We start from the raw sequence: 288,358 nt of genomic DNA on the forward strand, positions 1-288,358 counted from the left end.
TTCAAGGAAAAAATTGAATGCACATTTCCAAAATATAAGTAAAACAATAAATAAAGTAAAATCTACATATAGCAACAGTGCTTCGTTTGTGTAGGCCCCTGTGATGTAAGTAGTAATGGGGTCCCTTCTGTTAGCCTGCTTCCTAAAATATCACTGGTTTCTTCATTTCTGTATATAGGGTCCTACGTTCATCTGGACACGTATTAAAGGGTCCCATTATCTTCAGTAGCTTAGGGCCCCACTAAACCTAAATCCTGCTCTGTTTTCGGGGCCCCTAAGTTGATTGTTGACACTGTCTATACCATTTAAGTCTCTAGGCTTAGCTTCCATTAGTACCCTGGGTTGGTGGGAACGGTTGACATGTAAAAACAATAAGAGGCGACTGATATTAGTGTCGAATCCATAGTTCTTAATATCGCAGAGATTAATAATTACAATGTCAATAGTGTTAAAGTACAAGATCAACTCTCATCGGTAAGGGGGACAAGAAGGGTTGAGAAATAAAATGTCTCAAATGACTGTGATTAGTGTCGAATTCATAGTTTGGATTCGTTAAACTATTAAATTACAATCGCATTGACATTTAATGCCACATTTAGGATTTTAGCTGGATTGGGAATTTATACGGCAGCATCGAAGGTGTTGGTTGGACAGCTATAGATATTTGGATGTATTTATATAAAGATCCAGTGTAACTCCGGAATGCCTGGAAAAACTTCGACCAAATTTGATACACATGGCACTTTCAAACTGGGAAAAAATGCTGTGGTAGTAAGATATACCTAGGGATGAGACTTGGAAGGAATGACATGTAAAAATAATGCATAACGATTGATACTAGTGTGCAATCCATAGTTCTCTCGGTCGCTGAAATTAATAGTGGCGCTTTCAATGCTATTTCAGTCCTAGTTTATTCTCATCGCCATATGATGAGGGGATGGAGAGCTGAAAAATAAAACGTAAAAAATTACTGATTTTTTTGTCGAATTCAGTTTTTTTTTTTTTTGGTCGGGAAAAGGTTTGACGTGTTTCTAATAACTTTTGGACGGTAGCTTGTACCATTTGAATCTGAGCTTTTAGGTTGAATCAATTTCTTAAAGGCGTATTTTTTGGCTGTGTAGGATCTTTCAATTTTTATGTCAAAGGTAGAGTATCTTTTTTCAATAAACTCTTATTGAAATCAATATTCTAACAGGAAGAAGAGTCAAATATTTCCCATAAACGTTTTCTCACCGTGGCAAAACCTGTCATTTCACCTATCATACAGGGTGTTTCTAAACAACACCGACAACATTTGGAAGGTGATTCCTGACACCAAGATAAGGGGAAAAGTATAAACCAACCTGGTTGTATAAATGCCTCTTTTCGGAGTTAAAGGCTCCCGAAAACATGAAAAAATGAACTTATAAAGATCCATAGGTCCTAAACTATGGGACCTACCGTAGTCGAATCAAGACCACTAAGGAACTAATATGTGCGCTATCCAAAAATGCATGTTTCAGAATCCTAAGGTGCTCACGCAACAATTTTTGTAGAGGCTGTTTGCCTACGGGCATACAGTTTGAAGTAATCACCAACTAAATCTAAAAATTGTAGCGAAAGTACCACGGATTATGAAACATGGATGTTGAATAGGGCACAAACTAGTTCTTAAATAAAGTCTTTGACGCGACTACGCTATCTCTCATAGTATTAGAGCTATGGACCTTTAAAGTTCATTATTTCACGTTTTCGGCAACCTATAACTCCGAAAGGAAGCATTTATGCACTCAGGTTGGTCTATACTTTTCGTCTTATCTTGGTGTCAGGATTCATCTCCCAAACGCTGTCGGTGTTGTTTTGAAACACATTGTATATGCGAAAGTTTATTCAAGAATGCAAGTGTTTATTGATGGTTGTGGGGACTATTTTGATAAATATTATGAAAGGTATTATGTAAGATCTAGTTTTTTAAGGAGTCTGTAAAAACTTTTGGCATGTCCCTCGCATATAGTTATGTCGGTATTATCACCAATGTCCTTTCATGCTGATTAATTAATGATTGACTCTTTAGCGTATCTGTGAGTTCCTGACGATGATTGCTATAGATTGTGGTAAACTAACTCCGAACCATTATGTTAAAATTAAGACTCCTACGAACTTTGAATGTGGGCCCACGCTCATTGTAAAAGAGCGCAAGAACTATTTAATTTGGTTTACCTAGAGCCCTTCTCCGCTGTTTCAATGTTATTTATTTATGTATGTCATCGTGAGTGTCACAAGAGCTAGAACTTAACAATAAATGGAGTCACTGAAACAATATCTGAAATAGTTTCTAACTAACTACTTTCACTGAGATGTAACAGCGTGATCGTGAGTCCTTAATGAATAAATAGAACTCTATTCAGCTTTAGCGTCGCTAAATTTTAATCGATAATCAAGGTCACTGAACTGAATTCTTATTTTTTTCTTTGTCTTTCAGTTAGGTGCTATGATAAATTCTTGAACTGGAGAAAACTAACCAAACGGAAAAGACCTGCTAGTACCAGAGTGATCATATTAAAAGTGAAGTCACGAATTAAGGTAGTGAGACAGTCATGTCTCACACTAAACCAAAACACAGAAAACACCATCTGTAGTGTTCCTCATTATCCATTTTCTAACGAGTGTTGGGCTTGATATCTGGTAGGGATACAAGTGTTTCCAAGTTAAACTGATTATCCCAAACGTAGAAGTTCAAAACCTCTTCTGAACAGAACACCCGTCAACATCTAATTATTCGCACAGTAAATTCCTATGCTAAGCATTGCGTTGTTTCCTTAATTCAAATTTTCGAGCACCCGTATTGGTTATTTTCTCTTACACGGTAGAAGTGCATATACTTCAGTAATTATCAACCAGAATGCGATCATACATTAGTGAGTCTCGATGACTGATCAAAGCCACGAATCTAAAGAAATCGTAGGTAGTCTATTGATCTCACATGAGCACACCCTTGAGAATTCTCGATGTGCAGTAAACGTTTCTACCATGCAAATGGTTCTTACAACTATTGGCAAAATCTGGGAGATCTTGACCATTATACTGCTTTTGAGACTACTTCTTTCTTACAAGTTGCGGTAATTCCCCTCAGGATTACTTTTGAGAGTGAAAGGTAAGGGTGTTTCCTAGAATATTATGTGATATGTGCATATATATCATCATATAAAATATCAGTCAAGGTGACAGGCAGCGGATAATACCTATTCCGAGACGTTAGCTACTAGACTGCATGATCAGGATAATATGGTTTCACGTTTTAATGTATATACGATTTATTCCAGTTTCAACATTTCTGTAAATGTGAGATTTTTCTAGTGGGTGGCTGTAACTTTGTTACATACTTGTTTCAGTGACACAGAATCATGCAATTTTAAGACTGTTGAACTATTTACACTTAACCGGAATCGTAGAATTTGCATTTAATTTGTAAGTCCTTTAGGCAAGTTTGGCTCAGGCCGGACGGATAGTGAAGAAATGAATCAGTGGAATGAAGAGAGTTGGCGAGAACGGAAAGACCGCGAGAAAAGCAACCCAGGCGCTGTCCAGAAGCCCAATGAAAATGCGCTTGGACCAACAGTTTGTCTTTCTCGATGTTATGTAGAGAGTACACATCTGGTCGTGACTATCAACTACTTCCTTGTCCTTGTTGTAGAACTGGTTGATTTCTTCTTTCCCACTTTTATAATTTCTTTCACTATCTGGATGCATCGTAGACAAAAAGATTACCTTTTTGTTTCGCTTTGGTGTAATTGGCAGAAGCATAAAACCATTTGCATTATCAAATGCGTACTGCACTTTCCCTTCTTCTGACCTTTCGAGAAAGGATAGCAGTATGCATCTCTTGTTTTCTTCCATGTTTACAACTAGTATGAGGCCTCTGACTTGAGTTTTTTGCCACAGGGATTGACATGTATTAATTGTCTGTTATAATGTTCCGATTTGATTCCGCAACTACTCCTATCAACTCGAATATAGAGAGCTCCTTTGTGGCTAAGCGGTTAGCGTACGCGCCTTTGGCGTGGGAGACCCGGGTTCGATTCCCGGCGGGAGCTCATGTGGTTCGGATTCCACGTTAATCAGTAGGTCCACGTCTCACATAGCCTCGCTGCTGAACGGGACGCTAAACTAAAATCAACTCAACTCAACTCAACTCGAATATAGCTTGAGTACGAACTGGCAAGTCAGGATCTTGAGTACCTTTACCGATGTATACTTTGGAATACAACGAATAGAAAGTCGTGCTGTCAGCTACCACGTAAACTTTTATCTTGTATTTACGAGACTTCTTTGGAATATACAATCTTCATACCAATGTAAAGTGAAAGTTTCAAAGTTTTTTGCAATACATTATAAATGTTCAACGTGTTCACCGTCTGCTGCACGGCAAACATCTATGCGGGAGCTGAACTCGTCCCACACACGTGCAAATGTATCCACTGTTACTGAGTGCACGGCAGCTGGGATACGGTTCCTCTGATCGTCCAGTTATTGGTAGAGGTGGAACGTAAACACCTTCCTTAACATAACTCTATAAGAACTAGTCACATGGGGTGAGATCAGGAGATCTCGGTGGCAGAAAACCTTGTGCTCCACGGTAGCTATCTCACTCACAACTGATAGGGAAACGAATGGGGGCCAATTGCCGCGCGAACTCTACCAGCCGCTTCGGGAACCATCATTGCCTACCAAAACTTTCAACCTTCCTCTTTCCATTGGTATAAAGATTGTTCATTTTGGATTTGTACTTTAATTACTACGAATTTTTAAAAATGGGTCCATCATTTATAATAGCCCTGTATTGTTTGAAGCTGAATCTGCCACAGAACTCCAACACAGTACACCCATTCCCAGGCTTGTAGTTCACCTGGCAGACTCCCACAAATATCTCAAAAACTTCTCTGATTGGTGACAATTTATCGGCAGCTCTGTGCTGGTCTCGCGTGGTTCTGTTATGCACTCTCAAGCAATAGAGGAGAAACAAAAACCACTTCTGTCTCATGACAGCAAAGCAGAGCTATTTTCCAGTGCCGTCCATTGTCCAAATGCTTGGTGCACTTTACTTTGAACTTTTGGTTACACCAAGAAAGAGCCAAAAGAGCTTTCCGTTCTTCCTCGTTTGTGTCGTAGGTGAATCCACATTTACCCTTGTACTTGCTTCTCACTCATTTCGAAATCACAGACATCATTGGGAAAGACATGAATACTTCATATGCTTTAAGGGAATATCAGCTTCACTTCCAGCTCCTATAGGACCTGTTTTTCCACTTGCCAAGTTTCTCGCTGGTCTTCTCGATCATTTTAATTTTGCTGCCCTCACGTATCTATCCTTTAAAAGTACCTTCCCATTACCGTTTTCTTCCTCTGACTCAGACCTGCTTGCACTTTTCTCATCCTCAGAATCAACCACTTCGTTAACATTATCGTCATTCTCATCCTAGCTCAAAGTGTCCTGATATATTGTCTTCCTTGTCATTGTTTAGCTCGTTCAGTATGCTAGCATTTCCTGTATAGATAACGTATCGCAACTAGCCATTATTTCTATTTCTTGACAACTGCTTGGAAACAATGTGTCTTCTGCTACTAGCGTCACCAACCCTAGAGATTGAAATGTTACCAACCCTGGCGAAAAATTCTCTCATATTCCACGAAAATATATTATACACAAGTGAGTATAACATAATAAATAATAAATTATTATTATCTCTATGATATACTTCAGTATAAGTATGTGATACACAAAGCATACCTATGAATATTAATTTAATAGGTAACATTGAACAGGAAAGTACCATGGAACCTATCGTAGGCAGGTCAAGACATCACTGAGGGACTGGTATGTGAACTATCCAAATATCCATCTTTCAGAACCTACGGTATTTGCACAATCATTTTTAGAGAGGCTGTTTGGGAGTACTTGATCACTCTTCACCTACCTCTCTAAAAATTGGTGTGCAAGTACTGAAGGCATTCTTAAACATGGATATTTGGATAGTTCACATACCAGTTTCTCAATGATATTTTGACCTGACTACGATAGGTTCATAGTAGTAGAGCTATGGACTTTTAAAGTTCGTCTAGTATTTTAAGTTTCCGGGACCCTATAACTTCGAAACTATCCACTTTTGAGCACATGCTTATTGTGAACTTCTTTTCTTATTTTGATATGATGAATCTGTTCCCAAAATATTGTGACCCATATATGTAACACCCTGTATATTTTCATAAAGAAAAACTCTAGCAAAATTTAAGATAGTCCAAATTTTTTAACTTGTCTTACTCTGCTAACAAATTGGTCTTAGCTTTTTTTTTGCAATATTTATTTCTTTGTCATGTTATGATTTAGCAGGCTGTAGATATGCTCAATAGTAGCGACAATTTTCACCTAATATTAGTGACTCATAATGGTCGTTTCTCACGTCAATTGATATTGACTGTCTTGAAATGTGTAAGAATCAGTTCTATAAAAATCGTGCAAACTCAGCTCTGTGCATAATATAATATATAAAAGGATAAGAAAGTAAACACGTTTTTACATAGTTTATACATTTATAAACAAAAACAATTCGACAACATTCATCACACTAGTTCACAAGCATGACTCTGTACTTTTTGAATTTTACGTTTATTTCCAAAGTTACTGCAACATTGTCCCGCATTTGTACTCTGCTTTCGCTCACTGTTTGCCTTCACGACCACCGACAAAGTAGTGGTTGTAGTTCTTGACTGAGACACAGCACCATCAACTGCCGCGATGGTAGTGGTGGTTGAATTAGAGACGTCACTTGCATCAACAGCTTTAGTTGTCGGGGATAAAGCGTTCGAAAAAGTAGGTGTAGAATTTTCTTTGGAATTGTTGCAGTAGTCCTCAGTTCTGGCTTGCTCGTTTCCAAATTTACGATCCCAAATGGGTGCCCGATCACACAGCTGGATTGGAGGTGTTGGTGCCCGCATCGGTAGCTCCTCACGTTGTTCCTTGGTCTTTCGTTGGGTCTGTTTTGAGGGGGCACCACCAGTAAAGTAGGTTATGTTCCGATTACCATCAACAGAGTTTGATCTTGAATCTGCAAGAGATCATAGTTATTGGCAAAATGTCAAAAATACAAAATAATTTGACATAGAGACATACAGAGCGCTAATCTTCCGATAAAATTTCTTGTACCAAGAACATTTGAAACGATGAAATGATAGTAGTATGTTAAGTGAGAAAAAAATGCATGTCTAACAGTGTGGAGTCTCTCATCTGTAAAGTACTTAGAACGCAGAAGAAGTAAATGGAAATAGTTGCCGTGCTAAAAATGATGTACCTGAAGGCAAAAGTTAACCGCACGTTGAGGTCTGAGCTACAAATATTTATTAACAAATGCTTATCACTCATGTTAAAAAATGTACCTTGTTCATTACAAGGTAATACCTCACACGATCCTGCTAATCATTATATTTATGTAATCTTTCAATCTTTCCATTTAAACTACTCCTTTGTCACGGTTGTTTTGTGGGTGTTTTTCAGGCAAGAAGATAGACTTTGTTATGGTTGAATTTTCCTCAACTCCGAACAGTTTTGTTGCAACATTAAAAGAACCCACAATATGACGCCGCTAGTATTTATGTAACAATAAAGTTCAGTCTGAAGATATTGTGAAGACTGGTCAAGAATTTGACTTAATATTTACAAAGATCTCATGAAACAACACATTGAAATTTCGTAATAGTCATCAATTGCTACCACGCGATTGGCTTAGAAGTATATACATTCTCGCTTGTATATTGTTGGTAAGGTATGATAACTGGTTAAGGTGCACTTGAATAGTGCTGGATAGAAGTGTTTTATATACAGGATGTTCCAATATGATCTTTCCCACTTTGAACTCGTATAAGTCAGAAAAGGGGATAGATAGAAAGGTAAACTTTGTGACTTAATGTTCACACAGTCTTAAAGGTTTGTTCTATAGCAACAGGTCCAACAAATCTTTCTTCTCTAATTTCTTTTGTATTTGTCCTTGCAAATGAGGCGTTCCAGGAGATGACCTTCCAGGAGATGGCATAGCATATGAAATAGTTGATAGAGATCAAATCTGCCACCCAGGTCCAGCAGAACTGCCGGACGCGTTACAGACGCACAGCCTCATTACGTCCAACCATCGATAATGATAAACAAGGTTTAAAGAAACCGGCAGTGTCATCATGAAGAGGATGAGTTCTGGACGTCCGATCACGAATGAAGTAGATGTGGAACGGCTGCACTAGACATATCTCCGGAGTCCAACTAAATCAGTCCGTCAAGCGTCTCGATAGTTGCAGCTACCATTGACCACGGTGCACAGGGTGCTACACAACGGACTGAAGATGCATGCCTATAGGGTACAGCTGCTGTATTCGCTTCAACCTGATGATAGGCCATCGTTTCCAATTTAGATGCTGAATCGCATCGACTAGAACCCAGATTTTTAAAGGTGAAGTTTTCGGACGAAGCGTGCTTTTGTGTGTCCTGGAAGGTAAACCAAAACATTGTCCGGACAAGAACTCCCGCGTAAGCATGGAAATCGTCGTGGGGTGTGTTTCAGGAAAATTTGGTGGGACCTTTTTTCTTTGCAGAGGCGTCAATCCCTCGACTGTTTACCTGGACATGTTGGAACAGTTTCCATTTCCACAGGTCGAACACCTGCAACCTGTCATTCTGCTGCTGCAGAACAATGCCCCTCCTCACTGGGCTTCGATCATTAGGAGAGCTTTGGACGACATATTTTCAGGTTGTTGGATTGGTAGAAGAGAACTCATTGCCTGGCCCCCAGATTTCTGGACACCCCACTAGACTTTTTCTTTGGAACTTTGTGAAGGATATGGTCTAAAAGATCCCAGTGCAGGACCAGCAGGAACTGCGAGCTCGTATCGGCTCAGCACTTGAACACGTTACGGAGAACGTACAAGGCCGGACTGGGTGGAACTGGAATATCGCTTATATATCTTGCATACTATAGGAGGCATATACGTTGAACTCTGTTAAACAAAGAGTAAAACTTTAGGTATGTGTAAACATTATGCCCGTTTCTGACTTATACCTAATCAAATTTAGAAAGATCATTTTGGAACACCCTGTATATCACTAATTTACTTTCGTTCTTATGTGACCATTCAGCGTGTGCTTTTAGATTTTTGTTGCCAGTAAGTATGTTGTAGGGATTTGAATATGCGTTCCAGAAACGAACTTTGAAGTTTAGAATAAATAGATTATATAACATTATTTGAACGTCAGTAAGACTTACGTATTTTGGTGAAAATGCGTCTATAGTCCAGATTATTGATTGGTAAACCTAAACTAGCTGTATGTTGTTCTTATACATTAGTCAGACATTTTCATTAATATTTTGGTTGTTTTATTGTGCAATATGTTGATGATAGAGTTATGATGTTAAGACTTAAAGAAAAAAAAGAAGGATCTAGTAGTGATGCAGACATATGCATCGACTGAGAAAAAAGAAGAAATTATAGACAGAGAGAAGAGAAGTGCATGTGATGGTAATGGATGATTTCAGTGCAGTTGTGGGAGAAAATCAAGAAGGAAATGTAGGCAAATACGGTTTAGGTGAAAGAAATGAAAAAGGATAGGGACTGGTCAATTTCTGTAGACAAAATTCACTAGTAATTGAGAACACTTGGTTCAATCAGCACAAGAGAAGAAAATATACATGGAAATCCCCAATAAACGGCGGAAAATATCAGTTATACTATGTTATGAGTCAAGACAGCTATGGAATGGCATGAGAACGCGAAGACCCTTCCTGGGCCCGACATTTTGTGTGATCATAACATTGTGCTGGCTGGAAGTGGATATTCAACTGAAAAATGTAGGCGAAAGAAAAGTATGCAACAAGATGCGGAATACTGAAAAGTTGTAAAACGAGGAAGTTAGAAATGTTTTTGTATTGACCTGCCAATACTGACAGAATACCTATGATGATGATGATGATGATATTCTGCAATTGAGAATTTCAAAACATATTTTTAACTATTTACATAGAAATAAAAATTCCCAATACTCCAAGAGGAATACACCTAAGGAAATACAACCCCATTTCGCATTACTTTCAATGAGTTGTATATATATTGTATATTTATACCAGCGTTCCTCTCATAATTCTTAAATTCTACCAGAATGCGTTTCTTAATACTAATTTATGGTAATTGGATCTAAGATTTTTTATAAGTAACTGTTAAAGTTTAACATTATCTTTTTCTTTCAAGCTTATATCTGACAAGGAACGGACATGAACGTGTCATCCGGACATCAGAAACGAACCTAATCCATTCGATAAACATAACAAAGATATGTTCATGCACAAAAAATTAGGTGCCATGGACAACAGAGTAAGTCCCTGGGGCCCATTAACTCTGTTAGTAAAAAGAAAATCATAGACTCGCAGTGAAATAGCTATTGCATCAACACTGTTCATGGGAAGCTCATGGTTTATAGTTCATTCTCTTCAGCATGAAACAAACTTTCAAGAGATGCTATGTGTTGGGGCCCATAACGTACTTGAGCAGGGAAAACTGACAGGATGTCCTCTTACCAATACACGCTTTCCCCTCATACCTATTCTGTCTATCAATACAAAACTTGGTACACACATTTCTTATCCTCTATAGTATTTTTCGAGATACGTTTGCATTGTGTCCGAGGCCACTCCACAGGGGTCCAAAGTTGATGGGAGAGATTTATGGAGGGAATTTCCCCGACATTCTCCCAATTTTCCCTGTTTATGTATGTTTTTGGCCCCAATACGTAGTACCTCTGGAAAGCTTGTTTCATGCTGAAGAGAATGAACTGTAAATCATGACTTTTCAATGAACAGTGTTGATGCAATAGCAATTTCATTGCGAGTCTACGATTTTCTTTTTACTAACAGGGTCAATGGGCTCCAGGAACTTACTCCGTTGTCCATGGTACCTAATTTTTTGTGCATGAACATATCTTTGTTATGTTTATCGAATGGACTAAAGAGTGACAAACATCTTGGCATTTCAGCTAAACGAATAAAACGCAAGCTCTGAAGCGACGTTGCCGAGTGAGAAAGGGGCGTGGCTAAGCAGCCGAACTACAGCGCAATCAGGTGGCAGGGGATGAATGTATACAAAATAAACGTGACAATACTGCAGCTCTCTCATTTGCTAGCAGCATTTAAAGGGAACTTGGAGCTCCGCCTTCAAATGCCAAGATGTTTGTCACGCCGTCATAGGTTTGATTCGGATGTCCGGATGACACGTTCAGGTCCGTTTCTTGTGAGAACGAAGATAGTTCTTTATTTGTAAGGGCGGACTTTCATGCAAGCGTCCGTTGCCTTCGTTGCTTGCGATTTCTACGTGTAGCCAATAGAAAGTTCTGTTACATGTAAAACCGTACTTAAACAACTTTCTCAATTGTCTATTGAGCCACATCGCAAGCAAAGAACGCAATGGACGCTTGCGTGAAAATCCGCCTTAATTGTGAAAGGCAAACTCTTTAAGTTGATCAATATTTACATTCGCTCGAATTGACAATTTAGAAGAGTTTATGTATTATGGTAGAAGAGGTAGTGTGCTTTATTTTCTTGTGACCACATAACAAAACGCAATATTGAAATGTAAAGAGTAGCTTCATACAACACAGAAAACCTATTGTAAAACACTAATATTTTTTTTTAGATGAGTTACTTTTAAGCTGAGAAAGCTACACCATATTTCTCAAATGAAAAATATCATGTCAAGAAATTTTACCTTTCTATCATATTTCACTGAATTTCCTATTTTCCCAATATTAATCTTGCGTTTTTAGGAATTACACGTACGATAATTCTTAGCAAAAACTGTATGTCAAATCATAACATTGCTACATGAATATTATCTATTTTACATATTTTGATTATCTAATTTAGTGATGCTGTTTTACATAAACTTAATTATTACAGTGTGTACTGAAACAGTTAGATGTGAGTTGTTAAGGGCTCTTGATGTGTATAATAACACAAGCCTAGCTAATAAAGCAAGTTTCAAAATCAACACAAGTAAACAGCACAAAAACTATAGCAACATTATAACGATTTAGATGTAAGTTTATTCAATGTCTGTTTGTTTGCCGCTAAGTAGTATAGCACGTACTTCTCACGAACTTGTTCCGAAAATCTCACGAAAAACGCCCTAAAATCCGCCATTTTGTACCAAAATTTACCCATGTTCCCAAAATCTCACGAAAAACGCCCTAAAATCCGCCATTTTCTACCAAAATTTATCCATGTTCCCAAAATCTCACGAAAATGAGGGTAAAATCCGCCATTTTGTACCAAAAAATTTACCCATGTTCCCAAAATCTCACGAAAATGGATGCAAATTTCCTCTTGAATGTTTTATCATATATTTTAATACAATTTTATATTAATTTATACAATTTATGCTGATTACTTACCGTTTTTCCCCAAGCCTTTAAGAAACTTGTTTCTTCCTTGCTTATTCATCCCTCAAGTGCCCAGAAATAACTGAAGAAGCTTCAAAGCATGTCCACACAAGTCTTTTTTGTTAATCTTGAACGCAGTTGGTCTTGGTATTCAAGAAACTAATTCTAAAGAAAGAAGGCACCTATAATAAAAGAATGGGATGTTCTAAGGTGACGTAACTAAAGGAGAAAGGCAGAAAACAAAAGGATAAAAAAGTAGTTGTTGGACCTGAATCTATCCAACGTGTGAGGTCTTTGTTCATTGGATTGCCGACAAACACCATTGTAATCGTAGCAGATGCTTCTTTTGGAGCTGTCTCGTAATTTCATCATTGTGTCAATTAAGGAAATAAGAAAGTGTCAATTTAACGTGACATATGGAAGCCAGAAAATAGTGTAACAGCAGGAAGTGAGAAAGACATGTACGTTAAGAATGGCGGGGGTAGGGAGCCCTTTGATGGAGTATCGAACGTAACATAGACACAGGTGTGCTGTAATTTTTGGGTGGTCCAGGGTTTTTTGAAGGTGGAGGGAGCGAACTGTGTTCTGGACATTGCTTAATGGGGGGACTGTGATTTCTACTGCATGGAAACTGAAAAATATGTGAAAAAAGAAAGAAATAAAAATTATTATTCTAACGACAGAGAATTTAAGAATGAGATAGGTACGTGTCACTTTTTAAAAGCTAATGTATTGCCCCATATTGAGGGAACCGCACATAAGATGGAGGGGTGAAGTGTGTTTTTTGTTTTGTGAGCAAAGGACCACTTTAAACCGGCGTGCGACTTGTTACGCATTTTCTTAAGACCTTGCCACATACGTAGAGGGAAAAAAAAAGAGGGAGCGTTCCTACCTGAGTTTCAAAGAGGAAAAAAAGAGTGAATGAATTGTGTACGCAAGACAACTTTCATTATTGTGCTTTTTGGAAGAAGTGTTGAAACAAGATTTCTTTAGGTATTTTCACATAAATGATTTTATCCTTTTAAAAACTAGAGTAATGAATTAATTATTTATGAATATTAATGAAATGATAATGAATATTAATGAGATGGTAATGAATATTAATGAGGGGGTATTTTATGTAATGATATTGTATTTTCAGTAGCTGATATGGGATTTTAGCATAGAATATCATCTTTTGGATACTGTATGGGTCTAATGGTGTACGAAGCTTAGACGAATGACAAATTGCATGTATATGTGATTAGTTTGTAAGTGGGTACATCTATGTGTAGGTGATATGGGATTTTAGCATAGAATATCATGTTTTGGATACTGTATGGGTCTAATGGTGTACGAAGCTTAGACGAATGACAAATTGCATGTATATGTGATTAGTTTGTAAGTGGGTACATGTATGTGTAGGTGATATGGGATTTTAGCATAGAATATCATGTTTTGGATACTGTATGGGTCTAATGGTGTACGAAGCTTAGACGAATGACAAATTGCATGTATATATGATTAGTTTGTAAGTAGGTAGATGTATGTATGTAAGTATATTGGTTTTTGATATCGGGACAGGAATATATGTATCATATTGTAGACATATTATCTTTCGTTTGCATGTAAGTGTTTTAAGCATGTGTTGTTGGTTGCGTAGCTTTAGGGGCTATACTAGGCTGGATGCAAACACCTGAAGTGTTTCTATTGTAGGGTTATATATATTGTAGAGTTGTATATGTTGTTGTGATGATATGTTATGTGAATGCAAACACATGAACTGATTATATTGTAGCCTTATAATTTGATTGCTTATGTATATAGATTACCTTGAATACCATGTTAGAATGTATATATTGTGGTTTTTTACGTACGCAGATACTTGTTAGACATGTTCTAGTGGTATTTGAAGCACAAAGGATATCACTGTGTTATAACCCATTTACATATAGATATCTTTTCACTACAGTATTCTAATGTCTTATATTGATACCTTTACTTACTTCTAAGATACTTGTTCACCTTATAGAAGACATTATGCCATCAACATGGTTTCGAACTTGGGATAATTTATTGTATGAACATAAAATTTGTATAAATAACCTTATATGAAGCATAGGTATTCTTCCTTTATCTTATATAGAATACAGATACTTCGTATGATATCAATATTTGTTTGGAGAAATAAAACATAGTATTGTAAATTGTAACGCTTTATTCTATTTATATACTCTATAATATTGTATTTTGCAATATTGGCATATTGATATACATATATAGATATATTTAAATAAGATATTTACTATACTTAGAATATTCTTAATAACTTATTGACATATTTACATTGTATATACGTACAAGTACCAACAGATAGCAAAACTTATGGACATATTTGATGATATTATGACCATGTTATGACATTATAGTACCTTTAGACAGTTTACTATTTACATATATACAGAATACCATTCATTTCACGCACTTAATACTTTGATAACCATATGGCAATGTTCTATAGTCAGTAATACTGTTATGATTTAATCGTCGTCTTTTATTTTGAACTTTTTGATGTGTTTTAGTTTCAGACTTGGATACGATGACAAACCCAGGCTTACGAACAATTCTTCCTGGATTGTGTAACTGTTTTTTGTCAGCTTTATCTTGAACTAGTTGATAAAAATGATCAAAGTTAATTTCTTGTCGTGTACGATGATTTAAAGTAATTCCTCTAATTTTAAATACATAATCTACTTTCCCTGTTTGAACTTCTTTCATTCTATAGGCATAATTTTTTGGTCCTAAGCCTATAAAGGCATCAATTTCCCAGCCATCAGGAACTTCATTAGTTAACTGACCTAAATAGGGACCCAAAGAAAGTGGAGGCTTTTCATTACGTTGCTGCACAAACATAATACTATCAGTGTCGCAGTACAATACACGCTCAGGATCTATAGCTGTTAGTAACTCATAAAGTTTTAGACGCGCCCAAGAGGTGATGAAGGCTGCAAGGACAACATTGGAAAATTTCCATGGTTTGTTTTTGTTTTCAATGTTTTTATATGATACAATGAGATGCCGCTCTCCAATAGGCAATACAGTTTGTACCTCATATTGTGGTGCCCATAGATAACTTAAAAATTTTTCTGGAGTATCTACAATTACAGATTGAGATAAATCTGTTCTTTGTCCCCATTTCCCATACAAGGAATTGAGAAATATTTTGGAAATATATCTTAAACCAGGATTTGATTCAATGTTATTTTCCGTTAACTGAATGCATTCATGTTCATAATAGTTTGCAATATATTTTTCTTGATCTTGTTTACTTTTGCACCAGCTAGGAAATCCTGAAGACTCCTGTTTCATTTTTAAGAAGGAATTGACATAATCTTTAAACAAATTATTTTCTGATCCGGATAATTTGAATTCCCAAATTTCGATAATTTGTAAAATTTTGTATCCGAGATTTAAAGCTACATGAAGTTCAGGAGTACAGTATGTACCAGTAAGGACACGCTCGGCCTCATTATGGATGCAATTGTTTTCACTTTGTTCCATACACGTACGACATAACCCAAACAAAAGGCGATCATTACATGTATATGGTAAAATTGGAAAATATAAGTCTTTGGGAGGCAAGATACTACATTTCACTAATCCATGAATACTTTGCACTTGTGGAAAGTCAGGCCCCTTGTATATTATAGGTTTACCTATAGGCAATGGCTTACGTGCCATTACCCACGGATAAAGACTGGTAATATCATAATATGCCACAAACTCTTCGCTGGTACATTCGTACAAGGCATTAAAACATTCTGTACGTCCCCCATGAAAACTATCTTTAGGTACCAGATGGTTGACAAGATCATGACACTGTGTTTGAATAAACTGTTGTAATTTTTTATCATTTTTTACCATGAGGTCCCATTCACATTCCCACATTTCAATGACATTAAGATTTAATTTTTTAAGAAATGCTATTTTTGTGGTGGTGTTTTCATACCGATCTTGTACTGATGTACCTTGCTTAGAGGATGAATCTAGGGACACGTGTCGTAGTGTAGGATAACAGTTTAAACACCCGTGATAGTAACATCCATGAAATTCGTAAACTGTATTTGTTTCAGTTTCAAATCCATCAACCTTATACCTCCCAAATCGTTTTTCCAAACCATTTCCAGAATGAAGAATGTTATTACCAGTAGTACGTTCTAAGTATCGCAGCCAGTACATTGCCTTCAGACTTTGACGATCACGATGGTCAAACCCATAAGGTGGAATAATTGGAATAATTTCTTTGGGTAAATATAAGGTACGATATGTTAGTATTGCCAAACTAGCAATAGTTGGTGCAGCGATAAAACATTGGATACCATTTGTTTTGTCTTCAATTAAGTTTGAAAATTTAATGACAGCCTCTGCTAAAATTTTAACATCATTCCGACAATATTCAATCATTTCCTTTTGGAGATTATACTCCTCATTACTTGCAACACGTTCTTTGTGCCATATGATAAGTTGCTCTCGATCTTCAGTGCTTCTTGAATCAGCATCAAAATATTTTAGATCAGGAATTTTGCCTATATAATTTTGGTTTTCTAATGTATTAAACAAGTACGGAAAATCTCCCTTTCGTAAATTTGCAGAAAGACCTAACGTCTTAGGTAATTTAGATAATTTAACTCCCATATACAAATATGTGTCACGAAAGTAAATCTTTTGTCCTAAACGCATTTCAATAATTTTTTGCCCTGACATTATTACTTCAGGTGTAAAATGATGGTTTATGATCAAAGTTTTAGCACAGAATTGCATATCATAATTACTGCCATTATGGGAAAGCACAATGATTTTTTTAAACATTGGTCGAGTTATTAATACATGATTAACAAATTCTTCAATGTTGTGAAAATCAAACGAACGGAATCCATTTTTATCGCCGCATACAAAGCATGTATCATCAAGCTTCATGTCCTTACACTTGTAACAAGCATGAATACAATTTACGAAATTTACGCGATGTTCTTGTTCTCCTTGTTCATTTTTAGGAAGCAACATTGTTTCTACATCAAAGATAATGTACAAAAAGGTATCTACATGTTGCATCATAGCCGTTTGAACAAAACAAATATGGTCATCTATTACATATGAGTAACATGTTTTACAATAACGTTCACCACATTCATGTTGAGACCTGCGTGAACGCATGTCAATCATATCACCACATTGGACACAAATTTTCTTTGTTTCGCATAAACTTTTTCCGGAAACATTTATTGTTTTATGATTAGCAAAACATTCTTCTGAAGAAAACAGTCTATGACAATTAATGCATTCACGTTTAATATTATTATCATTATTACAAACATTGTGATACTTTTCACACATTGGGCATTTGAAGTTACGCTTATGATTTTCTGTACGATGATAACCTTCCAAACAATACTGACAATAATTTTTCTTGTTTAATAGTGTTGTAATACTAGTAATTAATTCATAGTGTCCCTCAGTATACAAAATTAAAATTTTCTTTGATGCATATATTCCAGGATAAATTACATTGTAGTTTCGAGTTAAAGGATTTTTTTCGTAAACAACAATTTGATAATGAGGTGCTAGCTTATTTTGAAACTTTTTTACATCATCAATAGTACATCCATCATGGATTTCAATGTCAACTTTAGCACTAACACACAAATCCTTTGCTTGTTTCATCAATCGTTCAGAATGATTTTTCAATTCATATACGTAATTATAACGATGATCAGCTCTACCCATTCCAAGAATAATACTCTTGGGAAGACAATACACATCCTTTTGTACAGGAATAGTACATTGATGCATGTGTGTTACAAGATCAACATATTTTGATGAACCCATAGTTCGTCCCCTACCTTTACGTAAATCAACAATATGAATTTTGAAATTTACTTTATCACCTAATAAATAATTTTCATTACTATTTAAAACATTTTCAATTTTACGAAATAAAATGTCGGAGCTTAAATTTGACTTTTGACGCCACGAAATGTATATTGGTTTATTAATTGTGGAAGCAGAACTTTCTATTGTTATACCAACATACATATCATCATCGGCATCATTTAAAACATGATCCTTTACAAATTCAAATAACAACTGAATATATTTTTCAGGATCATCTATTCCGCTAGTGTGCATACGTTCAATTGTAACGTCCTTTCCCGTAAGTCCAAAATAAGTATAATGTTTGGTTCTATTATTAACAATACGAAAATATTCATTTGTTTTACCACACCCATACATGGTAGGTTGTGATAGATTATTAGTATTAGGACTTGGAAAGTTTATAAAATTTTCCATGAAAACGCTAAAATCATTTGTAGTTAAACTATTAGCTTTTCCTTCAGACACAAGTTCCATAAACTTCTCACGAGCTAAATTCTTTATATTATCTTGACGAAAGAAGCCTACATGATATAAATCAATAATATCTTTTGCAGACTTACATTTTTCAAAACAACATGAGGATCACAACCAAAATGCATAAACAACGCCTGCAATAACTTGGAATAAGCTTCATTGCTTACCCTTGCACCCGTAGCATGACATTGTGTTATCACTTCCCATGTAAATAAAACTTCGTTTGGATTTTCATATCCACGTGCTTCTTGTGCCGCCAACATGGTACAGATGACAGACTGTTCTTCCATTGTGTGATTGACACACTAAATATGTAATTGCAATTTGAATTTTTGTCTTATACAATAAATATTTTACACAATGATGTACACAGAACTTTGATATTTCTTTCACAGTTTTTAAATGATAAGGTTTCGTAAGTAGACTTTTATGATATAATTCACAATGTGTTGACTAAAGATACACTTTTAAGAATTTTTTTTTACACTTACCAGTAAGTATAATAATAAAACTTTCCCGAACTTGTTTCAGTTCACAACAGATTTAGTTGTAAGTTTACCGACACTACACTTAAAAGGTTGTCGGCAATTGCACTAACACTTGCCGTTAACCACAATGATAAAACTTCCCGTAACTATTTTCAGTTTAGTATCGATGCACTACCACTTGTCACTCACTAAGTATATTTTAGTTTACCGAAGATATACTTTTAAGTTTATCGGTTAATCCTTTAGCACTTTCCGATAATTGTAATTTACAAACTGCCGTAATAAAATTGATTTAGACTAATTACAGCACGCAAAGTACAAATAGGAAGTGTGTTTACTTTTTATTGATTGTTTATTATCAACACTAATAAATGGAAATTCCAAGAACTCCACACGAAGATTCCCGAAGATTGCCGAAGGTTCCCGAAGTTTCCCGAACATGGCCGAACCTAATCGAAGATGAACATGAGAGTTTATCCACAATTCCTGTACATGTTGGTTAATGTATCACACGAATGGTTCCGAAAATTACCGAACTTAACCGAAGATGGACATAAGAATGTATGAACAATTCCTGTACACGTTTAGTAAATGTAACTTCCAAAAGACTTGTAACTTTAAGATATATTTCAAAGTTTATTATTATTAGATGTAACTTTGTAACAAAATCGGTATTTTAAAATAAATGATTTAACAACAGAGAGTATACCAATAATTGGCTTTACTTTAACACTAGTAATTCTATAGTGCGCGGCGCGGCTTGCTGCGCGGGATTTATAGTTTAAAATTTAATCTCGTACCCAAACACACTTAGTTTTTGTAATCTCGTACCCAAACGCAGTTAGCTTTGTAATCTCGTACACAGGTGCTTTAACATATTTTAAATTAGTAACAGTAATATTACATAATGTGATATAATTTGTAAATGCACTATTAAAGTTTGCAACACTTCAAATAATTATAGCTACTTGTTTTGTATGCTTTTCCACTGTGTTATTGGCCTTTAAAAATTCCTTTGTTAGTAGTGCTAAAAATTTGTTTTGTCTACATTGCTACAGGTGTTTAAATTGGTTTAAACCGGTTTAAACTAGTTTATTGTTTTTTCTTAACAGAACACTCATAGAGTGTGATCGTATTTAAATTGCTGTGCAAGCTCATTATTTATTTAACCTTTCGTAATATTCATTGGATCGTTTGTTACTCAAACTCTTTATTTATTTAACCTCTCGTAATAAATTACTCGAACACTTCGTGTGAGCATACCAAAGATGTTCCGAAAAATACTAAAATGTGTCAGCATACGAAAGATAATTTGAAAATAATTAAAAATGAAGTAAACTTAGAATTAATTCCGATAGAAACACAAAGTAACATAGTTACAAATATTTTATTCGTTCGCTTGATTAGCAGCTCAGAGGAATTACATTCCGAAAATATTAAAATTAACAAAACATAAATATAAAAAAGTTATTTTAGCATGACACAAGATGATTAAACTTAAAATTTATTACATGAAGCTCTTTGATTGTTAAATGGAGAAGTAAAATTTAAGTCAGTGTTGCAATTGAATACAGAAACTATCAGTAAAAGTACAAGTTCCCAAAAGTAAAATGTAGAAACAAAACTTAAAACACAATGTTGCAATCTAAATTGGAAAGAAAATTAAAAATACAACTTACAAACAAAATGTAGAAACCGAAAATAAAATTGCAGAAGCAAAATTAATACTACAAGTTTTAAAAAAAAATTGAAACTGACATGAAAATACATAAACAAAATTAAAACAACGCTACAATTTAAATTTAAAGTACAAGTTCCCAAAAGTAAAGTGCAGAAACAAAACTTAAAACACAATGTTGCAATCTAAATTGGAAAGAAAATTAAAAATACAACTTACAAACAAAGTGTAGAAACCGAAAATAAAATTGCAGAAGCAAAATTAATACTACAAGTTTAAAAAAAATTGAAACTGACATGAAAATACATAAACAAAATTAAAACAACGCTACAAATTAAATTTAAAGTACAAGTTCCCAAAAGTAAAGTGCAGAAACAAAACTTAAAACACAATGTTGCAATCCAAAATGTAAAAGAAAAAATTAAAAGTACAAGTTTAAAAAATTAAAACATGCAAACTAAAAAATAAAAAATACAGAAACAAAACTTAAAACACAATGTTGCAATCCAAATTGCAAAAGAAAATTAAAAGTATAACTTTAAAACACAATGTTACATTACAAATTCCAAAACAAAATAAAAATTACAACTAAAGAAATCAAAATGTAAACTGAAAAACTAAAAATGCAGGAATAAAAAATTTTAAAGTACACAATGTTGCAATCTAAATTGCAAAATGAAAATAACAAGGAGGAAACAAATTTAAAAAAATGCAAAACTGAAAACAAAAAATACAAAATAAGATTAAAACATTGTTGCAATCGAAAATACAGAAAGAAAATAAAAATACAAACATAAAACATATACGAAACATTATGTAGTAGTATAGCACGTAGATCTCACCAACTTTGTCCGAAAATCTCACCAAAGCTGGTGCAAACTCATGTTATTAAAATAATGACGTGCTATACTACTACATAATGTTTCGTATATGTTTTATGTTTGTATTTTTATTTTCTTTCTGTATTTTCGATTGCAACATTGTTTTAATCTTATTTTGTATTTTTTGTTTTCAGTTTTGCATTTTTTAAAATTTGTTTCCTCCTTGTTATTTTCATTTTGCAATTTAGATTGCAACATTGTGTACTTTAAAATTTTTTATTCCTGCATTTTTAGTTTTTCAGTTTACATTTTGATTTCTTTAGTTGTAATTTTTATTTTGTTTTGGAATTTGTAATGTAACATTGTGTTTTAAAGTTATACTTTTAATTTTCTTTTGCAATTTGGATTGCAACATTGTGTTTTAAGTTTTGTTTCTGTATTTTTTATTTTTTAGTTTGCATGTTTTAATTTTTTAAACTTGTACTTTTAATTTTTTCTTTTACATTTTGGATTGCAACATTGTGTTTTAAGTTTTGTTTCTGCACTTTACTTTTGGGAACTTGTACTTTAAATTTAATTTGTAGCGTTGTTTTAATTTTGTTTATGTATTTTCATGTCAGTTTCAATTTTTTTTAAACTTGTAGTATTAATTTTGCTTCTGCAATTTTATTTTCGGTTTCTACACTTTGTTTGTAAGTTGTATTTTTAATTTTCTTTCCAATTTAGATTGCAACATTGTGTTTTAAGTTTTGTTTCTGCACTTTACTTTTGGGAACTTGTACTTTAAATTTAAATTGTAGCGTTGTTTTAATTTTGTTTATATATTTTCATGTCAGTTTCAATTTTTTTTAAAACTTGTAGTATTAATTTTGCTTCTGCAATTTTATTTTCGGTTTCTACATTTTGTTTGTAAGTTGTATTTTTAATTTTCTTTCCAATTTAAATTGCAACATTGTGTTTTAAGTTTTGTTTCTACATTTTACTTTTGGGAACTTGTACTTTTACTGATAGTTTCTGTATTCAATTGCAGCACTGACTTAAATTTTACTTCTCCATTTAACAATCAAAGAGCTTCATGTAATAAATTTTAAGTTTAATCATCTTGTGTCATGCTAAAATAACTTTTTTATATTTATGTTTTGTTAATTTTAATATTTTCGGAATGTAATTCCTCTGAGCTGCTAATCAAGCGAACGAATAAAATATTTGTAACTATGTTATTTTGTGTTTCTATCGGAATTAATTCTAAGTTTACTTCATTTTTAATTATTTTCAAATTATCTTTCGTATGCTGACACATTTTAGTATTTTTCGGAACATCTTTGGTATGCTCACACGAAGTGTTCGAGTAATTTATTACGAGAGGTTAAATAAATAAAGAGTTTGAGTAACAAACGATCCAATGAATATTACGAAAGGTTAAATAAATAATGAGCTTGCACAGCAATTTAAATACGATCACACTCTATGAGTGTTCTGTTAAGAAAAAACAATAAACTAGTTTAAACCGGTTTAAACCAATTTAAACACCTGTAGCAATGTAGACAAAACAAATTTTTAGCACTACTAACAAAGGAATTTTTTAAAGGCCAATAACACAGTGGAAAAGCATACAAAACAAGTAGCTATAATTATTTGAAGTGTTGCAAACTTTAATAGTGCATTTACAAATTATATCACATTATGTAATATTACTGTTACTAATTTAAAATATGTTAAAGCACCTGTGTACGAGATTACAAAGCTAACTGCGTTTGGGTACGAGATTACAAAAACTAAGTGTGTTTGGGTACGAGATTAAATTTTAAACTATAAATCCCGCGCAGCAAGCCGCGCCGCGCACTATAGAATTACTAGTGTTAAAGTAAAGCCAATTATTGGTATACTCTCTGTTGTTAAATCATTTATTTTAAAATACCGATTTTGTTACAAAGTTACATCTAATAATAATAAACTTTGAAATATATCTTAAAGTTACAAGTCTTTTGGAAGTTACATTTACTAAACGTGTACAGGAATTGTTCATACATTCTTATGTCCATCTTCGGTTAAGTTCGGTAATTTTCGGAACCATTCGTGTGATACATTAACCAACATGTACAGGAATTGTGGATAAACTCTCATGTTCATCTTCGATTAGGTTCGGCCATGTTCGGGAAACTTCGGGAACCTTCGGCAATCTTCGGGAATCTTCGTGTGGAGTTCTTGGAATTTCCATTTATTAGTGTTGATAATAAACAATCAATAAAAAGTAAACACACTTCCTATTTGTACTTTGCGTGCTGTAATTAGTCTAAATCAATTTTATTACGGCAGTTTGTAAATTACAATTATCGGAAAGTGCTAAAGGATTAACCGATAAACTTAAAAGTATATCTTCGGTAAACTAAAATATACTTAGTGAGTGACAAGTGGTAGTGCATCGATACTAAACTGAAAAAAGTTACGGGAAGTTTTATCATTGTGGTTAACGGCAAGTGTTAGTGCAATTGCCGACAACCTTTTAAGTGTAGTGTCGGTAAACTTACAACTAAATCTGTTGTGAACTGAAACAAGTTCGGGAAAGTTTTATTATACTTACTGGTAAGTGTAAAAAAAAAATTCTTAAAAAGTGTATCTTTAGTCAACACATTGTGAATTATATCATAAAAGTCTACTTACGAAACCTTATCATTTAAAAACTGTGAAAGAAATATCAAAGTTCTGTGTACATCATTGTGTAAAATATTTATTGTATAAGATAAAAATTCAAATTGCAATTACATATTTAGTGTGTCAATCACACAATGGAAGAACAGTCTGTCATCTGTACCATGTTGGCGGCACAAGAAGCACGTGGATATGAAAATCCAAACGAAGTTTTATTTACATGGGAAGTGATAACACAATGTCATGCTACTGGTGCAAGGGTAAGCAATGAAGCTTATTCCAAGTTATTGCAGGCGTTGTTTATGCATTTTGGTTGTGATCCTCATGTTGTTTTGAAAAAATGTAAGTCTGCAAAAGATATTATTGATTTATATCATGTAGGCTTCTTTCGTCAAGATAATATAAAGAATTTAGCTCGTGAGAAGTTTATGGAACTTGTGTCTGAAGGAAAAGCTAATAGTTTAACTACAAATGATTTTAGCGTTTTCATGGAAAATTTTATAAACTTTCCAAGTCCTAATACTAATAATCTATCACAACCTACCATGTATGGGTGTGGTAAAACAAATGAATATTTTCGTATTGTTAATAATAGAACCAAACATTATACTTATTTTGGACTTACGGGAAAGGAAGTTACAATTGAACGTATGCGCACTAGCGGAATAGATGATCCTGAAAAATATATTCAGTTGTTATTTGAATTTGTAAAGGATCATGTTTTAAATGATGCCGATGATGATATGTATGTTGGTATAACAATAGAAAGTTCTGCTTCCACAATTAATAAACCAATATACATTTCGTGGCGTCAAAAGCCAAATTTAAGCTCCGACATTTTATTTCGTAAAATTGAAAATGTTTTAAATAGTAATGAAAATTATTTATTAGGTGATAAAGTAAATTTCAAAATTCATATTGTTGATTTACGTAAAGGTAGGGGACGAACTATGGGTTCATCAAAATATGTTGATCTTGTAACACACATGCATCAATGTACTATTCCTGTACAAAAGGATGTGTATTGTCTTCCCAAGAGTATTATTCTTGGAATGGGTAGAGCTGATCATCGTTATAATTACGTATATGAATTGAAAAATCATTCTGAACGATTGATGAAACAAGCAAAGGATTTGTGTGTTAGTGCTAAAGTTGACATTGAAATCCATGATGGATGTACTATTGATGATGTAAAAAAGTTTCAAAATAAGCTAGCACCTCATTATCAAATTGTTGTTTACGAAAAAAATCCTTTAACTCGAAACTACAATGTAATTTATCCTGGAATATATGCATCAAAGAAAATTTTAATTTTGTATACTGAGGGACACTATGAATTAATTACGAGTATTACAACACTATTAAACAAGAAAAATTATTGTCAGTATTGTTTGGAAGGTTATCATCGTACAGAAAATCATAAGTGTAACTTCCAATGCCCAATGTGTGAAAAGTATCACAATGTTTGTAATAATGATAATAATATTAAACGTGAATGCATTAATTGTCATAGACTGTTTTCTTCAGAAGAATGTTTTGCTAATCATAAAACAATAAATGTTTCCGGAAAAAGTTTATGCGAAACAAAGAAAATTTGTGTCCAATGTGGTGATATGATTGACATGCGTTCACGCAGGTCTCAACATGAATGTGGTGAACGTTATTGTAAAACATGTTACTCATATGTAATAGATGACCATATTTGTTTTGTTCAAACGGCTATGATGCAACATGTAGATACCTTTTTGTACATTATCTTTGATGTAGAAACAATGTTGCTTCCTAAAAATGAACAAGGAGAACAAGAACATCGCGTAAATTTCGTAAATTGTATTCATGCTTGTTACAAGTGTAAGGACATGAAGCTTGATGATACATGCTTTGTATGCGGCGATAAAAATGGATTCCGTTCGTTTGATTTTCACAACATTGAAGAATTTGTTAATCATGTATTAATAACTCGACCAATGTTTAAAAAAATCATTGTGCTTTCCCATAATGGCAGTAATTATGATATGCAATTCTGTGCTAAAACTTTGATCATAAACCATCATTTTACACCTGAAGTAATAATGTCAGGGCAAAAAATTATTGAAATGCGTTTAGGACAAAAGATTTACTTTCGTGACACATATTTGTATATGGGAGTTAAATTATCTAAATTACCTAAGACGTTAGGTCTTTCTGCAAATTTACGAAAGGGAGATTTTCCGTACTTGTTTAATACATTAGAAAACCAAAATTATATAGGCAAAATTCCTGATCTAAAATATTTTGATGCTGATTCAAGGAGCACTGAAGATCGAGAGCAACTTATCATATGGCACAAAGAACGTGTTGCAAGTAATGAGGAGTATAATCTCCAAAAGGAAATGATTGAATATTGTCGGAATGATGTTAAAATTTTAGCAGAGGCTGTCATTAAATTTTCAAACTTAATTGAAGACAAAACAAATGGTATCCAATGTTTTATCGCTGCACCAACTATTGCTAGTTTGGCAATACTAACATATCGTACCTTATATTTACCCAAAGAAATTATTCCAATTATTCCACCTTATGGGTTTGACCATCGTGATCGTCAAAGTCTGAAGGCAATGTACTGGCTGCGATACTTAGAACGTACTACTGGTAATAACATTCTTCATTCTGGAAATGGTTTGGAAAAACGATTTGGGAGGTATAAGGTTGATGGATTTGAAACTGAAACAAATACAGTTTACGAATTTCATGGATGTTACTATCACGGGTGTTTAAACTGTTATCCTACACTACGACACGTGTCCCTAGATTCATCCTCTAAGCAAGGTACATCAGTACAAGATCGGTATGAAAACACCACCACAAAAATAGCATTTCTTAAAAAATTAAATCTTAATGTCATTGAAATGTGGGAATGTGAATGGGACCTCATGGTAAAAAATGATAAAAAATTACAACAGTTTATTCAAACACAGTGTCATGATCTTGTCAACCATCTGGTACCTAAAGATAGTTTTCATGGGGGACGTACAGAATGTTTTAATGCCTTGTACGAATGTACCAGCGAAGAGTTTGTGGCATATTATGATATTACCAGTCTTTATCCGTGGGTAATGGCACGTAAGCCATTGCCTATAGGTAAACCTATAATATACAAGGGGCCTGACTTTCCACAAGTGCAAAGTATTCATGGATTAGTGAAATGTAGTATCTTGCCTCCCAAAGACTTATATTTTCCAATTTTACCATATACATGTAATGATCGCCTTTTGTTTGGGTTATGTCGTACGTGTATGGAACAAAGTGAAAACAATTGCATCCATAATGAGGCCGAGCGTGTCCTTACTGGTACATACTGTACTCCTGAACTTCATGTAGCTTTAAATCTCGGATACAAAATTTTACAAATTATCGAAATTTGGGAATTCAAATTATCCGGATCAGAAAATAATTTGTTTAAAGATTATGTCAATTCCTTCTTAAAAATGAAACAGGAGTCTTCAGGATTTCCTAGCTGGTGCAAAAGTAAACAAGATCAAGAAAAATATATTGCAAACTATTATGAACATGAATGCATTCAGTTAACGGAAAATAACATTGAATCAAATCCTGGTTTAAGATATATTTCCAAAATATTTCTCAATTCCTTGTATGGGAAATGGGGACAAAGAACAGATTTATCTCAATCTGTAATTGTAGATACTCCAGAAAAATTTTTAAGTTATCTATGGGCACCACAATATGAGGTACAAACTGTATTGCCTATTGGAGAGCGGCATCTCATTGTATCATATAAAAACATTGAAAACAAAAACAAACCATGGAAATTTTCCAATGTTGTCCTTGCAGCCTTCATCACCTCTTGGGCGCGTCTAAAACTTTATGAGTTACTAACAGCTATAGATCCTGAGCGTGTATTGTACTGCGACACTGATAGTATTATGTTTGTGCAGCAACGTAATGAAAAGCCTCCACTTTCTTTGGGTCCCTATTTAGGTCAGTTAACTAATGAAGTTCCTGATGGCTGGGAAATTGATGCCTTTATAGGCTTAGGACCAAAAAATTATGCCTATAGAATGAAAGAAGTTCAAACAGGGAAAGTAGATTATGTATTTAAAATTAGAGGAATTACTTTAAATCATCGTACACGACAAGAAATTAACTTTGATCATTTTTATCAACTAGTTCAAGATAAAGCTGACAAAAAACAGTTACACAATCCAGGAAGAATTGTTCGTAAGCCTGGGTTTGTCATCGTATCCAAGTCTGAAACTAAAACACATCAAAAAGTTCAAAATAAAAGACGACGATTAAATCATAACAGTATTACTGACTATAGAACATTGCCATATGGTTATCAAAGTATTAAGTGCGTGAAATGAATGGTATTCTGTATATATGTAAATAGTAAACTGTCTAAAGGTACTATAATGTCATAACATGGTCATAATATCATCAAATATGTCCATAAGTTTTGCTATCTGTTGGTACTTGTACGTATATACAATGTAAATATGTCAATAAGTTATTAAGAATATTCTAAGTATAGTAAATATCTTATTTAAATATATCTATATATGTATATCAATATGCCAATATTGCAAAATACAATATTATAGAGTATATAAATAGAATAAAGCGTTACAATTTACAATACTATGTTTTATTTCTCCAAACAAATATTGATATCATACGAAGTATCTGTATTCTATATAAGATAAAGGAAGAATACCTATGCTTCATATAAGGTTATTTATACAAATTTTATGTTCATACAATAAATTATCCCAAGTTCGAAACCATGTTGATGGCATAATGTCTTCTATAAGGTGAACAAGTATCTTAGAAGTAAGTAAAGGTATCAATATAAGACATTAGAATACTGTAGTGAAAAGATATCTATATGTAAATGGGTTATAACACAGTGATATCCTTTGTGCTTCAAATACCACTAGGACATGTCTAACAAGTATCTGCGTACGTAAAAAACCACAATATATACATTCTAACATGGTATTCAAGGTAATCTATATACATAAGCAATCAAATTATAAGGCTACAATATAATCAGTTCATGTGTTTGCATTCACATAACATATCATCATAACAACATATACAACTCTACAATATATATAACCCTACAATAGAAACACTTCAGGTGTTTGCATCCAGCCTAGTATAGCCCCTAAAGCTACGCAACCAACAACACATGCTTAAAACACTTACATGCAAACGAAAGATAATATGTCTACAATATGATACATATATTCCTGTCCCGATATCAAAAACCAATATACTTACATACATACATCTACCTACTTACAAACTAATCATATATACATGCAATTTGTCATTCGTCTAAGCTTCGTACACCATTAGACCCATACAGTATCCAAAACATGATATTCTATGCTAAAATCCCATATCACCTACACATACATGTACCCACTTACAAACTAATCACATATACATGCAATTTGTCATTCGTCTAAGCTTCGTACACCATTAGACCCATACAGTATCCAAAACATGATATTCTATGCTAAAATCCCATATCACCTACACATAGATGTACCCACTTACAAACTAATCACATATACATGCAATTTGTCATTCGTCTAAGCTTCGTACACCATTAGACCCATACAGTATCCAAAAGATGATATTCTATGCTAAAATCCCATATCAGCTACTGAAAATACAATATCATTACATAAAATACCCCCTCATTAATATTCATTACCATCTCATTAATATTCATTATCATTTCATTAATATTCATAAATAATTAATTCATTACTCTAGTTTTTAAAAGGATAAAATCATTTATGTGAAAATACCTAAAGAAATCTTGTTTCAACACTTCTTCCAAAAAGCACAATAGTGAAAGTTGTCTTGCGTACACAATTCATTCACTCTTTTTTTCCTCTTTGAAACTCAGGTAGGAACGCTCCCTCTTTTTTTCCCCTCTACGTATGTGGCAAGGTCTTAAGAAAATGCGTAACAAGTCGCACGCCGGTTTAAAGTGGTCCTTTGCTCACAAAACAAAAAACACACTTCACCCCTCCATCTTATGTGCGGTTCCCTCAATATGGGGCAATACATTAGCTTTTAAAAAGTGACACGTACCTATCTCATTCTTAAATTCTCTGTCGTTAGAATAATAATTTTTATTTCTTTCTTTTTTCACATATTTTTCAGTTTCCATGCAGTAGAAATCACAGTCCCCCCATTAAGCAATGTCCAGAACACAGTTCGCTCCCTCCACCTTCAAAAAACCCTGGACCACCCAAAAATTACAGCACACCTGTGTCTATGTTACGTTCGATACTCCATCAAAGGGCTCCCTACCCCCGCCATTCTTAACGTACATGTCTTTCTCACTTCCTGCTGTTACACTATTTTCTGGCTTCCATATGTCACGTTAAATTGACACTTTCTTATTTCCTTAATTGACACAATGATGAAATTACGAGACAGCTCCAAAAGAAGCATCTGCTACGATTACAATGGTGTTTGTCGGCAATCCAATGAACAAAGACCTCACACGTTGGATAGATTCAGGTCCAACAACTACTTTTTTATCCTTTTGTTTTCTGCCTTTCTCCTTTAGTTACGTCACCTTAGAACATCCCATTCTTTTATTATAGGTGCCTTCTTTCTTTAGAATTAGTTTCTTGAATACCAAGACCAACTGCGTTCAAGATTAACAAAAAAGACTTGTGTGGACATGCTTTGAAGCTTCTTCAGTTATTTCTGGGCACTTGAGGGATGAATAAGCAAGGAAGAAACAAGTTTCTTAAAGGCTTGGGGAAAAACGGTAAGTAATCAGCATAAATTGTATAAATTAATATAAAATTGTATTAAAATATATGATAAAACATTCAAGAGGAAATTTGCATCCATTTTCGTGAGATTTTGGGAACATGGGTAAATTTTTTGGTACAAAATGGCGGATTTTACCCTCATTTTCGTGAGATTTTGGGAACATGGATAAATTTTGGTAGAAAATGGCGGATTTTAGGGCGTTTTTCGTGAGATTTTGGGAACATGGGTAAATTTTGGTACAAAATGGCGGATTTTAGGGCGTTTTTCGTGAGATTTTCGGAACAAGTTCGTGAGAAGTACGTGCTATACTACTCCGCTAATTTCTACATTTCTGATCTAAATGATATTGAAATACATTTGAATAAAATATCAGTAACATGAAAACATTAAAATTCTAGTTGGTTTGAAAGAAAGTAGAAAGAATAATTCCCTTTAAAAGGTTAGAGAAGATGAATGTATGAAGACAAAATGTTTTACCTTTCCTGATGGGAGAATTTCCAATCGATCGTCGTGCTACGTCGTGGAATGTGACTGGCGAGTAGACCCTGCGACTGAGGGCGTCCACTCCTTCCTCGTTGTGCCTGGGAGAAATTGCCTTCAGAGGAAGCATATTGGTCAGCGGTGTCCTGTTCTCCCGAGACAAAAGCCAGTAAGTCTTCACAGCACCTATGCAAATAGAATAAGATATTTATAATCGAATGTATAAGAATTTTTAAAAAGAGTCTTGAAATTAAGGTTTTGGAGTTCCTTTAATTGTATTTCTCACACCCTTCTACATGTGTATACCGTTATATAGCCTAAAAGATTAAAAATGACCTACTTATCAATTGCTAAGAAATACCACCGTAGCGTTCGCCGAATTTAAGCAGAGAGCGGGATTCAAGTAGTTAATCTCGTATTCCTTGACGTCAAACACAGCCTATATATGCCGAGTTTCATTTTCCTTTTCAGCTTGGAGGATTTGTAAGATACTCTGCTACTGGTAAAAGATAAGACTGTCTTCCTTTGAGAAAGGTATTTTTTTTAAAAAAAATCCTTTCCTACCCTCTGAGTTCGTGACAAAGAGAACATTCTTTTCTAGTTATAGTGGTCTACACAAAACGAGGATTAGGCTAGGCCGATTTTTAGCAATTTTGGAATTTCGATTTGGAATTGTCGGGAAGAAGTTTCCTTTCGGTAAGACAACTAAAAATATTTATTTTAAATTTTTTCATAAAATTTCATCTACCACTCTCTACTGGGGCTTGAAAGTTTCAAAATTTGGGAAATATTTTATTTTGGAAATTTCATTTGGAATGGGGTGGATGGATTTTCTTTTGCTGAGACAAAGAAAATATTTATTTTCAAATTTTTCTTGGGGTTTCAACTTCCACTCTCTACTGGAGGTTGAAATTTTCAAAAATCCCGAAATATTAAAATGTTGGAACTTTCATCTGGAATAGGATGGAAAAGCTTCCACCTAGTGAGACAAAGAAAACATTCATTCTCAAGCCCCCTGTAGAATCCCATCCCCCACCCCCACCTGGGCTGAAAACTTCGAAAGCCTCAAAAAATCCAAACCATGGAACCCCGATATGCAATAGGGTGGAAATGTTTCCTTTTAGTGACAAAAATTATTTATAGTCAATTTCTCCACAGAATCTCATCTTCCATCTTCCACCGGGGGTTGACAATTTCAAGTTTTTGAAAAATTTAAATTTTCGATTTTTGAATAGAATTGAGTGTTTCTTTTTAGTGAGACAATGAAAATATTTATTTTTAATTTTTTTCATAAAAATGCATCTTTTAACATTCAAGGATTTAGCAAAATCTGAAGGTTTTTAAGCAATAAGGAAACGATTTACAATTTTACATTAATGTTTAAAAAATCATCACAATGCATTTGTGTTCGTTCAGGTACTGTAGTATTGGAGAAGAAATAATGTTTTCTTGCCAGTTGATCAAATCGATGTATTCATCAGCGTCAAAGTTAAGTTTTGGTACTTTGAATAGACGAATATGATTGTGATCTTTAGTTTTAGCGTTCAAAATCCGTCCAAGAGCAAGTGAATTGTGTTAGATTACAGGATCTATGATACTTTTTAACTCTTCATTTAAGTACCGAGTCAAATTGATAGTTTGAAGATCCAACGCAATTCATTTTTGTACACGCAGATAGGGATGGTACCGAGACCGAGACGGACTTTTATATACCGAGACGAGACCGAGACCGAGACGGACTTTTACATACCGAGACGAGACCGAGACAGAACTCTATAAATCGAGACGAGACCGAAACGAGACCATGGTCAGTCTCGAAAGCCTCGGTCTCGTCTTGAATATTGATAGTTATTTTGCCTTTACTCAAAATTTGTTTATGAGATGTGTATGAGATAATATGGGAACAGTTGACTCTTGTACCTGTACAGTGGCATATTTAGGGGATAGGTATCAGGCTCAAGCCCCTCCCGAAATAAATTTGTAATCATTTTTTTGCATTGCACGTACAACGCAAATGTTTGTTACCCGTTCCTGAAGCCTCTCTCGAAACAAAATTCACTGCTGTTGCATATAATCTATCTATCTATCTATCTATTTATTTATTTATCTATTTATTTATCTATCTATCTATCTATCTATCTATCTATTTATCTATCTATCTATCTATCTATCTATCTATCTATCTATATATATATATATATATATATATATATATATATATATATATATATATATATATATATATATATATATATATATTCAGTGGTAGAGCGTTCACCTCTGGTGCTTGGGGTCCCGGGTTCGACCCCAGCCCCCTCCAAGTGAATTTTGTGGTGGACAAACACCGTGTGCGTGGGTTTTCTCGGGTTCTCCCGTTTTCTCCCACTTTCTTCATTCCACCATTTCATTCATTACTCATCATCACCGTCTCCTTTAGCCTAACCGGCATAACCGTTGGACGTAAAACTCAAAGATTTCATTTTTGATTCCATTTTCATATATATATATATATATATATATATATATATATATATATATATATATATAGGCCTATATATATACAGGGTTGCCCATTTTAATCTTTCCACGGAAATATCTCAAAAACGATTGAACATAAATGAACTGAACAAAAACTAAATTAAGAAATACCATGGGGCAGATCGAATGGCGATGTTATGGTGCCCCTCAGGGTCGCTCTTCAAGGGGGCCCGGGGCCCAACTTTAAAATCTTAAATGAAAACATGGGGTGAGTACCATCTCGTTCGATAGGTCTTTAAAAACTAAAAAGCGATGTGGCAAAAGATTTTTCATATGGGTCACCGTATTCAAAATAGCCCCCAAGATATGTTACCTGCATCAGATGAACGTGCAGTAGCACTTATATGAAAACGGTTGAACATAATTGAACCAAACAAAAATTCAAATATTAAATCCACGGAGCAAATCGAATGATGTTGTCCCGGTGCTCTCCAGGGCCGGCTTTCATGGGGGCCCAGGCCCAACTTAGAAATTTTAAACGAAAATATGGGTCAAGTGATACCTCGTTCGATAGATCTTCATTCACTAAACAGCGTTGTGGCAAAAGATTGTTCATATGGGTCACCGTTTTCAAAATGGCCGCCAAGACATGGTGCTTGTACAATCCGCGGCAAAAAACCTGCAACATGAGCATATAAGTTTATTGTGAAATGACGAAGTCTTTTGCTCCAAAATAAGTGTGCACGGGAGGAGGCCGAGGTTTATCCTGGCGTGATTCGTTCCACTTAGACGTTATGTTCATTCCGTGTGCTGTTAGGCGTAGTTTCACAATAAACTTACATCCTCATGTTGCAGGTTTTTTGCCGCGGATTGTACAAGATAATACATCCAGTACCAATAATATGAAAACGGTTGAAGATAATAACGGATGAACAGAATAAAACTCCTGTAGGAAATCACAGAGAATATTTATCACTTCACGGCTCGAAAATGTTGCAACAGAGGAGAAGATGATTAGAGTAAAAGTGCCATAATGTAAAGGAGGAAATCTAATTCCTAGAAAATTATCATTCCAACGTCTTCCGTAAGTGGGTGAAGCGGGGCGGGAAGGAACTGTGAAATTGCAAATGAGAACTACTTCATTCGCAAATTGTATCTACAAAACAAAATTACCTGAAATGTGTTTTTATAACAGATAGGTGTCTGTAATAGATAAAAGTAGGTAAAATTCTTGTTAAATAATACTTTCCATTTTGATTGCAGGCAATGATTTGTGCAAAAATGAATCAACTGAAATGCGAAACCAATTTGTCGAACAATGCAATTTTAGAACAACGTGTACAAAAGTTGGTTTTGTTCAAAAGTCGTCTGCACAATATTGGTTCATTACTTCATTATAGTACCAATCACTTGTACACCCAAGTGTTTCAGACAAACCATACCTATTGCAAGTAAAAGTGGGGTTCTCATTTGAGAATTTACCATTCATTTCCGCTTCACTTACTTGCGGAGGGAGATCGGAAAGATAATTTTCTAAGAATTAGATTTCCTCTTTAGCATTATCTCACTTATACTTTAATAATCTTTTTCTCCGTTGGATTATTCTCGAGGCGTGGAATGAAAAATACCTTCTGCGATTTCCAATACGAGTTTTATCCTGTTCATTTATCTCCAACTGTTTTCATATTAGTGGTACTGGACGTTTTATCTAATACAGGCACCATGTCTTGGCACCCATTTTGAATACGGTAACCGATATGAAAAATCTTTTACCACAACACTTTTTAGTTTTTAAAGATCTATCGAACGAGATATCACTTGACCTATGTTAGGTTTTTTGACAATTTTGAAGTTGGGCCCTGGGCCCCATGAAAGGCGGCCCTGGGGGTCACCACGACATCATCCGACGTGTTTTATGTCATTTTCCTGTTTCAATTTCTGTTCTGTTCATTGTCACAACTCTGTTTAGTGTTTGAAGATCTATCGAACGAGGTATCACTTGCCCCATGTTTCCACTTAAAATTTTAAAGTTGGACCCTGAGCCCACATGAAGGACGGTCCTTGGGGACACCACGACAACACCATTCGATGTGCCCCCATGGCTTTGCTATTTGAACTTTTGTTTGGTTCATTTATGTTCAACCGTTTTGATATTAGTGCTACTGGACAATTAACTGATATAAGTAACATAATTATCTTGGCTGCCATTTTAAAAACGGTGACCGATATAAAATATCCTTTGCCACATTCCTTTTCAGTTTTTAAAGATCTATCGAACGAGGTGTCATTCGCCTCATGTTTTCATTTAAAATTTTAAAGTTGGGCGCCGGGCGCCCTTAAAGAGTGGCCCTCGGGGACACCATGACATCACCATTCGATTTGCCCCATAGAATTTCCTATTTGAGTTTTTGCTCAGTTTATTTACGTTCAACCGTTTCCGAGATATTTCCGTGGAAAGATTAAAATGGGTAACCCTATATATATATATATATATATATATATATATATATATATATATATATATATATATATATATGTGTGTGTGTGTGTGTGTGTGTGTGTGTGTGGCGTGGATCCAGGATATGATCAAGGGATGGGCTAAACCATACTTTGTCTCTTTATCCAGTATAAAGCAGGATTGAAGCTAATTTAATTCAGTGTATACCTGAGCGCGTTAAGGGGGGGGATATAGCCCTATAGCCCTTCCCTTGGATCCGTGCCTATATATAAACAAGCAGTGTTACCAACGCAAAATAAATTATATTTTCTCAAATTGCACTATGTAAGGTATTACCTAATTCTACTTTTGATATTAAATAAAACCACAATACCACATACATTATTCAGTGTAACAAAGGACAATACAGTATCACTAACCAGGGTTGGCAAAAAACATGGTTTTTATTGAAAAAACAAAAGAACGTTTTTTTTTTGTTTAAACCCGTGTTTTTTTTGTTTATTTAAACCGGGTTTTTTTGTTTAAATAATTTGCTCTGTGTATTTATATCACATATGGACAGAAATAAGTTTGTTTCGCCTTGGTGTTATTATGCAACAACCGGGTTATATTGGAAGGGGTCACATAAGCTTAAAGCGGAATCCAACCGCTTCTCGGCTTACATCCGAGGGAAATTGTCCTTCATTTGGACTCGAAACCGGGACTAATTGGTCACAACTGCAATACGTCTGCCGACTCACTCACGAAGGAGTCCTGATAAAAATACGTTGTGCTGACCTTTACATACTTGTTAATATAATTGTCAAGAGTCATTTCAGAAGGACAAAAAGATAAATAGTTGAACAAGTGAAACCATTATGCTGAATTACATATGGACAATTTGAAAATACTGCAGAGTACAGAAGAACTAATTTAGTCCAAGTTAGTTCACTATGACTTTTATGAGTCCAAGTTAAAGACATACAACGACTTAATTGGGGTATCAGTACGAAAAGTGAATAAAGATACGAATTATTTGAGCCCACTTTGACTCATTTATACATAAATAGATATCAAAGATACTTTTGATTTCAATAAATATCTCTCGTGGAGTTTGTATGACACCCCCCCCCCCCAAAGTACGGCATTTCGATGTATTTTATCAGTAGTAAACATTATTAGAACGCAACAATATTTTGAATTTTTCTTTGATTGCAACTGCATAATAATAATAATAAACTATAAAAAAAAATCACATAAGAAACATTCATAAACTTATGCAACACACAAAAGTTGTTTTTGTATTATAATCCCTTTGAGTAATGAATGAGGAATTTAGGTCTGAATATAATACGAATAATTCAAGGGAGTGAATTGTGATAACCCACAAAGTGCGTCCATCAAGATTTTACGAACACACTCTTTTACTAACATTTTTCGCTTTTTGGTTTAAACCAGAAAATAAAAACAGCTGGTTTAAACCACCTGGGTTTAAACCAGCCAACCCTGTCACTAACATCAACATTTTGGAGATCTCTAATATGGTAATTCAAATAGCATAGACGGTGCAATGCCCATCATTTGTATCTTAGCGTCAAATACTATGATCATGGTATAATGTATTTTATTTCGAATGAATGAAGGAACAAAGTTACAAGAAATGAAAAATTTAACTTTTTCTAAAGACTTTACTTCGAAAACATGCTGACCTATCACGTCTCATCATGTAGATGCTTCCAAAAGACTTAAGTGATCATAATGCCATTTACAAGAATTATTTCAAACCGTTTCAGAAATACCAAACATATGGATAGTGATTGTTTTATTGCTTAAAATAACGCATTTGTGTTAAGTTTTTATAATGGTTGTTGTTTTAGTTTGCTTCTATAACATTACAACAATAGTTTTTGGTTGTTTTAATTACAACAAGCTCCAGTTCCATTATTTTAAGTAGTGCTGCCAATTTAAATAAATTGCTAAATATTATTCTAAATATAGTGCAAACAACTAAGCTGCAAAATATTTTAATAACTCCTAATTTGCTTTATGGTGCAAGAATGGTTTCAAAAGACGTTTTTCATAGTCTTTGGGCTATTTATAATGTTAATGTCAAAGTTTTCGTTCCAGCAATACATGTAAATGCAAATTGTAACTGAAATTAAATGTAACTGATAACGCTAGTTGTTCACCTAACCCTTAGGCCTGATGTACACAAAACCATGCACCATGCTTAATTAAAAGTTCTAACATCATTTCACTTGTTTTAGTTTGACCACCGACCACCTCAAACTCGATCCATACCATATAGCTATATGCAAGGACTGACAATTAGTAATACACATTGTGTTGATTTTTGGATTGATTTGGTTTAGTTTAACGTTCCATGATTATACTAGGGCGTCTTATGAAGACGTGGAGTTAATGGTTACAATGGAAACCGAACCATTTCGGTCGTTCAACTGTACCCCCACCGGAAATCGAATTCGGAACCACGCGAACCGAAGTCAAGCGTGCTAGCCGCTAGACCAAATGGAGGTCCTCACATTGTGTTGATTTAAATCATTGAGTCAGTGTTGCCAGATTCGAAGATCAAAAAGTAGCGTATCTGTGCTCCAAAAGTAGCGGATTTGAACTATTTGTAGGTCAAATAGGCCTATACAGTAGAAATGAATTATTTGGCAACTAATGATTGGTACTAATTGAATAATTTTTAACATCGGCTGGAAAATGTGCTGGGCATATTGCAAGAAATTATGATCGATGAACAAAAACAATTCTAGACAGAATACCACGAGACAAAAACAGCCTATGAAACGTCCTTATAAAGAAGGTTTGACGAAATCAAGAACAACTGGGGAGTAACCTGAAAAAGAATTGCTCAAGATAGATAGTTGTGGAGAAGACTTGGAAAGACCTTCATCCAGCAGTGGATTGACAATGGTTGATTATGATTATGGCTATAATTTTATTATATCTCGACCTCAGAGTAATAATTTCGTTATTTTACTAGAGAACCGAAAAACCAGTTCCTTAAGTAAGATCTATAGTACTGTTTTCAAACAATACTAAGTAGTTACAAAGTAATAGGATGCTTTTAGACTTACATTATTACACCACTAGAAAGAACATAGTCTATTAAAAATGTAGCCTTAACTCAATTTCGACCTATATATATATATATATATATATATATATATATATATATATATATATATATATATATATATATATATATATATATATATATATATATAACTTTTACTAGGTAAGGTAGGGTAAAAATAGATCCAAAATTAAACGAAATTCGTACAGCGAAAAACAAATTTGATCCTTCATATTGCAGCAAAACTACGAAAATTAATACAAAGGAAAACTAGAAAGTTAAGAATCACTTATATGCCGGGACAGAAAAAAGATACATATATCTCGAATTACCTATATACTTACATAATATGTATGTCCATGTTTTGCAAGTAATTTTTAAGCAATATAAAATTTCAGCGTAATCAAGGCATGATTAGTTTTCTTGAATAAAGATCACATGCACCACTGAGAGAAATGAAATGAAATCTTTAAGTTTTACGTCCCATGATTTTGCCGGTTAGGTTAAAGGAGACGGTGATGATGAGTAATGAATGAAATGGTGGAATGAAGAAAGTGGGAGGAAACGGGAAATCCCCAAGGAAACACACGCACACGGTGTTTGTCCACCACAAAGTTCACTTGGCGGGGATTGGGATCGAACCCGAGACCCCAAGCACCAGAGGAGAACGCTCTACCACTGAGCCACCGCGGCCATATGCACCGCTGAGAACTCAGGAATAAGCTTAATCTACGTTACGGCACTGGATATATGCTTATAAAATACATTACCCCCTTATAAACTTGTATAAGAAACAGAATGTACTTAAAGTGAGACGCGAACTATACGAAACATAAGACTGAATCTAATTTGTTTGGTGATCGAACCCGAAACCACATAGCAAAGATGAGTGCCGTAGCTCCCACCATAAGGTTAAGGAAGTGCCTGTTTTAAAGCGTCAATTAAACACTGAGATTTGAAACGGTAATAAAACAATTGATCAATTTGAAACAAAATATATGGTAGTAATAATTTACTCTATTTGTTAAGATAATGAACGTTATATTCTGTTTTTAAAATGACAATCAAAGCGGAGTGTTTTGGATAATAACTGAGAAATTGTAAAATTTCAATTTCGGTACGATTAAATACATCTGGAGTATAGTGCTGGAGTTAGAGTTTAATTGTATAGGCAGTACTGAGGCTATTTGAGACAAAGTTTCTTGCTGAAAGTGAAATATGTGTTACTATTAGGGTTTTATCCCAGGTATGTTATACCCACTGAAGATTGAACCCGGAACACACGCATGGAAAGCATTAGCGCTAGCAAATTAGCTACAAAGAAGTACATCATACCATAATTCTGTCAAGAATGAAGGCAACATGTAAGAACCGGAAACGACAAACTCTACGATAATAATACTTTCACAATTTTAATTTCATACTATTTATTTCAAGACTTTCGAGACGAGACCCGAGACGAGACCGAGACTTGCCCTTCGAAACCGAGATCGAGATCGAGACAAGCATCTGTTGACCGAGACGGCGATTTTTGACACGAGACGAGATCGAGACCGCTACTTATCAACCGAGACGAGACCGAGACTGTACAAAGTCTCGTCTCGTCTCGTCTCGATACCATCCCTACACACAGAGAAAATTCTGTTGTACATGTTAGTATGTGATAATCGTCTTTTCGTTAGAGAACTTGCTCTCAGACGAATTTTGAACGCTAAAACGAAAGATCACGAATATATTCAGCTATTCAAAGTACCAAAACTTTGACGCTGATGATTCTGTTCATTGTGACCACGTCGAGAAAAGAGATGCAAATCAACATGTTCCTTTCTTATCAAATGAAACAAGTATGTATTGTGCAGTAATTATATGAATAAAAACGTTTCTTAGAAGTAGCAAGATTGCTCATAATCTTTTTTATCCTTGGAAAGTCCAGGCAAACGACAGATAAATATGACCCCCCCCCAAAAAAAAAAAAAAAAATCATCCGGCGCAGGTAGAAATCAATCACCTTTTTCCTGTTAATATTAAAACTGCGTGTTTTACTTTTTCCATCTTTCGATGATGGTTTGCCTTATTACGTAGTTATACAATTTTCATTCAATAGTTATGAAAGTATTTATTGTTTCTTCAAAGTATTTACTATATTTGTATTGTATTTGTACTTGTATTTGTATTTGTATTTGTACTGTATTTGTATTTACTGTACTGTATTTTACTGTGTTTGTATCATTGTGTGTAGCCAGCCTGATTGCTTAGGGCGGGCAATGATGAATACTGAGGGGGCAATGGCTGGGACCTCAAGAAACACAAAAACTCTTTCTCTCTATTATATATATATATATATATATATATATATATATATATATATATATATATATATATATATGTGTGTGTGTGTGTGTGTGTGTGTATATATATATAGTTTTTGTTCCTTGAGGCGCTTGTCGTTGTCAATATCTATGTTCATTTATATATTTATTTATTATTTATGGAATCTATGAGAGAGTTGAAACACTTTATTATGCTGATAAATATTACAGTACCAAATCCACGACTATCAAATATCATCATTAACATTTTTTTGTTAAAATGATGGTATATAATTCAATATATATTTTAATACAGTAAGCAGTACTAAAAGTAAAAAAAAATAATTTGTTTTAGGAACATTTATTAACTGTTATCTAAATTATAGTATTTTGGAACTACAATACTTTTATTACAAGTACATTATGGAATATTTTTATGTATAAAAATTAAGAAACAACCCTGACATAATTCAAATAAATATTTTTTTTTACAGTCCTCATGTAAGTAATTACATCAAAAGGAGTTTACGTGAGCACTTCGCAAATTCAATTACAAGCTGGTCTAGATCTAGTGCTTGCAGAATATCTTTGTTGTAAGCCAGGAGAACAAGGTCCGATTTTCTTTCATGTCTCATAGACAGACGTTGAGGTCAAAGGAGAGCTGTCATATGTGAGAAGCAGTTTTCGACCGTGGACGTAGAAGACGGAATAATTAGAGCAGCTTCTGTAAGCATCTTTAGGCCCGGGAAAGCCTCGCCATATTTTCTAATTTGTTTTGTGAGCTCTTCCAGAGATGATGTCTTGTTGATCAGTCGATTTGCTAGATCTATTTCCTGCTTCAAATTCTGAAGCACTTTGCAATGCAGGTCTTTGTACTTTACAACATCATACAGAGGTTTCAAATTTTCTTCACTTCTTTTCTCGCTCAGTAAGTGGTGAATGGTACCAATCACAGCTGTCCCTGTCTCACTGAGTTGAGTTGATTGAGTTGATTTTGAGTTTAACGTCCCGTTCAGCAGCGAGGCTATATGAGACGTGGACCTACTGATTAACGTGGAATCCGAACCACATGAGCTCCCGCCGGGAATCGAACCCGGGCCTCCCACGCCAAAGGCGCGTACGCTAACCGCTTAGCCACGGAGGAGCTCCCCTGTCTCACTGAATCTGCTCCGAATTTCTTCGACGGAGATATAGAGAACTTCGCAGAATAATCTTTTCAGCTCCTTCTCGTCTTCCTTTCCCTTCTCTAAATTTATGCCTTCCAAATCAACAACCGAATCAGCTAAGCGACTGGAGAGTGTGCATTTGCGTTTCAATGGTTTCTGAATCGAAGTGTTTAAGGCATATGCCTTCATTGCATCGTGAAGGATATTTTCAAATATTCCTTCGCCTTGCCGGCAAGACCTGAGCTGTTCCGTTACCGACCCTATTAACTTCACAGCTGCATTAATGTCCAAATCTCTTCTTTGTAGCATTGCGATTGTCGGTTTTAGATATCCAAGAATCCTGAACATGAGCTCAGTAAGGAAACAGAAAGTCTTAGTGAAGATCTGATGTAGTAAACCGGTAGCTTCAACCTTCATTGAGGCGTGTTCTTCACGGGAAGTTTGAATTGCCATCAGTGCACTTAATATGTGAAACCTGTCGTCACGAATTACAGTCACAGTGTCAAGATGTCCAGCCCAACGTTGTTCCAACAATCGCTTTAAGCTCCTTCCTGCGTAATCTGCTGCAACGCGTCCTTTTCTGGAAAAGTAATATAGTTGTTGACAAATATCAAAGAACTCTTTCAGTTCAGGAATTGTGTCAATGGCTCTACAAATAACTAAATGTAATTGGTGATTGAAACAGTGAACAAACAAAATGTTCCTCTTCAAATCCTCAGACAAAAGAGCTTGCACTCCATTTTTCTGTCCACTCATGACAGGTGCTCCATCGTAGCACTCTGCTATTATCGTGTCGGTTTTGAATTCTACTTTTCTTAAACAATCTAAAATGGCATTCTTAATGCTGGCAGCGTCTTATTCGTCCAACTTCAGTATAGCTACGCATCTTCTTGCACTTTAAAAATTCACAAGGTACCTAATTGCGACAGACAAATCTTCGGTTCGTTGCTTGTCTCTGGTTTCAACTGCAAGTAATGAACAAAATGTACTTTCGTTTGCTTCATTTACTATTTTCCTCTTAACAGATTCTGCCATGAAACGAATTATCTCATTCTGAATATCCGGACTAGTGTATGTTGCATTGGCAGGGATAGTTTTGACAATTTCTGCTAATGTCGGATCTTTAGGAATACTAAATTCAAACAAATTTGAAAACAAACCACTTGATTGTTTTCCGAGTTGGTCTCACCAAGAATCTCCCCTAAAAGGACAACTGATTCACAGCCAAGAATTGAATAACTTCCATCACACTTTTCACACAGTACCTATTATTCATAATTACATCACTACACACCTTCTTCACGACCGTTTCGCCCGAGTCCTCACGTTTCCGTTGCTCCAAGTAGAAGCCACAGCGTGCCTATGGGTTTCAGAATCGGCGTGACGAGAAAATCCCTTATTTTTCTCGGTTGCATGCTTCCAGTCTCTGAAACCATTCTGCACAAATGAGAGATCACTGTTTCTTGACGGATATTTCCGGCATAGGAAGCAAAAGGCAGCATCTAACATAACAGAATACTGGAGCCAATCCCACGTTTTGTACCATATTGGACGAAATCGTCGAATTCAACCAGAAATGCTGGAACCTGGAAAATTTGCAAGATGCGGCTGAGCGGGTTTTGTATCGCCAAGATCTGATACATGGTGGAAATCAACACCAATATGGTGGAAATCAGATGTTTGACGTTTAGTTTCTTCTTGACCTTCTACACATGTTGATACAGATGATCCTGCTTCTAAATTAGTTTCATTTTCGATAACTTTTGCACCAAAAAATGACTTGATAGATGCCTGCTTCATATTTATGGCGTATAATAGTCAGTAGAGTAATTGAAAACGTCTGGCGAGGTACATTTGCCTGTAGTTCATTTTCTACTGTTTTTGTTTCCTTCTGGAAATTCGCTAAGCACTCTGCTACTCATTATTGCGCGCAATTATAATGGTGTGTGACAAAATCTTTTTAAAATAATAGATTCGGTGTTCTGCCGCCGTCTTGATCTTTTTCTCTGAATGCATATAAGGAATTAACGTTCTCTTCATTCCGTATATTTGTAAACAAATCGTGAAACAAATGGTTAGGGGCCACTCAGAAAACACAAAGTGAGCAGATGCAAACTGCTATTTAGAAACATTTTAGAATCATTTATTTATTTTCGTAGGTGCTCCCCGCAAAGACTCAAATCACGTGAAAAACAGCATTGTTGCCGCTTTTACAATAAACAAAACTTCCGAATTTCCCATTAATTTTTTGTATCTGACTATTCTAGAGGCACATGTACGTTTTCTCCAGACATCACAGTTTCGGTACCAGTTTCATATTATGAGGCATGCGTTTTCCTTGCACTGTAAGGAATATGGACATGTTGCATGTTTTACACGTTAATTACAGGCACACGTGGGACATGTACTGTCAAGTCGGCAAAACAAATGTTTTTTTACCTGCAATGTTACACATGCACAAGCCAGGCACTCCCATTCATGTAACATAGACTGTTTTCGGGTCAATTTTCACATGGGTATTCTTTGGAAGGGCATCTTGTCCAACGTCCTGAATGCTTGTCGTGTTTGTGATTCTTCAAACTCTTGAAATGAGGAAAAGTAATACATGGGAGATTATTGAGTATATCTAGCAATAAGAATAACTGTTGTTTTTCGTAGAAATATACGCCACGCTCAATTTCATTTGTTAGTAGTAGTAAATGCGCGCTAAGTTCAATTTTATTTAGTAAATAAAATCACAAGATTTTCCTATTTGGGATTTGCTGAAACAATTTGAAACTTCTGGACAATGTCCTTTTTAGAGCGGATAAAATATTTTAGAGCGGGCAATGCCCGCTCTAGCCCCTCCCTGACTACGGGCCTGTGTGTAGAAAACAAAAGAAAACGTGCAATGTCCTTTTTCTTCTTTTTTTTATCGAAAGGATAATGTCTTCTGTAATCTGACTCCAGTAAACTTCTTTTGTATAAATCTCTTTCGATAGCACACTGTAATAAATGCTCGCATGGACAGGTCAATTCGATTTGTATGTTAAATTAGTGCTCATTAATATATTATATAATTATATTTTGGCGTTAGATATTACAATTGTTACAATGTCGCGTGGACGTCTTAACACTAGGATCGTACCTCTCCAACTAACTTATTGAACTAATTTTTCACACTCAGTGTATCCAACTACAATATAATACCACTAATTCAATTCTTTTCCCTTTTTTATGCATACAAAATAATTCAACTGATCTTTACAAAATATTAAACACTACAAACGGATATAATAATAAGACACTCTGTAAACATGTTAATGCATAGATTCGTACTAGAGACAACATAAATAAGTTCTAGATACATGTGTAGTTTATTGTATATAATACGGTATGAAACATTCTTCTATATTTTTGTATTTTACTCATTTTCAATTGAAATAACAATAACTATAGTAAATAAATAGTAAAACACAACGTTATGAATAATTATAGTTTAAAATGATATATAACATATGAGCATATCATATAAACATATTGAAGTCTATTATACCTAGGTAGTGTGTCGTATATCTATAGTCTTTGGATTAGTATTGCTTTTCTAGATGGTGATGCATAATCGGTGTGCCATGGAACTTTCGAGACAATGCAAAGTTGAAGGTGGAAAATAAACAAAAGTAATATAATTCAATGTAAATCTGAAAAAAAAAAATGAACAAGAAAAATATTCCAAGGGCCTGAATATTTTCCATTTATATTCAAGAATGGATATTAGTTATTAATGAGAATTTGCCGCAGTGCTGCCAACACGTACGGTAGTAAGCTGCAGGTACATTCAAGAAAGGAGACTGTGCCGTGACCAACAAAATGTAAAGAATCACTGTTCTAGGATAAATATATTACATTTCTGTGCTTCTTAATGTGTCATACAGCAATGGATAGTTGTAGGTAGTGGACACTGAAACTAAATACATCAGTGCAAATAGTATAGGATGTTCGCGGGGCTCACAAGAATCATCTTGTAGTTTATATAGTGCTTTTGGACAACGAGTCACGTATGCGAGTCCTTTGTAGTCACTCCAGTAGAAAAGATTCATCAGTGAAAGTCAAATCATGTGTTTTGAGCGGAATAATGGGGCGTATATCCCTACTTCAAAATATGGCAGTACGCAGGGGCGCGTCTAGTAGGTGCATCAGTGTCAAAAAATGCAACACTTTAAGATGTCTTATGAGCTACAGTATGCAGGGTGACGTGTACATATGAACAGGAAACGGACTACATCCACGAGGAGCAACAGCTGGTGAAAACGGAACTTGTCTGAAAGGACATTATTTGGATTGTTGCACGAAAACGAAAAACCACTGCATTCGCATGAAAACGGTCCTTCGATAATTGCGTAAGGTCAACATCTATGGCAGGGTTGCTATACCGAAGCCTTTCATGAAGAGCACAAATGCCGCAAAGAATGTTCAGTTGTCCCAGGAGCATTAAACCTGGACTTTTGTGACCTAAAACGTGTCATATTTTTGGATAAGTCCAGCTACATTGTCTTCTAAACAAAAGGGACTGTGTTCGTCTGGAAAAGTTCCTCTGATGCATACAACCCAGACTGCTTTGTACCCACAGTCAAACATGAAGGCAAATCCGTGATGTTTTGCCGTGCAATATCCTGAAAGACTTTTGGGCCATTAATTGATCTAGAGGGCCGTCACTGCCAAGGACTATAGGATCATAATTCTGGAGGACCATTTAGACCCTACGGTTGGAACACTCGGACAAAGTGCACTTTGTGCAGAACAATTGATTTTGTCACATTGTTGACATGACGCAAAGTAAGAATAAATCGGATAGGGTCAGGTTAGCTTAGGGTTAGGGAAATTTGGACCCATTTTGTTAACATTAATAGAGTGTAATTGCTCGTATTGCTATTTATTCTATCGGTTCCTATGAATATTCTGCATAAAGTGCACTCTTACTGAACACTCTTCCAGAAAGGTAGTAAAGTGTTTCAGGGAAATAACTGACCCATTCACACTGCTAAACTTGTCACAGAGTAGCTCGATGAGAATGAAAGTAAGGTTGAACATCTGCCATGGCCCGCTCAATCGACGGATCTCAACATTATTGAGCCTGTATTGTATTTGTTAAAGAATCGAGTGAGGAAACGTTTCCCTCCACCATGTGCATATGCTGAACTTGCCACCGTGCTTCAAGAAGAATGGCTGAAAATCCCTCTGCAAACGGCGCAGGACACCTATCAATTCTTCCCAAGTCGTGTTGGTGCTGAACTGACCATCAAAAGCGCCCCAACACTCTTCTAAATACAAATTATGGCTTCCTATCAAGGGTTTCAGTTTCAATGTCCACTATCTGTATGTTATCTTATACATAACTTGCAAAGGTTACAACTACCCTAAACAAAACGTTGGAGATTATAACCTTAACAAGTGTCTTCCGGTACTTACTTTTTATTAAACAAAATAAAATGACTCATTTACTTACCTTTGCCTTTGAGTTCAATTTGTGCTCTTTCCATCACATGATAAGAAGGCGGAAGAAGATCCCTTGTAGATTGAGAGATGTGGATTTTATTTGCCTCACTTGTCGACTCCATACGTGAAGCTACAATCATATTAAAGTAATGTATTTACGAATACGATTTTAAAAGTCAGTAACGAAGTGTAATATTATTATTAACTTACATTTCAGTCCTTACCAACCACAGCAAATAATACATAACACTTTACCGAAGTGTTTTTCTTTGTACATCATCACATCATTGTAAACGTTAAAGCGAACAGTGCTACTTACTGTTTACATATCAATTATTTCTGTTTTCACTTAGACAGATTAAAACTAAACATGTGTGTATTGTTGTAAAATATGTATCAGTTAAATATTTCCAAGATTCAACCAAGATCTTTAAAGGTAAGTCTTTATTTTAGGCAAGGCAGTGACAGGAACTGATTCATCTAACCCGGTTCCTAAGCAGTTTAGGAATCAGATTGAAGTTACTCGACATGATCGCGATGTAGTCACCAAGGGCGCCGATTTCTCTGTAAATTTGGGAGGGCCCATCCAGATGCAGAAGGAATATATGAGGATTTTGAGACAAATTGCATTCAAATTATACCAAATATCGTATATTCGTAAATACAAGGTGAGGGGGCCCACATGAACTTTGGGGGATCCGGGCCCCCTTGGCCCCTCAGGATCGGCACCCTTGAATGTCACGTCGTATTATCGTGGGGATAAAGGTGGAACAAAGCTTGCGGCACTTCTAACACCCTTCGCTCGCTGACGCTCGCTCAGCTATGTTTCGTAACGTAAGTAAATCACTTTTTTTTTTTAATCAATAAATGTTGAGTTGAGTTTAACGTCCCGCTCAGCAGCGAGGCTATATGAGACGTGGACCTACTGATTAACGTGGAATCCGAACCACATGAGCTCCCGCCGGGAATTTAATCAATAAAGTTGCGTGTGAAAAGTGGATTATATACCACCTAAACGGACAGCACTAAAGGCATAAACAGTTCCAGAGTAAATTAGGAACAGCAAGGAACCAGTGACAATCTGTGAATAATACTAACAGTGACAGGATATCACCGCCTTGCCCAAAGTAAAGAGTTACCTCTTTCAATGATATTGCACATACTCATCTCATGTTTTAACGGATGAAAAAGGGGGTAATAGCGGTCCGATCTTACCGATTGTCCGAAGTTTCGATAAATCTCCCGTGGCTAATACAACACAATTACGTTAAGAAAGAGAGCTATAGTGATCACAAGGAGTCCTGAAGCTTGACCTGGATCTACTAATTTCAGCATCCAATAGAACACGAAGGTGTGTTCCACTCGTCAACCCCCATCCATACAATTGTGCCAGTTTCGTCTTTCGCTCTTTATGGAAAACATCTGAGAGTACAGTGTTGTCGGATTGGCGCTAAGTTCCGTTTTGTTTATTTTGTTGTTGTTGTTGTTGTTTTTGTTGTTCTATATTTTTGCTATTATTATTGTTACAGTTTAAGACGAACACTAAAAATTATTTAAGTTACAGTTATCTTAGTGCTGCTTTCTTTTGTCGCTCGTTCGCCATGTCTTCTAAGTTTGCGACATTATTGGTGCACTTCTGCTATTTCACGTTTTCTCAGGCTTTACGAGTTGTGCGGTCACCATTATACAGTGTTGTGTTTTTAAATCAAGCACAATATCCGATCATGTCCACTATGATATAGAAAATTTAATTTTTAAAATTTAATCCTTAACTACTTTGGTGGTGAAAATAAGTTACAGCTTCACTTTGCTGGGCTCTGATTATTTCTTTGTTTCACGAATATTAAATTTTATCGTTCATCTTTTTTTTTTACATTCCAATGCTGAGCAATCTCTTTTTTCTTTGGTCCTTATGTTAGCAGTTTTAAGTAAGTCGTAATCTCACGTACTCCAACATATATTTGTAAAGTTGCATGTATATACTCAAACAAAATGTAATATATCATCCCTGTTTGAAGATGGGCTAGCCGCAGAAAGTAACGAATTCTCTAGGGCCAGTGGCATCTGTTATGTCGGTTTGAGAGCTCTATGTATAAAACATCAAATTTATAATTGCGGTGTGAATATATAAGTCAAGTTTATCTTTCACGACGTATAATCAAAATAGTATCTTTACTTTCTGGTGAGATGTATCAGACCCTAAGTAATTGATATTGCAAAAAGTCAGAGTACTTGGTTTCTATTAATAGAATGGTAGTTCACGACGAATCATGAGAATAGAGAAGATCTAATAACTATCTCTAAATTTTTAGAGGAGCAAAGAACGACTAGGATCTGTGAGACACCCCCAGAGTATTAAAAATTAAAATCAGAAGTTAAATCGATGTCAGTAAAACCAAGGGATGAGTGTATTCGAAGTTTCCCTTTTGTCTCTAAACAAACGAATCCTAGTTTCATGTAAGAAATATATTGTATCTCCCCTATTGAAATTTCAGTGGACGACAAAAAAATATAATGATTTCCTGCTAAATGGATCGTTTTTATCCTGTTCAGTATGTTAGCAAATTTTAATTTTACGTTAGATACGGAGGCTAGAGATATAAATTTCTTTTACAAAACGGTTTAATCAGACGTTCGTGTAGTTACTAAGACACTTTAAACCAATGGATAAGTGAGAAAATTTTTATAATATCGTAACTTTACCCGGATCAGACAGATCGAACAACAGATAAAAGCAAGTAAGTGCATAATGTTCTCTTACCTGTGTTAACAGTATCCCCAAATAAACAATATCGTGGCATTTTCAAGCCAACAACACCTGCTACGACAGTTCCTGAGTGAATCCCCACCCGAATTTGAAGAGGACTTCCTGAAATAATAGTAAAAATTATGATAAATTTATATCTAACATACGATTTATGGGGGTATGATAGCCCATCCGGAAAATACAATAAGAAGAGCAGTTTTTTCTGCAATTTTCGATAAAACTAAAGTGAGACATGAAACACCTAATAGACTTTTCATTTCCATAAAACTGCTGATTTACAGTCATCGTCAAAGCTTTGAGGTTTTGATTTTTTAGAATTTTATACATAAAAGACACTGAGTCCACACAAAACAATCTTTATTAGATTGGCTTCTTAAAATAAATAACTTTGTCCATATAAGAATACGAGAATTTATTATCTTGTTGACATCGAGACAAAGTTATTGAGGAAAGCTCTTGGTAATAAACAGATAACTAATGAACAGACAACTAACATCACGTTTGTAGTGTGTGTATGAACCCTTGTCAGAAGTTGTCTCTTTACTTCGACGAGCAATTTTGTATGGGCAATTCAATCGTGTAATAATATGAGCAAAATTTGATGTAAATCTGCAACATACTATCTTACTTTTTTCATTTGCGTGAACCAATGTTGAATAGTATGAAGAACACGCAAACACTATAGAATGAGGAAAAGAAACTGTTAACTAAGAGTCGAAGCACTTGCTCAAGTGGTCATTTTGGAAGAAATCACTCAACTATCGTGTGGAGCAGGCGTCGGAAAAGATAGCCATAAGTGATATAAATATTACAGAGAAAAGCACTGATCGTTCCAAAGGTACAACTTCTCTTAAGGACAAGTTCAATGGAAAAACAAACAAGCGGAATAAACATTAACCTCTCTAGAAGAAGAGATAGAAATTTGGAAGAGCCATTTTTAATCGGTATCAAATAGGACAGTGGCCCAGTACCTTCAGACCCATGATCTTAGGGATAGGATTACGGTAAAGAAACTATTCCTTCAAGCAGGAAATACTAACATACAAAAAACATACTCCTGAGCCCATAAAATAAAATAAGAACTGGAACGATGAACAAAGGAAGAGTGCACTCTAGACAGACAAATCTAAATTACAACTTTTCACCTTCCAATGACAGAAGTTTGTGCGTCATCTTCCCGAAGAGCGCTTTCAACTAAACCATGTAATACTGTAACCGTGTAATAATGGCAAGGCGCGGAGAAGGTAGGGTCACTGGAAATGCTTTACATAATACAAAGTTGTTAGTTCGAATTAATGGAATAATGGACAAAAACAGGCCCACAACATTTAAGTAAAACATGGTTTTGTATCAGAAATGGGGATTTTGGGCAATAATTTTGTATTACAACAGTGACGCTACCCAAACGTTCTTTCAAGCTATGCAGTAATTATCGGCAATGCAAAAAAGACACTTACATCTCCAACAAATAGAATTGTCGCCAGTCATCGAATTTGTTAGCTATTGAGCTCTTGTAAGATGATATTAACAGAACAGTCTATAAATAAATGCTAACGAATGCTGAAGGCCTTTGCAAGGCTCTTCAGAGATACTGGAAAAATGAAATGAAATCGTTGAGTTTTACGTCCCATGGTTATGCCGGTTAGGCTAAAGGAGACGGTGATGATGAGTGATGAATGAAAATGGTGGAATGAAGAAAGTGGGAGGAAACGGGAGAACCCCGAGAAAACCCACGCACACGGTTTTTGTCCACCACAAAGTTCACTTGGCGGGGGCTGGGATCGAACCCGGGACCCCAAGCACCAGAGGTGAACGCTCTACCACTGAGCTCTACCATTTTTTGTATGAAATTGATGTGTATGTGTATAAGTATGGAAACACTGTTACAGCTTCTACCTAGGTATATAGGAGTATTTCCTTCCTAATAAGATCATTAGGCGTAACGGAAATTAGGCCAAATGGGAACTGGCATTCCACCTAAATGGCGGATGTGTGTGATTTTTATCTGTGATTGACGGCTGATAAAGCGTTAGGCAAAATGGGAATTAGGCAAAGTGGGATGACACCGGGAAGCAGAAGAACGGCAATGTGCAGTGAAGCGAGCATGGCTGCATTAACCAATAAGCAAAATGACCACATGCGCAGAATATCAAGGAAAAGGTGCACCACAGAAATTTCCATAGCCCAATATACCAAGATCTATGAGCCTTATGGTGCAATACTGTAAATGGTGCAGCTAAATAATGATCCACAAAAGCGGCCCCAACATTAATTGAAAAAGATACATATAGATATTTACAGTAATAACAAAAACATTCAGAGAGTGTAGACCTCCGCCAAGGATCATGAAATCGAAGGACCATATAGCCTAATTAAAAGTAGGGAAAACTGTGCGCAGTCTGTGAAATTTCTATACTTTTTGTACAGTGTCAGTGGGGGAGGGGCACACATACACTTTGTCAATAACAACCTCCTTGGCGGAAGTAAAACATAATAATAAGAGTGATGATAGAAATAATTGTTGATAATAATACTAATGAATGAAGATCTACTCAAAAACTGCAATTAAAAAATAGTAAAAAACTTTTCAGATATAAATAAAGTGAAAGTATACAAAAATAAACATTATTTTCAATCCTAGTGTGAGTTTTGTTTAATTTCGATAAATAAAATTTTATTTTATGGTTATATTATTGCTCGCACACATATATGGGGACAGTAAAATCTTATAAGTGCTCTGAGCCTCTAAGGGCCTTAATCTGGCATCGATGTTAGTGTATAATGGATGGCTTCTTCGATCTGCAAATAGGGTAAATTGTTGGCCCTCGGTTATGTGCTGTGAGAGTGACAAAAGTGGCAAGTATATTGTGTGTGTACCGAGAAACAGTGTCCGAGGAGATCAAGGCCTACAAAACTCGCGGCAAATTCACATCGGCGAAGAGGAATAGTGATCGGGAGAAAACAATCAGCCGTAGTGTGACTGCGGTACAAATGTTAGAGAAACTCAGTCAACATGTCAAACAGCTTGTGTTGATAATCACAGCCGCCGAACAACCCCTATTCCAACTATCGCCGCCAATTCCTATGCACCTCTGACAGACGAAACAGATGGTAAAATGGAAACTACTAGAACGTATTCCAGTATCTCAATCTATATTTATGATTATCCGCTCATAAGAGGTTGTAAACTCAATAAGTTTACTAAGGGAAATGCAAAGAACTCCCTAATTTTGTGCACATGAAAGAAATGAAATGAAATGAAATTTTGAGTTTTACGTCCCACGGTTATGCCGGTTAGGCTAAAGGAGACGGTGATAATGAGTAATGAATGAAATGGTGGAATGAAGAAAGTGGGAGGAAACGGGAGAACCCCGAGAAAACCCACGCACACGGTGTTTGTCCACCACAAAGTTCACTTGGCGGGAGCAGGGTTTGAACCCGAGACCCCTAGCACCAGAGGTGAACGCTCTACCACTGAGCCACCGCGGCCCCCTGCACATGAAAGAGTTTATGAAAATAAAATGCACTCTTCAAGGTGACTACAAGGCCTTCAGAACTTTATCTTGCAAATAAATTTCAATTCCCAACAGAAATTAAGAGGAAAGATGTTGTGAAAATGGTGATAAGGAACTTTTCTGATGATACCTCGCCTTAAGATATCCGTCAAGCTCTGTTAGAACAACATTATTCGGTAAGAAAAGTAATCCAGATGACAAGAAATAACAAAAAGGCAGGGACACCCAAAATTCCGCTTTTAGTGTTTCTGATTACCTTATGCAAGTCACTATGTTGTATACTTTCGCCACCAACTCTTTCAAAATCATTAATTTTCATTAATCCTCAGTCCTTTAGCCTATAAAAGGGTATAAACATAAAACAGACGTAAAACAAAACTTTCATTTTTTCAATGATTATTCGTATTTTAATGCAATAAAATACGAGTTATGAACTGTTTTGAGTTAATTGTTTATAATACCCATGCCAATGGAGAAAGATATAATCAGTGTATACAAGGTATTATTATACTCATAGTTTGTCTGGTGTTAACGTAATGCAATTCTCTTAGTTTAAGCATACATATTTGCGATAAATCCTACAATTTTATTTTAATATCACATAAAAGCTCCATTTTGAATAGTCTCAGAATGATCTACGGAATTGCATGTCTAGTGGCATTAAGACAAAGTTTGGAGTATTTTCTCCTCAAATGATCTTATATTCAAAATAAGACATTGCATGCCAAAATCTTATTTACATGGTTCTCAGATACCATATTTTGTCTAGGTAAGTAGCATCATTTGGTCCAGCTCATCTTTTTTATCCGAAAGAAACGGATTTTGTGAAGACGTGAAACGGAAAATGCATGAACTAGGTAACTCAGCACCGAACAAGAACTATACCAAAGTGTCATTACTATTAATGCTATACATGTCTTGCCTGTTGAAGGATCTTTTAAGTCCGTAATCGCTTCCACCATATCCAAAGCCATATCACAAACTCTTTCGGCGTGATTAACTTCTTTCTCAGGAGCTCCGGACACTACCATATAAGCGTCTCCTATCGTCTCCACCTGCAATAAGAACAATTAATATGTATTACTAGCATATGCTCCATGTGGTACTGTAAACAGTATTTTGCATTTTTCCTTTTGTAGCTTTCATATGTAAGTCGTCTGAATTTGGAAGTCTAGCATGAAATTCGTGTGGCCATATTACTGAATTATCCCCAATAATTTTCCCTTCTAGGTTCAGAAAACTATGAAACATGTGATAATTATTTTAAAGAAAAATCTAAATACCAAATTTCATGTCTCTATCCTTAAGAAATTCTGAGATGTGGGCATCTTACTATAACAATTTTAACTCTTGTTCATTTTCCTTTCCACTTTTTTCCTCCTTTCTATTTTAATGACAAAAAAGGTTCAACTATGTATTTGATTATTGTAAATGGGAAGTCTACCAAATATCATGTTTCTAACCTCAACAATATGATATAATTATGCAGCTCCTATTTACCCCCTTCCCGTCGAATCTCCAAAAATCCTTCCTTAGTAGTTGTACAGTATATTACAAGTCATCTTTAGTATCCAAATTTCAAGTTTCTAGGTTAAGCAATTTGGCTTAGGCATTCATCAGTTAGTCAATCAGGAATTGTTTTTATTCATTGCTTTTATATACGTCGAAAAGGATATACACACTAGAAGAAAACGCTGAAAGTAAGTGGAAAATTATGATGGGCGATCAGCTCAATATAACATAATGGTATTCCAAATACCTATTTATGCCCTTCCCTACCTATTTATTTATCGACCTGCATATTGCACTAATAAAAACCTGCTGGAACCACTGACTTGGTCCTGCTTTACAGCTCCCTTGGAGGGGAAATAGTATGGTGATAAATGTCCTCACTGCAAGGATTAATTTAACTGCTCACCAACTGCATCGGATTGAATCTTCGAAGCGTACATACGTCAATGTTCGGAGTTATCTTGGTGGTATGTTCTGTACTTCATATCTCAGGAATGCATAAGTACGTAAAGCTCAAAAACCCACCATCATAATCAACCAGTGGAACGTATACCTTATCTTAATATCTTTGTATACTAAGTCAATTCCTGTTATCTTCCTATTAAGATATTCTGGTTGTTGTTAGGAAGTTAAAAGGTACTGTCACTTTGGACATTTACATCTGGATAAAATAAAAATAGCATGTTTAGTTCTTTCTAACTGTTTCTTTTCATACTACTCTGCTAGTTAACGTCTGATGTAGATGGCGTTAAGTTATTGAAACTGTTACGACCTATTTTAATTTTAATAAATAAGTATATACTTTAGTCAGAAAAGTATTGATTATTTAAGTCATAATTCCAGAGTGAAGATGGATGAAGTTATCCACTAAAATTGAAAAAGTAGAAATGATTTTAACTAGGACCGTAGAATGGCCCTCCATTAAAAGAATAAAGAACGAAAAAGCAACAGTAAGAAATGTTCCGTGCTAGGAGGGCTCTATTCACAGAGTTGTGTCTAAAGAATTAAAGTTGAATGGCCATGAGCGAAAAGAGTTTGCGCCTCGATCACCCCCGAGACAGAAACAACCCTATCGAAATATCCTTGGCCAAAACACTTCCATTTAGAAGGACTTGGATAAAAAGGACCACCGTGAAGACATGACCTAAATGATCTATCATCGGAGTATCTCGAGTTGAGTGTTATTTAGAAAGCTTAAGATGATTAGTGTAAAAATTATCTATAAAATTAATTGTAAATGTTTGTTTTGTATTTTTGCATCAAGCTAGAACTATTTTGCAATTTTACACAATTTCGTATTGTCATTCTCGTATATATATATCAGTAATATAATACTGTTCACCGGGTAAATGAAAAAAATATTGATACATTATTTAATAAAGACTATTGTCAGATAATATTTCGCAACTTCACAAACTGACTTTGTCCTATGTACAATCTCCAAAACATTTTTCGCAACAAATGTACTGCATATTTCTAAAATTTGCCTATTATTTTTAATTAGTTTTTAATCATAATACTTAGTTAATAACAATTTTCGAAGTACAGTACATGTAGTTTTATTAATTTTCTCATTCTACTGTAATGAAACCATGAAGTAAAAATTTAAAAAATCATCATTTTTATTCATAAAAATCATAATGGCAAAACGGTAGGTGAATATGGAACGAAGTTTTTGTAATATCTTAACTTTTGGACACCTGCATAACATTAGTTTTAAAAAGAACAGTATTTGTAACCAAGAAATCGTTGGTAGCAGAAGCAAAATAGTCAAGAATCGCCTGTAGTCAAATAACAATGTCTTTTAGCAGTAATTAACAATTCGAATAAAATCACAAAAAAAAAAAAAAAAAAGAAAGAAAGAAAATGAAAGCAAACCTCAGGGTAAATTAAAGTTCAAAAATACTTATTTTTACATCATTAGATAACAACAATATTCTTCAGAAAATGTAATTAGGACTTTCCTAAGATTTTGTAAATTTTTATAATAGCTTTTGGCAAATTAGAAAGAAAAAATAATTAAGGCAAACAAGGACACCAATCCATATATAAAAGACAAAGTTTGTAAGTGAAAGATCATTCTGCATTCCGCATTCCGCATTCTGGATTCTGCACTCTGCATTCTGGATCCTGCATCAAGCATCGAAATGGAAAATTCTTTAACAAACTACAAATATAGAAAGAGACCACTTTATGGTGAAACCTAAGCAGGATCTGCAATAAGATAAAGTATGACCACAGAGAACTTTAACTGTCTATTTGCATGTGACATAATATTAGGACCTCTCTGAAAGTGACAGGCAAAAATTTGAATGTTTAAGTATTCAGCTTATTTCTGTTATAATTGGCTTAGCATTGAGTGAATCTAAAAATTATCTGTTATACAGTTAAGCTAATATAGTATGTCTGGTTTTAAACTCAATACTCTTGGATATTCACAGTTAAATACTTATATTGCTACAAAAAACTATACACTATACTACCATTGTAAGCTAATTCGGTCATCAATAAAATATTGTCATTTATGACTATAAGAGACTGTAACCACTCGTTTAATTTCCCTCTTTTAATTTGAGATACGAATTCGCTATTCCTTTTGTAATTGGTACAATACAATTTATGATATCATCATCATCATCATCATCATCATCATCATAGGTATTCTGCCTTTATTGGCAGGTCACTTGCCGCAGCTGAGAAGCTTCCATGCTCCACGGTCCTCCGCTAACCTTTTCGTCTTCGCGTATGATCTTTCTGTTTTTATATCATCCATTAATTGCAGTCTCCTTCGCCCCCTCCCTCTCTTTCCCGCCACCATACCCTCTAGGACGTCCCTCATGATACAATATCTTCTTAGGCAATGTCCCAACCAGTTTCTCTTCCTCTTCCTAATAATATCTAAAAGTGTTCTTTTCTCACCCGCCATTTCTAACACTCTCTCATTCGTTTTCCGCTCGACCCAACTAATTCTTTCCAGTCTTCTCCACACCCACATTTCGAAGGCTTCCAGTCGATTTTCATCACCTTTACGTAATGTTCACGTTTCCGCCCCATACAGTACAACACTCCACACGAAGCATTTTGTGAGTCTTTTTCTCAACTCTTTATTCAAGGTCCCACAAAACAGACTTTTCTTCCTCCTAAAGGCTTCTGTCACCATTCCTATCCTTGCTTTTATTTCACGTTCGCATTTCATGTTATTAATAAGAATACTATCCAGATATCGAAAACTATTCACTTGTTCTATTTTCTCCCCTCCTACTTTTATATTTGACACAGATCCCTTTGTTCCAATCACCATGGCTTTTGTCTTTCTAACATTTATTTTCATCCCACATTCTTCAAAGCCCTTTCTAATTTTTTCTAACATTTTATTGATTTTCTTTTCAGATTTTGCAACAAGCGCCATATCGTCTGCAAATCTTATGCATTTAATCATTCTACCTCCTACCGAAATGCCATCATCATCATGTAGGTTCTTTTTCACTATCTCTTCTAGATAGACATTAAATAGTGTTGGCGAGAGGAAGCATCCTTATCGAACTCCCCTTCCAATTGCACTCTCTTCCGTCAGTTCTTCCTCTGTCCTAACACTTACTTGTTGGTTCATGTATAAGTTTCTTATGAGTCTTCTATCTTTCCATTCCAACCCTATCTTCGTTAGAACTCCCAACAACAATTCCCAATTCACGCGGTCAATAGCCTTTTCTAGATCAATAAATATAACATACACCTCTCTCTCCCTTTTTCTATGTGGGGGCGCGGTGGCTCAGTGGTAGAGCGTTCACCTCCGGTGCTTGGGGTCCCTGGTTCGATCCCAGCTCGCGCCGTGTGGACTTTGTGGTGGACAAACACCGTGCTCGTGGGTTTTCTCGGGGTTCTCCCGTTTCCTCCCACTTTCTTCATTCCACCATTTCACTCATTTCTCATTATCACCGTCTCCTTTAGCCTAACCGGCATATCCGTGGGACGTTAAACTTAAATATTTCATTTTCATTTTTTTTCCCTTTTTCTATATATCTTTCACCGATCGCCCTTAATAATCCAACTACATCTCTTGTGCCCTTGCCTCTTCTGAACCCGAACTTCTCCTCCTCAACTTCTTTATTTGTTCTTTCAATAACCTTCTGTTCAGTATTCGGAGCAAAATTTTAGCTGCATGAGATATGAGACTAATAGTTCTATAATCCTCACATCTCTTTGGATTCGATTTCTTAGCCATCGGTATCATGGCCGTTTTTAGAAAGTCTTTTGGCCATTCTCCTGTTTCATATATTTCATTGCATAGTCGGAACAATTCTTTCTTTCTTTTGTCTCCTATATTTTTAATGAATTCGATTGGTATGTTATCTATTTCGGTTGCCTTTCCATTCTTAATCTCGGATATAGCCTTTTCAAACTCATCCCTAGGAATACTAAATCCTTTATCATCCTCCCTACTTCATTTTCTACTTCAACATTTAGGCTACACGGTCTATCCCTACTCTCATATAAGTCTTCAACGTATTCTTTCCACCTTCCTATGACCTCATTTCTCTCGCTGACTACCTTCCCATCCTTATTTTCTACTGCCATCATAAAACCCCATTGTTTCCTCTGAAATTCCATAGATTTCACCTCCTTGTACATTTCCTCATATTTCCCAACTCTTTCTAATTCCTCTATGTCCTCGCATTTTCTTTTGTAAAACTTTTCCCTCGCTCTGTCTGTTTCTCTTCGTAATTCATTATTTAAATTTCTGTACATCTTTCTGCCCTCTTCTGTATCAACCTGTTTCCACATCTTCCTCTCCCTCATTTTCTGCAACATGTGCTCTGTATAACCCATGGTTTCTTATCAGTTTTGTGTTTGCGGTAACCTACTGCTTCTTCTGCAGTCTGCTGTACGCAACGTTTAATATCTTGCCACCGTGGGTTACTACCTGTACCTATTCTTTCCTCGTTTGAACATTTTTCTTCGAATTTTTTAACGAAAAGATTTCTTATTTCCTCGTTTTTCCACTTTTCAGTATTCAATACTTTGTTACATACTTTTCTTCTGCCTACATTTTTCAGTTGAATATCTATTTCGGCCAGCACAAGATTATGATCAGAGAAAATATCAGCCCCGGAAAGGGTCTTCGTGTTCTTTGAGCTATTCCTATACCTGTCCTGAATCATAACATAGTCTATCTGATATCTTCCGCCGTCTATTGGTGATTCCCATGTATATTTTCTTCTCTTGTGCTGATTGAACCAAGTGTTCCCAATTACTAGTGAATCCTGTCTACAGAAATTCACCACTCCCTCTCCCCTTTCATTTCTTTCGCCTAAACCATATTTGCCTGCGATACTACCTTCCTGTTTTTCTCCCACAACTGCATTGAAATCTCCCATTAGAATTATGCATGCACCCTTCTTCTCCCTATCTATAATTTCTTCTATTTTCTCATAATTTTCCTCTACTTCTTCAGTTGCATGCGAAACCGTCGGTGCATATGTCTGTATCACCACTAGATCCTTCGTTTTCCCTTTAAGTCTTAACATCATAACTCTATCATCAATAAATTCTACTTTCACTACCTTCTTCTTTAAGCGCTTTCCAAGAATTATTCCTACGCCATTATGACCGCCCTTTTCATTACCTGAATAAAACATTCTATATCCTTCGCTGTTCAATACCCTATTATCTTCCCATCTAACTTCACAAACGCCTACCAAATCTAAATTATTTTGTTTCATTTCTTCTTTAAGATTTTCTAATTTTCCTCCCTGTAACATAGTCGATGTCCCTATCCTAAACCTTTTGCTTTTCCTTGTCTTTCTTTCTCTGTCTGTTTCCCCCCCATTATTACTTTCTCGTCCAATAGTCCTTTTTTGATATATATATCATATATATATATATATTTTTGATATAACACAATTTATTTTGGTCTTTATTTCTTTAATATTTTAATTCTTTTGGTTTACGGTCCAGATTTTTTTCAGATATTGTTAAATATATAGTATAAGTGATTTACATGGGTTTTGACATGGAAAATTTTCATACAGTACCGGAATTATACAATGTAATTCGAAACATATGGTTCAACATCTTTCTACTTACACAATTAAACTATCAAAACAATGTTACACAGTTAGTGTATACGTTAAAAGTATTTACCTTATACACTCTGTTCCGTTCCGTCAATGTATCAAACATGGAGTACATGGCGTTCAGCATGGAGACAACTTCCATAGGCGTAATACGACTGCAAATCTGAGTGAATGTGACCACGTCGGAGAAAAGAATGGACACACTCTCAAACATCTGAAGTAAAGAGACAAGAAATTTCATTATACAACTTAGTTTTAAGAATCTTTCCCAGCTCGCCATTCCTATTATAAATTCAGATAAACTTTTAATATGCATAATTTGATTAATGCATACAGTCTATTACACACACAGGGCATCATTTAGCCGGTTCGCCGGAACCGTCGTTAAAATTCAATTTACTATTTTTCAGGTTCACTTAACTGGTCGTTCAAATTCTCTCCAGTTACAGTGATTACGAGAAAAGTGTCTCGTACTATTTTTGCTATTATGGTCGATATTTCTTTCCATTGTTAAAGAACAACTAAGATACACTGCGTTTGAGATATGATACGAGGGGAGACCCAAAAGAAACCGGATTGAAAGAGCACTGCCGTTCGTAGGCGTAGTAGAAAGTTCTCCTGCTAGGTGGGTCTAGTAGAGACCTTCCCAGATCAGTTGGCCAGGCGGCGTCTGCGTAGGAGGTTAACGTTTGATCGTATTATTGTTTTTCTCAACTGTCTTCGTTTGCCGCCTGCGAAATCGTTATGGCAGATTCAAAGGAACAAGGAGTGTGTTTGCTTCCTACTTGGAAAATCGGAAACGAAAACTTACCAAATGCTTCAACAGGCTTTCAAGAAGGATACTATGAACCGCACACAATTTTTGAGTGGTTTGGGTGCTTTAAGTGTGGTGAGATGAGTGTTGAAGATCATGCTCGTTCTGGGTGCTCCTCATCATTTCGAAATGACGAAAACATCGAACAAATCTGCCCCAAAATCGGCGAGGATCGTCGTTTCATGATCGATGATATTTCAAAACAGGCAGAAGTGGATCTCGTGCCAGTGTGAGGTTTTGCAAATGAGACATGTTGCCGCTAAGTTTGTTTCTCGCCTGCTCACATAGGATCAAATCATTCGTCTGAATTTGAGCCAAGACTTGAAAAATCAGATTGAAAGTGATCCAAACTTTTTGACCAACATCATGGCATTTTCCAGGAATTAAACAAAATCTAGAAGGAAAATGTTTTGATGGTGTAGAGGCTATAAAAAAGAACTTCGCAGAGCGCATTGGACGATATAAAAGTTCCAGAGGTGCTTCAAACAGTGGGAGGAATGAATCGCATTTAATGGAGAGTATTTTGAAGGGGACTGAAAGAATTTTGTAAAAAATGTAATAAATTATTTTTTTAGAACGGAAGTCCGGTTTCTTTTGGGTCCTCCCTCGTACTTTAATTTTCTATAACATCGTATCAATGAAAAGTTAATTCTGCCGATGTGAATATTTATTAAATAAAGTGTCAATACCAGACGCTGCTTGACTTATTTCTTGTCACTGTTGCTAGAATCACTAGAATAATTAATATTAATATCCAAATACATAATACACTCATATAGTAATAATATTAATACAAGATCAATATAATATGTTTAGAGCCAGTTTTTAAATAATTTGAATGGCATCACTGTACACACGTAAAAATAGATATTAGTTAAGATAGTTTGTAGATAATACAGTATTAGAATCAACAACAAACGAACGGGTAAAGTAATATTGCACTGTTAATATTCTTAGAATAGCCACTATTTCAAGCTACTGTCAATTGTATCAGTCTATTGTTTGTCAACTAATGGATTTTGAACATAAGCATCATTGATATTTTATAATGGATTGGTTTGTTAGTTTGAAGGTTATATGCACGGAGGCTATACGAGACGTGAAACTACAGATTAATGTAAAATTCAAACCACTTGAGTTTCCAGCAGGAATCAGGTCCGGATTGCTCAAGTCAAAGACGTGTATGATAACCGTATAACCATGACGAAAGTCTTGTTACTGATGTTACAGTGGTGTTACAAAGGAGTTACCCGGCGCAGTTACTTTTGATTGTTTTTAATTTTAATGATCCTTTCGTCATCGAGGCTATGATGGGAATTGATCTCGCTCTACCGCACTGACGGCACATACAGCCACGAGGGAGTTCTACTGTGAAAGTATAGAAATTTGAAAAATACATTTATCGTTGAGATATGTCATGATCATGTTATGACATCTTAATATGATAGCGTTTCTTAGTGGTTACATGATCTAAGAAAGGGTTTCCAGTATATTTAACAGTACAGTAGCTTCCATGCTATAAAACGCTACCATGTTTAAATTTTACTCCGGCTTTTGATCTTCAGCTGTTTTCTTTAATGTAATAAAATAACATGACGATATTAATATAAATCACATTTTAAACTCTGAACTGAACTATTTCTGCTTACTTGAAATTAGTTATTTCAGCTCTAAATAATGCAATGAGATATATCAAATCTATTAACACTTACCTCACATGTATCAATGGGATTTTCGCCTCTTCTTAGTCTATCAGCCACTTGTTTAGGAATCATCTGATATAAAAGTTCATCTGTTCTTCTCATTTCGTCATCCAGCTTCTTCATAGACTCCTCTAGCTTCTTAGATTTCTGTTGTTCCTGGTCCAATGCCAACCTCAGTTCAACGGATTGTTGGATGCCAGCTAGCATAAGATCTCTAAACAACAAATCATAGTCTTAAATTGTTCGGTGAATGCAATATATATACAGACCGGCAGTTATATAATGAAACTAATTTTATTGAATGAAATAGAAACAGAACAATTGAATACAGTGAAACCTCTCTAAAGCGGACAGCCGCGGGGAATCAAAAATTGTCCGCTATAGAGAGGTGTCCGCCTTCAAGAGGTTTCAGTATTTTTTATGTAAATTAGTGAACAAGATAATATATTTAATACAATTAAAAAAATTGCATGAATCACGTATTTACGAATATTACATGCATTATTCTCTGTCATCCAATACTCTATGTTCGAGGCACAACATGGAAATAACATATTATAGTTCTCTGCACTTTACACTTATCAGTACTTTCTTCGTTTTCAGTATGGCGCTTTAATTTGTGGGATGATTGGAGTCCTGAAGTGTTCTTTTTGAGACAATATACATACCTGAGGGCAAAAAGTACTAAACTTGTATTCTGGTTAGTTAGAGACTCCAACGAGACAGAAGCATAATGTGTCATCCCTAACGGCGGGCAGTTGTCAACCACTTTTGTGTCTAAAACAGCTTGGGTGTGAGTGGGATGCAAGAAAAGGACATAAGAATGTTGTTAAACAGAGACGCTTCGTTTGGGTTGCTGAGCACACAGTTGAGGGGGCAAAATGTTGTCACAATGCTTCCTTGGTGATACATGTGTGAATTGCTAAAAATGCATTTTACTACACTTTTCAAATTATTTCTAGAGAAAGTGTCCGTAATACAGAGGTAAATAATACCTATAAAAGACAGAAAAGACTGTCCGTGTCCGTACTAGAGAGTGTCCGCTTTAGAGAGGTTTGTCAATATGCTTTTTCCTATTCCAGTGTTTGGGGAATACAAAATATGTCCTTTAAGGGAGGTGTCCGCTTTATAGAGGTGTCCGTTAGTAGAGGTTTCACTGTAATACCTTTTTCAATTCAAAGTAGACATATTTTTTGAACCTATACAACGGGTAACACGATCGAGAAATGACTTGAACGACATCTGCATATAGGTTTGTGGTATATTCCCAAGAGTTAATGTCACAGTCTTTGAGTGTCTTGAACATCGTCAAAGAGTCGCCCTTTCAAGGATAACTTCAGTTTGTAAATAGAAAATAGTCACAAGGGCATAGGTCGGGCGAATGAGAAGGTTGGTTGAGCGCACATACACTTGCAATCGAGTCAAATAATTACATAACAATTTGCAGTGACGGTTTCTTCTTCTGAAAGAAATTCATGGTGAATAGTTCTTTCGCTATTGTAAAAATAGAACATATTTGTTTTCACTTTCGACGTTTGCAAATGAACTTTATTTTCTTTCGGAGATGCTGCTGACTTCCATTCAACCCTTTGGCGTTTTGTTGTTGGATTATAGAGAAAAGACCATGTTTTGTCCTCCGCAATAATGAAATTTACAAAATTCCTTCCTGAGCTGCAATTAGTGTAGATTTCAACTCGTTGCACCTACTACGCACTCGCTATTAAAAAATCACGAACTGACATACCCGCCTTACACATCAGGCAAATAACACGAGGAAGGATATATCTGGCTAAGATTAGGTTCTCTCCATGTTAACAACTGATCCGTGTAGATTTCAACTCGTTGCACCTACTACGCACTCGCTATTAAAAAATCACGAACTGACATATCCGCCTTACACATCAGGCAAAGAACACGAGGAAGGATATATCTGGCTAAAGATTAGGTTCTCTCCATGTTAACAACTGATCCGTGTAGATTTCAACTCGTTGCACCTACTACGCACTCGCTATTAAAAAATCACGAACTGACATATCCGCCTTACACATCAGGCAAAGAACACGAGGAAGGATATATCTGGCTAAAGATAAGGTTCTCTCCATGTTAACAACTGATCCGTGTAGATTTCAACTCGTTGCACCTACTACGCACTCGCTATTAAAAAATCACGAACTGACATATCCGCCTTACACATTAGGCAAAGAACACGAGGAAGGATATATCTGGCTAAAGATAAGGTTCTCTCCATGTTAACAACTGATCCTTTTCTACTACAATTCTGTCTAAGGCATAAACTAATTATAATAACAGTCACTAAGCACAGTAACAAAAGCTATTGTCTAGGAATTTGTTTCGTGAAATGGAAACTCACCGTTTGGACTCTATTCATTGCCAAGTTAATCTAGCGCAGACTATCGTTATCCACATTCATAATATTCTGTTTGTAAATTATTCTACAATAATCCTCTTGGCTTATTCAATGATCTCTTCTCCACAGTCTTTTCAACTGAAACTTTATCTCCTCGTTTAGTCATACTCTGTTTACCAAAATAATGCATCCTCCACACTCTACTGAGTTCAATGGTAGTTTTGGTCCGGTTACACTATATGTGGTTCTCCAGATATGAAGAGTAGAAGAAAATTTTTGATTGAATGAAATGTCTTTGATCAGGGGCCACAAAATTTTTGAATGGCCCCTAAATCGAGTTTTCAAATTTTTTTTAACGGAATAAGCACATTATATTGAGTTGTGATATTTTGAGTTTGGATACACTATATGTAGTTTTCCAGATATAAGGCGTAAAAGAAAATCTTTGATTTAATGAAATATAATGGATTATTTTGATTAGGGTCCACAGAATTTTTGAACGGCCCTTAAATCGAGTTTTCATATTTTACTGAGTTAAATGGTAGTTTGGGTTTGGTTACACTATTTGTAGTTCTTCAAATGTAAGGCGTACAAGAAAATGTTTGACTGAAATATATTGGATCTTTTGTTCCAAAAACTGATTTTATGGAAGAGTAGTAAGTTTTAACTGATTTATTGTGAGAACTCTTTACTGATTGTTCCAGAGTAAGATATTACACTGGTCTTTCATTATGAGCATGGTGTGTAGCACGTACCATATATCATATTATAGTATGAACAAGTTTTGTTTTCAATCCCCTATAATACAATTCCCGTTCAGTTTTCTTTAAGTTATTATTTTGTTTTTTGAAGTTTAATATGCAAAACAATAATTATCCCTGTTGTGCTTTATGGTTGCGAAACATGGTCGCTTGCTTTGTGGGACACAGACTGGAATATTTAAAAATAAAATCCTGAGGTGAATATTCGGACCAGTGGCGTAGCAATAGGGTAGGCAGGGTAGAAACTGCCTACGGGCGCAGGGAGTTTTGGCATATTAGGGGGCGCCCAAGGTTTCTAATTAATAAAAGCAAATTATATAAATAGAGTCCCAAGTTTTCGCGGTCTTCCTTTCTGAACATGGCAAGAATAAAAATTTCTGTTCACTTCACTTGCAGTTTATTACATTTACGTATCAAATTATTGCCATAACTGTAAACACTGTATGATTAAGAAATTAATCATCCTGCATTAATACGATGTCAGTCTTATATTACATGTGCTGAGTTTACTAACTTTAAATAAAATTCCCCTGTGCAACAAGTTTCAACAATAATGACAATGACCTATAAGATATGGATTAAAACGAGTTAAAAAGTGTTGCCATGATTATAAGGCAAAGTACAATTGTCACGTACCGCGGCTACACAGAACCAAGCACAAGCACTAAGAGTCGGGCAAATTGGGCAACTGTCCAGGGCGACAACGTAAGGGAGCGTCCAAACGAGCACCCCAAAATAAATTTTCGAAGGTATTCTCTAATATCACTGTAATAAAATGTAAAATATAGGCTAGGACTAGGTGGGAGGGAGCCAAAAACCACTTTGAGCGGGTGAAAATTTTGCTCATGAATTGGACAACTCTGATTTGATAAAAAGAATTTGCACAAGCAAAAGCGAGAGAGAAACACTTTTTAACCGTTTCATGAGCAAATTAACTCCTACTATTATATCCTGAGTAGCAACTAGAGGAAGAACATCGTGCTTAATGAATCTTTGTGGTCTTGCACCTTGCTGAGCACGTCCTGGTGGGGATACTCGGCCCGAAACGTGTAACACCTTTTTCAGCCCAGCCACTTTGAGTGAGATTTTTCCTGGGTTTCCCTCATTCCCTCCTTCACACCAGGATTTTGTATACAATTTGTTGCCAAAGACTGATGCAACAACTCTGATGCTCGATGCCAAAGACTGATGCTCAATACCAGGCTGAGTTTTGGTAGATAATATCGTGCCTATGACTTTTCTTTCCACACTCACACTCCACCATTTTGTTAAAGAGTCAATCATTTTCTCCAAATACCCGCCTCCTTTACTACACAAAATATAAAAAAGATTGATATTGCCTCGATATACCTGCTGAAATCATGGAGTGAAAGATCATTAATGTATAGTCCAGTTGCTATCAAGCTGTCCAAGTCAGGCATCACAGGGGTTCCTAGATACATCATCATATGCCACTCTTCCATGTACACCATCTGCCCTATAACGAAAAAAACAAAAGTAAATAATACATAGTTTTGTAGTTTAAAATTGGTATTAAAGTCAGAACGTCAAGTTATACCATTACCATAAGTATTTATATGATCATACCACCACGAACTCACATGCCCAGTTAAGTGTAAGTGTATCTAATGTCACGTAAACATTACAGTTATTTAAAATTTTCACTTCTCAAACCTTAATGAAAAGTTATGTGGGACATATTTCCAATGCTAAACCCGTAAATTTATAATCGTATAGCATATAATCAAATATATTCATAACACGTAACATAATATTACAAATAAGATGGGCACATTGAATGTATTTTACACTGACTATTATATCCTGAGTAGCAAGTAGAGGAAGAACATCGTGCTTAATGAATCTTTGTGGTCTTGCACCTTGCTGAGCACGTCCTGGTGGGGATACTCGGCCCGAAACGTGTAACACCTTTTTCAGCCCAGCCATTTTGAATGAGATTTTTCCTGGGTTTCCCTCATTCCCTCCTTCACACCAGGATAGTACGTAACATAATAGTCCCAGACCGCTTCCTTCCTTCCCTTTCATCGGATAGTGTGCTCACCGAGGGACAGCACTCCTCATTTACGTGACGAGCTAAATGGCCTTAGATGCCGACAGCCCAGAAATCTAATTCCTAATCCTAGTGCTGAGCACGTGTCAGCAGGATTCATGTCCCCATACACAGTGATTAATTTAACGTCAATCGTAGTTAATTATATTAGGACAAATTATTTTCAGAATATTCGTATGATTCTTAGGGCTATTTTCTAATATCCATTGAACCATCAGAGGAAAATCACGTGAGATGACGAAAAGGAGATAAGAGAATGATATTCATTGGATAAACTCTGGTGTTCGAACATTTGGAATAGCGAGCTTGCAAACATACGATTAAGTACAATCAAAGCGCCCTCCAAGTGTGAACTACATTATGTAATTCGATTACTTCAGGTGGAAAGACATAATACATCCGCATTTCGTCGTCGAATGAGTAGCTTTATAATAAGTGCTGGTTCTGTACAGGGCTGCTACAGAAAGTTTAGAAAAGGATTTACAGATGTATACGACGAGAGCTCGACCAAGGATGTAAAAGTATAACACCAGATGTCCTTGATGAACGCGTGAATCATGTGGTTCTTGAAAGGTGTAGATTACGATTTCTGAATTGTCTACTTAGTTCCCTGAAATTTCAACATTAGCGCCTAGAGAAATCGAATTACACAAGACAGGGGCTTAAATTACAGACAATCTGTTTTAAAGCTCGCTACTCTACAACAATTAAACGGCAAGGTCCCTTTATCAGTGTGGAGGGTTCGCAACATCCAATGAACAGTTGTGTTTGTGAGCGTTTCGCCAGTTCATGTGGTTTTCTTCTGGAGGCTATAGCGGAGGTTAAAAAATACAGCTCTCGTGTATTTACTGTTTAAAATAATACCAAAGTAATTGCGAAATATTAGTCAGCACAGAGCATTTTGGCAGATACATTAAGGAGTGAAACCATTCCAAGGAAGGCTGGAAGGAACTTTTACAAAAAGCACAAACCATATTTTTAACACGTTAAACGCCAGGTGCATATATCTTATGCACACGTCGGTATTCCTCAGCAGACCAATGCACACAGTTGGCCCCAGAATAAAACATAATTTTGAGGTTTGACGTTTAAAGTTTTAGATCATGTTAAAAATGTTTTACACATGTTTCACACATTTAGAGCAGTTTAAAACATAATTGAAAACAAGCACTTAAAATTTTAGAATAGCATAATAATTAAGACTTCACGTTCCTTATGTGTGAGTTTGGGCGGCAATTGATGCTTTGACCACGCAAGATTTAAGCCCTCTAGATTTTTGCGTGGCGAGATTTCGTTCGTACACCCCTGTTGACAAAGTACGTAAATACAAATCAATCAAACGGAGCTACTTATTCATTTCTTTTGACACGATTATAAATAAAATTTTTAAAAAATACGGTATATTACTTACCTTTCAATCGTAATGCTTTTTCTTCAATTCCTTCTGTCTTTCCATCATTAAATATAAGTTCCTCTCTATGTGAGTTTTTAATAAGAACAGGCTCTACAGTTACCAATTCGAAGATATTATTAGTTCTGTTTAGAATCTGAAATAACAAATAAATAATTCATATGTATGACAATACTAGTTACACAATACGAACATATAAAATGGTTGATCAGAAAGTAAGGTTAGAAAGCCTGCAGTTAAATGTGTATATATTATTTCATACAACCAATACAGCCAGGGCCGGATTTAGCATTTTGGCGCCCCTAGGCCCAATATTTTTTTCCGCCCCCTAGTCTGGTTAAAGTTACTTTTCTAAAAACCTTTATTAAAAAATTATATCAGGTCTATATGTTAATTGCTTAAACACCACTCCACGATGCAAATAGTTTAACTTTACCAACAATTATTTGTTCCAATGAACTTCAAAATCAGAATGCATTATTAGCCTGATATTTTAAAATCAATTCAAAAAATATGTTAAGTTATGGCTATTTATTTTTATTTCTAGATATTTTTTATTTTTTTTCTCTCGGCCGTGCGCCCCCTGGGAGCTTGCACCCATAGTCCCGGGCCTACCGGGCCTATTGGGAAATCCGGCCCTGAATACAGCCAACAGATAGTAGTAGGTTATTTTTCGACATAGTCTCCATATCGGTTGAGACACTTGTGGAATGAGTTTGAAGATTCCTTCCTGGTAAAAGTCATGTCCTTGCGTGTTCAGCCACGTTGTCAGGGAGTATTTCACCTCCTCGTCTAAAGCGAAGCGACGGCCTCCTAGGTGCTCCGTCAAGTGCGGAAACAGGTGAAAGTTGCTTGAAGCGAGGTGAGTAGCGTGATCATTTTGTTGTCCTGAATCAACTCCTCCAGGCGAGCTGTGTTAAAATCTGTAGATGCCAAGTAGGATTGGCTACTCCGCTCCTCGTCTCTACCAGCTGCAAACTTTCGACACCATTCTGCGATATGCTCACGAGACATTACAGAATCTCCGTACACCTGCCAGCTGCCTGTGAATTTCAGCTGTGGTTATATGTTTCGTCCACGGAAATCGAATAACTGAGCGATTTTCTTCGCGGGACCACTTTTCCAAACGAGTCGCCATTTGTGTTTACCTACAACTAGCGCCGTAGATGGCGGGCGGCTGAAACTGCACAGTTGCCAACTCCTTGTAGTAAAATTACTGCACACTCCTCATTCCTCTATAACAGACGGAATTCCAGTAATGTCGGCCTTGTAACCGTAGTTTTCGATCCTCCCTCGTAGTTACACAAAATAAAAAGATCATATCTCAAACGAATTCAATACGCCGAACACAAATGCTCTTTTTACGTTTTTCCTCTGGTTCTTTTAGAAAAGAAAACAAACCTTATGAAAGTGCAATAGACTTCCAAAAGATGAAGGATTAAATATTAAAACCGGAAGTGGTAGATCTGTCACTTCCGGTTGAATTATATGGATAAGATCGGAGATGGAATCTATGCTTACGACACTGAATCCATAGCAGACAACAGCTTTTCGCCATTTTCTCTTCATGGTGATTATTGTTGAAACCGAAAATCATATATATACTTGTATCTACCATTTTCGATTTGAATAGGTAGATAAGGTTCAAGATAAAATCTGTTCTTGAGATACTGAAGTGACATCAAAAGTAATTTCTCACTAGATTTTACCGTTTTCACTGTATGATGATCAAAAATTAAATAGGAACTATTAGATTTCTAATACTTCCGTATGAATAGAAGGATAGGGGTAGAGATAAAGCGCAACATCCTTTCGTATTAATAACCAATACCACGTGCTTCGACACAAGAACTAGCAAGCAGTCGATGGATGCTGTAACCAATGGAACAGGAAGAGATACGAAGAGGACCTCTTCTACCTCTCTACCGTCTCCTCCAAAAACTTGCTATAAGAACGGAAATCTCGAAGCAGAAGACATCATTGTTAACTGATCACGTTCTACCTGTCTCTCCAAGCTGCATTGGGCGGGAAAGACTCCTCTAACCTTGCCTCTGAACTCTAACGGGCAAGATGTATTCCCACCTATCATCGTGCTGCATTGGGGAGGAGATACTACCCTACCTCTGAGCTGCAACGGGAAAGAGGTCCCTTTAGACCCAGTTGCAACGGGCAGGGTCGTTCTTTGCAACGAGCAAGAGGAAAGGAAAGAACTATTAGAAAATTACATATTTGTAATCTTGTATATAGACTGTTCAGAAGGTTTTTATAATAAAAAAGCGAGGGAAAACCGGTGTACCAGTATTCTATATTACGTATTCTATTTTACCAGTATATTACAGTATTCTTGGGCAGCTGAGTCCATATCAGTAAGGTGTATCTCGCTATCTCTTACCATTGTTGATCTACTAAAATCAATACTTAAGCAGGAAATGATACCTGATTTCTACCACTTCGGGTTATAGTAGAGGGATAACGGTGGACATAATACGTATTCTTGACACGATGAATCAATTTTGAAAACATTGTTGTTCGTTAACTATTACAATTTTCGTTCTATTGGGGTCAACATTAAGACTATTAAGGATGTCCCATGAAGAACACAACTTTTGAAATGCCCAGTGTTTCTGTTCTAGTAAGTTGGCAGCACTGAATGTTACAAGATTTTCACCTGTTATTTTTGTGGTTAGTAGTCACGGAGGAGTTCGTCAGTGGCCGTTACGGCGAGTGCAACGTGTTTTGTGTGCTCTGTGAGGACGAGAGTTGAATGGGTCTTTCTATACATATACATTGCACTTACACTCTTTTTTCCATTTCCACGTTCATACATTCCCTTCTTTTTTCAACACTTTTTTCCATTCATTTTACACTCCCACTTTTCTCTACCTTTTGCCCTGTCCATCTTGACCTTCAGCCCTCTTTAACTGTTCGAACTTCTCTCCCGATTTTGACCATTACCCTATTGTGTCATACTTCTCTCCTGATTTGACTTTTTCCCGATTGTGACATTACTTTTTTTCACGTATTTTTTACTTTATCATATTTATTACTTTGTACATGTCATATACCTTTGTACTCATCTTATTACTTTTTAATCATTTTTCCACTAATCACATCATTACATTTTACACGTTTAATTACCTTTGTAAATTGCCGATAAGTCTTTTTCAAGACAGTGATAACAATCTTTTGCGCCACTTATGTGACGCTTCTACAAACAAATAGTCACGGAGCATCGAATAGCTTATGAGTTCAAAGGATGTGCAGCGTGATCATATCTACACAATATTTATCATATTTGTAATAAGTTTCACTATGGTATCACGCTGTTCCGCCTTGAAGTGCTCCATTCCCTTTCTGCACAGAAAACAAATGACGATTGTGCGCTATTTGGTGCTCCCTGACTACTAACCACAAAGACAATATATGAAAATCGTGTAACGTTCCACTTTACTTGAACAGAAAGGTGGGCATTTAAAAGTCGCGTTCTTAATTGGAGACCCTTACAAACATTGATTTCTACCACTTCTGGTTTGAATAGAGGGTTCAGATTAGAGATGCAAAAAAGCCGGCTTTTTTGAATCGATGGTTTTTTTCGCATAAAAAGCAGGCTTTTTTTTTTAAAAAAAAACGAGAATTTTGGAAATTTTGGCTTTTTTCATTTTCATGATTTTTCTATCTAAATAGCTTTCTTATAGTGTATTCTATACTTAGATAAGAATTCCATGACCTAAATGCCATATTTCGCACTAAAATTCACCATCAAGATGGATGGAGCACATGTTTTACGAATTAAAGCTAACATGAAGAATGTAGTATTTGAGGGCAATTTTAGAGGCTATTTAACTTTATTTTAACTTTTGAGTTATCGATATTTTTTCTTCTCGATATCATTTCAGTTTGTCGTCTGTTTCATTTCTAAGAGCTTAGTACTCTAGCTTCTAACGCAGAAGTTAAACTTACGTTTTTCTATATATCCGTCAAAGCGTACGTTTTTCAATATATCCGTCTAACCGTACTTCCACATTTCTGTTATACTGTAGCTGTGCAACGATTTAGCAATAATTTTCCGGATACAACCTTGAATACTAATTTATACAAATAATCAGTAGCGGATTTAGAAACGTACTTTGGGACGGGTTTCTCTGATTGTTTCGTTTTCTAAAATCTCCTAATTTTATTTGGAAGGAGCTTGAAGTTTATGAGTACAGGCATAACTAATACTGTATTTCGTTTCGTTTATATATTTAGCGATAATCTTCTGGATACAACCTTGAAGATCATTTTATACTGAGAATCAGTGGCGGATTTAGAAAAGTATTTTGGGAGGGTTTTTTTCTTACTAATGTTTAGTTTTTCTAAACATTCGTAATTTTTATTTGACGACAGCTCAAAGTTAATAAGTAAAGGCATAACTAATAGATATTTCGTTTGTTTTAGACATTCCGTAATTTTGGGGAACAGGCTTCAGTCCGAAAGACCGCCCCCCCTAACCCTCGCAAAAACCGTCACTGCTGGTAATTAGTAATAATAACGATTTAAAAACAATAAGAAATGAAGTCAGCCAACTCACAGTACACGTACTATTTCTACTTCATAGATGGAATGAAGAAAAGTTTTGTTAGAATGGTCGAATGCTGAGTTGAATTCCGGACTTCTCGATAGAAGCGCAAAAGCTCCAGTCAATCATGTTTGTTGTGCAGTTGTATTTATCTTAACTTAAATATATTCCGTAGTCCTTTTTTTGTGTGTGTTGGTGGGGTGGGGAGAGTTCCATAATGATATGAAGGGTGTGAGCCAAGAACATGGTAACTAACAAATTTTCAATTGCTGAGCTACGAAGCATCAGATAGTTAGCAACGCATACCGCTTCGTTTAATCCCTCATGTATAGACTTATGTGAAAAATCAGCTTTCCGACTTTCAAAATGGATTGTGCAGCAGAAAATTTCTAATTTCTTAAAATAGTAAAATTATGGGTTACCATGTTCTTATCTCACACCCTTCATGTTCAATCCCTCTTGTTAAAAATACAGAAAACTTGAGGACTGAATAAACCGTGATGGTGCTTATATAAAACTGTAGAATTTCAAGAATATACAAAACCAAAAGCTCTAGATGTGCAGCCTTTAAGTGTATCATATAAATCTAAGTATTTTTCTTATGTTTTATTTTAATTTTATTTTGTTCCAAAAAGAGGGTATGGAATATTTTGAAGTAAAAATACTACATAGAATTTTGCTATTTATTTGAGTATTTTTTTAAAAGAAGTATTTACTTTTAGGGTTGGCTGGTTTACACCAGCTGTTTTTCTTTTTTAAAAAAAATAAACAACTGGTTTAAACCGAAAAAAATAAAAGGTACGAAAAATGCGAATCGTGTGAACTTCATGGTGACGTTTCCATACATCAAACCATCTGCGTTAGTTTTATTTCCTTTTCACCTTTTAATCAAGGTGTCCCATGTTCAATTCTCGGTCGAACCACAACCCTTCTTTCATGCGTAAACAAAGTAGCGGTTCGGATGTCACTTTAAGCGAAAGTCTTCTCCTTGATAACCTCGGTATTACGTAAGGATGTTAAGCCTGAACATACGAAACGAAACTAAATTGTATATTTCTGCATGCCTGAATGCCTGTTGTTTTATAAAGAAGCCAAGGTTGCTTAAATATACTGATATAAATTGACAAAATTTATCGATTGCCTACATAGCTTCCAACATTAGCTTGGATTGTATTGTCAATGATTGTAATTTAATACCTCAGTTTAGTGTACTGATTATGATACGTTGACCTTTAAATTTTACATGCAAAGCAATAACAGGATTTTTTCCGTTATTGTTTTACATTTAGAGTAATGACGGGATTTTCCCGATGGCTAGGGCGGGAGTTTCTCAATTTAAGAAATTTACTGACCGGACTTCTTTAAGCTTATGTGACCTCTTTCAGCATAACCCCGTTGTTGCATAATAACACCAAGGCGAAACAAACTTATTTCTGTCAATATGTAATATAAATACATAAAGCAAAATATCTAAACCCAAAAGAACCTGGTTTAAACCAAAAGAGCCTAGTTTAAACTCCCCCCCCAAAAAAAAAACGGGTTTTTGGCATTTTCAAAAACAACCATGGCTCTTGCCAACCCTGCTTACTTTTGTATGTAGGAGGTTAAAAAAAATCTTATTATATACATTGGTTAATCCTTTGGAATTCATAATGTAAATATGTTGAGAAGTAAAACTGTTTGAAATATCTTTTCGAAATTCATAGTTTATTTTCGAGGTTTTATATTATTATCGGCATCAACCACTAATTAAATGACTTTTTGTGTTGTAGAGAAGCGAAACAAAGTCTGGTTTATCAATTTAAAGCAGAATTTTCAAAAAAGCCCAAAATTTCCCAAGCAAAAAAGCGAAGCAGAAAAAACCGAGTTTTTTTTTCAAAAAAGCCGGTTTTTTTCCGAGCCCTTGCATCTCTAGTTCAGATAGATGAAACCTATTCTTTGGGTACTGAAGTAATATTAGAAAATAATTTCTCTCTCTATTTCTTATAATTCTAGCTCTAATACCGATGGACTTACATACTCGTCCTATAAGATTTCCTATACTAATGCGTAGCACAGTTTGGAAGTCTAAATATCAATCACAACTATACGAGGTGTGTCTAAAAAGAAACGGAACTTTTGAGATAGCACACCAACCGCCAGAAGGAGCGCACTGCTGTTACTGAGTGCACCTAACGTCAGGTTTAGACAACAAACTGCCATTTGTCTCGTTCCACTATGATCGTTAGTCGTCAAGCTATATCCGCTGAAGTGAGGACGTGCACAAGCTGTTCGTCGGATTAATGATACATGCCAACATGTCTATGTCAATTTGGAATAACTTGGCAAAACATTTACAGATACTTCATTCAGGATCTCCTCGTAAGAAAATGCATGAATCGGTCAAAGAGCAAGGTGAAGTTGGTTGTGTTCGTTTGATTAGAAAGGCTTTGTCCATCATGAATTTGTATAAGATGGTAAACAAATAATTGTACCAGAACATTTAAGCGCGATTGAGGAATGTTGCAGGCAAGAAGAAGACTTGAATGGTGGGAAAACCAAATTTGGAACTCATCCGATCTTGTCCAAACATAGCATGGAGATAAACCTTGACTTACTTGATATGCATATGATAAATATTTCTGTGCAAGCTTTCAGTTTCCGAGTTATAAGGTACCGGTATCGAAGAACTAACGATCATGCCACTAGTAAAAAGTGCGCACGCTTAGATAAATTTCTAATTACACTCTTTATACTAATTTGAGAATGATGAGTTCAATGTATTTTTAAGCATATCCATGGTGTCTCGTGAAAACGATTTCAAATTGTGGTCTTTGAGATACCACTTATGACAATAGCAAACGTATTTGCGATTCGATACTTTTCTTAGTAGCGCTTTTTATATTACTCTGAGGACGCTGAATGAAATGGAATCATTTTCAAACATATCTTTCCATGATGTCACGAGAAAAAAATGGCCTCAAAATTGGAATATTTATATTTATTTCTATCTCATAATTGAGATCACTTTTCTAGGAACTCTATAGATGTGTATGTTTAAAGCGAACTCCATGGGATTCAACAACCCGAAGTTAGTATAAAAAGTGGAATTAGAAATGTATGCGAGTGTGCGAAGTTTTATTATTGGCATAAGCAGCACTTCAAAGATCTCAAATTTGAGATCATTTTTCTGGTGATCTCATGGACGGATATGCTTAAGTGTCTTTGGATTTAGTATCCTCAAATTACTGTAAAAATGTCAACATAAATTAATCCAAATGGTCCCACTTTTTACTAGTGGCATGATCTGTAATTCTTTCGGGTTTCGTTAGTTACTATCAGCGTGTTATGTGACTACCAGTAAGGAGGCGCGGTGGCTCAGTGGTAGAGCGTTCACCTTCGGTGCTTGTGGTCCCTGGTTCGATCTCAGCTCGCGCCGTGTGGACTTTGTGGTGGACAAACACCGCGCTCGTGGGTTTTCTCGGGGTTCTCCCGTTTCCTCCCACTTTCTTCATTCCACCATTTCATTCATCTCTCAATATCACCGAGACGGCATGTCTTTAGCCTAACCGGCATAACCGTGGGACGTAAAACTAAAGATTTCATTTCATTTTCATGTGACTACCAGTATAAAAGACATTTGATTAATCTGATAATTGTAGAGTTTCAGTTTTACAATATTTCTACTAGAAAGTAAAACTAGTAATAGTTTTATACATAAATTGATTGTTAATATATTGACACCTCTGTTAGGGATCAGGCTTTATGACTAGAAAATGCCACAATGTATACCATAGGAATTGACATGTGCATCTAATCATCTGGCAATGTAGGTTAAGGTCTATTTCATTCTCAATTTAGAGTAACAATGAATTTCGAATTGGACTTTCTTACAGTTATGAGAATTTATTACTTCTAAGTTTCTGTCTCAACTGCGTTTATTTATCGGAATTTACAGCAGTATAATCAAATAGGCCAACTTCGTTATGAATAAAGATACGAAAATACTAGTAGAGAGGAAAGTTGTGGGAAATATATAGTTTTTAATCTAGTTTTTAGGCTCCACACTGGTAAAGCGCTCTGTGTTAAATAGAAAAGATAGAACATCAACATTTACAGTTCCCCATGCTGTTTCAATAGGACGTAAAGGCATGTAAAAATGACTAATATGAAAAAAATAGGACAAATATGAAAAAAATAGGAGGTCAAAAGAGAGTACTCCTAAGGTCTTTTGTTTTAGTTTGTAGTCTAGTTTCCAAAAAGTAAGTTTAAGCCTTGGATATCAAGAGTTCATTGAAGTATTTTATTTGCAGATAGATTAAAGTGACAACGAGGGTATGGTCTCCATCGTCAATTCTATGGCCAGTTTTCAGTAATTTGTTTTGTAGTTCGTAGTAGATTATGTTCTTGAGAGCCTAAAAGACGTCTAAAGGAAAACATCTGGTCCCCGAGAGGATTAATCACTGAGCTTGCGCTTTATTTGTAAGAAAGATCGAAATAGAAACGTTCTATCATAAAAGAAAAAAAAACAATGACAAGATTGTATAGTGTTTTCTGTTGCAAAAATAAGGTACTTCGGTAATAAATTATGATCATAAATGTATCGAGTTTGCAATAAAATGTGTCGTTTGCATCGTATTTCTAGGATTTTGTGTAGTAAACTGCTATGGAATACCGATTAAATAAAACGCTTAAATAAATATATATGCATGCTACTATAATGTACTAGACCGAAGCTCCATCATAGCAAAGCGGTTAGTGTACAATTCTTTGGTGTTGGAGATCCGGCTTCGATTCCTGGTGGGACCTTGCTGACCATAATACAAGGTTAATTCTCACAGTACATTCCGTTTCCCTCTACACTATGTCGCCTCAAGAGAGCTGAATTGCAGGTCCATTGAATCGAAAATTCCTATTTTTGATTGTCAGTAAATCATCTTTCTTTTAAGAATTTTGGTTTACAATTTGTTCTCAACACGTGACTTCTACATGTATGCGCATACGAACAGACTGAAGCACGGATTGGCAAAAGCCACTTCTTTTGGTATGTAGAAAGTAAAAAAGTGAAAACTATTTTACATATCTGATTTATTTTCCTCACAATTAAAGATTCCTTGAACTTTATCGTCTGCAAAATCAAAATTAAGTAACTTTCAGATCAATACTAGGAAATAAGAATAATGTGTTAATTTTCAAGACATAGCGATTAGAATAAAATAATGACTTGAATGCGATACATGAGATTCTCGTGAATGCAATTCTAATAAAGCGCTAATGCTTCAGTGTGTAATTTTCTCTTTAACTTCCCTTGTTTCCATTAGCTTTTGATAGTGACAAATCGTTTCCATCTGGTTCCTGTTATCCCTTTCGTAATTGCATTCTCCAAATTTTCCTCTGGCGTATCTCACATCTACTCATTTATCTCCACGTCCAATTTTAAATCCATTAGATGTACCATTCTCTCAGAGAGATTCACCCCTGCGAACATTTCTTTCACCTTTATCTGAGAGGAAGTAGCACAAAGATTTCAACTTACATATTGGAAGCATATTTAGTCTTTTGTACTACTAATATTTTTTTGTTCTTTCTTTCTTTTTTTTTATTTCCAAACCTTTAAATCAAGTTAAATGATCATCTAGGAAAAACAAATAAAGTATTTTGCAAGCCTGTAAACAAGGAGTTATAGAAAAAGAAAGGTGTTTTTTATTTGTCAATGTGAAGCATTGTGAAACATATAAACAAACGTATGGTTAATTTGCAATACTACAAATAACCGTATTATTTATTTATTTATTGAACAAATTTCCAGATACAGCATAACTTTGCCATTTTACACAGGGAAAAGTTAATAAAAGAAAGAAAGAAACAAGACAACAATAGCAACAACAACATAGAACAGTGTCGAAAAAGAGTGTAAAAGTAATATTATTCCGTCAAAACTCGTTTAATTGCTCTATCAAACACCGGGTAGCTCGAAAAAATGTCCACATCAGTTGTATCTTGATTATAACAGTTTGGAATTCTGTAAAAATGAGACTTCTGTATAATTGCCAACGTAGGACGGGCAAGATGGAATGGGTGAGTATTCCGGGTGATGCGGGAAGGGACACGTAAGAATAGTTCTTGAAGTAATATTTCCGATCTTAAATTTCCATTAACTATTTTACGTAGATATTTCAGGTCAGAGATAATTCTACGTACTTACGGAGTCTGGATATTCAGATGTCGCAAGAGTTTCTTCTTAGATAATATTCTAAGAGCAGGAACACGGAAACGGACTATAGAGATAAAGAAGTTAAGAATAGTCAAGTCTGGAGAGATGTGTAGGTGCTTCCATGGCCCATATGGGAGAGCAGTATTCGATCTTGAGCGCTATTAAAGTTTTATAAAAAGTTGCTAATGAAGAAACAGTACGTAGTTCAGTGAATCGATAAAGAAGTCCCAACATGCGCATTGAATTCTTAAGTATGGAGGAGATGTGGTCAGAGAATGTGAGTTTTGAATCAAAGATGACACCAAGATCATTATGACTAGCAGAATGTGTGATAGGAGAATCATTGACATGGTATGTGGAGGGAACAGGAGACTTTTTTAAAGTAATAGTAATACTGTCACATTTCTTATTGTTGAGTTTCAAATGCCACTTTTCACACCAGCCTATACGGTAATTTATGTCTTCCTGTAGAGCAATTGTGTCATGGAGACACGATATTTCTCTGTATAACTTACAATCGTCAGCAAAAAGCAGAAGGCCACTAGGTTGAGCTGATAAGTGCGTGTAGAGATCATCCATAAACAGGACAAATAGCAGAGGCCCAAGTACACTTCCCTGAGGCACTCCTGAGATCACAAGTTGGGGGTTAGAAGTCGCCCCCGAAAGAACAACTTTCTGTTTACGGTCCTTCAAGTAGCTGGTGATTAAAGAGAGAAATTTACCATGTACATTAAATCTATTGGAGAGTTTATGAAGAAGATGAATGTGACTGGCAGAATCAAAGGCCTTCGAGAGATCAAAGTAGATAACATCTAATTGAGTATTGTTATTCATACATTTGACAGCACAGGAAAGAAGAATGCTTAAGCTTGTGAGATTTGAGCTTCTCGGTAGAAAGCCGTGCTGAGGAATGTGGATGTAAGGTGAGGTGAATTTAAGTAGCCTGTCTTTGATTTTTTTTCGCAGATATTTGATATTACAGAAAGAAGAGATATTGGCCTATAGGAGGATACATGATCTTTAAGTTCTTTCGTCAATTATGGTAACTTGACCATACAACTGAAATAAAACTTTATTCCATTCAAAAACTGAACATTGTACGAAAAATGTAAAAAGATTTGACTAAAGTTCCAGATTCCCAACACAAAAAGACAGCTTTCCATTTGTAAGGTCAAGTGGACAGATTCACGAAAACTTGAGACCAAAAGTCTGCAACCCAGTGGATAACATTGTGAAGCACGTTGTCTAATATTCTGCAGTTACAATCATTTTTCTCCATTTCTCTTTATCTCTTCGCATTAACTCCGTCTGGAATGCGTGGAGAAAGGTAACTTTAGAACGAATTTTCAAATCACATTTTGCAAAGAGTAATGAATTTAATTAATTATTTAAAAGGAACATGTTGAATCTGTCATTTCGGGTGCAAGACCGATTTAAATTAGTCTCAAGTATGGGAAAACTTATTAAGAGACAACTTTGGAGGGAGTCAGTGTTGTTGCTTAAAGGTTATCACCAAATCGGGTGCAGAGGCGCGCTATCAAAGTTCAGAGGCCGAGGACTAGTCTGCCTGATCTTTCCCAAACTCATTATACTCTATAGACTACATATTTTAAAGTTTTTTAAATAATATACTATACTTTAGGAAATACATTGCTTTTCCAATCATTCTTGCTTTTATTTCACGTTCGCATCCCACATCATCATTAATAATACTACCCAGGTATCGATAATTAGTCACCTATTCTACTTTCTCCCCTCCTACTTCTATGTTTGACATCGATCGCTTCGTTCCAATCACCATGAGTTTTGTCCAGTGTTTTATTTCTGGCGGTACGCAACGGTACGGTTTACCAGCACCTTTTTCATGAGAATGGAATATTTCCTCTTCTGTCTTAAAAGGGGTTGACAAAAAACTTCGAAAATACAAATAGTAAATATAGGGCTTTAAAGTTTTATTTGAAAATCAGTGTGTTTATTGTTTTCAATTTTTTTTCTAGAGAAAGAGTTGCGAATCTTTGTTCCTTCTTCAAGTCAGTTAATTGTATTCAGGGACTAGAAATATTTGGACCCTTCTGTCTCTCGCTCGCTGGCACGACCTCGCATCTCCCTTTTTCATTCCTTATTCACTGAACTTCAACTAAACTGAAAGACAGTACAAAAATTCTGTTGGCACTCCACCTCAGTACTTTCTCCGTACAGGAGCCTTTGCTCAGTCCCTATTTTAATGTATCCAAGTAATTCTGTTTATTCATAATTAGAAAGAGAATTAAGTGAAAACATCCCCTAGATTTTTTCTCAAAATTTATCCATTAGTTTAGTAGAGCTTTGTAGAACATTTTGATAGCATGATTAGTATTTTAGGGAGCATTATGTGAACAATAAACTGTAAGTGTGTTGTTATTGAAATTCAGTATTTCTCTTGAACTCTTAATGCCTTTTGACAACAAATAGCAGCTTACTTTCGCCCGTTTACAAATATAGAAAAAAAAAGGAACAAATCACTAAGAAATATTGATTATCACTACGTTTATAGTATTATAAAATTAAGGCGTAAGAATCACACATTTTAAAGCATTTATATATTTATATACATGACTTTCTAGTTACAAGACTCCAGTGATATGCTACTGGACATTATAATTATTATTGTTAATAATAATAATAATAATAATAATAATAATAATAACAATAATAATAATAATAATAATAATAATAATAATAATAATAATAATAATAATAATAATAATAATATTCTGAAATGTATGCTACATTTCAACCATTATGAACCTTCTGTAGAACTTCCAACAACAATTTCCAATTCACGCGATCAAAGGTCTTTTTTAGAACAATAAATAAAACATAAATCTCTTTTCCTTTTTCTGTAAACGTTTCACCGATCACCCTTAATAATTCAACTGCATTCCTTGTGCCCTTATCCCTCCCAAACCTGAACTATTCTTCCTCAGCGGTTTTATTTGTTCTTCCATACAACTTTCTGTTCAGAATTTGAAGCAAAATTTTTGTTGTGTAACATATGAGACAAATAGCTCTATAATCCTCACATCTATCTACCTGGATTCAATTTCTTAGCCATTGATATTATTATCGTCTTGAGGAAGTCTTTTGGAAGGCTGTTCCATAGATTTCATTGCAGAGTCGGAATAATTCTTCCTTGGTCTTGTCTCCCATATTCTTAATGAATTCGATTCGTATATTATCTATCTCGGCTGTAATCCTTCTTAAAACTGGAAGATGCAGAAATCTTTTACTTCTGGTTTTAACATTGAATTTTAATAAAATTAACCGGAAAGAAATATTCAGAATGTTTTTCCTTCATGTAGATTCAACGTCCCGATTGCAGGTTCCATCTCTTCCATTATTCACCTTTTGAAACTAAAACTGACAAATCCATCACTTCTAGTAAGAATACAGCTTGGAAGTCTATTGTAGAACAGATAAATCTATAACTTGTGGTTTGAATGTTGGACACTCATAGTTTCGAAGTCTACTGTAGCATAGGAGTGTGAGACAAAACTAACTTATTTAACTTACAATTATATAACAAAATTCGAGGTTGACTTTCCATATTTAAAGTGAATACTTCTCAAGTTTTAGATCATAAAAAAAATAACCCTATAGAATTGTTTTATTTAGTCTGAGTACTACTTTGTTTAAATATTTAACAGGAACTAATGTTTTGCGTGTCACATTATCCAAGTGATACCCTTCCATTCTAAACTTATTTTGTCATTCATGAGCTAAATGGTCACATGAATGTAGGAAAATCATTTTAAATTGAATCATTGGGAATTGATAAACTATTTTAAAGTATGTTCCCCAAAGAAAAAAAGTGATACTAATTATAATCATTAGACTGCAGATAGTTAACTGTAATAGCGCATATCGTTGCTGCGCGTCGAAGAACCACAATGTGTTAAAACCACAACTTTTCAGAAGAAAAATAAAATTCCCAACTCTTAAAATTTTGCCAAATATACACGGAAGCACTTAAAAAATATAGTAAAATTGGTTATGCGCATATTATGCACTAGACATGTTGTAGCTTGCTTTAACAATTCTATATTACTATTTTTGTGTTTACGTAGCACCTTTTGAGCCTTTATAAGCACATAGAGGATCTGTATACATTAATCAATACGTACGTGATGAGAACCTGAATCCTTTAATTTCAATCTATTATTTTTTCATTGTTGTGGCGAAACAATTGCATATTAACTTACCACGTTATAAGAGACTCTACCTGACAGCTTTCAGGTTTATTTGCGCGACATAACTAATTTTCGACAAAAATGTTAAATAGCGGTTCTTCGAGGCGCAGCGACGATATTCTTATTTATAACTATAATAGATACAAACGAGGTAAAAGGGGGTAACATTAAACTTACCGTAGTAAATTTAAATTCTATGATTGGCCTTACTAAATCAAATGTGGTTGTTATCTTGTTTCCTACTAAATTTGGGAGTATCTGCATTAATGAATTTCCTATACTTCTGATTACCATATCTGATCTGCAAAGAAAAGTAAACCATGCAAGTAAGTTTTTAGTAATCTCCCTCGGTTCTATTACAACTGATAGCATTTCTACTTGCTGTTAGTTACAATCAGTGACGGAATCATATTTTATATTACCTTTTCTACGGAGTGTGACGTTGCAGAAACATTTTTGTATAGGGGAGACCGAGGCTATTTGAGCATAGTAAGAGAAAACTCAAAATCCCCCCCAAAAAAAACGCACTTTAGAGTTTAAATAATTAGGCCATAATCTACGTACATTGTTATAGTACAACATATTAAAGAATAAAGAACTATTAAATCATGGAAATTCAGGAAACAAATTTAAAATATAAATGGCAGAATTCGAGATTAGTAAAAATCATGGGGCTATTTGTTTTTTTCTAGGAGCTATTTGGGTTTTTCTAGGGGCTATTTGGTTTTTTTATTTTATCAATATTGTTTACGTTAATTACATTGGCGTTCATGTATATTCTTAAATTATGCACTTTTCTATATAATTTGTTAAAAACGTAACCTCATAGTAAAAGAAAATAAGTGGAGCGATTCTATAGGAAAAGATGTTAAGGATAAGCTAAAATTCATTTAGCATTGTAATAATACAAGACTATTAATTTTCTTATATATTACATAATACCTTACACGAATAGGTTGTAGTTAGTTCAGTATGTATAAAACCTTTCAAGTTTATTACTTGAAACCTTTTACGTTTAGTATATATTTATAGTTTAAGATACTGTTTGTACAATTCTCTGTAAATCTCGATGTAACATCATTCTTCCAGAGAAAGGGGCTCACACACCTAAACTCAAGGACTACACATCACACGCACACGCATGCGCACACACAAAATCTTATCTTTTGCCTGGCTCCGCCCAAGGCACCTTGTTCTAGCCAATCTAGATGTTAATGGCATGGCTTGTTCCAATAGCTAGTATCTCCACCCCTCAGAGTGGAACCCTTCCGAGCACTTGTGCACCCGAAACCGTGTGCAAAAACCAATAATCTTCCTTTTCAGGATACGGGTCCCCCTCGGGCTCCGCCCTAGGTACTTTTTAGATCTCCACGCATGCTCAACCTCTGACCTTACGGTCTTGGTGCAACGTTTGCTCACGTTACTATTTTGCACACAGACCGTAAATTGGTGCCGGTTGCACCCCCGACCGAGGCCCTTAAAAACGCATGTTTTGGGCTCTCTCGTCGGACAACGTCCCTCTCCTGAACCCCTCAGAGACGTGCAGACTACGAGGAGTACGCAATTCGTTAGGTACATCTCAGTTCAGGAACTTATCACGAAGAAGTCTCTAGTTGTCCATCCCTCTGCCTTCCAACCTCTCTGCCTCTACGGAGGCCTGCCTACTCACTCTCTTGGTTACCTACCTCACTCTCTTGGTTTACCCAGTACTTGGCAATCTGTTTCTGAAAGCTCGATGGCTCAGCCAGGGTTCTCCCATACTTGCTGGTCGGCTTAGGAAACTGACGGTCAAAGTACTACCCTACCTAATCCTCACGGTAACTTGGCAATCTGTTTCTGAAAGCAAGACGGTTCAGCCAGGGTTCTCCCATAATTGCTTGTCTGCTTAGGAAACTGACGGCTAAAGTTACCTCCTTCCGAACTTGGCAATCTACTTCCGCAAGTTTCGCTTCAGCCCGGACTCGCTCCAGAAACTGCTGGCAAGCTTAGGAAGTTGACGGCTAAAGTTCTGTCGCACCCCTATTTGATGTGTGTTTTGACAGACTCTAAGTTTATTGCTTAGCTGGCCAAAACGCACGGGTAATCAAATAGTTACACCCTGTTTGATGTCTGTTCGCAGACCGGTAGATCAAACGGTAACCTTAATTCCTTCTGGTAACCAACTTTGTTTGATGTCTGCTTAGCAGACCGGTAGATCAAACGGTAACCTTTACACCTACCCAGTTTGATGTCTGTTCGCAGACCGGTAGATCAAACGGTAACCTGTTCCTAACCTCTGGTAGCCTACCCTATTTGATGTCTGTTCGCAGACCGGTAGATCAAATAGTATACCTCTTACCTACCTACCCACTAGGACTGATTCGTGCCCTCCCAGTCTAGTGCAGTTTGTTTAATTTGTGAATAGTGCTCTTTTAAACAGTGAAGTTATTTAGTGAGTTATTTTTTTTAACTATCTATTGGAACACCGCCACGTAAGTTAAACTCTTTTATAAATATACACAATACTTACACTATCGCCCCGGCTCTGGTTCTTGTAATTTGCTTAGAGCCAATAAACTGCAGGCTTACTGCAAGGAACATATTTGTCGAGTTTTGTTTCAAGAGATATCCCAAAGGATTGTTTGGTTATCAAACCTTAATCAGGATAACGATTCCATTGTTTCCACTAGAAGATAAGTCTTGGCCCAGGCCAACGCTACCGTGTAATACTAAGACTCTTCAGACTGTTTTGTTAGCTGAGTTCCTGTTTCCAGTATAACTTTGCCGCTCGAGTTATAGTTGGTGTTTTGCAGAAACTTTGGTTGACTAATTAGAAGTATTTTGGTAAATTACAACACTCTCTTGTGTGGGTGCCGGTCTACGCAAACGCATACCGCCGGCCCGCCACAAGGTTCATATTAGAGTGATTTGACTTATTCTCTTCGAAATAAACACTTGTAAAAGCAAACGAGAAAAAAAGAACTCCTGAGAATAACAAAGAAAGAAACTTCGAATAGTTTTACATTTTCTTCATAAATTTTCAGTAAACAGAAAAAAAATACACAAGAATGAACACTGTAGTTCAAATTTAACTGTTAAAATAAAAATAAACTCACAATAAGATTTGTGTTCAAAATCAATTTTATGAGTAGTCTTGTCAATCAAAATTAAATGTATAAGAAGATAAAAATCAAAACTTGTGCTGAAGACAGCAAAGTGCATTAAAGTTATTTTTTATACAAACTTATCAGAAATCACTAATTTCCGAACTTCTGAAGTACGAGACAAAGAAAGTAATCTAGAGGCATTTGCTGCATGCAAACTGTTTTTTCCCCATAAGGTCCAACACATATCTCATGGTACTACTGTTTACAATGTTGTCAGCGAATCCATTCTTCTTTGCTCACTGATTCTTTAGAGCAATATTTCACCTTACAGAATCATTGATTGATACATTGTTCTCGGATTCATTCTAATCATTATCATCATCACGTGTAGTATATGTAATACTTGAAGGTACGGGCCTATTTATTTTTGTCTTCCTGATGCTTTTCATCTTCGAGCAGGCTTTACCAGATCCACCCCGTTTATAACTTCCGTTTCGCGCGAAGCTGTTGCTCATTTTCGGGAGAAGTAAGTAGAGCTGTACTTTGCTTCTTCTTTGTGAAGATACATTTGACATTTTATGTAAGAGTGAGAATTTTTATCACTGTACAGCATACAATGAAATTATTACTCCATCATATGCCATACATTCTATGTACTCTTAAATATATTTCCCAGACTTGCATTTTTAAATTTGATCATCGCTTGAACTTCACGGCTCTGGTGGGCTGATGCCATGAAAATACACTGCTCTATCCAGTGGTTGTAATATTGTAATACATGAGTGGTGTGAGGTGGAAAGCACGAAAGTTCAATGTCAAATGCTTCTTTGCTCACAAATTTGAGAGCTTGTAGCGAGCAGTGAGAAATATGTCAGTCCAAAGTTACAAATATTTTCCCTCAGCCCAGCTTGTTTAAAAAAAACTCGACCCAGTAAACAAACAGCTCTTTATTAACGTAACCACTATCTGATAAGGAAACTTGAGAAGTCGGTGGTAGACTGTTTACAAATTCTTTATTCATACACTGATCTTTAAAATAATAAATCGTGGGATGTATTGTCCAACTGTGTTCCAAGCGACTATTACAGTGACATTTTCTCCTTTCTCAAGTAAATACCATCCATTTTCCCACCTTCTTGGCAATGACTTTGCTTCATCCACATTGTATATACGCTGTTTTTTTTTTTTTAAGTAACGTTGAAGTTATGAAACACATTATTGAAGTAACGGACTCACTGCTTCCTTATTAACGCCTTCAGTACGAGCTCTTGAAAGTCCCTCAGGCTTTCGTAATGAAAAATTCGGATGTCTTTTCATCAAACTTGAAAACCAATCTCTAACAGATGGTTTCTCAAAGGTTATGGAGTTTGAACTATTGTTACATATCGATGCACAGCTTTACGAATCGTTTCATGGTGCAGCTTAGTCCTTTTTTCGTGAGAGTCATAATTCGCAACACCAACTTCCTCCTGTTATTCTGTCAGTATTGTGGCATGTCCTTGAGTTTCGATTTGGTACTTTGAACTTTCCATTATTATCACCCAAGCTAGTTTCACCCTTTCCAACAGCACTTTCCTTCGCAAAGTGTCAAAAGGAAAATTACAGAGCTGTGAAGCTTCCCATAAACTCAAATCACTTTCTGTCACACTTTGCATGGCCTTCTCCATGTCTTCATTATTCCACTTGCTATATTTATGTTTTAATGTGTATGTTCGTACCATCTAAAAAGAAAATGAAGTGTTTTCTTCTATACACATGCATCACATAGGAGGCTAAACCATAAATACAAAACTAATATTCATAAATTAAAGATATTCACGTAAGTTTACACCTGATTAAAATAGCCCCAATTGGCTCAAATAGCCCCAATTTTTTTCGACTCAAATAACCCCGTTTTGCACATGTTTACGTAGGAACGTACTATTTTCACACGGAACAGGGAGAGCACCAAAAATGGAGGTTATAATATGCAGATGTTCTGTTTTACGCGTACTGTAATAATTTTACAAATATATGCATTTACATAGGTACAGCACATTATATTATACAGACATTATTTTATATCAGACCAAAATAGGAAGTATCGCTAGCTACCTTGCTCAGATTAGTCCCATATTTACAGCAACTGATAAGAAAGAAGCAGCTCAACGATGAAAGAAGCAGCTCAGCCCTTTCCTTTACCAATGAACTCACAAATGAACGCAAATTCAGCATACTGATGTGCATATTAAGTGCGCAGTGACATTTTTCTTAAGTTTGACTCAAATAGCCCCTCGATTCAAATAGCCCGGTCTCCCCTATAGTAATTTTAACATATGTTTTATTATATTATTATATTAAATGTTTACCTTATACATAATCTTATGTATCTTTAACTAATATTGTAATAATATAATTAGTACCATAAATAAGAAAACAATAATAGAACTTTATATGAAAATTCCCTTCAATTTAATAATAAATGCAAATAGTCTCGATTAGGTTTCTATTCTGCAATGCTAAATCTCAATGAAACCAAAGTTAAATTTAAAATGGAAAAAGCTTAACCCTTTTACACACCGTTCAACATTCTTTCTATAGTTTTAATACATATAATAAATCTTACCCAAACACAATACAGAAGGGGAAGATCTCGAATAGTACTGAGGCGCTGATTGGTAGATGTTTCTCCTCTCGAGTTAATGTGAGAGTAGTCTGAGTAAATGCCCTGTTGTCAAACCTTAGATGGAAGGTAACATGGACAGTATCGAAGAGAAATTCCTCACGCACTAAGTCAATTTGCACTTCTGTATGGTAGAAATGTCGAGCGACCTGTAGGAATAAAAAGTATACCAGCTAAATATATATGTAATTGTTAACTGTAAGGTAAAAAAAAAATCATTGCTTTGGTTTGGATATTGTAACAAAGGAAACACTGACCAAAACTTCAACACACACACTGCATTGAAAGTGAAGAAGTTATTGAAGAAAGGAGGGGTCAGAATTTATAGGAATGAAGAGAACTTATTGAGATCACTAAAGAAGAAGAATAGAAAAAGCACCTAAAAGATTAATGAAGAGGAAGAAGGAGTCATCTACAGGGTATGGTGTAGGTACTGCGATATGTCATATGTATTCACTTCTATTTGAGATTGAGAAGCATAAGATAACAATTTCTTATCATTCACTTAAACTTTGGTATTATTTCCTTTAAAAGAGTACGCCATGTTGCTGGCTTCTCATGTTCACTAAGGAGACACGTCTTCTAGTTTAGGACCACTGATTTAATCAATTCAGTACCAACATAACTAGATATATAGTCACAGAAAAATATGCATTTCAGTTTCTATTCATGTTTGACTTGATTTCACTGCCGTATTATAATCCTAGAACTAGCTCCTCAAGTCATGTTTCTCCCCTTCTCCTGAGTATTGATAACAACCTGTGATATATATATCTCACGCTTTGGAAGTGAAATGTTCCATATAGGGAAGAAATGCATCACTTAATTTTACTTTCACTCCTTTCTTTTGCATTATTTTGTGATTTAGTATGGTTTAAATCTTCTTTTGTGAAGTAAAATATGACTTCTCATGCTAAATTTTCCTAAACTCAAGGTTTAGAATAAAGATGCATATCCGGTGGTATAATTCAGCCGGTTTGTACTGGTTTGCCCGAACCAGTTCTTAAAATTTCTCAGGTTCCCGGAACCGGTTATTACAATCTTGTTTCCACTAGGGATGGCGGTTCCGGACCGGTTCCAGACCTGGATACAAAAGCCTCAAAAAGACTCGTAAAGAAGGCACAAAGTTCACCTTCAAAACACCGCAAAGAGGACCACGCGCTTTTTTCCTCCCCGCCGAGATCTGCTTGTGCCCCCCAGAAAAAATTAGGTCCGCCAGTGGGTGTTTAGCCAAATGAGTTTCCTAGTTTGTCTGTTTAGCCAATGAGTTTCCCAGTTATCCAGTTTGCTTAGCTAAATGAGACAAGCGGCCGCCTGTCGCTTCCACCATTTCATCTAGCACACTGTTCACAGCCTGCCAGCAACTCGGGTTTAGCGCATGGATGGCCACAAAGTTCCGGTTCCGGCGGAGGAACCGGTTCTTGGAGATCCGGTTTTCAAAACCGTTTCAGACTTGGATCCGAAAACCCGGTCCCAAAACCGGATCTTCTAGAACCGGATCCGTTCAAAGCCGAAAACCGGTTCCACCACGAACCGGTCCCGGCCATCCCTAGTTTCCACCGAGTATTTACGAAGGAAAATTGTAAGAGTCAAAGTGCAAAGCGTCAATGTAAGCATGAATTATCACTTAATCCTAGTCACTTTTACTAGTGTCATATAAACAAATAATACTAATATAAAATGAATGTTATAATTAATGTCCGGATTTGTATGTAATTACATATTTTTTCTTCATATGTAGGTTCGTCAAATCCTTAAATGTTTGTGATTCACACCTGTAGGGTGCTTCAACTCAAGTTTCATATTACATATTTTTACATATTTTGACCAATATTACATATTTCTATGGTTTCTACATTTTTTTTTTTACACAAAACTGTCTTAAAATTTTGCGTTTACTGAAATTTTAATTTCAAATAAAAAATAATCTCTCCAACTGTGCAAGGCTTGCATCTAGATTCAATTTTGACATGTCTATCTTTTCGTTTCTTTTCCGAAAGAGAAAATCTCTCTTTTTTTATTTGTCAAACCATGTTTCGCAGTATTTTCACCGATAACAAAAGAAATAAAAGAAGAAACAAGTAAAAATCTCCCTCCGGGGTACATTAGCAGCGCCCTTTATTTTCAACTCTGGAGGAAGACAGATCACGTGTCTGACAGGCGACTGGCCAGGAAATATTAAATGAAGTCTATTTGATTGTTATCGGAGGTCGGACGGGAAAAAAGATGAAAGCAAATCCTGCAATTCAAGTTAAAACTGTATGCTAGTCTGCTTCCAGGAATTTACTGCAAGAGTTCGTTCCAAGAAGCTGGCGACAATGGCAATATCATAGCAGATAGCCTAAGCTTTCAAAGAACTTCCCTTGTTCAACTGAATGACAGGAGGACAATACTCTAGTATTGCAGTTGCAAAACGCACATGTTCTGTATTGACCGTCGAAGTTAGAAATGGCTCCGATTGCCTCAACTTTATCCGTGAAATTGCGGTAATGGGTAACTATCGATGATGCGTTTACTACGGACGGTAAAGTGGTGTAGTGCCAAGTGTGTGATAAAAAAAATTGGATGTTCAATGAAATCTAAGTTAAAACAACATGTACGAAGTGCACTCCATGCAAGAAATAAAAATTTGTGACCCCCCCCCAAAAAAGCAAGTACTCTTGACACAAATGCATCAAAGTACTTCAGTGCGTGAGTTTTTCAAAGACTTGTGCCAAACAATGATAGCAGCAAACATTCCTTGGAACAAACTTCAAATGCCAAAATACCGTGCTTTTCTGGAGAAGTACTGCGGGCGTCGAATTCCTGACGAATCCACTCTTCGAAAGTGTTATCTCGAAGTTTGTTATAGGGAAGCTATAGATACCATTAGGGCAGAAATAGGTAGTTCATATATATTTGGATTTCTGTGAACGAAACAACAGACGTTTTGGGACGTTATGTAGCAAATTTAGAGATTGGAAAGTTAAGTGAAGATGCTTCATCTAAATCCTATCTTATTGCGAGTAAATTGCTGGAACACACGAATCATTCCACGATTGCTCGCTTTGTAAACGATGGTCTTAAAGTGTTGTGGCCGGGAGGAGTTCAGGAAGAAAACATCCTTGTTCTCTATACAGACAGTGCAGCGTACATGTTAAAAGCTGCTAGAGCACTTACAATTTTTTACCCTCACTTAATTCATTTCACCTGTATGGCCCATGCTCTTCAGCGTGTTGCTGAAGAGGTGAGAGACAACTTTTGCGAAGTAAATCAACTAGTTTTTTCCACGAAAAAATATTTGTTAAGACGCCAAAACATGTTCAAGTTTACAGAGATCAACTGCCAGACGTTCCACTTCCTCCGGAGCCTGTGCTAACGCGATGGGGCACATGGACACAAGCAGTACATTTCTACAATGAACATTTACAAAAAATAAGCCTGTTGTTCATCCATTTCCATCGGAGTCTGCTGTGTCAGTTGGTATTACTCAGAAACTGTTTAATGACTCAAAGGTAGCGTGTGATATCGCATACATAGACAGCAATTTTGGTTGGCTACGTACAAGCATTAAAAAGCTAGAGACTGTTGGGCGGTCTCTTCTGGAATCCATGGAAATTATAGAGAATGCAAAGAGACTGCTGCTAGGTGTGTGTGGAGATGTAGGAGGAAAAGTTTGAAAGAAACTAAATGCAATGTTGGAAAGAAACCTGGGTTACGACAGCCTATTGGCAGTGTGTAAGATTCTCAGTGATGAAACAAGAACCCCCTGAAGATATTTCCCCCAACTACATCCCCCTGTTGAAATACGCTCCTGTTACCTCATGTGATGTGGAGAGATCATTCTCTGCATACAAGAATATTTCATCCGATCGCCGACAAAATGTTACTTCTGATCATTTGGAAATGTACCTTGTAACCCATTGCGCAACAACACATAGTTGAAGTGCAGGCACATCTTTTATAAGTACTTTATTTCAAATTTAAAATGTTCATTAGTGGAAATATTCTTCAATCTTAGTTCAGCCTGGTATTGTTTATAAGATATAGGACTGCTTTTCCGTGCATGAAATAAATATTTATAAAACAATACATTTCGTCTTAAGTTGCTTTTAGTATTTAAATTTGTATATTACGTATAATTCATTTCAATATTGGGCCGTGGCGACGGATGCGCATTTAGTGTAAAAGGTCTAGATTTGAAACGGGACCACTCCACACCAAATGAGATTTCTGACGTACAAATGCCGTATTCTCGGGGTTTTCCTGTTTCTCTCTAACCGATTCACATCTTCCTTCATTCGCGTCTAATTTTTATTATCCTGCAATCAGTTACGTCAGTGACGTATGGCTGTCTCAGCTGTTCAAGTAATTCACTTCATTGGGGGACTTGCATTAAGCAGTATAAAATGAATGAAATGAGATGTAAGTTTTACGTCCCACGATTATGCCGATTAGGCTAAAGGAGACAGTGATGATGAGAGATGAAAGAAATGGTGGAATGAAGAACGTGGGAGGAAACGGGAGAACCTCGAGAAAACCCACGAGCCATTTTCCATTTTCTTTCATAATTCGTTTAAATATTGCATACTCATACGCGTTTTAATATTACGTTTTCATAAATATGTAACATATATAATATTACATATTCTTATGTAATATTACATATTTCTTACATTTTAAGCGAGTTTTGTTACATATTTATGTACATATTTAGGGGGTTGATATTACATAAAAATCCGGACTCTAGTTATAATCATATAATAATAATATTAATACTAAGTCAACTTACTATACTCATCATAGAACTGGTAAGTATGCATATTAAAGAACTTGTATCTTGAAACTAAATTCCTGAATGGAGCTTCTTGTATAGTAATTGCAGGTTAATTTCAAATCATAATTTAAAAGACACTCCTTCTCGAACTTTGTCTCATCCAATATTATATTCCCCAACATAGTATCTGCTTACCTCTCTAATTTGTCCCATAGTGTAGTATACGAATCCTCTTCTTTTGCTACGATAATGCAGAGTCAGTCCCTCGCTAGTTTCGTTTTCACAAATGAAAGACGGAGCACGCATTCGTGGATAGGAGAATTTGAGGTATTCATGTAGGTTGTCCAATCCTGAGAGCAAACCGAAAGAGGGTAACACAGTCACTTGTCTACAACAAACAACACAAAAAACATATGGCAATACATTATATCAACTTCTTATCTAAAATCAAAATTAGTATATTCGCAGCAATTTCTTCTAAGCTTATTTCTATAATTCAATAGAACAAATTTCGTTTCAGTTTAATATTAAAGCTCTCGAATAATAACAGGAATTAAGTGTTACATTATGTATGCAAAAATGGGTAAATTATACAACTATGTTCAAAATACTGTAATTCCAATCTTACTTAAATGTTTAGATCACTGAATTTATATACTTATTTGAAAAAAGTTATTTATATTAACCCTATGTACACCAAGGTGGGTTAAAAATTGTCCACACTTTTATTAGAGTAAGAACTTTTATGGGTGTCTCTTTAGCATCATCATAACTCGGGTTTTGTGTCAAAAAATATAAATTTTATGTTCTGTCATTTAATACTTTTAATTTCTAGAAAGTAACCCAAAATTTTAAAAAGTATTCGTGGTGGACGTAAAATACCCTCGCTTGGTAATAACGTGCATCATAATTAGCATGGGATTATTTCCAGTTAAAGTTGAAGATTCTGGCACTAGGCATTGCTACGGGCACTGCTGATGTAAAGCGTCGTACACCTAAACGAAAAATACCTGTTGGTTTCAGACTTATGATATCAAAAGTGGAATCATAATATACACCAAATGGTTAGGTGTAACACTGCACTCCAAGAGAGAGTTAAAAATGTCCTCGACATAAATCATTATTTTCTATCCCAGAAAATAATCATTTATGTGATGGACATTTTTAAACCCTGCCTTGGTGTGCGGTGCTACGCATAGCTCCTTGGTGTACATATGGTTAAGAAAGTTCCATAGATAGATGCTGATCTCTCTTTGTGACAGATTTAAAGAAAACAGTGAAAAATCGAAAGATATTCTTGGGAATGAAGTAATCTAGAGCCTATATTATTAAACATTGATTCCTTAGAGTTTGTCATTTACAGCCGAGGTTATATGGAGGGATATACCATTTAAAGTGATACCAGAACTACTGTTTGGTCTTCTATCCGAACTATGTAACACACTAGGAATCGAATCCAGAACCGCACAGAGAGAAAACACGTATTCACTAGCCACTCAGCCGCGGAGGCTATCATAGAAATGTCGTTCTAATATTTGATTCGTGGGCTGAGGGAAAAGGCATCAAAGTAGTCTAAAAGTCTGACCCCAGTATTCGAAAATGAGATTTCCCAAATTCAAAAGCAAAGACAATAATGGTTCAAATACCCTGTTTCGAAATAGATCTCTTGAATTACCAATTATTTAATTTAATCTAAATACACAATTACTTTCTTGATACTCAAACTACACAGTGGGGTCTGGTGGATACTGAAGTACATGAATAATTTTACCTAAGATTTTGAAAGTAATAGTCGTGTGAATAGAAGCAATACTATAGAAGCAATAGAAGCAATAGAAGCAATAGAAGCAGAAGCAATACTATATAGGGGGATGCGCATAGTCTTTCTTGGAAACAACAGCCCAAACATAACTTTCTCCTAACATATAAGATCAACGATCATCGTACTGTAGAAATAACTGGCATCTGTAATTGTTCCAAAACTAGCTTCCAAAAATAATTTAAAATTACTAACAAAGGAAAACACTCAGCCAAGTCACCTCCCTTGAAACAACTCCACGAAGAACCACAAATAACTGGCCGTGTTTAAGCTGCCTATGAAGTATACGGGAAAACCAATCACACAAGGAAGAAATACGAAGGTAGATTCTAAACAAGAAGCAAGCCAACATAAGAAACTACAAGTTAACAAGCAAATCTAAAAAGGAGCTTTCGAACAAACACACCAAATACCACAAACATATATTATTCACAAACTTCAAGACATAATCCATCAGAGCACGGGAGATGCCACGAAAGAGCACATGGCATAGTTTATTTGAATTATGATCCTCAGAACATACCAACAAGACAGTAATAAACTTCGAGAGATCATTGGTATAGCTTCTGAGAAGCTTCAAATTTAGGTTCACCTACTAAACATTACAATGGTGGATTTAAGTCACATACAATAAATATATTTAACAATATCATTTCACAACACTCTACCCATATACCTTGCCCATATAGTGTTTACTTACATTACAAATAACATCAACATGTGTATGACTGAAATCGTAGAAAACTTAAAAATTGAAGAAGAAACGAAGCAATTCAGCAGACTTTAAGAAATTTACAACGCCGACAATCATGTCATACTTGCAACAACTTTGCAAAACTTGAAGACAAAAGATCAAACGCCATCTTCCCACTCTGTATTAGTGCCCACTTCAACACCGGAAAATTACAATGGATAAAATCGCAACTATTGGTAGACGTTTTTCAACCCTCTACAATGGAGGAGTATAGAGTAAACTTGTATTCGTCCTGGTTCAATCGAAAACAATTATTATATAAGATAAGTTTTGATGTTTCAGAAGCATTAAACAAAAGTATGTCTTTACGAAGGAATCAATTTCAGTCTTCTGTTATATAAAATAGTGGAAAGTTAGTATGATAATTTACCTCTTCGGAACAGACCAATGGTAATTTCAATTTCACTCCTCGCCAAGTCCAGTGTAATTATAATCGTCAATGTATTTACGTTTTGTTATTGTAAGTTGTTCTCAATGTGAAAGCAATTTCGATTAAACGACGTAGACTAATTTTAAGTTCTCGGTCATTCAATCAAAGGACATTCTTTACATGCTTATTTGTTCACACTTTTACGTCCTTTTCCAACACTAATGTTAAATATACAGTTGCATATGAGAGTCAAATTATATATTTTTCTACCAAGTATCACCTTCAAATCAATCGAAAATGTACGTAAAAATGTATTTCTATAGTGCAATGATTTGACTAGATTGCATAATCTAACTGCTATGAGGAATCGTACTCTAGAAGAAATGACTATTTACTATTTACTTAATCAATGAATATTCTTGATATATTTATTACTACACTGGTGTGCAGAAATTAAGGACAAAAGTAAATTTTGCATGTTTTGTCACTACCAGGTACCTAGATTAACGAAACTTGAACCTTACATACAAAGTAAAGCTATATTAAGATGCAGGAGACTTAGTTTTGACATTCGGACAAGGTCTTACTTACAATGAATCGAACAAAATCTTGTAATTTAAGAGGAACAGTTGAAGTACGTTACTGTGGGTTTCGTTTACGTATTAAATGTTTTTAATAATGAACTAGAGTCAAGAGTGGCTTAGAGTTGCTGGCCTATAGTGTTCGTCAAAATAAACTGGTTAAAGGTTAAATATAATCAACTTTAGAGGTTACTAAAATTGATATTCGCTTATAAAGACGTATATATATATATATATATATATGTATGTATTAAAGTTTGAAAGTAATCAACGTACAGTTACTACATTTCTTGGTAGTAAAATAAATACCAAAAGTTTGTAGTAACCCATTTACTAAGACAAATAATACCAAACAGTTTGGCTCATTCACAATAATAAATCTACGTCTCCGATTAGTACAAAGACATCTTTCTCCAATTTTGAGCCTTTTGGTGTAATAACAGGTAGGATTCACATCTATACAAAGAGGTTAGAGAAGTCGATTTATCTTCGGCATTGCCAGAAGATAAGAAAGTTTCAATATTTTTATTGGTGATGGGATTACCGGCTTACGAAGAACTGTGAAATCTGGGTTTACCAAGCATGCAGCCTTATGAAGAATTAAAAACGCTCATGTTGAATCATTATGGTCAGAAAAAAGAAGATATAGCCGAAAGATATAAGTTTCACAATATCAAGTCGGAATACCAAAATTTAGCTCGTATGTAATGGCGTTTAAAATAATCGAGCCTCTTACTGAAATCTTGGATATGCTTAGAACATTCACTTAAAGATCAATATGTGTTGGGGCTAAACAACAATGTGGGAAGAAGACAAATGCTAACAGGAACTTCATTATATTTCCAACAAGCAGTGAAACCTGCCATATTATACGGAGCAGAATGTTGGATGACGAAGAAGAGAGAGAAACAGAAGTTGCATATTGCAGAGATGACGATGGTACGGTGGAAGGACAAAATTAAGAATGGAATGATCCGAGGAACAGTAAAGGTGACACCTTTAGTAGCAAAATTGTGAGAAAGTAGACTGAGATTGTGCATGTAAGAAGAATACCTTTGTAATACGTAGCTCACCGAGTGGTTGCTATAGAACTGAATGTGAAACTAGCCCAAGGCCAGCCAAAGAAGAAGCGGGTGATATTGTGTGAAGAGCGATTTGGTGGAGTGTGATGTCACAGCTGATAAAACACAAGATAAAATAGGTGGAAGACAGTGATCAGAAAAGCCGACCCCAGTTAACTGAAAAAAGGCTTAGAAGAAGTAGATAACACGACAGCAGTGAAGAATACTGAAGAACATATGGCATTGTTCAGTGGTTCAGCGGCTCAACACTAGCAAATTTGTAGAATGGAAAAAAGAGCGACCGAAGTGGAAGGGTTAAAATAAAACCAGGCTAATAATACCTTGAGTGGTCCTAGTTCGCCACGAAATATGCGTAAACGATGTTCCAATTCTTCTTTGTCATCCAATTCTATGAATTAAAGGAAGGGAAACATATTACATCTAATAAGTGTCAGCGATCACATGTAAGAGGCGAGCATCCAGCTTATGATAAGCGATGCTTCAGATGTACGGAGTTACACAATTTTGCAACATCTTGTGGTCTGCGATTGTTGGCACAGATGAATGATCTAAGCACGGAAGGCTAGGAAGAGAGAAGTGACAAGCTAACAAGATATAATGGTATGGCCTCAGATATAAATTCAGCGGTGTTAGAACCGCTGTAAGACTGAAAAAGTGTAAAAGAATATTAGCAAATATCGATTATTGACTGACTCGGAAGAAGTTCTGAACAATAGAAAGAAGTGCAGAGATAGAGTTACTAGAAGTAATATAAGATATCAAAGGAGTGACAAAGAAATTGCGGATCACATTGTTAAGAAAAGTAAAGAAAATACCAAGGAAAGAGAACGTATGTTTAACACGAAACAAGAAGTGTTACAGTGTATCTTTTCCGAATTCATGTGTAGGAATCAGAAAATCCAAGATTTCTGGAATAAGATTATAGAAATATAACAGATGTTACGAAGATTGGGAAAAGAAGGAATTAACTTCCGTCTATTAAAGAAAAACGAACTTGAGTTGTTTCTAATGTTTGGAAGTGTTAGTAGTTTGTGAAAAATTGTCTATAATTTGATTTTTGGTCAATATCCGGGAGAATATTACGGTTTGTCAGTTTGATTTGGGCAATCTGCTTTCACACCCTGCAACGTACCCAGGTATCTCTGTAGGGGGTGAACAGATCGCACATTCTTTTTTCTATATCAGCACAATTGTAATACCTTCGGACACAGAAATTTATGAGAAAAAGTTAAATTGTTTCAGTCACTTCGTGGAAACTCGCGGCTATCATCATTAACCTCTTATTGGAAATTTGTGGCAACAAAAATTTGTTACTAATTTGAATCTGGACCGTTCCACTTGTTTAAATTTGATATTAAGATATTTCACTACTGTTTCCAATAAAGTTTCAATTACATTATTCAAATTAAATTAAGTTTTACTTAAATTATTCAATTAAATAGGTGACTACTGTTTCATTGTATTTATTATACTACTCCTATATTGTACAGGAGTATACTACAGGCTGTCCCAGCTGCAACCGAAGCTGACATTTCGTTAATGATTTTGACAATAATGAAGATATTATAACAAAATTTGAGGTGTGCTTATTTAATTTTGTAGAAAAAAACATCAAAACATCTGCTGAAAGTTTATACCATTCGCTTCCAAACTACATTGAGACAGATACATAATATTTTCCAGTACGCTTACTGTAGCCAAATGAATTGCTCCATTTATGTTTGTTTTTAAGGCGTCTGTCATTCGTGGTTTATCACATAAATACGTTGTTTCAAATGTCCCATATTAAGATATTCCTCATTTTGAGGGTTTAAAAAAAACTAAAAGTATATAGTAAACAGATCACCTCCAAGTATCAAAGACAATATAGGAGAGTGAAATCATTTTAAAATAGAAGCGACAACATGTTTTGTTTATAAACGCGGAAGGTTTTAGAAAAGTGAAATCGAAAATCAGTTCACAAACAATCCTAGTTTCAACTTTCAGTTCCGCGAAAAGTAGAAATGAAAGTGCAAGGAAACTACTATATAAACCTTAGAAAATTTAGTTAAATCGTTCAAATATCTATCATCCATACGCCTCTTAGTGACTACTCGCGCTAACTCGAGACGGAGATCAGTGACTTCGGAAAGTGCTGAGCAGATTCTGTTTGCAATGGACACCATAATATTGTAAGTACGGTAACAAGAACTCTGTTGGTAACCATAGTGAAATTCACGCAAGAGAGTCTTAACATGAAAGCGAGAATGAGAACCTCATATGAATCATGATACTATTATTCATTTCATAGGCACTTTGGTGATGGTTAAAATTTATATTCACTTTGTTATGCATAATTCCAATAAATTAGTTTTCTTTATATCATGCCTTTAATGTCTAGTTACTAGCTCTATACTACCTGCCCTATGGCAATCAATCTCACTCAATCATATTTTTTTAAAATTATTTCTTAATATAAAAGGAACTGGGGTCAAACTGTGTGAACGCGGTACCTAATCTTTTCGAAATGACAGTCATTGAAAAAGAACTGAATTTCAATCATGGTGATGTGTCATGTCATTTTATTCTGCTATGAATATTGAATACTGGTGTTCTCTTGTCCAATTGATTTACAGAGATGTTCGAAATTTCTATACATATGGTTGTTGTCAACAGCAACTTACGCAAAGTGTGGTTCCGGGTTTGAAGCCTCCTTGAGTAAGATATTATGCAAAAATAAACACCATATTAAGATATGTAGACTAACACCTAAAATGATCTGAAATTCGGGGTTTTGGAGTTCTATGTATTACTGGTTGTAATTATTATATCATAACGAAGATGAAACGAATTATGAGTCGCAGTTATATCCAAAACTTAATGCCAATCATCCGGGAATGGATGGATTCTTTATGTATACCGTTTGGATTGTCGATTTTTCGTGTATTGGAAATTGGAGGATTAACTACCCTGTCAAGTGAAACTTGGGTGTTTTAGCAGGCGTGGAGTTGGTCTCGGTAGGCTTAATCTTCTCTCTACACACGTATTTCCGTCCAGTGTGGACTGCACTATAATTCTGCCAACAGCTGCATATGTAACACAGTACGGATGATGTTTTGGCTTATATCTAGGGTTACTTATTTCTGACATTCCAAACTGTGATACTGATGGTAGGTAAATCATTCAAATCTAGATACTTTGGTGGTAGAAATCATTCGAATCGGGACACTTTGCCTAAAGGTTTACTCCTACTATCGGTGAAAAGTACCTAACCAACATTAGAACTTGTTGCATGCAACAGTAATGATGGTTAGAAAAATTGCACTCATATTAGATTCAAACATTATACTATATATATGATTGTAGTACATTCCGTAACTTCCCCAGTTCCGTAAACGTCGTCAATACTTAGTGGCCCACTTGCCGGTAAATGTCGATCGTCGACGTATCGACACGTCGAAGGATTGCCGCTAGTGTGCCAGTGACGACAGGATTTCGTCGAGTCGAAACAAATATCTGGAGTTGGGGTGTTGAAGTTAGTAGCAAGGACTTCATTTTGGTCCGCGCTCTTCGATTCGTCGCTACGAATCGCGAAAGGACCAACACGAATTATAGCCAGTCATGTGCATGCGGTTATTATTATATATTATTTTGTCCTGACGAATTATTTCTAAAGTGAGCTCCGGGGGTCAAGAGCCCCTACATCATGAAGTGAAAAATATTGAGATGAATGCGTATAATTGTATGAATTTGGATGACAACTGTGTCCGATAATTAGAAAGTTAATATGGGAGACCTATGAAATAAAGTAAATAGATGCGCGTCATTTTGTTATAAAATTACATGATGAACGCACTTTATCTGATCCCAAACGGCAATCGTCGAATATACACGGTTAAAGGAGCATTATGATTAGTCCAATTAAAAAGACCTTAACGATTTATCCCTCTACATGGGAGGTTTCCTCCATCGTCTCCGTGATGAAGTCGGAAGAACCTAGTAATCATAAGGTTGGTGGTTCGCGCCCACACCAGGGCACTTTTGTTTTAGTGTTTTTAGACTCACCTTAATGTAAATAAATCACGCATATATGCGATTTAACATATCTTGCGAGAGTAATTTTGTGATTCATTGGCATTTCGTTGCGTCTCTGCCGCTGGTGGTATAATTTTCAAAACAGAAGTGGTGCCACCGCGGATCATCGCTGCGAGGAAGTCAATTTTTCCCGAGATGTCGATAGTTGCCCTTCGCTGCTTCACCGACGCTTTCGTCATGGGGTTGTTGTGCTATATTAATATTCAAGTGTACAATAGTTTACTTGTGTCGTGGTAATGTATCATTTCGTTAAGACTGCAAAATTCGCCCTTGTTTCTGGACTTTATAGTCACTCCACACTCAATATACATAGTTTGTTGTAAATTATCATTATGAAAACTAGTATAATAAATCATAAATATAGAATAGAATTCACATAAGAGAATTTACCATTGAGAAAGTCCCGCATATGACGTCCCAACACTGAGAGCACTCTGTCGTAACCATATTGTCCCACGAAGCCTACGAAGTAGACGCCCATGCCATCAAAGAATTCCTGCTCGCTAAGTCCAAGGACCTGTCAATAAATAAAATAAATAAAAAGTAATTGGCATCAAATTTCGGGTCACGTATTTTATTAACAATTTGCCAAGTTTATTTCTTAACTTTTTTTTTTTTTTACTCACTTTTACTGTTACTTGTCTACTTTGTCAGTTTTTGGGTGAGAAAAGAGAAAGTTTGGGATCAATATTACCAATCCAATTTCTTTTATGGTTTCCACGCTTGCCATCCAATACAATGTTCCATTTACTGCACCCTAGAGTTTAAAATCTAATTTCATCACTTAAAATTTCGAGTATATAATACAATGTTAAAGTAATCTATATTCACAAATGATTGTTACTTCAATAAAACTTATCTATAATTCCTCACAGCTTAAATTCAAGTACTCTTACGTGACTAACAAACGAAGATCTATGTTTTGATACTGAAAGTAGTTTTCGGACTAGTTACATAATTAAGAGGCATTTAAAAAGTATGAAATAAAGGGATATCAAACGATAAATATTTTATTTGAGAGTAATCAAGTGGCTATGGAACGCGAAAGATCATTTGCATGACGCGTTGTACTGGGTGTCTCAAAAATAACCAATTATTTATTCGAAATTGTTGGAATAATTGAATGATTTGTATGTCATTTAACAGTACATTATTCACTAAACCAGGAAACATCTACCTCATGAAATCTAACCAGTTTTAAGTCCGGTGACTGTGCTAGTCAACGTTTAGCGTTATCGCGTCCTATCGACTGGTATGAGAAACATAAGGCGAAGAAATTATGTAATATTTATTAGTTGATGTTGCGTTTCGCTAATTAAGTGAGGTTTTGACTCAGGGTTCTCATCAGGTGTGCGGATCACTGTTGAAATTGTTGACTGATCCATTTTCGAGTTGTTCATCAATCACAATATTATTCCCTGCTGGACATCACTATGTTTCTAATATACCCTACGTCATAGACAAGAGGCTATGTCAGCATGGTCACCTTATCTTCCTCTATTAGATTTTTGTGTGTGGGGATTTGGTAAAGCTTACGCCTACGATATCTCATATCATGGAGGACTGGAAAACTTCAAATTCGTCATACAGTGTCACTAATCACACCATCTCTTCAGCAAAATGGATTTCATGCAACCGTAAATAAGTAGGAGTTTTGTAGTTATTGATGGAACAAATAAAGGAAACATGTGACATCATTACACATGGCACAACAAAGATCCAAATGATGGGGTTATGATTATAATTACTATAGTTCATTAAATATATTCAAATGATATATAAATCCCTTAGTCATTCCTATGTTTTCCTAAGAATAGTTACACATTATTGAAACACATTATATAAATTTCAGACGTACGTTATTCATATCCATTCCGTGTGGAAACGGTCCAACTAAATAAATTATTTCCCAGAGCCATTATCTAGGGACCTCTAGAACTTGTATCAAACACGGTTTCTATTAGAGTAAAATGAGTTTTCAAGTGACTGTTATTATCAAAATTTGGACAAGTATATTTATAAATTGCCAAACTACGCGAGTTCAATACTCAAACTTCAAGTACTACATCCATAACTACCTGAATAGAGGAATAAAATCAGAGGTGGAACCTTTTCCTCGGACGCTGAATTCATATCAAAAAGCCATTACTCTCTATCAGTTGATGTTTTTGCTCTATGGATATTAATATTCAAACTGGAAGTGCTAATTTATGTCTATCACTTTCGGTTGCAGTAAAATAAGAGGTATACGTATTACGAACAATTATTTTGTCGAAACTATCAATCGCTGCGCCTCTGCTCGGCTATTGGAGAAACGAATACATAGTCTAGTTTATATTAATAGCTAGCCGGTAGATGTCAGTTGTCTTCTGTTTTGCTTTGTAACCGTCATACGTTTAAAATGACTCCTCCGCAGCCGAAACCATTTTATGCTCTCGAGTTTGTGAAGTGCAATTCCGTGATTACAGTGCAAAGACGTTTCAGGTTGAGGTACCAAATTGATCCTCCGAATGGGTGGAACATTCGCAGATAGTATCAACAGTTTGTAGATACAGGATGTGTATGTAAAGGAAAGAGTCCTAGCCACGCTCGTGTTCCTGAAGAAAATGTTGCACGAATTCAAACTGCTTTCCAACATAGTCCTTCAAAATCAACTCGTCGTGCCAGTCGGGAGTTACAAGTGCCGACAACAACAATTTGGCGTGTTTTGAGACGTCGGTTGGTTATGAAGCCGTACAAGTTACAGCTGTTACAAAATCTGCGTCCTAATGACAAACGCAAACGTGTGGCATTTTGTAACGAGATTCTGGATGCTATTGACAATGATAACACTTTTGCACAACGCATCGTGTTCAGTGATGAAGCGACTTTCCGTGTTAGTGGTCCGGTAAACAAACAAAATGTTCGAATTTGGGGTCTACAGAACCCACATGCAGTCATTGAACATGTACGAGATTCGCCCAAAGTCAATGTGTTTTGTGCGATATCCCGATCATCTCTTTACGGCCCATTCTTCTTTAATGGAAAATACGGTTAACAGTCAGCAGTATCTCGCTATGTTACAAAACTGGTTGTTTCCGAGGCTGCACGAAGACAACTTCATTTTTCAACAAGACGGGGCACCCCCCCCCACTAGAGTCGCCAAGTGCGTGAATATCTGAATGAAACTACCGAACCGTTGGATTGGTCGTCAAGGAGCTGTCGACTTAGCATGTCTCAGCTGGTATCCACGGTCACCGGATTTCACACCCTGTGACTTCTTCCTGTGGGGTTTCGTTAAAGACAACGTTTATGTACCACCACCACTCCCACAGAACCTGGAAGAGTTGAAGAACCGGATCCGTACTGCCATAACATCAGTGACGCAGGACATGGGAGGAATTTGAGTATCGATGTGAAATTGTTCGTGTCGCTGATAGAGGACATATTGAACATCTGTAATTTGAACTTTGAACTGTAATTTGAACTTGAGAGGTTCGTAAATATGTGTGAAAATTTCATATTCGTATGTCTTAAAGTTTAATAAATATATGCACTCGAAATACGTATATTCTTTTTGGAACAGGGTGCATATACTTGCCTTACTGTATCCATATCAAAACATTGCTTGTCGCTATCAGTAGCAGGTTATTCTCTTTATATCCGATCATTTTTGACGGGTACTCACCTTAAGAGATACCGCGTCACCACCACCAATCATTTTCTATTTGATTCCAGTATTGTGGACTATCGCAAGGCATCGCAGTTTCCATTGCAGCAAGTTCCGGCGCAGGACAGGAATGGGAATTCTGTTCCACTCCTCCCTGCATGCTTTCCGTAGACCATCCAGGAGGCGATGTTCAGACGTCGTTTCTACAGTCTAAATGCACAAAAATCCATTGGACTCCCGTCTGGGCTTTTCAAAGGAATGTCCTCAAACGAAATGAAACAAATTCCTAATTCCTCTGCCATTTTCTGATAAAAACGTAGTCATGTCCTGGCGGAATGCCTCGAAGCCTTGTCCATATGGATCATTACCTGTTTCACGTTCATTCCATACAATTGTGAAATGTCTCTTCGATAGATAGATGTCAGAATGGATTCTTGGAAGGATCTTGCATTCACCTTCATGTTTCTGTCCACCTTGTGTATCATCAACTTACCTTATGCGATCAGTTTTGTAACCAGAAATCGTAAATTTTTTACACTTCCAGTTTCAATAGACAGATAAAATTAGACAAAACTTATTCTTGGGACCTCTTTTCGATTGCTCTGTAAAAATAAGTATTAAAACCGGAAGTATTAGTAAAGTTCAACTGATCTCGTTTTGGTAGACTATTATGGATGGTATGTTCCCTTGCAGAGTTGGCGTGGGTCAATGAAAACTTGACCCACCACCCACCGTGACCCACGACCCACTGACCCACCACCCACCATGACCCACTCTGACCCACGACCCACCATGACCCACCACCCACCGTGACCCACTCTGATCCACCATGACCCACTGTGACCCACCATGACCCACCACCTACGGTGACCCACTCTGACCCAACACCCACGATGACCCACTATGACCCACCAACGACGGTGACCCACTCTGACCCACCACCCACCATGAACCACTCTCATCCACTTTGACCTACTCTGACACCAAAATCCATCGTCATCAACTCTGAACACGATCCACGGCCTCTTCTAAACTGACTAAAGAGTTTACACTTGTAATAAAACAAGACTGTGAAATTGTCACTAATCGGAGTTTGAATTTCTAGTCAATCGCTCAAGCACCACTCTGTTACAATAACAGTGGATCTGACCTTTACGATATAAAATGGTAAAGTGTTTGTCAGTGAGGAAATTGAAACAGTTCGAGGTGGGGGAAATTAGTGTGTGCCTAAAATATACTTGTACTAAGAGAGTATTCTTTCAAGTGTTAATTTCTGAACTCATTCCACAAGAAACTTCTATTCGCAAGAAAATACCCCTGTACAATATGGAAAAGGTTATGGTCTCTCAGTTCACAGTATTTTTCACACAAAAGACTTGAAAAATCAGTTGTTCATAGGGTACAAAGGTGCTCGGTTACCCTCTGTGAGAGCATCTCCATTAAGTATGCTCATAATTGTAATTTGTGTAATCACTAAAACACCATGTTAAATTTAAGTTACAAATATGCATAATTACAATTATTATGAATATTTATTCAAAGTAGTTTACCTAAAGCAAAGAAGAGACTTACTAAAAATTAGGTACAAAGTTGTATAACACAAATAAGCCATTAGTAATACAGGTATACATTTTCCGTAACACGTAATTTTCCACCTTAAACAAATCTGAAATCAGATTTATTTCCTGTTGGTAACTTTTTGGCGGTAATCATCCGCAGTGGAATGATGTCCATCCTTCAGCCAAGAAATAACTAGCTCGTCTACTTTGAGCTTGTCTAGCGGTGGGCAATTAACATTGATGAGCAATAAGTTAGACAATGTTTGAGCACTTAGTGTATTTCTAATATTAGTCATCTGTAAATTCATAAGGGGAAATTCCCGTTCGCACTCTGTCGTGGAAATTGATAATACTTCTACCAGATTTCAGCAACTCCTCATCGACAATCTGCTTGTTAGACTTAAGTCTGATAACGATTTTTCTTGGTTAGGTTTGAAATACTCAACAAGAAGTATAATCTCTCTATTACCATACAACATTTTTTCCATATCGACCATGTCAGTTGGTAATGTCGACCCATGTAGAACAGAAACTTCATCTACCACGCCTTTGATTGGGAATCTTGTGAATAAATTATCAATTAAAGCCTGATAAACTGATGATTTCTTATTTGTTTATAAATTTAATTTTTGTAATTACACATGAAGGTTTGATACCATTACCAAGTTCCCTCCCCCGTCTAGAAAGCGAAAGGGAACGAGGTTCCTGGAAAGTGTTCAGAGTTGAATGGAAATTTCCCTCCTTCTTCAACTTCAATTACCACACTGCTATTTGCCATGTGCCAAATTACGATGAATTTCAATTAAATTATCATAGTATAATTATTTCCTTGTTGAATTATCAATACTTTTCAGTGGAAAAAAGGATGAAATTTCGAAGTTCCAAATCAAAGTAAGTAGACCAACGTAAAGGGAGAAAAAGTGTAAAATTTTCCATGCAATTATGCGTACAATCCAAACTTAAAATTTCCGTGTAATTAAGCTTACAGTACAAATTGTATGCCTATTTTTCTCACAACTTTATGGGTTGATTGCCCTGTACTGTAAGCGCTCCAAATAATAAACATAAGCTTCAGCAATTATTATAACAGAAAGCAATGGATATATGAAGCCAAGCACTGTATTTTTTGTTTCTAATTATTTTTCTTAAATAACATTGATCGTTTTCGATCATTTTTACAAACCAACTCACTACCAATTTTCCATATATAGAAAGTGCCCCCCCCCACACACACACATAAAGGAGAATTTTAAAAAATGCTAGGACACACACTGTTTATTTTCAATAAAGAGTTAATACACTGAATTTCAGCTCCGTAAGTTTAACGGTTTGCAAGATACTCATTTTTTTTTCGCAAAAATTCGGATCCTCTCTATCTCCTTAGGATATTATGCATTATAATAAAAGCAACATAACATCCCAATTTGGATTAAGGCCTAACTATATACCAAAAGTAATTTCATTTGACTTTGCAATTTGACCGTGATGATCAGGTACACATAGTAACATTCAATTTTTTTATATAATAATTTATATATTACAGTGATTCAAAAATGTATTTTTTCCAGTAGTTAGCTCTAAAAACTCACAGGTCTCGAAAGCCAAGTAGTAGTATAAGTCCTATTGCTATTATTACAATTAAAAATATCTATATCCAAAATTTCCTGAAGTTTTTTTTTCACTTGGTTAGATATACTCACCTCATGTAAGTAAACAGAAACAAGTGGAAAAGGAAGGGAAATGAAGATCTTGAAAGTAAAATGAACACAAATTTACCAGTCTTTAGAAGATACTGTCTACAATGCAGTGAGCAGAGAGGGTCGGTAGATCATACTGAGTCGGTGGGTCGCAGTGGGTCATGGTGGGTGGTGGGTCACAGTGGGTCACGGTGGGTGGTGGGTCGCAGTGGGTCATGGTGGGTGGTGGGTCACAGTGGGTCACATGCTGTTGACCCACGACCCACTGACCCATCCAGAAAACTCGACCCACCGACCCACTGACCCACTCCATCTCTGTTCCCTTGAGACGTTAAATCGATTGCGAAAAACTTGTTCTCGCTATTAATTACCGATTTTGCTTTATGGTGACCAATGTGAAACCGGAAACTTTTAATTTCTACCACTTCCGGTATGAGTAGAGGATTAGCAGAGAAAACGGAACCTATTCTTGGGATCCTGAATCGATTGCAAAAAGAAACACACGCTTCTCTACATCTTCTTAAGTTTTTCTCTATGGAAATAAGTATTAAAACCGGAAGTAATACTAAATTTGAATCACTTCTAGTTTCCATATGGCACACATAGTCATGATATGTTGTCTTGAGACACTGCATCGTTTGCAGAAAACCGCTTCTTGCTATATGTTCCCATTTTTGTTCTATACAGATAAACTTTGAAACCGGAAATGGTTAATTTGAACTATTTCAGGTTTCAATAGACGGTTAATGCAGTAGACAAAGCTTGATCGTGGGACGCTGAATCGATTGGAAGAAAACAGCTTCTTGTTATATTATACTGTTTTTGTTCTATAGATATCAGTATTGAAGCTGGAAGCAAGTTTTGGTAGAGTGTTGGGGTGGTAATGATAAGTTGTCTTACGACGCTAAACCCTCTGCACGAAACCGCTTCTCGCTATCTGTTACAGTTTTCGCTCTATGGCGATAAATGTTGAAATCGGAAAGTGGTTAATTTGAACCACAAATGGTTTAAATAGAGGGTTAACAGAGTATTCCAGGGATGCTGAATCGATCGCAAGAAACCGCTTGTCGATATCTTTTACCAGTTTCGCTCTGACAACTATCGACAAGACAGACGAATATTGAGTCGTTCTGTAAGACGTCTAACATTTGTGCATAGCATAGTTTGGAAGTCTAATAAACAAAACTGATATCCAATTAGTGTTGCCCACAAGAGAAGAAGAGACGAGAAATAAAGTTTTCTCTTGCCGTCTTGTAAATTTTATAGAAGGCTCGTTTCGATTAATTCTAAATCGTAATGTCTCGATTTTTGCAAAGTTTTTCTTGTTTCATTTCGAAGTTTTTACCGTCTCGTTTTGAAAATTTGTAGATTTTTTTCTTAATTTAACCCTTTCCGGATCCTGGCTTTTTGGGCTATTTTTTAGACTTTCAGTCAAGCAGCTACTGTATCGTCACTGTTTATTCTAGGATCATGGTTCATACCTCATTCTCTTCAGAATAGAGCTGGCTTTCAAATGGTGCCACTTGCATGCTCATACCATATACCAGAAGCGGGAAAAAATGTCAAAGTGAAAGTTTTGGAGGGAAAATTTTTTCTCGAACTTTGGCCCCCCCTGGACCCCCCTGTGTGAACGTAGCCATCTAAAAAACTCTGATAAATAGTACTTGGTATACTGAACGTGTGTGCCAAATTTCAAGTTTCTATCTTGAATAGTAAGGGAGGGAGAAATTTTATCAAAATTTCCCACAATGCCCCAAATTACCACAAAACACTATGATCTCAGGGAAAAAATTCCTGAGACATCCCTAATTACCCTAGGGTCATTTGTCGCCCATATTCTCTTCTGAATAGAACTGCCTTTCAGGCGGTACCATTCACATGTCTCCATCATGTATCTAAGGCGGGAAATTGCAGAAAAAAGGGATTTTTTGGTCTAAATGTCCCTTTTTTCAACTTTTAGCCCCTCTGGACCCCCCCTGTTTTAACACAGAAATCTGAAAAAAAATCCGTGAAATACCACTCGGTGGACTGAATGTTTGTGCACAATTTCAATCTTCTAGCTGCAAAAATAGCCTCGCCAGAAAACAATATTCAGAAATTTCCCCATGTTACCCTATACAGAAGTATATTTTGAAAAAAATTCACTGAGACGTCCCTAATTACCCTAGAATAATAATTCGACCGTCATTCTCTTCAGAATGGAACTGCCTTTCAGACGGTATGACTCAAGTGTCCCCGTCATGTATGTGAGGCGGGAAAATGACGAAAAACGGGATTTTGGGGATAAAAATATCCCTTTTTCACCCCTTTGCCCCTCTGGTTCCCCCCCTGTTTTAGCACTGACATCGGAACAAAAAATCTGGTAAATACTACTCGGTGGACTGAATGTTTGTGCAAAATTTCAATCTTCTACGTAGAAAAATAAGCCCGCCAAAAAATATTGAACATACGCTTAGAAAATGAGAAAAGAAATTTTTGACTTATGACGTCATCACCTCCTATGTGTGGACGCAGGACGGTCTGAAACCATACGTAATGTCTTCTACAACGCCTCTGTACTTGAAAAAAAAACCGGACGAAAAAGCTCAAATAGAAGAGAAATAACGCAATGTACCATGAAAAATGCGTATGGTACAAATTATACCATAGGATCCGGAAGGGGTTAATCTACAATTTATCAAAATCCTTCCGCGTCACGAAAGATTTACAAAACGAGTGATATAACAACATTCAAACCATACCTATTACCAGAGTGTGTTGTAAAAAATGAAATGAAATTTTTGAGTTTTACGTTCCACGGTTATGCCGGTTAGGCTAATGGGGCGTTTACACTCAGTCGATTTAGTCGCACGACTAAATCGACTCGCTGCATTTGCCACTAAATCGAAGCAACTAGGCCGAATCAGATTGATGGATGTGTTCAATTATTTCTACCACAGAAAATAGAACGTCTTTTAATTCAGTTGCCAGTCGATTAGTCGCCTTCGATCAACAAGCGATTAAGTTGAAGTCCCGTTTACACGGTCGATTAAGTTGAAAGTGACGTCAATTCAACTGAATCGAACGCAAATCGACTAAGTGTAAACGCCCCATAAAGGAGACGGTGATGATGAGAGATGAATGAAATGGTGGAATGAAGAAAGTGGGAGGAAACGGGAGAACCCCGAGAAAACCCACGCACACGGTGTTTGTCCACCACAAAGTTCACTTGGCGGGGGCAGGGATCGAACCCGGGACCCCAAGCACCAGACGTGAACGCTCTACCACTGAGCCACCGCGGCCCCCAGAGTGTGTTGTGTATCTTTAAATGTTCACGGGGGCTCAATAGTATAGCGCTTACCTCTGGTGCATAAGGTCCCAGGTTTGATCCCCGTCCAAATAAGTGTGTGATGGACAACATTGTGCCCGTGGGTTTTCTCGGGATACCCCCGTTTTCTCGTACATTCTTATTCCACCAATTATTCCATCATCATTAATCATCCGTCCCCTGAGGGACGTAATCGTAGGACATATTCACCATTATGTTCCCAGAGTCACTTTATCAATTTATACTTATTACATTATTTATCATGTAAAGTTCGAGCCCTCAATTATTAGAATCATGCAAGTGCACTGTAATATATAATATTAGTATATATAAAGAGGTCACATTTACTGACCGATTACCATCAATTCTGGCTGCCAACCGATTACTTTAACACTAATACCGTAAAGTTTAGAGTAATCGGTCAGTAAATATGGCCGTAATTGTTTACAGTGTGAGACTTAAAAGATTTTGCTGTTAGTATATTACTCGACACGACAAATCTTGAATTCTGTTTTCTGCAATAGATAGCTAGGTCAATTATCTCTACGAGTTCGTTAATGAAGTCAATCTCGTGCAGGTGAAGAATCATCTAACACACCAGTAGGAACGGCCAAGCGATCCATCTTAAGCGTTTTTTTTTTTTATTTATTGCAAATTACAAATGTTTGCATTATTTTAATAATAATCTCGTATATACGAATGTGGAGAATGGGGAATCAGAATCATTTTAAACGGAATACAATATGACAAAATGTCGTAAAAATCTATTTTTATAAGATCACGAATTTAAGTCGAACCTTTTGAAACGTGAAATTTGAATAAAAAATGCGCCCCGCTCCTTTCTCTCTCTCTCTCTCTCGCTCTCTCTTATAAATAAATGATCTAGTTCCAATTACTAAGTAGGTCGACGCAAAGTTGCGAAAAAGACGTCAATGTTAAGATCCAGAATGACAACTCTATGTTTCAACAATGAAATGACGTCATGTATCAAGAGCAGATGCTCTTACTGTGTTCTTTCCTCTACTTACGATATTTTAACGGAATTGTATGTATGTTACTATGTCTCCTTCGGGCAAACTTACTTTCATCTGTTTCGAGTTATACTGCAACTTCTACTCTGTTTATCTGAAGGAGGATGACAATGAGATTTTTATTATTGCAAGTATTTGTGCGTAAAGAGTATATGTCACTGGCATATGCTTTTCACGCTCGACCTTAGCCATAGGAACTAAATACACGTTTCTGATTGGTTGCAGTTTGCTATTGTCCAAACGTGGTGATGAATTATGTTTTAAAGTAACAGAAGAAAATTTCACCTTGTTCAAATTGAAGAAGAAGAAAATTCAAGAAACAGCTGAGGTTAAATTTATAGCATGGGGGTCAAGGTGGAACGAAACGAGTTCTGCGGGGTTTCTAACCCGTTCCTACTACTACTACTACTACTATTCTCCTCCTCCTTCTTCTACTCCTCCCACTACTAGTCCTACTCCTACTCCTACTACTAGTAATAGTAGTACTCCTACTCCACCTCCTCCTCTTCTTCCTACTACTACTACTATTTCTACTACTTATACTATGGGTTCGTATAGCAAAACTGCACGCGTAATATAAGTAAATTACTTTTTGAGTATTATTTTTAACTTCTTTTAAGGAGAAAACACGAAAATTTAAAAAAAAATCCTTGGGCCGGGTTTGAACTCACGTCAAAATTTTCACCCATGAACCGAGGGTAGCAGTGGATTCGGTGTAATTTGCAGATTTGTGATATTTTTAATTCTATCTATTAATACCAAGGCGTTCTTCATTAAATTTAGCACGCCTGGCAAAGCGTTTCGGGGATAAATTTCATTCTTCAATTTGAAGGTGGCCACACAGGAAAGTGATATTTAAACGACAATACACTCGAATAGGGATGGGAAATACATTTTTGTCAGCCTAACATCTTTGCGTGCGAAGCGGATGTCAATTTGCAAGTTGCAGGACCAAAGTATTCTTTACCTCTTTCCCAATAAGTGCCCTTATCATGCAAAATGCGTACGTTTTGACCTCACTACTGTGTTAGACACCCAGGAAAACCTCCCAATACCAAAAATGAAGCATCTAACTAAAAATTGATTACTTCAAACTTTTCACAAAATCTGTTCAATTTTGAACTTTTAACATTCGCAATTCGAACATGCTTGCGATCTAGGATTTCTCCGATTGCCTAATTATTTAATATGTAAAAAGAAGTCGAATGAAAATAGTATCGATATGAAGTCAGAGTAACACCCCGCGACCTTCCCTAGTGAGTTGTACAGTAGAAATATGATTTTATTTCGCTTCTGATTGAGGAGGTAAGTTAATAATGAAGTGGGCTTCTTAGAAATAAGTGTATTTTCTGGATACCAACAAAATGAAGCTTAAGATTACTAGATACTTGACACATTTAAGTGAAAAGGAAAATCGTGTATTTATGAAATCATCACACATTAAGTACAATCAGCAATATAAGCGTTTAATGTAAAAAAAAAAAAAAAAAAAAAAAAGAACGAAAGAAAAAAAAGAAAAGAAAAAATTAAAGATGAAATATTTAAGAATCGATAGATTTTACCGACCTGAACGAAATTGTATTTGAATGTAAACCCTTACGGGTAGTTCTCGAGAAAATCGATAAAACAAGATTCTTTTTTCTAGCCCTAAAAATAACCAGTAGCGTAGGGCGATAACACTACCTATTAAGGAAAAACTGATCCTGAAGGAATTATACCTTCCTGTTCCTCCCAAATGACGCCTCTGGAACATTTGCTTGCAATTACTGGAAGACAAAAATGAAATTAATAATTGAATAACACTCATTTCTGTCAGTAGCTTTTAGAGCTCTGCTCAAGCATTACAGACTTTGGGAAGACGAAACCTACTGCCGTGATGACAATTTCCATAGAGTTCAAAAGGAGTATCTTCCTAGGTTGCAGTCTTTGAAGAAGAGAAAGAATGCAAATAAAAGCGTTTATGAAGACATGGGAAAATTATGTGACAATTTTTTTTATTCAGGCCCTAAAAACAATTTCAGAACAAACTAATGAAAGAGTTTTGTTTATAGATATAAAGCTTGAATTCGTGATCTTTGTTTCTCCCGTCTGAATAGAAACAGTATATTGTTTTAGACACACAGATTACTTAAGACAAGGAAAATGAGGAGGAGGGCGAGTTGGATCGAATACCAAGAGTAGTTAGTTGATCGAGACGTGTGTTTCTCTGAGTGCAAAAGTACACGGCGCAAGAGTTTGTTAGTAATTTAGACTTAAACTTTCTGTAACACTTTCATTGCCGAGTACTGTACAATATAGCTGAAAATTACAATCAACTCTTACACTTTAATTTTTCTTTTTAACTATGATATTGCTCAAAGATATGGCGTTTATTAATCGATAGATTGCGTCGGGATAAACAAAATTACATGCTTGACAGTGAATTGTCATGCGTAGTTTACGAAAACATTGAGAGAAACTATTTTTTTAAGGATGCTGAAAGGTATTTCGTATGTTGGTTATCTGATGAAGTTGATAGTTTTTACTCTTGTTCTACAAATCTTGATGTTACAATTGTTGTTACAATTTTTGTTCTATATAAAAACGTTTAGTGGCAGATTGTATCTCTTGTTGTTTGATTACTTCTAACATTGACGCTCATACTACTTTCAAACAGAGCCGGCTCTACTATATGCACGGGACGAGAAGTTTCGTGGGGCGGCAAAATCTGTCATAAATATATTATTTAAAATTAATATTTCTGGTTGGAAACAGCCTTCAAGATGATGGAAGTTAAAGACCTTCTATTTACTAAGTTTATTAAGATAACCTTCTATTTGAATACTACATTCATAAACCATATTTAAGTCGCATTAGTTTAAGGTCACATGGACAGTGCTAGAGCAAATGGTTAAACAAATCCCATTATGAATTGCTTGATTATTCTCAAATACATGAACTCAATTCTCGAACAGTAACGAATACCTGTTCCATTTATTTTATTATCATTGTTTTGATACGAAAACTAATCTTGTCTTTGTCACAAACAAGTTCCTTATCATTAAAGGCGGAAAGATTTTTATTTTTTTTAACAGATATAGAAGGAAAACCAAGAAATAAAGATAAAAGAGCTATTTGCACTGGAATTACAAACTGATATATTGAGATTGAAGCTCAGTATTGAATATAATAGATTAATTTTTAAAAAAACAGACACAACGAAATTCTATTTGTAGTGTTTAGGCCTTTCTGAGTGCGATTGCACTTTCCCTCCATTTCGTTGTTCATGATAGGGTAGCTTACTTAAAATCGTGGCTTTTGAAATTTATACTTCCTGGAGAAAGGTAGTGTCAAATGCTACTGTTCCACAGGGCGGCAAATTGCGTTGGGCCGGCCCTGCTTTTAAAGTTGAAATAATGTAGAAAATATGAAATCAAACATTGATTGATCAAAATCTCGTCGTGAATAAAAATAGAACCAAAATAATTACGGTGAGATCTCTTTAAGTGCACGCGCTATCAAAAATTGTATCACATCGATTGACCCCTATTTAAGAATTTTGACCCAAATCCAATATGGCGGCTTTCATGATAACCGCTGAAGTTTTCAAGATCTTGTTATGGTTTCTTCTCTTTATATTTTCTCCACAGTTTTAATTTAACTTATCTTTAATTGAGAGTTTCCACATTTTAGGATCACCCTGTATAATCTATTATAAAATTGAAAGTGACTATGTTTGTGACTCTTAATCTCTTGAAGCACGAGACCGATCTCGAAAAAAAATTCAACATAGATGAGGTTCGAGCCTGGGATATTATGTATGATATCACTTTGACGGTCCAATGTAGGGAAGCGAGGGGGAAGAGATAGGCTATATAAAAACTAAAAATGAGTGACTCTCTTTGTGACTTCATCACTCTTGAACCAACGGACTGATCTCGATCAATTTTCCACATAGATGAGATTCGGATCTGGGATGTTTTTTAATCATATCATGTTAACGGTGGAACTTAGGGGAGGGGGAGGAGGAGATATATAAAAATTATCAAAAATGACCGATATTAGTGTCGAATCTATAGGTTTCAGGTCGCTGAGATGAACAGTGACACTTCCGAATGCTGTTTAAATCCCAATTTAGCCCCGCAACTTTGGGAAGGAGGAGGGGGAGATACATAAAAATGATCAAAAATGACCAATATTAGTGTCGAATCCATAGTTTTTGGGATCGCTGAGATGAATTCTGAGACTTCTGATCCCATTTAAATCCAAATTGAGCCCCGCAACTTGGGGGAGGGGAAAATGATCGAAAATGACCGATACCACAAGAGCACTTTAGTAATAGTAAAAAGTGACTAACTAACGTAATATATTACTTTTCTTAATTTAAGCCAGCAAAACGGGTAATCAATGCTTATATATATATATATATATATATATATATATATATATATATATATATATATATATATATATATATATGTGTGTGTGTGTGTGTGTGTGTGTGCAAATATAATATTAGATACATCTTATATTAGTAATATAAATAGGCCTAATATTAGTATCAAAATCTTTATTATTTAACTAAACTTAAGATATAATCGTATATTTAAAACTATAAGTTTATTTTTAATATCAAAATCCATGGATTTGATTAGAAAACAATCATCTTACCGTTAAATTTCTAAGAACTTTACTATACACGCTCCACCTCACTTCTTAGAAATTGGATATCCTGCCATTTATTGCGAACAGAATTTTGTGAATTTGAATGGATTATGACGTAATTACGTTATGAATTTTCCTGGAAGTCAAGCGTTGATGCTCCAACGGAAGAATTAGTAATGAAGACAACGGACTGAAGTCTTAAAAGAGAATCGACTCATTGTAAAGATGAATGATAAATTCAGGCTTTCAATTTCATATTCATGTCAAACATCTTCTATGTATATTCTATTCATAAACATTTTAATATGTCAGAAGGTGGCCAAGATGCCATACTGTAATATATTTTAAGATTTTTGCATTCCCCTCTTCTTTTAACTTCCTTTTCAAATAAATTTAGGTTAGGGCCCATATTTATATACTGTATTATATGACCCTGAACTCAAAAAGAAAAAAAAATGCGCCCTTCTTTGTATTTGGTGTGAGCTACGAGTAACAAGGTGGTTGTAAAGAACCAAATGCACATATTTCACTGGCAACCAAAAAATCTCAGCTCCTTCATTATACCTGATTAATGCAGGTGTGTATACCTACTTTTGGGCCACCCTATATTACCTTTATACTACCAGTAGCGCCATAACAACAAAATTTATTCGTTCTGTAGTATAGTGAGTCACACATACACACACACAAAACTTGAAGCTTTGACCACTAACTCCATCAGGTCGTGTACTTTTGCTGGCATCACAAATATCTGGCTAGATTCAACTCAACTTACACGTAAAATTTCAAGCAGTTAGTAAGCCTGTAGAGCACTGAAACAGACTTTCTCAGTGCAATTAATGCACGAAGAAAGATATGCACTGTAAGATTAATCTCAATTGTTTGGAGCGTGTTGTCAAAACTCGTTGCGTGTATAATGTACGTATAGTAATACAAGTATTTCACTACATGCTGCATATAATAAGATAGAAAAAGCACTGCTCATAGCACAGGAGTTAGAAAATAGTTGAAACAAACTAAAAATACAAATATGGAACAATTGAAGAAAATACATTTGTAAATATTTATCTTCATTCATGGTCTTACTTCAATTCCAGCCATTATTCTCAATTCAAAAATCTATTTTCTTCTCTGCAGCAGATTCTCTTGGTTATTACACTGAGTATGGATTGAAATTGAAATTGAATCATGTCAGAAAGTTCAGACCTGTCGGGATTCGAACCAAGACCTTCTACTTGCAAATCCAATGAGTTAACTAAATTTTATTATCTATGTAACTGTTATTGCAATTCTATTATTGTTCTATTATTATCTCCAGTCACTGAAAGGACCATCGTTTCAGAGATACAACCTGTTTTTGATAGTTGCCTAATTAAAGATAACTTAAATTAGGAGGTACACTCATGTCCAAAATGATTGTCGCATATCTATAACTGTCTTGTTGTAAGTATATTATTTGATAATGATTTTGCAGGATATTTTTATTACTGGTACTGTGTGTACAATCAGGAAATATATATTTATGGTAAATATCATAGGAAAAGAATTATAAATACGAAAATTAGAATGAATAAAACAAAATGTAGCTAAATGGACAGAAAGTTTTATTTTAGTTTTATTGTTCTTATTTACTGCTCCTTTGACATTAAATTTGCCACATACATGTCTTTGCCGATTATACACATACTAACATTATAAGAAATACCGAGTGAATTCGTTATCAAATTATATTCCTACAACAACATATTTATAGACATGCGACAATAATTTTGGACATGAGTGTACATGCTTGAATGGGAAATTAGAGTTAAGGATACGCAAGAAAAAGAAGTTGAACAACACTTATATTTATGCAAACGCAAAATCTAAAAATGTCTCTTTGTTTTAAGTCTGTTAAATGGTAACCTTACCCAAGATTGAACAGTGAATGTAAGTAACATAAAGAATGTTGAAAACAGAAATAAACTGATATTAAAATGTGAAATTTAAGTTCTGGTGGTAGATGAAGTACTTAAAGTTATTAAAATAAGGACAGTTTATCAATGTGCTAATACAGTATTGTATTGATTCTGGACCATGTTTATAGTATACAATTTTGTATTAGTTTATCTTTCTTTCCTTTACAACGTGTATTCTATGTGTTTAATAACGTACAAATGTAAAATTTTCAGTTAATAAAATATAGATTACGACGGGAAATGATGGGGGATGAGGAGGAATTCCTCCCTTAATATCCAAAAATATACAAAAATTACTATACACAATATAACTCTTTGTGACATATTCATAAAAATACATGAGGCTCACATAAGCACTGAGGGCCCGGGCTCCTGGCCCTCTAGGAGCGGCTCCCTTGTTTTTGCAAAAAAAAAGTCCCTCACTAAAATACTTACTGAGGGGGTGGATAAAATGATACTATTGTCAGAAGCTTGCAAATTAATAGCATTATTTCATATATAGGGTTAATTAACATATATTTCACATACAGACATAATTAACAGGTAAACTAGTGATTAGCGATATCCATAATCTTATAGGGCCTTACGCAGAGTCGTTTTTAGCATTGTATTAAGAGCTTGACTAACACGTGATGCTAACTTTCATATTTAGTAACAAGTAAGTGAAGTATCAATACAAGAGAGAATAGGACTCACTTAACTTGATTTCTCCTAATGTGTTTTCATCACCCTACGAGGAAGTCATAGTTGTCCTTTTTCGATATAAATTGTTGTTAACTTCACTTATGTGTTACTAAATATGGAAGTTACCATCACGCGTCAAGTCAAGCTCTTAATACAATGCTAGAAACGACTCTGCATAAAGCCCAGAGAGCTAAGTAATTATGAATATTCAAATGTGTGAACTCTCGATGTCGAAACATTCCAGTGCAAATTACTTTCTTCCCTTTATTTTACACTTCTGTCTCTCTCCCTCTCCCCTCCCCAACCTCAACTTTTAAGATTTCGCACTCTAAAATACACTTTGGAACTATAATCCAATAGGATGAACTGAATAATCTCACTTTTACACTCACCAGGATTGATCACTTTGGTTGGTGCAATAACAGTATAATATCTTAAACATAACATTCTTAAACTCTCATTCTGATTCTGTTTGTAGTGGTAATACAAATCATTAAAGAAAGATAACAACTGTACTTTACTGTATAATCCTTTTCATTAGATTTCCCTAACAATTAATATTTAAATGTAAGATAACCTTACAAACGAAGGGGCCGAGACAAACATCAAGCGGCTACCAGCGCCAGGCTCCATCGACATAGCTACCCGAGTCTGAAAACAACAGATATCACAATGCCAAATCAAAACACCTGACATTTTAATGCAATGGTTACCTGTAGTTGCATCCTATGACAAGTACACGGTGATTTGACTTTTCTAGGAATCAAAAGGAAATAGCGTTGTACAGGCACGTAGCCAGGATTTCCTTAATTGGGGGAGAGTGTCCATGACATGAAATACTGTGGTCATCACACCAGGGGCTCGATCATTCTAAACTATTTTACTGGAACATATATTAGTTCGTTTAGCCAGGATTTTGTAATGAAGGGGGTGGTGAGGGCGTGACATGAAATACTGAAGTCCCAGGAGCTCGATCAATCTCAACTACTTTACTGGCAATGTATATTGGTTTGTTAGGATAATAAAAATGAGAATATGTTAGCAAGTATTTTACTAACAAACTATGAAGAAATCTCGAGTAAAATAATAAAAAATAGTATTGAAAAAGATTTTATAATATCTACGTTCCTTCCTCTGTTTATTCAAGTATAACAATTTTCCTTTCACTATGACCTAAACTATTATAAAAATACATATCCACTATTATCAAAAGTACATATTCAATAATGTCTTGTAAAATATTTTACAATATCAGCGTTCCTTTCTCTGTTGAATCAAATGTTAACAGAACTTTCTTTCCACATAACTTTTTGTTTTTATTATTTCGTCAACAACTGTCTGTTCCAAATGACAAGTTAAAGGAGTAGTAGAAAACTGTTTCTAAAGTAACATGTTTGATACAGCAGAGAAGCGATGACGAAATATTATAATAAAAAATGTCTTCACTATTACAGAACGGCACTATGCTTTCGAAAGCTTGAAATTTCCCTGACTAGTAGCAGAAATTCTGAGAATTCCGTAACTTTTCAAGAAATTTGAAATTCCCAGACTTTTCCAGGATATCCCGCTCATCATGTATTGCAAGTGATACAAATCTCCTCATAACAAAGAATAACCCAAAACTTGCTATAGCTTTTTATGTTCAACGCTGATTCTTCTTTTTCTATTTGGTCTAGGAATTAATTCGTGCGGTTGGTACGCACACATTGAAGCTGTAGTACAAACACAAAATACATAAATACCTTAAGAAAAATATTGTCCATCGCTAGCCACCACTTTCGCCCATCTGTCAGGCAATGTACGGATTCCGTGGCGAAAGAAGTCCTCATCCTTGGAAGTGATCCAGTCAGAGACCCATGTTTCGATATCTTCTGAAGAAGTAAACCGCTGTCCAATCAAATCGTTGTTCATGCAATCGAACAAGTAGTAGTCCGAAGGAGCAACGTCTGGTGAATACGGCGGGTGGGGTAAAACTTCCCATCCGACATTTTCTAAATAGGTTTTGACCGGTTTTGCGACATGTGGGCGAGCGTTATCATGTTGAACAATAAGTTTATCATGTCTGTTCTCCCATTCTGGTCGTGTTCTGGCCAGAGCTTGCTTCAAACGCATTAATTGTCGTCGATAACGTTCTCCATTCATAGTTTCACCCGGTTGCAGCAGCTCATAGTACACCACACCTTTCATATCCCACCATATGCACAGCATAACCTTTGCACAGTGAATATCTCGTTTTGGTTGTGATGGACCTGGTTCACCTGGTTTCACCCAGGCCTTTTTTCGTTTAGGGTTCTCGTAATGGATCCACTTCTCATCACCCGTAATATTTCGATGCAGAAACCCCTTTCTGCTCTGTCGTTGAAGCAGCAATTCGCAAATGGTTTTTCGTCTTTCAACGTCTCTGTCTTTCAATTCATGTGGAACCCAATGTGACATCTTTTGAATCATTCCCATGGCTTTCAAGCGTTTGGAGACTGTTGTTTGATCAACGCCTAATGCTGCAGCAAGTTGTTCCTGCATTTGACACGAATCCTGCTCGAGCAATGCTGTCAATTCTTCGTCTTGAAAATTTTTTGGCTGTCCAGCTCGCTCTTGGTCTGCCAAGCCGAAATCACCACTTCTAAACCGTGCAAACCACTTCTGACACGTTCGCTCAGCTAGAGCATGGTCACCATACACTTCCACCAAAATACGATGACTTTCAGTCGCACTTTTCTGCATGTTAAAGTAATGCAGCAGGACACCCCGCAAAAACACTTTATCAGGCACAAATTGCGCCATGTTCACTTAACTACAAACTGGTGTTGTTGACGCTTTAATCCACTGCCCTATACTACGAACGATACGCGATGACAGGGGTTTGCAACACATGTGTGGATACACGGAACTGTGGGACGCTCCGTTCGTTGCGCCATCTCTTGTCCACCCGCACGAATTAATTCCTAGACCAAATAGTTTATTTTTGTTTCACGCTTCCTTAATTGTTTCATTACTGGTTTCGAAGAGGGGTCCGGACCCTCCGGACCCCCCCCCCCTTGGATACGTGCCTGGGTTTGTATTTCATACACAAATAACGTAAATATGAAAGGAATTTTAAGGGCCCAAGACAGAGATCCTAAGCTAGTGAAGGTAATCGGGCCTTTCATATGTCTAACTGTAGGAAATAAGTTAGCAGGTGAGGCTCCATTACTTACATCGTAGAAGTACAATGTCGCTGTATGTAGATATTATTTATTTATTATCCTATTTCTAGAAATGTATTTCCAGCCTTTCTCATATATTTTTGGGGCCCTCAATAGAGTGGGGCCCTAAATTAGCAGGTTTTGCTTATATGTAAATCCGGCACTGGACCAAGAACAAAGCGAATGAAAAGAGATAAGTTCATCATGTAAAAATATACTGAGTTAAGCAATTCAAAGGTATACTTGTACAGTCCGCAGCAAAAAACCTGAAACATGAGCATGTAATTTATTGTGTAACTACGCCTAACAACACAGGGAATCAACATAACTTCTAAGAGCCACGAATCACGCGAGAAGAAACCTCGGCGTCCTCCCCTTCACACTTATTTTGGAGCAAAAGACTTCGTCGTTTCATAATAAACTTACATGCTCATGTTGCAGGTTTTTTTTTTTTTTTTTGCTGCGGACTGTACATACAAGCTTAAAATTTATAGATTTTATAGACAGACTGTAAATTTCATGCAGCATTTAAAAAATGAATGTTGCAAATGCTGAAGATAAAATAATAACAATAATACATAAAATATCTAAAAACAACAACATAGTTGTTAGGATGGTTCTTTAAGAAGAAATCGCGTCTTGAGTTGTGTGATAGAAGTTACAATAGAAGTAAAAAGTAGAAAAAAATTGTAGTAGTTTTAAAGAAAGTAATTCTTACTTTTAGAGTACGAGATCGTTAGAGGGCCCTAGTACATTTAAGCTTTTCTAAATTTGCAGTGATCCACTTGGAATAACTTTTAATGAGTATGAAATCTGTTTCAATTAGATGCTTTTGTATATTTCTTTTTATGTAACTTTTTTCCTTCAGTGGAAATGCTTAAAATAATGACAATATACTCTGCATCAAAAGGAATGTACAGTTTGCATATGACCTTGGTCATGTTCAACATTTGGGTGAAATCTTTCCGTCACTTTTTAACTTAATCTACGTCCATCTCGACACACCTTTGCAATCTTTGTATCCCACTATCGTGGAGGTATTTTGTGGGATATCTTCTGAAATAGCAAAATATCAATTCCGAGAGCACGGAAAATGTCTACCTAGTAATGAGCCTTTAAATACGATTGCCACTGCAGGATAGTTGTTTGGAGAAGAATTTGAAGGTCTAATTCGATGTCCTTACCCTTAAAAATATTTCTTCTTATGTAGGAGATCATCTTCTCTTTATATAGCTATCGATGGACCTAAAGTGAACCGATCTTGACAATTTCAAATGGTCTGTCATAATTCTTTCCACGAAGCAATAAGAGAATCTTGTAAAGTTACAGGATATTCTCAACGGTTTGCTTTCGCTCCTCCATAACCAGGACCTCAACATGAGTAATGTTTTCTGAGGTGGTTGCAGAAATTGGGTTTCCGTACCTGGGCAGAGCGTCAGTTGACCCCCGACCCGGTAAATTTATGCACCAACTTCCGCACAATACAGTTAGTAAGGGCAGTGTTCGCACAGACATCCTTCAACTGGATGAATACCGATAATTTTTTTCACAACATGCAGACAAAATCTTGCATCCCTATGGTGAAATACATCATTTCAGTTGAAGAAAGGTTGTTTCCGCAGTTAGAAGCTTGAAATTTTGCTCAATTTAGCCTTAAAATTTAATGTTAATTCATTTTAAATTATACTAATCTACCCTTATTAGTTGTTACATTATGGCAAAACGTGAGGTACTTTTGATACGTATCTCATATATATCTCTAAATACTGTACCTAGGGTTTACATGAGCAAAATAAGGTGTAGACGTTACTTATAACATTACTTAAAAAAAGTAGTTTATTTTTTTCTTTGTGAACTAACCTGCATAGCCTTTTTAGCTAATCGTGGAAGAAGAGTCTCGGAATAGACCTGATGAACACTGAAACTTGGCTGGTCCACACATGCCAATCTTCGCACCTCTTCCCATTTTTCTTCCCCGAACTGCACTCGGATGTATTCGGCTAGATTCTCCAGCAGGAGACCATACATCGTAACACTCTGAAATATACAAGACATATAATACTTATATGCGTTCTAGATTTTGGCACATTGTAAATATATGAATTGGAAATATACATTATTTTTAAAAAAAATCATTATTTCTTTGAAGAGTGAAGAATTTGGATTCGACCATTAAAAGCTCACACCTACATAGTAAAAAACTGGTTTGTCAATTCAACACAACGGCTTTGAGTTGCCTGAGTTGTATTAAATTTTGACACAAGCTTGATGCTATTTCAACTCCATCGCATTTTGGAGCAAAGTGTTAAAATGGTAAACGTTAAATAAATCAACTGACATAACGAGGAGTCATTTTAGTAACACATCAGTAAAGTTGTTGCTGACGGTGACGTACAGTTGTCAAACAATTACTTTTACAAAAACATTTTCTTTCTTATTAAACGGACATAATTCTTATGAGGAATAATAAAGTGCGGCATAAATTATTTACAAGTGGTCACCAGGAAAGAAATATAATTGTCAAACAAGAGGAACATTGTAGGTCTAAACATACGAACAACAGATGGCGGCTGGGTTGATATATAATAGTACCTTCAAAACTCAGAGCACATTGCAAATTTTTCAGTACCTGTATTTTCCGGACAAAATACACTGTATCCATACAAATCAATGCAAACCCTCTGTTTGTTGAACATGAGGCGTGCAAGATCTAGGTCCGATTCCCGGCGGGAGCTCATGTGGTTTGGATTCCACGGTAATCAGTAAATGAAAAAAATTAAGGAAGGATGAAACAAAATGAAATGAGAAAAAGAAGGATCAGCGTTAAAAATAAACTACAGGAAGCTTTTGGTTAGTCTTTCTTATGAGGAGATTTGTATTACTTGCAATACATGGTGGCGAGGTGAGCGAGATATCCTAGAAGAGTCAGGGAAATTGAAATTTCTAGAAAAGTTGCGGAATTCTCAGAATTTCTGCTACTTGTCAGGGAGATTTCAAGCTTTCGAAAGCATAGTGTCGTTGTGTAACAGCGTGGACATTTTTAATCATAATTTTCCGTCATCGCATCCTTGCAGTATCAAACATGTTATTTGAAAAACAATTTTCTACTGCTCCTTTAACCTGTCATTTGAAACAGACAGTAGTTGATGGAGTAACAAAAACAAAAATTTATGTGGAAAGAAAGTTCTGTTAACATTTGTTTCAACAGAGAAAGTGACGCAGACATTGCAAAATATTTTACAAGACATTATTGAGTACGTACTTTTCATAATAGTGAATATGTGCTTTTCGTAATAGTTGGTCATAATGAAAGGAAAATTGTTATATATGAATAAACAGAGGAAGGACGTAAATATTGTATAATCGTTTTCAATACTTTTTTTTTATTTTACTCGAGATTTTTTCATAGTTTGTTATTAAAATACTTACTAACATATCTTCATTCTATTGCCCTCATTTTATGTTGCCAGAAAAATAGTTTAGATTGATCGAGCTCCTTGACCTTCAGAATTTCATGTCACCCTCCCCCCATTACGAAATCCTGGCTAAATGAATCAATATATGTTCCAGCATAATAGTTTAGAATGATCGAGTCCCTGGTGTGGTGACCACAGTAATTCATGCCACGGACCCCCCCCCTTCACGAAATTCTGGCTACGTGCCTGCCTCTGGTGACTGTCATCAGCAAGAACCGTATCGCTTGTATATATATATATATTCACCTTTGCTCCGTCGTAACAGCGTGCTAATGAGCTGGTAGGCAGATCTTGTTGCCGCCGAGTTTATCGGAATCAATGAGTATGGATCAAGAATCACCTGAAATTTTTGAGTTTTACATCCTATGATTATGCCGGCTAGGCTAAAAGAAACGATGATGATGACAAATGAATGAAATGGTTTAATGAAGAAAGTGGGAGGAAACGGGAGAACTCCGAGAAAACCCACGCACACAGTAAGAATCGCCTCGAGTAAATTGAAGTGTTTTGAGCAATGACATAGCAGTCATTAATCGATTGAAGAATTGATTGTCATTACTCACATAAATTCCATTTACTCTGCTGAACGATGTTCAGTACCAACTAGCGGGTTAATAAAATACTACAAAGAAAAGTACACTTCTAATGCCTAAAACTTGGAGTGTCTTCCACAGACTAAGCAAAAGAAAAGCCTAGATCCTTATGTTCCTCGGTTCTATGATTTAGGAAATTTTATTTTCCCTCTATTCTGCCACAGGGTAACATGTGTAAGTATCTAGAATTTACAAGACAAATAAACCATCTGGATATTGCCACCAAGTCAATATCTCATTTGCACATAGAAAACGATCATACAAGCTACATGATAACAATAAAAGAAATATGTTAAAAGCTGGCATATTGCGTAATATATGATTGAAGCCTCTGGTGGGCACAGGATCTCAAAATACTAAGATACATAGACAGAAGTCTTCCCTTCGTGTCTTTGTGGCTTAGTGGTTAGCATCACGGATATGTGAATAAGCACCCATTTTAGCATGGATTCGAATCCTGTCCACGGAAAACTGGTTATTTTTATTTAGAAACTGCCTTCTATCATAAAGAACATGCATATATGGACGTAAGAAAATTAAAAATACCTGTATATCACAGCTATGTAATAAATTATAATAAACCATACACAATAAACCATTATATATTCTATTAAATTATATAATCCTCCCGTCTCTAAAGTATATTCTCGAACGGAAAGCAACGTGAAAAGATGTCCATCTTAGTTGAGTATTTCGGGTATTATTATCAAGGTGAATCATTATGTAAGAAAATAAATGGTTACTAAGTTATATCTCTATTATAGGTTATTTTAGGCACTGCAAAACTTGTCAGATACGTTTGCTAATGAAATGCTGATATTACTTGCTGTCTATTAAATGTTTGCAAACGAAAAGTAATCTTTGACCTAAGATCCGACTTCATCAAGGGCGAATTGACCTAACTTAAGCTTTAGTACAGTGATGCCAAAAATCATTCTGCTTATATGCAACATGTTCAATTTGTGATCCAAGTATTACTATATTTTTAATAGGAGCCGCGGTGGCTCAGTGGTAGAACGTTCACCTCTGGTGCATGGTGTCCTTCGTTCGATCCCATCTTTGACCTTTGTAGTGGACAAATCATGTGTGGAAGTTCTTGGGTTTCTCCCGTTTCCTCCCACTTTCTTCATTCCACTATTTCATTCATTTCTCATTATCACCATTTCCTTGAGCCTAGTCGGCATAAATGTGGCACATTTAACTTAAAAATTTCATTTTTTAACATTTTAAAAACTATTTTATCACAAAAATACAAGTATTGCACAGTCATGTACAAAAAAAAATTCAGAAGCACTATATGTATTTAATACTACACTACGTTTCAGCAAACTAGTTACATGTTGTACTCTTTATCTTTCTGAGCTGTTTTTCATTAGCATATGCTTCAAAATTCATCACCTGCAAGTGTGAATAGTGAGTATTAAGATGGAAAGCAGATGTTTCAGTTTTATTTGTTTATTATGTTAATACATAGTTTCTGCTTAGTCAAATTATCTTAACGCGCACGATTTCGATGTAGTAAGCCCTTTACCTTCTGTAAAGCAATAATTTTCGGTATTGATGCAGCATCATGAGGCAAATAAGGGGGCAACCTGAAGTAAGATGGATCGAACCTAAATCTAGAAACCTAGTAATACTAGAGTTTGAGTGACAATATTCTGATCACGTAGCACCCAATTGAACGAGCGCATTAGACCGGTCATAGCTATTTATAAGCTGCAGCGGAAACAAGTTTAGAACTTCTTTCTACCTGTTAGCTAATTTCATTATTTCAATACTGTGCAACTAAAGAAAACAATAATGGACGTATGGTTAGTGCACTGACTTCCACCAATATATTTCTGACCTTTACGAGTCAGTATATGTACAGTGCTGTGGCTCAGTGGTAAAGCGTTCACTTCTGGTTGTTGGGGTCCCTGGTTTGATCCCAGCTCGCACCAACTGAGCTTCGTGGTAGATAAACACCGTGTTTGTGGGTTTTCTCGTTATCTCCCACTTTATTAATTCCACCATTGCATTCATTTTCCCATCATCACCGTCTCCTTTAGCCTAGCCGACATAATTGTGGGACGTAAAACTGCAAGATTTTATTATTTTTTTTCCATCTTTTGTTTTTGCTGTTGTTCTCCCTGATGAATGAAAAAAAAAGCAAGGGACAACTAAAAATCTAGCATGGGTCTTGTGCGTATTAGTTGAGTACGGATCCAATTGGCCACATAACAGCACGTAGTTGTGCTGGTGTACTCTGTAAATACAGTGGCTATAAGTATTAAGTTGTGAAAGAACATGGTTGTACTTTCTTCTTGTTATTAAGTTGTTTATATACATAGCAATAGTGTCTTGTGTGAACTGCAACGAGAGAAAGATAAAGTATTTATTGATTTCGCTAAGGATTGTATCTTTAAAAGGTTTAAAATATTTAATTAAATCGCATAGTGATAGGAAGGTATGCGTACCGATTTCCTCGTCATAGTAAGGGACAAAAGATATGATTCCACGAAATAAATATACACTACTTATTGAGAAAGATAATACATGAAGACTAGGAGTTAGGTGAAGACCGTGAAGCTTCTCAGCTTGCGACAAGAAACCTGCTAATAATGACATAGTAAATATGATGACGAAGATGTTAACATACTACTACATTTTACTAATAGGAAAATCTAGAACTATCTACATTTTTAAAAAATTCTACTTCATTGACCAATTGAGAATGCTCCATAGGCATTGCCAGAACGAACCTAGAAAGAATTATTTTTTCTTATTAACTTCCACAGACTTTATACCAATTGTTCTATGTACTTTATTATTATACTCATTAAACAATTCTTGTAATATATCTATCCATTTATAATTACATTGAGTACTAAGTCTTTTCCACATGCTTTGTTTAAGAATTCTGTTAAAACGTTCTACGATATGTTATTTTACAAAGACACATGCTCAAAATTGAAAAATTCGCAAATAACAGATACTCACACAGAGACATAGAGAAATCATTAACGAACTTCTTTGTAAGTTTGTTGAAAAGACAAAGAAATATCCAAGCAGATCTAAATTTGTAATATTTTTTTCCTTTGGCTTTTAATCTACCTGACTAATAAGAAAACTAGAATTAGTTAAATGTGGATACCCTTAGTCTAATGTGAAACAACTAACGTATGCTGTCAATATGAGAGAGAACGTTGAAAAGGAACATACCAGCTTCTCCGAGCGACCACACAAGAGGGGAAACTATATGGTGATAGTGAAAAAAGAAATAAATTCGACATTTTAATGGATTCAGATATTTAATTTCTCATATATACTGAATGAAACGTACTGAACATCACATTAAATTTTCTTGCTTCTATTTTTTAAGATTGCATCCTGTCATGCTGTACTTAGTAACGAAACATTCATTTACAAAATATAAATAAATTTGTGATAGAAGTTCTCGGAAAACTTTTATTTGAAAAAGACACTTTCCGAATAGCAAAGTACCTCTTGTTGATTTTCATGAGAAATTATTTAAGCTATATTATAGAATTGTTAAATAAATATTTATTTATGAGATATCAACAAAGTCAACTGAAACATTTATGAAGAACTGCCTAGATAGAGCACAATTTCGTAGAGTAAACTACTAGTTAGGATTTTTCATTAAAAATGACCAATGCCATATCATAGGGTTGTTAATGAAATATTTATTTATGGATTAAGAATAACATCATCTGAGTCACGTTTGAGAAACTCTCCCCTCAAGAGTAAATTTTCCCTTATGCCAGTGGCGGCCGGTGGTTTGTGGTTTCGAGTGTTGCAGTACGAACGATCGGAGACAGAAGATATAAAGTTGACTCATTGACTAATCAGCATAAATTTAGATGCAAATGTTATGTGATATGTTAAATTAAATAAAAATCTGTTTTTAAAATATAAAAAAATGCAGAACATTTAATCCGATTAATCACCTTATTTAACTAGTAAGTTCATTGTTCTCTCTTTGATTGGAACAAATCTGCCTAATACATGCTGGTTGAACTCTAGTATTCTTATTGTCAGGTCTTTTTCGATGGAAAGCATAACCAATGGTGATAACCTTTCTTGGGACATTGAATTTCTTGAAAGTGTCAATTCTTTTTGATGTGAAATAAAACTTTTCGTCTTTTGCTGACACCATGTACAGTTAATATTAATTTCAGAAGCTTTGTAGATTCACTAAATATTTTTTTCTAGATTATTGCGAACGATTCATTCTAGCAAACTCAGTCCCTGACAGTGATCCGAATTCCTCTTCAGCGTTGATTGAAGAGAGTTCGAAGCAGAGATTAGTGTTATAAAAAAAGATACATTGAACAAACTTTATTAACAGTTTATCTAGGAAAACTTAAAATAAATTGAGGAAATGTATCTAGTGCAAACAACATTACTACCATAAGATATCCTGTAAATTCAAACTGGATTTTTTCGAACACTCTCCTGGATTGCCCTTTGCTTGTTTTGTCTAAGCCTTAATTGCAAATTTTTCCTCAGTTGAAAGCTGGGCATTTTTTTTTTTTTTTTTGTAAGTTATTTACAGAAGTCATGGTATACAATTCATTCAGAATTTGTAGGTTATTTACAGAAGTAAAGCACACACAATAAAATTAAATCTAATAATTAAAAACCAAAACAGCTGATACAAAAGAGGTACTGGTATATGAATTCCGAATGTCACATATTCATATATGAACACACACACATGTCCGTAAAAGAAAAACCGACATTCCAAATCATCCGTCTTCATTGTTACGCAATGCACGATGAACACAATATACTTCCACATGAGGCGAAACAATGCTTATCAATGTCATATGTTCTGGAAAGGAAACCTTGAAACCCGCCAGATGTAGGATCAGCATGTAACAAAAACCAAAAATAAAAAAACATCAAAACAAACAGCACTGCCAGTTGTACACCCGGAAATGTTAGCTGGGAGGGGTCCAAAGTATTTGAGAGAGATCCAATACGTCTACGTAATATGGAACCTGTCTTATTCTGCACCCGAAAAAACGATAAGTAATTCTCAATTACTGTCACCTATATTTTTAGAAAAATGATAGAACGATTATTTTTATAAGAAAAGAAAGAGTACATGATGTGGCGTAAAATAAAATATTTAGCCTACATCAATCGTTTCTCTGTTACACAAGTATAGTTCGTTAGGAAAGTCTACAAATGTTAGTCAAATTTCGAAATTTTGGGGAGGTCCGGACTCGGTGGATCCCCCTCGTGGCTACGCCTCTGAGCATTGCTAACTAGTCCCAAATTAAATGTGGCATTCCCCATCATACAGTTTTACGTGGAAATTATCAAAAGTATAACATATATTTATTTTATAAAAGAAATATGTATATACTAAAATACAATCCACAGAGGGGGGCGATTATTAATATTTGATTCACAAATTACTGTAGAAGAAACCTTCATTATCAATATAAGCTAAGAATTAACTTCTAAATGCGGGTATACTTTCATTTGTTTTCTGCTCTACTAGATATTTTCTTTCTTATTTTGTAATTCTGGAATCACTTCTTTAATTGCCGTTATATTGATTTGCTTCAGTATGGTCCCGTACAGGCATAAAAACAAATTCAATTTGTTAATTGCTAGTGAAATAAAATTCTGAAATCTTATTTAACGTGAAAAACCTTCTCGTTCAGTGGAAATCATGCTGTGTTGCAGAAGCACTGCAACGACCAGTCCCTTTAACTTCTGAGATAGGGGAAAGGAGACTTAACGTTCGCTCCAATCGCCGCGCTGAAGGAACCTGTTCGTTGCATGCTCGCTGCTACGCAATATAAATTAGAGACTCTGTGACGGATTATTTTTCGCTTTTTAAAACGGATTAACGGAACGGACAGTTACAGAAGTAAAAAAAAAAAAAAAAAAAAAATGTTATTTAAGGTGTATATATGGGAGTATTAGAAAGTATTTCTTTCTGTTCTTTACTACTATTGATAATAATATTCTTTTCTTGAAATACTTAATTTGGTCGTTGTGCAACGCTGCAACACTAACATTAGCCACCACTGCCTTATGCACATTTTTATGTAAAAGATTTATGCTGTTTGGAAATACTGTTAATGAAATTTTTATTTATCAAATAAGAACAAACTCAATTGAACATTTTCTGAGAAAATTGTCCAAAAAAATTTTTTTTTAACATGTTAACGATAATATTAAATATTTTAGTGATTTTGTAATAAATATCCCCTTTAAGCCCTTATAGATTCCGGCTTTTTAAAGGTAAATTATAGACTTTCAGTCAAGCAGCTACATCTTTATCGTATGATCATGGTTCATACCTCGTTTTTTTCACAATAGAGCAACCTCTCAAATGGTACCATTCACATCTCCCTATCATGTCCCTGAGGCAGGAAATTTGAGAGAAATCGGTATTTTTCTCTGATTTTTTTTTTCAAATTTTGAGCCCCTGTGTTAACGCAAAGACCTGAAAATCAACTGCAAAATATTAAGGAGTGTACTAAATTTCCAACTTCTATCTTGAATAGTAATGGCGAGAAAATATTTGTCAATAATCCCCACAGTGCCCCAGATTACCGCAAAAGACCCTGATCTCAGATTTAAAAAAAATCCTGAGACATGAGTATTTATCCTAGGATTATGATTCGCCCACCATTCTCTTCAGAATAGAACTGCCTTTCAAACGGTATCGTTCACATGTCTCCATCATGTATCTAAGGCGTGAAAATCGCGGAAAAGGGATTTTTGGTAAAAAGTATCCCGTTATTTTTAGATTTTTGCCCCTCTTCCCCCCCCCCCCCTCTGTGTTAACGGAGATATTTTAAAATAATCTAATAAATATTACCCGATGGACTTAATGTTTGTGCAAAATTTCAATCTTCTAGGTGCAAAAGTAAGCCCGCCAAAAAATAATAAAAATATGCCTAACAAAAAAATTAGTTATGACGTCATCATCTATGTCTCGACGCAGAAAGACGTGAAACCATACGTAACGTGTTCTATAATGCCTCTAGATTGAAGAAAAAACCGAAGTAAAAAAGCTTTATTGGTTCTTTTTTAATCGAATAATGAAGACACTATTTTAATACCTAAAAACAGGTATTAGAACTCCAAGGGGTTAACCCTTTCATAATCCTTGAATCACCATATTACTCGAGATTCGTTGAGTGGCTGAAGTATAGTTACAGTCCCTTCTTGTACCGAGGCTATGTGATGCATGAACCTACAGCTTCAAGTGGGATATATGATTCACATGAACTCTCAGTGTAATTATTATTAATAACTGAAATAAAATATTTTATCATTTGGGATTAAATTATTTGTTGAACAATGTCTCAAAATTTTCGGCTATTTTCATCCGACCTGTAAAAATATCAAACTTGTGTACTAGGTAGATTAATCCAAGGATGTTATAAAATAGAGGATCTGTCCATACGTATGGTCATCATATGAACTCAATGAAGCCAAAAAACAACCGAGCATCGTTTGAGCCGGCACGTCTGATTGGCTACTCTCGTTTCCGCCATGATTGTTGGCTCGAAACGTTGCGATCTTAGTGGCGCGGAGTGGGCAGAGTAGGTGTGGCGAAGCTGTGACGTATGACCTCACGATTTTGTTGTATGGGCAGATCCTCTATTTTAAAACATCCTTGGATTAATCATGCAAATAAAACAAGTGAGTATCGTTTTGCAAAGTGAAACTAAGGTAGACTTCCAAACTATGCAAACTCTACAATGAAACTGGTCGTTGTACATAGATCTATAATACATGAACACCGTCAGATATTCAACTCATTCTTGGGACGCTAAAGTGATCTCAAAAAGTCGTCATTTCTTGCTAACTTTTATTATTTTTGATATAGATTAATATTCACACCGAAAACGGTTGTAGATCTTGACAACTTCCGTTGGACTAGAGGAATAAAGCCGAAAATGGAGCATATTCTTCGGAAGCCTGATCGATTGCAGAAAACTGGTTCTCAATATCTCTTACCATTTTTGTCCTATGAAAATCCATAGTGAAACTAGAAGTAGTAGTTTATTTCTGCAATTTCTGGTTTCAGTAGTCATATGTGGCTGAAGACAGTTTATTTTGTTGAGACGCTGAATCGATTCTAGAATAAGTTTGTCTGTATCTATTGCCGTTTCTGTTCTATGGCGATCAAGTTTATACCGGAAAAAGTTAATTTGTAACATTTCTCGTTTGAATAGAGGTTATATCATACACGAAATGGAAAATATTCTTATGATGCTGAATTGATTTCAAAAGTTGCTTGTTACTACGTCTTACCGTTTTGCGCTATGAACATCATTATTGAAACCGGAAGTACTAGTGGATTTCTACCACTTCCGGTTTGGGTAGGGAGTTGCAGATGAGGATGGCTCCAAAGGTCGCTTGTCGTTATGTTTTACCGTTTATGTTATGTAGCGATGGACGTTGAAATCGGAACTGATTAATTTTTAACTCTTCCAGTTTGAATAGATGTTTAACGGAGGAGATGGAACCTATTCTTGGGACGTTGAATCGATTGCAAGAAGCCGTTTCTCCGTATCTCTTATACTACTCCGTTTTGCTCCGATTCGTATTCCGTTCACAGACAGACAGACACAGCCATTTTATACCACTTCCGATATCTATGCATGACATAGATTGAAAATCTAAAATGAATGCCCTGGTCGCTTCCGGTCCCGTATTTCAGGAAAAGTACAACATATTATCATCTGCATTAAATTAACATTGGAACTGATTTTTTTTTTTTTGAAAATCGATCCAGTACTTACTTAGATTGCTTCTTGGCGGCCCAAGCGCTTCCGGTCTGATATTCTGGAATGAAACACAGCTATCACCATATGCATTAAATCAGCTTTCCGGTGGTGAAATAATTTTTTAACATCAATATAGTAGTTTCCGACATTGCTTCTTACTTATAAGAAAACAGAAATGCGCCTTACTCTCTCCTGGTCCCACATTTCGGGATGAAATATAGTTTATTACCATATGCATTATATTACCTTTTCAATGGTGAAAGATATTTTAAAATGAGACTAGTGTTTTCTTAGATTACTTTCTTGAATAAAAAGAAAATAAAGTATGGACACCAAGCTCTCTCGCACTCGTATTCCGGAGTAAATCTAGCCTATTACCACATGCATTAAATAAGCTTTCCAACGGTGAAATAACTTTTAAAATCAGTTCAGCAGTTTCTCAGATTATTTTCATAAAGTAAGAAAAAATGTGGGTCCCAAGCTCTCCTGGGAGCTGCTGTGGCTCAGTGGTAAAGCGTTTACCTCTGGTGCAGGGGTTTCTGGTTCGATCCCCGCTCACAGTGGTGGACAGCTCGCGCCAAGTAAGTTTTGTGATGCACAAAAACCGTCTATGTGGGTTTACCGGGGTTCTCCCGCTTCCTCCCACTTTCTTCGTCCCATCATTTCATTCATTTCTCATCTTCGCCGTCTCCTTTAGCCTAGCCGGCATAACCGTGGGACGTAAAACTTAAAGATTTTCCATGCTCTCCTGGCCCATATTCCGGGATAAAATACAGTCTCTTATCATCTACATTATATACACCTTTCAATGGTCAAAGAATTTTAAAAGTCGGTTTAGTAGCTTCTGAGAGTGCCTGTTACAAATAAGAAAACTCTTGAGTCGTTTGGTTGGAAGCGCGTATCACAAAGTTGTTCACATGACTCTCTTCCCAGTACGAGGATTATTTTGCTCGTGGGGCTCGTTTCTCGTGTAGCGGACGTCACGGTATCAATGTTGTTTCTTTTCTTATTCCAGAATTTCACTCAAGAAAAAAGTGCCAGTTCTTGACCACGATTCAAACGCGGACCTTCGACCTTTGAGTTTGTTTACCATTACGCTATTTTTCCACTACTTTGCAACGTTGTCTGGTTACGGTATCTTGAAGACAGTAAAGGGAAGTGTGAAACTCTCGCATTTAGACCATATTTGACATTCTCTAATTCATATTTATGTGAATCGATGTCTAACCTACAATTGCTGGAGTGCTGTTGGTATTGTCAATAATGTCATGATAGAGAAAGACAATATAAAGTCAAAATGTTCAATTATAAGCTGCTTCTGTTTTTGTGCTGAAGTGACGAACATGATTGGCAGTTACTATCATCAAAGATTCACACAGTTGCGCAAAATTGACCAAATTTCACCTTAGAGTTATCGTACCCAATATATTTATTAAGAAGAATATAAACGTTGTATTGCATTATGTTGTGTAATATAAACAAAATATGATAGTATAGATATATCAATGTGATACATTTAAACAAATAAAAGTAGCTGTTATGTTAAAGGCAAATCCAATTGTGGATGGCTTCTGTGTGAAAGTGGTTTATCTTGGTAAAGAAAAGGAACTAGAATTGAAGGGGCAAAGTTTCTTAATTCCCAACCCTATATGTTAGAAAAATACAGGGAAAATGAGTCAGAGAATTCGTAAGCATCTAGGTTCTTCATTCCGTATCCCTTCTCAAAATTTGCGCACCACAACTCATCGCAAGCCATTTTATAATCAAAGTCTTAGCGTTGATTAGAGATAAGTGTGCCATTCAAGAGTGAGGCTATTTGAGACGCGGCCTAAAACTTAGTGAGAGAACCGAACTACATGGACTCTATTAGCACATCTCGCACCAAAGATACGCTAACCATATAGCCAGGAGGAAACTCCTTTATAAAGAATTGTAGTGGTGGGTCTGTGATGACAATTGCGGTAAATAGATTAATACAAAACGCAAAATTTGTGTTACTGGCGGAATTCGCAAGATCAGTATTTGATGTCGATTACCTCAAACTGAAAGCAAATTTTGCATTCTGTTTATGCAAGCCGCTACGAAATTAGGTTCAAAATTTGATTTTTTTCTTTTTCAGTGCTGTAGTGTGGGTTAAAAAGAAATGCTTATTTGTTTCAGGACGGGGAAACTCTTACACGAAACAATGACCCCAGCAACATATGTGGCTCTCGAGGAAAGTCAACGACGATAAAAATTAACGTTTTGTCCATAAAAATTAACAAGTTAACTGTACAGAGCAGCAACGTCCACTTTTGAAAATTAGTGCGGGTGCTTTGATTTATAGTTCACAAGCTGGAGAGCTGTGTGTATGGACTACATCCCAGGCTCATTCCAAGCTTAGCGAGAGGTCAAGAGCCTATTTTGTAAAATTTTGAAAATTGACCTCCAGAAAATGTAGTTTCATATGTGAAGACGAAGAGGTTAACGGAAGACCGTGGAACATGAAAGCTTCTCAGCTGCGGCAAGTGACTTGCCAATAATGGCACAATACCTATGATGATGATGATGATGGGAATTATTAATGGAACCGTGTGTTTGAGTACAAGGTTAGGGATAAAGATTTACCTATTCTTGGGACGCTGAATCTCTTTCAAAAAGCTGTTGCTTACTATTTCTTACATTTGTTTTGTCGAGTTCATTATTAAAACTGAAGTTATAATACCCTTCTATCACTTGGAGTCTTAGTAAAGTGATAAGGGTGAGTTCATTCCAGCGAACTTTTTTAACTATCTATTACCGAATTTACTGTATGGTAACCAACGCTGAAACTGGAAGTGGTTTATTTCTATCCCTCCTTGTTTGTATTAAGAGTCAAGGAAGGAGATAGATCCCATCCTTGGAACACTGAATTGGTATTAAAATCATTTTTCTTGTTAAATCTCACTGTTGTTCTAATACCTGTTGACAGACGAACGGATTGCCAACAATAAACATAGCCATTCTACAGACTATATACTTACGTATAGCAAAGTTTACAAGTCTAGGAATGATTCTGTCCGAAACGAGACGAAGAAAGAGTCCAAGATTGTGTTGATAATATTTACAGTAGTTCCATGTTGGAAAGGTTACAAATATATGGAAGCAAGCTCTAATAAGAATGGAAATTGAGCCATTGCTTTCGCGAAAACTCCACTAGTGTAGGTCATTGCTCCTTTTCTCTTTGATGTCTTGGATTTGTCCTTCCTTCTCCGTCTGATCTGTTTATATTAAGAGAGAAGAAACGCGGTTACCAGGTGAATCTGAAGAATATATTTAATTCTGTGGGCGAAGGACTTGTTCTTCATGTGATGTATTCCAATCGGATTCGGAAGTTGTGGAAATTTCAGCATGTGCTCCTTATAAATCTGTCACTAGACCTCTGCATATGTAGGAATATTAATAACTTCAAGTATGCAACACAAGAATTGCTTTTTTACTTTTTAAAAACACATTTATAAATTTCTCTTTTAAGAGTTCACCAAATCATTTCTAAGTAGCTTCATATATGCGAAATGTGAAATTAGGATAGTGTGGCATACCCGCGTAGCTGCTAACATTTTCAATCTTAAGTCCGATGACGAAGATGAGCTCTATATAACTAATCCTGATCTGTTCATAATTATCCGTTTAATTGGTAATAGCAAAGCTTTAACCGATTTTGTTTGCACATACGGTACTTTCTTGCAACTTCAGTAGTATATTGAACACATTGTTCCGGTATATATTTTTTTTTATAGTAACGATATAAGAAAATGGTAATCCTACAAAAAATAAATAAATAAATAAAATAAATGAATGAATGAATTACGGAATTAAACGGATTTACATATTTCATAGTTAAACGGACTCTTGGATGTATGTCTGTCCCTACATTGACTTTACTGCCATTCCCCATGATAAAGTGTGTCAAGTCCAACTTATCAAATACAACACTGCCTGCTCTGCGGTCTTCAATAAGTATTAACATATATGAAAAATGTTCAGAAATACAACATGTGATTAGATAAATATACAAATAGACTGTTACAAGGAGATTTATATCTAAAATGATTTTTTGATATTTTATTTAAATATGTTTGATGACAGTTATTTTTTATTGAAAACCTTTTTAAAGTGGAGAAAGAATATTAAGGTAAAATAAAGGTACTTACAGAAAAAAAAATACTTTAAGCTTTATAACAGTAGATGACGTTGCGAGAGAAGTAATAATTATGTAGTTGAAGAATGTTTGATTCGGTACAAAATTGCCTGTATGATTTTTAAATTGAGAATGATGATTTGATTTTAAAAGTTTAAATTTTTATATGCATCTTTGTTTTTGTATGTTTAAATATTTCTTGTTTTTCTTGAAATTTTTGACACTGTACTTTTAAATTTTAAAAGTTTAGATAATATTTTTCGAAAATATTGCAGGCCAGTAGCCAGCCCAAAAATGTAGGGGGGCCCGATCGAACCACATTATAGTTTATCACCGTATTGTAGTTCATTTGCAAGCCTACCGTTAGAATTTTAGGTGGTGGTAAAAATCTAGGGGGTCCGGCCCCATAGACCCCCTTATATACGGGCTTGTTAAACTGAAAGATTAAACATGGGTTGTTGCTGTTTCTTTATTTAGTTTAAAAAATTAATGTACTGTTTTCATTTCACAATACCATTAGATGTTTTTATATTTTTATTTTATTTTATTTTATTTTTGCATAAGTACATATTGTGGTTACTTGGATGTTATGTTTTTGATGAAAAAATTTGCCTTTTTATTTTACACAACTTTGACCATAGGGCATTGTTACTTTTGGCTGTTTTGATATATATATGTGTACGCAAATACTTACTTTAAAAAACATGATTTTAACTCTTCTACTTTAATAGAAAAAATATGCATTATTCGTGAAAATTCATTTATTATATGACAACTTATATAGGTGATTTTCTGTGTGAGCCTTTGTTCGTGATCGTGTGTTAGTCCATCTCGGATTCTCCTCTGGTGCTTGGGGCCCGGGTTCGATCCAAGCTCCCGCCAAGTGAACTTTGTGGTGGACAAACACCGTATGCGTGGGTTTTCTCGGGGTTCTCCCGTTTCCTCCCACTTTATTCATTCCACCATTTCATTCATTACTCATCATCATCGTCTCCTTTAGCCTAACCGGCATAATCGTGGGACGTAAAACTCAAAGATTCCATTTAATTTTTCCAACTCTGATTCTGTTGTGGTCGATGAAACATTTTGCAAGTTCGGTGGCCAAATTAAAAATGTTCTTCATGTTGTGTTTTGAAATTTTCGTTTCTTCAAATTTTCACTATTAAAATTATTTTGCAAGTTATGCAAAACAATTCCAGTAGTTGGCGTCTTAGTTTGGAAGAAATATAGAAAATAAGATAAGCCGGAAAATTTTTATAACTGGGGAGTGGAATCGAATGGGGTGAAATTCGAGAGTAGTTTTGGCTAAGTCATAATGAGTTACCGGGTGACATTCTGATAGTTTCATTCTGTTGCCCTAATTGTATCTACTCTTCCTAGATAGTCAAACAGCCGATCAGTTTATACTATTGTTTTCTCTTACTTGCGGATAAATCCTCAAACGACAACGCAGATTGTTTATATGCGTTTGTTTGCCTTCCTTTGTACTTATATCTTTTTTTCATTCTTGTGCTGTGGGCTTCTTTTCTCTCTTCAAACCAAGTTGTTCTGATCTTTTTCTTCGGTTGGTCTACCTGCCATTCGAGAATTTTAGAACTGAAGTTTTTCCTGTTTTTACTGCAATGTCTTCGGTGTCATTCCTGCTAACTTCAGATCACTCCTGATTTTCACGAACCATTTGTTGGTGTCTGATTGTAACTTAGTGCTATTTTTGTAGAATCCAACTATTCCTTTCATGAGCCTATCCGATTCATTCTTTTAATATGTCCGTAGAACTTTAATATGCGTCTTTTAGTGTCACTATAGATGTCTATGTGTTGTTTAGTTTTCTGTTTGGTTCTGTGCCTGTATTGTTCATCTTTGATTTTTTGGGTCTAATACTTTTTAAAATGATTTTGCGTTTATTCTCAAAGTTTTCTATATCTTCAAGATTAATGTCTCTAAACCATAGAGACATTCTGATTTGATGACTGTGTTGTGATGTCTTAATTTTTGCTTATTTGGAGATACATTTTCATTGTAGATACTTTGAATGAGTCGATATGCTGTTTCCATTATCTTTTATCTGATTTACTTTGCTTTCGTTTCGAATTGTTTCCCCGAAATATTTCAATTGTGAGACTCTTTTTGTTTTACCCTACTCTTTGTGTGCATATATTTTCGTGCTTGTTTATTGCAGGTCATGTATTCTGTTTTCTCGAGCGACATTTGAATGCCGACTTTCTCTGTTGTTTCTTGTAGAAGCTCGATCTGTTTTCTGGCTTTTGCAATATCTATTCTTCTTCTTCTTCTTCTTCTTCTTCTTCTTCTTATTATTATTATTATTATTATTATTATTATTATTATTATTATTACCACTTCTAGATCTTTGACACCATGGCTGCACATCTTTAATGGGATTTTCTTATTTTCTAGCAATAAAATATAGCCAACCACAGCAGCTATCTCTTACTCCAAGAGTGCCAAAGTGCTTTCTTCACTCTAACATTATATATTTTGGCTGGCTGAGGTCGGTAACACTAAGATCCGTTAGTCAGCCATTCATAGTGGTTCTGACATTTGGTTGTGCTACAGTATTTGAGTGCTGTTGGAAGGTTTTCAGTGACTAAGAAGGGAGATTTCCATCTTTTCTTTTTCTGATTCCAATTTATAAAGTAGTAAAGGTCATAGATCTTGTTACTTAATTTTTAGATCCTTTGGCAGGTTGAAAAGCATATCTTAAAACTTTGCTTGATTCCACTCTAACTAAGGAGTGTATTAATCTTTACTTATTTTTATTTTTATTTATTTATTGTTCTTTAGTCTTCCATCTATTATCTATTTTTGAAATGACACCTTCATCTGATAATTATTTAATATGTAATTTATTAGTATATGGAAGACAAAAGACAGTAACATGTATCTTATGTTCGAATCAAAATAATTTAACTTGTTTTGAGCAAGTTTACAATGATGAAAATAATGCTCAAATAAATGATTTTAAGTATAATATCTGTGTCTTGAAACTGAATATTGGTAAATATTATTCTCCTGAAGTAACTAGTAGTTCTACCTTGAATAAATCGACCGGTAATAATCAAGGTAATGTTCAAACGAAAGAGAACTACTTATGTTCTGGTTATAAAGGATCAGTTACAAATCTTAAGCCAATATCTATATTATTTGAAAATTGTCTAAATAGGATTAGACGAGAACTATTATGTGAATTTAACGTAGTAAAGGAAGAACTTGATTTTTTTTTTTAAAGAGAATATTTAATTAAAACAGTTGCTGTTTAAGGGGCTAGTGGACAATCGATGAACTCTAACTTCTAACATTAATACAGAACCAGATGCTGAAATTGTTCGAATAAAAGTGATAGAAGTCAGTACTTAGTTGCAAATAGTATAAATGATAAAGACGAACGTTTAGATCAGTTTTCTCAAAGTTAGTCTGTCGTAATCTTTTCTTTTTTAATTACAAAATCAAGATGAATTTGTTAAAAGTACTGATTCTCATGCTAGCCACGACGACTCTTAAAATTTAGTACCAGAATGTCCGTGGATTACCTACTGAAAGCAGTGACTTCTGTCGTCAGTTTCTTATTGTGATTATAATATAGTGGTAGTAACAGAAAATGGGTTTTGTACAATTCATAACAGTCAGTATTTCTTTCCTGGAACATATACCTATAACGAGGTAAACAGAGATTATAGTGAGGAAACTACTAATAAAGGTGTCGGTTTTTTGATAGACATTTGATTGGATCAAGGAAAGTTAGTGAATGAATCTGTATTGAAGAGCAGACTTACAAAAAAAAAAAATCTTTTTATTTCCTGTGTGTATTTTTATCCAACGTTCTCCCCTGAAAACCTCGAGAATTATCTAAATTGTATTTCTGGCAAACTTTATCTCTTGAAAAATGACGGTTTTTTGTGACTTTAATATATCCAAAATAGACTAGTTGAAAAAAGAACCGTTATCTGGAATACACTATTATTCAAAAGTTAAATTTAGTTATTATTTATAGTTTTATAACATGAATTTGAATGTGGAACAACAGTTTCAAACTTGGACCCGGTTATAACCAATCCATCTGTAGTGTGTAATAAATATAAAGTGCCTGACATACGCCATTATTCAACTGTTACTCAAGTTTTTTCTACTGAATGTTTGTAAATAGTATTAGATCATTATGTGCTGCTGTACTTTCAAATTGCAAATGCTGCCTGGTGAACATATTATTCCGCAGTGACAAATGAAGTTGCTCGTAAACTTGAGAAAGTCATTGTGCTGGTGTGAAGTAGCTATGTATCAGATGTGAAGTGACCATGTGATAATTGTGTAAACTCTTAACTTACTTCGCCAAGTTTAATTATTTTATTAAATTGCGACTATGTTCTACAGAACTATGAACACTTCAAAATCCATCGGAACAAAACTTTTATTAAGATTGTACATTTCCAGACAGCTTCTGTAATCACATATTTGTTAATAAACACAATTAGTTTCCTTATTGCCTTTCCGCATACCTTTACGCACAGCCTAGTACTTCCCCATTCATTGAACTCCATAGTCATCATTTTACAGCTAGACAAAACCCGGAGGACACATCGAAGGGGGTATTGGACACACGGTTAGGATAGGTGCAGGATCGACAAGAGAAGCGGATCGCACTATTGGAAAACAACCAGCTCCATAACTCAAGAATACCATTCTGTTGGTTTATCACCGCAGATACTTCGAGCTTAAGTTGAAACTAGTGGAATGAAGATGTAGGAGAACATCATCGTAAAGACGCATTGTCAAGAAAGAACTCGACGCCCCTTGCAGATCAACAGGATAGAGATCCAGATGTTGACTGACTCCAGTTTATCGAAACTCCTCCAAAGAAAGACATTAATCGTTCCAGATGATCAGGATGACGCCAGCCTCGTTGGAATATCAGGCTAGTGCTCATTCCTTTATCTTGGTTAAAACCTTTCTCTTTCTCTTACCTTTCCCACAACTAGTCATTTTTTTTCAAAATTAAAACATTTGAATTTCATTTAAATTCAACCATAATTTTACAGTCAAGTACCGTGTTGTGCATAAGTTTCATCCCCATTTTGTTGCGTTCATTTAATAAGTATTCTGAGCTACAACTGATGGCACAGCACCGGCACACTGCCAATGAAGAATAATATTCCGAAATCTAAGGCCAGGAAATCCCTTTACGATATTCCAAACAATTGATCTCCAAGTTAAGTACTAAAAATCAAGCTCATAAAAAAATTTTAAAAAATCCCAAAGTGTTACTGATTATATAGTTTTTCTTTCTAATTGTAGAAGGAATTAAAATACAGCTCAAAGATTATATGGAAAACTATTATAGAAGAATAGAAAGTGTCTTATACTTGTTCTTCGAAGATATGTCAACGATGCGAAAAGCAATAAATCAACTGGTATTTTAAAATTATATTTTGTTGACTGAGAGTGTATTACTGGCTGAATAGTTTGCTGAGTACTTTTCATAAATTTTTCATGGTTTTGCGCTTAATAGTCAATAATCATAGTTAATAATCAAACATCATTTACAATATTTGGTGAAAGTAAACCCACCGAAATTACAATTGAATATGTATTAGAATCAATTAAATCTCTTTAAGACTAAGTCTGTATGTGGAATTAATAGTATACCATGCTGTTGAGGGGAATGTACTTTAACTTTAGTAACTTAATAGTACCATTGGAAAGTATTAAGTTACTAAAGTAAAGTACTATTAAGGTAGAGGAACTGTACCAAAAGTGTGCCATTTTGTTTTTTTCCATATATCTAAGAAAATATAAATCAGAGAGAAATGACACTCACGTTGAAAATAATATGATATGTAAGCCCTTTGCTTATTTCTTCCCATAACAATCAGGGAAAAAATACTTTGAGAAAAAATTTTCATATGGACTGCATTCTACTGGCGTAAATAGCAAATCTAAAATTCTTTTTTTTTTTATCCGCAGCACAATTTTTCTATTAGACTAAACTTGAAAACAAACTTCTAAACTGAAATATTCTACAGGTAGAAAAAAGAAATCTAATGATCTCTCTTCCTTCGAGCTGTTCATGTGTCACAAAAAAGAACTATCAAACTTCAGAACCAGAACTTCCAAATTAAAACGTGATAAATGAAATGTTTCACGTAGTTAAGTTTGCTACTGGCAAAAGTCACAAATATAAATGTCTTTGTCAGCCCCAGCACAATCTACATGGGCCCAGTAAGAGCACATGGCACACTGGACCCAGAGTTCACCTCTCGTATCACTCAAAAAATTTTCCGTGCAGAACATGCAGGTAGCATCGTCATCTGTGGACGATGCTTTTCCCGGTGGAACGTTTAAAGTTGATGATATTGTTGATACTTCACTTATATCAGAGATTGAGTCACAATCAGAATCGTCTTCCTTGGTTCCTCCTTTCAACTTCAACGATGTATTCCTTTCCCTGGATGACGAGATGTTGATACTGCCTTAACACTACCATGCCCTCGGCCTCGACATTGTGTTGTTGTTGATTTTTTCTGTTTCACTCGTTGGCGTGTTTCCATAGCTTTCTTTAATTCAGACTTATAAGGTGACGAGGTTAGAACAGCGGCGATGCTTGACTTACGTCCTCTTCTAGATGTTCTCTTCGTGAGTCGCGGCACTGGAGAGATATGAAAAGGGCTAGTTTGGAATGGCTGAACAGTTGTTTGTTCTTCTTGTGATGTAGAACAGGAACTTGGAATTTGATTTGTCCCAGGCGTTTCTGGAGCAGAGGTTGTACATTGATGACTGGTGTGAGAAGGTGATGAAGTCGATGGTTGTATAAATGGCGAGGTATGGCGATCATTGTGATGACAGTCCTGTGTAGTAAAACTGCTCCCACCGTATTCTGCTTCTCTTTCACCCGGCAAGTCGTAGTAGGAAGGCTTGTCCTTACTTTGAGCGTTTTCTAAGAAGTCTGCATCAGTGAAGGTATCCTTATTCATTGGGTATATCCCCGTCACTTGAAACCCATTGATGGCTCGTTCAGCCGTCTGACATTTGATGTAGGTTTTTCCAAACAGCTCCATCACATCATATGCATTAACAGGTCTGTTGCTGTGTTTTAACCACTGTCTGATTTCTTCGTTGTAATACACTTTCAATGGACCCATAAACGTCCTATCTAGGGGTTGTATCTTGTGTGCAGAATGGAGTGGAAGGGAAACAATTGTGATGTGATGTTCCCTAGCCAAGTCAATGATATCAATATTGTGGGTGTGGCTGTAGTGACCATCCAAAATCAGAACTACGGGTTTCTCTTTCGTAGGTTTCACTGTATCGATGAAATGTTGGAACCATTTCGTGAATAGATCGGTTTGTATCCATCCTGATGGATGTACTGTCACAATTGTTCCTGGCGGAGCACCTCTCTTAAGCTGACTGTTCATATTTTTGCGAGAGAAGATAACCATTCGTGGAACATATGACCCTGCTGCATTCATTGCGATAACAATCGTAATAAGAAGCCCACGCTCTGCGGAGGTAAGAGATGCCACATGTCTTTTACCGCGTAAGCCAATAACTTTCGGTATCTTAGATTGGACAATTGCTATTCCACTTTCATCGACGTTGTATATTCTGTCCGGCGTACAATGTGCTTTTGCATACACATCTTCGAGAAGTTCATAAAAAATTTTTGTGTTGTTTTTGCTGAAACCCAGTGCCCTAGCATAAGATGTCCCTGTAGGTTTCCTTTCCGAAAGTGTTTTCTTGTGTCGTTTCAGGAGGAGCTTTACCCATTTTCTTCCAGCCATCTCTTTCCCAAAAGGATGTCTCAGGTTATTTCGTTCCGCTAATTGTAGAGCCATACGCGCAAGATCTTCACGAGTAAGCCCAACGTATGCAGCTTCCATGGCTAAACAGTATTTTACAAGCACTTTTTCTATTTCAGAACCAAGAATTGTTGGTCGACCTAGTTTTGTCGCAGCCGCCATCAGTGGATTTCCATATTTTTCTTTGGATAACCTTTGAAGAGTTGCTCTGGGAACTTGAAATGTTTTGCTAGCTTTCTTCCAACCCATAGTTTTATTTCGTATGGCATCTATGGCCTTGGCCATGTCATTTTGATTCCACATTCTTAGTTTCGTACTTCTTTTGGACATTTTGATCCCCTTGAAAGCTGCAAATAAATTGCATGAGTCATGAGAATTTGGTACGAAATATATTTTTTACTTGTTGCACAACATAATAGGGGGCTCGCTTTAGGAGTGACAAGGGGGCCCACTTTACGACCATACGTGTTTTTACTTTCGCTCCAAATTATTTGTCACCCCTACGTCCAAATTACTAGTTAATTACATAAAAACATACCTCTTATCATTAAGATTAAATAAATAAATAGTTGATTCACTTACCTCTTTACTAGCTTTGGAAAACAACACTTGCTCGCCGGAGCTTCAAAAATTTTAACTGCGTGAAAACTAGTCACATGCTGACTACAGAACAAAGGATTAACTTATCAACACAGGAACCAGCGCTGTATGTGGCAGTAACGATAAACTATATCTCCGCGTATTTCTAGCATTCTACGCTAATATCCGGAGCAGTAATCGAGGGGGCCCACTTTATGCACCCGGGCCCGGATTTGGTATAGTTCCTCTACTATTAAGTTGGTATTATTAAGAAAACTCATTTCAATTTCATTTCAATCATAAGTTTTTATGTGACACACAGCCTATTCTTCATGCTATCTTCAAAACCTGCAACCCATATTATAAAACTAATGAATTTGTAGGACTTTTGAGAGTTTTCATTTTATTTTTACGGGAGATAGCTTACATTTTTATCGGCGGCAAGTATCAAGTAAAAGTGTGCTATCTTTAAAAGAAAACAAAATAAAAACTGATAACTGCTCTTCTCAGTCTTTTCGATGAAATTACAAAACTTAAGTAGTTATTCTAAATTGGTTTTACTTGCGGAAAACAAAACCAATAAACAATTGCAGTAGAGCAATGTAATAAAATGATCAAATATATGTTATTCTCTAAGGCATTTTCCGTGACAACATAAAACAATTTACACTTTTGCAATTTCTATCTATAAGATTTAAAGTGTTTGAACTTGCTTGTTTCTAAGTACACAATGTATTGTTACTAATAGTCGTAATAGCATATATATTTTATCCAGCCATCTCCTTTGAAATGATGACCGAAAATCGTGGTGTTAGAATCTACGTCCCGCATTGCTTATGTGCTAAAATATGCTGTTAAACTTATGAACAAAACCACTTACTATCGATTAGAAGCATTGTGAAAGCGAACGAATATTTTATAAATTAAATATTTTCATCGCCTTATCCCTCACCAATTTGAATTCAAAGTAACAAAAGTAATTCTTAATCTTAAAAAATCAAATTTTTTTGATACAAAAATTACCCTGGAACATATACACACAGAAAGTTTTACAAAACAAGGGAGGGGAAGAATAGGAGGTTAAAGTCACTCTATTATTCTCGGCTAACTTTTAACAATGCCATGGGAACGACTAGAAAACAGTTAAAAAATACTATATATGCTATTTAATACATCAAATTCAAATATTTATTATACAGCCATACTATCCACTGGACTCTTATCGATGGTCTAATAGTCAGCAATGGTCTTGATGGATGTGGTCCCGGCTTCAATTTCAGTAGGAGATCATTGAAATTTAAACGCATGAGGGAAGTTTAGATTTCACCTTAAACTATAAATCAGCGTCTCATGTAATCCTGTCAATTCTATTGCATTCACACGCTACCGCGTTTTCCCAATAGTTTTCGCTCTGTTTTGAAAGGGAATATAGGATATACAAATCTTGTTTGTAGTAGCTACCTAACTCAGGTTGGTGCGAATTGTCACACGAGTAAGTTCCTTTTAAAACGGAAAGATGTTTTATAGTTATAAACGTGGTGCCTTCCTGCCCTCCACGCTGTTCTAGTGGCCGCGTGCGTCTTTGTTGTGCATAATACCGTGCTCGATTCCGGTGGGAGAGTACTAAAAATCACTTTTACAATTGTCCACTCTCATTAATCATCCCTTTTATCTAAAAGAGTATAACCATGGGACGTTAAACTGAAGAAAAACTCATATTATAGGTAGACATGTTGTGCCTTTCTAATGTTAACCTGCAACAAGAACTACAATCTCACCTATAGAATGATGTTTGTTGGTACTAAAAGTTGATTATGTCCAAAAGGCAGGGTGTATATAAAGGGTGTCTCAAAAGTCCCCTGACAGGGTAACTCTGTTATTATCAGAGTTACAACAAAATGTAAAAGTGGGAAATCATTTCCAAATATGATATTTTCAATTTAAAGTGAAGCTTTTTTTTTTTTTCAATCGGACCAGCCGTTTGGTCTATACACTCTTTATGCTCCCAATGTTAAATGAAAATACAACGTTGCCATTTACCGGGTCCCACAACATAAGTGAATGAAATTACTGTCTTTTACCCTAAAGTATCGATAGCCAGCCCTAATTTCAAACATGCCCCCATTATCATACTCTTACAAAATTTATCTACCTTCCGGTAAATTTGCAACGTTGCATATTCATTTAACATTGGGCGCATAAAGAGTATACAGCCCAAACAGTCCAAAATATTTCACCTTAGATTGAAAACATAATATTTGGAGACTGTTTCCCCTCTTACATTTTGTTCTAACTCTGATAATAAGAGTTATCCTATGTCAGGGGACTTTTGAGACACCCTGTATACAGTAACTGTAAATTGAAAATTTCCATCGTATTCTAATTTGTCAATAAGTATTCGAGTACATCGTGCTAAATCAGTACTAAAGAACACAAGTAATAAACGTATTACTTAATTACATCCATTATATCGGTAAATATCAATTGCGATATAGCACTTGCTTCACTGGAAACATTCATAAATAAATTTCCAGATAGTGGTGTACGCAAAGAATGTTCTGGTTTAACTCCTTTGAGCAAGATACTATGCAGAATAAACATTTACCATACACAAATACCTGAAATGTGAATTTGAAAGCTTGACCCCCCCCTCCGTACACACACACACACCTTGATAAGATTCTTTGTATATTACTGTCATAGATTAACAACAATATTTTCATTATCCCATACTTTTATGATACAAACCTTTTCCAAGCTACCAATTTAACAGTGTGTAAACTTAAACATGAGAGAATTCTACTTCCTTATTCTTGATGGATTGCAACCCGAAAAAATAGAGCTATTTCTGTAAGTGGAAGGAAAACACATACGATACGAAGTTTCATTAAAATCGGAGAAGTTGCACGAGAGTTATCGTAGAATAGATGGACAGACAAACACACAAATTCCGATTGAGTTGAATTGTACAGTCCGCAGCAAAAAAACCTGCAACATGAGCGTGTAAGTTTATTGTGAAACGACGAAGACTTTTGTTCCAAAATAAATGTGAAAGGGAGGACGCAGAGATTTTTCCAGCGTGATTCGTGCCACTTAGACGCTATGCTGATTCCCTGCGCTGTTAGGCATAGTTTCACAATATACTTACATGCTCATGTTGCAGGTTTTTTTGTTGCGGACTGTACAAGCTTGCTACGCTCACTTTAACAAGTAGTGATGCTATGTATTGTCGAAGTGAGAGATCCTTTCTCTCAATAATTTCAACTCCAAACTATAGAAGTAAGTATCTAGTGTCCGACAAAACACACACAATTTTCTATAAAATGATCTCTGTGTGTTTAAAAAAAAACATTCAGAAAAAAATTTGGAGATCTATTTCAATTCCAAGCAACTGTGATAATTTGAAACGCTCAGACAAAATATACCGTATTCAACAAAAATTATTTTCTTTTACGGAAGTCATATATAATTTTTATTTAAATCTTCAGGGTGGGTTGCGGGAGAAGCGGGTGAAATGAGTTCTGATGTCTGATTACTTCAACAGCAAAAGTGGGAATTATATGAAAAACCTCAATAAACACATACATGCATCATATTGTGTTCAAATTGAATAATACTTAGGAAAATTATAATAAAACACTTTTTTAACTTGGGAGGAGTACTATAATTACTTTCTTGTACTCCACTTATAAATGCAAGTAATGGAAATAATTGTGAAACCTCAAGAAATTTACGCGATATTCAATGAAAACTAATATTTCTACGAAAGATATCTTGAATCATATTTATATTTGTTTAACAGATGGGAGGGAAGTAGTAATTCATACTAAATTACGGAGCAAAATTATCTGTTTATGTTTGATTGTCTTCAGTCCTAAGTACAGGGAACGACAGTAAAAAGTCAAAGAAATATACATAATTTTGTATCAAAACAAAATGAGGTTTATCTAACTTATCGTGGAACTCTAGAAAATCGAGAGAGGAATAATGCCATTACTTTATTCCTTACTGGCTTCAGATTCATGTAGAGTAAATGATTGGGAAGCCTTAAACAAAACATACGACATATTACATCAAAATGGAACAGTTATAACGAAAATTATTATGAAACTCTTTCTAAATTGGGAGAGGAGGTACAGAAGAAGATAAATCCATCCCACATGAGGGAACTAAATTCGTCACTTATTCTTTCTTGACTGATTTTAATCCTAAGTGTTGGGAAAAACGTATACATTATATTGTATCAAAACCAGGTGAATTTTATAAACTTTATCGTTGAACTCTGAAAGAAATCGGGACGATGAGGGTTAGAAATGTAAATATATTTCTTTATTCTTTACTGATTTCAACCTCCTCCCGAGGAGATGATTGAGATGCCCCAAAGAAAATATCAAATATTTGCTCAATTTCTTTTAACAAAAATTATCTTAGAACATATTTTTGAAATAGAAGGTAGTGAAATTAACTTTTCATTCTTGGCAGATTTTAACCTAAGCTGCGAGAATACTCCCAATGCTACAAAGAAAATATATATTAAATTTTGTCAAAATCGATTTTTTTTACAAAGTTTATATTCAATATTCTACCCTCTTCGACTTGATGGATTCCAACCCTAAACAATAGGGTTAATTATACAAGTAGAAGAAAAGTACATACCAAGTTTCATCCAAATTGGGTAAGTTTTACGAGAGTTATCATGGAACAAATGGGCAGACGGACAGACATACAAATACTAATCAAGTCGAATAATAGAACATTTGCTCACTTCAAAAATAATTTCAAACACTTTCGATTTATATTGGTCCTTTCAAAACACATAAAAATTGGGAAACTAAATATGGAGTTTACTAATACAAGATTGAAATTGATATTATAAAATACACTGATATGGTGATTTAGAGAGATTGCGACAGCGGGAGATGTTTTCATATTTAGAATTTACCAACACTCCTCGTACGTGACGTCTCTTATCCATACCGGAAATACACATATGGAAAGCGTGTGAGTAAATTGGTGTAGTTCAGGAGAAATCAACGCAAAATCTATTCCAGTCTGTGCAGTCAGAAACCTTGAAGGTAAATATGAAAGCACGTTATATGAAAAAAACTGAATACGCGACAAAACGTACTAGCGACAAAACGTACCACCGACAAAACGTACCACTTACCCTGAGGGCTGCTTGTGAAGGGTTTTCTAAAAACACTTTAAATAATGACAAGCGACAAAACGTACCACTTGCCTGGAGGGCTACATGCGAAGAGTCTTCCAATCAGCCAATTAAATAATGTGAGGCGACAAAACGTACCACTTGATAGGACGGTATATAAGAATATATATATCGGCCAAAATAAGGTTAAAAGTTGAACAGATTGGTGCTGAGAAAAGTAACGATGCAAGACTAAGACTAAGACTAAGACCATGCCTGCAAGATTCTCGCAACACCAAGACCATACCTGCAAGATTCTCGCCAGACCAAGACCAGCAAGAATCTTGCATATGCAATATTTGAATATTTGCTGATTTCCATCACACTTTATCCAGGCTTTGGACCAGAGACGGATAGGCATTATTAGAGGGGCACGGGCGCTTTCTCCCACAATGGCCACCAGCATCTCAATGTCACAAATCAATTGCACAGTTTTCTTTCTACAGTGAGTCAATAGTATTAACAATTGACAATTAAAACCTGATATTCTTTCATCAGTATATTATTCTGAATTGTTCAAAATATTATATGAAGTTCAAGGAGAACGTATACTATATTACAAAATTAACAGATGTTTTAGTGTACTAGTTTTTGATGCTATTGTATCTATCACTTTTGCATTCGAAGTATTTTTAATAAATCTTTTTCAATAGACATCAACAAAATGTTTTCAAATGTTCCTGAGACATGGTACTCGTTAGCCTATTTTTAATGTATTTCAGTTTATTTCAATTTTGAAAAAAATCTTTCACATGTTACCTGAGTTACGGGCAAAGTCAATAAAAATTTGTATGCTGGAAACCTGGATAAGTATTACTGCACAAATTACAATTCTGCAAAATTAAAAAGCAACACATTGTACAATTTTGCAACACGTTTTGCATTCGCTTTCCTTGTAAACAAAGGTATTTTCTCCTAATTCTGAATCACTTGCACCATCAGCACAGTCATTTTTCCTCGGTTGTGCTCGTCATCAAGACTGACTTTCAAGGATATCCACGTCCTTCAAAAGTCCAAGAGAATACATTTATAGTATCCTTTGAAACTTCTTAACTGAAGTTTTTCAGAAAATATGTAAGTTTATCGATAGACACGTCTGGAAGTTCTGTTACTTGGTTGAAGTGGCTAGGGTCCAAATAATCCATAAAGTACATTGCTTCTTGAATCTTGAAGAAATACTCAAAACTACCATGTCCAATATTGTGTTGAATGCTTCGATGCAGTACCTGGTCATTGGATAGAAGCAGCTTCATCTTCATATTCACAGGAAAAATCTTTGTCCATCTCTGAAGGCGAATTGTCGACAGGTCAATAGAAAAAAAGAAATCACGTTCTAAGTCTTCAAATTTGTTACTGGCCCATTCTGCAAAGCTTAATGCTGCATTCTTAACGTATTCAAAATCATCTCTCTACTCTTTCAATTGGAACAGAGTAGTCTGCACCATCCGATAGGACTACACTAGCAGCACCCTCTATTTGGAGATAGTTTGACAGAGAGGTCGTCACTTGAAATATCTTAAGGAACATTTCTGCTATCCGAATTGTTTTGAACTTGAGAAGATATTTTATATATCCTTTCGATTTACACCTAGCTTTTGGTTTGATATTTTCAGTAGAAGCAATTTTCTTAATTGTTATGGTCAACTCTATATACAAAGCACTTTTTGGGTTCGAAAAATGACCAAACTTTTTCTAAAAAACAGTGTGTTTTCTACCATCTTGTTTCCATAATAACTGTAAGACGCCTTTGTTAAAATTTGATCTTCCAAATGTATATTCGCTGATAAGACTCACGCATAAATATGGCACAGTCATTCAGCAGAACAATGACACAGAATCAATGCAATTTTTTGTCAGATCACATACAACATGATTGAGTATATGAGCGTAACACCACACGTGTAACTGAGTTTCTTAGTAGTTAAGCGGTTAGCGTATGCGCCTTTGTCGTGGGAGACTTGGGTTCGATTCCCGGCGGGAGCTCATGTGCTTCGGATTTCCCGTAAATCAGTATGTCCCGCCTCATATAGCCTCGCTGCTAAAAGGGTCGTTAAACTCAAAATCAACCGAATCACACGTGTAACTGATCATAGGTGAATTGAAAAAATCCGAATATTGTCCTTGCATGTTACTTGAGCCATCGGTTGAATTTCAAATACACTTCTTAATATCAAGGTTCAACTTCTGCAGAATTTCCAGCAGTAAACCGCAAAGACACTGGCCTGTGGTAGATATGCATTTTACAATGACAACAATACTTTGTTTAACAACCATTTTAACAACATACCGTAAAACAACAGAGAACTGGCCTGAAACTACTATATCTTAAGTAGTATCTAATAGAACAGAAATTATTGAAGCTTGAGAGACTTCTTTCGAAATATATTCTCTGATAAGTGTACTGATAGCATTCAAAACATAATTCACCGTGTTTAGTAAAAGTTATGCGACCACTATCCTGCTTACTTCCTCGTATATGACTCTTCTCGGTGACCTTATCTAAATTACTTTTAAACGGATCAAATTTGCTTAAGAAAGGAATAATATCCAAAAAGTTTCCATGATCTATAGCTGTGTCTTTCAGTTTATAGGCTGCTACATTTCCTCTGTAAATGAGCCCTCTTTTACCAATGAGTTTCTGCACTTTGACAACTCGATACATTACCTGTCTGTTCTTCTCAACCTTATACTGCCGTTGTTTTACCTGTTCATGAGGAAGTAAATTCTTAACATGAAGTGGTACGTTTTGTCGCGGATTAAATATCCGAAATGTTTTAATTAGTCCATGACAGGTTGTAATTTATATAAGTGGTACGTTTTGTCGTGCAATAAATATCAGAAATGCTTTAATTAATCCATGATAGGTTGTCATTTATGACAGGTCGTCAAAAGTGGTACGTTTTGTCGCGAAAATTCAAGTGGTATGTTTTGCTGCTGGTACGTTTTGTCGGGACACCGAAAAAACTAGAGAAAAAACTAGTTTATATGAGTTAAATAGTTAGGATTACTAGGTACGCTCTCAGAAAATGTGATTTTAAAATGTATTAGTATATTATTTATTTCAAGATGAGTGATATAAAAGTATTTTATCAACCACTCCTCACATAATTAATCTACACAAAAGCTTTCATCGAGATACCAATATTGTGAATTGAAAGAAAAACATTAATTACACAATTCAAAGGAGGGTAGTATATACATGTGAACACTAGGCGATGTACTCGAAGAATAGGGAAGTTAAGAGTTTATGGATACCAAATACATTACGATAACTGTTGGCATTTATTCTCTTCTTGCCAATCAATTGCTAGGGTAAACACTACACAAATAACAAAACATATGATTAAATTAGGAGAATATTGTATACATGTAAATACGAGATATATACATGATTAATATTTATATATATATATTTATAGAGAACTGAAAATACAACATAAGATTTGGACTATAAAATCATGGCATCTAGAGGTGTGATTACCAAGGAACCGCTAGATAGTCCCGAAGCATCAGTAAAGACGATCTATTTGTAAATTATTCATTACAGCTTTGGAAAATTCAAGAGTGCTAACAAAATATTACATAGCCGAAACTGTAACACAGGTATCAGAGTGTTTCAAAACAACACCGACAAAGTTTGAGAAGTGATTCTTGACATCATGATAAGACGAAAAGTATAGACCAACCTGGCTGCACAAATGCTTCTTTTCGGAGTTATAGGCTGCCGAAAACATGAAAAAAAAATTAAAGGTCCACAGCTTCAATACTATGGGACCTACCGTAGTCGGGTCAAGACTTTATTTAGGAACTTGTATGCGCCCTATCCAAATATCCATGTTTCAGCATCCTGCGGTAATTCCACAACAACTTTAATAGAGGTAGTTGGTGAGTGCTTAAAATTATATGCCCGTAGTCAAACAGCCTCTATAAAAATTATTGCATGATTACCTTAGGATTCTGAAACATGCATTTTTGGATAGCAGACATATTAGTTCCTACGTGAAGTCTTGACCCGCCTATGGTAGGTCCCATAGTTTTGTATCTATGGACCTTTAAAGTTAATTTTTTCATGTTTTAGGCAGCCTGTAACTCCGAAACGAGGCATTTGTGCACCCAGGTTGGTCTATACTTTTTGTGTTATCTTGGTGTCAGGAATCACCTCTCAAACACTGTCGGTATTGCTTTGAAACACCCTGCATACTCTTAAAATATATATACTACTTTGGTCAATTGCAGTTTTATTAATGATCCATTTATAATGGAACGTATGAATGGTATAAATCAAATCCGAAACATAGTATGGACTTTTCAGAACACTATAAAACTGGAAAACAAACTTAGTGATAATTACAAGGCTTTAAGGATAACAACACTGGTGGAATAAAGGAACTTGTGATATATTACAAGCTTTCAAGAATACTATAACTAATCAAATAAAGGACCTCACCGAAAAATTACAACATTTCCTGGACATACTAACTAATAAAATAAAGGAGATAAATCCCATGCTTTCGAGGATTACATAATAATTAATGAAATAGGGGAATCTGGTGGTAAATTCCAAGGTTTCGAATACTACATAATAACTGATGAAACAGAGAAATCTAATCAGATATGGAATTAATATCATTAAAATGAATTCGTTAGTGACTTCTTGTTACTTTTAATGCATGACAAAGAATTGCTTTCTTTGGAGAATATTTATAGTGATCTTGGAAGAAAAACACTGATCAGATGATAACGAGAGGAGCTGGATCCACGGCTGAATGGAAACCTGCAAAAAATTCTTATCTGATTGCTTCCAACGACATTTTTCGGTTGAACGAGCATAGACCAGACTTTTCGCTTTCGTTTCGAATACTGAATGATATGATAAAATGTAACCCATTGAATCAGGTTATACCCGGATAGAATAAATAACGACAATCAATGCCTTCGGCGCTGCCTCTGCCACAAAGTACCGAATAGAATAAATAACAACAGATGACGCCAACTGTGTTGCCCCTGTAAATTCCTGAGCCAGCCTACCTGCGCACCCTTGCCTAAATTTTGGCTTAAATGTCATTATGATTCCTACCAACAGCTAAATAAGCCCCAAAACATAGTAATTTTAATGATAGACCTCGATGGATTCGACAGTAATCTCGATCATTTTAGATATTTTATTTTTTGCCCTTTCTCACACCCATACCGATTTGAGGGGCCGCGGTGCCTCAGTGGTAGAGCGTTCACCTCTGGTGCTTGGGGTCCCTGGTTCGATCCCAGCTCGCGCCAAGTAAACTGTGGTGTCTCCCGTTTCCCCCCACTTTCCTCATTCCACCGTTTCATTCATTTCCCATAATCACAGTCTCCTTTAGTCTAGCCTGCATAATTGTGGGACGTAAAACTCAAAGATTTCATTTCATTTCATTTATACCGATTTGAAATTAATGGTATTTGGAATGTGACTGTTCATCTCATAGACCCAGAAAGCTATGGATTTGACAGTCTTTTTCGATTATTTTACATGTCGCCCTTCCCTCCAGGGGTGATGTAGGAGCTGAATGTGAACTTAAATAACATGGAGATGGTCACGATTCACCTCAGTAACCCCAAAATTACGGATTGAACATTAATATTGATCAATTTTAATTATTGATATGTCACCCCACCCACTCTCCCTATGAGTGCTAGGGGGTCTTACCCCATTGGAAGCTGAACAGGGACTTAAAGGCCACCGGAACATCACCAATCAACTCAGGATCCCAAAAGCTATGATTCGACACCAATAGCAGTTGTTTTCGAATATTTTTCATTGTCGCAATTTCTCCCCCTCTGCAAGGTGCTAATGGAAGCTGAACTTGGACTTAAACGATATCGGGACTGCCACAAATTAACTTAGCAACACAAAAAACTATTGATTTGGTACTAATATTGTTCGTTTTCGATTTTTTCTTTTACATGTCACCATTTTTAATTCCACGGGTGCTAATGGAAAACTTAAGGCATCGAAGGTGTCACAATTCATCTCACCAATCCTGGGAACTGTGAATTCAATATTAATGTCGGTAGTTTTCGATCATTATTTTGTTACTTCTCCCATTCTCCAACTCGGGACGCCAGGGGGCGGAAATAGACCTACTGTTTTTCAGACTATATATTATATGTGTACCAAGTTTGGTTAAAATTGCTTCTGACATTCCAGATTTATGCTGGAACATACATACATATAGATATTTAGACATCCATTTTTACTTACGGGCGATGAAAGAAGAGAAGAAAGAATCTTGATCGTGAAAAAATCCAATTCGAGATTTCAGCGGATTTACACATTTCATGACTCATAAATTACATGAAGTGATTTTTTGATACTATTCCATTCGTTCGTCCTCATGTACACCCGTCTAGAGTGTATACCGTTCAATATTTCAATCGAATTTTAAACTTAAGCTTTCCGTGTGATTCTCCAGAGAGTTTCTTTTCTTTATAATTTTCTACTGAAGAGTGGAAAAAATATTTCTTTTTTTCTCGAAAACGCCTATAACGATTTTCTTTGTATTTCACAAATCAAGTTTTCAGTAACAACTGCACATTGTAGTGTAAGTAATTTCTCTGGAGAAAATCGAGAAGGGGTAGTTTACTGTTAAGGATGAGTTTTTTCGGTCGTTTTTTCTTAAAAACGTTTCAAGTCATTTTGATCATATTACACAAATAAGTATATCGTTAATAACCTATTCATTTGTCCTCAAAAATCTACGAGAAGTAATTTATTCTTGGGAATGAGATTTTTCGAACGATTTTCTTAGAAAAAACTCAGACAATTTTATTCATATTTCATAAATAATTAGTGTATTAATAAGTGGATAATATGCAATAAGTCAGTAGTTCTCAAAGTGGGGTCCGCGACGTCTAACAATTGAAATGTGTTGTAATAAAATGGAACTCACAGCTAGTTTACACGAAGTAATTTTTTCAGTTACTAAAAAGAAAGAAATTAGAAATTACTTTGTAAATTTAAATGTTTTCCTATTTTGCCAAATTTCTGCTCTGAAGTCGGTCAACTGTTATATAGGACTACTTCATGTTACAGAAGTTTCTTCTTTGTTAGAAGCAGTTGTTTTTCAAAAGCAGTTGTGTGTTAACTACATGACGCCTCGGAATTTCATGATTTCATCTTCAAGTGGCGGAAAGCTCCCACCACTACCACCAATTCGAAATATATATATATATATATATATATATATATATATATATATATATATATATATATATATATATATATATATATATATATATATATATATATATATATATTAAATATTAGTCATTCCTATGGTTATAAACATCAAAACTCCCCCCAGTTCTGAGATTTAAAGAAAAACTATGAGAAACGTTTCGCAGAATATGTTCTTAGATCCGCCATTGCCAGTAACTCTTGACTCAAATTGCGTGCAGTTAATGTGAAATTGTCTTGGAAGATAGGTCACAACAAAGAAATAACGTTGCTTTGCTTCAATCAATTTGTAAAAAGATTAAAAAAAATACCAAAATACATACACAGATAACATTGGTGACTCACACACACAATCATTTCCTTTCCAGCAAAAGTAACAACAACTGTTGAAACAATAATATATATATTTTTAAAAAAAATTCTAATTAGTACATTTTTCAGTACCATGTGAAATTTAAGATAGCATTGCAAGGGGGCCCGCAGATCACTTTCAGGACCGAATGAACAGGAGGTTCGCGTTATCTGAAAGTTTGAGAACTACTGGAATAAGTCATTTGTCCTGAAAAATTATACGAGAAGTAGTTCGTTCTTGGCGTGATATTTTCTCAAAAACAATTCAGACGATTTTTTTCCTGTTTCATTAATAGCTCTAGGAGATGTGTTTCTTTTCAGACTATATTTCAAAAACGACTCAGGCAATTTCGTTCGTATTTCATAAATAAATATTTCATTAATATTCTTGCCTATATAATATTGCGTAAATTATTTCTAATGAAAATATCGGCAAGGGTGAGTTGTTTCTTTTTTTGTTGTTTGTTTGTTTTTCAGTTTTGTAAAATAAGACCCATGAAATTTTATCATTATTTTTATAAATATATATTTCATTAATAATAAGAATATATGGCATAAAAATTCATAGGAAAAATCAACAAGGGGTAGTTTACTTGTCAGGGTGTTTTCTTTGAGCAAAGTTTTCCAAAAACGCCTTATAACTTTGTTCTTATTTTACAAGAAAACATTAATAAGTGTAGTTCAACGTGATTTAGCTTAAGAAATTGGTGCGAGAAAGTTTAGTGCGACGGCCCGTACCTTTTAATATAGCCTTTATATTTGATGAAAGTTTTTTCACTGTAGGTTTTTATATTAAAAATTAAGGTGTTAGTTTATATGATAACTATTTGATATAATGTTTACGTGTAACATTGTGCTTTTAGTTTTTACGGAATTGCAATTTTGGATTGTGAAAAGTTAAACTGTTTAAAGGCACATTTATGTGAAAGAAGGAATTTTTGTTATTATAAAGTTGTAGTGTTAGCGTTTGTGATTTTGTCTACACATATGTTACATCAGGTGCACACCCAGAAATTTTTGTTGAGAGGTGTCCAAGCTTTTGGGGGGAAGGGGACTCCAATACTATAATTCACTATATTTATGTGGTATTGAACGGATTTTATTATTCACACGGAAAGATGGTAATTACAGTAGGACGCCGATAATCGGAACGTCAAAAATCCGAACGCGGTCTCTAGAAGCTAATGACAGTACACTAATTCGATTTTCTTTGTGTGAAATCAGTCTTTCTACAAAAGCTTATTCATATGTAATTGTTTGTCATACATATTTTTATTTTTATTTTCGCTTAGGCCTATACAAGTTAAGTTTTAAGTGTGAGTTACAAGAATAGTGTAATTTAGTGTACGAGCGGGTTCTTTAGAAACATTAAATGTAAGCAGCCTTACGTACGGTATTGTAATTACTATATGTACTGTATAGCCGCTGTATCGATAAAAGAGCATACCGTACAGTATATTTAAGCGTTAATTGCCTTTTCTTGGTAATTTTCGAAAATCCGGACAATTTGAAAATCTGAACTGCCTGTGGCCCCAATTAGTTCGGATTTTCGACTTCCTACTGTAATTGTAAAATACTTCCACCAATATTTTCAGAAGAAAAGATAGACCTAAATTGTTGTCATAAGAGAAAAAGTACAAACGAAGTGTAAGATTGAATTTTCATGCTACGTTAATCATTTCCCTGTTAAACAAGTACAGTTTTATTGGAAAAGTGAACAAATGTATGTTGAATTAGGAAGTTTTGGGGGATTGGGACCTGGTGCCCCACTGTATTACATGAAAGTAAAAATTTAACAAATTTTTAGAGAAACAATAACGCTTAATTCTTATATAATAATAATAATAATAATAATAATAATAATAATAATAATAATAATAATAATAATAATAATAATAATAATAATATTGCAGAAATCAATCTAAGGTATTTTAGCCTCAAATTTGGTGTTCTAATTTCTCAAGCAGTTCAATTTTTCTCAAACCTTTTTTTCTACTCAAATATATGCATTAAAGAAAACGACTTCAGCAAAACAAAATTTAACATCTAGCTCGCTTAATATCCGCAAAACGAAGAGGAAAGAAGAAACTACTACACATTATTCAGGCTTATGCTTTTCACCTGAAAGAAACTTTCTCAAAAAGCACTTATTTTTCTTCATTTTATCAGAGAATTCACAGCAAATTATTGCAAATTTCATTTTCCAGAGCATTAGTCCCTTTATTGTTGACGTTTTCCATTAAATTTCTCAATGGTAAAAGCGCTATAGAAGTTGTTAAATAAGTTTGCGACTTGAAACTAAATTTTTCCGTCTGACCGGGACCAAACACGAAACCGGCCGGGACACCACAACGACCCTTCAAAACCGGGACTGTCCCGGTCAAACCAGATTGTCTGGCAAGTCTATGTATGCATTATATTTTCTCACTATGCCATTCAGAAATTTGTGGAATAATATTTTTTATGTGAAACCAAAATATGTCCTTTCCCTTATCGTAACTCTACTCTCATGCCCTGTCATCTCTCCGCAAACAATATTTACTCACCTGTCTACAAACTTTTATGTGTCAGAGACTTGATGACGAAACTATACACGGAGCACTTGCTGCACCCCACACGAGTCATCTTCATAGACTGAAGAGCTAAACATTATTCTTTACTCTATAGATAATCTTCTCAATGCCACTCTTTCATTCTTCTTTTTCTACATTCATTCGTGTGTACACAGTTAAGTATATGTCGCTTCCATACAGATGCCTCCAACGATTAAAGATGCTGTTATATTAATGGCTACTGGGAGTCACGCGCAACTACAGAGTTTTCTATTTTTGTCACGCACGACATTTATGCACAGCGCGCCTTTTTTGATCTCTAACACTCTTCCCCCTTCTGGTAACCTTGCTTCCGGCTTTACTCTCACCATTCCTTCGTATCTTGGTTCTGTATGAGAAAACGCTGGTATCTGTTCTGGTTTGAAATAATTTGCCTTTAGATTTGTTGGTCAGATGCGGATCTAGACGGTGAAAACTGGGGGGCAGCCGGAATCCAGACTATGGTCCAGCATGGGCGCCCAAAGGAGAGAGCAGGAGGGGCCTGAGACACCTGACCCCCGAAAATGTATTAAAGATCTTAAAGATTTCCTTAATACAAATAAAAAATACCAAACGTAATATAGCCACCAAGGATTTGAGCCCCTAGAAATTTTTCTTCGGGCGCCCATGTGGTCCAGGTATATAACGCGATTACGACAAACTTCCAAAAATATATAAATAATAGCTTAAATTATTTCGTCATTAAGAAACTGTGGGCCTAGGCCCTACGAGCCCCCGGCTAGATTCGCCACTGTTGTTGCTCATCATTCACATGAGACTGTAAGTACTAAAGTATGATCCTCAACTTCCCTTTATGTATAAGGCAGCTACACATTGATCATTAGACGTCCTGAAAAGGGGCAAGTGGGAGTCGTGGTCAGGCATTCATCCAGAAGTTTTTTCTTGGGAAGGATCCAATACTAAAATCCAGTACGTCGATGTGGTATTATTCTGCACCCAAAAAGATGATAATTGTAAAATACTTCCACTTACATTTTAAAAAAAAATACAACTAGATTGTTTTTATAAGAGAGAAAAAAGATGAAATGTAAGATCAAATTTTCATGATACATGAATCATTTCGCTGTGATACAAGTATAGTTTTATTGAGAAAGTGTACAAATGTATGTTGATTTAGAAGGTTTTAGGGGTATTCGGTATGATTGCTTTTATTATTATTGGCAATGAACGACATGCTCTCTGGTGTTATTAAAATTAATTTTTCTCGATCTTTTCGAAAACTACTCATGAGAATTCACCGTAAATCATCTCACTCTGTTCAGTTCTATGTGGATTATCGACTCATATGAATCTATGCTAGAGATGGTCACAAACTTCCGGTTCCGCGAGGATCCAGCTCTTCGAGATCGTTTTAGAACCGGTTCCAGAACAAGATCAAACACTGCAAAGAGGACCACGTGCTTGAGCCCTCCCCGTCCAGACCCACTTGTATCACGAAGAAAAAAATTTGTGGTCCACCTGTGGGTGTTTAGTCAAATGAGTTTGCCAGTTACCCAGTTTGTTTAGTCAAATGAGACAAGCGGCCGCCGACTGGCCGCCTGCCTGTCGCTTCCACCATTTTATCTAGAACACTGTTCACAGCCTGCCAGCAGCTCGGGTTTAGCGTAGGGACGGCCACAAAGTTCCGGTTCCGGCGGAGATCCGGTTTTTAGAACCGTTCCAAGCTTGGATCCGAAAACCCGGTTCCGGAACCGGATCTGTTTAGAGCCGAAAACCGGTTCCACGAGGAATCGGTTCCGGCCACCGTAGGCTATGCGTCATCTTTGGAGAATATCATATTTAAAGAGGGGTATACTCATCATTTAGACTTTGTATGATAGTCTTGCTATTGTCATAAGGAGAAGGTTGATGGAAATATACTTCACTATCAGTTTTAACTTGGTGTGGTTTCGCTTTTTTCAATTTTGTAGAAAACTACACACGAGGATATACTCCATACCTATATCATTCTGTTCAGTTTAATGAGATCTATTGATTCATACTCTCTTTGTTTGTTAGTTTGTATGGTAATAATCCGCATGCGTACATAGAACATTCTAGAGACTGTCCCAAATTGAATGTTTGGTGTGCTTTAACACATAATGCAGTTATAAGCGCCTTCTTTTTCATAGAGGAAATCATAACAGGAAATATGTTCCTAGACATGCTTCAATACTTTGCTGTTTCCCAGTCACAACATTTGCAACCTCAAGTGATATTACAATTGGATGATGCTCCACCACATTGGAGCCTACAAGTGAGGGAGTGCCGTGATACAGAATTTCCTGGCCGGATAGGCCATGATGGGACAATTAGGTGGCCTCCCCGCTCTCCTGATGTTACCCCCCTGGACTTCTTCCTGTGGGGTATGTAAAAGACCTTGTGTATTCTGGTGAAAAGGTGTGTAACCTTGATGAACTGAAGAACCGTATTAGGAATGCGATTGCTTCAGTAACACCTGAAATGTTACAGAATAAGTGGAGAGAGATTGAGTTCAGGCTAGATATTGTAAGAGTTACAAATGGAGCTCACGTGGAGTTACACTGTGTTAGAATGACTTGTAAGTGAGACCAAATAAACTTTTTGAGTGCTCCTTTAAAATGCATGTTTTTTTTTTTTTTTAATTCTGTATCTCTGACCATATTAAAACTATACCCTTTTAAAAACTGCCAGTCCCATTCCGGACACCCTGTACTGTAGAATTCTCGTTAAAAGGAGAACTTATAGACTGAATGGTTAATTAGGCATAGAAAAAATAATCATAGACATATTCGTGAGAATTTGCCGTACATAGCAAAATGTTGTTGTTAAAACAACTAGATTTTAAAAAACTAGTGATGCCAGCACGACTACTACTTTAGCGTGTTTTTTCAACACCAAGGGTCCGGTGTGACGGTTAAGACAGGCCAGTGGTTCCACATGACTACTACTTTAGCATGTTTTTTCAACACTAAGGGTCCGGTGTTGCGGTTAATACAGGTCTGATATTACCGACTTGACACAGAGAAGATATCGAGAGGTGCTACAGAACTAGAGTGATTGAATGAAGGAACGAGTAAACAAGAACAGCGCCATGAAAATCTTTCTGTATGTACCATATATTGTTAGTAACACCCCAGCTAGTATGCTGAACGCTATAGGCATTGCGATACAAATATTAATAATTGAATCCTTCGGCCACAGTCAACAGTCAAGGAAACTTTTTATTTGCTAAGAACAATGACTTAGCAAATATATCACAGCCACCTCAAATTCCTGTGTATTCGATAGATTCACCTATACCGTAATTTTAATGTGTACATTATCTTCCAAGAATATCATAACTATCTAGTAACTGATATTGCAAATTTGTACCTCTATTTTTTGCTATGATAAAAGCTTTACGCAGTGTATTGGATATTAATATCAAGTAACGTATTGCATTTACTACAATCTTTCACGAAAATACTCTTATCATTGTATGAATTTTAGGACAGTTTTACATGAGTAGAAGTGCTGTCTTCTTTGGTCATACGTTTACCATGTACCTCTTCGTTGCCGACTATATTTCATTTCTCGTAACCACCTATCAATAATTTATGCCCCGTCAGAAGGATAATGTCTGTTTAGTAGGAAATTATATATATATATATATATATATATATATATATATATATATATATATATATATATATATATATATATATATATATATAGTGGCGGATCCAAGGGGGTCTATAGGGGCTATAGCCCCCCTTGACGCTCAGGTATACACTGGATAAAATGGACTTCAATCCTGCTTTACACTGGATAAAACGGCAATATATGTTTTAGCCCTTCTCTTGATCATATCCTGGGAGGGGCTATATATATAAGTAGTTGTTTGGCAACTGTATATAAATCAACACCAAAGGTGTATTGCTAAAATTAATCCTCACCATGTTATATGGTTGATTTAGCGACTACTCTTTTAACATTGCTTTAAAGTGCGATCGAATTGACATAGCATCAGACACATGTTAAAATTTAACACAACTCGGGTTGACACAAAGCCACTGCATTGAATTATTATCATAGTTTTTACTATGTATGTTTCAACACAACCATAAGTTGCTTAATTTGATATAGTTACACATTATCATATTTCACTTTTTACGCACTATTTTCATGTTACATTTTGATATATCATGTCATTAGATTAAAAAGTAAAAGGCTAATTTTACTCAGCAACATTGTTCATATGTCGGCCTTTCCAGGTTCCTATTCATGCATTTTACGTCTCGTATTTTCAGTTACCTTTATTCAAATTTTGTGCATAGTTTTTGAGGATTAAATCTGAACTCTTGAAAAAAAAATGCACTAGTATGACAGTGTCCACTGCGTATGGCGATTGTAGAATCTGCTGCTGAGTGAGGAATTGCCAACAGATGCGGACGATAGAAGTTTGACATTTTGATGGAATTCCCAATCGATGTACATTGGAAGCCAATTTGAAAAGGGCATTCATCCGACAAAGAAGAGGAGAACAGAAGGACGCTCAATTCTCCGCCCGATTGATGCTGCGGAATCAGTTCTTTGACCGATTTTCAACATCACCAATCATGTCACTATGATATTTTCTCACCAGAGGAACTAAGGTACCAGTTAATTTGGTCACACAGATAAGTTACATGAGTAGCTATACTGAATAAAGCACAGTCAAGTTTGGAAATTTATTACGTACTATGGGAGCGAACTTATAAATGATATATAAACCTTTAAAACAGCCTTCTTCGCAGGTATAGTGATTAAGATGCGTGTTTTCGGTTCACGATATTCTGAGTTTGTTTTCCGATAAATGATCATCTTATATACTGCGGTGGTTCAGATCCCAACCTAAAATGTAAGTTGGGAACCGAATTGCAGTGGCTATGGGGTAGAGCGTTTACTTCTGGTGCGTGGGGTCCCTTGTTTGATCTCAGCACGCGCCAAGTGAACTTTGCGGTGGACAAATACCATGTGGGTGGGTTTTCTCGGGATTCTTTCGTTTCATTCTCTTACTTCATCCCACTGGTATCATACATCTCACCATCATTGTCTCTCTTAGCCTCGGTGCATAATCGCGGGAGATAAATTTAAAAAAAAATAACGAAAAGGAATGTCTTTTCGTAAACCGGGTGTAAGAAAAGTCCGGGGCTAATAGCCAACTCCGATGTAAGTAATCATCGTCATCATCATCATAGGTATTCTGCCATTACTGCCAGGTCACTTGCCACAACTAAAAAGCTTCCATGCTACATGGTCTTCCGCTAACCTCTTCGTCTTCACGTACGATTTTTTCTGTTTTGATATCGTTCATTTATTTAGTCTCCTCCTTCTCTACCTCCTTGCTGCCACCATACCCTCTAGTAGGTCCCTCATGATACAGTTCCTTCTTAGCCAACATCCCAACCAGTTTCTCTTCCTCTTCTTAATAATATTCAAAATTGTTCTTTTCTCCCCTATCATTCGCGGGAGATGTCCGCTTTGTCCGATTCGCGGGAAAACCCTCTCATTCGTTTTCCGCTCGACTCAGCTAATTTTCTTCATTCTTCTCCCCACCCGCATTTCGAATGCTTCCAGTTGATTTCGATCATTTTTGCGTAATGTCCATGTTTCTGACCCATACAGTACTTTCCACAAGAAGCACTTTATGTTTTTCTCAATTCTTTATTCCAAGTCCCACAGAATAATATTTTCTTCGTCCTAAAGGCTTCTTTCGTCATTTCTATTCTTGCTTTTATTTCACGTTCACACTTCGTATCATCACTAATAATACTACCCAGTTATTGAAAACTAGACACCTGTTCTACTTTCTCCGCTCCTACTTCTACATTTAACATCAACCGGTACATTCCTATAACCACGGCTTTTGTCTTTCTAACATTTATTTTCATCCCATATTCTTCGTCCTTCGTCAAGTTTTCTAACATTTTATTAATTTTCTTTCCAGATTCCGCAACAAGCACCATATGAGTAAAGATACAAATAAAAAATAGAGGAAAGTTATTAGAAATAGTTTGCTTTGAATCCAATGGCGATTTTTTTTCGAATCGCAATAGCTGTTTGGTCTAGACACTAATAAGGCGCCCAATATTAAATGAGAAAGAAATGTTTGTAGTACAGCACGCTGTTCGAATGGAATGTAAATGCACGCAAACGATACGGGAAACGTAAACATTGTTGTGTGAGGGAACCTAGAACACTTCGAATCCTTTTCTTAACAAGCTGTAGTGGCTTAAAGGAACAACCTTCTGAATTGACAATGCAGCGTTTACATTTAACATAGGGCACATAACCAACGTGGATCGAATCGATTTGTGCCATTGGAAAACCTCCACCACTTTAAAGTAAAACCCACCTATTTCCATCCAACAAAATTCCTCTCTTTCCATTTACAGTGAAACCTCTACTAACGGACACCTCTATAAAGCGGACACCTCCCGTAACGGACATATTTTGTAATTCCCAAACACTGTAATAGGATAAAACATATTGGCAAACCTCTCTAAAGCGAACACTCTCTAGTACGGACACGGACAGTCTTTTCTATCCTCTTTAGGTATTATTTACCTCCGTATTACGGACACTTTCTCTATAAATAAGTTGAAAAATATTGTAAAAATACATTTTTAGTAATTCATACATGTGTCACCAAGATAGCATTGTAACATTTTGTCTCCTCAACTGTCTACTCAGCAATCCAGACGAAGAATCTCTGTTTAACAACACTCTCATGTCCTTTGCTTGCATTCCACTCCCACCCAAGCTGTTTTAGACACAAAAGTGATTGACAGTTGCCCGCCGTTTGGAATAACACGTTATTCTACTGTCCTGCTGAAGTCTCTAACCAAGCAGAAGACAAGTTCGGTAGGTTTTTGCCGGCGGGTACGCATATTGTCACAAAAAAGACACTACTGGACTGCAATTAGCCCACGAATTAAAGCGACATGCTGAAAACGTAAGTGTAAAGTGCAGAGAACTATAACATTTTATTTCCATCTTGTGCCTCGAACATAGAGTACTGGACAGCAGAAGACAACACAGGTACAGTAACATTTTGGTAATATTCGTGAATACATGATTCATCCAAAAATATTGTTACTAATTGCATATCACCTTTACTAATTTACGTAAGAAAATATCAAAACCTCTCTAAGGCGGACACCTCTCTATAGCTGACAACTATTGATTCCCCACGGCTGTCCGTTTTCGAGAGGTTTCACTGTATTAGTATCTGTACTTACTTAGGTATAATGGAGTTGGCCTTGATCCCAGACTTTTGATACACCAGAAATATTATCGCTGCTGAGTCGTGAAACACAATATAGCCTTGTATACGTGGACAAGTTATTGGTAAAATTGTCACCTGAGCCATATTTTTAAAACCAAAATTTTGTTTCTCTAAATAAAAATACACATAGGATTAGTTATTCATTCAATTGATAAAATAATATATTTTGTACGTTTAGTAAAACCCACCCCTTATCTACAATTAGGGCTTCTTCTTAAAATCATCTTTTGCATAAATTTATAATGTCCTGTCTCTAAATGGTGAAGATGAACTAACTACTAAAACTTCTATGGTCTATGGAACCTGGAAGTTCAACGCAATGTTTACACAAAAGCTCTCTACTGACTTCTCTCCTTAGCCAACTGGATCCAGCTTCTACTTTGTGTTCCTACTTCTGCGAAAACCATCTTAATATCATCCTCTGATCTGTACCTAGGTCTTATTAACGGTCTTTTTCCAAACGGGTTTCCAGTTAAACTTTTGAAAGTATTTCTACTTTCATTCTGTCTACATGATCTGCGCTCCTCAGCCTTCTAGACTCAATTACAATAGCAATGTTAGAAGAAACGGTATAAATTATGCAGTTCCTCTGTGTTTTATTAATGTAGCTTTGATAGCTTTGATATTGATGGCAGTACTACCACAAAGATTAGAGAATGTACATGTCCGGACTATTTCTCGGTCGTTAGTGTTCATGTAGGAACGATATAGCTCTGTTGTTGGAGTCAAAGAAGACCTCAAAACAAGTCTCTTATAGGACCAATACATTATCAGTTTTAACTGATCAGTCTAACTTAGCTAGAAACTGAATTAACCGATCGTACGATGAACTGAACTGATAGTGTGCGGAGTACCGTCAGTTAATACTATTCAGTTTTTCAGTTCCTTCAAGTTCAGTTACTTCAGTTTCATCAGATGTTCAGTAGAGTGTAGTTCAAGTTCCTTGAAATACCAAAGCTTTGGAACGTACCGGTACACTTCCTCACCTTCAGTCCTCGATTTCTTGGATTCGTCCATTTTCCGCAGTTCCTTCCTAAATGCCTACCGTAGGTTGTTTATTTTTTAAATAACAGTATCGCGTGTCGCCTGAAGTTCCAGCTCTTTTAATTTTGTAACATATCATACACCTCCCCTCTTTTATACCTATTCGCATTATGCACATGTTGCATGTTCCAAAGTTCGGGATGCACACGGTAGGCTTCAATAAGAGCCAACAATGCCTCACTTTTACTAGCTGCCATGATGACAGGACCTGAACTGAGACAACTATATTTCCTTCAGTTAATAAGATATTTATCCTAGCAAAAGACGGTTCGTTTGTTCAGTCCAAAATAACATTTCTTTAGTCCAAATACCCGCATGAAGAACTGACTAAACAGAACGAATTCCTTTGGTTCGCACAGTTTTTCCTTCAGTTCTGACATCACGATCAGATTTTCCTTCAGTTAAACTGATAGTATATTGGTTGGTCCCTGGTTACAGATTTTGATCGACAACAAGGTGTCCTGTCTTGCATACTGGTAAATATTTCATCACCAGATGGAATCACTCATTCATTGTTGGCATCATACAGACTCTGATGATTACTTTATATATTTAAACGATTATATTTCTTTCTACAAAATCGATTTAGCCTAGTCCATACGCCAAAATAGCATTTCTAATATTCACTTTAGTAGCATATTTTACTTTGCTGCACTTACGATGCATTCTTTTAGTCAATGCTTGTGTTGAAGTTCGTCTTACACAGTATGGTTTGTTTTCTTCCGTATAAATGACAGTACTATTACTTAACACAACTTCAGAAAATATATTCTATGTATTTGGGGAATAAAACAAAAACAAAGTATTATCTGAAATACATCTCCAAAGAATAACTTCTGAATTTTTTAATTACAAAATTGTATATTAATTTTGAAATGAATGTACTATATTTGTTTACCTTCCTCCATTGTTGAATGCTCTAGTCTCGTAACGATAGGCTACTAGTAACACAATAAAGCTGTTCCCTCGTCATAGCTGGGATAAGTTTATGTTCCCTACGAGACTGCCGTGCCTTCCAGCCACCTTAAAATATCCTCCTCCGCACACTCCTTGACGTAATGTTTGCGTCATGCTCATCCACGACGCATTTTTGTTGTGTTGAAGTAAATTCCTTATTCTGAACTGCTTTTTTTTTTTTTTTTTTTTTTTTTTCAAGTCAACCAAGAACCTCTAACAAGGCTCGCTTTTGGCCACATTTCTCCTCCGTAGACCGCAATAGCTGTTTTTAACCGACTTCAAAATAAATAAGTACGTAAATAAGAAAATAAAGGAGATTCTTACTTTGACCGGTATGTTTGTATTGTGTACGTGATTATCTCGAGAACTATCGGTCATACTTCAATGCGGTTTTCGCTAATTGAATAGACTGTTCCTAAAACAAGGCTTATGCATGTAAGAAATTTTTAAAAAAGTAATAATTAATTAATTATTGTTTTAAATAGATAATTCATGTAACCCTTAAGAGTCTTCATCCAGGCGAAATTAAAATACCGCTAATTTTACGGTAATTATGTGATATCTTCAAATAGATAAAATATAATCGAAATGTGGAATAAGAGCGCCCTAGACAATATTATTTTACATAAGAAACCGTTATCACGACTCACTTATCTGCTTTCGATTTCGATGCATTTTGAAAATCGGCATTTATTTTCGCGTTTCTAAACAGCTGAAAACGGAAAGCCCCTAGGTGACTTGTGATAACGGTACCTCACGCAAAATAATATTGTCCAGGGCGCTCTTGTTCCATATTTCAATTATCTTTTATCTATTTGAAGATATCACATAATTACTGTAAAATTAGCGGTATTTTAATTTCGCCGGGATGAGGACTCTTAATGCGAATACATGGATCCTATCTTAAAATGTACTGAAACCAGAAATTCAACAAAGTGAGGCAGATTGCATACAGCCAAGGGCATAAGAGCAGTTTTCAGTGAGTTTTCTCCGAATAATTTAATACCGGTGATGCATGTTTAGGTTATTGGCGATGTCGTAACTATTTACATGCCAGTCTTGTTCAACTTTTGCTAAAATATCACGCATTTTTTTTTTTTTTTTTTTTTTTTGTGATGAGTCCCCACTGCCAGCAGCATCTTGGAAATCGAAATTTCTAGGACGAAAGCGACTTTTACTGACTTTTGTGTATATATATTTCCTGTTTAAAGTGCTAGAGGCCTAATCACTGTGCAATTAAAATACTGCTAATTTTACAGTAATTATGTGATATCTTCAAATAGATAAGAGATAATCGAAATGTGGTACAAGAGCTTCCTAGACAATATTATTTTGCATGAGGTACCGTTATCACGAGTCACCTAGTAGCTTTCTACTAGACATTTAGTAACACGAAAATAAATGCCGATTTTCTAAATGGCTGGAAATCGAAAGCAGATAAGTGAATCGTGATAACAGTATCTCAAGTAAAATAATATTATCTAGGGAGTTCTTGTTCCACATTTCGATTATCTTTTTATCTAGTTGAAGCTGACATAATTACTGTAAAATTAACGGTATTTTAATTTCTCGGTGATGGCTCCTCTTAAGAAAAACCTATAGGGAATCACGAAGGCCATAAGTAGAGGTTTACATCTGCTTTGAAGTGTCGGACGTTTGATTCTAGGCCATGTGAGTTCGTAACTGACGACATTGAGGGAGAGAGAGAGAGAGAAAGAGAGAGAGAGAGGAAGAAAGCTTCAAATATGGAGACGTATTCAAGCTTAGAATTAGAGAAACAAATGAATCCATATTCTGAGAAAAATTGTAATTTCATTATAATAAACCACCCCATTTTCTCCTTACCCGTGGAATTTCCTAAAATCCTCTTAGTGGTTTTTTATGTCACTAATCTTATATCCTGTTAAAATTTCAAGTTTCTAGCTTAAGCGGTTTCGCCTGGGGGTTGATCAGTCAGAACTTCTTCCTTTTTATATAGAGACTAGCCTTCTTCTAGAGGAAGACTTCAATCCCAAATCCTCACACCAGTGTGCGAATTAAATAACTTATATTGGGGGGGATAAAATTAGGCCAAAGGACATAGTCTGAAGGTTCAAATTTCAAAATGAGACAATAAATGCCTTACTCCCCATATATATATATATATATATATATATATATATGTGTGTGTGTGTGTGTGTGTGTGTGACATCTGTAATAAATAAGAGATTTATTAATTTAATAAATCTACCGACAATAACTATGCACATATATATTGTCTGACATACACACACCCCACTAAACCTTTCTGAACGTGTTTTAATGTTGTACTCACTCTTGTCCCCGTAGCTCTCTAAGGTTTATTTAGTTAATAATTCGGCTCGAGCGATAGCCATGATCACAAGCATATGTTAATTTTTCCACTCATATTGAAAGCTTCCACTTTGCATTAATACATACAGGTTGCAAAAAGAAACCTACTTCAATCTTGTGAAAACCACTAAAATTATCAGTTAAATCAGACATTTTTTAAAAAAGAAAATCTAGATATTAGCCTATCAAATAAGAAATGGATTGTTGCTGGTCCCGATTTCTCACATCAAGGTCAAATCGAAGGCCAAATATTTAAAATCTCTCAATTCAAATTTCGAGCTTGTGCTTCTATTTCCCGCTAAAGCTGTGCTCATCACGACTTTTTTTCTCCAAATATCGATTCCGTGATGGGCACGGAAAGTCAACACTTAAAAATTACTTTACTGTTAGGTTGAAGATGAGTTGATTCACCATGGGCTACGTTTTCAAATAAAGTAAAACATTACACTGAAGTTTTTCAGACAACATTAATTGCGTGGACAGCAAACTGTACAGCGAAAAGATGGAAAAATGAAGGGTTAACTTTAAAAAAACCCGCTCCAGTTGAAATGCTTATACAGACACGGACAATGACACGGAGAACAAGTCGTATTAACAAATACTGAAACAAATCTTGAATTATTCGCTTATTCACCTAAAAATCACCTTCATTAACATGTCTGCTCACTAGGAGCGTATCCCCCATCGTATACGTTAACATATACTTACGAGAGAATACCTATATCTCAGATTTTGAGTACAGTTTTAAAAGTTCATTTCCGTAAACTGTAAAAGCAGTGATTACTATGCTAATTATCACAAATTAAATGCAACTTTTGAGTTGCATACACACAACCTACTAGGGAATGAAGACCATGTGCTAACAAAGAGTACACTGGAAAATGAAATAACATGTTATAACAAAAATTAAAATAAGATGATAATCCATACAAATATAGAGGATGAATATGACATATCCGAACTTCGCCAAGTATGGTAGAAGAAGCTATTTGTTTACTTCTTCTTGGCCAACCACTAAGAACATTTATAAATCTATATGTGGCTTTGTTATACGCAATTAGTACATTCAAATTCACAAACGATGACGAACTGAAGGGTACGAAGGTACAGTTGCAAGTAACAACCGTAGTCATAATAATATAGTTCTACTAAACAACGTTCAAAATAGTGGGTAATTAGGTGGTAAGTAGAAATGACCAAAACTGAACAGTTTACATCGATCATTTCGAAATACAGCTAGAAGATTAAATTTACATGAAATAACAAAAATCAGTGATTGAGGGGGAAAGTGAGCATCCCCGGTGGGGATACTTCAGCTGACTTCTTTGGGGGGGGGGAACAAAATGTGATTGAGGGGGAAAATCCCCCTCATCCCCCCCGGTAATTCGCACCCTGCCTCACACCTTTCATATCCCTAACGCTCTAATCTTAGGGAGACTTCAAAAGATTTCAAGATATAGTCATATTATTACAACAGATGTAATCCTCACCTTTTTTCTTCCCTTCTAAGAGAAACATTAAAAAATGCTGAAACATCTGTTTAATTAACATGTCCCTTCTCTTAAAAGATTTCAAGATATGGCTATGTTATTTTATTAATTGCAACTCCCACTATTTTTTCGTTCCCGCCTTTTTCCCCTTCCCTTCTAAGGGAAACATCAAAAAAATGTTATAACATCTAAACACCAATTTTCATGCCTTTAGCTTTAAGGAGTTTCGAAATATAGCCATCTTATTTTAACTATTTCAATTCTGATTCTTTTCTTATTTCGTTTTTTTTCTCTCTCTCTCTCTCTTAAAACAAATATCAGAAAAAACTGAAATACGTCTTTAATTATTTTACATGAAAACTCCAAATACTAAATTTCATGTCTCTAATTATAAGAAATACATAGATATGGACATCTTATTACAATAATTGTAATGACTTCCTTTTCCAACGAACTTAAAAAGTTCGTTACTGAATTCTTTATGTATGTGTGTTTGTCTGTCTTTTATTTGCGAACTTTTCAATTTTGAGGCCTCCATTCGATAGAGCATCGAAAACTATCTAAGAAAGTGAAAATTTTCGAGTCACTCTTACCGTTCCTGAGATATTGGTCAAAAACGATCCGACTTCGGGAGATTTAGGAGCCATATCTCGGAAACAGTAAATCATAGAGAGATCATATCGATATTGATCAATACCTAAGAGGATGGTGAACATTTTGGTACCAAATAGTAACCGATGGCAACTAGTCAACTGACCACAGTTTCCCAGATATTGGCCAAAAAAGTTCGGATTTCGGGATTAAGGAGCCATATCTCGGGAACCGTAAGTCATGCGAATTTTTCAATTTTGAGCCCTCCATCTTGAGCACTATAATGATTAATTTCATTTTCTTTAAACAGCCGTTTTACAAGTTGATTATAAAATTCACTACCTAAATTTGTTTGTATGTTAAACACTGGTATTTTTTTCAATTTTTTGTTATTGCTTTTATAATTTCAGAACGTTTCTTTGCTTTTAACGGAACACAATATGCATATCGTGAAAAAATATTAATACAACATAATATATAGTTGTAATTGTTATTATACTTTGCAGTATTTTGCATATCTGCTAAATCCATTTGTAATGTTTGTTGTCTTCGTAAAACAATATCGTAGAACGTTTTAACAGACCTCTTAAACAAAACATGTGGAAAAAAATTTAGTACTCAAGGAAATTATAAATGGATAGATATATTACAAGAATTGTTTAATAAGTATAATAATAAAGTACATAGAACAATTGGTATAAAGCCTGTAGAGGTTAATAAGAAAAATTAATTGTTTTTAAGTTGGTTCTTTCAATGCTCTTGGAGCATTCTCAAATGGTTTTCTTCTCATTTCCTTTTCTTCCCTGCAAGGTCAAATATCAAACGTTGGAAGTCATATTTAATTATTTTAAATGAGAACCTCATATACCAAATTTCATGTCTGAAACATTCAGAGATTCCGTAATATTGGTATTTTAAGCTAATAATTGCCACGCGTCTTTCCCTTCTTCTCCGTTGAATTTGCAAAAATCGTTCCTAGATGGTATATTATGTCACAAATCCTATGCTTTGTTCAAATTTCAATCTTCTAGCTTATGCAGTTTTGCCTGGACTTTGATTAATCAGTCAATCAAGACTTTTCTTTGCTTTCTAGAGATTAAAGGAACAACTATGGTGTTGATTTGGTGAGACATGAACCCTCGAAAAACTCCAGTTGTGGTGGCCAGAATCACTGATCAAAAAGAGAACATGTTTCCTGGTTATTTTATATGACATTCAAATGGTATAGAAACTACAGAAATACATTGTATGACATTCAAACTTTTCAATATTATTAGACTTTTAAAATCTACATATGATAATCACTGTAGTTGTCAATTATGTAATTTATGACTTTCTTTTATTTTAGGTGCTAAGAAAGAATAAGTTGGCGAGACTCAGGGAAATATTTTCTCGAAATTGTGTTTTGGTGTCTGCATACCTATGAGGATAAGATGAAGATTTGCTAACATAAATTTTCACATAAATATCTTTCTTCCTCTTATATGGAATGAATATTTGACACATACTTCTAGAAAAGTTTCAATATGGCTGACAGTTTGTACGGGTTTTCTACTCAATAAAGACTTCCATATGACAGTTATGAGTCTTTTTATAACTCACAGATGATGGCATTCTTTCTTCTTCTTCACCTTTCTTTAAGACAGAATGGAAGTATTTTCCGAAAGCAAAATCTTCATAAGTTTCTTTTCTTTCTTTTTTTCTTTTTCAAAAGTATACGGTTCTGGAAGTCAGTTCAATGACCAAAAAGTATTTCGTTTCACCAGGTTATGGAAGATTTAAAAAAAAATTAAAAAATAGAGAATTGTTAGATTCCAAACTATAAAAAAAATTATTAGTCCCAGGACTTGCCAACAGCCATGCATAAGTACACGTATGACAAGGCTTATATTGATAGAACGCCTGTGTCTGTCCGTCTCCCCGCTTGTCCGTCTATCCGTCTGTTGACAGGAATGAAACGAAAACGGAAGGGAGCTACTGAAGCGATCTCATGAAATCGAAAGGAAATAAACAAAATGAAATAATCTTTCAGTTTTACGTCCCACAGTTATGCCGGCTAGACTAAAGGAGACGGTGATTATAAGAAATAAATACAATGATGGAGTGAATAAAGTGGGAGGAAACGGCAGAACCCCGAAAAAACCCACACACGGGGTTTGTCCACCACAAAGCATACTTGACGAGCTGGGACCGAACCAGGGACCCCACGAGCCACAGCTGAACGCTCTATCACTGAGTCACCATGCCCATGAAAGCGATTCAGAGTCCTAATATCAAATAATCCGGCCTTCAATAACTCTACATTCAAACGGGAAGTGGTAGAAATCTACCATCTCCGGTTTGAATGTTGATTACTGTAGAGCAAGAACAGCAATACATGGCTAGAAACCTTCTTTTGGAATCGATTGAGCGTATCAAAATACATTCTATCTCCACCCTTATTTTCCTACTAAAACCGAAAGTGGCAGAAATCCACTACCATTTCCGGATTCAATATTGATCTTCGTATAAAGCAAAAAGTAAAATATAGTGAGATGTGGCTTTTTGATATGAATTGAGCGTCGACTTTCTCCATTCAAACCGGAAATGGTAGAAAGTTTCGATTTTCGGTTTCAACACTGATCGGTAATAGATAGTGAGATGCTGTACTCTTCATATGGATTCAGCACCACAAGAATAGCTTATATCTTCGATTTTATTCTAATGCTATCACCGGAAATGGTAGGTTTTACTACCACTTCCGGTTTTATCCTTGATCTTCTTATAACAAAAATGAAGCTACAGTTTTTTTTCATATGCATACAAGGCCCCAAGAATATATTTAATATCTGCTTGTGTTCTATTGAAACCGGAAGTAGCAAAACTAGTACAACTTCCGGCTTCTAGATTGGTTTGTGTATACTAACACTTATAAGAGATAGCGAGAAACTATTTCTGTATGGGTTCAGCTCCGAGTAACATGTTGCATCTATTACTTTATTCCTCTAATGGAACCAGAAGTTAAACTTATTACTTCCGGTAATAGTATCGTATTAGAGTTCTACTGTAGTTTCACGATGTGAAACAAAAATCATTTATTGATTCATTACCAAATAAATATAAATAAAAGTATGGGTGGGCTCCGCACTAACTTAATCGTTTAATTGTGATTATGAGATTCTCTCGGGTAACTGTATTCACTAACTGCTTCACATGAAGTTTTCTAAGAGAAATTACTATTGCAGTTATACATATTTCAGTATCGAATATTGTAGTACGTGATATTGTACTTGAGAGAATTGTGAACGAAATTGTTAGAAAGGTTAAGAAATTCGTCCAAACAAAAATCATTTCTATCAATGGATCATACATTCTGAAATGCTTTCAAAAAATTAACCGCATTACGTACCGTAAGAATATTTACTTAATGATTTACGTATTTACTTAAGTACCTATGATATCTTTAAAGCATGACGTACTTGCGGATGACGTATTTGGCATGTCACGTTTGCTTTTGCAAATGGAAAACGCTTTCTTCAAGCTTGAACGAAAAGTTTATTGCAAGCTTAACCCCATACAAATTTGTTTTACTGGAATTAAGCTTGAATCAAGCTTGCACGATTTCCATACAAGTAGGATGCAAGCTTGCCTGATTTACAAGACAAAGGAAGCTTAATTCCAGCCTAACGCAAGCTTTCTTCGGAATTAGTATTGTGTTTTGTAGCTCATTGCTTTATTCAGAAAATTATTTTTCTCTTTCCTTTTAAATGAACTGGAATTTTAATAATGCGAATTTTACTGATTTCTTTTTTAGGTCGAGTTAAATGTTTCCTACGTTGTGACAAGTTATGTTATGCATAACTGTAATATTTGTAAATCAAATTTATTTTATAATGTTAAGATAATATACTGTACAGTTCATAGCAATATTATTATACGTACCTTGATTTTTTTTTCTTGGAAATTTTGTGCAGAATTTAAGAATGCCTTTATCTAGCTTCTTATTATTGTATGTTTTATTAGTACACGAAATATTACACTGATTACATAGTAACATTAATTACAATTACAATAATTAATGAATTAAACTAATGTGTTAACATACAATTTGGATATTTCTTTAATATTTAGTAGAACCGCGTTTGGCATTTATCAGTGCTTCGAGTCGTCTTGGCATACTATCTACGCATGCTTGTACTGTGTCCTGCAAGAGGGTGGTGACAGGGACGTAGCCAAGGGACATGTCCCCTCTGGAAATTTTGGCCAAGGACAAAAGTGAAAAAGGGGTTAAAAGAAAAATTAAGGAGAGAGAGAGATAAAGGCAAATAGAACACAAAATAATAATAAAATCAATCTAATCTACTCTCAGATTTATTATTATTACGAAAGTAATGGAATTTAATAATCATAGGACGAGTTTCTCCACACTAGATTAAGCTGTAACTCTGGAGTAAATAGATACTTAACCTCGGGAGTAGAACATAATTGTGTTTCTTGGACGTCCTTGAACTTGCTCCCTCTCCACGTGACGCACTAACGGTAAAATTAGTCTCAATCGTTAGTGCATCGTTAGTTCTTCTTAGTGCAACAATAGCCAGCGTTAGTGCTTCATTAGTGTAGACTCTAGAGTCAAAACAGTGGTAAGGGGTAAGTACACCCTGGTCCCCCACTTCAAGCACTGACGAAATAATTAGTGCCATTCGTTAGGTCATCGTTAGTGTTTCTTAGTACACCAATAGCCAGCGTTAGTGCTTCATTGGTGTATGCTCTAGAACCAAAACAATTTTGTTGTAAGTACATGCAGCCCCTGCTTCAAGCATTAACAATAAAATTAGTGTCAATGTTTAATGCAACTTGGGTTTCTTAGTGCACCAACACCCAGCATTAGTGCTTCATTAGTGTAGGTGTTAAATGCAAAGAAAAGCATGCTATCTCTCTCTCTCTCTCTTAAGATATTAATGATTAATGTAGTACGAATGATTTTTTCGAAAAGATTTTTTTTATGGAAGAACACCTATGGATAGACAATTGAGGGGGGTGCGTCATGGACATGAGGGGGGGACACCACTGCGTATAAAAATGATCAAAACATCTACCGGTCAGATCATCCAAAACTACAAACAGACAAGTAGCTAAAATTTTCGAGTTAGAACCGTTTCGTTTTATGTTGCTTTTCAGCCTTAGGATATTTAATCGAATTTTATTTATGATATTCAGATATTTTTGCCTCAGAATTGAAAGTACATTTTATATGCATACATTTTTAGATTCAAACATCAATCCAGATATGTTATAAACAGTAAAAACCTATTTTAATAAGAAATTAAAAACAAAAAATGAAAATATTTTTTAAAAATGTTATTTTGACAAACAATACGAGAGCTTTATTTGTGCATTTGTAAGATAATTTGATTATAACATCTTGCAACTTTCCAATAAATACTAGCACTCATAAAAAGTGTTACCAACAGGACAGAATTTCCATGAAAATTTACGTAAGTTTCGCTTCGACCAACGGGGAGTAAAATGAGTTCGACGGATTTTCTTATAGTAGACATTTAGCTGATAAATTACTTCTTGTAATTAAAGAAAGGCCTATATTTGGCCCTAGTATTATATGTCTATTCTATATATATATATATATATATATATATATATATATATATATATATATATATATATATATATATATATATATATATATATACGGTACAGAAATTGCAACTACATAAATTGGTTTCTTTGTTAAACCATTCCCAGGCTTCTCGACTGATTGCGGAGTGCAGAATTAAACACTGTAAGTGAAAGGATTATTACTATAATCAAAGTCTGTAAGAAAACGTACTTAGATTTGTTTTCTTCGATTTTGTATGTAAAAATACCGATTGAGATACATCTGTACTTTTTTAAATTTGGAGTTGCGAATATTGTGAATTGGCAAAACTGATAAGTTCTTCTACTGCAAGGTATTCAACAAATGGAAATTTGTGTTTTTGGATCAAAAGATCCAATATATTTCAATCAAAAATTTTCTTGTAGGCTTTATATCTGGAGAACTACATATAATGTAGCCAAACCTGAACTATCACTTAACTCAGTATGATGTGCTTATTAAGTAAAAAATACGAACATTCGATTCAGGGGCTGTTCAAAAATTTTGTGACCCCTGATTCAAAAATGCATCTAAAGATCCAATATATTTCAATCAAAAATTTTCTTGTAAAGCATTGTATCTAGAGAACTACATATAGTGTAGCCACACTCAAACTATCATTTAACTCAGTATGATGTGCTTATTCGGTACAACAATGGGTCTCAAAGTGGGGTCCGCGGAACCTAGCCAGGGGGATCACGATGCCCAAAAATTGAAATGTGTTGTAATAAAATTGACCTCACAGCTGTTATGCAAGAAGTATTTTTTAGATTAAGGAACTGCAAGTGTAGGCAGTAGAGTACACAACAATAACTATTCATCATTTCCAGTGCTCAGGGATTTCACTAATTCTTCAGGTGAAAACTCTTTGCTGAAATGCACAAAAAAAAAAAAAAAAAAAAAAAAACTTGTAGGACAGTTGAGATCATTAGCTGCAGGTTTTCGAGAATATTTCCCTGTTCCACAACCTGGTAATGGTTGGATTGAAAATCCTTTCACTAATGTAGAAATCCATGACATACAAGGTATGAATCTCTCTAACACAGAACAAGAACAGCTATTGGAACTATCCTGCGATACTTCATGAAAAAATGTTTTCAAAGAAAATGAACTTTGTATCTTTCGATTGCCTGTGGGTTGTGAGTATGAAGAGTTGTCTAAAAAGGCATTGCAACATTTGATGTTTTTTCCTACCACTTACTTATGTGAGCAGACCTTTTCTGCTCATTACAGTATTAAAACCTTCAAGCGAAATCGTCTTAATGTGGAATCGGACGAAAGATGTGGAATCGGACGATGGTAACAAAACTTATTCCAGGTTGCAATGCAATTATGAAAAAACACAAATAATTTTATTCGTCACATTAGTGATTCCTGGGGCCGCGGTGGCTCAGTGGTAGAGCGTTTACCTCTGGTGTTTGGGGTCCCGGGTTCGATCCCAGCTCCCACCAAGTGAACTTTGTGGTGGACAAACACCGTGTGCATGGGTTTCCTCGGGGTTCTCCCGTTTCCTTCCACTTTCTTCATTCCACCATTTCATTCATTACTCATCATCACCGTCTCCTTTAGCCTAACCGGCATAACCGGTGGGACGTAAAACTCAAAGATTTCATTTCATTTCATTAGTGACCCCACATTTGGGAACATTGTTCATCAAGTGGATTCCTTAAAAGAGAAAAAGACATTGATTTTCAGTCTTGAAATTTATTGTATTTTCAATTGTAATTTCGTTCATTAGGAAAGAAGCATGTATCTTTAGAATAAATTACTTATTGCATTATTTTTCTTGATCTTTTTCTTGTCAGTGGTAATTCAATTAATATATATTTTTTAAATATCATGTGAAATTTTAGATAGCATCACAAGGGAGTACGCAGATCACTTTCCGAATAAACTGGGGGTTCGCGTTATCGAAGAGTTTGGGAACCACTGCCGTAGAAAAAACGAAAACTCGATTTAGGGTAAGTTCAAAACGTTTGTGGCCCCTGATCCAGAAACTAATTATTGGCCAAGAGCGCAATCTTTTAATGCATTTTTTGAATCATTCTTAAAATTCTTGGCCAAGATCGTAATCTTTTGATCCACTTTTTGGATCATTCCTAAAATTCTTGTTTCTTTTAGATTTTATTCCAGGAACTCTTTATTAATTTACTCTATGAGAACATTTTTTTTGAAAATTATCTTAGGAAAAATATGCACTAGTCGCTGCTCTAAAACCATCAAACTTATTAACTTAAATAGAATTAATCTCATTTCATTATTTTCTAATTTGTAACACTTTCTCTCAATTTATACAAAGCCTGTGCTCCTGGGCTGATGTTCGTTTAAAAGTATACGATTAATGTATCGTATCACTGTATTTTTCAAACTAAGTAATTGTAGACCATATATTTAAGGAAGGGAAAGATTTTAGAATAAATCAATAATTCTCTTCCTCAGCTGAGGTGTCGGTTAATCCGATGGACGGTTGAACCGAGGCTGGTTAAGAGTGTATCTACTGTATTTCAAAATCTCTTCAAATATCCAAAATTGATAGTTGCACTAGGTATATTTTTTCTTGTATGGAGGCATACCCACCTCTGAATTAATAATTTTCTTCCTATACTTTACTAGATGCCTCTCAAAGCAGAAGAGGATCCCAATAAATTATGCCCAATTAATAGAAAAGAATATTAATATTATATTAGACTGAACAGGGCGTGTGCGTGGACCAACACATCAAATATGGGAGAATATTATTACAGAATATAAGCTGTTCATGGCGACAGAGGCACTTTATACATTCACGAAAAAACACAACTTGGGTATAGTATCTTCATAAAAAAACAAAACATCGATGCAGATAAAGTTCTCCTTAGTGAAGACAGCAGCGAAGAGACTGGGTGTTAAACCTCGAGCTCATCAGAAGATAAATCTTCACTATCCACTGATTCTAAGAGCTCCACAAGTCGAAACTTGGATATAAGGATTGAACAGGAACTGTAGGATTCCTAAGAAGTATAAAGGTAACTGTTATACCTGTTAAAATTGTTTATGGTGAGTGCTGCTTTATACACTTTAGCCACAACGTTCTCTTATAATGTTAGGCTTTCAAGTTAGGAATAACGACATAAATTTTGCTGTATATATAACTTCCCACTAAAACAAATCATTACCAAATTGTAAATATGAATGTATACTTTGTTACAATCTATAATTCAATTAAAAGCTGATAAAACAAAAACATATTTATAAAATACAGAACCATGAACATATACTTAGTACATCTCAGCTAAAACTATATAATCTGAATTTAAACAATCCACATAATACAGTCTCATTTTTATCTTCTTCAAATATTTTACTTTGGCATGAGTGTACTTATTGCAGCACTTCCCAACATCTTCCCCGGGTCTCCGCAAACATTTCAACACCTAACATTTTCCTCGGGTCTTCGTAAATAGCCCTTCTGCACTTCTCGTTCAACCTTTGGGATCGGCAACCTACTCACTGACATAGCTTTCCTGTTCTGAAGCATCTCGACATCCTAATGTTTCTGAGCACTAAACTCCTTTTGAGCACACAGCTCCTCCTGAGCACAAATCTCACTTTAATCTGAGCACAAGGCACCAACTGAGCACACAGCTCCTATTGAGCATATCGCTCCTCTCAAAGCTTTTCCTGAGCTTTCACTGAGCACTTCGCTCCTCTAATAGCTCCTTCTGAGCCCCAACTGAGCACATAGCTCTTACTGAGCACTTAGCTCCTCTAAAAGCTCCTTCTGAGCCTCAATTCAGCACACAAATCCTCTAAAAGCTCACCTTGAGCCACAACCGAGCACAGCTCCTACTGAGCACTTAGCTCCTCTAAAGCTCCTTTTGAGCCACAACTGAGCACAGCTCCTCTAAAAGCTCTTGCTGAGCCCAACTGAGCACACAGCTCACTTTAATATGAGCACAAAGCTCCAAACAAGCACACAGCTCCGATATCTGCATAGGATGTATGATTCTCCAGATACCACCTTTGGCTATATTCAGTCGAACTAAACTTTACTTATGCACCTTATCTGGGAGTCGTCGATCTTTTCCAAGACTGCGCCATTGTTATACCTGTTAAAACATATTTATAAAATACAGAACCATGAACATATACTTAGTACATCTCAGCTAAAACTATATAATCTGAATTTAAACAATCCACGTAGGGCGTGTCGATTTTTTCAATTTTCAAAATCCTAAAATGAGGGGTGTTAAAAAGTTGAGACCTGACATTGTATTAAGAAGCATATATTTACAAATTCGATATAATGTTGTTTTGCTAGGTAAATATCAGTCGAAAGTTTTGTCATTTTCGATCTATTTTTACAAATTTGATTTTGTTATTCATAGATGGCGCCAGCGTTGTATTTCATTTATTGTGCAGAAATACTTGCCTGTTAAGATTAGTTTTATCTATTTGCACATTGCTGAATTACAGTTTTAATATTATGTCAAATTTATATTCTACAATCATTAAAGTAGATACATTTCCAATTTTAAACGGGTACTAAAGTTTTCACATTTATTATGTAATAACTCCAAGGCTATATGATTAAGAGCTTCAAATTTGAGTATGTAAACTTTTTCAACTAGTCCTTATATTAACATCGTGGTTTCTTGATGTTTCTTTACAATGACTTTTAAGACAAAATCAAAACCTAATACTACTGTACATTTACACATAGGAGTAATTTGATTGGAACCGGCAAAGAATTGTTACCCTCTGAACTCCCCCTCATTAAGCTAAGTTGTCATGCAGAGCATTTGGTATGGTGTCGGCTTACGTGCCACGGCTGTCATACCTACTGCTGCCCTTATGGATGTTGGGTTGATGACCGACAAAGACCAAAGGCTTGTGATTGATCATACTAAAGTGAAGAGAGCACAAGAAAAAAATAATGAAATCCGTGGACTAAGAATTTGATGAGTTCTGTCAGCAAGGTATAATAGACTGCATCTTCTTCGACGGCCGTGAAGATATTATGACCGTTATGTTGGTAGCAGAAAATTCAAATTACCAGTTCCCTGGGATTATATGAGAACAACACTATTCTGTTTACAGCGAGCCAGGTGAACGCTATCTTTATCATATCACTCCTCAGAAAGATTGTGACAATAAAAAGCAAACTGAAATTTTTGCTGATAATCTTGGAGATTTTAGAAGGGCATTGATAAAAATCTTACAAGCTTTTGGAGGTGATTCTACCAACGTCAACAATGGTTGGGAAGGACGTACTATGCATTGGATAGACGTCAAACTCAGTCGTAAGCTAAATTAGTTAGTGTGTGGTCTTCACACCAGCGGGTTACCTTTGCGACAGTTAATCACAACACTGGATTGCATAATTTTGTCTAGCAATCAATGGAAAGGTACTATTGGAGATATGCTGGACGCAGTTATTGAACTTGAAATCGATCTTTCATAGCAAAACTCTTAATTCGAGAGCCTCTTATTGCACTGAGTGAAAATATCGTAAAAGATTTATCTACAGATCAAGCATACGGATATCAGATTACACAGGCCATTCTCACTGGAAAACCTTCATGGGATCTGTCACTTCTTGAAATTGGCCAAGTCAGTCATTCAAGATGGTTGACTACAGCAAATAGAATGAGTCGTTTGTGGGATGTTAAACATGAACTTAACGTCAAATATCTGATAAATCCTAGGCTGATAGTGAAATACATTGTTAGTGTATATTACCCTGCTGGTTCAACATCGAAGTCAAGCATTGCTGGGAAAAAGGACCATGCCATATATTGTTTCAACTGTATTGACTTACTATGCAGAGGAAGATTGTTGCGGATCCTGTACTTCAAGAGATACTTAACTTGAGAAGTGAGGCAGTACAAGGAAATCTCTCTGTACGTCCGAGGAAAACACCTGCTATCCACCGCAATGCCTCGCTCATGCTAGAGATGATCGACTGGTCTAAAGGTGTTTATGAACCTCCCTTGACATGCAAGCTTTCAACAGTAGTAGTAAATGAATTTGTAGACGTTCCGATGAAAGTACCACAGTGGCCAAATCATGGTCAGTTTATAGAAAGTTGTATGAAACACGTCACAGAGGCAGCAGCAAAGGTCTATACGCATGAGAAACGTGAGGGGTACATGATAGGTCAAGAAGCAAGTCCACAGATGATGTCCGAAAATTAATCAAAACAGGACATAATGAAACTTGTTTTGTGAATAACTTGTGCGTTAATAGTATTGCTTAAAAGTATAATAGTACGTGATCAAAATAATGCTTTCTGTTCTTAGTAACTGCAATGCAATAATATAAAGTCTAAATACAATATTTCAATAGTACGTCTATGTATGCAGAAATTTTATTGAGTTTTTTCTCAAAGTATTGGTTGTATACTCTTTCTTACTGTGCCTCTAGCTTTATTAATATATTTGATGATTAATAAAATGTTTCATACGAAAAAATGCTTTATTTTATAGCACTGCATGGCATTTTCGAAAGTATGAAATTTCGAAAACTGCTCTTGTGCTATATTCAAATCTTGATTTACCTAGCTAGAATTTCTTTAATCACAAAACTAAGTACGGATTTGAATTTCTCATGCCTAAAAGCATACTTTTAAAACCCCTCATCATGAAAAATTGCAAAAAGTATGTTTCACTCTCAAAAATGACACGCCCTAATAATACAGTCTCATTTTTATCTTCTTCAAATATTTTACTTTGGCATGTGTGTACTTATTGCAGCACTTCCCAACAGTAACCAAGAAAGTTCTGTCGCTTTTTGTGAAGGTTTGTGTTTAATTGGCCCTCACACCGTGAGTTCAATGCGAATAGAGATAAGGCAACGGTCAGTTGTTGGTGTGGGTATATCTCAGCTAACATAACATATTATTTTTTGTGGTATTTCAGTTACACCGTGAACTTGCGTAAGGACAGAGTGAACATGGGACCTTCTCAGAGCGTCATAAGGGCGTGTATGCTCTACGAGTCTAAACTGGGATCAAACGCCGCTGCAGCCGGGCGGAAGATATGCCTGGCCTTTGGTGAGGGTGTCCTCACTACGCGGACAGTGCAGCGGTGGTTTAACAAGTTTAAGGACGGTGACGAAACACTCGAAGACGTACCACGTGCCGGAAGACCAACACATGAACAATATGAAGATCTTCAGGTAGCAATTGAAGCGAACAGCGGTCACACATATGAAAAATTGGGACTACAATTCAGCGTGAGTGGAGAAACCATTCCGTAGTACCCCCATCAACTTGGGAAGCTCTGCAAGTTGGGTCGATAAGTCCCACATGATTTGACTCCGAGCCAGAAGGAAACGCGAGCAGACATCTGTGTTTCTTTGTTGTCTCGTCTGAGAAAGAAGCCTTTCTGAACAGGGTGTTGACATGTGATGAGATGTGGATCCTAAGTGTAGCTCCAGGACACCGTTATCATTGGTATAGCATCCCATGAACCGGTTCCAAAACAGCTGAAACCAACACTGCACCAAAAGAAGGTCCTCTTGTATGTTTGGCGGACTGCTCACGGCATCGTGCATCGGAAACTGATACCAGCTGGTCAGAGCATAAATGCAACTGTGTACTGTCAGGAGTTGAGCCGTGTTCAAGAAAAACTCATAACTCTGGAACCAGCACTTCTGAATCGCAAAGGGGTCTTTATGTTACAGGACAGCGCTAAGCCCCACGTGGCTAGGATGACTCGGGACACCATTCTATTCATTGGATGGGAAACACTATTGCGTCCGCCATACTCCCCGAACATTGCACCGTCCGATTATAACCTATTCCATACCTTGGACAATCATCTTAGAGGACATCAGTTTAAATCCCTAGTAGAGTTACAAAATGCACTTGATATCTTCTTTACTTCACGGCCCACCAAGTTCCACCGCCCTGGAATCCATGGCCTTTCAGAACGTTGGCAGAAGGTCATCGATGCTGATGAGGATTATTTTTTTTTCTTATCTTCCAGGTACATCTTAAGTTACATATCGATGTTCGAAGGTAGTGGGTGAAAAAGCGACAGACTTCTTGGTTACCTTTATAGCATATGCAAAAAAGTGTAAGAGAAGGAATATTACGTTTTAAAACATGGTGTATGAAGTAATCGCTGAAAAAATTTGGGATGCATCGAAATTTTCTTGCACGTGGAAATTTAAACGTGGTAAGCTATGACCCAATTCTATCAAAATCTGTGGGAAGTGTAAACAATGTGCAGCTGTCGTTTAAGGCGACAGTGAAAAAGTGAAGCCAAAACGAGGACAAAGTTTGAGCATAGTTTTTACAATGGAAGGATTTGTTAATGTGAATTATTCATTAAAACTCAAACGCCCGTTATCCGGAGAATGAAGACGACTTTTAGTTCAAAAGGTGATTTCAAGTGGAAAACCAGCTTGTGGCATACGCCGTGAGGAAGCTGCGTTAAAAATTACTTTATTTGATCAATGACCTAGTAATATTTTCTTCCTGGAAATTTTAAGAAGAGCCAAATCGAATGAACAGAACTAAAGGAAATTTCATACTGATCCTATGTCATATCACTTTACTTGAAATACAGTGATTCTTATAACTCCTGCATTCACTTTTTATCTGTAGATCCATTTGTATACTTTACTGTTGAAGTGATCAGTTAAGAGTTTATTCGAAGTACTCCAAGAATAGCAGAAGTAAGATTTCCTTTGATTCAACAGCTAGCTTAGTAAGAAAATTAGATCCGCAGGCCCGTAACCAGCCAAAAATGTAGAGGGGGCCCGGTAGAAGTTAGGGGTGCCCGAGCCAATTATATTATAGTTCATCAAATAGTAGCATCAGCAATTCATCATATCTGCTCTTGAATGTTTAAGTATTTTGCATCTACTTAATTCTATTATCCCCCTCTACATACACACATTAAGTTAACATTCTGCAATCTACATAAAAAAAACGTAAATTTTATTAAAAATGTATTACTAACTACAAGAATTAGAATTAAAATATATATGTTTTAATAGTCCCACATGTAATACTAACATTAAGATCAAGAACGAGAAATGATCTACTGTGAAATCAGGAAATTCAACTTTACTTACGCTCTTGTTTAGGGTTAACTTGCGAAGTTGCCCTTCCGTTTTTATCAAAATTTTGAAAATTTACCTAGAAGAAATTGATAATTTGATTGTTTGTGTGCTTGATAACATGTAAGTGAAGCGTAATTTATGTGTAATATCTTTTGATAAGCGGTTATAGACGGGACTAATTCGAAAGTAGAGGAAACTACTTGTCTCTAGGTTCAGGACGGTTGGATTGTGGATAATTTTCGAGTAAACATGCCTCAAACTGTACAGGGTCTTTGAGCTGAATGTGAATTGACAGTTCTAACATTTGTAAAACATGATGTTGATAATGAGGTTAATCTTTTGAATATTCATGGCTTAATGAATGAAAGAATAAAGACCACCATCTATCGTTCACAAGTTTCTGCTTGAGATAGGAGAGCTCTACAAACCTAAGTACGTACTAAGGTAAGTGCGAAGTAGACATAACCTAACATAAGTAACCCAGTAGTGCGTTATCCCACCTTACTTCGGCTTCTCGCTTCGCTCGTTCTTCCCTCTCAACTCCGCACTCTCCATTAACTACCCACAACCGTGCTCCGCGCGGTACGCCAGTCTCCCCTTTAGGTTAATAATGGATTTCCATATGTAATTGTGGTTCCTCCCCCGTACTCACACCCTCGAGGTAACGTAACAGAACATAAAATGAGTAAAGTTTAAGTAGAAATTGATGATTGTAGATTTTATTATGGTTTTTGTTGAAAATTAGGTGCACGGGTAACTTTCAAGTAATTCCCTTGTTTACAATTACAGTTGTATTTTTTTTATTTATACTAAGTTCTTGTTTAAAATCTTAAATTAAACTCGTTTTATATAAATGAACCACCTGCACACTATACCAAGAAGACACATACCAAAACAGCTAAAAAAAAATACTATAATGTTATTCAAAGCTACACTGAGAAAAAATGTATGCGGCATACGTAATATCGTATGTTACATTTATAAATCCTGTAGTTTTTGGACTTAACGTACAGCAAGCGTATAACTGAAAACGCATGTTTTATAATACTTTCTGTATAAGTGTTCCATCTATACAAACTTTCCGTATGATACAATATAGGCGGTCAGTATCTCACATACAAATGGACGTATATAACATATAGTTGACGAAGGTAACATAAATATATGTATGTAATATAAGGAAGATTGTTAGACAAGTGCCTATGTAGCATACGGATAACGTATGCTCCGTTCTCATTTTTGTAGTAAGCAAGAGGATTCCATATATTTGTACAATATACCACTGTCCGGAGAAGGGATTTTTCTCAATGTAAATAAAACGCTACACCCATTTAGCATGGAGTAAAAGTATCACTGCTTCTTTCATGTTGAATTACAACATTATTACGCGTACGCGACTAAGAAATAGTTCCAATTTACAACGTTTTTATATGAAAACTAGCTACTTCCACGGGATCCCGCACCCCAAGTACAATACAAAACATTTTGCTACTAAATTTCTCCTCTAAATCTTGCAAATTTTTACTAGTCCTGGCTCCACAACCCGGAATTTAATCCTTAAACTTAAACGTTAAATATGTTCACTTGCTCAGTTATTCATCTAATTAAGGTAATTTAGCTTAACTTTATTCTCCTACGGGAACAAACATATGAAAGTCTTTGCAACCATTACTTTTTCAGTGAATGTTCCACCATAGTTCTTGTTTTATACATCACATCACAATAATTTGGACCCTACTAGAATCAATTGTCTTTAACGGAACTCGGAGCTCTTAATTCAATTCACAACTAATTGTTCCACAGTTTGCTGTTGACGAGGATTTTGCAATGCATGTATGTACTACAACTACACAATAGAATAACAATAATCTAACGCCGTTACTGCAATCGACAAAAGATAAACGCTTTGTTCCTGCTCCTGATTTTATGATTTGGCTTGCAGCAAGCACTTCACACTTCGTCTCCTACCTCCCAGATCGCTATTATAACTGTGGCATGAAGTATTATGAATATATACCTTCTTTTCGTAAACACTTTCTTCAATATGTATTGTGTCATTTCATATCGAGATTCGAGAATGATAAACTTCTGATAACTCTGATAACTGATAACTCCTTTAAAATACGGTATGTTTAGAAGTGTTCGTCAAATAGTTAAAATGGAAAAAATCTTGGAATAATCTCTTTTATATTGCATTTTATTCTTAGTGTTTACACATAGAATTAATCGAGATATTTTGCAAGCCATCCATGAAAATTTTAGGGGGGCTAGAAAAATTTAGGGGGCCCGGCCCCCTTGCCCCCCGTGGATACGGGCCTGATCGTCCGGAAGGCGCGAAGAGTGCGACGATTTTCCTTTTCATCTGTACAATAAATTTACAGATTCCAGAATCTGGAGTAATTCCAGTATGTCAAATGCTTTCGGACAAACAAAATACGATCGTTATTGGCTTCCGGCTGAATGAGTGAGTTGATGCTCGGAGCAACTCCACCAAAAGAAGTTGTTTATAATATGTCACTTACTCCGTTAAACGCTGCTGTAAAGTCATTTGCAGGTATGCCTAATTTGAACTCTCATAGAGAAGTTTGCTATAAAATATTAACTGGACAAAGTATATCTGTTATTCCTTGTTGTTTCGTAAGAATTGGCATTGCGCACCTTGTAAAGTCTATTGTAACTTGGGATATACTTAGAAATTGTTTTTAAAAAGTTATAGAATTTTATATTAGATCATTATGCGTAACAGTAATAGTAACCACACTTCAGGATGTTCTTGAAACTTTACAAGATCTTATCATCTACGCCTTTTGAAACAAAAAGGAATTATGCTCAACTGGAGTATCTACACCATGTGAAGTGAGCAAAGAGAAATTGAGGGATAAAATTACCAAGACAATTCATTTTGAGGTAGTGTATATGATAAACAAAACAATAGAAATCCTATAGTAGATGCGGCTAGTGATTTTGATTTTTCCATTGATACCTCAAAACAATTGAAGAGTTAATGGAATCTATTGTAACGAGAGCAAGTTAATTGCAAAGAACATGTGATCATGAAAACAGAGATAATAATGCATTTTAAGGGTATTATTTCCAACATTACCATTTTGTTTAGGATATTTCCGATCTGGACCGGAGTCATGAAGGACCATTTTAAATCTGAAAGTAGTGCAGATTTGGAAAGTTACTTCAATGATCTGAAAAGTAGAGTTTTACGGAATTCAGAACGTCCAAGTGTAGACGAATTTGTTAAATTGCATTTACAGCATATTGATGGAAGTTTGAACATTGCTACAGGCAGTGGCGGCGATTGGACGTTAAAAGTGGGGGGGAGGGCAAGACATGATATGAATATTTGTATATCAATGTTAGTTTCCCTAGTTGCTTCTAACGTTTTGTTTGACGAAAGTTTGTATAACTAATAGAATACTACCTTTTTCAGTTAAAAAACCGTATATCGTATTTCAAATTTTATTAAGTAAATTGATAAGAGCAACGCAAGTAGGTACTAGTCCTTTATATTCTTAAACGAAGATGTAAGATTTGATTCCTTGCCCATGAACATCTTAAAATTGTCTGGAAGATTGGGATCAGATTATTTAATAACAAATTTGCAAAACAAATAAATACAAAGGATCATATTAATCATAGTAGTGAATAATGAGGATTGTTTTGAAGAAGTTATATTGAAACTGGGGATTAATAAACAACTTAATTTTTAGTTACACACATGCTATTAAATGTATGTTATTACTCTTAGAAAATGAAAGTAAATACTACAAGCGTATGCTACGACATTTGAAGAAATCTCGAAACATGTTCGTTCTCGTGCACCCCTAAACACACCACTACAAAACAATCGAAAAGGTAGAAGCTGTTTCTTAATACTCTCTTTTTAATTAATATTTCTTACTGAGCTTCTTCGTGGCTAAGCGGTTAGCGTACACGCCTTTGGCGTGGGAGACCCGGGTTCGATTCGCGGCGGGAGCTCATCGGATTCCATGTTAATCAGTAGGTCTACGTTTCCTATAGCCTCGCTGTTGAACGGCATGTTAAACTCAAAGAAAACAAATCTAATCAAAATATTCCTTACTATTAGAAAGAAGAAAAAACATTTTACGAACTGTCAATTTTTGTACAATGAAAGTTTTTTTTCCTTCGAAATGCTATCTCAATTAGTTTTAAAGGGCTGATTAACTCACATTGGACTTGAGTCCTTGTAAGAAGAAATGAAAGTATGCTCGAAATGTTGCGTTCCAAGATATTAATTCTTGGACCATTTTCGTGATAATTAAAACGCAATTCCTATAGCTTTCTTAACTCCACGGGAAGACAACCAATACGTACTCACGCAACGGCAAATATTATAGAGACTATGGAACATTTTTTCTAAATACATACAAAAAAAATTTACATTTCCAAATGGAACTATATACATTAATAGATCATTTCAGAAAAGTGGGGGGGGGGAAACTGCCCCCCTTTGCTCCCCCTAATCGCCGCCCATGACTACAGGATCTGAAACTTGGAAAATGAAATGCGACATCGCGAAAATAACACAAGGTACAACAATTGACTTGAATGCGTCCACATCATTCGAGAAACAATACATTGAAAGTGATAATGCTCCCTCAGGCATGGATTGTCCTGTGTGTCACTCATCTTCCGGCTTCAGCGCAAAAAGTGTATGAGCAAAAGCAAAAAGTGTATATTACAGAAGAGTACATTCAAACTTAAGATGTTCATTATTATTATTATTATTATTATTATTATTATTATTATTATTATTATTATTATTATTATTATTATTATTATTATTATTATTATTATTATTATTATTAAGTATTCTGCCTTTTGGCAAGCCTAGGACAAAAGAGGGTTTTTTTTTTAAATTTAGATTTATGCTTGGAAATGTTCTCCCACATTTTTCGATCTTCAGCTTCCTCTTTTAACTCCCAATATTTTCTTCTGTTTCTCAAATCATCGATCAGTTGTGTTCTTCTTTTTCATATTCCTCACTTTCCTTCCATCTTTCTTTCAATGGAGATATGAAGAAGACAGTCTCTTCAAAAGATGTGGCCAATCCAACCGTTGGCTTTCCTGAATGCTGGCTCGAAGTGGCCTCTTCTCTCCTATCCGTTTTAAAATATATTCATGTGTTGCTCTCTCTGACCATTTTGTCTTCTCCATTTTCCTCCAACACCACATTTCGAAGCTCTCCAAATATTTCTTCTATAATTTCCGTAATGTCCAAGTCTCTGAACCATATAGTCCAATGTTCCATATATAGTACATGACAACTTCTTCTTAAGTCCAGTATTGAGCCTGCTGGTTAAGAGTGATCTTTTTTGGTTGAATGTTTCTTTGGCTATGGCAATTCTTAACCTGTTCTCTTTAGTGCAGTAAGCATCTTTTCTCAAAATACTTACCAGATACTTGAAATTATCGACCTCTTCAAGTTCCTTTTGTTATACTCTGACCCGTAAAGGGTGCGTTTCCTCGGGATATTTTCATGACTTTCGACTTTTCGGTGTTGATTTCCATTCCATATAGTTTTCCATTGTCAACTATTTTGTCCATCATCTCTTGTAGTCTCTCTTCGATTCTAGCTAATAATAACCGTACCTGATCTTCTTAATGATCTGCCTTCCAATCTTGAAATCCCCAATTCTCATTAATTCTTCCTTCATGTTCATGTTCATTGTCGAATTATAATGAAAAAGAGGATTTAATTTTTGTTTGCAAATTTCATTTAGATTGTCTCTCTAAATGTAGTCAACGCAATATATATGAATTACCAGATAATAATTTTGAAAGTCAACCAGAGATGAACATAGAGAATGACATTGCAGCTGTAGAAACATTGAGAGGTATAGACAGTTCGAAATCACCTCCAAAGAAACGTCGTAAAAGCTTTTATAATAGTTCCTATCCAAAACGGTCTTATTTAATGAGGCTTCTTTTAACAAAGAGGCAAAAAATGGTGCTTTAAAGAACAGAAATAACGTAAAACTGAAATTAGTGGCTGTCGGAAGTTACAGTGTATCTCTAAACAATAGCTGATTTCCTTGTACAAGTTCTTAATTGTTGTTATCGTGACAGCATTGACTACCGAAGAAGATTTACAGTCGAACGGATTTACTTTGTACAACATTTGCAAGATGTTGGTTGAAAAAGGAACGAACTCAAAGTTTGGTCCCTCATCAACAAAAATTTCTAGGTGCGTGACTGCATAGTACGTTTAGCAAAATAAGATGCCCTGGACACAATGACAGTTCGGCTTTAAATTGTGATCTTCTCGTTTCTGGTTTTATCTTTACAGCCATTCTTCTGTCTTTTTTTTCTTTCTGTTTTAGATAGAAACCAAAGGGGATCGGAACGAGTAAGAGAAGAAAGATGATGAATTGTACTACAAAGGAATAAAGTCAATAGCCTTGCCACGTGGAGTTTGGAGACCCTACGTGACTATTGTCTAACCAAGTATAGAAGAACAAAAACAGAGAAAATAAAAATAAATTTAAAAAAATAAACAACAGAAGGACGACAACTGCTTGTTTCGAATAGACTTATATGCGTAAGATTTCATGGAAAAAAGGAGAGTCTGCCAAATCTAGATTCTAATGTTAGATATCTTCGTAACTGTTTTATCTGCGTGTTTTCCAGCAAGGCAATGTGGATCATCATCAGAATACATGTCTTCTGCTTATTTGGTGGAGTCTTCCTACGATGCAGCGAAAAATGTGCCATAATATGAGTACGCTTTCGATCTACTGTCGAATACAAGTCACTTCTCAGAACAAACGACTTTACATTAAATTTTGAGGTCTTAATCTTCATATAGCCTGCTTAATACGTACTTAAAGATTAATTATACATAAATGTATCATTAAACATTGTATAATTGAATTTTCTCTTTCCTAAATATATAGTACTAGAATTAAGTTGAAATGAAAGCTTTCAGGTTTACGTACCGTGGTTATGCCATCTGGGCAAGAGGAGACGGTGATGGTGAAAATAAATGACAGTTGAATGAAGAAAGTGGAAAGAAATTAGAGAAAACCCAGGAGAAAACCCAATCACAATGTGTTTGTCTACTACAAAGCTCACTTGGCGGAAATTGGGATTCAATCAGGAATCCAGCGCGCCACAGGTGAGCTCTCTGCCACCGAACCACAGCGGCCCAAGATAAATTAATCACCTTTCAGAATATTCATCACTAAAGACCGTATGTTTAGGCATTAAAAGCCTGGAAAATAGGCAGGCAAATAAGCACTTAAAATTTAAAAATAGGCAGTAAAATAGCACTAAATTAACTCGAAATAATGAAGATAAAAATTCAATACAATTTAAAAATAAATTTAAGTCATATAGAAACAACCTATTTGTTAATATATTTTACTGTATATAGAAAAACGAAGCTTGACATATACTCCATATACATTTGGTAAATACATTCTATACAGCACTTTATCACTGCATATAACAGTCCAAATTTTATACACTTTATCAGTACACACAGCAGTCTAAAGTTTTACAGCACTTTATCAGTACACATAGCAGTCCAAAATTTTACAGTATCTTATTACTGCAAATGCATCTTTTCTCGAAAGGGGCAGAACAATAAATTATATATTTTTTGCCAATGAAGTCTAATGCTGAAGAAAATGTATAGAATAGGTAACATTAGGCACTAAAGCAATTATTTAGGCAGGAAGGAGCGAAATAGGCAAACTAGCCAAAATAAAATTGGCTTAAATTGAAACTATAACTCCGATACTTAAATTATGATCATATCTTTAATATTAAAGAATAGGCATTTTGCCTAACATCCGGTCTCTATTCATCACTATCATTCACTTAAGCCTGAAGCCACTCAGGAATATCATTCATGCTGTTGTTGCTAGCAAGATTATTTCCACGAGCACGAAAGAGTGTTTTAGCCTAGTAACACATGTGTTTTTATTTCTTCTAATCATGTTTCTACGTCTTGGAATCTTATTCCGTATCAACTTTTGCAGAAATTGCGGAGTATAATGCAACACAAAACTTGCAAAAATCGTCTATGAATATTGTCGCAAACTAAAAGACAGACTTGCATTAAGTTCACGCAAACTGTTACGGAATGGTAGCCCTTATCATAACTTCTAGTTCATGGATTGAAGTGGGAAAGTGCTGAACAGGCAATTTTGTCAGAAACGAAGCACTGCATCAGGTGAGCCTACTTCTGGAGATACTTTCAGTTATTAGATAGTGCAGAATCTCATGTCCCCCCCCCTTTTTTTTAACAAAGTATCAGGCTGTGATGATTTTAGGGGCTTGCCTGAGGAGGAATTCCTCCGGGGCCATATCTCCTATCGTGCTTAATGAGCTTCCCACTATTTTCGCAGTAGTGTTTTTCATCCCCAGTATATTGAAATTTCCCTAGGGTTGAAATCGTCAATTATTACTGCCACGTATACCTTACTGACACACATTATTATTATTATTATTATTATTATTATTATTATTATTATTATTATTATTATTATTATTATTATTATTATTATTATTATTATTATTATTATTATTAAAGTGTTTTGTCTCTTACAAGGCAGGGTTCCCAGGTGTAACACACTGATTGTGATAAGATTGCACAGACATAAAAAAACATTAAAAAATAAGCGACACGTATTTTTTTAATATCGGGCAGCAAGCGCATTGAAAGGTTCAAATAGGGTCATAAAAATGGGGTCAAAATGAAATTATGTGGAATATAGCGAGAACGAGAGATGATATCGGAAAAGGTTAAATATACGAAATACTACCCATACTCGACGCAATTAAATGAGATAGAATGCATCCATGAGAAGAGAGCAGAACATACGGAAATGGACCAATCACGTGTACAAGATTGTCACAATATGTTACGGAAATGAGTGAAAAGGGTGATAAGGAGCAGGAAGAAAGAAGGAACGAAAACAGAAAATCGTGCTTTTGCTTTGCGTGCATACATCACCCATATGCGAAAAAAAACAAAAAAAAACAAAAAAAAAACGCAGATTTATCTCAATACACGAAGATGGGATAACACGCAGAAAGGATGCAAACGCCGTTCGTATAGGCAGCCAGCGAGACAGTACTGCGCAGTGGGTTGCATATATCGGATAATGGAACAAAAATTCATAGTACAGTAGAATGTAATAGCAGGTGGTCCACATACGTAAGATAAACAGCAACATTAATATCAGTACCACCATGGGCGGCGATTAGGGGGGGGGCAAAGGGGGGCAGTTGCCCCCACTTTTTTGAAGTAACCCATTAATGTATATAGCTTCATTTGAAAATTTTAAGTTTTATATGTATTACTGGTTCATAAAAAATAATGCCATATAATATTTTCCGTTGCGTGAGTACATATTGGTTGTCTTCTCGTGGAGTTAAGCAAGCTACAGGAATTGCATTTTAATTGCCATTCAAAGCAATTAATATTGCAATTGCGTATTTCTTTAAATTTCGTAGCATATGCTTGTAGTATTTACTGTCTTTCATTTTCTAACAAGTATACTCTCGGGATTCGTGTAAAATTGATTCAAATGCAAAGTTCTCCTCGTCACAATGTATATTGTACAAATTTTAGGAGCCCATACTGGTATTTATGTGCCTTCATATATCCAGAATTCAATCATATACTAGTATAACGCTCAGACATGAGATTGCTTTTAGTTTCTTTAGATGTAACTGGACATGAATGTGGGCATGTGCAAAACAAATTTGATCAAGTATTGCTTCTCTGACATGCTACCAACCCGAGCTGCCATCTTGGATTCAACTTTCAGTTTTTCAAAAGGGAATAGGTGCAAGTGAGACATCAAATTCATGTACAATTTTCTCGGAAACTCACTGATATAGAGGATTTTACTATAGCTTGTACCGTTTGCAAGGTACTGCATGTTAAATCCTTCCAGGCATTTCGCGAATAGACATTGCAGAGTAATATCAGTTACACATATATTTTTGATGTTGACAAATCAAAACAATTTCTAACTGGAAAAACATTGTAGGTATTAACAAACTCCTTACAACATTGGTGTCATAATCTTATTACATTTCTGTGAGTGATTGTATTAGTTCCATGATATACTACAACAAAGAAGTATTGTATAACGGTCAAAATGCTTAATGTAAATTCAGATATGACCATATTTAGGTGAAGACCATTTCCGTATTGACGTCTGTGTTTCTGTATTATGTACGTTCAGAGAATATTTCGTCAACTATAAATCACGTAAAACATTACATATACACAGCGGGCCCTGCACAACTTTCTATTTGATTCAATATTCATGAAGTGCCTGACATTTAACATGCAATAGCTACGATAAAACTCACTACATTAATGAATTTCCGAGAAATTGTACATGAATTTGATGTATCACTTGCACCTATTCCCTTTTGAAAAACCGAAAATTGAATCCAAGATGGCAGCTCGGATTGGTAACATGTGTCAGAGAAGCAGTACTTGATCAAATTTGTTTTGCACATGCCCACGTTCATGTTCAATTACATCTAAGAAACTAAAAGCAATTTTGTGTCCGAGCGTTATACTAGTGTATGATTGAATTCGGGATATATGAAGGCTCATAAATACGCAAATTACCAGTATGGGCGCTAAAATTAGTACAATACACATTGTGGCGAGGAAAACTTTGTATTTGAATCAATTTTACACGAATCTTGAGGGGACACTTCGCGAATGTACCTTGTAAGAGTAATAACATATATATAATGTCATGTGTGGAATTATAAATTAAGTTGTTAATTAATCTCCAGTTTGAACATAACTTTTGCAAAACAAGCCTCATTATTCATTACTACAATTAATATTATCCTTTCTATTTACTTGTTTTGTAAATTTTTTTATTAAATAATCTGATCACACAATTTTCCAGACAGAATTTTAAGATGTTCATGAGCAAGGAATCAAATCTCTTCTTACACCTTCGTTGTTTAAGAGTACAAAGGGCTAGTATCTACTTCCGTTGCTTTTGTCAATTTATTTAATAAAATATGAAATACGATATATGGTATTTTAACCGAAGAAGATAGTACCCTATTAGTTATACAACTTTTCGTCAAACAAAGTGTTAGAAACAACCAGATAAACTAAGATTGATATACAAATATTCAGATCATGCCTTGCCCCCCACTTTTAACGTCCAATCGCCGCCACTGAGTACCACACATGATTATCAACATTATATCACTACGAAAATACGCATACAACATAACAGTAATAGTAACAATTTTCTTTTTGTGTTACTACTGCCTACACACATTTTCGTTTCCAACATCCATCTCATCGTTGTTCTCATTACGCGATATATGCAACCCACCGTGCAGTGCTGTCTCGTTGCCTGTCTATATGAACGGCGTTTGCATCCTTCCTACGTCTTATCCCATTTTCGGGCATTGAGATAAATCTGCGTCTCTTTCGCAAACGGGCAACATATGCACCCAAAGCAAAAACATGTATTTTATGTTTTCGTTTCTTCTTTCTTCCTGCTCCGTATCACCCTTTTCGCACATTTTCGTAATACATTGTGACAATGTTGTAAACGTGATTGGTCCGTTTTCGGATATTCTCCTCTCTTCTCATGGGTGCGTTCTACCTCATTGAATTGCGTCGACTATGAGTAGTATTTCGTACATTTAAACTTTTCCGATATCTCTTCTTGTTCTCGCTATATTCCACATAATCTCATTTTGCCCCATTTTTATGCCCCTATTTGACCCTTTCAGTGCGGTTGTTGGACGATGTGAAAAAATACGTGTCGCTTCTTTTTCGATGTTCTTTATGTCTGTGAAATCTTATCACAATCGGCGTGTTACACCTGGGTACCCTGCCTTGTTAATAGATCCTGGGCTATGATTTTTTTTAAAAAAGTTAAATTCTTACCCTAAAAGAAGATAAAATCCCAGCCTACACCTCCTTGCGAGAGAAGGTGGACAACTTCTTTAGGCGGTAACATAGGTGGGCACCGACTGACTCCTGGATAAGGACTCAACCTTTATCAGGTGTCAATGGCCAGTGGAGGTCAGGATACCTTCTTGTCGTTAGGGAAGAAATTGTCCTAAAAATTGGATGAACCAGAAGGTGGAGAGAAAATGAGGATAGTACCAAATTATCTCTTTCCCAGGGAGGAATGAAGGAGGAGAATAAATATAATTATAGTTCTTCCTGAGGTAAAGTATGCGTAAATAATGTATTTCAAAACCTATATGTAAGTGGAATTTGTAAATTGCTAACTTCGTAAGAAAGTGAAATATTTATTATTGTAAAAATAAGTATATATGCATATTATTTACACAATATTGTTCTAGAATTGAAACATCATGCACCAGTGCTTACTATAAACTAGCAGAAGAGCCGGATTCGATTCCAGTCGGGAGCTCGTGTAGTTCGGATGCCACGTTAAACTGTAGATCCATGTCTCATTATAGCCTTGCTGCTGAACAGGACACTACACCCAACTCGAATATAAATTACAAAAGTATGAAAAATCTGTAAGTTGTACCTAATTGGTTGAACTGAAGTTAAGCATCCCTTTCAGAACTGAGACTATATGAGACGTTGACTTCAACTTTATTCGAAAAACGTGAGCTTCCGCCGAAAAAGATTGTACTCGTACGTATCTCGTTAACACACTATAATGGATGTCAAAAATGAAAAAGCTAAAAAATATGTGTATACGCGCTAATATTTGTAATTTACGGAATAGCGAGATTACTGTAACTAACTGTTGCGCCGGAGATTTCGACTCGTTGTATACTCGTAAGTTAAATCGTGTTGAATTAGAAGCTCTGATTATTTATACGTATTTTTTTTTTTTTTTTTTTTTAAGTTTACCCACTCACCAACATACGGTTATATCATACAAATATTAATGCTCAAATTTAAACACGGTTATGGTAATTGTCAGTAAACAAATTTTGAAATAATCAAATTGAAACAATAGTGTTTGTAAGTCGCAATTAAATCTATAAATTTCTTGCATACTAGAGACATATATTAGCGTCAGTGAAGCAGGATCGTTCAATATATGTTTCGCTAGACTGTAAAATATTTATTTTTAAAGATAAATTATACATACATGTGTAGGCTGGTCCTTCCTCACCTCTTCATATAATCCCCAGTGAGATTCAAACATTTGTCTCACCATTGCTCCAATTTGTCCAAACCCTTTGCAAAAAATCAGAGATCTGGTTGTTTAGCAGATCTTCTTCTTCCAGGACCTCCTGCCTGGAATCGAATCCTGGTCTTCCGGTAGTTCACATTCTACTTTACTTCTTCGTCTGTTTCGAAACGTTCACTTAGCAATGTAAACTTTAACACTGGAAAAAGATGGAAGAAACTCGTCGCTAAATCGAGGCTGTATATGAGGAGTAGGGTAGCCGTTCATACCCTAATTCTTCAATTTTGTTTTGTTTGTGTGCTGAGTGGCAGCGGGAGTGGGCATTATCGTCAAGAAGATAACACCAGTGGACAGAAAACTAGGTCGCTTAATGTCGAATCTGAACGCTTCTTCAGGGAAACGCAATTCGTTATAAGTGACCTGGTGTCTTCTCGACGATAACGTCCACCCCCCACTCCACGCGCAAACAAGACACAAATTAAAGACTTAAGGTGGGAACGACTGCCCCACTCCATAAAAGTGCAGCATAAATTTGGTGACAGTTGAGTGGATTGCCAGGAAGAAGACGTTCTGTTGTTTTTATCGATTCACTTATAACGTTGATTCAACAATGTGGGCAAAGTAAGGTGGCTCTTATCTCATCTATATTGTTACAGATGAGGCTATATATTACTCTATATTTCAGCATTAGTTATTTGTAATCTTACTAGCCTATATGCAGTCAACGATTAGTTTCAACTTTAATAATAAAATTGTGTCTCATTGGGAAATGCCAGACAGAATATTCGCTATTATCCCGCAGTGTTCGGGATTGCATTATGGTGTGAAATAAATTATCAAAAAGCTTTTAGTAGTTTCTTTTATTAAAAATAAGTAATAAGTTAATGAAATTGGTTTGGGAAATAGATCATATCTTGGTAATAAGCATTATTAGCTTTATTAATTAGAATAGTTCGCTATATGTATTATTTGCTTATATTTGTTAGTTATGTCTGTAATTACAATTCTTATCAAAGATTTAAATATTAAATTACGGTATATTTTAAATGTATTTTAATGCATTTAGCTTGCTTCGTAAAGGAAAGTTTAAAGTAAACAGTATGTTCGGGATTACCCCGACCACTGGGGCAATCCCGAACATAGGTACATTTTAAAAACATCTCACTGATATGTTGAAAAATGTTAATTTTGACTTTCCTCTGCACTTTGGTAAACAGGAAAATCTCCAAGTTTTCTACACAAAAAAAAATCTTAATTTTATCTTAAAAACGAAAGAGTTATTTATAATCAAAGCTTAAGTGTTCGTAAATACCCCGGTTTCCCCTATATATATATATATATATATATATATATATATATATATATATATATATATATATATATATATATATATATATATATATATATATATATATATATATGTTCTAGAGATACTTGGTTGGGTGCAAGTGAATTGTAAACCTGGGGCCCCGCGCCATCTAAGGCCGGACTTGTCATCAAAGTACGTTCTGTCAAAATATTCAGAGGAGTCGAATAGAAACCTGCTCTTTTTTAAGTGTTGAAAATTAAATATTTGGTTTAACGACGCATACTTAATGTACAGGGTGTAACAGAAGTGGTAACTCACCTTTTGAGCAATCAGTACATTTTTATTATAAAAGAATGGCATGAAACAAAATTGTAGATACAGAGGAATGATGTAAATATCAACTGCTTTACAGTATCTAATCCCTATTCTCCATTTGGAGGTATACATGGCGGCCATTAACATCGATGCATGCAGGCACCCGGAGACGCACATTTCTCCACACATCTTGACACATCTGAACGGGAGTGTTGTTGAATTCCTCGGTAATTCGCGCCGTCAATTCCGGAACACTCTTCTGGGTCTTGCATATACTTTGTCCTTCAAATGTCCCCATAGGAATAAGTCGGGAGGGGTGAGGTATGGTGACCGTGGCGACCACTCCAATGTTCTCCGATGACCAATGCCTCGATCGGGGAAGGTGTTCAAAAAGTCAAGGACAATCTGGACAAAGTGTGGTGGAGCACCGTCCTGCTGTCACCACAATGTGTCAAAATCATTCATCTCCTACAACAGACATATCACAGACTCCTCCAGTAAGTTCAAGTACGCCTCCCTTGTCACCGAAACCGCACGTAACAAGTGAGTCTCTACTTTTGGTACACCCTGTAATATTAGGTAAATGCATGGGTGTCGTTTCAGTTTTCGTTTGTGGGGGGCAAGAGCTCCACCGACATAAGACTTCCACATTTTATACTAGTACGTATATTAATATACAATCGATTAAATTATATATTTTCCTCAAAGCGTTGGGGGGCAATTGCTCCCTCCTACTCCCTAAATGACACCCCTGGCTAAATGAGATGATAATTAATGAAGTAAATAATGTGGCATTCAACTCTGTGAGGATACTAGATAACCACATGAAAACCTACGCATACAATTCAATCCACCAAAAAATCGGACATTCTAGGAATAGGACGCTCACACTTTCAGATTTTTTAAAAAAGGACACCCTATGAAAATGTACGATATGGTTACAGGTGCGGGAGGCTACAATGCTGTCGCGAACGTGGCACAAGGAGAGACGATGGTAGAACATCCTCGTTCTCGACGGATCCTGCTTCTATGTGAAGAATGATGACCGCATCTGTATCTGGTGCTACGCTGGCGCTAGGCTTGCGACGTCTGCATTTTGCATTGCCACGTCGGTCCGTCACCGGGTGCTATAATGTAGGGTGTCATTGGATACCTACTCATTGACGGGCTTAAATGATACTTGTATCCTAATTATGAAACGATTATCAGAATTAAGTGATCTTATATTGTTATCTCCAAATACTCAAATTAAGGTTAGCATGTGTAGGAAATAAAAATCTTATACTAGGGTATTAAAAAAAAAATTACTGTGAAATAAATATTATATCAACGTAAAATCATCTTCTTGCCGTTGATTTATCAAATACTATTCAGATAACTATTCGCATGACATATAGCCATTATATAAACTTCATAACCGAGAGACGAAATATCCCATATGGAAGATGTTGATATTTACATGTTAACTAGTTCCACAAGCTATTCGAGGAGGTTCGGTAAGACTGGAATGACATAAGCAGACCTGGTGAAACGTTACTTGCTATGAAGAGACCTGGTGAAAACTGGAAAGATATGAAATGAAGGTGTTTTCGCCATAATTAAACAAACTTGTATTACAAAAAAAAAAAAAAAAAAAAAAAAAAAAGGAATAAATCTAATTCATTTTTTTGGGTTAAGATTTCAAATTTTCGATGTGAAAAAATTAGACAGTTGTGGTCATCATTAACAAAAAATCTACAGAACATATCTATTGACAAGTCTTAATTAAAAACAGATCATTTCATATATTCGATATCCAAAGTTATCATCTACCTGTTGAGCTGCTTCTTATGATTTTTTAATTCTGTTTTTACACTTCAATTTAATCTAAACGTCATTTTTCAATCACTTTATTCTGCCACACTGTTTATTGTGGGAAAAAGTCCAAGACAGTTTTTTTTATTTACTTATATTTTTTTTAAGATTTCAAATATATTCGAAGACAATAATATTTATTAAGAGTAGTCAATTCAACAGAAATCGATAACGTCCATTCAAGTCTCTATCGAAAACACTTCATTTCAATTACTCGATGCCCAAGGAATCAGGAATACTGTTCTTATTCTTCTCTTTATTATAATTATTATAATTGTAATAACTATAATTGTAGTAGTATAAATATAATAAATTATTTAATGTAGTTATTGCTATTTTAAAGCAGAACGTTTAATATGGTCAAATAATAAAACATGTAAGATATCACATCGAGACTGTAGATTCTCATTCTTTGTTTGTGCGCAGATCAGCAGCAACTTCATTATGAATTTGATCATAATAGGTGAAAACGTTTGCCGTGCTATAAAGTACCAAACCAGCAGTTAAAGTAGTCTATAGATACATGATGTATGAAGGAACTAATTTGTCATTGAGCATATAATTACGTCAGATAAAAGTAGTACCAAAACCAACAGCCATTGAATTTCGTGGTAGTAATAACGAACGATTTTTTTATACTGCTCCATAAAGTAGTAAGGCACTGGATATGAGATTAATGAAAGTCTTCTTCAATTAAACATTTTTCAATACAATTTCATTTTAAAGTCGTTGTTCAAACTTAATATTTTTATATTTTAGTACTTGGAATTTCTGAGCTGAAATACATTCAGTGTAGAAGTCCAAAAAGAAATCTAATTCCGCGCTCTACCTCTGTTTACCTAGAGGGAGCTTTTAACTAAAGTTACATGAAAGTTACATTAAGCCCCAGCATCACGCAATCACCTATTAGTAGGAAGCAGCTGAATGGGTTTAGTAAGTAAATGGAAATATCTGTAATCATCTTTTTCGTTCTCTTGAAAATTGTAGGCTTAATTGGCTGGTCAACATTTATCTTTTTCAAATTTTCTGATAAATAATTTTGAATTTTCAAATGCACTTTTTCTAACTCCTTGTTCACCTTTCGTCCAATTCATTAGTTAAAATGACTTTATACTTCTCACACTGTGCTATGACTGTTTTTATACAATGGATACGCTTCTCCAGGAGGTAAAGAGTGTCTAGTTTTAATAAGACGCATCTGTCATGATGGTTATACATGTGTTTTTTCTCGAAGATTTTGGCTACTTTGTCAGTTACCTTGATTATCATATTCTTTATATTTTCTTTTTCCTTCTCCAGTTTACTTTTCATCTCTTGAGATATTAAAATCATAGATCCTATTTCCCTGTGATGCCGATCGCATTTCCCTGCGTCGCTTTCTTCAGTGCTTTCAATGGAAATATCATCCGAATCATATTGCGTTGACTTCTCTTCCATGATGCGTGATTTCCCTTTTTGGATCTTTTTATTCGCTGTTTTTGTCTTGATTTGTTTGGCTTTCTTTAATTTCAATTGAGTATTGGCTTCTTCCTCCACGAAGCTTTTCCCTTTCTGGGTCTTCATATTACGCATTTTGGGGGTATAATGAAGTTTAATATTTCGGTTTTTTTTCTCCCTTTTCTTTTCCTCAGGTAACTCATCTGATTTTGCTTCACGGTCACAGAGAATGGTCTGCGTGGAATATACTAAAACCTCATTTTTATATTCTTCTTCTCCTCTATTTGCTTGCTACTTCTTTTCATCTGGGATATTTTCCTTTATCTTCTCTTCATTTCTTGCCTCTTCTAACTGATTAGGATCATTCTATGCATTATCTTTGAATGTTGTTTCATAAACTAAAGCCGATATTTGTTCTGGTTTCATACTTCGCGTCACTTGACGGAACTGTGTCTCAGGCTCTGTAGAAACGTCCGAAAATCACTGTTCTTCCGGAACAGTAAAGATGTTCTTAAATTTATTGTAAATACATTCTACTTTAGTTCTAATAGCCGATATCTTTGCAGCAAAATTGTCCTTTTCTTCTTCTGTGAACGTTCACTCTGATGCACTCTCTATTAATATTGTCGAATTTTTCATGGTTTCAACAACTTGTGGATGCTTTTTCAAAGTGCATGGTGGGACATCAAGCTGTGAGAGTTCGTTCATGAAGTGTAAGCATCGATCGCAAACTGCATTTGGCATACTCAGACTCTTTTTGATAAGGGCATCAATCTCCTTTCCACGTGCTTCCAGTTCCAGACAACTAATTCTCTTCTCCGGTCGTTTCTCTGTTTTCGGTTGTTCTTTCAATTCTCCCTTTACCTGAGTCTTGTTGATTTCTTCATCAACATCAGCTGGAATGCACTCTTGACATAATGTCTGCCTATTTACTCCAAAGAAGATCTTGGGTGCTGCGATATTCCTACATAATCGTGCCTTTTCAGACGTAAAACTCTCAGGGTGTTCAGGTTCGTATTCATTTACAGTTTGCTGGCCAATAGAAGACGTCGCTTTTCGTGTACCAAGATGAGGGATGCTCGATTGGGATGAACTCTCGGGCTTCCATTGTGGTAAATAATCAATTGATATGCTGCGATTCATCTCTTTTCAACAACAAATTATCGTAAGCCAGTTGCTCGATGTGCATAAAATGTATTGTATTCGAATCTTGGAAACATTCGTACATGCATTGTTTAAACGTACAAAGCAATTGTTTGTTGCAAATTAGTTAAGAAGATATATAACACAAGTTATTTTCAAAACGTACAGAGAAACAATATTACAAGAAATTTAGTAGCTCTATCTATAGATAAATAAATATTCCATAACTAAGAATATAATCTGAACGTATTAGGTCCTTTTAACCTCTTCACGGATATGGCATCAAATGATGCCACATATTTATCGAAAAAATAGTCTTCTTTCTTTCTTCACGAAGAAGAGTACGAACTGAAGGTAAGTAAAAACAAGTGCTTCAGAATATTATTTTTACTTACCTTCAGTTCGCACTCTTCTTCGTGAAAAAAAATTCGGATTATTTTCCCGATAAATGTGCGGATCATTTGATGCCATATCCGTGAAGAGGTTAACTACCCTAGCTTCTTAACACTAAAACATATCGAAAACTCGATTCAATTACACACACACACACACACACACACACACACATATATATATATATATATATATATATATATATATATATATACTAGCAGCGTTCACCCCGCTTCGCTGCGGTCACCCCGGAACGCAATAAACTTTGTTACTTAGATAATTTTTACTTTTTCGCTTTCAAATTGCAGTAAATGTTAAAATTATAGCGCCTGTCATTTATGTTAACCCGCCGAGTCACATGGTCATGCGGGTTGCATATAAATACGTTTATTTTTACCTATGATGAACTAATAACAAAGGATTTGTACGTATGGACATTTGAATGGTCAATTATCTCAAGACACTGGTAATTAAAAATTAAAGTGATATGATAAAAACCATCTAGGGTCCAAATCCTAATAACCCCCCAAAAATGAAAGAAATTGGTTCAGCCGTATTAGCGTGATGAGTTCACAAAGGATTTGTGCGTTCTCTTTTATATATATATATATATATATATATATATATATATATGATGTTTCAAAACAACACCGACAAACGTTTAGGAGCTAATTCCTGACACCAAGATAAGACAAAAAGTATAGACCAACCTGGGTGCACAAATGCTTCCTTTCGGAGTTATAGGCTGATGAAAAAATGAACTTTAAAGACCCATAGCTCCAAAACTATGGAACCTGCCGTAGTCGGGTCAAGACTTCACTTACGAACTAATATGTGCACTATCCCAAAATACTTGTTTCAGAATCCTAAGGTACTCACGTAACAATTTTTACAGAGGCAGTTTGGCTACTAGCATAAAATTGGAAGTACTCACCAACTACCTCTATAAAAATGGTTGCGGAAGTATCGCAGGATTCTGAAACATGTATTTTTGGATAAGGAACATACTAGTTTCTAAGTGAAGTCTTGACCCCACTACGGTAGGTCCCATAGTTTTAGAACTATAGACCTTTAAAGTTCATTTTTTCATGTTTTTGGCAGCCTATAACTCCGAAACGAAGCATTTGTGCACCCAGGTTGGTCTATAATTTTTGCCTTATCTTAGTGTCAGGAATCACCTCCCAAACGTTGTTGGTGTTGTTTTGAAACACCCTATATATATATATATATAGGTATGGATTCAAGTGGGGCTAGCCCCCCCACCCTTGACGCTCAGGTATACACTGGGTAAAATGGGCTTCAAACCTGCTTTACATTGGATAAAGCGATAAATTGTGGTTTAGACCCTCCCTTGATCATATCCTGGATCCGCCATTATATATATATATATATACAGGGCCGGATCCAGGGTTTTCTGACGTGAGAAATTTCCCTGGTAACCTCACAATGTCTGGTCTCGGGAATCGAACCCACGACTTTCCGATCGCAAAGCCAACTTTATTATTGAGCCACGACCACTTTGTATCGGTGTAATTTTCAGTATATAATTAGCTTGATGCTTTCGATCAGGAATTTCTTTAAACATGGACACTTGGAATATGATTGATACTTGTATCGTACAGAATCCTTATGAAATTGTCCAAATGCTAGCTTTTCATTTTATATAGTGTATATTTACAACGAAGGGGGTGCACCCCCTAAATCCGGCCTTATATATAATGCATATATATAAGCATATATATATTATTTCATATATTAAGCATATATATTAAGCATATATATATATATATATATATATATATATATATATATATATATATATATATATATATATATATATATATATTATAATGCATATAAATGAATTACAAATTCTGAAATTTGCCTTCAATGAATGTCATATTTTGAGACTATATAGAAAAATAAGATAAAAAGCTGACATACTGACATACAATATGTAGAAATTATTCTCAAAGATTTATTCCATGCTTTAGAAAAAAAAATAAAAATAAAACGAAAAGGAAGTTCTGATAAGGTTTTCGTGTTCATAAACAAAACTAAAAATAAAACACAAATATGATATCTAGATCACTTCCGTTCGTAAGCACACGTGAAAAATGCAATGCATTTCCAACTTCCGAACTGCAGTTAATCTCTGCTTGCTACACACAATCAGTGGCGAAGGGTGTAGTTTGAAGAGGGTAGGCCCAACGTTCTTCTTCTATTACTACTACTACTACTACTACTACTACTACTACTACTACTACTACTACTACTACTACTACTACTAATAATAATAATAATAATAATAATAATAATATTAATAATAATAATAAATGAAACAGATTAGATAGAAATATTTTACTACAGAAACACAAGAAGACAAATTCACATAAATTTAACGTAATTGTTATCCATCGACAGCACTTATGGGATCCAGGTCTCAATTTTCATAATGAAATTCACGTATGTGACTCATAGTTGATTTTAATTCACCATAATGCAATTTAATTGTTTTAATTAGGCGTGATCGGGTGGGGAAGATGGATTATCACATTATCTTGCTTTACAAGAAATAATATATGTTGTTTAGTCTACTTATGCTGACACAAACTCTGCTTGTAAAAGTCCGTGTTTAATTATATTGTTCAAAACACATGGCAAGTATTCAATCAAGTCATTTTGTGTGTCATTTGATTCCCCCTTTAAAAACAGATTCAGACTTAAATATTTTTTCATACGCTGCTCTTTATTTCAACAACTACAAATATTTTTTTGTATCAATGCATACAGAACTCTCTTGCCCTCTGTTTGTTCTATTTTCAACACAGGAGTTGGTCTTCGTTCCTTAATAACACATTAATTTTTCACAAGACCACTGACATAGAAGATTCTTTAACAGGAATTATATTATGTTTATATTCTCCACTTACTGACATTTCCCCTAATTTACTTTTGCAAATGTAAGAATAATGTCACTCACAATATTTCAAAAACACACTCTCTACTCAATTCTAAGAAACTCAACGGGCCTTAAGCAGACTCGTTTTGAAGTATGATTAGCGTCATACTAAAAGCCTGACTACTGCAGGAAACACATGTTAGTCGAACTCTTTAGTATGTCACTAATCACGCGTCAGAACGACTCTGCATAAGGCCCAACTTGTCTGATTTCTTACAGGTTTGCGCCAACGTAACGGAATAAAGGGGCATTAATTTGCGATAATAGGCGTAGCACCTTTAGAATTGCTTGTTCCAGCTTTAGCGTTGCGTTAGAGTCCGCAAAATTAAGCAAAGTTGGTTAGAATGGGGCCCTACGTTCCCTTGCTTTTTATTTGTTTGACATATCGAATCGAAATCGAAGGTCTCGAGAGAAACGCTTTATGTAGAAATGAAAGTCGATAAGCGCTGAGGCCGGTCTCTTTCGCGGGTTACTACCAACACGTTCTCTCGCGGGATTTTCTGAATGACTTGGCGGTAGTTCTACTGCCGCCTGAGACACTGCTCGGTGAGCCTCCTAGCAGTGGTGCTAACCACGATTTCTTTATCGAACAATATTTTTCTTTTCAACTTAGAAAACTATCATACATTCTGTGCAAGGAAAATGAATTAGTTATAAATTTTAATTTCTGAAAGTAAATGGGTAGGCCAGGCCTCAGGGCCTCTTACAACCCTTCGCCACTGCACACAATCGCACCAGTTCTACTTTTTGATGAGTAAAACAAGAGTTATCAAAAGGATAAGGGTTGATACAATGTACACTCATGTCGAAAATGATTTCGCATATCTATAAATATGGTGTTAGAATATAACTTGATAATCATTTCGCCCGGTGTGTATAATCAGCATAGACATGTAGGTGGCAAATTTCATGTCAAAAGAGCAGTAAACTAGAATAATATAACAAAAAAAAAGCTTTCTTATCCATTTAGCAACATTTTGTTTTACTCTTTGTAACTTTCATAATTATAATTCTTTTTCCATGAAATTTACCACAAAAATAAATGTCCTGATTATACACATAGTAAGAGTATTAAAACTACTCTGCAAAAATCATTATCAAATTATATTCTTACAAGAAGACAGTTATAGATATGAGACAATCATTTTGGACATGAGTGTATATAACTGAAATTTTATAGGAGTCAAGAAAGAAAAATAGTTGAAACTAATTAGAAACTTTTCTTAAAGTATAGGGTGATTAAAAAAAAACAGGAAACTTGAAAATTAAATAATTTCATGAAAACAAATGTTTTATTTTAATATTTACGTACCTTATTTAATAGTAAATATAATGTCACTAGCAGCGTTCACCCCGCTTCGCTGCGGTCACCCCGGAACGCAATAAACTTTGTTAATTAGATAATTTTTACTTTTTCGCTTTCAAGTGATATGATAAAAACCATAGAAGATTGCACTAATGTTAACATTATATCGCCTTTCATTTATGTTAACCCGCCCCGCTTCGCTGCGGTCACCCCAACCCGCCCCGCTTCGCTGCGGTCATCCCGGAACGCAATAAACTTTGTTACTTAGATAATTTTTACTTTTTCGCTTTCAAGTGATTTATAGCGCCTGTCAGTTATGTTAACCCGCCGAGTCACAGGGTCATGCGGGTTGCATATAAATACGTTTATTTTTATACCTATGATGAACTAATAACAAAGGATTTTTTGTACGTATTGACACCTGATTGGTCAATTATCTCAAGACACTGGTAATTGAAAATTAAAGTGATATGATAAAAACCATCTAGGGTCCACATCCTAACAACCCCCCAAAAATGAAAGAAATCGGTTCAGCCGTATTAGCGTGATGAGCGGACAAAGGATTTTGTGCGTTCTCTTTTATATATATAGATTTTAGAATACATAGAGTACAATTTATACTTTTTTAAGATGACATTTTGCAGATGAGCTCTTTCTTATGACAGCATCTCGAATACCTTGGATACTGTCTGGTGTACGAACAGTTCGCACACGACCTGGAGGTTTCTTTTTCATTGTCATAGCCTGTGAAATTACATATTCATGTTTTAATTGCATATGCTGATGGAACACGATCGTGGCGTCCTAAATTAAAATGACAGCGGAATTCTCTACACACTGTCATTGTTCTTGTAAAACGCTTTAATCGCGAAAGCACGTTACGCACTACTCCAAGCATTCATGATAACTTAATGTCAGGGTGTCGTTGATAACCTATTCAGATTACCTACGTTATTCAGTATTACCAAACACCCACTGTTGCCAACACAACTTTCAAAATTTCCCGTTTTTTGAATCACCTTGTATAAAATATGTGTTATTTATAGAAGAACAATACTTGTTAATCAAGTCATATCCGGGGTTATAAGGGACATGGATGTTGAACGTTAGAACCAGTGATGACGGCAGAGAGGGACAAGAAGATGGCCTCCTCAGAGACTGTTCCCTCTTCCAGACATGTTTTCTTGTAATGAATACGAAATAATATGAAAGTATCCTTTTTGCTATAGAAAAAAAAAAGCTGCCCTTGAGGAAATGTCTCTGCCCCTCAGCTTCCCCTCGAAGAAAAGCTGACATCCTCACTGGTCAGAACAATTGGATAAGTATGAAAGCAAACAGGCACCTACCCAGAAATTTCTGCTGAGGAAGTTAAAGTTAAAAAAAAAATATTGGAGGAGGTCTAGACCGGGTGGACCCCATCTAACTACGCTCCTGGTGAAGCCATAACACAAACATATTACTTAAAGAGAACTACAATGTTTTTGGGGTCCGAATCTTGTAGATATCTTTCCCCCATCATATCTATGACCTCTGAAAACAGATAATGTTTTCTGAGAGGTGCGTTATGCACCAAGACGTGATAAACATCCCTGAGTAATTTATAAGTATCATAAAGAATGTACCACTGAGATGTAATTGAGAGCCTTCAACAGGTTGCCTGTTTCTAATTAACGGACGAAACCATGAGAAATCACATTTTTTAAAATTAATTTCGTAAGTGACATCATATTTTATTAATGAAGCACAATGATTTTGCTAGCTGATAAGATTTTGAATAGAATTCTGTCACAAATATTTTAATTTGCTAGGTGATAGAATTTTCAATAACATTTTGTCACAAAAATTTTACTTTGCTAGGCGATAGGATTTTCAATAAAATTCTCTCACAAATATTTTACTTTGCTAGGTGATAGAATTTTCAATAACATTGTCACAAAAATTTTACTTTGCTAGGCGATAGAATTTTCAATAAAATTCTGTCACAAATATTTTACTTTGCTAGGTGATAGCATCTTTAATAGCATTCTATCACAAATATTTTACTTTGTTAGGTGATAGGATTTTCAATAAAATTCTGTCACAAATATCTTACTTTATCTTCTGTTTCTTTAGTTATCCATTCATAAACGGTGTTCAATACATCCCCGCCATATTTGTTTCTACAGGGCTGTAAACGAATGTTCTCACATCTCACATGAGAACAGTAGTTTTTCTATAAGCTTGTTCACTATCAAAGAGACAGACGTGAGTAGAGTTTAGCTCCGAATATATTTGCGAATCTGAGTATATATATATATATATATATATATATATATATATATATATATATAACTCAATTAAGGCACCTAGCAATTCAAAGGAAACAGCCCGAACTGGTGAACAGAAAGTATGTCGTATACAACGGTGACAACACCAGACAGCATATTTTTTTAAACGACCCATGAGAAATTAAGAGAAAAAATGAAATGAAATGAAATATTTAGCTTAACGTCCCACGATTATGCACTTAAGCTAAGGAAGATGGTAAGGAGAAATGAATGAAATGATGGAATGCAAAAAGTGAGAGGAGACGGGAGAATTCCGAGAAAACCCATGCAATGATGTTTGTTCACCACAAAGCTCAGTTCGCTCGAGCTGGGATTGAACCAGAGACCCTATGTATCAGAGATGAACCCTCTAGCCAATGCAGCCCCAGAAATTAAGAGAAGTTACTAGGTTTCAATGCATCTACCATACAGCTAGATTTGGCTCTGTCAAATTATCATTTGTTTCGGCAGAACTTTCTGAATAGTGTAAAGGCAGTTTCGAAAGAGACCTGTGAAAACCGTGTGTCATTTTTTTTTAAAACTAGAAACAACGGAAGTTGTATGAGGGATCATTGGGTTGCCGAAAAAATAGAAGAATGTCATTAAATATAAGGGTACATATGTGGCATACGTTAAACAGTAGTTCCACGTCTCATAAAGCATCGTTGCTGAAAACTGAAAAACAAAGTAGGATATACAGGGTGGCCCAAAAGTAGGTATACACTCCTGTATTGATCAAGTATAACATTCTAATTTAAGGGTTTATTTGATTCAGCTGTTCCGGGTTTAAGTTATAAGTAAATAGACGTTAAGAAAGAAACTAGGTCTACCTGTTTGATAACAATAAGAAATCATATAAAATACAGTGAGCTGATCAGTACGGGATTGTCTACCTACTTTTGGGCCACCCTCACAATATTATAATGTGTCAATTATTAAGATCTACATCTAAATAAGGTTCCTAATTAGGCAGGCCCGTGTCTAGGGAGGCCGCCCCCCTAAAATTTTCACGGTAGGCTTGCAAATGAACTATAATATGGTGATGAACTATCATATAGTTCGATCGGGCCTCGTACATTTTTGGGCTGGCTACAAGCTTGTAATTAGGGGATGTTGTATAATGACTAGCGTATCCTTAAACTTTCTCAATATATTTATAATAATATCATCAAATTATAGTTTCGTAGCATGAAACATGCGGTACTAATATAATGTTTAAAACCTTAGACTTGAGTAAACTAGTGTTGCCCATGAAAGTCGTGGAATGTCTCGTTTTCGATACGAGAATAGTCATGTTTCTCGTCTCGTCTCGTCTCGAATCTCAAAATTGCCTTTCGTTTTCGAGACGAGAATAGAAAGAAATCGAGAAATTTCTCGACTCGTCTACTAACATTAGTAGTGTTCATTGAAGCTGTGGAAGGTTCGCTTCCCTTAAGTAAACAAAACAACGCATTAAAATAAATAATGGGTTAAGACTGACACAGACTATTCAGTAATATTGCCCACGAGAAAAGAAATTTCTCATCCCGTTTTCGAAACCAAGATCACCTTTTCAAGTTGAAGACGATACATGAAACATGGTAGACCTAATTCTCGTCTCATTTTCTACACGAGAATCGAGACGAGGCCATATATATTTCAAGAAGTCTCATGAGCAAAATTAGTTTACCCAAGTCGTAAATCTTAAACATCGTTCTAATGCAGGGTTTCTCAACCTGGTGGTCACGACCCCTACGGGAGTCGCGAGACGGTTTCATGGATCGCAAAGATAAGCTGAAGATATAAATATATTTCGGATCTAATACCGGAAAAAAATTTACATATTATTTTGAATTTTGTTCTGATAGACATATTTTTATAACAACAAAAAATAGGTTTACTAAAGATTTTCAAGAGGTTATTATTATATTTTTTTATCATACGACCCAAAATCTAGGGAGTTAGAAGTTTTAGAATTTCCAAACGGCCTCCAGTTTGAAACAATATGATGGATCGGATTCAATATTTGTAATATGAATGAACTGACCAAATTTCGTTTCAATCCATGAACGTTTTGATATCAGCAATCATATGTTAACGTGTGGACGTCTAGCGCTATTTGGAAACATAGCACTTTCTAGCAGATTGGCAACACTGATAACCCAATAAACCTCAAATATTGATTAGTTTCATTCTCTATGTTAGTGTAAACGTATTTCCACAGGCATAATTCCACTTGATTGTATTATTCCTAAAATGTTGAACATTTACATTCACTTTCTTATAGTAAACCATTAGAGGGACTCGACATTTGAACACCTTGTATCTTGGAAAAAGCGACATCGGACCTATGTTTATAGGAACATTTTTATTGATTTGGATGTTCGCAATCACCTCGTCACTTTTGGACATGCATTTATGTTACACCCTGTATATAAGTGAAAATGACTCTGTTTGTGGTTTCATATCTCTTGAACCACCCTATCAATCTCGATCAAATTTTTAACATAGATGAGGTTCGGTACTGGAATGTTTTTTTTATTATTTCACTTTAACGGTACAAGGTACGGAAGGGAGAGGGGAGATACATAAAAATAAAACTTAATTTCGGGAGGAGAGGAGGAGACATTTAAAAAAAAATGATCGAAAATGACCCATATTAGTGTCGAATCCATAGTTTTCGGGGTCGCTGAGATAAACATTGGCACTTCCGAGGCCATTTAAATGCAAATTCACCCCTGTATGTCTGAAATGAAACATATTCTCCGCATGCGAAAAACGAGTATTACCATACGCCTATATAGAAGTGTACAAAGTATTTTAGTCAACGCGTTCTGACTGGAGGAAAGCATTGGAAATGGAATTATACTAATTAAGCGTGAAAGCATTAGAAAATCTAAAAGTGACACTTCAAAGAGCACGGACGGAATAGTTGGACCTGTCAAAAGTATAGTAAATTCAAAATAAAGAAACAAGACAATCCAGTACTAGACGATGTACAACATTGAGAAACAAGAGATTAAAGGGATTTTTCTATGTGAAATAGCTAAAAAGCATTTCATGAAACAAAAGAAGAAACAAGTAACTATAATAATACAAACGTAAGTTTTTATACTGTAGCATGAGTATAACATCAGCGTTTGGTCTCCGAATACTACGAGTTCAGACACACAGTACATGTGTCTCTACATACAGTACTAGTAGAATGCCCGTTCTTCGCACGGGGAGAATAGTTTCATTTTGGACATAAAATATTAATGTGGTTGGATTTGGATTTAAACGGCATCAAAAGTGCTCGTCTTAGCGACCCGGAAAACTGTGGATTCAACACTAATATCAGTCATTGTCGATCACATTTTATATCTCTCCTCCCCCACCCCTAAGTTACACCGTGAAACTGAAATCATAATCATCTCAGGCCCGAACCTAATCTATGTGGCAAATCTGATCGAGATCGGTCTTGTGGTTCAAGAGTTATTAAGTATTTATTTTTTTTAATTTATATATCTCCCCGTCCTTCCCCTCCCTCACGTTGTACCGTCAAAATGAAATAATAACATTACTCCCAGGCCCAAATCTCATCTATGTTGAAAACTTGACTGAGATCGTAGGGTGGTTCAAGAATTATTAAGTCACAAACATAGTGACTTCTATTTATAAATACATAGATAGATAAAAGAGAAAATCCACTAATTCGTTCACTGTTTCACTCATGCCAGATCTCCGAAAATCTTCTCCACGGACTCTCAACAATTTCATTGGTTTTCGTGAAATCGATCAAGGGTAAAAAGAGATTAAAGTTCCGCTCACACTTCAAAGTTCCTAATTAGAAATAGTGTGATATTAACTTCGATTACCTTTACTAACATAATCTTACTCAAATTTTGATGTAATGTAGCGTATACTTTTCTTGAGGCTTTCCAATCATCCAGTGTTTCTTTCAGAAAAAGTGTTCCGGGGGGAGGCACACTGAGTATTCGGAGGGTCATTCTATTATTTTTACATTGTACTATTTTATTTATTATTATATTATAGACGTATTATTTTGGTCTCTTCCGTAGGGGAACTCTCAGAGCTCCGGGGGGGGGGCAATGCCCCCGCAAAAAGGAAGTCTGGGGAAAAACTGCATTTATCTCCACTGAGAGAAATTGAAATCTGTCAAGATTGAAGGGAAAAATTGCCCAACCCCTCAAATTAAAATCTATGTTCTGTATACGATTTTAATTTAGATGAAAATACGTTTGATTTTTAAGCAATATACTACATATTTCCTTTGAAGCTTCCTAATAATTACCGTCGCATGATAATTACCGTCCTAATAATTACCGTCGCAAAGACTGTAAATCAATGAAGAATGAAGTAGTGAGTTCTCTCCTCCTTCCTAATTAATAATTTTATTTTGAAGTTTTGTTTGTAAATAAGTCCGTACGGAGGAAGACACAAGTAATAGTCGAACATAATTGTTGTTAACGATCGGGCCACGAAATAGAACTCCTTTAGAGGAAGAAAATGGATATTACAAACAATAGTGCATCGAGAAAACATTCCCTAGAATGTAATTTGAACGTTACATTGAATCACAATCGTAACATAAAAAGTGAGTATATAAAAGAAACAAATGTAATTGTTACTTTATAAATTTTTAAATTTATTTTATTTTTTTCATCGGCAATTGCACTATGTCTCTTGAATAAAGAGATGAGAAGAAGACTCATAAAATGCTTCGTGTGGAGTGTTGTACTGTATGGGGCGGAAACGAGGACATTACTTAAAGATGATGAAAATCGACTGGAAGCCTTCGAAATGTGGGTGTGGAGAAGAATGGAAAGAATTAGTTGGGTCGAGCGGAAAACGAATGAGAGAGTGTTAGAAATGGTGGGTGAGAAAAGAACACTTTAAGATATTATTAGGAAGAGGAAGAGAAACTGGTTGGGACATTGCCTAAGAAGAGATTGTATCATGAGGGACGTCGTAGAGGGTATGGTGGCGGGAAAGAGAGGGAGGGGGCGAAGGAGACTACAATTAATGGATGATATAAAAATGGAAAGATCATACGTGAAAACGAAGAGGTTAGAGGAGGACCGTGGAGCATGGAAGCTTCTCAGCTGCGGCAAGTGACCTGCCAATAAAAGCAGAATACCTATGATGATGATGATTGCACTATGTCAACGTTAATCTTTGAGAAAATGGTCCTCTTCTTTTAAAAAAAAAAATCTTTTGTGCTTGTCTAGTCAAGTGTCTAAAAATAACTAAGAAGTGTGAATAACTGTCACTCGCAATTCTTCAGAGTGTTGTTAATGTGCAAAGTGCCTTAACTGTGTTCAAAAGTCGTTTCTGAACGTATACTCATTACAGGCGTCAGAAGATAAGGTTCATATTGACCACTCTTACTGTTCGAAAGTAATTTCCAAAAAGTGACAAAAACGTGTGAAAACACTGAATTATTTTTGCAGTGTGGTTCATAGAGGGTTAAAAAAAAAAACAAATGAGTTGACTTTGGTGCAATGTAGTGTATACTTTCTTTGAGATGACCAAATCAGTTCACTGGTAATGGTGAACTTATTTCTTATTTAAAATGGCGGAGTAACACAACCATTTACATTTTTTCTTTTACAAACGGATTTCATAATAGTTTTTTTTTTTACAACGAGAATAAAAAAGATATACACACTTAGGCACGTTAAAGAGTTACAGACATACAGAACAATACAAAGAAAATAAAACATGAAAAGTGAAACTGAAACTTATTACATATAAAATAAACATTGAAATAAACAAGCGACAATGCTGAAGGCATGTTAAACTATACAAGGAGAGAGAAACAATGAGAGAGAATCAATCTTGATTATATATAACATCTAAAATACATTCCTTTGGTTGACTATGATAGATAAAATGATGCACATACTTAGGTGATTATGTATAATATATATATACATACACATGTATCAGAAAGGAATAGAAAAGAAAATAAGAAAAAATAGGAAGAAAAAAAGTAAAACGAACAACTGCATGGTAATGCAAGGAATAGTTTCGTATGTAACTTTTTTTTTTTTTTTTTTTTAATGGAGACCTTCATTAGAAAGATATTTATTAAGCTGACTTAGTGGGTAAGTATCGCCGAGAAATTTAAATTTTGAGGATAGATAAGTAGGTTTTTTTTACAATTAACTATCTTATATAAAAGTGTTTGAGAATGAATGCGGCGGCGGGTGCTTAGATTGCACCAACCTAGTTGCTGATAACCAGGGCCCGGATCTTGTTGGCCTAAAATTTTCTAAAAAGTGACCTATAAAATGATACTAAAATTCTTGTAAAATGACCCTAAAATTCACAAAAATTGACCTTAAAATTTACGTTTTTTTAAAACGTTTAATTCGTTAAACATTGCCATTTTTTGAATATCTATTGGATTTTAATTATCATTTCTCACTCATTCTCAAAAATTTTGTTTCAGTTAGTTGCAGTCTATTGATCAGTCCATTGTACGGCATTTTACGTATTGAAAGCGTCAATTCACTCCCGAATTGAAACTAGGAGCACACTTAAAGAATAGAAGTTCGCAAGTGTAGACTGAATACATGAGAATAATAGATAAAAAAAAAAAAAAAAACGTTTAAAATCTCTGTAAGTCTTCTAATCCACTTTTAGTTATTCTCGTGATCACATCCTTTGTGGTCAATAATCAAAAGCCATCTGTTTGGACACGTACAAATCCTTACCCCTAATCAATCAGCTACAGCTTAGTGTTCATTAGCTTTTCAGAAATGCAGTTTTCCACCCCAATAGTCAGGAAGTAGGAAAATATATAACTTTGTATTTTTCAAATCCGTAAACAGTGTTCAGTTTAAGAGTTTCTTATGTAGAAGAAGAAAGATTAAAAAGACCATAAATGACCTGAAAGTTATCTTAAAATGTTAAAAAATAACCTGAAACTTCAAAAAGGCAAAAAGTGACCAAAAGTTGACCCTAAAACAATACACTTTTAGAACCTTGAGTTGACGGATAACGTTTTTATTTGAAGTTGCCTTGTCCTATGCGTAAGACAAAAAAGTTGACTTGTCAACAAGATCCGGGCCCTGCTGATAACAATGGGAGATGTGGTCGAAGCGCTTTTTACATTAAACTTCTGGCGCAAATTGAAAGAAACACTCCACCATAATTTTCGTTAAAAATATTTTGAAGAAAAAAAGATTGAGCGTTCTTCCTTCGAGGCTTTTGAATTACTTACATACGCACAAAGTGAAAAGCAATGAAGAATAAAGAAGTAGATTTATCCCTCACTCGTAAGTTAAAAACAGAACAAGTTCTCCTCGATTAACTTCCATAAAAAAATATTCTATTCTGGAGGAATATGGGGTTTACGTTTTCGGAGGCTTTCCAGTCATCACCAATGCTTGAGCACAGAAACTGTCGGTTAGGAAAGAGTGGATTATACATTTAAAAAAATATCCTCAAAAATGTTGTAAAAAATAAAACTATATATTTTTTTTTAGGGAGTTTGGATTATCAAAACTCCTGTATATATTTACTCTGTCTGTCCGTCTGCCCGGGAGACACCTCAAGAATTACTTAGTGGATCACATTCAATTTTGGCCAGGATGCACAGGGTCCCAAGTTAGAAATTAAATTCGGTAATTGAGTAGATACTCAAAAATAAAACGGTAGATATTATTCATTTCCGGTTTTAACATTGATCGGTATAGACCAGAAATAGTAATAAACAACAAGAAGCTGTTTCATGCAATCGATTAATCTACATTCTTAGCTCTCCACTGATACCGGAAGTGATAGAAATCCAGTACAACTTCCGGTTTTAATATTGATCTACATAAAGCAAAAGCGATAAGAGAGAGAGAGAGAAGCAGTTATTTTGGAATCAATTTAGCGTCTTAAGACTTGACATCATCTTCTGTCTTTACCTTCTAATCAAACCGGAAATGGCAGAGATTCGCCGTTTCCGGTTTTAACGTTGATAGCTAAAAAGTGAAAATAGTATTAGCGAAGAGCGGTTTTATGCAATCACTTGAGGGTTCCAAGAATATATTCCATGTCTGCTTGTAACCTCTGTACTAAAATAGCAATTGGCAGAAATATACTACCACTTCCGATTTCAATACTGACCAAACTCCTTCACGTGGTGTACACGTGACGCTGCTACTTGTTGTGACACACAGTTAATTTAATAAAGAATAAGGCAATGATAATCTGTAATTATGCTAGCATATATTCTAAGTATACCTGTGTGTAGATTAGATTTCTCATAGATAACACCATCACCTTATCCCATAGGTAGTTGTTTCCCTATTACTGTATAATTAAATAAGAATTGACTGAATATTTGAACTGTGGGATATGCAGATTCCACTCGGTGAAGGGTTCGATTATTTAGAAGAGTCATTTCGAATTGAACGATGCATGACGTAAGAGCAGGCTTTTACGATTTGAGGAGAGAAGCGATATCAGAAGAAACCGAGAGGAGTGGACGAGGTAGGAAAATGAAAGAAAACAAATGTTGGCAGTGTACGAACAGCCATGGAGCCAAGAAAAGGATAGGTTCTTGTTTTCCTGTTACTAATATCTTTTATCAACACTACATTTTCCTTCCGTTAGTTTTCTTTCCGTGTAGTTTGTTAAGAATGCAACACCAAATGTGACGTCACAGAATATTCATTTCGAAATGACTGCGCTTGAGTTCCCAGAATTTTATTTCTCGTCTCGTCTCATCTCGTAAATTTTGTAGAAATATACTCTCGTCTCGTATAATGTATAGAAGTATTATCACGTCTCTCGATGAATTCTTGTTTCGGTCTCGTCCCGAAAAAGGTTTTCTCATCTCGTCTTGAAGTTGTTCTAGTTTCGTTTTGCACAGTAGAGTAGAAAATTTATGCTCTGATTTATGCAGAAAATGTATGTCTTAAAATGTATTGTTGCTCGTCTAGTCTTGAATTTACAATACCAGACTACTCTAATTCAGTCATTTTAAACTGGATGCTCGATGACGTCGAAGTTTCTTGTTCATCTTTTTAATGAGAGAGCAACCAGCTGGTAGTAACTAAATATTTATAAAAGACAGTGGTAGCAGTCAAATACGGACATCGATAGCGTAGTCGATGGTTTTGCAGGCATACTACTCGTCGATGCATGAGTGGGTTTTGACTGGTAACACTTACTTTTCTACGTCATTTCTTCTCCTGCTTTCTCTGATAAGCGCCGCGGTGGTTCAGTGGTAGAGTGTTCACCTCTGATGCATGGGGTCCTTGATTCGATCCCAGCTCGCGCCAAGTGAACTTTGTGGTGGACAAACACTGTGTATGGGGGTTTTCCCGGCGGTTTCCCGTTTCCTGCCACTTTCTTCATTGCACCATTTCACTCATTTCTCATCATCACCGTCTCCTTTAGCCTAACTCGTATAACCGTGGAACATAAAAGTCAATGACCTGCTTTTTCTGATTGTAAAACTGCGATCCTACGTCAAACATGATTGGTTTAATGGACTGGTATATAACGATGTGAAGTGCCTAAGTGGACGGTAAACTTGGAGGAAAAGGGAGAAATCGATCGCTAGGGGCGAATTCTTTAATAATAATAATAATAATAATAATAATAATAATAATAATAATAATAATAATAATAATAATAATAATAATAATAGACTACTGAAAAAATTCAAAGACTATCGCTCAAGAACTCTTTAAAAGTATACTTATTTCAATAATAGGGTCTATGCATATAATTTTGTGTTTATCTATAATAAGCTACACAGTCATGAGTAGTAGTGATCTCAGATATCCCCGTAGAGACTTTCAATCCACGGAGGAGGGGGCGGGGTGAAGAAAGTTTGGGAAAATAATAATCCACGTTGAGCGTGATTGGTGATATGCTCAGGGTGGCGGTGAGCGGAGGGAATTCCCGCACCCCCACCTCAAGGTACCTCCTGAAATCATCACTCCTTATGAATATCAGATTCACTTAAGCAGCACTCAGTATTCTTTCTTCCAGTTTGATTGTTTGATTTATTGGATGATCATCTTTAAAACGCAATCAAAATAACTGTCAAATGTTATGAAATGTGAAGCACTTACCTTATCCGAAGCCGAACGGGGAAGAAAACGGTGCAATTCAACCAATAACAGTAGTAATAAAATGTTGACGGTTCTAAGTGGACAAGTCTTGAAATATAAAACGTGCCATTACCGCTGGAAGGGAATGATAAGAGAAAACGTAAGCACTCACATAGTGGCGGCTGAAATGACAATATTCGCAATTCACAAACACAAATGTATTCTATGAATGGATGACACAATGCACGGAAGCTTGATGTAACAGGGGACAGCACACAACCCAAACATATAAACCTGTTGCTTAATCTAAAGCCATTGTCAACAGCGCATGTCGCTGTCTTGTTGCTGGGAGACTAGAGATCTCGCCGTCCCCGAGGCAGGCTGCACACTGCCAGCTCTTTCCCTCGATCCAGTGTTACCTCATCTCCTGTCCTCCCGTTTCGCTGGCTGCAGATTGCGCACAAGAAAGCATTTTTTTAAAAAGAGCTTTTTTCTTCCTAGTTTGAGTATTTTTACCTCCACGCGCTTTTGAAATCGGAAAAGATTCGAGGAAAAAGGTTGAAAGTGTCGTAGTGGACGAAACATAAAATTTAAGAAATAAAGTTTGATATATAAATGCAGTTTCTCGTTTATAAATAGTTTGACCAAAAATGAGGGAAAAAGTAATGTAAGTAATTTCTGAAATTGTAATGAGGAAAAAAGTAATTTCTGATATTGTAAATGTGAACGAACTTTTATGCTTTGAAGTTTTACATTCCATGGTTATGCTCTATATTCTATAGAAGATGGATGATTATTGAAACTGAATAATTAGGGAAAAATTGTGAAATGAGAATGCCGGAGGAAACGGCATAATCTTGAGGAATGCTACGGACACAAAGTTGTCCACCATAAATTTACATGGCCTGGAATCGAACCAGGGTACCCTCATACCATTAGTGAACACTGTACCACTACACAACTATGTCCCAAGAAGGAGCTAATCTGTTAACTATCAAGTAAGAAGGTTTGTACTCCTTACCTACTTTACGTAAGTTAATTTCTCTTGGTAATCAGGAGTTCTAGCTTCGAGTCTCGTAATCACCATCAAAACCGTCATTAGGAATTAGGAATTAGATTTCTGGGCTTACGGTAACTATGACAATGTTAGCCCGTCACATACGAGAGATAACGTCCCTTGGCGATCACACTATCCGAGGAAAGGGAAGAAAGGAAGCATGTGTGTTAGGTACCATCCCGGCATTTTCCTGGTATGAATTAGTAACACCCACGAAAATCTTACTTAACCACTTCCTGGTCCACTTTATGTAAAGTAACCAGGTCCTGACTTATCAACCCGAGCGATTACGTTTTCCCATTTGTTTCAATTGAGACCAGTACGAGTAAATTCGCACCTTATTTCGTCGACCGTTCTTTCGTGGTTTATTGCGAGATATATCGTGTACAACATAGTCACGTTTGGGAAGAAAATTCGACCAGGAGTGACCTACTTAGTAAAACGAAATAAATTGGGTTAAACCGGGAAGCGGTTAAGATGACTGACCTGAAAGGGCTCTTACACTTCATCAACCGATTTTTCCCCACCCGAAATCGAACCTGGGACCTCTCTCACCAAAGCCGAGAACATTAGCAACTACGCTATGACGGGCCCCTCAAAACCGTCATCTTCAGGAGAACAATTTAGGATGATAATTATGGTCTATCCGAATTTCTATCAGAATTACTTTGTTAATATTTTGCAACCTCAAACTTATTTAACTTCTGTAACTTTAACCATAATAAGTATTAGAGTTTAGTGGCGTGGTCATATAATCCAACTTTCAGGTATTCAAGATACTGTGGTGGAGAACGACTGATCCTGATAGGTTGACTTTGGATGCGCGCAAACCTACTGCACCAAATTCAAGCTCCAGTAATGATTCGAGGTCTAAGTTTAAAGTAGTTCCCGTTGTTTATAACCACGCTGTTACAGAAGGACTCAAAACTCATTTATACAGCTGTAATAAATATTCTTCACTCAGAAGCTTTTCAATTATTGGATGCCTCACAAGTCACTTAGATCTGTCAATAAGACGTATTAAATAGCAAAAGTAAAAGCCCATATCAAGTCCACAGGATATTCAATAAATCTTCACACGACATGCCAATATTAGTAAATATAAATGTTTCGCGACCATCATTTGATTTACTTTAGATATATCGTTTGATGTGTTTAGGTTTTCTTTCGCCCATATTAAAACCTTTCTCCATACTTTTTAAAAATTAAACTATCATTATTTTATTTATTTTCCTAGTGTGATATGCATTGTGTTTTTGATGGCATGCAGTTGCATATGATATTTTTTTAAAAAATTTCTTCATATCATTATTTAAATTCTCTTGTATAATTTTTATAGTATGCATATCAATATGTAAATTCCTTCAGTACAGTTAACAAATATTTAGTATTTTACTAGCATCAATTACACATCTTCCTGGTTAAAATAAGAAAAAATAGTAATATGTTCCGTTAGTAGTGATGTGAGGTGGAAAATTTTCCAGTATATATTTTTCCGGAAATTTTTTCGTTCTAAACAAATATCAGTGATCAAGTAACAATTCCACATTAACCATAAAATTGATTGACTTCATGTATAGAAATATTATAAGATAGAAGATCGTTTAAAGAATCTGAAAATTTTCATGGCTCAGAAAATTTCCGGTGCTATGTAGGGACAAGTGAAATATTTTTTTCATGAATCGAAAAATTTTCTGTTGTGTATGGAAAAATTGAAAAACTTATTATAAGTAGGAAAATCTTCATCATTTTGAAGCAAAAAGTAAAACAACTTTTTTTATGAATCGGAAAGTTTTATTTCTCTGAAGAAACAAATGAAAGGAATTTTCATGCATCGGAAAATTTTCAAAATGATGCAGAAACAAGTGGAAAAACTTTTCATAACCCGGACAATTTTGAATATTATCCATAGTGATGTTAGGTGGAAAATTTTCCACTATATTTAACTAGCTATAAAATTGGATTCCTGTAGAGGAAAGTTAGACAGCAACAAATTATAACTTTCCAATTAGCTTTCGGGAACCGGAAAATAACTGCATAAAAGTTTCAGTTCCTTATAAAGATTATTTTTGTAACAGAAGTAAGAAGAAATTCTTTGATTTTATTGTGATTAAAGCTATGAGAAAACATCGTCTTACTCGCATTAAATTAACGAAATGTGAGATGAAAGGTGACTTTTGAGGGAAGAATACATTGAAGTTTTTGAAACATTTTTGTAGTAATAAAGAATCGTTAGATTTTCACTTCATGAAACTTTTGTCAGACAATATTTATTGCAAATAAATTTTACCACTAAACAACGATGTAGGAATAAGTGAAGTATGTTTTTATGAACCGGAAAATTTTTCAGAAATTTTCTTTAAAATTTTCAATTTCAAAATTTTTAAGAAAATTTACATCACTGTCTGTTAGTAAGTCACTTTTTATTATTATTGAATCACTGTCTGATATCGGTCATTTCCGATCACTTTTACATATCTCACTTAAGTTGCGGGGTTGAATTTGGATTTAAACTGCATCGGAAGTGTCACTGTTCATCTCAGCGACCCCGAAAACTATGCACTAATATTGGCCATTTTCGATCTATTTTAATATCTCCCCCTCTTCCAAGTTGCGGGGCTGAATTTGGATTTAAACCGTATCGGAAGTGTCACTGTTCCAACAGCAACCCCCAAAACTATGGATTCGACACTAATATCGGTCGTTTTCAATCATTTATATATATATATATATATATATATATATATATATATACCCACCTCCCCCATCCGTATGTTGCACCGTCAAAATGAAATGACACAAACCATCCCAAGACCCCGAACCTCTTATATGTTGAAAATTTTGTCGAGATCGGTTGGGTGGTTCAAGAGTTTTAAGTCACAAACATAATCAGTTTCATTTTATTTGTATAGATATCTGTAAGAATAGATTCAAGTATTTTTATGATATTCAAGAATCCATAGATATTCCATTTTATCATGAATAAATTATTATTGGAAATTGAAGAACAGACAAGTTGTCCAAAATTTCAGATCGCAGAAGTCGATGACTAAAGTGAGTATATAATTGCAAACTATATACTCTAGTAGACACTAGCAATGCAATTTTTTACTAGTTATAAGTTACGAAAACACGTTCAGATTTGAAAACACCGATCGGAAGATATTTAAAATTGCAGTTTAAGAGTTAATAAGAGTTTTAGGTAATTATATCTCAACCATAGTGTAATTATTTTCTTGATAATGCCATAATAGGAAACTAGACGAGATATGTTTTATTATCAGTTTTACGTTAATGGAAGGAGTGCTTTGAGCATTTTATTTGGTTACTTATTTTGAGTATAACATCCATTCTCAGCACCGTGGCCATGAAAGACGTGAGCCAATTGTGAGATTTCCTGCTTTGGCGCCATGAAAATTTAATCTATTCCGTAAATATACTGATATCACGAGTTATATTATGGTTACGACAGTCGTTGTGTACTAAATATTCTTGACGCTTCGTGTCTACATCTGTTGACAGTGTGCGAATTACAAAGGAGTTGAGGGGGAAATCACCTTTCCTAATACTGGATGTTGCTATAACCAAAGGAGATTTCCCCCTCATTCCCCTTGTAATTCGCACACTGTCAACAGATGTCGACAAGAAGCTTCGAGAACATTTTTACACGACTGACGTAACAATAATATTTACGGAAGGGATTAAATTTTGTTCCTAGTTAACATGGAACATTGAAAGATTTTACAAGTGATTGAAATTTTTTATTGTTTTAATACATTATAAACATATGATGAATTAATATTTTACTTATAGTTACAAATGCTACTTTATTGGTTGGAGCTAAAAACGAAAATAAAAGTTTGACTCAAATGTGAATCGAACCCGGAACCCTTTGCATGTCAGTCTCAGGTTCTTCTCACTCTGCCACGCCGTCAATTGATAATTTTGCGCGTCTTACGATATATGCGTCGAGTAGAAAACTGTAAGACGGTTTTTCTATGTTATTTTTGGCCATTGCGCTCTCTCACTTTGCACTACCACATCGTAAAAAATGCCCCGAAGTTCACTTACCAAAGTCTGCCTTCTCCTTGTTAGATGTAATGGTTTCCCTCCAGAGCTTGGACCGCCCCCAACAAACATTTCTGGGTGCGCGCCTGTCTTTAGAAGAAGTTTTTATATTGCATCCTAATATCGTAGAATTTCTAAGGGTCGTGGTAGAGCACTCACCTTTAGTGATTGAGGTCCCTGGATCTACCACCGTCCCAGTGGGCTTTTTAGTGGAAAAATATCGTATGCATGGGTTTCCTCGAAGTTTCTTCCATTTCCTACCACTTTCTTCATTCCATCATTATTTTCATTATCATGGTCTTTTAGCCTCGAAGAAACATTGAACTAAGCTGAAAAGAAAGAATAAAGTACTTCTAGATACTTGATTGCGACAAAGCTAAAAGCAGAGGCGCTAACTACACGGGTTCTCCGAGGCTCAAGCACTCATTGGAGGTTTTTAATGAATGTTGATCACCCATTGAATTTTTACTTTGGAATTTACTTCGAAATCACTCTTTCATGCCGTGGATTAAAAAAAAAAAGCTACAGTGCATATGGTCCCAGGTTAAACTTCAGATAGGAATCCCATATGGTTCAATAGTCATTTATCAAAACCTATTTTTAGACCTTTCAGGTTTACGGCATATCGAGGACCGAGCGATGATATAACTTTATAGAGATAATATGTAATAATCCTTATTCACAAGTGGGTGTAATTTTGTATGATTATTTCTTTAAACAACTTTTGTTTGATGTTATTTTATGTTGAAAAAACTTAAAATGCCTTTACATAAATTACAAGACAGTTGAATCATTTTCTATTTTTCACTCAAATTATCCTTAAATGTCCTAAAGGTTCGATTGTAATTCATCATTACTTTGGTATTTTCTTGAAATGAAATGAAATGAAAGTTTTGAGTTTTACGTGCCACGTTTTTGTCAACTATAAAGGAGACGGTGATTATGAGAAATGAATGAAATGGTGAAATGAAGAAAGTGGGAGGAAACGGGAGAACCCCGAGGAAACCCACGCATACGGCGTTTGTTCACCACAAAGTTCACTTTGTGGGAGCAGAGTTTGAACGCAAAACCCCATGCACCGTCTCTTTACTTCGGCCCATATTGGTAAACACTTTTGAAATTCTAATGCAAACTTTTAATGTTTAGGAATTTTGTTGAATGTAAAATTTAGAAAATCGTGTTAAAACAAGTTAAAATAAAATTAAAAATTATTAGGCTTAACAATTTAAAAGTACTTTCAATCTACCAGGACATTGTGAACTAAGTAAGACATTTTATTCCACTATGTCTTGATAGTCTTTCTCACCTCTCGGGAAGAATTTAGGAACCACTAGTCTATTGAATATACTAAAATAATAATAATAATAATAATAATAATAATAATAATAATAATAATAATAATAATAATAATAATAATAATAATAATAATAATAATAAATCTATCTATATATATAAAAGAGAACGTACAAATCCTTTGTCCGCTCATCACGCTAATACGGCTGAACCAATTTCTTTCATTTTTGGGGGGTTATTAGGATTTGGTCCCTAGATGGTTTTTATCATATCACTTTAATTTTTAATTACCAGTGTCTTGAGATAATTGACCATTCAAGTGTCCATAACGTACAAATCCTTTGTTAGTTCATCATAGGTAAAAATAAACGTATTTATATGCAACCCGCATGACCGTGTCACTCGGCGGGTTAACATAAATGACAGGCGATATAATGTTAACATTAGTGCAATCTACTATGGTTTTACTTGAAAGCGAAAAAGTAAAAATTATCTAAGTAACAAAGTTTATTGCGTTCCGGGATGACCGCAGCGAAGCGGGGCGGGTTAACATAAATGACAGGCGATATAATGTTAAGATTTACTGCAATCTTCTATGGTTTTACTTGAAAGCGAAAAAGTAAAAATTATCTAAGTAACAAAGTTTATTGCGTTCCGGGGTGACCGCAGCGAAGCGGGGTGAACGCTGCTAGTATAATAATAAATGAGAGATTAGTGCTGGAATCTGAGCACCCATTGTGGAACTAAATGTCAGTGCCTATGGATATTATTATTATTATTATTATTATTATTATTATTATTATTATTATTATTATTATTATTATTATTATTATTATTATTATTAAATGGAAGGATAAAGTGACGTTCCTCAAGATTTACTAAAACCGCAATAAAATGAAATGATTCCTACTTTAATTCCTTTTTTATCCGAGGTAATTACCCTACTGGAGATCGATACCAGCACCCTACTCTCAAAAGAACGTACGTTAGCCACCTGTCCAAAGAGGAAGTCTTTGTCATAATAAAAGACCAAAATAAACACATTTTATAGTCCTTTTATTTTTTTTATTTATTTATTTTTTTTAAAAAAAAAAGAGTAACTCTTTCAAAACTGTTTCGAGGTCAAACGCAGATACTTATGAACCGATAGCTATAAGTAAGTAAAGAAAAAAAAAGTTATGTAAATTACTGAAACCATGTTTGCCAAAAACAACAGCGACATGAAAAAGGGATTTGCTTCGTTCACGTTATGATGAATTGCTCGCAGCGACCCTGGCGGACAGTTGTGGCTTTAAGACGATGTTAGCGCTGCGATTTATTAGGACCGTTTGTCAGTATGAAAGGAGACTACCAAGAAAGGATGGTTACTTTCTCAAAATGGCCAATAAAGGATCTTTCTCCACCACGTTGGGAGATGCTTTGAGAAGAGGAAATATTCACTCTTTAGGTCGATAAGCTCCTTTGGGCTCTTTCAAAGCAGTGCGTGTAATCTTCAGAGAGAAGGTTATACCGTACCTGTAATCTTGATAACGTACTACTTGAGTTACAGGATTCCGTGAGCATGGGCCGTTATATGCTTAAATTATTCTCAGTTGGAAATGGGAAGCAAAGTAACTCAAATAATATAGTTTAGTTTTGTTTCATTTGATTAAGATTAGGATTAGGAACTAGATTTCTGGGTTTTCGGCATCTATGGGCATATTAGCCCGTTACGTAGGAGGGATGATGCCCCAAGGCGATCACACTATCCGAGGAAAGGGAAGGAAGAAAGCGGCCTGGGACGTGTATGTTAGGTACTATCCCGGCATTTGCCTGGTATGAATGAGAAAAACCCAGGAAAACCTCACTGAGAATGGCCAGCCTGAAAAAGCATTTACACTTTTTCGACCGAGTGTCCCCATTGGGAATCGAACCCAGGAGTGCTCGCACCATTGACTTTTGCTCAGCTACTTCGGTACTGAGAAGGCACGTTAAACTCAAATGAAACAATTTTCTTTGATTTAACATGCCTTCTCAGCACCGAAGTTGCTGGACAAAAGTCAGCTAAGCCTGGAGAGTGGAAGTATGATTGCTTGTGCATGCACTGAGTTGGAAAAGGTATCATTTCACTCACAAGGGAGGTAGAGGGAATTAAGACAGCAGAATGAAACGTTCTGGGCATAATCTGATAAGAGTTTCGTATAGGTTTCTCAGAACTATTCTTAATTTTTCTCTGTTCGATCCTATTCTAAAATTTTATCAAATCTTCCGGTTTGCCCTATTTTCCATATAAAACTGTAGTTACCGCTACCACTAGGAGAATTAGGAACACATAAAGTTGCGAAAAGTTACTGTTCTACGAAGCAGCATCAGAAGATTTTGGAAATTCGTTGCTCTTTGACCACTTGAATCCATTGAATAACAAGGGAAATCCGACAGAGTGCGTTCGATTGATACCGAGTGGGACCTACTACGGTTGAAAATATACTAAAGAATACGATTCGTTTCTGGCAACCATGAGACGTGTACGTAAATATCAGTGACACCTAATTCGTGCTTTTCTTGTAAGTTAAATGCTCACAAACAGTATAATCCAATTATAGTAACTCAAGGGTGTAACCACGGGGAAAATGGGACCCTGCCCCTCAAATGGAATTTGTCTATTAAGGGGGAAGACTACTAAAAAAATTAAGTGTTTATTTAAACATTTTATTACAGCAAATATAATAAATTGAAGTGAATGTACTTAGTATAAGAAGAATAAGATTTAATTGATATAAAACCGGAAATTTCAGTATTGAAAAAAAAAATGGCCCTCTTATTCCCTTTAGAAGTGGAATTCTCGGAAACGTTGCAACACAGTCCACCTATTTCTCATTATGAGTTTTATAGTGACCTTCATACCCAAGGTGAAGCGAATCCTCGTTAGGCATTTGATAATAGAATTTATCCCATTTCGGAGCTGAAGAATTGACTGAAACATGTTTTCGAATTATTTCAATTAGGAGTTTATATATCGGATTTCATCTCTCCAACTTCAACAAATACTCACATCGAGTTTTATCGAGTGTATAAAGAATCGGGAATTTGAATAGTATTATAGAATATCCCTTTCTCATGTTAGAAGCAGAATTGTTGAAAACGTCAAAATTTGAATTTTCTTATTTTTAATTAAGAGTTTTAATACCGAATTCTACAAAAATGCCCCTCTTTTCGCCACTTAAGAGTGGAATTTTCGAAAAGTGCTGTAACACCTGTTCAGTTACTTTTAAGGAGGAACTCTTACGCCGAGTTTCATCTTCCTAACTTGAGATACTTCACTTTCGGAAAAGAAGATTTGATCTCTCTTAGGATACATTTTTTAAAAATAAATAATAACTTATTATCACTTGTCTTTATGGCAAGAGAATTTCCTGTCCAACATTGTGTTTCTAGCTATAGTAGTATTGCCTTAATGTCAATGAGTCTATAACTTTTACATGATAGTATAAATATGAATAGGGATGCGCACAAGACAAGATTTGAGGCTGTCTCGTCTCGAAAATGTGTTGTAAAAGTGATGTCTCAACTTGAAAAATGTATTCTTCTCTATTGGAAGAGCTGTGTCTCGACTCGAATTTTGTCACGAAAATTCTGTCTCGACTCGTCTCGTGCGCATCCCTAAATATGAAAGAAAAACCTAAATCGCGTCAACACATTATAACAATTAAACTTTCCAAATGTAATAATTAGTGCAATACTTATGAGTGACATAGCGAGAAATGCATCATGGAGGGCGCTAATAATTGCCATTACGAAGAAGCGCGCTTGCACACACACTGATACATACACCCTTTATGTGACGTCACTAAGTGAAGTGTGGGCCATATGGTCGGTCAGAGCGTTTCGCTCTACTTTTCCTAACACTTTATCAACTATCAGTCGCAGCCATTTTAGGCGGTCGGGATTCCCATTTGGCCTAATTTTCATTTCGCCTAACGATCTTATTAAGTGGAAAACTTCATCTATAGAGAAGTATTGCCAGTGTTTTCATGTACTATAGCTATTTTATTCTATATCCTTACTCTCCTCTTATTGCTAGGCATAACAGTAACTCTGAGCGGTTCAATTACAACTGAATTGAATTGTCAATTATGAAAAATATCAACTACAATCATCGGTATTCCATGTACATGTTTATTTCAGTTATAAATTAGTATTTACACTTTAAAAAAGTAACAATATCTCACCCTAGTACATACTACACGTATGCTAATCACTAGGGAAACCCAAAAGCATAAAAAGCATAACAGCAGTTTACACATATGGTTGGTACCTTGAACATGGCTGTGGTTGTCCAAGGGTCTAGAAGAAACTAATTTTAAAAGCATAATTTTAGAAAATAAAGCATAAAACATAATTTAGAGTATATAGCAAAATTCTGGTAAAATTCTATTAGAACAATTCTTCGAAAATTCTGTTTAACTACAAGTTAAAGATACTTAAGTATTTAATATTTTTTAAAACCAATATTTACAATGCAAAATCATTGAGAACATTTGCAACAATGAAAAGCTTATTTTTATTTCTGTAAACTTTTCGGTTTAATCCTTTGATGTGGAGAAAAGAAAAAATAAAAGAAGAAAACTTTCCGCCAACAATGAATAGTACACATGAACTCCACAGTATATTGTCTTGTGTGCCTTTTGAACTTGAGCACTTTCTGTACTTTTTGGTGGCATCTTTTACTTTCCCTTTCTGTATATATGCACCTCTAAGGCCCACACAAATGATTAAAAAAAAAAAAAAAAAAACTGACTCGAGTAAAGCATATCTTTTTACAGTGCACTAAGTAGAAAATTCATTAAATATGAAATAAACTTTTTGCATATAATATTACAAAATAGATCATGATATTTAGAATATTTAGAGTGTAGTAAATATTATACATCATAAACTATTAATGTAAAATAATGATTGAGAATAACAATAAAGCATAATTAAACAAAATATAAAGCATAATGTGGGTTGCTCTACTAATCACCCTTATGGACACAGTATGACACCGTATCAATACGCTGAAACAAATCCACTTCTTGGTTTAGTAACCTATCTCTCAACCTATTGATCCTATCATTGAGTCTCCTCAATTTCCTATTCTGGCGACTGACATGATTTCCGTCTCCAACAGCTGCATAATTCTCTCATTTTCCGTCTGTTCTATTTTCATTTGTTGAAGGAAGAAGAAAATATTCGGACGATGCCTTGGAAATTGTTGCATTTATGATGCAATCCTTCTACCTTGTTATTTAGTTGCCTTCTGTTCGCCAATCTCGGAGTGCTTCCATTTCTCTAAAATAATAATAATAAAAATAAGTAAATAATGTCTGTGAACGTCAGTTTCTAGAGAGCAGCCAATTAAATTTCTAAAAGTATATTTATACGAAATATACATAACAAGTTGAAGTAATCAGGAGGTTGACGCAGACAGCAAGTTCTAAAATGTAATACTGGCTCTTGATATAGATCTACAAGCTCTGGAATACATAACATGCTTCTTCAATATCATGCACTATTTCAACATTTCAATGTGCCAAAGGAATTATAATAATTATTATTAATAAGTATCCTGCCTTTTCGCAAGTCCTGGAACTAATGAGTTTTTCTTTAAGTTATTCATAATAAGAAATTCACAAGATATAGTTTTCTCTTGAAAAAATGTAATGAAATCTTTGAGTTCTACGTCCCACATTATGCCAGTTAGGCTAAAGGAGACGGTGAAGATGAGAAATGAATGAAATGGTGGAATGAAGAAAGTGGGAGGAGACGGGAGAATCCCGAGAAAATCCATGCACACGGTGTTTGTCCACCACTAAGTTCACTTGTCGGGCGCTGGGATCGAACCCGGAACCCAAGCACCAGAAGTGAACCACCGAGCCACAGCGGCCCCCGTTTTCTCTTCAAGGTGACTTGTTTCCGGACATTTTCTACTCTCGGGTGACTTATCTTCGTAAGAAGTTTTATCAAAATGCCGTTTACAATTTTGCCTGAATTTCGTAAATAATTGTTTCAGAGGTAACTACAGTTTGATATAATTTAATTTATGGAAAGGGAGAGAGAGATTTTATTAAGGTGGCCACGTACCTTTTATTTGGTATTCAGTTCATTGTGGATCAGTTTCGTTAAATAAATCAAATATACAACAAAAAAGTTTATCACGAATATATATATATATATGAAGAAGAAACGGGAAAGAACCGTACAGCTTAAAAAGTATTCTTTAATACTTCGTGGCATTCTGTGCCACGCTGTTTAAGGTTATGAAAATATATGTGATAACTTTGCGCGTATTTATGCGTGGAGCTCCATACATACCGAACGCATCTTTAATAAGATTAATTCCGTGATGACGTTGTTTTCAACAGCGGAAGTCTTACGAAGGTGCTTCAAAGGGAAGATCGTCTCATGTGTGAGAATGAATTGGCGGAGGCTGAGAGTTCATATGTATGTATTTTTGACATCTTTCACGAACATTCTCTCTCAAGAGAACACATTCTAGTGAATACGGCTTAAATATTTAAGTATAAATTCGTTGTGAGAGGTCAATTTCTTGAACACTACATAGAATATACTGTATATTACACTTTTGGAAGATCTAACATCGAAATTGGAATTGTTATTAGTTTCCATAAACTTTTTTCACATTTTTTTCTTATTTTCGAGAGACTATAGAAGAATGGTGAGTGTGAAGAAAGAAGAAAGAAAAAAAAAACGAATCTGAAATTTCAATGGACACGGCATTGTTTTATAGTAGCTACATAATGAAAAAGAGAGTTTTTTAGATATCTGTCCCGCTTTTCGCCAAATCAGAATCGCCACTTCATCAGTAACTGTGGTCGTAATACTAACCAGCATTAACATAGCTCTCACCATGTGCGTGGGCTTCCACGGGGTTCTCCCGTTTCCTCCCACTTTCTTCATTCCATCATTTCATATATTTCTCATCATCACCTTTTCCTTAGCCGGCATAACCGTGGGACATAAAACTTAAAGATTTCACTTTTTTCATTAGCATAGCTCTATCGCAGGGCCGTAACTTGTGGGGGGCAGGAGGGGTAACTGCTTCCCCAGGGGAGCTTCTCGCCGTTCGATGGGAGCCCATTTTAAGACAAAATTGTTTTACTCCATATATGATACGAACATGAAATGATAAATGAAGTATCAAACAGGTTCACTACATTACATAAACAAAACAACACTCAAAACGTATATAAAACAAAAATATGTCGTGGGACCATTTCAGTAAAAAAAATGTCTACTGTTAGGGGCCCTAGAAATAATATTTATTCGTATGACTTTCAGATTTGTTAACATTGTCCCCTTAATTAATTTATTATGTATGGAACGGGCCCAGGGGCGTAACTAACGGTCCCACAGACCTTGCCGTGCAGGAGGACCTCAGGCTCCGGGGGCCCATAAAGAGTAAGAGAAAGGGGGCCCAAGAATCGGAAAAACAACTTTCTCTAGGGGGCCAAAATACGCGTATTAATGCTTGCCCTCCCAGAATCCTCCCTCCGTAAAATCTAAGTTACGGTGCCGCTCTAACGATTGGTATAACTTTTGTTGTGGGCCCTAGATGTTTCTATTTTGACTTGAGAAATGTACCTTCCAGTTCCGCGGAACGTCTAAAAGGAATCTCTTATCGCATGCTAGGACAGTGGTTCTCAACCTTTTTTGACTCAAGACACTTTACTGAACTTCCAGGACACCGCGACACTTGTTTGATATTTAAACTGAATGCTCTATGTCTGTGTGAGTGAGTGTGTATGTCTGTTATTTGCATTTTTTTAAAAAAATTTGATTCCTCCATTCGATGGAGCATCAAACACTATATGAAAGAAGTGTAGGAATTTTTCGCGTCACTCTTACAGCTCCCGAGATATTGGCAAAAAAAGTTCCGATATTAGGAGATTTAAGGGGCCATATCTCGGAAACTGTAAGTCATAGAGAGACATTGATCAATACCAGTATCAGTTATTCATTCAAAAACTATTGCGTCCTTAGTTATTGACTGTATAATTATATACAGTTTCATATAAATTTCAAAAAAATAATTCTTTAAAAGTACGTTCTGAACTGGTTTTATTATTATTATTATTATTATTATTATTATTATTATTATTATTATTATTATTATTATTATTATTATTATTATTATTAATATTAATATTAATATCTATTAGAGTAGTTAAACCAATTATTTTTTATAACGACTCTATAGCATTGAGCATTATTGCTACCGCTGGAGGTGTTAACTGGTATAGTCTGTTTCGATATTAATTAATTTTATTAAATTCTTTATGATTTTTAAATTCCAAAATTTCGCGACACACCTTAGGGGATTGCGTGACACACTAGTTTGTCGTGACACATCTGCTGAGAATCACTGTACTAGGAAATTACCTTTTATCATTTGTAATTAAAGCAGTTTAAGAATAAGTGGTGCCAGTGGTCAAGATTTTAACACATGGAGAATGTCGTTTTTATATACGAGTATTCGATGGCAAAGACTAGCTGAAAATAGACAAGAAAAATGTTATGATTTGAAAATCGTAATATTTCACGATTAAAAATGATTATTTAAAATAACTTCATTCTTTTAAGAAATTGTAGTGACTCGAGTTAATCGCGTCAATTTAACCCTTTAATTGGAAAGCATTGATAGAATTACCATTAAAATATTCAGTTTGTTTTTATGGTTGAACCATATCTTCCTGATCATAATTTCAGGTTACAAAATACAGGATGTTTATTTCAAAACAACATTGCTATAAAATAGGTCTTATGTGTTGCTACTGAGCAGCATTGCCCTATTATACCCCCTATGGTCAAATATCATAAGAATATTTTCAGTAATTTGCGGCAGTTTCGTCGAAATATCTTCGTCTCGATTTTCATTTCCAAAGGGAGACGATAATTTGAGTTTGCCTTGTCCCGTCTTGCATGTAAAATGTTAATTCTCATTTTTTTTGTTTGTTTTAGAAACGAGATAAAAATTCCTCTTCTCGTGGGCAAAATTAAACAAAACCAAAATATTCTTGACAAATATCACGTTTCTGCTTGTAATTGTATGACCTGAGCGATAATTAGCTCCTAGATTTTAATCTCCTACGAGCTAATAATAATTATTATTAGTTTATTATTAATACTTTTGTTACTCCTAAAGATTTGACAGTTCAAGTATTCGAGTATTCAAATATCCGAGTATTCAAATATCTTAAAATAATAAAACGTGTGTCATCGTCGATCAAGCGCCATCAAAAAACCTAAAGTAAAAAAATGACCGACCTGGATTCGAACCTTCACATTACTGATCCAGCACCTTGACCAGTGAACCACGATCACTACGCGATAAATAATTCGTCTTTAGTCTTGTTACTTTAGGTTTCTATACCTCCGCTTGCAAAGTAGTATTTCTTCGTTTCAGAACGTCTTTCGTATTTCTTTTATGATGATATAAGTGAATAATCTTCGGCAAAGTTTATATTAATAACTTGAGTTGTTCTTAAACCTTTGATTCACAAGTTTTTTCTCCACACGAAACCACAGATATGGCTGATTTAATTCTCATACTCTGGATTTGTTTCAAAGCAGTCGCCATTACCTGATCAATGATTTATATCCGCCACGATACATTGTAACTAAGTTACAAGAGGTTTACGTCCTATCTGAACGGTGCATCCACAGAGTCAACTTTTGGAATCCCATTAAGTTAGCTTTCAATGGAGCTAAAGGAAACGTATGTAAAGAAGCACATAGAGTTCTCCGCAGCAGAATGGATAAAGTTATGGTTTGATAACTACAAGGTTCGTGGTTCGAAACCCGTCTCGGAAGCTTCAGATTTTTTAAATTCTTAATTCCTCAGTTCTCAAGATCTTTCTCTGCCTTCGTAATCATCTGATGCTCTAGAAAGAGTTCTCCACCTGCCTATTTAGTTCGACAACTGCCTATGTGATCCTCGGAGTTGGAAACCTTCCCTTCCTCTGTTTCACAAAATCACAATTTTCGTCATAATACAAATGCTGTCCGATCATTTTCCCCCAATTCTAAATCTGTGTATATAAATCATCCCTCTCTGTCTCCATACTTGAATCTCTCTCTCTCTCTCTCCCAATGTCGCCCAGGAACTCATATGGCTTGAGATCAAACCTTCGACTCTTGAACTCTCTAGCAATGTCCTATCGTAACTATAGGTTTTTTTTGCTAAAAGCAGTGTCTTTGAGATTTTATTTGAAGGGGAGGATTCTCCGCCGACATAAGATTTTCACTTTTTTATTAGTGTATTACTATACATTTATCAAAAAATAACGTATTTATGAATCTCAAGGGAGGGGAAATTACACCCTCCTGTCCTGCCCAAATGACGCCCCTGGAACATTTGCTTGCAATTACTGAAAAGAAATGAAATGAATCATTGAATAATTTCTGTCAGTAGATATTTTAGACCTCTGTGCGTGCATTACAGACTTTAGGAAGCACAAAACCTACTGCCGTTATTAGCAATTTCCATAGATTTCTTAGGGAGCATCTTACTAGCTTGCAGTCTTTCAAGAAAGGAAAGAATGAAACTAAAGGTCTTTATGAAGCTCTGGGAACATTGTGTGCTTTTTTTTTTTGTTTACTTTAGGCTCTTATTATTTCCGAACAAACGAATGAAAAAGACTGTTTTCTTGCTATAACATTGTAAACTTGATTCTTGTTTTTTTTTTTTTTGTCTGAATGGAAAGAGTGTACTGCGTCATACACTGCTTTAGACAAGAACAGGTAGAGGAGGGGGAGGAGTTTGATTGAATACTAGAAGCAACTAATCGATTGAGATATGTATTTCTGGATACATAAGAAAATGGGGCAAGAGTTTATTAATTTGGACTTAGAATTTGTGTAACAACTTCTATGCCTCGAACTGTACCAGCGTTTATTGTAAAAAAAAAAAAAAAAAAAAAAAAAGTTACAGCATGCTCAAGACAACAATAATTATGAATTTTAGAAAAAGTAAATATTATTTTATTTAAATGTATTGTCAAAAATCAAATCTAGGACCTCTAAGGCGGGTTACAAAACACTATTTTATAAACGCAGAAGATCGGAATTTATTGACAACCCACACAGAAATTTTAAAAATAAGTAACCACAACGTATATAACATTATCATGTTTTATTATTATTATTATTATTATTATTATTATTATTATTATTATTATTATTATTATTATTAGTAGTAGTAGTAGTAGTAGTAGTAGTAGTAGTATTACTAAATAATAATAATAATAATAATAATAATAATAATAATAATATAAAAATAATACGTGGGCAAATAAGAGGCAAAACGGGAGTGTTTGCTTCTTGAAATGAGATTTTATAGCTTTTAAGGTTGGTTTCACTGACATAGATTCATCCGTACATGTAAGAGACTTATTACATTAGACAACTGGTTGCGCCCCCGGTGGCACAAGTGGTAGGGATACCATACTCTCGCGTATCGTCCAACTGTTGCGCAACAAAACAAGACTAATATTATCATGGGAAAATATATTCAGTGAGTGAAAACAAACTTCTTCTTGTCCTCTTGATGAAAAAGAGGGGATGAAGAAAGAAGACAGTGTACATACATCCAATATTGATGTCGAGGGAAGACAAAAGACTATATTACACATTATTCGATAATCCGATTCGATATCTTTCAGTTGGACAAATAAAATATTCAGACTTCAGTTTATTGTCCATCTGTTTGCCTAATTTCTGCATTTTATCTTCTTTTCTGGTTTTCTTCAATGCATTTCCACTACCACCTTCACTGTCACTTGCCATTTTCTCGCGAATCAAAAGAAACAACCAACATTACATAGAGAGACAATATATTGCTGTCTGATGAGTCCTGAGCGAGCACTGATGGTCAAACAACTCTTGATCCTCCTACGAGTAACAGCACCAGAGGTCCAGTGTAATACGCTACGTTAAAAACATTGTCTCAAGTGTGTCCCGCGCCACCAATGGTTGCCCGTGCAGTTGCTGATTTCGTCCACCAGCTGTCCACCAATTTCTTGGTGGCGCCATCAGTTGCCCTACTATAATACGGGTCTGTATACTTCAATGCCCCGCCACGTCCTTTGTCCACTGGTTGCGCCACCGGTCGCGCAACCAGTGGCCTAATGTAATAGCGCTCTAAGATTCACGTGATCGTGTGTACTGTTTTTGTCAGACTTTATTTTATTATTAAAATTAGTTCTTCCTAGAGTAGGGGAGATAGGGGCACGTTTTCTATAGGGGCACGTTTTCCAACTGACTTTAGTTCAGAAAGGATGCGGTAGATCGCTCATTCGGGTGGACTGGCTGAAGCAGTAATGCTTGGCACACCATTTACGCAAGTTTCAGTTGAGAAATTGTGTTGACGTAGGCAGGAGATCTTGTGAAATCATTTTTTCGAAGGTGAGTAAAGTATCAGGTCTGCATTAAAACTTAAAATAAATGTACTAACGTTAAACGTACTGCTTGGACATTGAGTGTACTAAAGATACCGTTCTTCCTTTACGTAATGATGTTTTTGTTTTGGAAATAATATACATCATTATTTGTCAAGGTTATGTTGTAGATCAAAAATGGCGATGGGACAGGTTTAGCAACAACATACGGGAAACGTATTCCAATATTTTTCCGGTCTCAGTCAGTTTCTCTAATTGTAGTAGGACTATAACAAACGCATGCAGAGTCTACTGTGTAAAAAAAAAAAAAAAATAAAATAAAAAAATAAAAAAAATAAAAAAATAAAAAAACCTCCGAAATAACAATGTATGGCACAAAATACGTAACCCTTGACCAGGCACGCAGCCAGCGGGGTATAAAAAAAAAAAAAAAGCTGATGTTATTCTATGGTGACACATTTTTTTTTTCAAAAATGACGTCCGAACCCCCTCGAATTATCAAAGCGACTGTGGCCCTATCCCTCCCCTTAAAAATTACAGAATATGTGCTTGACATTGACCATAAAATATAGTCTATTATATAAGAAACTTTAATTCGAGTGATGAAGATTGTTTATGTATTTATTGCTTTGAAACTTTTTCCAACTCTCAGGCAAAGGAAGAGTGGGTGAGGTGCTCAAAATGCAACAACTGGGCACACGAAAACATTACAAAGGGAGAAGTATTCCTTGTTTGCGTTCATTGTGATCCAGACAATGATGACTTTTGTTAACTTGTTGATTAGGCCTATAATAATCTCACTTCTTTATACTGTCCAAGCAATAAACAAAAGGTACATTTTCAGTAAAAGCAACGATTTATTACCTGTGTTTTAGCATGTGAAGTAGTTGGAACACTTATTCTTGTATAGTTTTAGTTGGTTGGCCAACTTGCCCCGCATACGGGGCACATTTTCCAACATCACATGATCACAGTTAACCATTGATAGGGAAAATCAATATTCATTTTGTGAAAAAATGCCTGTTCCACTTCGTTCATAAAGGTATAAGGAATATAAGTATATCCTGTTTACCTCTTAATATAGGATTAAGATAAAATACCAAGTTGGCAAATGTGCCCCGGTCTCCCCTTTATATAGAATCCTTAAGCTTTGCTACACATGTACACAAGACGTTACTTATAGAACGTAAAACTTATGGAAGACTATTTGATGCGATTTCATTCTGTCAAGGTTAAAGAGATTAAAATCACATGTGCAGTTGACAGTCCAGATATTAACAACAAATAACACTTCAATTTCTCCAAGTTAATTCCTTCTTTTTTCTTTAACGTCTTTGTGTTATAACTAGAGTTCACCCATTTTTATAGATGTTATGTTCGAGCAGCTTTGCTCCTAAGTGGAAAGAAATGATGCTTTTAGTGTTTAGTTTTCTAGGAAACAGACTATATCACCAGTCTATAAAGAGTTTACTATGTCAAGATAAATGGAAGCAACACAGATATATATATATCACAGAAACTTTTCTGATTGTCTTGTTCTATTTGAGAAAATGTTAGCTTTGGAACAACTCAGTCAACATTGTGAAGATCACCTATTTTTGAAAGTTCATTACAAGACGTACTTAGACCGCTGCAGCACAATTTAACAACATATGGCGTTTCATTTTGGAAGATTTCTTCGCAGTTTCAAAATCCAAAGTTGTGTCCCACTTATAATACTACTCAAGGAAATAGATTGCAATTATAGTGACCTGAACCTTCAGTTTCCTCGAATAGGGAAGAACCTCGCTCAACACATGATTGGTATTTCGAAATTTTATTATCTTACTAAATTACAGTAAACTATCGGTTATCCGTTTTACGGATTATCCATGATCTTTCCTTTTCACCCCTTTTCGCGACGATGCATCACTTCGTGACAAACTATTAAAAAAAACAAAAAACAAATCACAAACGGACTTTTAACACGAAAAAATGAAAACAATTGATCAGTTTTTTTCTGTGAACCAACAAACATGAAAGCACAGAAAACTACTGTTTCTTCTTCTTCAGTTGTCAATCTGAAGATTGGTTTGATGAAGTTTATTAATTGTGTGTTGGCACCTACTGTAAATAAAAATTCCTCAAAAGTATTTTCGTGTTGATTTGTATCATTTTTTGACATTTTGCCGATTATCTGCTGTTGACGCGTCACGCAATTTTGCGAATAATAGGAAGTTTACATATAGTATTTTTTTTTTTTAATTTTTAAAGTGTACATACTCGACAAGCGCAACAGATGGCAACACGTATCCTCTATCTTTGTAATGTATTCTACACAGAGAGACAATATTCACAACAATTGAATCAAGTTTAAGAGATGAATGCTCAAACTTTATCCCAAGGCAAGTTGAATGAATAATTAGAGGATAATCCTTGCAGTTTTTTTTTATTATCTCGTCTTATTCGTTGTATAGAGCATATAATTTTACTCCTCAGAAGCATGCTTCCAAACAACAAAATTCTCTCAACAATGAAAGAAACCAACATGGCAAAAGTGGATGGATTACTCTCTAATTACTGACTCACCCTCGGAAAGAGTTTGAATATTCATGTCTTGAAATTCGCTCAATTATTTTGAATATTATTCCTCTCTACGATAGCGTTTCCCAACCTTTTTCAACTTGTGGCACACTATGGGTCAGGCCCGTAGCCAGCCCAAAAATTTAGGGGGGGGGGCGGTAGAAGTTAGAGGGGCCATACCCAATCATATTATACTTCATCACCATATCATAGTTCATTTGCAAGCCTACCGTGAAATTTTATGGGGGCCAGCAAAATTTAGGGGGGACCCGGCCCCCTCTTGCCCCCCCCCCCGTGGATACGGGCCTGCTATGGGTGTAACTTGAATTCTCGCTGCACACTCATAGATTTTATTCTATTTAAATATAAAATACCATGGTATCTTTTTCTGTGATTACTGATCTCCTCACAGAGAAGAAAGCTCGATCACTGGCTTTCCACCATGATAAAACATTACGGTTATTTTTCATTCTAATTTAAAAATAGAAAACAATTGCAATGAAATATTGAACTTAGGTTTTAAAAAATACGCTTTATTTTCGAAAACTGCATCCAAACTTTCACTAACAAGGAAGATCACTAAATAACGAACGAACAAACAAATCTCTTTTACTTTTAAAACACAAATGTAGGTAACTCGTATGCATGTTTGTTTTGTCGAAAGGATTGAATATTTTAAAATTTGAAGTTGCGAAATAGTCTGCTACAATAAAGAAGCAATAATGGTCATAACGTCATAACAATGATAACAAATAACCTTTTTCAATATTAAAAATGTACAGAAAAGTACTGCGGTATGAAACTTAAAATTGTAGATTCATGTTAGAGATTCATAGTAATGTGAAATACAAATATAGTTTTTTCCCTATGTCCTGCAATTTAATTGCTATACTATTAATAATTTTGTTTCGATTTACTCGCGGCACATCAGCGGCCCATTCACGGCACACCGGTTGGGAAACGCTGCTCTACGATATGTTTTGGAAGGTGGAGGAGGTGGATTAAGTTAGTGTGTCAAGTGTGTGATTGGGTCAAGTGGGTCAATATATGTGATTGGGTCAGTGGGTCGTGGGTCAACAAAAAGTGATCCACTGTGACCCACCATCCACAGTGACTCATACTGACCAACCGACCCACTCTGCTCAGTTCATTGTATACAGCATCGTCTGAACACTGGCGAAATCGTCTACCTTTTATTTTCAAGGCTTCAATTTTTCTTAATTTTTACTTTGTTTTTATTTGCTTACCCGAGATGAATATATCTAAAAGAAAAAAGAACTTCAGGCACTTTTGGACATTGTAATTGTAATAGCAGCAATAGGATTTACTACTTGGCTTTCGAGACAATCGAATTATATTTTTCCCCCTTTTACGTTGGCCTCCCTTATCTTGATTTGAAAGTTTCAAATTTCGTCCTATTTTCTACTGAAAAGTATTGATAATTTAACAATGAAATAATTATATATGACAATTAAATTGAAATTCATCATAATATGTCCCATAGCAAATACTTTACCATTTTATATCGTAAAGGTCAAATCCAGTAGTGTTGTAACAGAGCGGTGCTTAAGCGATTGACCGTAGAAATGGGAACTCCGATTAGTGATTATTTCAAAGCCTTGTTTTATTACTCTTTAGTCAGTGGAGAGGATGGATCATGGATCATGTGTCAGACTTGATAACGATGAGTTTTGATGGATGTTGGGTCAGAGTGGGTCATGGTGAAGGTGGGTCAGAGTGAGTGACGGTAGATCGTAGGCCATAGTGGATAGTGGGTCATGGGTCAACTTTTCATTGACTCACACCAATCTCTGATAAGTTCTTCCATCTGTTGGTGACCAGCGCTCCTTTTAACTTACCTTAAGTAAGGATGAGGAGCCGCGGTAGTAGTCTATAGTGAATAAGGCGACTACCGCTAACCGGACGACCTGGATTCTTTTCTTGGTGGTAGTGGGATTTCTCTCCCATTCCACTCTCGTTGCTAGGTTCAAATCTGTTTAGAAGCTCATTCTACCTCTATAAGTATGTAGATATCTAGAGAAACTTGGAGAGTAAAGTCAGCCTCACCCCTGGACTTTTATGCTTAGGAATGTTTAAGGTTTACGTAATCAGGGTAAATGATCTACCTGAGTTATGGAATCGTACCACGGCTGAAGTACAGACCTTATTACAGTTTTTTTTTTTTTTTTTTTTTGACATGCTACAGTTCACATTTCTTTATATTAGGCTGTTGCGAATAAAATGTTCGACTTAATTGCGTCACTTCTAAAGGCAATAAATAAATAAATAAATAAAAATAAATAAATAAAAATAAAAACTACAATACCTAGTTAAGCAAAATAGTCACGACACATTTTTACCATTGCTCAGCCATTGATTGGATTTCGTGGCGAAAGAAGTCTGAAATGATAAGAAGTAATTAACCACTCGGGCCATGAGGGAAGTGTTTTCCGTACTAAGAAGTGATCGAGATATAGGAAGAAGCGGTGATCAGTGGGAGAGATATTGAGGGAATACAATGGGTGAGTAAGGGTTTTATATTGCAACTCATGGAGAACCTGCCCCGTCCTTTGCGCGAATGGTGGCGAAGCATTGTCTTGCACCATGAAAACATCATGTTTCTTGAACATTTCGGGATGCTTACGGGTAACGTCGCGGTACATTTTTGGGAGTTCAGCACCGTAACGACCTGTAGAGATGGTTTCACCTTAGAGGTTTGCACGGACCGGAATTTTGACCAGGCCGGCCAGTGAATTTACAATGTGAGGTCCGACCATACGTCACTATACCAGCAACAAAATCTCATAGGGGTTTAGGAAACCTTCCTGGTTGATCAATCTCCCAAGTACTGTCCTGGATCTTGTCATAGCAGATCCATTTTTCATCTGAAGTGATAATCCGATGCAGGTAACTTTCTCTTTCTACTCCTTACACTCAGTGAACTGCATACATCTAGACGGCAACTCATGTGGCACCCATGGGTCCAAATTTTTCACCTTATAGATTGCATGGAACTGCCGAGCAACAATTGTATTGTGTAAGCCTAATTTGTCTGCAATGGCATAGAGCTATCGAACTACAGTGATATGATGTATGCTTAACTCGTCTGTAATGGCATGGAGCCACCGAACGACAGTGGCATGGTGTATGATTAATTCGTCTGCAATGGCATGGGGCTACCAAACGACAGTGGTATGTTGTATCCCTAACTCATCTGCAATCGTATGGAGCTTCCGAACGACAGTGGTATGATCTATGCCTAACTCGTCTGCAATGGCATGGAGCCACCGAATGACAGTGGTATGATGTATGCATAACTCGTCTATAATAGCATGGAGCCACCGAACGACAGTGGTATGGTGTATTAAGGGCTGGATTTAGGGAAGTGCGAAGGTGCACGTGCACCCCCTTCGTTGTAAATATACATTATTTAAAATTAGAATCTAGCAGTGAAAATAGCAACACATTCTGAAATTTGCTGCCATCATGTTTCCGTTTGGGGCTTAAAAGAAGGCAGAGCTTTGCAAAGTCAAGAACTTTGCAGAGCAATATTTTAAGTCAATTTTCTAAAGGTTGAAGAGAAATGATTCACCAATCAAAACAATATAACATTTGTTAAGTATGGAAGAAAACAGAAGACATGAGAAGGGAAGAACACTTTTTCCTCATTCCACTTGCGATCCTCTTTAAAATACTTTCCTCCGTTCTTTTGTCAGGGGTAAAGAATATTGTCACATGTCACGTTGAAGAGTTTCAGTATGATTGGTTATTTTGGTACTTATTGGTGCACCCCCTCAGACAATCCTGGATCCGGCCCTGTACACACCCCCCATCAGACAATCCTGGATCCAGCCCTGGGTGTATCCCTAACTCATTTGCAATGGCATGGAGCCACCGAATGACAATGGTATGGTGTATGCTAATTCGTTTGTAATGGTGTGAACACTTTCCCGAAGGCCCGCTTTCATTATGTTTCTGAGGAACTCATCTGAACATGTGTCGGTGCCCATGGGGCTTATTTTGCAATGCTGTGTTACCGGAACGAAATTTAACACAACAATGGCAAATGGTGCATTCAATCGCCATTCCTGGTCGTCCAAGTGTATTGCTATTTTTTTTCTTTCTTTTGTGGCTTCCTGTGTAGAATGTCTCAATTTGATGTATAAGAAAACTCATTCCCATCCAACTATGTGTTCTCCATGGTGTACTTTAATATGACCAGTTCAACAATGCACTGCGTCCTGACTGTCCGCAGGGTTCTGTTTGCTCGAGGGTGTACTTGGTAGACGTAGGACTTTTAGTCTATCTGTGTTATACGGTAGTGTTGCTGAAGTGAATTTCTCATCAAGCGTCAAAGCAGATATTTCATCAACTTAACACAATTGACATTTGTGATTTGTGTTTGAGCATCGATAAACGTCATGTTGAAAAGAACTTTTATTAAATTAGCGAATGTTATGACCGATTCTGGATTTAAAACAGAAAAAATTGAATATCCGATTTCTGAGCCGTTTTTATTATTCCTAAAGTTTTTACTTACACATGTTTATTCCTAGATATTGGTAATTTATGACATGATTTCATATCCTTATCTTACATTTTCAAATATAAAATTCTGCATCGCCTGTGTTCACTATATATTAGTGAATTCTCTACAACATGTGCTTCAGCTTTCGCTGGTGTGTGTGCTTTTCTGCACTGACTTACAAAGCATTATTACAAGCTGCACAGTGTCTTACTAAATATCTTTTGGTATCGATATAAGATATTGCTGCACGCTGCTGTTGGCTACAGCAACAAAACTGTGCCGTCGTTGTCTGCTGGGTGCCAGCACATGTCGGCATTCAGGGAAACGAACATGTTGACGCAGCACCCAAGAGCGTCGCATTCATAGATGCTGCTTTGCAGCACTCTCTCCCGTGGTTCGATCTCCGTAGCTATTTCATCCAACTGATGCTCTCTCACTGGCAAGCGGGATGGAACCAGACCAACGAAACCAAGCTCCGCTGAATTAAATCTCTTTTGGGCAATTAGCAGCCGTAGTCACGTACTAGTCGCCGAAATGAAGTGAACCAAATAAAAGTAACTTTTTAATAAAAAAGTACATCAATAAAAACAGTAGATGTTCATGCAAAATATGCAATATATTCACAGTTTCTTTTGCAAAGTTATTCACTGTGCTGCGCTCAAATTCGGGAGAGAATTTTTTCCTTTCCTTTCCATTTTTTCTTTTCTTTCTTTCTTTCTTTCTCTTCTTCTTTCTTTATGCGTATGTTAATACTTACACACAATTGTATTCACCCTGTAATACACTATCTCTCAAGTAATGGAACTCATGTCTAATTAGTTTAAGTTTCACACAATGAAACGACGAATAAATGCATTAGACATATTGGTAATAGTCGTAAGCAGAACGTATACTAGAACAGGCCTGCGTACGCGTCTTTGACGTGGGAGACCCGGGTTCGATTCCCGGCGGGAGCTCATGTGGTTCGGATTCCACGTTAATCAGTAGGTCCACGTCTCATATAGCCTCGCTGCTGAAAGGGACGCTAAGCTAAAATCAGCACTAGAACAGGCCTATATATTATGGAGAGACAGGAGTTAAATTTCTGCTATATCTATGTAACATAATCGTATAAAGTGTTTTATATTAAAGAAAGGTATATAAATGGTGTACATAGAATGTGATTGTTATTTACCTTGATCAACATCTCTCCTCCTTAGACTTACCTTCTGCATCTGAAAATTAACGAGCATTCATGCTTTACCAATTTAATATCAAAATTAATAGAAGGTTCCACAAATTCCTCAAATTTCATCCTTAAAAAAGTCTTACAGCATATGAACAAATTACTTCGTTTTTCATTTAAGTTATAAACTGCAACGCAGCATTAATTAAAAACTTATTTCAATAGTTATGAAAACATTAATAATACACAATGTATAATAAAGTGTTTTTAAATACATATATCAGACTTCAGTTTTTAAATTGACCATAGATCTACAGGGTGCTTGATAAAGAACTCCCTACTTTTAAGTATAAATTTAATTGGGAAATGAATGAAAACTTACATCAATAAGTACATATCATGAAAGAAAATTCCTTCAAGTTTTGTTTAATGTTGGTAGACTTCAACGTGGGATCCATTTGTGGCCCTGCACATGTCAAGACGATATTCCACTTGAAAGACTTTAGCCAATGACGGATAGTTTTTGCTGTAGATGGTTCACCACCATACTGACGTCTAAAATTACGTTCCACTGTTATAACTGACTCAGTTTTCATAAGCCAAATAACACACTGCGCTTTCTGTTGCGGAATACACATTGTTGCTGAGTTGCTCTACACTGCACGGCTGCCTGGACTGAACTGACCCAACTGAGGAAACAGAGGAAAAAAACAGCACTGGTGCCGTCTCAAGGTCAAGCAGACCTGCCAACTGTAGGGGAGCCAAACTTGGAGAGTTGATGAATCGAACACCACAAACTAGAATAGTGTATGTCACTTTGTACAGATTCTAGGACACATTAAAACTAGGGAGTTCTTTTTCAAACACACTGTATTATGGAGTTGAATTTGTGAATTAAGAACACTTTGTGGTATAAGTGATGAACAGCTTGATTAATATATATCAGACCTTTTCTTATGAAAGTTGGATTGATTTTTTTTTCCATATACACAGAGTAAAGTTACAGGAGTGTCAGTCACTCTTTCAAAAGAAGACTGACAAAGAAACCAGATCTAGATATTAACAAATACTCAATCTATTATATTAACAAAACGAGACAGTCTAAGGGTGGCGAGCACCAACCGAGAGTAAGTGAAACTAAAGTAGTAAGTTACTAAGAGAGAAGGAAATCGGCGACTTCCAGTCGAGAGTACTGAACTAAAGGAGTAAATTACTACAGGAGTAAATTTTTCGTTTACTACTGTAGTAAATTTATTTACTCCAAAACTGGTGGAGAGCACCATCAAAGAGTACGCTACTACATTAGTAACTTGAGGAGTAAATAAGGCCAAAATTTACTCCTAAGCAGTAGTAGGAGTAAAGTTAGAGAGTAAGATGAATTCTTTGGTTTCTACGTGGTAAATATCGAATTCTATGGATTACCTGGACTACGAAGTATATATGTAGATGGAGGAAGAAGTAGACATCCCAAGAATGAGAGTTTTAGTGGAGAAAAGAGACCTATTTGCAATGTATAGTGACATTGATTTCAAAGAGCGTTTTGGGTTGCTTAAGGAATCTTTTGAACGGCTGCTTGATATGTTGAAGCCGTTACTGCAGCATAATTCTGCCAGGAACCGCGCTTTGTCTCCTAGGCTGCAACTTCTTTGTAGATTGCGAGTCCTTCGCACTGGTACTTATCAAATCTTAGCAGGGGATCTTATTAACATACATCGTAATACTGCTGGAAGAGCGTTTTACAGTGTAATAGACAGTTCAATTACCTTAAAGCTACTGTGTGTGTGTCCACGCCACAGAACAAATATATATATATATATATATATATATATATATATATATATATATATATATATATAGTGGCGGATCCAAGGTGGGAGCTATAAGGGCTATAGCCCCCCTTGACGCTCAGGTTTACACTGGATAAAATGGGCTTCAATCCTGCTTTACACTGGATAAAACGGCAAACTATGGTTTAGCCCCTCCCTTGATAATATCCTGGATCCGCCACTATATATATATATATATATATATATATATATATATATATATATATATATATATATATAAAGGAAAAAAGTGAATTCTATCGATTGGTTGATTCCCGAATGGATTGTGTACCTATACCCATACTTTGTCCTTTTGGAGCACAAGCAGAATTATACAGAAATTGCAAGAATTTCTTTTCTATCAATACACAAATCATTTATGATGCCAATATGAAGATTTTGAGCGTGGTAAGCCATTGGCTGAGTTCCACGCATGATGCACGCATTTGAGACAATAGTAGAATTCCTCCAGAATTGGAAAACGAACAATATAATGGGTTGCTTGTTGGGGATAGTGGATATGCTCTCTCCAAACATTTTATGACTCCTATGTTTCGACCTCAGACAGGAGCCGTAGGGCGCTACAATAAAGCCCATGTTGTTACAAGATGTGTAATAGAACGTACATTCTGTGTTTGGAAGAACCGTTTCCAAATTCTCACTAAAACAATGAGATATAAACAAAACATGTGTGGAAATGTTATTGAGGATACTGCAGTTCTGCACAACTTTGGAACAGAAGTAGGTGTGTTTCACCCTGATGCTGCGCAGTGTTTCTTTCAGAAAAAATGTCCCGGAGGGAACACTTAGTATTCGAAGGGGATCATATTATTTTTACATGGTACTATTCTATTTATTATTATATTATAGAAGTATTATTTTCGTCTCCTCCTGGAGAAAACTCTCAGAGCTTCCGAGGGGCAATCCCCCCCCCCAAAAAAAAAAAAACATGTCTAGAAGAAACACTGGTGTTGTGGATGTGAATGGCATCAACCAATATGCATTTCAGCCAGAAGCAGATGCTGCAGGACAAGCTGTCAGAAAAATTGTACCTAATTTGCTAGTAAAATAATAAATTAGTACAAATACTTTTCCTTCTTAAATGAATAAATAAGGCACTGGATCGTCACTACTGCAGTGAAATGTCACCCATTTTATTTATGTATAATTTTAGTTATGTTTCTCTCTTTTTCTTTCTTGTCTTTCTTTCTTCTTTATTTTGCAATTAGGGGATGTGGTAATTAGAAAAATTAAATGTACTGATGCTTAAACACAAATATTATGTCATGTGAAAAACAAGAACATATTAACCATTGGAAAATATATCAAGCAAAAAGAATATGTTTCATACATATAAAATATATTCACATTCATTTATAAAAGCATAAATTTCTGGAGCACATTGCCTGAAGAACCGGAACCTGAAGTCTGTTCCATTTCGTTCTTGAATTCGTTCTTATTCATAACTTCCATTTTAAGGTTATGGTCTTCCCCGATTTCTCTTTATCTTTCAATTAGCAACATTTTTGTATTATATTCCCCTCGTATTAAACGCATTTTTAACGAATGAAGCTCGTCTGCTTTTTCCAACAACCTGCTGTTCTTGACTACAATCGCATGTAACGCCTTTTTTCATGGGCACTTCTGATAAGCTTCAGCTTCCAATATGAAACGAAATGCACGTGCCAGCAGTGGGCAGAAATGGCTTACTTCTTTAGTAAAAAGGCGTTACTACTTTAGTTACAACTAAAGAAGTAAATAGAAATTGAGCTCTCCAACAGTTACTAAAAGAGTATATTACTACGGAAGTAATTTACTAAAGTAGTCCAGACTAAAGAAGTAAGAGTTACTACAAGAGTAATTTACACTAGTTTGGTGCTCGCCACCCTAAGAGAAGTTGATCCGTCATATTAACAGAAAACATGAAGTAAGTCGGAGCTTCATTCAACTGCCAACAGATGTCAGTGGAAGTTCTAGTGATAAAAAGAAACAGCTGTACTGTTTATCACCAAAGTGGTATGAATTACGCTTACACTACTGTGTTCTGAAAAGCAAATGACACCACTGTAACCAGCCCAAATACTTCTATATATTGTGTATAATGATTTCAAGAAATAAATGAGAGTATTCCCAACCTAGATAACTAGTCGCAAGTCAAATATTATTCCTCCATTGACTGGCTTTATCGAAAATTCTTTTCCAGCAAGTCCTAATTTACTATTCTATCATAGAAATGCAATACCAGATAATTACGTCATATTATTTAACATGTCTATTAGAAATAAGTTGGAGTATGCTTCTACGAATGTGTAATACCTTTTACCAATGTTATGTCAAAAAAATTGAGAGAGTTCGAAACAAGTTCTTACGACATCTAAATTATAAGAAGTACTAAAGATCCTCGTACAAAGAAAATATTTCATATAAAAGTCTGATTAAAGAATTTAAAGGTGATAACTTAATTGCTGGAAGGCAAATTGCAGACCAGATGTTTTTGTTCAAAGTGGTAAATAGAATATTTAATAACGAACAACGTTTACAAGAACTGATATTTAATACTAGGCAAACTAATTTACGAACTCGACAAATGTTCTATCCTTAAAAATCAAATTTAAGTGTACATCAAAACTCACGATTAGTGTGAATTACAACAGACTACAATATCTTAACTAGAGATGGTACAAATATCCCTAGTAACAAGAACGCTTTCAGCCAGTTGGCGCATACTTGGCTTTTGGATTTCTCCACGCTTGCATTTGAAATGCATGCTTTTACACAATCTCCCTTTCGTTGTACTTGCAAGTGATGCTATAGATTCCTTACAGGACGTCATAACATCACTGGCCGTTCATTGGTTATTGACTTCACTTGACTAGTAAAACGCTTGTGTCAAGTTTGAATGGAACACTGAATGCAAGCTGTTCCCATGTAACTTGGTTACTGGAATCCAGTGCAACATGCTTGCACGTTTTCCTATCAAGCTGGATGCAAGCTTGGTTAACTTGCAATTGAAGCCTCCAGCAAACGGTTTGCAAGTTGTTTCTGCTACTAGGGAGTAGATTTCTCTCTGCCACATAATATTTTCCTATCTCAATTGAGGAGTTTGATGTAATAAGGGCGTAAGCGAGTTTACGCCCTTTTTGTGTCAAACGCATTTGTGGCTTTTACCATGCTTGTAACATTTCAATTCAATATCGGAATAAAATGCTGCATATTACATTGTTTTATGTAAGAAAAAATCACTACTTAAATTTTCAACATCGTTTTTCTCCAACTGCATGTTTCAGACTTTCGCCTTTATTGCATCAAACTCCTCAATTAAAAAAAAATATAATTGATCAATAGTTGTACAGGATTAAAACCTTACATATTGTTTATCTTATTTCTTCTCCATTCTTACATATATCGATCCTGTACATTGAATATATAGGGCTATAGTTCAATTGTATATGTATTTATATGTGTATGTGTACGAATGTAAGATATGTATGCACGCATCTGTATAGTATTCAAGTATGTATGTTCATAAGTTCACGTGAGTGTATGTGTTTGTGTGAAGATATTAGTTTTGCTGCATTTCTCTTTATTGATTGTTTGTAATGTAATTGTTTCTCTTACTGTTTTCATTTTTGTAATAAATATTGATATTTGTTTCAATTATTGTAATACCTATTGTAAAAGGAGCAACAGCTCTGTTATAGGTGAATGATAAAATAAATAAATAAATAAATAAATAAATAAATAAATAAATAAATAAATAAATAAATAAATAATTGATGTATTTCTCTAAATTATCGATTAGTCATGATAACTTCTATCAATATTATATGGTATCTTTTGTAGCTTGATGTATACTGAGCTTGGGCTCTTTGGTCCCTTATTACAGTACGGCTTCGCGCGTCCCGGAATATCCCATCATTTAGCGACTCCCGCAGAGTACGCACGATTCCTCACCCCCAAGCAATACATCCTTGCCCTGAATTACCTGAGGATTCAGAAAATGCCTCTCTCTCCGTCAGTCGCCCAATGACTCCGATAAACACACTCTACCTTAGCGTGTACGGTCCGGATTCCGGAGGTTGCATCCATAAGAAGACCTAAAATGCAATAGTGAACATAGATGATGGCATCATCCACACTCGCATACTTGTTACATCAAATATCACACACATGCGTTACTGACGACATGCCTTCTGAAAATAGAACAAAAAGTTACAAATACTCTCAGTGCCATTTATTATTGAAACTAAACATACCTGAATTTTTACATAGAATATTAAAGTAACTTGTGCCCCAGTGAAGTGATTGGTTCGTAGAGTAAATATGAATGTTGTAATTTGTTCAATGTCTTAATCCAGTTCCTCATGTGAACACTTGCAATTACGAAGCACAAGTCCTTTTATTTTTCTATATCCACTCAATCTTCTTATAACAAATGTTTGTACCGTCTCATCTGCCAGAAATGTAAGACATCTACTCCAGATATATGTCGTAATAAGATTATTTTAGGTTCAGTTCATTTGTATACTGAATTGTAGGATAATTTCGTCGGATGACTCTTTTACTCGTCCTTCTTTCATCATTGCATTAGCGCCGAATCTCCTTGTCCGCCAAAAGGTATCTCGTTCTCACATACTTTTTTTTTTTTTTTTTTTTTTTAACGAAAAATGACATGACAAAGTTTTACTTTAATATTGATTAATATAACACTAGTAAACTTCACTAAAATATTAGTCACCAATTTTGTAGATAACTTGGGACATATTACGCATAACTTTGGCTTTTTAAATGTTATTACATATTTGATATATTAAACTAAAACACTGGGACGAGAGTATCGTTCAAATTTAACGAAAATACGCTGAATCATGCTCAGCACTAACACAAATACAGAATTTCTTAGTTTCTCAGCGCACTTCTCTCATCCCTCTTCTTCTTTTTCTTCTATTGATGTTTCTTTTAGTACTACCAGGTGGCAGCACAATCGACGAAAGGCACACACAAGGCGAACTGAACGAATTTGAACTACCATCACCGTTGAATACTGTGGAAAATTTGCGTCCTAGCGAAAAAAATATATTAGGCGTAAGTTTGGAGCAGTTACACCCTGTTGCCAGGGCCGTGCTGGGATACTAATGAGGGCGGTGGACAAATCTACTAAAAGGGCGCCCATACAAACGGGAATATATATATATATATATATATATATATATATATATATATATATATATATATATATATATATATATATATATATATATATATATATATATATTGAAAGTAAGTATGGATTCCTTTCTATATCAAAATCACCACCAACTTTGTTTTAGTACTAACGTAAATAGCTAATTTGTGCCTCCTAGACTTGATGACCCTAATAATGTTTTTGTAAATGGTATAAAATTATGTATTTCATCATTATGGAGTTTCCGCCATTCCCCATTCCCGTTCCTCTTGGAGTTCGAATAGTGGTTTAAGAAACTTTTTTCAAATACTAACAGCTGCGATTTTCTCTCAGAGTCAGTGACAATGTTTCGCAACCATACACAGGCATGATTATCGTTTTATATTTTAAGCTACAAATTCCTCAACAGAATTCGCGACAACAAAAGATTTTTAACTGAATAATAACACGAAATCCCTGCTTTCAGTGGCCAGCAAATTTTTTGTGATTATGCTTTTGGTCTGTTAATAACGATTCTAGATATTTGAAAGTATCCACTTTGTCGAAAGAAAATATTATTTGGCATTTTAACGCATCTTACCATCTATTTAAGATGTTATTCTGATCAGTGAGAACTGTTTCTTTAGCTTTCTTTAATATATAAGCACGAAATTGATAGCCTTTCTTAAGTCCGTTGATCCATTTATACATGTCAGGAATTTTTTTTTTTTTTTACTATTATCTTCAAGTTAATTAATATCAGCTTTCAAAAATCGCGTTTCTTTGTTCTAAAAGTTTAGGAAGTTTTCCACCAGATAACTGTGATATTTTATGTTGTTATTTCGTGCGGATTTTGTAGCCAACGCTGTTTCTTCTGTTTTCTCTTCTCTGCTACTTTAGTGCATTCCTGGTTGAACCATGCTTTGTTTCTTCGTATTTCTGCGTGTCCCAATATTTCGTTTGCTGAAATCTTAATGTTTTTTCTAATTTCAACCAAGTATCCTGTACACTAGTACACTCCGAACCTTCCAAAACCGAGAATCTATTCGACACTTCAATCTGGCTCCCCTCTCACCTGACTCTCCTCTAATTTCTTTAAATTAAACTGCTCCGTTTTCAGATATTGAATATTTTTTTTTTACTCAGCGATAGTCTCTCTCTTTTTATCATAATCAACTCCTCTGAACGACCGAACTTCAGTTGTACTAGACTGTTTTCTTCTATCTACTAAAACGTGATTGATTTGATTATGTGTTTTTTCCCATCTGGTGAGGTCAAAGTATATTTATGAACGTTGCGATGTGGGAATTTTGTAACCATCACGACAAGGTTTCTGGATGTTTCAAAGTTCAAGAGTCTAACGCCGTTGTCACAAACTTCCTTATGTAGACATTTATTCCCTATAATCGGTTTGAAAATACCCTCTCGTCCTACCTTCGCATTGAAACCGCTTAACAGAATTTTCATATGGTATTGAGATGATCAAATACCCGTTCTATTCTTTCGTAAAAACTTTTTTTTTTTTGTATTATCTTCCTTATTCTCTGTTGGGCATGTACGGTTCACCACCGACCCTTAAGAGAAGTAAAAGAAAATCTATCATTAACAAATTCAACCCATGTAATTGCTGATATTACGTATTCGTTTGTGAATGAAAACCCTGATCCTAGTTGGTAATTCGTTCCCCGTAAAAGAACGTAAAATTTCCAACTTGACTCCTCCATTTTCTTCTCATCTAACTTCCTTATATCCCACTAGGTTCATCTTCTATTTCTAAACTCATTCGTTACACATTTTAACGCGCCTGCCCTATAGAAACTTCTTATCTTCCATATTCCAATTCTCATGTCGATTTTACTTTGCTGAGTTCGTGCCAAGTTATCAGTTCTAATCCAAGGATTCTGTGAATATATCTGAACAAACCTTTTTTTACAGGATGAGTTGTTAGCCTCACACCAAATCCCCAAGCTTGAGGATCACCCTCTAGCTATATTAAGACTGTGAAACCTTCGATGCCGTAAAAATCGTAAATTAGAGATTAGTGTCAGTGTAGTATTTCATGAATGCATCGTACGTTTGACTATCCGAACTATTCTTGATGTATCGTGTTGTTTCGTTTTATAACTACATAACTTTATAATATTTTTGTACTCTTTACCTGTTCTCTGCCAATAGCAACTGTATGAATTTATAATACAAAACTGAAATACAGAAAAATATTTAAATATATATATATATATATATATATATATATATATATATATATATATATATATATATATATATAATGTGATATTTCGCAAGGCATCTCATGTAAAGGGCGCCTTGTATTCTTCACAGCTTCTTTATTAACAATCATTATTTGAATTTATTATATAAAGCTGGTACATAGGATAACTAAAATCACGTATCTATAATGTGATGTTTCGTAGGGCGCCTTATGTAAAAGGCGCGCTGTACCTCTCACAGGTTCTTTACCAATAGTAACTGTATGTATTTATCATACAGAACTGTGGTATGCAGAAGAGTAAATAAAATCGTTCATCTTTGATGTCGACTCGCAAGGGCGCCTAATGTAAAGGGCGCACTGCACCTTTCACGGGTTCTTTACCAATAAAACTGTAAGAAGTTATTACTAAAAATTTGTACCTTTATTTATACTGTGATGTTTCGGAGGGCGCACCGGGACACGTCCCGGAGTCCCGGTGGGCCAGTACGGGCCTGCCTGTTGCTATCTTTCTCTGACATTACTTAGTATTTCCAAATGTACCGTATTTTAACGAGTTTGATTTACTTATCAAAACTCCGTTATATATTTACCTTATCTGTCTATGTGTCCGTCCGCCGTCCGGGAGACAAAATCTCAAGAACTTCTTGATGGATCACCATCAATTGTGTCCAGAATGTAGAAGGTTAAACGTTAGGAATCGCGCTCGTTGATGGAGGTGATCTATCAACCAGAAGTGATAGAAATCAACCAGTTTCTATTTTAACATTGATCACCATACAGCGAAAACGGTAATAGATAGCGACAAGCGGCTTTCTGCATTGATTAAACATTGCAAATATGTACTACATTTCCATTCTCAACTTCCCACTAAAACCTAAAGTGATAGAAATATACTACAACTTCAAGTTTCAATATTGTAATACCCCGCATGGTTATGTTTACAAACAACTGATATGTGTTTCTATTTACAAACATCAACCATGTTCGTTTTACGATGAATTACTATAGCTGTAGGCGACAGGGACAACTGTGACACCACTGATTATGTGATTACAAAGGAATAACAGCGCCACCACCTCATCTAGAGACCTATATAATCGAGCTAATTTCAACGACAAGCATCAGTCTGCGACTGATCATCCCTCCTTTGGCTTGCTTCGGAGCTCTAGGAGATACTTAACTTTACAATATTCATCTATATATAGTAATAATGATAAGATATAGCAGCAAGCGTTTCTTTTAAATCGATTTAGCTTCTGAGAATAGGTGCTATCTTCTTTCTTGATTCTCTATTCAAACCTGATGTAGCAAATATCAAACACTTTCGATTTAATGTTGATCACTATAGAGTAAAAACGGTAATACAATGTAAGAAGCGATTTTCTGAAGTTAATTAATCGTCAAACATTTTCCATCTCCACTCTAATCTCCCTACTAAAACCGGAAGTGCAAGAAATCTACTACTACTTTTAGTTTTAATATTAGTTTAAGAAATATAACGCCATACAAATCAAATTCCTTCACGTGGTGTGCACACATGATAGCGCTAATTATATATTTTTTTTTATCTCTTTCATCTTCTAACGTCTTCTGTCCCACATTTCTATCCTTTCTCCTGACATTTTAATCTGAATATACACTTTGGAAACCATGAAATTGTGTGTGCTAAATTGTACGCTCAGAGAGAGTATCTGCGTTTTTTTAAAGTATTTCGAAACTTTCATTTAATTTTGAAAATTCCAGCTAAAACTTCTTTTCTTGTGTTAGCTGAACCAAACCTTTGCTTTCATTAATATAATTTGAATTTAAAAAATAAAAATAAAAATCTAGTTCTCGCTGCACTCTTGTTCCAGTGATACCTTTCCCCTAAGTCGTACTTACTTATCTATCATAATCCTTTCCTTCTTCACTACAGTCACGTATTCACTTCTTTTCTCCCCATCTATGGGCATTTTCTGTTTTTTCTAAATTTCTTTCACTACTTCCGCTGACTAAGCAATGATTCTCTCGTACGATGGTATTACCACTAGATCTTTCAATTTTCTGAGCATCTAACCTTGTGTTTATAATAACCTTATAATTTGCAATTTCTATTTTCGTTATCTTCTGTTTTAGTTACTTTCCTAGAATCACTGACACACCATAATATTATTTTTTGATTCTTAATACTTGTGCCGCAGTTTCAGGATTTTTATATGCATATAATGAATTTATGTGCATATATTAGTAGCTATGTGTGTTTTTAGCAAAAATGGCGGTGGGAAGAATTATACATAAAAGTATGAAAGATCAACAATAAAGCAAAAAACAAAAAAGTAATTTCTTAAGAGTAAGATATATTGTGTACGAAGATTGAGAGGTACAATAGATCAAACTAGATTTCGTATGTGGACCATGGGCTTTAGGAAATGCAGAGAATCGTCGAGGCCTTTTGGTGACAAGGTTATTGCAAAATACAACCTTGATTTCATAGAATCACTCCCGGATTATCTGTTCCGTGAGTTCAATTCTATCCGAGATGTTGTCTATTGAGTCTTCTGCTCATATTGACCCAAACTTTACAATTGGATTCATGCCAGGTGAGTTTGGAGGCCACATGAGTCTTTGAATAGTCATATTCTTGCACCACGTATTAACGATTTTCACTCGGTAACATGAAGCATTAACGTCCTGGAAAACGAAGTACTCCATATTTTCTTGAGGAAAGTTATCTTTAGCTGTTGTAAGAATTTTACGTACCAGCATTTGAAGACGTTTTTGTGCATCAAATGACTCTTCACATATATCCATTGTTCTGACGTCTTTGGCGGTGAAGCAAGCTCATACCATCACTCAGTAACTAAATATTTGCATCTCTTAAACAAAATCCGTATCAAGTTCCTCGCTCATTCGTATCCACTACTTCACACCACTATCGTTTCCCACTATTCTAAACTTTTTTCAACGGAGAAAACAACATGCTTCCAGTTGTCATAAGTCTAAGTAGCATATCGTTTCACAAACCTACGTGTTGAAGTCTTCTGTGTTTTTGCCAGTTTCGACTTTCCAGGCGTTTTTTTCTTCCTAATATCCTCTTCATATAGTTAAGACAATACAGTCGTACGAGTAAATGCATTTCCAAGATCATCTCAAATTATAGAAACGCTTTTTGGGGAAGTCATTCCTTAATTCTGCAGTCCTATTGATTTTATTTGGCGATCTGCTCTGGGTGATGCTTTCTTTTTTTCTATCCCACTGTTGACGAAGGGATGATTTCTTATACTATTTTTGCTTGTGAATTACTCTTTCTGCCGTCGAATGGTGGATTTTGAGTATTCCAGCCATCTCCCTTAGAGATGTAACTTAGCTGTGCAAAGCAAGAATTATGTCTTGTTCACGTGGCGACAAGTCACCTCAGGTGCCATCTGGAGAGAATATTACTAATACATAAATAATTAGTAAGCGCCGTTGTACACCATAGGGGTCACAGATAATCCAAATGAACTATCACACTCACAATTTCCTTCTATTCCTCTTCTAGCCGGCTGCAACTATGGTTTTCTGTGTCAGTTACCTTGAGAATTGAGGTGTCGTTACTTTTTCTTTACAGAGTGTACATACATCACTCCTAGAGTGGTTTATGTCTATGGTTCGCGAGTGCCTGAAGCAAGTCTATTAACACTATTCTTATGGTAGGGACCTTTTTTTTCTACAATGGAGAAACGTATTGTTACCTCATTGATCCTATCTTCTCGCATTGTCGATAAATGAAATATTCACTCGAGAACCGCAAATTTATTTTCATAATAGTAATTAATTCTTTCAGTCAGCAGTTCTTGAGTCAACAGAGAAGATGTGTATTAATAAGTTCGAAAAAGGAAGAGAAAAGTTGAGAAAAAATGCAAAACGGCTTGCAAAAAATGAAGAATGTCAAGTTAGATTTATGGTATTTGAATTAACTTCTAATTATCTTCATTACGGTGGAGAAAGTATTTTTGTTTTTCATGCTACTAAAAATTAAGCCTCAAACATCTCCTTTTTACTTTATTAGAAGTGTATTGTGTGATATATGTTCTAATTCATTACGTGATTAAAAACAAAAGCACTTGTATGCTAGAATTAAAATATACATCATGCTTTACAGTATATGAGTCATTCAGTTCCAAAAGGGCTCTTGTCCATTTACAGAAAATCCCAGAAAACTTTTTTTTTAAAAATGTAGAATCTACATGTTTTGTAAAACTGGAAATACTTCAGTATGTTCATGTGAAAAACCTGAACACCCTGAACAGTTCTACTAAACGCATCGATCCTACATTAAAAAAAAAAAAAAGTTTTGTGGGATTTTCTGTAAATGGACAAGAGCCGTTTTGGAATTAGACTCATATAATAGTGTTTATTTATCTAATGATTAGCATTATTATACGATTTGTATGTTAAAAAAATATTCTAAACAAGTTTAGCAGGGATGTTCACTATGTTTTATAGGGAATAGTAAATGGATGTTAAATCAACAAGTATGAAAACATAGAAAAGAGATACTTTCTATGGTATTTTCAAAGCCAGAAACAGGAACAGGGAACATGTGTTGATTATTGCAACTGCTGCTTCCACAGACTATGAACTATTACTACTATTTCATAATGTAGACCTACATTTTGCTCTCTTATTGATTTTTCCATCGCTGCTTTGTCTTTACATTTCCGTAGGATATGTTCTTGTTGTTTCTATTTTGCATATTAGACGTTCAAATGTACCGACTATGCATAAGTGTCGGAACTCTTATAGAACGGTCTTGTCCGTCCGTCCATCTGTCGACAGGTATCAGAACAAAAACGGTAAGAGATGTCGAGAAAAAAGTTTTTGCAATCGATCCAGTGTCCCAAGGTTAGGTTCCATGTACTCGTTAAATCTCTATTCGAAGTAAAAGTGCTTCAAATTAGTCATTTTCGATTTCAAAGTTTATCGCCATAGAACAGAAATAATAACAGACAGCGAGAAGTGGTTTTCTATAAACGATTCAAGGTCTCAAAATAGCATATCAAGACCATCCACGACATTCTACCAAACCCAGAAGTGGTTCTTTATTGTATTTTCGGTTTCAAAACTTATTTCAGTAGAGCAAACACACTGAAAGATATAAAGAAGCGGCTTTTTGCAATCGATTCAGTGTTACAAGAAAAGATTCTATCTCCTCCCATAGCCCTCTATTCAAACCGGAAGTGGTTGAAATAAACGGTTTTTCATCCCTTATCGTCATAGAACAAAAGTAGTAAGGAACAGCGAGTAATGGCTTTTTGATATAGATTCAGCGTCCAAGAAACACAGAATCTATTATTAGAACTATCTTTGATCTTATTATCCTATTGCAACCAGTACTAAGGTTTGAGGAATGCCTTCGGGTCTCATGCTTAACGAAGGGAAAATCCCAACCTACACCTCCTCGCGGGAGAAAGTAGACAATGTTTTAGGCGGCTAACGTAGGTGGGGACCGACTGACTCACAGGATAAGGAGTCAACTTCTACCAGGTATCAACGGTCTTCTCAGAAGGCAGATGAGAGGTGCAGGTCAGAGCATCTTCTTTCCTTTAGGAGGGGAAACTATCCTAAAAGGCGGATGAACCACAAGATAGTCAACGGCATGGAGATGTTAAAAGTAAATGTGAATATTACCACATTATCTTCTTTCTCAGAAGGGATGAAGGAGGAGAATAAATATAATGATGGTTCTTTCTGAGGTAAAACATTCCGGAGGTAAAAGAGTACCCCGTTCCCCGTTCGGATCTCAAAGTTAGGACTACTAAGATAAGAACCATCAGAGGAGAAGATAATGATAATTTTCATTTCAGCATAGGAACATGAAACGTATGAACTTTACGACGTGCGGGTAAATTTTAAAATTTAAAAGTGGAAATGGATAAACGTAAAGTGAACATAATGGGTTTAAATGAAGTGACATGGCTAGCAAAAGGTAAGATAGTATCGGGAAATTACACAAAAATCGATTCGGGTGGCGTTATGGTGTCGCGATAGTGATGAAGAGCGAGGTAGGAAGAAGTGTAACCAAAGTGGAATGCTGTAGTGACCGCTTGATGTTTGTAAAGCTAAGTACAAAACCAGTGGATATTGTGATAATACATGTGTATATGCCAACAACCGACCATGATGACAATGAAGCAGAAGTAATATATGATGAGATTAGTGACATATTACATCAGGAGAAAAGAGGTAAGATAGCAATGGGAGACTTCAACAGTGTAGTAGGAGCAGGAGTTGCGAATAAGGTAGTGGGATCATTTGGACTAGGTAGAAGAAACGCCCGGGGCTAAATGCTTATCGACTTGTATACGCAATATGATATGGTGGTGACGAGTACGTTGTTTATGAAAAGGAAAACCAAGCTGTACACGTGGAAAACTCCAGGAGATGAGAAACGCTACCTTATCAATTACATTATTGTCAAGCAACGTTTAAGGAATAGTATGGGACACGTGAGAACTACCTGGAGCAGGCGTTGATTCGGATCACAATCTCCTAGAGTCGGAAGTCAAAAACTGGTTAATTCAGCAAAATGGAAGGAGAAATCAAAAAAGGAACATAGAGCGACTGAAAAGTATGGACAGTAAAGTGATAGAAGAGATTGAAGGAAAAGTTCTGTGCAATTGGCGATATGGTAGGCAATGTAGAAAATAGTTGGGAAAAAGTTAAAGAGACTGTACCTGACACACTCAACAATAATATTGGCAGGATGGAAAGAGCAGTGAACTGAAGATGGTGGAACGCAAAAGGCGAAAACCATAGACATAAAATAATACAGAAAACTGAACAATGTATTGAGAAGAAAGACTCACAGAGCTAAAAAAATACCTGGTAGTACATGGAACATATATATGTGAAGAAATAATGGAACTTCAACAGCGCGGAAGATATAATCTGATGTATCACAAAACACACGAATTAGGAGGGAAAGCTAACAAAAATATGAGAACATTTAGAATCAAAGATCAATAACGTCATATAGTTATTCATCACTACAGTACCGACTTTACTTATTAACAAGATCTACATGAGTGGAAAATGGCCAAAGGATTTTCGTGATGTTACAATGATTGCATTACCCAAGAAAAAGAGAGCAAAGAAGTGCAGCGATCACAGAACAATTAGCCTTATTTTCCACACTGGAAAAATAATTGCGAGCATACTGAACAAGCAAGTGGAAAGTACGATAGAAGTGATTTTGGAGGAAGATCAATTTGGTTTCCGGAAAGGAAAAGGCACCAGAGATGCTATTGAGCTGATACGTATTATACGAGTTCTTGATATAAAAGAAGAGTTATGTTTGTACTTCAATGACTGGCAAAAAGATTTCGATCGTGTCAATTGGATCAAATTCCTGAAAATACGTAAAGAAATTAGGGTCAACTGAGAGACCGAAGATTCATTCGCAACCTGTACATAGGAAAACGAGTGAAGTTACGCTTGAATGAAGATGAAATCAATAGTGTGGAGATTGGAGCAGGAGTCAATGTCGCCCCAATTATTCAACTTATACAATGAATGTTTGATGAAGGAAGCATTAATAGGAAGTAGAGATTCCAAGGTTCGAGGGTAGATCATTAAGATCAAGTATGCAGATGATACGGTTATAGCGAGAACCGAAAAAAGGACTACAGGAGATGATTGACAAAATAATTGACACTGGGAAACTATATGGAATAGATATCAACATTGAAAAATCAAAAGCCATGAGAATGTGCCATGGACAAGCGCCCTTGCGGTCAAAGTAGAACAAAGAGAATTAAAGAGGTCAATAATTTCAAATATCTGGGAAGTATTTGAAAAGACGCTTACTACATTAAAGAGATCATGTCAAGAACTGTCATAGCTAAAGAATCGTTCAACAAGAAAAGATCACTCTTACCTAGCAGACTTACTATTGGACAAAGGAAACAGTTGGTAAAGTACTACGTATGGAGTATTGGGCTGTATGGTTCAGAGATGTCGATACTACGGAAATTAGAGAAGAAGTGTTTAGAGAACTTTGAAATATTTTATGGGAGGAAGATGGAGAAGATAAAATGGACAGAGAGAATAACAAACAAAGATGTTTTAAAACGGATACGAAAGAAAAGGACGTTTTTAAACAGGATCCTTCGTAGGAAGACCAATTGAATTGAAAACATCTTGCGAAGAAAATGTCTTTTTCATACCGCTTTAGAAGGAAAGATAAAAGGAAAGCGAGAAATAATAAGAAGAACACAAGTGATCGATAATTTGAAAAATGGAAGAAAATATTGGAAATTATAAGAGAAAGCTGAAGATCGAGAAACGTGGAAGAAATATTTCTAGGTCCAAACCTAAAATAATAATAAAAAAAAATCGTTAATCCTAGAACCTGTAAACTGACAGAACGCTTAACAACAACAACAGCAATAATAATAATAAAAATAATAATAATAATAATAATAATAATAATAATAATAATAATAATAATAATAATAATAATAATAAGCCAGTACTTATGCATGCACTACTTCAAGTTTGAGTATTGAATTCACATAGTTTGAAGTCTTCGTTTCACACTGTGAAACTATATATATTCAATTATTATTATTATTATTAAATATAATAATCATATATAAATACAAAAATGACTTGACTTACGAAGTAGCCAATTAGGAATAAAGTTCAACATGAGTCCTATTATTAATGTTCTGACAATCTTACATGGACTTAATATAGCTTTTATTTAATGACGTTAGTTGCAAAATTTTCAAATGAGATGTCGCACTCTTTTGTTTGTGTTCTTTATCAATAAACATTGTAATAATACCATTATTTTGCATGCTCTAGTATTTAGTTAAATAAACAGAGAAAATCTGTCAAAAATACTTATTTTCAGAAGAAAACCAATCTAGAAACTAAATACCTTCTGAAGATATGACATTGTCCGTTGAACATTTATAATTATTCTCTGATAAAATGAATTACGTTAAATTTCTTTTGCAGCAGTTTCAAAGCAGCAGCAGATTTCTTGCAGCAGATTTACTTTTTGTAGAGGTTTCGGGCGCCAGAAACCTCAAATTACCTAATATAAACCTTATTGTACTCTAATGCAGCGCAAAGGAGAACTTCAACTGCATTAAAGGAATCCATACTGTATACAGACTTTTGATTCAGCGTCACATTAATCTGGTACAATATTTGTTAAAGAAAAAAGACACATAACTATACATTAAACATCTAAGCTTACACGATGGATCAGAGGTACCTTTGGTGTGAGGAGTCTCTAGTTCTATCCCAGGTCATGTAAAGTTATGGTGGACAGCATCGTGTCGGTGAGCTTAATCAGGGTTATTTTGTTTCCTTCCACATTGTCATTCCAACATTTCTTCCAGCATCATTCCCTTTCATTAATCATCCGTCTGCTATAGCTGAAGGTCATAATTGTGGTACGTTAAATCTAAAGCTAGTTTCATTTCACATGGAATATGTGTGACAAATGGAAATGTTTCAAAAACCATTTCTGGGTGCATTTTTCTTAATGACTTATTGTTTATATGTGTTTAGATGATCGATATATTTATACTTGGTTACTTCCTGGTTTACTTTTTCCTCCGAAACTAGATGCAGAACTAAATTTTAAAAAAAAAATAAGAAAAAAAAAACTTCAGAGTATCTCAGTTTTGAAGGAATCTTCTACTTTCAAATCTTTCTTTAATGAATTTTAGTTTATATAATAACATCTCTATGGCGCACTCAAGGTGGATTAAGGATTTAACTTCTCTCTTGAGCAAGATATATAATTACGCGCTTATCCTATATGGGTGGCGAGCACCAAACAAGAATAAGTGAAACTAAATTAGTAAGTTACTAAGAGAGAAGGAAATCGGCGACTTCCAGTCAAGACTATTGAAAAATTAAATGATTAAATTACTACAGGAGTAAATTTTTCATTTACTACAGAAGTAAATTTATTTACTCCATAACTGGTGGAGAGCACCATCAAAGAGTACGCTACTACAATGTAACTTGAGGAAATTGGGCCAAAATTTACTCCTAAGCAGTAGTAGGAGTAAAGTTAGAGAGTAAGGTGTGTTCTTTGGTTTCTGTGTGTTAAATAGAGAATTCTATGGATTACCTGGACTATGAAGAATATATGGAGATGGAGGAAAAGGAAGAGGAAGACATCCCAAGAATGAGGGTTCGAATGAAGGGAAGAGATCCATTTGAGATGTATAGCGACAATGATTTCAAAAAGCAGTTTGGGTTACGTAAGAAATTGTTACTGTTATTGACAAGTTACTGAGATGGTTTGGTGAATCAGTTTACTTAAAGAAAAGAAAAAAGTGTTCTAATTCATTTATTGACTAAGCCAGAAATTCTGATAAAGATACGACTAAGAATTTATTATTATTATTATTATTATTATTATTATTATTATTATTATTATTATTATTATTATTATTATTATTATTATTAGTTAAAGTACGGAGTTTAAAATGAGGCGATGCAGCATTTACGTAAACTAAATGATAATTTATTTGATACTATTCACTAGTCCACCATACATTTGCGAGAGTTTGCTTTGAGAAATGAAGTGTATACAACATTGAATAGTAAAAATATTGAAATAAAATATATTATTAAAAATATTGATTAAATAATTGGAGTTAAACATGCCTTTCCAGTAAGAATTATATATAGAGAGGATTTACTTTAAAGTGCAATCCACACGAATATTCGAGATTTAATCTGACTGGAAATCGATAACTTACACGATAATATTTACTTCATTACTTCTATAACTCTTTATTCTTTAACGTATTATAATTCTCTTTAAGTTATGATTTTGCGATTTCAAAACGTGTAACGAGAAATGAATGTAATATTCTATTTATTAAGAAAACCTTACAAACAGTGATTATTTCAAGGGGTGACCTGAGGGGAAATTTGTGACCCTGTCGACCTAAAAAAAATTTCCCCCTTCGGGGCCATATCTTCGATATGCTCAAAGTGGACTAAGAGTGTTTTAGCTGTTTTCCGTCCTTCATATATTGACAATCCCCCGGGAAGAATCTTCTGAAATTACCAATGCTTAGACTATAAATAGTTTTTAATTTCAAATCAAGGGATAATAATGAAATATTGAACATACTTAATACTTTGTTTTCAGCTATGTATTTTAGATTTGCAATTCATATCATGTTCCGTTCTAATGGAATTTGAAAGAAAAGTCATTGCCAAAGACTTATTCAAAGAAATGTTCTCAGTCTTCTGATTAAAATACTAACAAACTAAAAAAAAAATACTTCCTACAGGGTTTGAAAGCATAAACTTCTGATTGACAGACTATTGCTCCAAACTGCTCGACCATTTCGTATGCCTTGAGAGAGTCTCTTTTGACATTTTTGGTAAAGTATTTTTCTGCTGCACACTCGCTTTTGTTTATGTCGCTACGACTATGAGTTTGTGGTTTGTGCTGAATATTTGGACGTTACATTTCTTGCAATGTATAAAAGTCTTTTTCGTATAAATTACATTCGATTTTAAGTCCTAATAACTTATATACAACAGGTTGAATATGGGAAATAATTGGGGTTGGAGTGATCGTAAACGTTTTCAGTTAGGAGTCTGGATATGCAAACCCGCTTAAAGTGAGGTGTGAAATCTGGTACTACTCATAAGAAATCTATAAGAGAACAATTATTATATTACAACATGCTATTACTCTATATAAGAGATCAACAATGAGTATTTATGTATTATTTTCCTAATAAAAGCAACGGAACGTTGCTATGCAATATTATTGTTAAACAGTATATAGTATTTGAAAAACTGATGCAATATCAAATCCTGTTTAAGTTTAAAGGTTAAGTTAGTGTTTATTTACATATTTTGACTTAAACGTTTTCCTCATAACGAGTTCTATGTATGTACCTACCAAATAACAGAAATACTTTTATACAGGACTATGACATATAGGTTGCATGTTTTAAAAATATGTATTGAATCAAAGGAACATTTTTGATATTTTTAGGTTAAAATGGAAAATGCGAAAAACGCAACCTTCCATTTTTGATAAACGTTGAGTGTGGTTCAAAATTCAATTTAATATGTTGTAGTCGTGAAAGGCCTAGGTATCAAAGAACATCGTCAAACTCATAATAATTCAAGAACTCGTAATCAGTAGCGGTGTTTTCCACGAAAGTTGGCTGTAGCAAGAAACATTCTCTTACTATGTTCTCAGAAGTTTAAAAGAATGAAGAGGAATGACTCTCAAAATAGAGACGACAACATCAAAATGGCAGATTATACAGTCTCAGCACTGAGTGAGTCCTCAACTTGTCTCGCACTGAAAAGCAGCAGGATATTGTTACTATATCGGATATTGGAAGAACGGATTTCAGCCGCAGCTAAAGAAGACATTGTTTAGCATCTGTCTTTTACATCAGAAGGCAATCCAGAACTTAGAAATACTTTCTCTGGTTGATTGTGGTTCCTTCAATTGGTCTGCTAGTAAGAACAGAAGGTACTTTGAAGTTGAAGCTTTTTTAAAGTATTCGTGTATTATGTCAACATTTTTGTTTTTATTTTAGAAGAATATAATGTTTATTAATTATTCGGCCTGATCAATACAATCAGTTTACTAAAAAAAAGTCAGAAGAGGTGATAGAGTACATTATTATCTCGCTTATACACATTTTTCAATCGGAAGCTCCTCCGTGGCTAAGCGGTTAGCGTACGCGCCTTTGGCGTGGGAGACCCGGGTTCGATTCCCGGCGGGAGCTCATGTGGTTCGGATTCCACGTTAATCAGTAGGTCCACGTCTCATATAGCCTCGCTGCTGAAAGGGACGCTAAATTAAAATCAACTCAACTCAACATTTTTCAATGGATTAAAAGGAAAATGATGTAAATTAAAAGGTAAACGCAAATTTAAGGAAATTAGGAAGAACTCGAAAATGTATCATCACCTCCTGCTTACATTCATAACTTCTGCATACAGAAATGTTGAATTGGATAATACTCAATATTGGCTAAAGAAGACTAATATCTGTTTAATACTGTTATACACTTTCCTCTTCTTCTTTATTATCCAATAGTTCGGCGTGAAATATTATAAATATAATGTCGTTATTGGTAAAGATATACAAATCCCTGTAAATTTAACGGAAATACCTGATAAAAGTGCAACTTTTCAGATTGATATGGTATTAGACCACCTCTCGTGCGACGTGGAATGCAGTCATAAATGTCGTGAATGGTAACAAGTGAAACAGTACACCATACCGCGTGCATTTCATCAATCCGTTTCGTCAGAGAGGATGGATGGAAGCGACAACTTAATCAGATGTTTTGTCCTGAAAACGGGCCACAGATGTTCAATTATCTCCAGGTCTAGAAATTGGACTGGCCAGAGAAGTTGTTCATCTCGATGTTTCTCGACCTACACCTCAAAAGTTCCAGCTGTGTAAATGGGGTCACTCTCATCCAGTAATAGGCGTGATTGCCCTGAAATAACATCTGGATCATAGGATGTACATAATCTGCTAAAAAGGCGTAATAAACAAGGGCAGTAAGAATACACAAAGCCGGACCCATTAAAATTCAGAATATTACGGACTACAGCATCTCAGAACCGCCGTCATATTTCACGCTTGTGTGCAGACTTTGCAAATCATACGCTCCTTTCGGCGTCGGCCATCATAAATATAGACTGTAATTTGAAATAAGGGGAACAAAGACTCATCCGATTATATCACATGTTTCCAGTTATCGCCGATACATGTGTGTGCACGGTACCACTTGCGCCGTACTAAAGTGTTCTGGTCCTTTATCAGCGGTTTTGCACGTGCAACCCGACAGCGTGTGTCCATTTTATGTACCTTGAGGCGCACAGTGATTGTCGATACAAGCTGTGAGAGATGTTGCTTGAGTTCCTCAGTTACTTGTACCGTAGTTGGACGACGGTTCTGATTTGCAATCCTTTTAATGCTCAGCGGATTCTGTCACTGTAGGTCTTCTTACAAGCTGTGAGATGTGTGGCTTGAGTTCCTCAGTTACTTGTACCGTAGTTGGACGACGGTTCTGATTGGCAATCCTTTTAATGATCAGCGGTTTCTGTCACTGTAGGTTTTCTTTCAACCACTGTTCCTTTTTGCCGATGTGGTTTTGATGTGAGTTGTGAGGTGGGCCATCATCATCTTGGACACTGTATCTCGTGACACACCCGCACACTGTCACTTTCGTAAAGTTCGTACCACATAGTAGAGAATGTGTGGTCTTTGGTATATCTCGACGTGCTTCAAGACGTCTTAAGCTCCAAATCGGGGAACAGGTAGGCCAATCCATTCGCCGAATATCTTCCCGTTTCAAGAGCTTCACCACTTACACTTTTCTTTGCGGTAGCGCATTATCATCCATAAAGATGAAGTCAGGGCCGACTGTACTTCTGAAAAGATGCAGTTGAGAAGGATTACAGTGTAACAATAACGTTTAATGGTGAGTCTATCGCGTTCAAAAATTTGGACATCGGTATGCTCATACAATATTATGCCTCCCCATACAAGAACATTTGGACCACCAAAACTATGATGTTCGACAATGTTAGGGGTTTATTACCTGTTTCTACCTTTCACCAGATGAGTGTACGTCCAGAATTATTACTCATACTGAATTTGCTCCCATTTGAGAAGAGATCATGATCCCACTCCTCCTTGGTCCAGTCCCAATGTTCTTGGCACCACGGCAGACGGTTCAACGAAACACAACATAATGGCCGTCGGAGAAACAGACCACCTCTATGCAGTTAACATACCACAGTGAAGAGACAGATTGGGCGCCTTGCAGTACTGTTAAATGTATTTGCAATTGCACCCACTGTTTGACATCGGTTCCTTCTTGCCTATTGCACAATGTAACGGTTGTCTTAAGTTGTAGTTGGCCGTAGTCGACCACCTCCTGTCCTTCATACAGCACTGAGTGTAGTTCGGAACGATACCGATCCACGTTAAACATTGCTGTGGTTAATACCAAACTCCTGGTCCACACTCGTCTTCCTCCTTGCTTCCCGATTATTCTCCCCAGTGTGAAGTCATCCAAATATTGTCTCTTGGGCATGTTGTTGTAACACTATAACGATACACGTTAACAGTATATATATATATATATATATATATATATATATATATATATATATATACTGTATATACTATATACTATAAAACACATCGTTTCGTCCTTTAATTCAACTGTTCCGTATTGGAGGACCAGACCAATTTGGTCTGCAATCATGATTATATCACTCAATACAACATATTGCTCCGATGAAAGTATAGGAGACCTGTGGCAACTTGCTGCTGGGCTTTCATTCATTTCCACACACTACAATATTTTGCTACTTTCTCTGTCTCGTTCTTAAGTTTTGCACAATAAGTTTACACTACATTGATGTTTTATGGGAAGCACGTATTAGGGACCCTATAAACAACTGCTGTCCCATACAAATTGTGACAATTAGGAAACGAGACTGATTTTTGCTGCAACGTTAGTTTTAACATGGTAGTTTTTCATGTCACAAAAGTTCATTATCTTGCGTGTGAAAATATTTCCAATTCGATCGGTCATAAGTGTGGCGCGAGATGCAGATAAGTATAGACTGACCTCGTCACCGTTTTGATGACGGAACAAAAAGTGAATATGAAGTTCAGTGTGCGCTTAGTGAAAACAGAAACATTCGAAATACTAGAAAAAAAGTTTATACGGACAATTAATTGCCTTTCTTCTTGTAGTGTTTTTAAATATCATAAGAGAGTCAGTGCTGAAAGGGAGTTTGTGGAAGATGACGAGCGCCTAGGTCAAAGTAGGTCTCTCAGGACAACTGAAACGATTCACAAAGTACGGGGCATCAATTTGAATGCGAAATGCAAGTTTCAGCTCATTATCAGATCTCGTGGAAGTGAATAAGAAGAGTTTACCAGTTTCAAATGGAGTGCTTAAAGAAACGAAAGCTGTGTGAATGTTTCGTGTCCCATTTTTTAACAGAGGAGCAGAAACTGAAAAGAGTTCAGAAATTGTTCGTGAGTTTTTGTCCCATCACATTGCGCATACCTCCCTGACCTGTTTTCCTCTGATTATTTTCTCTGTACCAAATTAAAAACACCACTGAAAACTTGCTCCTTTGAAGATATTTACACCATCAACAAGGCAGTGACGGTCATCTTTGAACAAACTATATTCTAGGACTTCCATGAGTAAATTCATGACTTACTAGATCGTGGTAAAAGCCGTAAGGGGACAACGGAGTACTGCTTTAGGTAAGTTGATTCCACTTATTCATTTAATTGTCTTTTACAGACGCAGTCTAATTTCCTAATTGCCGCACTGTTTCTTTTTATCCGACCTGAAACGTAATAAATGGTATTTGTTACTCTATAATATCCACTTCCTGCTACATCATCCTATTCATATACTTTCTTTCATTGGAAGCATATTTTATTCTTGTATGTTATACATTATAGTTTTGGAAATATTTAGCATGTATTAACAAAACAGAACTAACCGAAACACTAAATATATTTATAAAACTTGTGTAATAGTTTCGATACTGCAACTTAAATAGTTGGGGCAAAAGTCAAGGGAAAAACTTGGTTGGTTCCGATAAAGTGGGCGTGATCTCCTGTGAATTCCTGTTTACATTTAAGTTGTTATTCTTGGATTTATCTTCCATATCGTGTCCGATCAAGGTGATGTAACATTACCTTAACTATCTCACAATTGTTAGTAATATATTTAATCTTTTCACCAATTTTGTTATCGCTTCTTTGTTTTCACATCTTTACGCAATCGTTTTGTGTTACATTGTTAATAAATGGAACTAAACATATAATTTATACAGTCTTGTTGAAAAAATCTTGCCCACTCATCTTGTTTCAAAAGGCGATATCTTGTAGCCATATGTAGGGAAATCTAATCTATGGGTTCAAATAAAGATTTCAATTGTAAAAAAGAAAAGAAAAAAAGAAAGAAAGAAAAAGACGAAAGAATAAAGAAAAATTACACATATGTTTCATTGAATTTCAGCTATAGGTAAGATACAAGGGGCATCCAATAAGTTATTTATTTAGACAGGAAGAAATGCAGATAGGATCACCTGGTCATCACTGTTTTGGATATAGTTCCCTAGGGATAGTTTCAAATATCTAGGATCAATATTAACAGAGGAAAATCATATTCACGAAGAAATTAAATGTCGATTAAAAGCAGGGAATTCGTGTTACTATTCGGTTCAAAATCTCTTGTCGTCGCGAATTCTGTTGAGGAATTTGAAGCTTAAAATATACAAAACGATAATCATGCCTGTTGTTCTGTATGGTTGCGAAACATGGTCGCTTACCCTGAGGAAAAAACATGGACTAAAAGTATTTGAGAACAATATCCTGAGAGGAATATTCGGGCCCAAGAGGAACGGGAATGGGGAATGGCGGAAACTTCACAACGAGGAACTAAATAATTTATACGGTTTACCCAATATTGTTAGGGTAGTCAAGTCTATGAGGCTTATGTGGTAGGGGCATGTAGCTAGAATGGAAGAAAGTAGAAACGCTTTCAAAGTCTTGACTAGAAGACCAATCGGAAAACGACCATTAGGGAGACCTAGGCACAGATGGGAGGACAATATTAAGATGGATCTCGCAGAGATTGGAATACAAAGTAGAAACTGGATCCAATTGGCTAAGGATAGAAGTCAGTGGAGAGCTTTTGTGAATGCGGCATGGAACCTCCGGGTTCCATAGGCCATAGAGTTAGTTAGTTAGTTAGGTGTCTATGCACTATTGGCATTTTCCTGAGCAGCGAGGAAATCCCAGAGAAAAAATAATCTTTTTCATGCCCTGAAAACTACTGAGAAACAGCCTGTTGGACCTCGTTGTGCGACGAGAAACTTTGTTCCTTCAGGTGTTACTTCAGGAAATATTCACTAGGGGCCATGTCCGGATTGTAAGGAGGATGATTCAACACTTCGAAACCGGCAATGGTATCCTTAAGCTTCCGAGCCGTGTGCAAAGAAGTCTAACAAATCCACACAAACATTAGCTACATTGTGTAACACAAACATCCTGTTCACGGCCACTGCATTGCTCCGATTGAGCTCAGATTAGGCAGCGGGATTCCCCACAATGACCTTGGCGTGCCTGTCAACCATCGTTATGCTCCGCCCCTCACTTCCTGTCTTGGTAGATCACCTATTGAACGCCCCTCGTAACCGAGCTGTTCAAAGAGCTGAGACTTTTTTTTAACAAGACTGTACTTTGTGTAATTTATTATTTGTGTAGTTAATGCAATTTAGACTACTGTAAAAAAAAATCAGTATTTCTCTATATTAAAATTAAAAGTAACACGTAGTTTAGAAGTTTTAGACTTTCTTTTACAGGTGTCGACTGAATAAAAATATCGAAGCATAAGTAATGACACATGTGATGCGGCACAACATTCTAAAGTAAGTTGATTATAAACTTACACACAGTTATCGAACAAATTACTCCGTTTTATAATAATAATAATAATAATAATAATAATAATAATAATAATAATAATAATAATAATAATAATAATAATAATAATAATAATAATGTTAAGATCTCAATGAGTAACAATGTTGGACAAAATAATTTTTACCTAACATCTAAAATATTAACCTACTATATATCAAAGCTAACGTATTATATTGCAAGGTCAATTTGTCATTGTTATTAAGAGTGATGCCATACTCATAAACACTGGCGTCTCTGGCATGTAAAATTTGGGGGGACATCAAAAAAAGTGGTTTAAAATGTACTAACTAGGCCAACCTGTTTCTTATCTTGGATTCCATGTGATACCTTTCTGCTTATCTTCACGGACCCCGTAAGGTATATCAACAATTCTGTTATAATCGTTTCACAGCCTGAATATTATATTCCAAATTATTATTATTATTATTATTATTATTATTATTATTATTATTATTATTATTATTATTATTATTATTATTATTATTATTATTATTATCAGGC

The 288,358-nt window shown here is 35.5% G+C and overlaps 1 protein-coding gene across 3 annotated transcripts; it reads right to left on the bottom strand.

The window, feature by feature from the left end:
• Nucleotides 1-6,357: 6,357 nt before the first annotated feature.
• Gyc88E (Guanylyl cyclase at 88E) lies at nt 6,358-233,392 on the bottom strand. Of its 3 annotated transcripts, XM_081738809.1 has the most exons (16): nt 233,017-233,392; nt 140,450-140,492; nt 129,455-129,631; nt 106,274-106,400; nt 97,399-97,553; nt 92,391-92,596; nt 86,877-87,000; nt 71,720-71,855; nt 69,588-69,714; nt 65,118-65,322; nt 62,659-62,805; nt 55,928-56,060; nt 51,485-51,592; nt 48,734-48,853; nt 31,753-31,941; nt 6,358-7,082 (listed from the first exon to the last, which is right to left on the bottom strand). In XM_081738809.1, the coding sequence occupies exons 3-16, from the start codon at nt 129,620-129,622 to the stop codon at nt 6,598-6,600; spliced, it is 2,430 nt and encodes an 809-aa protein (XP_081594935.1). In that variant the 5' UTR covers nt 129,623-129,631; nt 140,450-140,492; nt 233,017-233,392; the 3' UTR covers nt 6,358-6,597. The 3 variants fall into 3 exon arrangements, with proteins under 3 accessions (XP_081594935.1, XP_081594934.1, XP_081594933.1); XM_081738808.1 differs by lacking the exons at nt 140,450-140,492; nt 233,017-233,392 and adding an exon at nt 168,300-168,435; XM_081738807.1 differs by lacking the exon at nt 140,450-140,492 and having other exon boundaries at nt 6,359-7,082.
• Between the last annotated feature and the right edge of the window lie 54,966 nt (nt 233,393-288,358).

The sequence above is a fragment of the Thermobia domestica genome, chromosome 14 (assembly GCF_964235325.1).
Source record: "Thermobia domestica chromosome 14, izTheDome1.hap1.1, whole genome shotgun sequence".
NCBI classification, from domain to species: domain Eukaryota; kingdom Metazoa; phylum Arthropoda; class Insecta; order Zygentoma; family Lepismatidae; genus Thermobia; species Thermobia domestica.

Bases quoted from the DNA above. Each gene is read 5' to 3' on its own strand.
- Gyc88E (XM_081738809.1), bottom strand. From the start codon at position 129,622: ATGTATGGTCTCCTGCTGGAGAATCTAGCCGAATACATCCGAGTGCAG. The intron at 65,323-69,587 runs GTATATCGAGGC...TTTGTTGTTTAG, and splicing joins TCACTCCATGATTTCAGCAG to AGATCTTATGCTAGCTGGCA. The intron at 48,854-51,484 runs GTAAGAGAACAT...ATATGATTGTAG, and splicing joins TGGGGATACTGTTAACACAG to CTTCACGTATGGAGTCGACA.